This window comes from Lynx canadensis, chromosome E1 (genome assembly GCF_007474595.2).
Source record: "Lynx canadensis isolate LIC74 chromosome E1, mLynCan4.pri.v2, whole genome shotgun sequence".
NCBI classification, from domain to species: Eukaryota; Metazoa; Chordata; class Mammalia; order Carnivora; family Felidae; genus Lynx; species Lynx canadensis.
The window spans coordinates 56163415-56387504 of NC_044316.2; the positions used below are offsets into that span (position 1 = coordinate 56163415).

A 224090-nucleotide genomic window follows, 5' to 3' on the forward strand; every position below is an offset into this window, starting at 1 on the left:
TGCTCCCCTGCGAGCACCGAGGCGGGAGGGACGCCCGGTCAGTGCGGCTCCGGGGTGGCCTGCACGCTGAGCCCTGGGCCCCTCCGGGACTGCCGGCCTTCCCGGGGCGCAGCCACCGGCTTCCTTTGAAAAGATACGCTCGTCATTGGCACCTAGAGCCTTGTTTCCAGAAAGCACGGGAGGGTTGCTTACACCCGCGCTGCTTCCGATCAGCGCTTCCTCCTTCCTGATTCTAAGGACCCAAAGGTGGTCCCTTCCTTCTCTTTCTCTCTCTCTCTGTGTCTCAGATGGCGATTTTGCTGCCAGCTGTCAGGAAAACACTTCCCTCCACAGCCCACCTCAGCCCAGGGATGTTTGTAGAACTGTTTGAGTTGCAGCCACCCCCTCCCCCAGTCTGAAGATGTGTTCCTTTTAAGTTGACTCGGAAGTGTCCCTGTCCTGTCCCCAGGGAGTTGAGTGCCTCCGAGAGTCCGGAGCACGTTTGTAGGGCTGGCTCACGGCCACGGCACCTGCTTCTCCCGGGAGGGGCCGCGGGCACACGGGCCTGGACCGAGCCCCGACTGTCAGTGCCCCGCACTTCTCCCCCGCACTAAGGGTTCTTTTGGTTTCCCTTCTTTTACTAATGTCTTAACTCCTTTTTCTTCCTAAGTTCCTTATTTGCATATCAAATTCTGTAAATGTTTTGTAAACATATTACCTCACTCTTGGTAATACGATACTGATAGTCTTTAAAAGATTTTTTTACTGTTCTCGATAATAAACGTGAACCGTTTCAAGAAAAGGATGTCTCTTTCTTACTGTGAAATGCAGAGCGGCCGTCTCCCTCGAAGAGGCTGACGTTCTTAGGAGACTTCAGGGGGCCAAGGCCGACCTGGAGCCAGCGTGCTGGTATTCTAGAAGCTCCCGAGCAGTGCCCCGCTGGTGCAGGAGCCAGATCGCGGCTGTGAGCGGCTGGCGCACAGAGGCGACCCGGGGCTGGCGGCTGCCTCGCTCCCGTCAGAGGACCTGCCGTAGGTTTCTTGGACTCCGTGAAGGCAAACCCGGCCCGGGGCAGGGTGTCCGATGCGCCCTTTCTTCAGTAGTAAAACGGATCCTTTAATCCCGAGGCTTCGGAAGGAAGAAGATGGGCGGGTGTGGACCTTCAGAAACCTGGGCCCCCTTTCCCCCGCGGCTGGTTGCCGGCCGGTGCAGGGTGGCAGGGCCCAGGAGGGCCGAGCGGGTGCCGGACTGCCACCTCGGTCGGGAGCCGTCACTTGGTTTTCTAGTCAGGGTGGGTGGGAGCTGGCCGAGGGGACCGGCCGGGGATGTGGCGTGGGCAGCAGGCGTGTGAGCGTCTGCGTGTCGCGAGCTCAGTCTGGGCGCTGAGTCTGTCGGCAGAGGAGACGGTGACGGTCTCCGTCCCCTTCTTCTTGGCAACGCGAGGGCCTCGACGCCTTAGCCTGTGGCTGCAGGAAGCACAGGGTTTACACCGCTCTCTCGTGCTCTGAGGTCTCCCTGTCTTCAGGTCAGGCCTGCTTTTACCAAGCCTTTGGTTTAGCATCGGACTCTGACGGCGGAGGCGTGAGAAGCCAGCGAGCATCTGTCCCCTGCGGCCACAACGGTCACCGTGTCACGTCGGGCCACCAAACGCGCGATACGTGTTTCTCCTCACGCACGTCGCTCCCCTTGATCGTCGAGCACAGCCGTGGGGCGCCCCTCGGCGCTCCGGGCAGGACAGAGGTGTTCTCAGCAAAATGTCATGACGAGCTGATGAATCCGCAAGTCGGGGCTTTGGGAAGCAGGGCTTCTGGGAAGAGGGTAGGGGCGTCCCTGTAGGAAAACGGCACCGAGACTGCAAAGCCCCAAACCCGAGTACATCTGAGTCGTGTGCTTAAAAACGGTTAAGGTGGCGAAGTCTGTTGTTTATCTTCTGCCACGGTAAACGCCCCTGTGGACGTGGTTCACAGCAAAACTAGGGGGTCGGGGATCTGCACAACCCAGCTACAGCCCTGAGCCCCCGTGTTCAGTGGTGGAGTGTCTGATGCACGGGAGCAGGGCCCAGGCCACCCGGCAGGTGCCCAGGAGGGACGCTGGGCTGGACCCGGGCTGTGCCCCTTCCGACGGTGGGTGCCAGAGCCGCTGGTGAGGAGTCCGAGGGGTGGGGCAGCCACGCCCTTGCCACGCCCAGCGCCAACCTGACAGGGCTCCCTGCCAGGAAGGGCCCCACACTGAGGGAAGCCTGCCAGGAGCGGAATGAAAAGTAATCAGGAGAGGGACAGGAAGGAAAGAGAAGGGCTGGGCCGCCGCAGGGCAGGAGCCAGGAAACCCCTGGAAGCAAATAGACGTTTTTTAAGTTTCCCAAAAACAGCAGAAGGGGGGACTCTGTAGAATTAGAAGTGCTCTCTTAAAGTCCGCTTTGTTCTGGAAGTTCATGACATCATCTGACATAAAAATAAGTATCAGAAAAGTATCAGGGCGCCCGGGTGGCTCAGTCGGTCACGCATCCGACTTTGGCCCGGGTCTCGATCTCATGGTTCGTGAGTTCGAGTCCCGCATCTGGTGAGCCCTGCTTCTCTCTCTCTCCCTCTCTGCCCTCGCTCACTTGCGCCCTCTCAAAAAAAAGAAAAGAAAGCATCAAAGTCAAGTCCATACAAATCTGAGAATGAGAATAGTCTGCTCCAGAGAAGGAGCGCCCGCCAGAAGGACGTGCCTGCACGATGGACAGATGTGAACTGGGCTTTCTGATGGAAGGTAATACACGGCATGTTAATAGTTTCGTGTGTACGACATACAGACTCAAAGCTCTGTGCGAGCACGCTCGCCACCTGTCAGGGTACAACAGCGTCACAGCGTCCTTACGGCAGTCCCCGTGCAGGACTGACTGCGTCACTGGAGGTCTGTGCCTCCTCACCCCCGCCCCCTCTGACAACCCGCCGGTTGGTTCTCTGTGTGGAGTCTGGTTTCTGTTTTCTGGGTTTTCTGTGTTTTGTGTTTTTTCCTGAACTAGAAGTCACTAAGAAAACAGACGTGAAAGGAAAGCGTGCGTCAGAAAAGTCTGGAAATGAGGCGACGCTTCAAGCATCAGAGATGAACGAAATCGCCTCGGAAACGAAAACTGGCTCGGAAGGACACAAACCGAAAAACACAACAGGTCAGGCTTCAAGAGAAGCGAAAAGAGCCGAAGAGGAAGATTGTACGAATCAGAAAGGAAGGACAAAAGTGAAGACGTTTATTTATTTCTTTTAAAATGTTTATTTTTGATCGAGCGAGCGCAAGCTGGGGGAGGGGCAGGGATGGGGAAGGAGGATCCAAAGCAGCACAGAGCCCGACGCGGGGCTCAGACCCAGGAACCGCGAGATCATGACCTGAGCCGGAGTTGGACGCTCAACCAAGTGAGCCACCCAGGCGCCCCAAGGAGAAGACATTCAGAAGGGGACGCGTCTCGAAGATGAACGAAGCGGCCGCAGTGTAAGGGTGACACAGAAAGGCGGGGGGAGGTCAGGCTTTTCAAAGGCTGAGCTTTAGGTGGGAAGAAACGGAATAGTTAGGATTTTCAGGGAAAGAAAGAGGAAGCCGAGGAATTTACATCCAGCAAAACCGCACACAGGTGTCCCTGCAGCAAGTCGGAATCAGGTGGCCACATACTCTTCCTGCGGAGTCTCGATGGGGCCTCAGATCGCCGGGGTGGTGGGAGAGACCGAGCATGGGGGGCTATAGGGCTCTTAACCTGCCAGCCCGAGGCCAGTGAGGTCGCAGATGGGGAGAGTGTGGTACTTGTTGGCTACGAGCTCTGTGTTGGAGAACTTTTTTATTTTGTTCTATTTTTATTTTTATTTTTTTTTAATTGTTTTTAATGTTTATTGCTGAGACAGAGACAGAGCATGAGTAGGGGAGGGGCAGGGAGAGAGGGAGACACAGAATCGGAAGCGGGCTCCAGGCTCTGAGCTGTTGACACAGAGCCCGACGCGAGGCTCGAACTCACGGACCGCGAGATCGTGACCCGAGCCGAAGTCGGACGCTCAACCGGCTGAGCCGCCCAGGTGCCCCTTGGAGAATTTTTAAAAATGGGGCAGGACTGATGCCCTGGTGGCTCGGTCAGTTGAGCGTCCGGCTCATGATCTCAGCTCAGGTCGTGATCTGAGGCGAGCGTGGAGCCTACTTAAAAAAAAAAATGGAGCAAACAGGCACCCCCTACGCAAAACACTCTGCTTCTAGAAGTCCCATCAGCGGCAGCATTGGCGTGGATACTCTGAGAGTCGTGGTCTGTAGGACGCACGCGTCTGTCTGTCTGTCTGCCTGGAAACAGTGACCAACAGCCCTGGGAACCCCCAGCCCCCAGGCCGTGGCCTTGAACCGCCGATCCTCACTGGAAGCCCCGTGAGGTGGGCGCAGGGGGCGCCCGGCTGTTCTAGTTCATGGAGTCATCGCTTCGACTGGTGTGCTTTTCTGTACCTGTGTTTTCTTGTATGATACAAAGGTTTGTGGGCGGTGATGTTTTCAGTTAGGGCTTTAAAAAGTTTTTTTTAATGTTTATTCATTTTTGAGACAGAGTGCGAGTGGGGGAGGGGCAGAGAGAGAGGGAGACACGGGATCCGAAGCGGGCTTCAGGCTCTGAGCTGTCCACACAGGGCCCAACGCAGGGCTGAAACCCATGAACTGTGAGATCATGACCTGAGCCAAAGTCTGGTGCTTAACCGGCTGAGCCACCCAGGTGCCCCTAAAAGATTTTTTTAATGTTTGTTTTTCAGAGAGAGAGACAGAGAGACAGAGTGGAAGAAGGGGAGGGGCAGAGAGAGAGGGAGACCCAGAATCTGAAGCAGGTTCCAGGCTCTGAGCTGTGAGCACAGAGCCCGACTTGGGGCTCAAACTCACGGACCTTGAGATCAAGACCTGACCTGAGCTGAGGTCACTTAACCGACTGAGCCACCCAGGTGCCCTACTGTTACTGAATTTCTTTACATTTTTAAAAATATTTGTTTATTTTTGAAGGAAAGGGAGAGCACGAGCAGGGGAGGGGCAGAGAGAGAGGGAGACACAGAATCCCAAGCAGGCTCTAGGCTCTGAGCTGTCAGCACAGAGCCTGACACAGGGCTCGAACTCACGGACTGTGAGATCACGACCCAAGCTGAAGTCCGGACGCTTAACCGACTGAGCCACCCAGGCGCCCCAAATGTTTATTTTTGAGAGAGGGAGAAAGACAGCACATGGGCAAATGGAAGAGGGGCAAAGAGAGAAGGAGACGCAGGATCTGAGGCAGCTCCAGGCTTTGAGCTGTCAGCACAGAGCCCAATGCGGGGCTCGAACTCACGGACCTTGAGATCGTGACCTGAGCCGAAGTCGGACACTTAACCGACTGAGCCCCCCAGGCGCCCCATTCATTTAGGGCTTTAGACAGGTGGTTTGCCTTGAAGGAAGGTAATGCTGGCTCTTTCACTGGGACTCAGGCTTCCTTTCTTTTGTCCGAATCACTGCTGTGACCCGCGGCTCGTGGTCGAGCCTGTGTGGGTGGCCACGCACACGCAAAGGAGCGGCAGAGCTGAGCAGACCAGCTGGCGGTGAGTGACCGTGCAGCGCCCTGCTGTTTTCCAGGACACGGTCTGAGGCCGGCCCCACAAGAGCCCTGCCGTTGCAGGTGCTGCCCACAACCCATCCCTTCTTCGGATAGAAGCAACTGGACGGTGTCCCGCTCTGACCTCGCCTTTGGCTTTAACAAAGAACTCGGCCACCAGGACCGGTGTTGGCACCCACGGAGCAACTCCTGAGCCCTTGGACCTTCGAATCACTGAGCTTCATGCACCAGCCCGACCTCTCTGCCGTGAGGTCGTGAAGGAGAGAGACAAATCCGCCGCCTGCTGTCCCTGGGCTGTTTCTGGGGACCGGCGAGGGGCGAAGGCCCGGCTGCGGAAAGGATGCCCCCAGCTCCCATCTGCAGAGCCGTCTGGATCCCTGTGGAGTTGAACCCAGCCTGCAGGCGCGTCCTGACCGTCCTGGTGCCACAGCCGGAGTGCAATCCAAGCCCGGGAGCCTTTCCAGCCCGCGGAAGGTGAAGGGAGCCGCGGCTCTGGCCAGGGAATGTCCTCCCCCGATGCCACCTTGTGGCCACATCGGAGACACACATCCCCCCGCCCCCAGCCGGCCGGTGATGGTCTTTTCTTCCTTCAGCTCTGCCCTGCCGGTCGGAGCCATGGGTGGAGTTCTCTAGCGGGAAGGCAGGGCTGGCCCAGGGGGAGCAGGATCGTGATGGGGGCAGGTGCCCCTCCCAGTGCTGGGGTGCAGGGGGCAGACCTTCGCTTACTGCCGTTATTCACGGCCTCCAACGTGCAGCGGGGCCCAGGTGCACGAGTGTTGTCCGGAGGCGCGGACGGATAAGTTAATTTATTCTGCATTGACTCTACCAAGTCCTGTCTAAGGCTCCCCGGGAGAAGCCACGCTGACCCCTTTTCCTAGAGGCGGTGTTGTTTGTAAAAGGAGCTGAGGGCAGTGAGCCTGGACCGGCAGTGCAATCAGGCCCACTTGGCCCCACACGCCTCCAGTCTCCTTCCCCACGCCCCACGCTTGCCCAGCCGCCAGGCCTTTGCTCCTGCTGTTCCCTCTGCCCGGGACCTTCGCTCCCACTGGGAAGGAGAGAACCCCGCACGGGCTCCGTGCTACACCAAGACGTTTGTGGATCTCACGTGTTGCCCCATTCGAGAAGCTTCTCTGCGGGCTCGGAGGTGGCTCGGGGGTGGGACCAGGACCCAGCACAGTACCGTCCCACGGGGAGTGTTAGTGGGTTATACAGGGGGGCCGCTCCGGGAGAAGGCGGGTCCTCCCAGGGCAGTAGGCGGGACCCCTGTGATTTGGAATGCAGCCAGAGTGCTCCTCGTCCAGGGTCCTCAGGCTTTGGATTTCACGCACCAGCGCGTTTCCAAAGAAATCGTGAGCAGTGACCTAGGGGAGCATGTGTGCGCTCCCACACGTGTACACACGCGCGCACACGTGCACACACACACACGCTACACGCACAGTCCCAGCGTGGGATGTTAACTCCCATCATCCACCAAAGGGCAAAGCGCGGGCACGTAGCGTCAGGAGGAGGGACTTCATCTCAGGACAGAGGACGTCGTCCCTGCTGAGCGTGGCCCCGCAAGAAGCCGGTGTCCTACTTCCTGTCCTGCACCAGCCCTGCCTCGTGCCCGGCCCTGGGGGCCTCGGCCCAGGCTGGACACCTGTCAAGGCACTGCCGCTGGTGTGCCCGTGTCCGGTGCCGGCCCCCGGGCTCCCACGACCGTTGGGCCGCGGGGGAGAGAGCCCCACACCTGCTTCTCAGCCTCCGGGCCGGCTGACACCTGCCGGGGCCGCAGACAGAGGAGTGGGCGGCTTCCGGCTTGGGACGTTTCCAAGACAACCTCGGGGCCACGGTGGGAGGTGCGCCTGCGTTCAGAACCGCTGCTCTCTGCTGTCCCCACGGACCCGCCACAGACAGACAGGCGGGAAGCCCTCGTGCTTGGAAACCAGAGAGAGGGCAGGTCTGGGTTCTGCGTGGGAAACCGAAGCAGGACGGGTTCTGTTGCGATTCTGTGACAGGCGCCTATTAATATTTTCTCCCTACCGGGTGAGTGGATTCTGTGACCGCAGGACCGAGCTAATTAGGGATGGGGTCCCGTGACTGAGCAGACGAGCCACCTGTGGACGTGCTCAGACCATAGTGCCATTGAGCACCTCCTGCCGCCAAGGCCCAGAGGCAAATTAAACAGGGACCCAAGTCTGTACAGAAGCCAGCATTTCTAGTCACACTGTAAGAATGCAAATTTGGTTTTTTTTTGTTTTTTTTTTTTTTTGCTGATGACATCACCCTGGGTTATTTTTTTCCAATAGCAAATCCAAATGAATCACTTGAATCAGGTGTCATAGTAAAGAAGGAGAAGCCTTGTGCCTATTTTTTTTTTTTTTTTGAATTGAAATAATTACAGATGCCGTCACACGCAGTTAGGAGAAATAACACCGAAAGCAAAAATCTTCTGTAGCCTTTACCCACTTTCCCCCAGCGGTGACATCTGCAAAACTGTGAGTCACTGTCAGTCACACCCAGGTCATCCAGCTGACGCAAGCCCACCCGTCCTCTCCCACCCCCCGTGTCCTTGGCGCTCCTTTGTGCGGGTGGGTATTTGTCTCCATACCGTTTTACCCCATGTAGGTTCATGTGCCCCCCACCACCGTAGTCCAAGCACAGAACACCTCCTTCCCCGGAGATCCCTGCGTCGCCTTTTTCTTTTCTTATCAATTTGTATTTTAAACGTGTTTATCTAAATTCAAGTCAGTTAGCATCCAGTGTACTAGTGGTTTCGGGAGTAGAACCCAGGGATCCGTCCCTCGTCGCCCTCTCCTGGCTGCCCTCGCCTCCTGCCGTCCCCACGGTCCCCAGCCCTCAGCAACCCCCACCGTCCGCCGCTTCGGAAACGTGGCCATCTCGAAAATGCCACGCGAGGAGGCCCACGCAGCCTGTAACCTTTCGGAGTTGGCCTTTTCCGCTCGTCACACCTCCGTGGAGACTCCCCGGGGGTGCGATGCGTGTCGGTGGCCCGTGCCTCGTGGCGGAGGAGCGAGTACCACGTGCCCACCCGTGTCTGCAGCCCTTCGCCCACGGACGGGCCCGGGCTTGCCCCCCCGTTTTTGTGTGCTGCGAAGACAGCTGGTTTGTGTACCTACAGGCTCTGCGTGAACAGAAGCTTCCCTGTCTCTGGGATAACAGCCCAGGAGTGCGCTTACCGGGTCGGGTAATTGCTTGCCTGGTTCCTTTTTTTTTTTAATTCTCGAGATGTGGTGGCGTCTTTTTATTATTTAAATTGCAGCTAACATGTAGTGCAATGATGGTTTCCGGAGTAGAATTCCGTGATTCGTCCCTTACGTACAAACCCAGAGCTCGTCCCAAGTGCCCTCCTTGACTCCCGTTACCCGTCCAGCCCGTCTCCCACCCACGGCCTTCCAGCAACGTTCAGTTTGTTCCCTGTCGTTAACAGTCTCTTGTGGTTTGTTTCCCTCTCTTCCCCGCCCCACCCCCCGCCATATGTTCATCTGTTTTTCTTAAATTCCACATACGAGGGAAATCACACGGGATCTGTCTTTCTCTGGTTGACTTATTTTGCTTCGCACAATACAATCTGGTTCCATCCACCCTGCAAATGGCAGGGTTTCATTCTTTTTGATGGCTGAGTAATTCTCCATCGTGTGTGTGTGTGTGCGCGCGCGTGCATGCACACCACGTCATCTGTGTTCCATGTCTGCTCTCACGAGAAGCTGCCACACTGCCTTCCAGAGAGGCCGTGTCACGTTCCATCCCCACCGCTGGTGAGAGGGCCAGTCTCCCCACGTCCTCCCCAGCACTGGGTGTTGCCGCTGTTTTCCATTTTGGCCGTTCCCATAGATCTGCCTCTTCCTGTGGCTTATCTGCCATCGGGGTGGCCTTTGTGGGGAAATGTCCCTTCCTGTTTTCTGCCCGTTTTGTTTTTTGTTTTGTTTTTTTGTTTTTTAATGTTTATTTTTGAGAGAGACGGAGTGTGAGTGGGGAAGGGGCAGAGAGGGAGACAGAGACTCTGAAGCAGGCTCCAGGCTCTGAGCCGTCGGCACAGAGCCTGATCTGGGGCTCGAACCCGGGAACTGTGAGATCATGACCTGAGCTTAACCGGCCGAGCCCCCCAGGCGCCCCTCCTGGGTCCGTTTCTTGATCCGGCTGCCAGGAAGCAGACCGAAGAGTGCTCCTTACGTCTTCAGGACAGCGTCCTTCGGTCCTCCTGGGGTCCAGCTATTTTCCCAGCTACCCATCGGTCCGTTCATTCACGCCCGCCTTTGTTCACGTCCACTGCGTGCTGGGCGGCTCTAGGAGGGTGGGTAGAGCCGCTGGTTAGAAACGAGAGCCTCACAGTCTAGCCCGGGCCTGACCATGACCCACCAAGTGCACCACACTGCCGGCTCCGGCCCTCCCTGAGATCTGCCCCCAGACTGGGCCCCCTCAGACCCCGCAGCTGGTCGAGTGCCCTCCGTGCCCTGAGCCGCAGGCAAGGCCCAGCTTCCAGAAGCCCCACCGCCTCGGGGTGAGCCACTGCGGCCCACAGACGCGAGTCCCACGGTGTTCCTGTCCACTCGTGCACCCGAGTAGCCCGTTTTCTCTATTAAATCTTTTTGTTTGGGACACCTGATCTCAGTTTTCCCGACTGGACCGCGCCCGGCATGCCGTCCCGGACGGTGACGCGCGGCGAGCGACGGTGATGGGACGGGCATGGGAGGTTGTCGTCTTCAACAGGGTGACCGGGAAATGAAGGCGTCACTCGAAGGAGACGAGGGAGCCAGCCTAGCAGATTTCCAGGAGAACAGTGTTCTAGAAAGAGGGAGGAATTCATGTAGAGGCCACGGGACAGGCCACAGGACCGCATTCGAGCCCCGGCATCGACGTGGGTGTAGCCGGATGAGTGAGCGAAAGAGGAGGAGTGGGGGGGACCGTGGCAGGGGAAGCTCAGTTCACCAGGCCCCGTGCCCGGCCGAACCTCCCTGCCCCCTGCAGCCAGCAACCCGCGTGCCCAGCTCCTGCCAGCGGGCGATGTCGCTTCTGGGGGTCGGTGCCACCAGGTGGCCGCGTGGCTGCTACCCGGGGGAGCTGCCTGACCCCAGGACTTTGCACGAGTGGAAGTAAATCTGTGCTGCATTACGTCAGGGTTTGCTCGTCACCCCTGCAGAAAGGAGCCCGTGCTGACAAGTACAGGGGTGAGGCCAGAGGTGGGGGGCGGGGCGGCCAGGTCCTGCCAGGCCACCAGCTGGCGGGTTCAACTCTTCCGGCGACAGGGAGCAGCTGGCTTCTGTTTGTCACGTGGCTCGGACTTCTGTTCGTTTGTTCCTCAGTAGAAAATTTTAATCTTTGCGACATCAAATTTATTTTCCTTTCCTTAACAGCTTCTGGGCTTTACATCTTAACTCAGAAAGGACTTCCCCGTGTGAAATTCTTCTCCATTTTCTTCGGGCACTTTTGTGGTCTTATTTTTTCACGTTTAAACCTCTGATGCATCTGACATTGGGCCAAGAGTGATGTCATGACTTGATTAATCCTGAGTGCTTTTCTAGATTCCGTGGCCGCTGGACCAAGCTCGCTGCCAGCCCTTAAAAACCCTCCTGGGGCCACCTGGCTGGCTCAGTTGGAAGCACACAACTCTTGATCTGGAGGTTGTGAGTTCGAGCCCCGTGTTGGGTGTAGAGGTTACTTAAAAGTAAAATTCTTAAAAAAAAAAAAAAAAAAAAAAAGCCCTCTTGGGGCGTCTGGGGGGCTCGGTTGGTTAAGGGTCCGGCTTCGGCTCAGGTCATGATCTCACAGCTCGTGAGTTTGAGCCCTGCATCGAGCTCTGTGCTGACATTTCAGAGCCTGGAGCCTGCTTTGGATTCTGTCTCCCTCTCTCTCTGTCTATCCCCTGCTCCTGCCCACCCTCTCTCTCTCTCTCTCTCTGCTGTCTTTCTCTGTCTCTCTCAAAAATAAACATTAAAAAAAAAAGTTCTCTGGAGAAATCCTTAGGGGCTGCGGCTGGTTGGGGCAGGAAGGAGCAGGTGGGCATCAGCTGGTGCCCGGGGAGGGCAGGGCCGGCTGGCAGCTGCCCGTGGACAACTCGAGCCTCAGAAGCGTTGAAGTCGTGCAGGAGACATGCCAGTTAGCCCGGGGTCCACCCCGGACACCTTCCGTGACAGCCCGCCCCGGCCGAGAGAGCATGTGAAGAGGGCCCACGTGCCCGCCGACCTCTGCTGCCCCTGCCTGTGCGGGTCGCGTGCAGCCCCCAGGCCCTGCCATCGGCATTCCTGGGTCAGCATTCCGTCAGCAGAAACATGCAGCCTAATAACCAACAGGCGGCCCTCCGAGAACGAGTGATTTATTTTATTGCCTCATTCTTAAACACTTCAACGTGCCTCCCAAGAAGCTGTTTGGTTTGGAAGGTCGTAAGAGAAGACCCAAACGTCAAGCGGCAGATGCTTGGCTGCCCTTGCCCGGGACGCCAGCCTGCCCCGCCGGGGATGGGTTTCGGGGCGTCTGGACCCGGTGGACGTTCCTGCACGGGCTCTGACCCCCAGCGCAGGACGGGGAGACGCACGCAGGTTGTCATTAAAATGAAGAAAGGTGGGCGCCTGGGTGGCTCAGTCGGTTGAACATCAGGCCTCAGCTCAGGTCATGATCTCACCGTTCGTGGGTTCGAGCCCCGCGTCGGGCTCTGTCCTGACGGCTCGGAGCCTGGAGCTGCTTCGGATTCTGTGTCTCCCTCTCTCCCTCTGCCCCTCCCCTGCTCGTGTTCTGTCTTTCTCTCTCAACAATAAACATTAAAAAACGAAATAAAATAAAGAATATTGGTTTCTCTCCCTCTGGAATTACACGGTGGGCCTCCATCAGTTTAAAGGGGCAGCATGGTATTGGGCAGCGAGTCTTTTCCACTTCCCCAGTTGACATCCTGCCCAGTAAGTCATGTCCTGTCTCGTCCCGATGGCCCGATACTGACTCAGAATGGGCAGGGGTTTGTCTACTCCAGGGTCTCTCAGCCTCAGCATGGTTGACCTTCCGGGCGGGGTAACTCCTTGCTGTGAGCTGTATGTGATGAGCACGATTTTAACGAAAGGTGCAGCTGGAATTCACCTAGGGTCCTCTTCTCCCCTGGAGATCACGGGGGTCCTGGGTGCTCGGGCAGCGCAGAAAACTCACGTCCTTGGCCGTGCAGAGAGCCAGGCCCCAACACGGACCCTGTCCCACCCGATCCTGCACGGAAAACACAGCCTTCCAGTTCGGGAGCCTGGACACTTGGCCGAAATAGCGAAGGGCTCCCCTCCACACGATGCCGGCGTTCGTCCTGGCTGTTGTGTTTCACGTCACAGCGGTGTCATCATCATCATTGTCACCATCAACAATAAATCCTGCAAACCCCAAGTGCCTGACGTGTTTGTTCTTGTGAAACAGGGGGCCTGCGGCCTGTCCAGTAAATGCCTTCCCGGTAGATCAGAGCGTAGGTTAAAACGTGGGTAAAGCTGTTGAAAGGAACCCCTGTAGGAATCCCCACGTGATGCCGGATTTCCCTGATGATTACGTTCTGATTTTTGATGAACTAAATGAAACGGAGCACAGCGTGCAATTTTCTGAAAGCACTAACACATTTATTTGGAGGTGGGGATAACTGACCTGTGTGTGTGTGTGTGTGTGTGTGTGTGTGGTTTGGAAGCGGTCAGACATACAGACTGAGCTTGTCTGGATTAGAACATCCTGTGCATAGATTCATTCATGCGTTTGATTTTACTGTCCTAGAGTTAGCGGCTCTGGTACACAATATGCAAATCAGAGGGAAATGGCATGCAAATGAGCAAACCTCGGTTCTCTTTTCAGGTTCTATTTTCAGCCCCGGTTTCCTGCCTCCCTTGGGACGCCAGCTGACAGAGCCACGTGCGGGTCTCTTATCTTTGTCCCAGCCCCTCCCAGGGCCCCGGGGTCTGGGCTGCGTCCTGCCTGGCCGTCTGTGGACCAAGACGCGGGCAGCCCCCCTGGATTTTCTTGCCAGGAGCCTGTGCGTGCACGGGGGCTCCAGGCCTCAGCGCCGCCACTGACTGAATGTCAGACCTCTGAATCCCAGGGGGGTTATTCTCCGGGTGAAACGAGCGTCCAGGCATCGAGCCGGGCACACGCATGGGAAGTGTGCTGGAACCGTCGCTGCTGGGAGGAGGCAGATGATGGCAACGAGAGGCTGGCTCGAGGCCCTTGCGATCACACGCTCAGAGGTGACCACAACTGACCTGACACTTCCAGGGCTCGGCTGCAGCTGGGACCCGCCGGCTGGGTGCGGTCACAGGCTCTCTGCCGCACCTCGCTGTCCTCAGGGTTCCTTCACAGCTGGTGGAGGCCAGTTTGGTCTCAGAGGGGAGATAAGAGAGACACAGGAGCAAAACTCAGCCTGGCTGTGCACCCGGCGAGAGCCGTTCTCTGGCAGCTCTGGTCCGGGACGGGATACAGGATGGGAAAGCGGCCCAAAGCCCCCTGCGGGCCGCCGCACAGCCGCTCGCGGCCCAGCAGGGGGGGGGGGGGCTCCTCCCGAGGGGCTCAGGCTCCCTTGAGGGCCACCTGGTATTTGAGAAACAAACTGAAACAGTAGCAACGTGAAGGTCCGCACTCTCCCGTGTCTGTGGCTGAATTACATGAGATCATCACAGATCAATGAACTTGGCCCCGTAGACGGGCCTTCCCTCCTGGAGACGCTCCCCCTTGACTTGGGACTTCACGTTACGCCCTGGGCATGTCCAGAGGGCCAGCTCCAGGCTTGCTCGTTACCCAGCACGTCTGGGCCTTCAGGAGAACCCTGCGGAGGTGCACGGGGCCTGCGTTGAGCCCGTGCTAACAGAAGCACCCGTGAAACCTTGGTCCCTAAGTCTGGCTTCGGGGGGCGGGGTCTGTCGTGGGGACAGCTCGCTGTGCCTCCCTCTGACAGGGACTGCCGTGCACGCTGTGGTGCGGCGGCCCGGGAGGGCTCACGGAGCGGCCAGGCCACTCCATTCGCCGCCGTCACCAGGGAGCTTCTAAATCCAGTGACTTTTCTCAGATGCAGCAACTAACGTATCATCACTTCCTGGAGAGGGTCCCACACCTGTGGGAACTAGCTGGGAGGCTCTTCAACCAAAATGGTTTGGTGGCCAGGGCGGGGGGGGGGGGGGGGGTGTGTGGCGCTGTGCCCCAGAAGATTCCGCCAGCCTCAAATGACGGCTTCCTTCCAGAAACAGAGGAAATCGTCCCCATGAGACTGGAGGTGAGTCAGGGCACAGGCCTGTGATTCAACGCCTTGAACTTGGCCAGAAGCCTCAGCAGGTGAACAGCAGCCTGGCCTTGCAGCCAATGGATGAAGACAGTGGAGGTCTTGGGGTGGGGGGGCTGTTACCCAAGGACAGCAGCCTCCCCACAGTTCCAGAATCCTCTGGGCCAGTCCAAGGCCTGGGCCCTGTCTGTGCCATCCTGGGTCACCCGCTGTCCCAAGCAGCTTCTGTGTGGGAATCCGGGAGTCTGAGAAAGTGCCCCACCCCCGGGGGGCCTCAAGGGCTCCGCTCTCGGACAAGCACGCACGTGGAATCTCCCGACACAGCCACGTCGCTGCCCTTAGCCTGGTGAGAGCCATAAATTACTCCTTATTGTTTCCTCTGTACATCTATTTTGGATCCCACGTTCTCCAGGCGATCCGTACTTTTATTAAGTCTAAAGAGCTATCATGTAAAATTTCCAACACGGAAAAGTACAGAGCATAACATTACGAACGCCCGTATATCCGTCGCCTGTATTTAACAGTTGCTAACATCTTGCCATACCTGCTTCATTCTCGAGAGCTCTAAATCGCTTCAAAGTAAATTACCGTCTTGGCGACATTTCTGCCTCAAGTATTTGGGCACAGCCTGATTTCAAAACCGAAGGACATTTTTCTACTTCGTACGAGACCGTTATCACAACTAACAAAACCGACCGCAATTCCCTGATGTCAGGGAATGCCCGCTCCATACTCAGGCCTGCCCAGTGACCCCCAAGTGTCTTTTTCAGCTGGCCGTTCTAACCCGGACCTGATGAAGGACGGCGCCTTCATCAGGTGTCTTATGTGACTTGTCACATAGACGAAGACCACGCCCCTTTGGTTTGTATGGCGTCGACCGCGGAAGAGCCTGGGCAAGTGACTCGTGGAGCGTCCCCCTTCGGGATTTGTCTGATGGCTTCCACTTCCCTGCCGTGTCTTGCTTTGTCGCTGCACGTTGCCACGCATCGGACATTAAATCTGAACGAGGTGTGGCTAGACGGCTTTTGGCGGGAACGTCTTACGGCTCACGGTGACGGGCGTCTCCCCTCTTGGGGATTCCAGGGTTGGTCCCTGGACTCTCCGTGGAAGGAGGTCTCCCCGTGTCTCTGCAGCCTTGGTTCCAGACCTCAGGCCAAGCTGTTCATGAGGGTCTGTCAACCCGGTTCCTTAAGAACCAGGCCTGTGGGCCCCCAGTGGATGTGAAGCCTGGGGGGGTTGACTCGATCAGAGCAGTGAGAGTGGACGGCGGTGGGGCGGGGCGGGGCAGGGAGCCCAGCTGGAGTTGGGGACAGCGCGTCAAGACCCAGGGCGGAGTGCTGGGGGCACAGGAGCCTGGGGGCAAGGGGAGAGGCAGCGCTCAGAAGGGAATGTGGAGGGTCCGAGGCTGGAGGGGTCCATGCGGGGGAGGGACGGGCAGCTAAGTTCTGCAAAGTTCAGGGCCGATGAGGAGGTGGGGGCCGAGACAGTGCATCCCGGGCAAGAGAGCAAGGTTTTCCAGTCAGCCCATCCCAGGTCGTCACTTTCTAGCTGCGAGGCCTCGGGGGCGTGAATTTCTGGGAAGCTCATGCCTCTTATCTACAAAACAGAACAATGCTCCCTGCCTAGCACTGAGGTAGAAGATTGCCTTTGCCAAAGCCGGTCTCCTGTGCAAACCTGGTTTGTGAGCAGCTAACACGCACCCGCTCTGCCCATCAGCTCAGCCTCCTTGAAGACCCTCTCCCCTGCCTCCCTTCCCTCCCAGAGCAAGTCAGGCTGGCCCCTGCCCCAGGACCTTTGCCCCTGCCGTCTCTCCGTCTGTGGCGTTCTCTCCCAGGTCTTGACACGGCAGTGCCTTCTCTGACTACCTCATTTAATGGCACCGCCCATCCAGGCGCTCTGACGGTCTGCTCTTAAGTGAGCCAGGTGTCTGTCCCCGCGTGCTGTGTTCAGTGCTGTGGCTCCCGAGTCCAGAAGAACGCCAGGCAGTGGGAGCGGCTGAATGGGGAAATGGATGAAGGTAGGCGGTCGAGGTCCTTAGGTACGTGAGAAGGCTGCGGGGGGTGGGGCTTGGTCTGCAGGCCCTCCAGGGGTCTGGGGGCTGCAGACCGTGTGGTCTAGGGTGCTGGCGGGGGCTGGGTGAGGTTAGGGTCCCAGGCCGCCGCCAGGCCGTGAGCCCCGAGTGAGTGTCCCAGCAGCCGTGAGTCCCAGCTTTCTCCCTGCAGGGCAGGGAGCCTTGCTCGGAAGGTGAAGCCCCGGGAGGGGCCGCTGGAGGGGGGGTCCTTGGGACAGAGGTCCACGCAGAGGGCAAGGAACGGCGGCCTCTCTGTCCTCACGCTGCCCGCCGCGGCTCCAGGATCATCACAGACGCAGCTCTTGTCACGTGGAGGTGACTGGTCAGCTCCCGCGGTGAGCAGATCGCTTCGGTCGCCGGGCAGGCCACGAGGAGAGGCGAAGGCCTCGGCGACTAAGATGGGCGGGCTGCCCGGGGCCAGGGCTGGGCGTCGGTCCTTCATGTGAACCTGGCCCCCGGGGAGCCCCAGCCCAGCCCCTCTGCCACCAGCTCCCAGTGAGGTGAACCGAAGTGCGAAGTCTCTACCAGCTGGGGGACAGTCGGGGGGGACAGATCGGCAGGGCTGGAAGGATGTGGGGGGGGGGGGGCCAGTCAGGAGGGGCGGGGAGGGGGCTCAGGATGTGGCCTTAGAGCCCATAGGTCTGGTCGCTGCAGGCCACAGGAGCGAAAAGCCCAGAAGCAGTGCATTTGGGGCGTGCGTCCGGAACGGACACGTTTCCTCGAGGCCTGTGAACGCGGGAGCTCCCGGCTGAGGCCTGCTCGCCCCGTCCGCTTGAGGGCTGTTTTCAGGACGGCACGAGACGCTGTACGTGGGAGGAACAGACGTGGAGCCACCGGGAGCCCCGGCCTCTCTGCGCCCGTTTGGGCTGCTGGCGCGGGCGGAGGCCTGGTCTGAGGAGTCGCCCGGCGGGCCCCCAGGTCTTGGCCCTCGTTCTGCCCGGCACACGCTTGGCACCTGCTGTCTCTGAGGGTGGCCGGGAGGGGCGAACGAGGGGCTTCCCCCCTGCCGTCACCAGCCTTCGGTCCGGGGCGTGTGTGTGCTCCCGTGTACGGATGTGTGTATGTGTGTGCGTATGTACACGAGCGTGCATACGCATGCGCATCCACGTGTATACAGTGGTGTCTCTCTGTGCGCGTGTGTGTACTGTGCGTGTGCGTGTACGTGGCCCCAGCCCCTGCCCTGGGCCTCCAGTAATTTCCGCGGCACCTTCCAGGAGCTGCCAGGCCACGTTCCCACGGGCCACAGCGCCACCTGCTGGAACGCACGTGGCGGGCCATCCCAGACCCGGCCTGAGGGCGGGGAACCCCTGGCCTTTCCGGCTGGGGATGTCCTGGGAATCCCCGAAGGTGTCCTGGGAATCCCCCCCAGGAAGGGCTGGAGGCCAGGAGACCGGGCGACGTGGGTAGCAGTCCCAACACCCAGCGCTGGGCCTTGCGATGTTCAGGGGACACTCCCTCTGGGACTGGTCTTTACCGAGCCTCCTCCCATCAGGTGGAGGGACCCTGCCCTGCAGAAGGGGCTGTTCCTTCTCCAGGTTGAAGGCGGGAAACTGAGGCCCGGAGACGTTGCGGCCAGTGGGCAGAGGGCTGGGATTCTGGCCCAGGCCAGTGGGCTCTACTCACCTAAGGCTCTCTCTCTGCTTTGCCTAAGCTGAGGAACTTCCTCCAGGAAGCCTTCCCTGAGCTCTCCGCATTAGTGTGGGTGCTCTTGCCCTGTGCTCAGCTAGCAGCCTGTATTCCCCGTTTCAGTTCTCTCCAGGTCCTTACGTGGCTCACGGCTTACCTTCCCCCCGAGTCCGGGAGCTCCCGAAGGGGCCACTCTTGTGTCTGTCTTGTTCGCCTGCCCCCCGTAAGGACCCGAACCTTTAACTGCACGATTTCTAGTTAACTATGGGGGTCGGACGGCTGTGAAGAAGGAACCAGGTCGGAGGGAATACCGAAAGCCCATCTCTTCACCGCGTTGGCCTGGACTCCTCAAGAAGTGCTCCTCCCAGGAAGACGTGCTCTGCAGCCCTTCGAGGTGCTGACCACTGATGCCCCCAGGCGCCGGGTACCCCAGGGACGGGCCGCACGCCCTGGCTCCCCACGCTGCTCCCGGGCCTGATCCTGCCCTCCCGCCCCCGGAGGCCGGCGCTCCCCACGGACTCCGCCTCCAGCGCCCTCGCAAGGGCTTTGGGACTGGCCCACTGTGTTCCCTTGGCCCCGATCCTCCCATCCTCATAAACAGCTTCGAGATCACAGATGCTTTCGCCGACGGCCTCGGCCGAATCAGCCTCCTCGACCCCGTGTGGCGGCAGAATCCTGAGGGGTCCCGGCTCCCAGTCCCTGGTGCGCCGTCTGTCTCCTGCTTCCACTTGTGCAGCCAAATGCCAGTGTAGACACTGCGCTGATGAGTTTGCAAGCGTCCTTCGTGTCTCCGGGCAGCTCACCTTAAAACCGGGAGGTTACCAGGGTGGGCCCCACCTAAGCACAGAACCCTTTCCATCCGGGAGCCCGCAGCAAAGGAAGCAATCAACCGAGCGACAGGGCAGCCTGCGGCAGGGGAGGAAGTATTGGCAAACACAGTCGCCTTAGGATCAAGCCCCAATTCCTTCCCCTCATGCCCTTGACCCCGCTGACGGTGCCCTCCTGGGCCGTGTTCTCCTTCCCCTCGGCACACTGGGGCATCCCTCCCGGAGCACCTCCCGGTGTCACCCCCCAGGTGAGGGTCTTACCTCCGCTGCCAGGACTCAGCTCAGCATCGCCTCCTCTGAGAAGCCTCCCTTGGTTTCCCCCAGCCTGGATTTGAGGCTGCCTGTGCTCTCCTGGCACCCTGCACCGCGCCCGACGGAAGCCCCTGACCACACTGCACTTTGGTCTTTAGGTCCCTGTTTCCGTGTCCGTCCGGGCTCGAGCCCCTTGGGCCGGGACACCGTCACCGCTTGTCACCCCTGTCACTTCTGCACCTCTGCCCACACCCACCTGCGACTCGACTCGAGGCTTCCTTCTCCACGCACGCACACCGTGCCCCTCATCTCCCTCCCGGCGCTGCTCTAACGGCATCCCGCGTGCTCTGGCACGTCGGATACTTATTTCCACCCGGCTCTGGGTTTAAATTTCCTTCCAGGCTTCCTCTTTGACCCGTGGATTATTTAGAAGTGTGTTGTTTAAATTTCTAAGGGTCTCGGGGTTTCCCCGTGGTCTCTCTGTGGCTGAGTTTTCGTTGGATGCTATTACAGTCGGAGAACACGTCCTGCGTGATTTCAGTGGTAGAAAACGTGTTGAGGTTTATCCGGTGGCCCAGGACGGGTCGATCCGGGGGCACGTTCCCTGGGCACTCGATAAAAATGTGTATTCTACTGGTGGGCGGAGTCTTCCTGGTGGGCGGAGTCTTCCGTATCTGTCTGCGGGGTCCGGTGGTGGATCGGGCCGTCAGATCTTCTGTTTCCCCCCTGATTTTCGGTCTGGTAATTTCCTCCGTTGCTGGGGGTGGGGTGTGTCCCCAGATACGCGTGTGGGTCCATTTCTCTATTTAGCTCCGTTCGTTTCTTGTTTTTTGTTTTTTTTCTCCATGTATTTTGAGGCTCTGTTGCTTGGTGAGGACACACAGATTTATTTAGGATTCTCATGTCTCTGGTGAATTAATCTCTTTACCATTATGTAATGTCTTCCTTTGTCTCTCGTAATTTGCTCTGAAGCTGACTTGTTTCGTATCATAGGCACGCACGCTTTAAAAGATCGCTTCGTGGCGTGTCTTTTTTTCCCATCCTTCTTACTTCCATTCTGCCGATGTCATTGGGTTTGAAGTGAGTTGGGGTCCCCTTTTTTTCCACTCTGACGATTTCCGCCTCGCGTGACTGTATTGACACCATTTATGTACATTTATGTACATTTAAGGCTTCAGGCTGCCATTTTGTCGTTTTTGTTTGTTTTCCTTTTATCTATTTCTCATTTCTCTGCTTCTCTTTTCTTGCCTACAAGAATATTTTGGGACCCCGTCTTGATTTTTTACGGTGTTCTTGGGAGTTTTGTGTAGTTTTCTATACATACTTGGCTGTTGCTACACACGTGCGCACAACTTACCGCAATACGCCGGTGCCATTTCGAGCGGAGTGTGCAAAATGTTCAAAACTTACTCCGTGTAGGTCCTTTTACCTTCCCTCTTTTCTTATGTTTATTATTTTTGAGAGAGAGAGGGTGGGGGGCAGAGAGAGAATCCCAGGCAGGCTCTGCACCGAGTCAGTGCAGAGCCTGACGCGGGGCTCGATCCCACGAAGCGTTGAGATCGTGACCTGAGCCGAGATCAAGAGTCAGACATAGGGGCTCCTGGGTGGCTCAGTCAGTTGAGCGTCCGACTTCGGCTCAGGTCATGATCTCACAGTTTGTGAGTTCGAGCCCCGTGTCGGACTCTGTGCTGACGGCTCCGAGCCTGGAGCCTGCTTCCGATTCTGTGTGTGTGTGTGTGTGTGTGTGTGTGTGTGTGTCTCTCTCTCTCTTTCTCTCTCTGTGCTCTCCCGTTCGTGCTCTGTCCTTTCTCTGCCTCTCAAAAATAAAGAAATGTAATAAAAAAATTATTTTTTAAATACACCTTTTGGTGGTGCCTGGGTGGCTCAGTTGGTTGAGCGTCCGACTTTGGCTCAGGTCATGACCTTGTGGTTCACGGGTTCGAGCCCCGCATCGGGCTCTGTGCTGATGGCTCAGAGCCTGGAGCCTGCTTCGGATCCTGTGTCTCCCTCTCTCTCTGCACCTCTCGCATTCGTGCTCTGTCTCTGTCTCTCAAAAATGAATAAATGGTAAAAAAAATTAAAGAAAAGTCTGACGCTTTACCGACTGAGCCCCCGGGCGCCCCCGCCCTCCCCTCTTCTGAAAATCTGGAGCGTCCGTCCGACAGCCAGGGCTATAGCTGTTGTTCCGCTCACCACGTGGGATTCAGAAAACGCGCGAGGCGGAAAGTCTGCTGCGCTTTCCATTATTCCTTATTCCTTCCCGATGCTCGAAGATTCCATCCTTTTCCTCTCTCCCTTCCGTTTGCAGAACTTCCTCCAGCTGCCCTTTAAGGAGGTCCCTGCCTGCCAGCGTTCTTCTCATCTTGCTCCATCAGAGGATGTCTTTATTCTTTTCCCTCCGTTCCTAACAGGGTATTTCTGCCAGACTCCAGGCTCGGTTTCCTTCGGCATCTTTGCGAAACATGCTTCCGGTGCCAATCTGGTTCAGAGTCTCCGCAGGGCTGCCAAGGGGCACGAGGCCCAGCCGCCTGGTGCCTCTGGGTGGGAGGGGGCCTCCGGCTTGCTCGCACAGAGAGCGCTCTCGGGGCCCGTGCGTCTTGTGTGGGTGTTCCCTTGGCCATCGTTGTCTCCGGGTGAGTAAGGGGACCACTTACCCGGCCACTTACTGCCGGAGGCCTGGGGAGCGTAGGGGGTCCTACGGAGCCTCGCGGCAAATTGTTCCTGACTCAGTCTTGGGGTCCCAGCCAGTTCACCTGCTCCCTCCCTTCTGCTGGCCTCTCTCCACCGTTCCCAGGGCGTGTGGCTGTCCTCAGTGGAGAGGGGCAGGAAGACACGAGTCCCACGCCATCCTTTCCAGACGGGAAGTCCCTAATTAGGTGATTGAGTGACTGAGCATCTGTTTGAAGGAGAGAGGCGAACACAGGACCCTGGGCCAGAAAAGACCTTGCTCTGTGAGACGCAGAGTAAGTGCCTGAAGCCAGATCCCTGAGATCCGGGCTGGACTCCAAGGCCAGCCAGCTTCTGTCACAGCCCCACTGCCAGCGCGGTCAGGAGCGGCGGCCCCAGGCCCTGTGTGGCGTCAGGAGGGACCGCAGAGAAACAGCCACCCGCTGCCCAGCTACGGGGTGCAGAGAGGCAGGGAGAGGGGAGAAGCCCCAGCAGGGAGACGCCTGGAAAACAGACCCCCTGCCCCCTCCGGGGCGGCGCATTGCCACCCGTAGCAGCCGTCACCCACTCGATTGTAGGGATGGATGTGACAGCCTCTCCGGGACAGAACCTCCTTTCTCTCCGCCCCAGCCAGCCCTTCCCTGCTGCTGGTGACTTTGCTTTGCAGCAGACAGGGTGGGGGCCGCGTGGTCCCGACGGCTTTGTGGGCATCCTGGGCCTTAAGCCGGGGGCCTGGGACACTGGGAGCTCTGTCTGGGTCTCTGTCCCAGAGGAGATGGCTGCTGTCTTTCCAAACCCATCAGGCTGCCGGCTCCTTCCCGTCTCGTCTAGCTGCTGATCGGTGTGTGAGCACTTCTGTGCCCCACCCCCTGCCCCCATCCCAGGGAGGCTCGCAGGGCAACTTTGGGGGATGGGGCCAGAAGAAAGGGAGACCCCAGGAGGCCAGTTCTTATCCGTTCTATTCCATCTCTTTCCATACGTCTTTTCCATACATCATCTGCACCCAGCTCTGTGCTGCAGGGAAGGGGGGACGGGGTGCGCACAGGTGAGTCCCACCCGCTCAGCCCTGGGAGGAGCTCAGCGGGCCCAGGACAGCGACTTGAGAGGAGCTTTCAGTCCTGCCCCGGGCAGCAGCCATTCGGGACACTGGGAGGTTTAGACGCCAGGGTCTTTGGACGGGCCGGTCCGTCTCTCCGTTGGCATCTGGCGGGGCCAGGAGGGCTGGTCCCCTGTCACCACGACGGCAGGGGAGGCCGCCGAGGCTCCGAGGGGCGTGGCACCCCCAGCCCCCACACCCAGGCCTGTGCCCTGCCCCTCCCACGTCTTTCCTGCCGGGGCCTGTCTGTGGCTCCCCAGGCAGAGGCCCCGGTCCCACCCCCGGCGTCCCACGATGCCACCGGCTCTGTCCTGCTCGCGGCCTTCCCCACCCGGCGCCCACCACTCCGCGGAAGCCTGTAATTTCGCAGGACTGAGTCACTGCTGGCTGGCTAGAGCCGGGTCAGCGTGCCGCCCGGCACAGGCACTGAACTCAGCTCCCGGGGCCTGTGCCCAGCGGTTAGGTGCCCAGGGACGGATTGCCAGGAAGCCTTGCCTGTGAATAAGCCTTTAAATGCCAAGAGCGAGGCGGAGAATGACCACGCCTTCCTTCCCTCGCCCCGCCCACGTCAGGGGCCACCGGGCTCCCTCCGCCTAGGCTCCAGCATGTCCCACGGGCTCCCCCTGACGCCCCGGGGCTTTGGGCGAAGCCTACACATTTGGGAGAGGGCGCCGGGCTTGGCCAGCAGTGGCAGCAGACCCAGCAGAGGCTACAGGACAGCACGATGTTTCCAGTGCGGGGCCCGGGGCGGGGGCGGGGGGGGGGGGGTGCTGCCTGGCACCAAGCCACCGAGTGGCTGTGTGACCTTGAAAGGGTGACATCGCCTCTCTGTGCTTATGTGCCTCATCTGTGAAACGGGCCTGTGACGGGGCTTCAGTGAGTCGCGGCGTGTAGGGCACACAGGGCCGGCTGGAGAGGCTGCCGGAATCTGGAGGCGAGGTTTTGGGAGCAGAGGTGGGGGGGCGGGAGGAGTGTGGACAGGAGGGCCCCGCAGCTGTGACCGTGGGGGGGGCGGGGCGGGGGGGGACACTGAAGTGTTGGTTTAGACTAGTCTGGTGGCTTGAATATGTGACAGCGAGTCTAGGCTGGCGAAGATGAGGTGCTGCTTAGCGCTGAGCATGGACGGAAGGTCTGTGAACTGCCCGAGCTGTGAAGGAGGGGGAGGGGGGCCAGAGTGGAGAGAAAAGTAAGGCGCTGAGCTTGGCCCCTGCAGGAGGCTGGTCACCCTCACCGCCACTCGAGCTCCAGCCACAGGACGGGTCTCCATCGGCTGCCTTCCCCCCATTACTCTACCCCCCTTCTCCCCCTCTATCCATTCCATCCCCTCCCCCTCCACCCCCCCACCCCCCTCCCCCCTCCCCACCCCCCTCCCCCACCCCCCCCCCCCCTGCCCCCATTCCTCCATCCCCCTCCTCCCATCCACCCCCCCACCACCCGTCGTCCCCCTCCCCCGTCCCCCTCCCCTCCATCCCCATCCTCCCTGTCCCCATCCCCCCACCTCCCTCCCCCTGTCCCCATTCCTCCATCCCCCTCCCCCGTCCATCCCCCTCCCCTCTGTCCCCTCCCCCTCCATCCCCCATCCCCCTGCCCTCCTCCCCCTACCTCCCTCCCCCCGCCCCCATTCCCCCGTCCCCCATCCCCATCCCCCATCCCCTCCCCTCCATCCCCCTCCCCCGTCCCCATCTCCCAACGTCCCCATCCCCATGTCCCCCTCCCCTCTGTCCCCCTCCCCCGTCCCCCTCCCCTCCATCCCCATCCTCCCTGTCCCCATCCCCCCACCTCCCTCTCCCCTGCCCCCATTCCCCCTTCCCCCTCCCCACCCATCCCCCTCCCCTCTGTCCCCTCCCCCTCCATCCCCCATCCCCCTTCCCCCATCCCCATTCCCCCCGTCCCCATCCCCCTGCCCTCCTCCCCCTCCCTCCCTCCCCCTGCCCCCATTCCCCATCCCTCTCCCCCATCCCCCGTCCCCCTCCCTTCCATCCCCCTTCCCCCATCCCCATCCCCCTGGTCCCCATCTCCTCTCTCCACCTCCACATCCTGTACCACGTCTGCCCAGTTTCATCATTTCCTGAAACAACCCCCTTTTGCCCTCCCCAGCTGTTTCCTGACCTTGCTGTGCTCCTCCCTGAAAGGCACCGGTCCAAACCATCTCCTAACTGGAAAAGTCAGAGCAGCCCCCATACCTGCCCCTGCCACGCCCGACATCCCGGGAAAGGATGCCCCGCTGGGGTGGGGGTGTCTCCACCCAAGGTGTGGGGGTGCGCAGTCGAGGAGCAACCTGTCGTGCGGCCAGGCGGGAAGGTGTCCCCCAGCAGGCGCACCTGTTGCTGGGAGCCCGGTGCCGGGTCCTTTCTCAGTCCCCCAAGCCCCCTTGCCGGGCAGCAATTGTCAGCCCATTGCACAGATGAAGAACGAGGCTCCTGGAGGTCCAGCAGCCCCTCCGAGTTCACGGGTCAGCAAAGAGCCGCTTTCCCAGAAGCCCCCGGGGCAGCCTGCTCACCGGCCCCCGATGGGGCGTCCTTTTCACTTGCTGCACTCGGCCTCGGCTCGGGAGCGACCGCAGCCCCCCCGAGGGACAGCCCCCCACACCGGTGGCCAAGCCATGGTGAGAAGGTGGCCATCCCAGGTTTGGGGGGGGTGTGGCTCACGGGGACGCTGCATCTGAGTGTTGTGGGAGCGGGCTGAACCTCAGCCCACAAGCGTGGGAGGCCCAGAGCAAGCCCGATGCCTCCGCGTCTTCGGAGCTGACCCCAAGCCCCCAGCTTTAACAGCAAAGTGTCTGTCATTCGGGATTCCTGCCCTTCCCCCCAGCACCCCACCCCCACCCCCCCACCCCCCCATCCCCTACCCCCCCGCTGTCGCTATCACCATGGGCTGGGCCAAGGTCCCAGGCCTTCCGGGTAGGCCCCTGGTCACCGCTCTGCCCACCATGGTGACCTCAGGGGCCTTTCTGACTCTTAGCTCTGCCTCTGGGCCTCCCGGGGACCCCCTACGGCTGTTCCCTCCTGGCGCAGACGGCCAGGCCCTGCCTGGCCTGCACCCACGTCCCCACGAGGAGTCGTCCTCGTCTCCTGTTTCTCTGTCTCTCTCAAGGCACCCCTCCCTCCGGCACCCCCTCCCCACCCCCACCCCACGCAGTGATCCAAGCTCTTCTCGAAATGCAGGGGGGACCACGGTTCTCCCTCGGCCCCACCCCAAATCCCTGACACCTTAGAACATGTGTAAAGTAAGGTCTCGGGAACCCCCCCCCGGCAGGGGTCCCCCCGCGGCCCTGCTGGTCCCCCGGGTCTGTTGGTGTTCCCACGAACAGGGAGCGTTCCGCCTTGGGGATGGTAGGGCCTGCGCGTGTCCGGGGGCAGGGGGGTGGGGAAGGTGCGGCCGGGGCCCACACTGGGGCGGGGAGGGGAGGCTCGGGGGAAACCGGGCGGCGGGGGGGGGGGGGGGGGGACAGCAAGAGGCCTCGAGAGAGACGCTCAGCTAATTTAACGTTAAATGGGTGTCTGTGAAGACCGAGAGCTGCCACCACCACCCCTTTCTCTCCAGAAGGAGCGTCCGTCCCTGGGAGCTGCTCGTCAACGAGACCACGGCCGGCCAGGGTGCCTGTGACTCTGACCGCGCTAGGGGCCTCCGAGAAGGGGAGTCCTGCGCTGTCTCTGCGGTCCTTTTAAAGGCGGGTTTCCCGTGCATCTTCCCAATTCCGTCTCCGCCCCCAGTGACTCTCACTCACCTCCCAGAAGCCCTTGGGAGGAGTCACGACAGGAAGGACATCGGGCCTCGGACCCCAGGCCGTGGAGCCCGACCAGGTCACCGAATTGCCCAGGCGGGACCCAGGGAAGAGGGTGTATTTCGGGGCCCCGGAGCGTACACTGAGAAGATGAAATATTTCAAGCGTCAGAAAAGTGGAGAGCCACACGACAGACACCTGTGCCCGCTGCCGAGCACTGGCATCCCGCCGTGTGGGGTTCAGACCCTCCCTCCTTCCAGGGAATGCTAAGCCCACAATAACGTGAAGGCCCCTCAGTACCCCCAGGGACCCCATCCTTCCTCCTTCCATTCCCTAATGTCTCTGCATTTATAATTTTATACTTTTTTTTTTTTAAACTTGTATAAATCTCTGTAAGCAATACCTGAAATTGTATGTGTTAACCTTCCTGCTCCTGTCATTGTCCATAACCGGCTTATTTGGACTTTCCTCTGCCATTTACTTTTATGTTTTCTATTTACCATGCCTCTCTGTTGGACTGATAAGGGTTTTGGCTTTCTCTCTCTCTCTCTTTTTTTTTTTTTTTTTTATAAGGTTTTATTTTTTTTATTTTTTTTTTATTAAAAAATTTTTTTTTTAACGTTTATTTATTTTTGAGACAGAGAGAGACAGAGTATGAACAGGGGAGGGGCAGAGAGAGAGGGAGACACAGAATCCGAAACAGGCTCCAGGCTCCGAGCTGTCAGCACAGAGCCCGACGCAGGGCTTGAACTCATGGACCGTGAGATCATGACCTGAGCAGAAGTCGGACGCTTAACCGACTGAGCCACCCAGGCGCCCCTATAAGGTTTTATTTTTAAGTCATCTCTACACCCAGCACGGGCTCAAACTCCTAACCCTGAGATCAAGAGTCACAGTCTCTCCGCAACTGAGCCATCCAGGGGCCCCATCAATGTTCTCTCTCTCTTTTTTTTTTCTCTGTTGGCTAAGTAGTCGCAGGAGGCACCCTTTGGGAAGGTATTTAAATATAAGTTTTGGGGGGCGCCTGGGTGGCTCAGCTGGTTAAGCGTCCAACTTCAGCTCGGGTCATGATCTCTCAGTCCGTGGGTTCAAGCCCGTGTCGGGCTCTGTGCTGACAGCTCAGAGCCTGGAGCCTGCTTCGGATTCTGTGTCTCCCTCTCTCTCTCCCCTTCTGCCACTCACGCTCCCCCCTCCTCTCTTAAAAAGTAAACCTTGGGGCTCCTGGGTGGCGCAGTCGGTTAAGCGTCCGACTTCAGCCAGGTCACGATCTCGCGGTCCGTGAGTTCGAGCCCCGCGTCGGGCTCTGGGCTGATGGCTCGGAGCCTGGAGCCTGTTTCCGATTCTGTGTCTCCCTCTCTCTCTGCCCCTCCCCCGTTCATGCTCTGTCTCTCTCTGTCCCAAAAATAAAATAAACGTTGGAAAAAAAAAATTAAAAAAAAAAAAAAAAGTAAACCTTAAAAAAATTTAAATATACATTTTTTGTAATACAGTTGAAAGTTACGCAGTATTTCTCTCGTCCTTTGCCAGCTTGAAACTCCCCTGAACATAATCCCCTTCCCCTCCCCCGCACTGTTATCACTTTTAGAATTTCAGTTCCGTTCTTCGAGACACATGAAATCGGGTATTTTCGCTATTCAGTAGTAACTAAATTCACCAACACATTTCTGGGTTGACCCTTGTTTCTTGTAGCCTTCTCTTCCCTCCTGGCCCAGCTTTCCCTCTCGCTGAAGTTCTCCCTTTGGTAAATCTTTTCAGGGACGGTTTGTGGGAAGGGAGCGCCGTCTTAGACTTCGAATGTTGGAAACGCGCTTTGTTCTGTCGAGGGATAGCTTAGCTGCTCTAGAATTCTAGGACGGCAGCTGGGTCCCTCCAGCCCTTGGGCAACTCCTCCAGACTGCAAGCAAGCCGCTGAGTCCCCATTTCTCCGTGGACAATCTTTTTGTGCCTCGATAGCTCTTCAGCCTTTTCCCCGTACCCACGGACGTGCTGCGGGCCCACTGTGAACTCTCTAACTCCAAATCGGTGTTTGTTTTTCCAGCACAGCGAATTTCTTTTCAGTTTTTGAAAGCTTTGAGCAGTTATGTTTTAGGACGTTATTTTCTGTGTCCTTCCTTCTGTGGTCTTCTTCTGAAGCACCTGTGAGTTTTATTCTGGAACTTCTATCCACTGTCTGCATTTCTTACTTGTAGCTTCTTGTTCTTATCTGCTTCATCTGTTTATTTCTGGGCCAGTTTCTCAGTGCTGTCTGCTGGCCACCTCATTCCCGTGTGTCCAACCACGTACGCTCTGTCTGTCGAGCTTGAACTCTCCATAATCATACTTATCACTTCCAGGATTGCCAGTTCATCCTTCATCACGACCGCTCAGTTTTGTTTCATCGCAGCCGGTTTTCTTTCATCATTTTTAATTTTCTCCGATGATCCTCAGCACTCTTGTGTGAAAATCATTTTCAGATTCCTCCATTATTTCCATTTCACTGGGGGTGGTTTCGTATCTCCACGGTCGATCTTCTTGATGGCCATTATCGGCATTAGCTTTGCCCATGTTTTGGGGATCGGGTGTGTGGGTGCATCTTGAGTAGATGTCCCTGTCCCTCCGATCTCTTCCCCTGTCTGTCCACCCCCGACCCAGCCTCCGCCTGGCCGCCTGGGGGCTCCACTCCAGAACAATGAAGCCATCTGGTGTTGTCTCGGCGTGCCTATCTCCTGCGAAGGCTGTTGGGGACCCAGCTGCTGAGTCCCTGGCTGTCGCGGCTCGGAAACTACGGTTATTCCCTTCCATTTCTCCAGGCACACGGCCGGGAGCCCTGCCCCGGCCCCTGTGCACAGCGTGGCTCCAGCCTCTGCTTCCCTTCCGTATCTATTACGTGGAGACGAGCGTCTTAGTTTTTTCTTACGGCTGATGTCTTTTCAGTTTCTCTTTTCATAGTTTATCTGTCTTTGCTGTATGGGATGACTTGGAAAATGAACTTAAAGTGCCATCTATCTTTTTTTTTAAGCTTTGAATATTTCCTTTTATTGCAAACCCATTAAAAATAGAAAACCAGTGTAAATTTTCGGCTTCCTGGAATGTAATGGGTTTGAAGGTTAACTTTAAAAAATGAAACCTCATCAAGCTGACCCAGATGCGAGCTCAGCTACACATTTTTTCGCCCACAGTGGCCGGCTCTGCCAGCTGCACGCAGGCAACGGATGATAAATTACTGTTCCCGGTTAAAAGTTGGGAGGTAATAACATCTCCTCGCAAGATGAATGGTGTCGGTTTCTCTCTATGGGAAACTTCTTTGTTAACTGTTCTATAAACTATTTTGCTGCATTACAGCGTTGACACGGAGAAGGGCACACGTCCTAAGTGTGCCATGTGACCAGCATCTGCACGCGGACGTACCCCGGTAGCCTCCGTCCAATCCCAAGCAAGCCCGTGGCCTTGGGGAGGTCACGATCTCCGTTCCATGGGTAAGAGAATGGATCTCCGTTCCGTGGGTAAGGGTAAGAAAATGAAAGAGCAGAGAGGTTAAGTGCTTTTTCCAAGGTCCCCAGCTCGGAAGAGACATCACCCGGAGGGGACAGCCAGGCCTCCCCGTCCGCCATTCAGGGAACAGCTCAGAGAGGCCGGCGCCCCTGCTGCTCCTGGCCGGAACGTTTACACAAGAAAGGAACATTTCAGAATCAAGACGGGTCCTTGGAACATCTCAGGCTTTTACCAAAGAAAAACAAAAAACGAAAAGCGAGGAACCCACCGCTTTGCTCTGTCCTCACGTGTGTCATTTTGCTTCTGACCGGTGACCGCGGACGACTGGTCCCAGGGCGGCCCCAGCCCCCAGCCTGGGAACTCCGCGGCGGGGGAGGGGATGGTCAAGGCTCCTTTCCAGGACCGCCAGTCTGTCCCCGGGGGCTGAGGCCACGCGGCTTTCGGATTCAGCAAGTAAAAATACAGGATGCCCCGTTAGCTACCTTCTAATTCCAGATAAACAGTAATTTTTGTAAAGTATACCTTTATGTCTTAAATACCACACGGGCGTGCTCCTACTGCAAGAATTGCTTGCTGCTTCTCTGCAGTTCAGACCTAACTGGGCATTCCGTGTTTGGTCCCACAGCTTCGCCGAGGGACACTTGCCGAACATGAGGGCTGAGCAGGGTGTGTCCAGAGGGCCAGGGGGCCCCGAGGGGCCACGCCGACCCCCGCCCTGTGACCCGAGGCCCCGGCAGCCCTGGCCCCTGGCAGGCCCTGTATGTATTTATGCTTTCAGTGAAAGCACGTTAAGATTGACCCACTCTTGACCACTGTGACGTGACGGCCCTCGCGGGAGGTGGAGACACCCGGCTTTTCTCGGCCCGGCGCGTCCCGCATGGGGCTCAGGTTGCAGCGGCCCCCGGGCCCCGCAGGCCGCTTTTCAAATGTTTCTGGAGTGCTGGGGGAGGGAGGCTTCAGGGCTCCACGCGGGAAGGCCGCTCCTGCCCTCACTCAGTCACATGTGAGAGCGCCCCGTATTATCCCCCAGCCCCACGGCAGCCCAGGGCTGGGGTTGCCCCCGTGGGGCAGTTGAGGAAACTGAGGCACGGAGGTTTGTAATCATGCGGAAGCTCACCGGGCTGATACCTGGCAGCCCTGGGATGGCCACCTAGACCTTGGGGTTCCCAGAGATCCTGACTGAAGGGGCCTGGCCCGGGGTCTGGGAGGAGGAAGCTTTGACAGCTCCCTGGGAGATGCCCGTGGACAGAGACGAATCCGGCTTCTCCCTGTGACAAAGGTCAGCGTGTGCTCTGAGGAAGGCCCACCAGGGAGGAGGGGGAGGGGGAGGAGGAGGAAACCCGGGGCTCCCGAGGCTGGAGGGCCTGCTGGGGGGGGGGCGGGAGGCCGTGAGCAGAGGCACAGGCGGATGCACCCCTGGGTGACGAGATAGAGGGCTGAGCTCCAAACCGGGCTTGCCTTGGGCCTTCCTACCCATGTTGCTGGGACTCCCAGCTTCCCCTGAGCCAAAAGCTCGGATGCAGCGTCACAGGGATGCCAGTCCTTCCCTGCCTCACGCCCTCGACTGGCAGTTTCCCGCCAAAAAGCTCATCCCGGCCCCTCCTCCTGGAGGGCAGTGGAGGGGAGAGGGGCAGGGGGCAAGGCCAGCAGGAAAGGACAAGGGAAAGGAGAGCAGGCCCAGGGTCAGAGGGGCCTTCACTGGCAGCTGACTTTTGGAGCCTGGCAGACTTCCCTGGCCCGTGGGTGCCGCTCCCCGCCCCCACTGACCCACGGCCCTCGTACAAGCATCCTTTCCCAAAGGACGTCCCCATGGAACCGCGAGGTGCTGTGACAAACGGGTTCTGGCGGCAGACGAGTACTCTAAACCTCGTTGGAGACTCGCAGCCTCTACGGGCACGTTAAAGGCTCTGAGAAGTCCTGCAGCTAAGTTAGTTTTGTTTAACGTAGACGTTGCGGATACATCCTGGAGACAGGCAGTAGCTGCAGAAGGCTCGTGAATGGTTCCCGAGGGCAGCGGGGGACGTAGGGTGTCATTAGGATCTGTGCTGTCCAGGTTAATCTTCCAGAAGAAGGGCCCTCCCCCCTTCCTCAGGCTGCTGGTGAGGGAGGGAAGCATCTTCTCTGGGGAAGCACTTTGCATGAGTCCCAGACCCATCTCTCTCCGGCAGAGACTCAGCCATCGTCTGCTGTCTAACCTGGGAGAACGGGAGATTCTGACTCTCAGGATTCGGGGGGTCAGCCCTGGCTTTCGTGGCCTTGGGAGAAGCCATGCTTCGTGGGGAGGGGAGCCCTAGAGTGCGAGCACTGGGTGACCTCGGACTCCGTGTCACCTATTCTGTAAAACGTGGTCCCACGTGACAACCGCCCATCTGACATCAGTGGTTACGGACACTTTGAAGACCAGCAGGGCCAAGCTGCCCAAAGGTGGAAAAAGCTCGTTTTCGGTCCTCCTGGCAACGGGTTTGCGAAAAGTTAAAACATCAGACAAAGAGGCTTTAAACATGTACCAACACTGACCTCAAAAAAAGTGTGCCCACCAGTAACAACATCCATTGATGCATTTCTGTCCACATGGGTAGGTATAGCGCGAGTATGTATTTTTTTTCAGGTTACGAAAGCAATACGTGCTTCTTACGGAAAACACAGAAAAATACAAAGGAGAAACCCACAAGTCGCCCGTCATCCCACAACGGGCGGGCAGCTGCTCTTAGCACTTGGTGTAGCATTTCCCATATTTTGATGTTTTCCTTTTTTCTTTTTAATTTTTTTAATGTTTATCTTTGAGAGAGAGAGAGTATGAGCAGGGGAGGGGCAGAGAAAGAGAGGGAGACACAGAATCGGAAGCAAGGCTCCAGGCTCCGAGCCGTCAGCCCAGAGCCCGGCGCGGGGCTCGAACCCGCGAGCCGTGAGATCGTGGCCTGAGCCGAAGTCGGACCGACTGAGCCAGCCAGGAGCCCCTTGCAACCTTCATTTTTAAAAAATAATTTATTGAGGTGAAAATCACATAAAGCAAAATAACCATTTAAGGCGAGCAGTTCAGTGGCATTCAGTGCATTCGCGGCGTGCAGCCAGCAGCTCTGTTGAGTTCCGAGACGTTCCCAGAGTCTGCCTTTGACCTCACCATGGCTGGGAGCTCTTCCGCCAAAGAAGGGGGCTGTGACGAATTTAACTCCAAACCCGTCATCGAATGCTTGTTTAAACCCCCTGCACGGCCGGTAGGCTGCTGACCGCGTCCCGTGCCCACCTTTTGTCCTTGTGTCTGTCCATCTGCCTCCTGTAGCTCAGTTCCCGGCTCTGCCCAGCGGGCTCAGGGAGCTCCCTCTACGCCACGATCCGCCTCTGACTCCCGGGGAATAAACACCACCGCCCAGCCGATGGCTCCCCTCGGATGCTTGGGAGCCTCCCCAGTATCGTGTTCCTGGGACCCAGCCCGTCTGTCCTCTGTCCTTGTCTCTTGTCTGAGCCATCCCCGGGTCCAGGTGACTTTATCTTCAGAGATCCTGTCAGATACTCTGGGATTTCTCTCTTCTCATCTCTCTGTCACCCCAGCATGGTCCCAGTCTGGAACACTGCCTTAGGCTCCCGCTGGACTCTGGTCCCCTCCAGTCACATGGAGGGGACCTCTGGAGCTGCAGTTTCAGAATGCCGGTCTGCTCACGCCAGCCCGGCTCCTCCCTCTCGGAACCTTCCCGTGACCTCCCATTCTCTTTAGGATAAAGATCTGAGTCCCTGACGTGCCTGCACGGCCCGCTTCCTCCACCATCTCTCCAGCTTCTCCGGGCGCAAGCCTCCTGGGTCCTCCTCCAGTTCCTTGCAGGGACCACATTGCCTCCCAGCACAGGGCCTTTGCACAGGCTGCTCTCTGCCTGTAGTCTCCTTCCTCTCTTTTCTCCTGTTTAATCCATGCTCATCCTCCTGACTTCAACCCAGTATGCCCTCCTACAAGAAGTCCTCCTGGACCCCAGACCAGATGTGAAGCTTTTAGTGTATATTCTGATTGCACCTTCTTCTTCTTCTTCTTCTTTTTTTTTTTTTTTTAATTTATTTTGAGAGCTAGAGAGCAAGTGAGGGAGGGGGAGACAGAGAGGGAGACAGAATCCCAAGCAGGCTCCGGACTGTCAGCACAGAGCCCGACGCGGGCCTCGAACTCACGAACCATGAGATCATGACCCGAGCCGAAGTCAAGAGTCAGACGCGTAACCGACTGCAGGCGCCCCCACATGGCACTTTCCTCCACGATGGTTTGACTGAGGTCTGTTTTCCCTACCAAAGTATAAGCTTTGGAGGGCAGGGGCCTTCATGAGTAATCAAGAAATATATGTTGAATCAGCCGAGGAAAAAACAATCTAATTAAAAGGACAAAGCGCATGGGCATTTTATGCTTTTGATGCGTGTTACCAAAGTGCTTTCTTTCTGGACACTCCCACACTGCCTACGCGGGCGTCAGAGTGGCCACACCCGTCCCGTAAAGTCTGCACCCGCAACAAGGCCTCAGTCCTCTGACGGGTTCAAGCTCGGGAGCAGCACAAGTTGGGGGAGAGTCGGCAGGAGACATGGCTGAGCCCCGCTGAAGAGCAGAGGTAGGCACCCGGCGTGACCGGGCCCCTCCCAGGTCAGAGGATGGGAGCGGTCCCCCTGCTCGGCCTGGAAACCCGGGCGGGACGGCTGGGGAAGGGACCAGCAGGACGCTGCCGGAAGACGGAGGAGAAAAGGCGAGCAGAGGCAGCCGGCACGGCCAGTGGCCAGAGCAGGGCGTCTCAGCCCTGCAGGTGCAGCGTAGGGACCCCTGGAAGGGCCACCTTGCTAGCACCTGGGCTGGGGAGACCCAGAGATCGGGACCGCCAGCCAGATCTCCGCTTGCGGCCGCCTCACCGCAGGCTGCTTCTAAGATGGCCCCAAAGACGTCTGCCCCCTGGCATGCGGGGCGGCCACCTCCGTGATCAGATTACGAGATCACGATTTCCATCTTTGCAGCAGACCGTCTTCCTCTGATGGACCACTTGCTACGTCGGGGGTCTCAACGTATCAAGGGATTCCGTTCTAGCTGGCTCAAAACCGAGGCCTTCGGTCCAAGAGCCTCCAAGGAGCCGAATTCTGCCAGCAACCACGTGAGCTTGGACGCGGACCCTTCCCTAGTTGAGCCTTCAGATGAGACCCAGCCCCAGCCAGCTCCCTGACTGCCATCTGTGAGATCCTGTGCGGCCCACAGCCCAGCCAGCCGTGCGCATGTTCCTGACCCACAGGACCCGTGGGGACTCCTGGGGAGGGCTCCTCCAGTCCTGTGCCCACCTGCGGCTTTTCCTGGGTCACACTTCCTTTTTCATAACTTTCTCAGTCCGCTTCCTCCCCTAAAAGGCTGAGAGCCCAAAAGCCTCTTTTTTCATTTTGCCCTGCCTTCATCCCATTGAGCCCGAGAACCTAATTCCTCTAAAAGCCTGGGGGCTGCCTATGTGTTCATGTAAAATCCGTTCCTGGCGATAAAAGCCTGACCCAGGAAACTTTTTTTTTTTTTTTTTTTTTTTTTTTTTAACGAATAGACTTTGTGTTTAAAGAGTAGTTTGGGGGTTACAGAAAAGTTGAGCAGGGGGTGCAGGGTGTTCCTATGTGCTCTGCACCCACCAGCTTCCCCTCTCCTTTTTTTTTTTTTTAAGTGTATTTGAGAGAGAGTGGGGGAGGGGTAGGGAGCGAGGGAGAGAGAGAGAATCCCGAGGAGGGTTGGCCCTGTCAGCGTGAAGCTGGATGTGGGCCTTGAACCCAGACCCGTGAGATCCTGACCCGAGTGGAAGTCAGATTCTTTTTTTTTTTTTTAATTTTTTTTTTAACGTTTATTTATTTTTGAGACAGAGAGAGACAGAGCATGAGCAGGGGAGGGTCCGAGAGAGGGAGACACAGAATCTGAGACAGGCTCCAGGCTCTGAGCTGTCAGCACAGAGCCCGACGCGGGGCTCGAACCCACGGACCGTGAGATCATGACCTGAGCTGAAGTCGGCCGCTTAAGCAACTGAGCCACCCAGGTGCCCCGTGGAAGTCAGATTCTTAACCAACTGAGCCACCCAGGCGCCCCCCACCCCCAGCCTCACCCCCACCCCTCTTCTTAACATCTTGCATTTGGTGCATTCGTTACAACCGATGGGCCAGTATTGGTACGTGGTTATTGACTGGCGGCCGTGGTTCGCACGAGGGCTCACTCCGCGGGTTTGGCCAAAGGGGTGGTGACGTGCGTCCCCCGCGATGCTATGACACACAGTAGTCTCACCGGCCTAAAAATGCCCTGTGCCCCACCTGCTCGCCCCTCCCTCCGTCCCATCTCCCCCCCCTCCAGACAGCCACCGATTCCTGTCCCCATGGTGCTGTCTCTTCCAGGATGTCGTGCGGCTGGAGTCATGCAGCACATAGCCTTTTCAGACCGACTTCTTTCCCTCGGCTCCGCAGAACTTATCTGCCCTCGGTGAGCATGTGGTGGAAGAAGCCCCCTGAGAGTCTGGAGGACGCTTTAACAGCGAGGGCCTGCAAGACAGGACCCTGCGGGTGCCTTCGTCTGTCGGAAGGGGTTTATGAAGCACCCTGGCCGCCCCCCCCCCGCCCCCGGTCTTCACCACGGATGTCACAGTCGCATTTGCGGGGACGGCTCTGGCTTTTCCCCTTCCCCCCTAATTTCACTTGAACTTGAACAGTTTGCTCTTAGTCCATCTGGCTCCTTTTCTCGTTTTATTATAGGCAGAGCCCTCCACCCTCTGCCTGGAGACCCCCCTCAGCAAGATCATCAAGTTCGTGAGGCCCCCTTGAGGTCAGTCTCCTACGTCAGCCCTGCTAAGCTGCCTGTCACCACTTGGCGAAGGCTTCCCGTCCGCTAGGGCACAATGGCGCTTTCTTGCCTCCCTCGGGGTCTCCCTGGCCTCCTGTAAGGCTCTCGGGCTTCTCTGCCCGCCACCTGCTCCCAGCCAATGCCACGTTTTAGGTTCCGGGGACAGCAGCAGAGTTAGGTGGCTGATGTGTGTTGTTTTTCTTTTTTAGGTTCGTCGGTTTATTTAGAGAGAGAGTGTGTGTGAGCGGGAGAGGGGCAGAGAGAGAGAGAGAGAGAGAGAGAGAGAGAGAGAGAGAGAGAGAGAATCTGAAGTAGGCTCCCTGCTGTCAGCACAGAACCCGACACGGGCTCAATCTCACAGAACCGTGAGATTGTGACCTGAGCCGAAATCCAAGAGTTGGACGCTTCACCGACTGAGCCACCCAGGCGCCCCTATACATTGCTTTTCTAATCGGTACATCTGCCTCGCAAGCTATGTAAGGTATTGTGATCTACACTTGTAGGAGCAGGAACCGAGACTCAGAGGAGTCATGTGGCTGGTCACAAGCCACATAGTAAGTGAGGGAGCTGAGGGTTGAAATAGAATTTTTTAAAAGTTGGCTAGCCCGGTGGCTTGGGGACATTTCGTGAAGGAGTAACACAGCAGTGTGTGAGTCAATAACCATTAAAGGTATCACTTAAAAATTTTTTGTAATGTTTTTTTTTTTTAATGTTTATTTATTTTTGAGACAGAGACACAGCATGAGCAGGGAAGGGGCAGAGAGAGAGACACACAGAATGTGAAGCAGGCTCCAGGCTCTGAGCTGTCAGCACAGAGCCCGACGCGGGGCTTGAACTCACGAACTGTGAGATCATGACAGGCTCGAACCCACAGACGGGGAGACCATGACCTGAGCTGCAGTCGGCTGCTTAACCCACTGAGCCACCCAGGTGCCCGCCCCTAAGGGTGTCATTTAAAATGATCTTGATTTGGTCGGTTAGGCGTCCGACTTCAGCTCAGGTCATGATCTCACAGGTCGTGAGTTCAAGCCCGGCGTCGGGCCCTGTGCTGACGGCTCAGAGCCTGGAGCCCGCTTCGGATTCCGTGTCTCCCTCTCTCTGCCCCTACCCCGCTCACGCCTCTGCCCCTCTCTCTCTCAAAAATAAATAAACATGAAGAAAATTTAAAAAGTAAATAAGAGAAGAAGGGAAGCCGGTGGGAAGGACTCACGCACCCAGCCACACGTGCCTCAGTTCCCATTTATAGGAGTTTCCCACTCTCCGGCAGGAAATAAAAATGCTTCTTGCCCCTCCCTCCCCCGAAAGTAAAGGACAAATGGGGAAGAGCGGCTCTTGGTGAGGCCAAGCATACTTTGTCCTGGGTTGGTTCGGGGTGGGGGCAGGGGCCCGCAGCTGCGCCCTTATGGGAATCTGCTCCTCCCCACCCCGGTCTTCCTCCTCCTCCTCCCCCCCCCCCCCCCCCCGGACCTGCGCTGGCAAACCTGGAAGGCCTGGCCCTGTGTGTCTCCACACGATTGTGATACATCGCGCCTGCGGCCTCGCCTCGCCCTTCCCTCTGCCAGGAACAGCCCGCCTCCCTCAACCTTGGCTACCTGGCAAATTCCTGCTCATTCTCTAAAACCGTGTGCTGGCACCGCCTTAATAAAGCTCTGACCTCACCCTCGAGACAAAATGTATCGCTTTCACCTCTGTACGTTAAGACATTTTTTTTTTTTCATTACGGAAAATTTCCTTAAGGATACAGAATTCTTCTGTACACCTTTTGCCAGGACGCGCGCGCCCTCATCACTGCGTGTATTAAGCGGGTTGGAAAGGCGCGCACCCCGTGTCCGCCCTCCTCACAGGACCTGGCGCAAAGCCGACCAATGTTTTCTCAGACGGAAGGGAAATGATCGGATCCAACGCACCCATTTTACAGATGGGCTCATCGGAGGAGTCACTGCAGTCTGCGCTTTTGACTACCAGAGGGTGGAGGGACAGGTTCCCCGCTCGCCCTGCCCGGGTCCACGAAGCCTGTGTAACCCCCTCCCCCCAGTCCCCCCACCCCGCGCTGGCCCGCCCGTGCCGAGGCCGCTGCCCGCGCTCCCTCCTCCCCCGGGGCCACCTGGCCCTCTCCGCCCCCTACGCAGGGAGGTGGCCGGACGCCCCCGCAGCCAGCCCTCCACGCTGGGGGACGGGGAGGGGCCCTGCGCGGACCACTTGGGCGCCCCCCGCTCACCGTCGGACACGCTGCGCCGGGGCCGCGGGGGCGGGGCCGGGGGCGGGGCCGCGCCAGGTGCAGCGCGGGGCGGGGCCGGGCGCGCACCATCCACGGGCGGGGGCGGGCCCGGGGGCGGGGCCGGGCCGCCCCTCCTCCCGCCCCACCCCGCGCACATCCCGGCCCGGGATTAGCGACCCGGGAGCCCGCGCCCCGCGGCCCCGCAGCCACACTTTCCTGGGAGCGGCGGCCGCGGCGGCACCATGAAGAAGTCGTACTCAGGTGGGCGCCGCGGCCGGAGCGCGGGGAGGTGGGGGTGGGGGGGAGGTCGGGGTCGCGGGACGCGCCCTCCTTACCTGGGCCGGGGCGGGCCGCCGGACTCAGGCGCGGGTTGTGGCGGGTGGGGAGTTCGCGCCCGGCCGGTGGACGCGGCCCCCACCCCGGGTGGGGGTCGAGGGGCCGCCAGGCGTTGAGCCCCTCGAGGGACTCGGCGCCCCCCCTTTGCTCCCAGGCCGCGGGGCCCGCGCGCATGTGCGGGACACCGGGGCGGGGGTCGGGGCGAGGGTCCCGGCGCCCGGGCCCTCTGACCCCTGCACGGCCGGCCCCGCCCCCCACCTGGCCCACGGTTCCCCGGCGCCGTCAGCCGCGGGTCGCCCGGAGGTCTGGAGGGGGCTGCCGTGGGGGCCGCTGCCCCGGGCTGGCCCTACTTCCTGCTCGCTCTCCTAGCCCCTTGCATCCTCGCCGGCTCTGCGGGCGCAGCCGCCGGCCGGTCGGGGAGTTTAGGGTCCCGGTGTGCGCGGGGTGGGGGGGGGAGGGGCTGGTGGAAGATTTCCTCCGGTTCAGCCTCCAGGGCTGGTGGTCCAGGCCGCGCAGCATCCTTCAGATGGACTGCCTGTACCCAGCGGATGCCGTGAAAGTTCGCCAAATGGGACCGCCCAGCAGCGCTGGGGGGGGGGGGGGGGGGTAACGAGGGTTCATGCGGTGGGTCTCACAGCGCCCTCCGCGTCCTGGCACCCAGCCTAACTCCACCAGTGGGCCTGCCCTCACTCGGGTGGAGGAGGCCTCGCTGGCTCTCATCACCCTGAAGTTCCATTTCACAGATGGGCAAACTGAGGCCACAAGCACTGAAGGGCAGGTCAGGGTAATCCAGATCTCCCTCCTCTCTCTTTTCTTGTTTTTTCTTTGTGGCTCCCCCCTCACCCCTAAAGGGTCCAGGCAGGATCCTCAGCCCTGAATTCAGTGGCATCTGCCCTTTGCTCACCTTGCTAGCTGCGTTCTTAATCTATTTGGACATGAAGTTTTCTGCCAGGGACCCGTGACTTGATTTTTACTGATAAGAAGCCAGAATCATGGGACTCACCGGGAACCGAAGAGGCCATTTGGGCCACCCCCCTGCCTGTGGGTCATTTCTCAGTCTCCTGCTTTCCACATTCAGGAACCCAAATGAGTAATAAAGAATAACGTGTCTCAAAGAGGGTTACTCAGAACTTCCTTTAAAATACCCTTCTGGGTCAGTGGCTTAGAATGTCAAGTTTCACCCCCTTGTGGCCAACAGCGCGGCCCTGACCCGGCTCTATCTCGGAAGCGTGGGTGCGTTGATGTGATGGTGGGGGAGGAGGGGGCTTCCAGGTGGCATAGCCTGGGCTTTGGCTCGCGGCCTCCCTCCCCAGCATGCTCCAAATACTTGAGATGGTTGTGGGCATTGCTGCTGCGTGAGGCCCTCTCCCTGGGATCACTAGCCCCGTGCGGCCCAGGGACCCCTGTTTGCTCTTGCCCTTGTCTCCTTACACCTCACGTCCTGCCGGTGGGTCTGGACAGTGGGTGTGATCGGGGTCCTCCCAGGTCACAGGTCCTTGGCTCTTGCCCTGGGGAGACTGTCCTACACGGATGCCAGAGGGCCCCCCAAGCTGGCTCGACCTCTCCTCTCCTCCACGCCTTCTCCGCCTTCCCCCAGGTAGATAAAAACAACAAAGCTGAAGCTTTGTGCAGTCAGTGGAAGGAGAGTTTACGGGGGTGAGTAGGAACCAGCTCTTGTAAAGTTAGCTTCCGTGGCTCCTGTGTGTACCTAACGGGGCGGGGTGCTGCAGGATGGGTGCGTGGAGGGCTTGGACCCCTTCCAGTTTGTTCCCCTGCTGGCAGCGGTCCAAGGTGGGCTGGGTCACTCCGTTGTAGTTGTGTGGGATCGGACAGGAGGGGACTGGCCCAGGGGCGGGGTGGCCTCTCGGCCCCATTCTGAACACGCTCCTGTTCCCCTGGTGCCCCGGTTCCACAGGGCTGCTTGGCAGAAGTCAGACCGACCCCTACGTAGCATGAACGCCACAAAATTAAGGAGCCTCAAACGGTGTTAAAAATCCCCCAGTATTGAAAATCCAAGGACAACGAAGAAGGCTTTTATTCTTTCCTGGATTGAGTGGGATCGTTGCTTCTGGACCTATTTACGGGCTCGGAAATAAATGGAATGATTATGATGGTGTTCTCTGTAGAGCTGCCTTTGAGTACTCGTGAGTGTCTGAAGAGGGGAAATTTTTTTTTAATGTTTATTTTTGAGAGCGAGAGAGAGAGAGCAGGTGTGTGCACAAGCGAGGGAAAGACAGAGAGGAAGACGGATTCCAAGCAGGCTCTGGGCTCACAGCGCAGAGCCCGACGCGGGGCTCGAACCCACGGACCGTGAGACTGTGATCTGAGTCGCTGTTGGACGCTTAGCCAACTTAGCCAGCCGGGCGCCCCTGGAAAGAGGAAAAACTTGAAGATATGTTTTGTGGGGGGATCCCAAGTGTCTCGGGTCCGTACGCATTCGTTGAACACACACTGTGTGTTGGGCGTGCACAGGCAAGGCCGCGAGGGTACAGAGGTGATGGAAGGTCGTGGTCCCCGCTTGCAGGGAGCTCGCATGCTCCCTGGAGGGGCAAGAAGCAGGTGGATGATGGCCTTCCCGCCTGTGTTCCTGCGCCACACGGGCTCCAGATGCTACCCAATACCCTGGAAGCGGGGACCACGGGCGTGATGGGAGGCTTGAGTGGGCGGCCTTGAGAAGTGAGAAGCTGTGAGTAGGTAGGAGAATAAAAAGGAGCTTTCCAGGTGGAGAACATGGCAGATGCCCAGATGGGGCTTTAGGACAGCAGCTCCCGTGCCTCTCCAGGCTTGTCCCGGGCCCACCTCCCCTGTGGGCTCCAGTGGGCCAGGACCGATGTCAGTCTACAGGCCGCGTGGCCCCGTGGTTCATTGCGGGGCTCCTGGAATTAAATCCGAGCCTGGCACCTCCCTCACTGCCGGGCAAGGTACTTGGTCTCGCTTGGTTCATTTGTTACATGGGGTCGACGCTGACTTGTGAAGACCGCACGAGCTCGTGCGTAGAAAGGCCTAGAAAGGCCTGCTCTGTACCTTGGCGGCTACGGTCAGCATCATTCTTTTATTTTCTTAAGTGACTTTTGCTAAGTTTATTTGTTTTGAGAGAAAAAAGAGAGAGAGAGAGAGCAGGGGAGGAGAAGAGAGAGGGGGAGAGAGAGAAGCGCCAGCAGGCCCCACACGGAATCCGACGCGGGGCTTGAACTCAGGAACCGTGAGAACACGACCTGAGCCGAAACCGAGGGTCGGACGCTTAACCGGCCGAGCCACCCGGGCGCCCCTGTCTTCATGGTCCTCATCAGCAGGAGGAAGGAGGAGAAGGCCGCGTGTCCCTGCCTTTGCCAGGAAGTCCAGGAGCTGTCCGGTCCTCCCCGCACCTCTGCGGCTTTAGAGGCCGGGAGTGAGGCCCAGGCTTCTCCCGCAGCCCCTCGGTGTTGCAGCCGCCTCGTGCCTGAGTCCCCGGGTTTTCTGGTGTTCTGGGTCTGGGGCTCCTCACTGCACACCAGGTCACACAGACCTTGCCCTCCAGTGTCCCCGGCTCCCCTGGGAACCCTCAGTGGCACAGGTGCTTCCCTGAGGCCCACGAGCCACAGAAACGGGGGACAGGGGGGTGGGCATTGGTCCGTGTGTGCACCGGCCACAGTGGGGAATTACTCAGAGATTCGTTGTGGCTTTGAGGAGATTCCCAGAGGGGTACCTGGCCTACCAGGGGTTAAAAAGCTCTGCCCTGTAGTGACCTCTCCAGAGGCCCGGGTAGGAGGCTGGACCCCAGGGCAATGGCCTTAGAGAGATTACGTCCGCAGCTGGGCCCCGGAGTGGGCGGCCTTCTCCACACCCAGTGCCCTAGGAGCTGACTTATGGGAAGGGCGAAGAACCTCCGAGAACACTTCCCCAGTGAGCTAACCCCGGGTTGACGGGTTGCCGGGTGAGCGTGGGCAAGGTTCTTCCTCTTCTCTGTTCTGGCCCCTTCTCCTGCCCTGTCCTTGCTGTCCCTTGTCTCCTGGGGGCCAGGCCTGTTTGCTCTGGCTCATCTGGGGACGTGGGCAGAGAGAAAGAGCTGCCTCGTGCAGTTAGCCTGTACTACTGCGGGCTGGTGCCCAGGACCACGGAACTTGGGGATCCCCGAACCCCACAAATGTGAGCGAGCTGACTGAGCCCGAGACCGGGGGCCGTCCCTCTTCCTGGCCTCCCGCAGAGACGGGGGTGACCTCCCTGCCTGGCCTTCTGGCTCGCCCCAGCTCACAGACACCTGCCCACCAGCACCTCCCAGCCAGGCCAGCGGGGTTCTGAGAGGCCAGAGTGAGAGACCTGAGTTGGAGGTCGCCCACCGTCTTTCTGGAAGCCCCGCTCTGCCCACCCACCTCCGTGTCCAAGCCAGGACAGGTGCAGAGGGGACGTGAGATTGCCTCTCAGAGCAGAGGCCTAGAGCCCCGGCCCAGGTGGCAATGGGGGGCCGGCCATGGGCGTGGAGCTCCCAGGTGGGCGTCTGCAGAGGACATCTCACCTGGAGACCCAGGGACCCCAGGAGGAAGAAGGCAGCCCCCTCCCCCGCAACTCCCTGGGCAGCCTGGCGAGACTCTCCTGCCCGCCCCAGGGCCGCCCCACGTGGATGGGACCTGGGGCGGGACCTTATTTCCGCAAGGCTGTTTGTCCACGGGCACTGTTGTGTGGGATATGCAGTTTGCCTAAGATGTACTCGATAAGGAAGGTTCAGCCCACGGCAGCGCAGGGCCCAGCCAGGGGCGAGGAGCGCCAGTTCCGGGGCGGATCCAGCTGGTGGCCTTGGGGGAGGGAGGGCTGGAGAGAGAGGCCCAAGGCCCCAGGGGTGCGAGCCTCGCTGTGGAGGGAGGTGACGGGCTGGGTTCCCGGCCCTCTGTGCTGGCACTGTTATCTAGGAATGCCCAGCTCTAGGTGTGGCCGGGGGGGGGGGGGGGTTTGGGGACATCAGTGGGGGTAAGGGGCGGTGCAGCCCCCTGGGAACCTGTAGACAAGACCACACAGAACCCACGAGACCCCGGCGCCCACCGTGCTGAGGGACTCGGTCTCCCAGAGCGACCTTGGCTGAGCTGTGGGGTGCCTGTCCCCCCCGAGGTTCCTGGCCCGTTTCAGCTCTCCCTGTGGGTTCCGTCGCTCCTTCCAGAAGGGTCTACCGGGCGCTGCTGAGTTGCTGGGAAGGGCTCCCAGCGTCCTTCCTGTACTCTGGTGTCTCCCATTGCAGCCGGGGAAGGGTGGCCTGGCCTTGGGTCCCCAAGGTTGAGTGTGGTACTCTGCTCCCAGCCCAGTTTCTCTCTGCCTTATCTCCCTGTCCCCACCCCAGGTCCACTGCAGCCCGCATGAAGGGGGTGGCGGCTCCCAGGCGTCTGCCCTCTCGGGCCTTTGGAGCTCTGTAAGAGCCGGGCTTTGTTCCCGTCCTAATCTGACCTGGTTCTCTGAAGCGTGACTGCTGGCAGCCTGCGGGCCTCCAGGGCGGGGAAAGGGGCAGCGGCGGGGACAGTAAGATGATCCGGGTCACAGGGTGGCCCCGAGCCCGGCCGCCCGCCTCCTCTGGCGGGAGCACACGTCACCGGTCGCGCTCCCAGCGATGCTGGCTCCACACCTGCAGAGGCCTGTCGTCTTGGGGGACAGGGATCCCCAAGGGCCACCCCGGCCCGCAGGTGTGGGCCCCAGTGTTGGGTGGGGCGAGGAGGGCGGGAAAGACCTCTGTCTTGCTGACTGACACCCCCCGGAGAGCCGCCTCTCGTGTCCTCCCTGGCCGGGGGTTTCAGAGTGGGGCCGAGCTAGGGCGTTGGGGGGGCTTGTCCACTGCCCCCTTTCTGGCTCCTGGAGAGGCCTTGCTCATCCTGGGCGGTTCGAGGGGTGGTGCGGGGATGCCCAGGCGGTGACTGGGCCTTGTGGGGCCCTCAAGGCCGCACCTGGGAATCAGGGCTGGCCACGGCAGCCGTGGAAGTCCCCGAGGGCTGTGCCAGGGCCCCTTGTCCCGGCCGGGCCGGGCGTGTTGGGGCAGCGGCTGAAAGGCAGGCGGCAGTGACTGCCTGCCCCGGGTGGAGACCGCTCCCGGGGAGTGTGGTTACCAGGAAGGGCTGGGCAGAGGCGAGCTGGCAGGCGGCCCCGGGCTTGGCCCGCGGCTCAATCTGACCTGCATCCTGGGGCTTTCACAGCCTTCCCGGTGGACCGTGCCTCCTGTTTCCACCGGGGATCAGATCCCAGCGGGAGAATAAAGCTCCTGTAACCCAAGCCACTTGGAAGTGGGTTAAATCCAACGCCCGTTGCCTTCCTGATCAGCCTGTTAAGGACCCGGCTAATCAACTTCAGACGGATTTGGGGGTTAGTTTGTGAAAGTCGCTAACAAAACCGTGACTTCTGTTGCACAGAGGTGCCCCAGTGTAGACAGTGTGGGGAACGCAGGTCGGGGAGAAACATCCCATCGCACACAGAGGCGGCGCTGTGAGGCCGGGGAGGGGGAGGGGGAGGTGGTGGCATGGGTGGGGGGGGCTGAGTCGCGGCACACCCTCAGCCCTGGCGATCCAATCCGTTCTGGATGGTCGCAGCTTCCTGGGAGCTGGGGCTTGACACTTGAGCGGCCAGACCTTTGCGTGTGTACCTTTTTTTGTTGTTGTTTTCTTTTTTTTTTCAAAATTTTTTTAATGTTTATTTATTTCTGAGAGAGAGACAGAGCATGAGCAGGGGAGGGGCAGAGAGAGAGGGAGACACAGAATCCCAAGCAGGCTCCAGGCCCCGAGCCGTCAGCACAGAGCCCGACGCGGGGCTCGAACTCACAGACCGCGAGATCATGACCTGAGCCGAAGTCGGGCGCTCAGCCGACTGAGCCACCCAGGCGCCCCTGTTGTTGTTTTCTTAAAGGAAAACTTTCTAAAAATAAACGCCGTGCCTCTTACTCTGTCTTTTGCCTTTTCGAACCCCCCCCCCCGGTTGTTTGTTTGGCTCCTAACCTATGGCCGTTGTGAACAGGAAGTTGGAAGGACAGATTCTTCAGTCCCATCGGTCGTAATTTTTGCTTTCGTGCACCCTTGGCCACACGCACAGGCCTACGTGTCATTTGATTTGATTATCAGAGGAGGCTCGTGTTCCCTGGAAAAACCATTTTAATTCTGCTCCTTCCGCTCGAAGTCAGAGGTCCTGCGTGGACCCCAGAACTGTAACTTCAGTGGCTCTCGGAGTGGATGTCCCGTGGTTGATGTAGCCATCCCTCCTAGCTGCTGACTTGCAGCCTCTTCTGTGATGGCTGGGAGTGGGCCCAGGACTCCGGTCGAGGGTTCTGTGCTGAGCCGGAGATCTTAACAGTAGGTGGGACACGGGCTGTTGCTTTCTGGAAATTTCTCCAGGTAATTAGCTTCCTAAAACGTCACGCACGCCGCCGCCCTTTTTCCTTCATTCCTGGGCTTGCCTCCGTGCCCAGACCAGGGTTCCTGCCGCTGCGGTTTATAAGGACGTTGGATGAACAGAAAGTGCCATCTGCTGTGTTTCTCAGCTTCGAGGATTCGCGTGTTTGGAACGTCGACCCCAAGTCCCTGCGTCCGATCCCCGATTCCCAGGGGGGTGGTATTTGGAAGTGGGGCCTTTGGGAGGTAATTCGGTTCAGGTGGTCTTGAGGGTGGGGCCCCCGTGGTGGGATTGGTGTCCCTGTAAGTAGAAGAAGAGACCAGAGTGTCCCCTTACCCGCCATGTGAGGATAGAGAATGTTTTTTATTAAAGCTCAGGAAAAGATTAGCCCGCTTGCCTACAGGGCTTGACTCCTGTCTCTGGCTGGCAAGTGATGCCAGGAATACCCCCTTCTCTTTGTCCCTCCTTTGGCCCCATGAACAGGTGCGTCTGGACCCTGGGAGGTGTCCCTTGGCTTCCTTGGGCCAGCCTGAGTGCCCTAGTCTTGGGGCCAGTCGCCCCAGGTGACCAGTCACCTCTCCTGATGACCATTCCTTCTGCTGCCTGGTTACTCCTGCAGAGACTTCTGGAACTCCAGGCCGGTCAACAGCGCCGCCTGCCCGCTGGGCCTCTGTGGGCGCTGACTCCCCTCGCCAGCCCTTCCCGGGCCTCTGCACCCCTGACCCCACCTCTCTCTGTGGTTTGTCCTCCGGTTATGCTCTGACCACCATCCAAAGCTTGGATGAAACGCCGCTGCCTTTTGGGTGACTCGGGGGCCATTAAACAGCGGGGCCCGGAGGCGGACGAAGCCTTTCGCCGTGTTCTGGGGCACCTTCCTGCTGCCCCTTTTTGCCGTGGTCGGCAGTTTCTGATCGTAACCATTCTCCACATTACCCTCGATCTTCCCGGGGGTCCGTCGGCCCTTTGTTAATCTCCTCTGTCTCCCGCGTGGGCTGTTTGCACTGGTGTCTCACCAGGAAACAAATCGCTTGAGGACTCGGAACCGAAGGGCTTCAGGGTGGGGAATTTGTCACACGGGTGGCAGACAGGGGCAGCCGGGGGCAGGTCCAGGTGGTGTGGGGCGTATACAGCTCTTGAAAAGTATGAACGTGATTTCTTGTTTAGGATGGGTGAGGAAGTGACAACACATCGCGAGGTTTATTTTATTTTTAAAGAAGACTGTAGTTTGTTTATTTTTGTTTCTCTTCTTTGAAACGTGTATATATTTTTGAGGAAGAGAGTGTGAGCAGGGGAGGGGGGCAGAGAGGGAGACGCAGAATCCGAAACAGGCTCCAGGCTCTGAGCTGTCAGCACAGAGCCCGACGCGGGGCTCGAACTCCCGAAGTGCAAGATCACGACCTGAGCCAAAACCAAGAGTCAGACGCTTAACCGACCGAGCCCCCCGGGCGCCCCCAAAAGATCTGAGTCTTTAAGTAATCTCTGTGCCCAACGTGGGGCTCAAGCTCACAACCTCAATGGAGCCAGCCGGGTGCCCCCAAACTGTAAATTTTAAACAGCTGGCATATACCATAAGCACCAGAAAATCCAGAAACCACTTGTCCTGTCTCCGAAGCAATGTTTTGGTTTTTTTTTCCTACTGTTTTGGCTACACGCTCTGATCGCTTCTTTTACCTGAGGACTTGGTCATATCATTTATTCCGAACAGAAAGAGAGAGAGAGAGGTAGAAAGAGAGAGAAGAGAAATTTCATTCATCTTCCTGGTTACTCAAAGTTTACTTTTTTTATCTTCAGTAGTTGGGATGCATTAAAAAGTGTGACTTCACAGTTTGTGATATTGCCACGATTTTTGCCCTCTAAACACAAGAATTCTGATAAATTCTATTTTGAAGATAATTTCTGTTTTTAAGACAGACACAGAAAAGTACGGGACACTGCGGGGCACCTGGGTGGCTCAGTCGGTGGAGCGTCCCACTTTGGCTCAGGTCACGATCTCGCGGTTCGTGAGTTCGAGCCCCGCGGTGGGCTCCATGCTCTCAGCACAGAGCCTGCTTCGGATGCTCTGTCCCCCCCCCCTTCTCTCTCTCTCTGCCCCTCCTCCACTTGCGTGCGCTCTCTCACTCTCTCAAAAATAAAAATAAACCTTAAAAATAAAAGTACAGGGCATTTATAACTGTACCCTTATTCCTGGCCGGGGGTACTTGTCGTTTTGATTCAATGTGGACGAGAACTGAATTCTCCGCTTACAACTCTGTCTGGTGATTGGAATGGTTTTCCGTAGACGAGCTTCTGGCTCCATACAAGCCGCATCTCGTCTCGCTTCTCCCCCTCTGCCCACATTTTTCTGGCATGCACTCGGGCCACGCCCCTGCCCTGCCCCTCTGACCGTGCGCAGCACACGGGTGGGGACGGGAACCAGAAGGCGCATCGCCGGGCTCCCTCCGCGGAATGGCCAGCGGTCACCTAAGTAGACGCAGAAAGGTGCGAGCTGTGTAAATGCAACCCAGCTGAGTCCCAACTACATAGCTTTCCATCCAACCTCTCCTGGGCCGGCACCCCCAGTCGGCAGTACCCCTCCGGTGGCTCCTTGCACAGGAGGAGTGTGTTGGGCAGGAGCTCAGAGTGGACACAGACAGGGATTTTAACCGATTGGATTTAAGGTATTTCCTGGTTCGTAGATTTTGCAAGAACGTTTGACCGTGTCGACACGTTGTCAGGGCCCTTCTCGGTGGCTTTGCCGAGATGACCTACAGATCTTCAGCAGCAGGAAGCCACCGCCACCCCCTCCCCGCCAGATCGGAGGGTCAGAGGGAGGAGGTCCTGTCACCGGTCCAGAGTCCCCCGACGCTGGGGACGAAGGCGGGCCTGCCTGACGGGGGCTGCAGCTTTCGGCAGAGGCCAGACGTGACCTCCAAGGCAGAGAGAGCGGGAAGGAGGTACCCCGTTTCTCCCTTGCTCCCACCTTCCGCTCTCCTCCCAAGCCCCTCGCTGGGTGGCAGACCGGGGGACCTGGAGACCTCGTCCCGTGGACGGCATCTCTTCTGTCACTCAGAGGAGAGCCTGGGAGGGCAAGGGATGATGCTTGAAGATTATCTGTTGTTTATCTGAACTTCAGATGTAAAATTTTTTTAACGTTTGTTTATTTTTGAGGGAGAGAGAGAAAGTGGGGGAGGGGCAGAGAGTGAGAGGGAGACACAGAATCCGAAGCAGGCTCCAGGCTCCGAGCGGTCAGCACAGAGCCCGACGCGGGGCTCGAACTCACTAACGGTGAGATCGTGACCTGAGCTGAAGTTGGCTGCTTAACCGACTGAGCCCCCCCAGGCGCCCCTGAACTTCCGATTTCACAGGGCAATGTAGTTTCTACGGGTGGGGCCCAGAGTCCAGATGCCCCGCTGGTGAACCTTTGAGGGACGGGCTCTGTGGGTCCTTGGTCAGCACCGATGGCTGTGTGACAGACGTGGCCATCTGGTGACACCTCTTCCCCGAGGTGTGAGCCAGATACCCGCGTGGAGGGGCCCCAGGAGCAGCCAGGGCACTTTGGGTCACCGTCGTGTCCCCCGCTCCCTGGACGGTGCCCGGTGCAGAGTAGGCACTCAGTGATCTTTCACGAGTCTGCATCTGCCAAGATGCTCAGACAGGCTGAACACCCACCCGAAGATGTGGTCCGAGCTGGAGGAGGACGTGCGCCCTGGTTCCTCGCCGCACACTCAGAGCCCTTGCCCGCGACGCGGCCACCGCCTGGGGCCTTCTCTTCCGGCCCTGCAGCCGGGCCCCAACCCTGAGCCTCAGCAACCGCGGCCGAGGGCACCGCACCAGAACCAGCGGCCCCTTCCGCCGGCGCTTGGTAGCCGGGCGGACCGTGGGCTGGGAGCACCGTCAACACCGGAGAGGGGATGGCAGGTGGGGGCGGGAGTCCGAGAAGGGACTGGGACCCCTGGCTTCAAGGCCCGAGGCTTTGCAGAAAACAGAACTTCCCGCAGTATTGCGTCCCTTGCCCGAGCACGTTTCCAAAGGCAAAAGGATTGCTCGCCACGTGGGAGAATACGTTGAGGTTTGCTTCGATCCGCAGCCCCAGCTGCCGGCCTTGGTGGGGAGAAGGTTCTCTTGAGGGGCGTGGGGTGGGGTGGTGGTTGGGGCACCATCAGGAGGGCATCCGCACCTCCCTAGTGTACCTGTCCAGAGCACACACACTTCCTGGCAGCAAAGGCCAAGGGCAGAGGGTAGGAGAAGAGGGAGGAGGTGTTATCTCCTTATCTCAGGTTCCTCTGAAGATAAGCCTGGAATTTGACTCTTTACTCCCACCTGCAACCTTGACTTGGGGGAAGCCCTTCACAGCTTCCGTGAGCACTTGAGCTTGGAGAAAGGGGGGTAAAGACTGTGTGTCCTGGGCCCCCCCTACCCCCCCCCCCCCCCGGGCTGAAGGAGGAGGGGACCGCTGGGTAGGGGCAGGCAGCTCTGGGCCAAGGTCGCCGGGACCTCCCCGTCCTTTCCTGAGAGTCTCTCATGAGTTTGAAGACAAAAACTGAAAACCGATTCTTTATTGAAAACGGACCTCTGCCTGCAAGGCTCCCTTTTGAGAAAATGGTGACTTTTATTTTTTTTTTTAATTTTTTTTTTCAATGTTTATTTATTTTTGGGACAGAGAGAGACAGAGCATGAACGGGGGAGGGGCAGAGAGAGAGGGAGACACAGAATCGGAAACAGGCTCCAGGCTCCGAGCCATCAGCCCAGAGCCCGACGCGGGGCTCGAACTCACGGACCGCGAGATCGTGACCTGGCTGAAGTCGGACGCTTAACCGACTGCGCCACCCAGGCGCCCCGAGAAAATGGTGACTTTTAATTGGAGGAAGGTCCTGTCCAGACCTCCTTCGCCGTTGGCACAGAGCAGAATGGGGTGCGCGTGTGTGGGGGGGGGGGGCGGTGTCCCCTCCCCCGGGGTCAGGGTGTCTGGGCGGTGCACGACCCCAGCGGGGCTTGGGGCCAGCCGCCAGATCCTGGGCGGAGGCAGCGGCTCTGAGACTACGTGTGGTGTTCCAGTCATTAAAAATAATCACGAATAATAACCTATTAACTCGAGAGTCTAGTTAGGTTCCTCAGTGCCTGTTTAACCATTTCAACCTTGTAATTTCCTGGGTTCCATCACAAAAACGTGCTTGGAAGGGAAAGATAAAATGTCTTCGCACCCTGCCCTCCCTTCCCCGGGCAAGCTCCCCAGTTCCGTGACACAGGCACCCGGGCTGTGCCGCCCCTGGGGAGTGTGGCAAAGGGGCGAGAGGGGCACCAGCCGGTTTACCTGGACCCATTTTTGCTGCCTGGAGGCGGCCCCCACCCCAAACGCTGCTCCTACGAGGAAAATGCCTCGCGGACCATCCCCCTTCTCCCAGCCTCGCGTGGGATCCTCGTCTTTCTCTCGAGGCCCGGGGAGGCCCCGCGCATCTTCTGGCCTCTTCTTTCCTGCTCTGGAACGCTGCGTTTTCATTCTGTTGGAGCCGCCGGCCGGGGCTGAGTCCCGCTTTCCACTCTCTGCTGACTTTTGTCTCGTCTGAAGCGACTTTCAATCTCGCGGACTCTATCTGCCACACTCTGCTGGCGTTGGTCACTGGTCTGGAGTTTGTGCCCACGTGGGAAACGGCCTTTGGCCCGGCCTCCGAGTCTCTGGGGCGGCCGGGTCTGGGAGGGCAAGCACCCGGAGTCTGAGCTCCCCAAAGCCTGGCTGTTTTCTCTGGATCTAGAAAACTGCCCACCTTCCCCTAACGTGCAGATCGCTGTGGAGACCAGGAGGGTGTGGGGGCTTCCCTGAACTGGGAGGGAGTAAGGTAGAGCTCCTGGAAGAACTTTTTTTTTTTTTTTGGCGGTGGTCGGGGCATAGCAGCGGCCTGGCCGGAACGTGCCGGGGGCCTCGGTTACAACTTCTCCTTCGTTCAGATGCATCGGCTCTGGGCAGCCAAGCTCTCTTAGCTCCTAATTATAGGTCCCCAGGTTCAGGTTGGCGTATGCAGCAGGTGAGCGATAATAATTTAAAAATTGGTATGACCGTGATGAACCTACTGCCAATGGTAATAATTGTCTAATCTATCGGGTGCTTCCTTTGAGCTCGGGACTGTGCCCAGTGCCACGGCGTGTGACCTCATTTCGTCTTGGTCCCCGTGCCACCGCCCCGGGGTGGGGGGGCTGGGGGGAGTGGCGAGGCTGGAACGGATGGGGGGGGGTGTTAGTTTCCCGGGGTGTGCAGCTCGCACCCGGCGAACTCTGGATGTCACATGGCCTCCTCTCCTTCTGAATATGTTTTCTTTTAAAATCGCATAAAAATAACTCCCTTCTCAACCGGAACAGCGGAGCCCTTGGATGTCCTGGAGGCCTTTCCAGCTCCCTCTTCGCCGGACTCCGACGCGGGCCCGAGGAATGAGGTCCAGGGAGCTGGATTTCAGTAGCTCTTGGCCGCGGGTGTCTCCCGGGCGGGGAGTTCGTCGGAGGGCGGGAACCCCGGGCCCGCCACCTCCCCGGCTCAGCAAGCAGCGTGCCCGGCGTCCTGTCTGCGCCAGGGGCTGCCTGGCACCAGCCGCGTGTTTGGGGAAATCGGAAAAATAAACAGCACAAATAAAACACAAACTCCACCCAAGAAATCTGAGACAGATGCTGTTGCTCTGGCCCCACCCGGGGGCTCGGGGAGGAGCCAACCCAGAATGGGGCTTGAGGACCAGACGCCCTGGTGGTGGTGGTGGGGGGGGGGGCGCTGAAGAGCCTGAACGGGTCCTTTTCCCTTCTACCTTTGCCTGGAAGCCGCCACAGGGGCACGGGTGGGCGTCCAGCTGGCCCCGGGCGAGTCGCAGCCGGAAGTGAGTCAATCCACAGGAATGTTGGGCCCATTCCTTCTCTGTTCCTCACCCCGTACTGTTTCCATAGGCACAGCTGTGGCTCATTGGTGCCACTCTTAGCCCGACGGCGGGACCTCTGAGTGGCTTACTGTGTGTGTGTGTGTGTGTGTGTGTGTGTGTCTGTGTGTGTGTGTGTTGGGGGGTGATGATCATTCTCGTGGGTTGTCACATGCAGTGTAGCTCCCACTCAGGCGTGTGGAGAGAGCTCACAACCGTCATGGTGGCCGTCGGAGGCTGGGGATGCCCACACTCCCGCCTCAGCAGCCTTGGGGGCAGGGCCCGTCTCCCTCCCGCCGCTCCCAGCCCTGGGGAGCCCACCAGAGCCACTGAGGGCCCCACCCTCTCCGGGTCTGAAGGGAGCAGTCAGTTCTGGAAGCCCAATGCGGGACGTTCCCGCCCCCAAGGGCCTGAGGCCGCCGTCCAGCCTCGTCGGGCAGGGGTGGCCTGCAATCCTCGTGTTCTGGGCGGTAGTCGAGGAGGGACGGTTTCCATCACTCGGCGGTGAGCAGACGTTTCATCGGGGTGGCGGGCACCCGGGTGCTCGCGTGTCTGCCGGGTGACGTCACAGAGCAGCGGGGAACGGGCTCACGTGATGAGGGAGGCTGAGGAACTCCAGGGCTGCGGCTGCAAGCTGGGCGCCCTGGGAGGCCGGTGCCGCAGTTCAGGCCCGAGGACCAGGGGGGCCGACGCCGTGCGTCCCAGCCGTGGGCAGGAGAGGACCGGTGTTCCCGTCAGGCCCAGAGCAACCCCCTTCCTCGGTCGTGTCCACACCCACCACGCCGAGGGGACGGCCTGCTGTGCCCAGTCTGCCGATCCAGACACTAACCTCACCCAGAAACACCCAGAGATCACGTTTGGCTGCATATCTGGGCACCGGGGTATGCAGTCATGATGACACATAGAGTCGGCCACCAGGTCGCCGACGTGGCTGGGGCGGGCCGGGGGGGGCCTTCCAGGTCTCGCTTCCCTTGTCTGAAATGGCCCTGGTGGCACCTGCGTTGTGGGGTGCGAGGGGAGTGGTCATAGAGCCTCCGCGAGTGGAAGTGGTCGTGACCTCACAGCGTCCCCCCTCCTCCCTGCCTCCTTCGAGGGTCAACTTGGTCGTCCCTGCCTCCCAGAGGCCTCTCTGGTCACTCCAGGCCCTTGAGTCTCGTGTCCATGCATCTCTTGGTGTTGTTCGGTGTGGGTTCAACGTTTGGGGCACATCCTGGGGTCCTCCCCAGCCCCAGAAAGAGGCCTGGGCTTAGCGGCAGGTAAGAAAGACCCTGAAGGATGCACTGTGCCCATTCTGCTGTCACTAAATCCACTGTCTTCAGACGTACAGAGCATGGGTGTCCCCGGGGAGCTGCACACGAAGCCAGGTCTGTGGGTCACCCTGCGTGGGGCTCTGGAACCTTCAGGAACAATGCTGGCTGCCTCCGCTTCCCGGTGGTCACAGTTTCGGGGGGGGGGGGGGTTGTGGGACGAATGAGTGAGTGAGCATTGTAAGAGCCTCTCCGGAAGACTGCGAGACGGGAGCGGGCATCTCTGGCCCCGGCATCCTGGGTGGCTGTCAGACGGCGGAGGCTGCGGGCAGGTTTCCGGGTTAACCCCGATGAGTGGGTCCTGTCCCCACTCATCTTGCCGTCTGTGGGGAGGGCCTCTGCCGGCCAACCTGGGGTGTCCCTGCGGCTCTCCGAAGGATGGCCTGGTTGCCCAGGCGGCACACTTCCAGAGCTCCGTGATCTGGCCGCGGTAGCACGCTCCCCTGCCCCTCCCGTGGATACCCTTCCTGGCAGCTTCGGCTGGGCTCGGCTTAGCACCTCCGCAAATCTCCTCGAGTCGGGACTTGTCTGCCATACGCCTCTCCAGGGAGCACGCGCTGGCCCCAGGGGTGGGTGCCGGGATGGGGCGTGTGCGGCACGAGGCGGTGTTAATCTGGGGCTCCGTTCTTGTTCCCCGCTGGGGGGTGTGGGGGAGGACCGCTCGTCCTCCACCCTCCCGGATCCAGCCCCGCCCTGCCCAGCCTCAGAGCAGTGGGGGGAGGGGGGTGGCGTCAGGGACCCTGGTGCGGGAGATCCCAATTCACAATACAGATCGACGTGTGCCATCCCAGGGGGTGACTAGTGCCTGACCGGGAGCCAGCACCCCTCACCGTCCCGCGGGCAGTCAGGATGGTTTGATGCACTGGGCCAAGCCCACATTTTTAGAGTTGGACGGACTTGGGTTCATTCTGGGCTCAACTCCTAGGAGCTGTGCGACCTCGGGCAAGTTCCTCGACCCGACTGAAACTCGGCTGCAAAAGGCAGCGGTAAGAGTTAGGTGAGAAATGGGTGTAAAGAGTCTGGCCCGGTGGCCGCCAGTGGCCAGCTGTCCTTACAGGTGGCTGCTGGGCCTGGGTGTCGCCGGGGAGGACGAGGACCTCTGGTTTCTGGTTCTGGAGCCCGTTGTAGGAGCAGAGGTGAGGGCGTGCCCGGTGTTAACCACCCGCCGGCGGCCGTGTGTGACCTGTGCCTTCTGCCCCTGTCTTTAGGAGTCACGCGGACCTCCAGCAACCGTCTCCGGAAGCTTGGCGACCCCACGGGCCCAGGTAAGCGGTGTGTTAAGTCATGGCCTTGCCCTCTCTCCGGCCTGGCCCTCTCGGGTGAGCAGGGCCCCTCCCCTGCTGTCCAGGGAGACACCGTCTTCGATGGCCCTGATGCAGGTCGCGTTCGGGCCCGGCAGAGGCGTGTCGCCAGGGGCTGGGGCAGCCGCCCGTCTGTAGGTAGCACGGAGGGAAGGCGCGGGGTGCCGAGGGCGGGCCGCCCGCGGGAGGGCGGCTTTGACTCTGAGCCCCTCTGAGCCAATCGGCCCGTGACCCCTGCGCCTGCCCCCTGTGACCCTGCAGAAGGGAAGGTGCTCCCGCGACAGAGCGAATAGGTAACCAGTGTCAAATTAGCAAGCTCATGATGGTCACGGCCAAGCTATTCTTTGGCTCTTTCTGTGCGTGTTCATGCTGGTGGCCCCCTCTCAAGGAGGATGTCGGGGCCCGGAGACGAAGGGACTCGCCTCTCCCGGAGCCCGCGTCCCACCTCGGAGACCAGCCCTGCCCAGTCGCACTTCCTGTGATGGTGGAAAGGTCCCGCGTCTGCGCTGTCCCGTGTAGGGGCCGCTAGCTACACGTGACTGTTGACCGTCTGAAGAATCCGTTAAGTCTATTTTATTCGTCCGGTCGCTTGCATAGAATTCCTTAATTACTTTATTTTATTTATTTATTTAAAAAAATTTTTTTTAACGTTTATTTTTGAGACAGAGAGAGACAGAGCATGAACAGGGGAGGGGCAGAGAGAGAGGGAGACACAGAATCCGAAACAGGCTCCAGGCTCTGAGCCGTCAGCCCAGAGCCCGACGCGGGGCTCGAACTCACGGACCGCGAGATCATGACCTGAGCCGAAGTTGGACGCTTAACCAACTGAGCCACCCGGGCACCCCCTTAATTACTTTATTTTAGACGAACTTCCAGCTGAGGTCTTCATGTAGCTAGCAGCCAGATCTTTCTGGCGACGCCAGAATTCCTTGCCCAGACGTTCCTGCGCCTGCTTCCGGGGCCAGCGCAAACATCCCCGAGGGGAGAGGTGTCACCTGCCCGTGGGTGGGACACCGCCAGGCTCGTGGGGAGGCCAGGGGCAGCTTTTTGCAGGGAATGGGGGTGGTAGCGTCGGCGGGGTGTGTCTGTACAGGCTGGGACGTCCACACGGCCGTGTCTGAGGCCCCGTGTGGTGCAGGATGGGGCCGGGTGTGGGAAGGGAAGGGTGACGCCCGGCTGGAGGTCTGCAGGGCGGCCGAATGATTCACATCCGTGGTTAAGCAGGAGCTCCGCCCACCCGGGGCCACGTCAGGCCAGTGACCACCGGACCGCCCGGCCGCCTCTGCCTTCCTGGGGAACTTTTCTCCGGGACCCCTTGCCTCTGCAGCTGGGCCGCTTCTCGGTCTCCCTCCCTTCCGCCAGCAGGGCTGGGTCTGGGGGCCTGGTCTTGTGACGGGCTGGAGACCGGCTCCTGAGCTCGGGGGTTGAGGTCCTGGGAGACTGGCGCCCCGGGCCGCGTGGACGCAGCCTCCTCTGGCCAGCGCCTCCCCGCGCTCAGACTGGCCAGTTCTGTGCCGTCAGCCCTTGGCAGCCGCTAGCACGGCTCCACTTGGAAGCCTAAGGCGTAATTTGCCAAAGCCCAGAGCTGCAAGTCGGTGATCTGGGTTTCGCATGGGACCGCCTGCTGACACACGGAATCCTCTCTGTGGGGGCTGTGCGGGCTCCGGCCCAGGACACCCTTTCCTCGTCTCCCTGGTTCCTTTCTGTCAGCCCTGCCGTCCTGCAGCTGAGACCTCGGTCCAGGCGGGGTCCTGCCCTGGACCCCCAGCCTCTCAGCCCCCTCGCCCTGCCCCTCTGACCCTTGTAGAATCCCCATTGAGAGCCGCTGCCCTCCCTCCCCTCCCCGAAGCTTGACCTCCTGTCCCCCACCCTGCCTGGTCTCCCGTGTCTGGGACCTTGGACCCCGAGTCCTCCAGAGGCCTGCTTTCGTTCAGGTTCTTCACGGGGCTGTGTGTGGGACCAGGCCGGGGACGGCCGTTTCTGGCACAAGCCACACCCAGGTCAGTGCTTGACGAGCTCACTCACTCGCTGCTCTTTTTTATAAAATGGAGTTGGTACTGGGGCGCCTGGGGGGCTCAGTGGGTTAAGCGTCCCACTTCAGTTCAGCTCACGATCTCGCGGCTCATGAGTTCGAGCCCCGCCTCGGGCTCTGTGCTGACAGCTCGGAGCCTGGAGCCTCCTTCGGGTTCTGCCTCCCTCTCTCTCTGTTCCTCCCCCGCTCACGCTCTGTCTCTCTCTCAAAAATAAAGAAACGTTAAAAAAAGTAAAAAAAAAAAGAACTTGGTTGACACGTAAATGTGAAAAGTAAAGTAACAGAACGGCTGTGCCCCCACCACCCGGCGTGAGCTATAGGGTATCACGGGTGCAGTCTGAACCCCTGGGGTGACCCTCCCCATGCCCACCCCCGCCAGGGTGACCACTTGTTTGAATTTAGAACCGTTCCCCGTCGGGCGTGTCTGTGGTCAACACCCGTGGTCTCGTGGGTCTCTCGTGGTCTCGTGTGGTCTCTCGTGGTCTCGTGCTGAAGACCAGCGGCATCACATCGGGTGTCCAAGGGGGCGGTGGCCGTTTGCTGCTTTTTGCTTTTCCACGCGACGGGATGGCTTTGAGACCTGTCCGCGCAGGGTCCACGTAGCTTTAGTTCATTTATTCTGACCGCGGGGCGAGGGCTCCTCCGTGCGGGCAGGCCAAGTTGCCTGTCTACCCGCGGGCCTGCTGCCGGGGTTCCACGGAAGGTCCTCCGTTACAGGCGCTGTTGGGAAACATCCTCACGTGTCCCCGTGCCCACGTGTGTGACCCCAGGCGGATCGTCTGGGCCGTGGGGATGCCCACACTCAGACCTCCCAAGTGGCCTTCCGGTTTCTTTTCCCACACTCTGGGCCTCTAGCAGCGTCTCTGGGCAGCCGCTTCCTGGGCCACTGTCTCGGGCCAACCTTTGCCCTGGTTCCCACAGCGCACCCGGTCAGCTCCCTCACCTTCTGCGGCCCGGCCCGCCAGCCTGCCCGACTGTCCCCGGCCGGGATCCCTCAGAGCCTTCTCTTTCTGCCCGTCGTGTGTGTTCTGGGTCCTTCTCTTCCTCCTTCAGACAACTCTGAGGTTGGTGGCCTCATCCCTTCTGTAGGAGGTTGAGTCGTGTCCCCTGAGGATTCACGTTCACCCAGAGCCTCAGAGAGTGACCTGACTTGGACATCGGTCTCTTCCGGGCGTCGTTGGTTGGGGATCTCGAGATGAGGTTCTGCTCCTGGTAGGGTGGCCCTAAACCCCACGGCTGGGGGTCCTTCCAAGAAGGGACATGGCACACAGGGGACGTTCACGGGGGGAGAAGGCCGTGTGAAGACGTAGGCAGAGATGAAGTAAGGTGACCACTCCGGGGGATGCCGGGACTGGGGCTGGAAGAGACCGGAAGGGTTTTCCCCACAGCCTCTGGAAGAAGTTCAGCCCGCCGATGCCTCAATTTTGGACTTCGGCCTCCAGAAGAAGAGAGAACGGGAGAGAACCCGCTTTGGTTATTTTAAGCCCCTTTGTTTGTGGCGATTCGTTACGGGAACCTCACGTACCTTCCCCGCTGGGCCGCTGGGGTGGATGGGGCTGTGTCTCTGCCCTCACGGGGGACGCCTCACAAGCGGGTGCCCCCTGGGATCTCGGGCGGGTTCCTCCGACGCTCCCTCCCCACCCGTCTTTCTGCCCAGGCTCACGCGCCCCTTCCTTGACCCGGGCCCAGCGAGCCCTCAGCCTCACGTGCAGGACGCCCAGCTGTATGCAGGGCCCCGTCGCCATCATTGTGGCCACGCCGGCAAGAGGGAGAGAGCGTGACTCTGTGGCAGGGAGCCGGTCGAGGAAGACACTGCCAGAGCCTGGCTGACCGTGGGCAGGACCCCGGGCTCTCAGAGGCTCCCCTCGATAGTACTCCCTTTCCCATGCAATGACACCTCTTTCCTTTGTTTCTGTCACGTCTCAGCCTGACCATCCACCCAGGTACTCAAGCAAGAAATCTGTGTCTCCTTGACCTCTGCACCACCCCCAACACCCTCTTGTCAACCCCCCTCTCCCCAAATGGCCGCCTCTTGGCCTGGACCTGGTCAGGCCTCGGTGACCAGCCTCATGGCACCCCTCTCCACACGGAGGCTGCCCTGGTCCCGTCAGCATTCGGTGGCATTCGCTGAGACCCGGCGTGTGCCCGGGCCTGGGCCAGAGGCTCCGTCCGTGTGATTATTCAGAACAGACCTGGTCATGATCTCCTGCTGTTAAGGAAACCTTGGTTCACTTCTCCCCACAGGCTAAACGGAACCCAAGTACGGTGGTCATGACCCTTCCCAGCCTGGCCCGGCCCCCTTTCCAGGCCCCTCTCTCCCGATTCCTCCCTCCACGCTCTGGGTGCCCTGGCCATCTGACGACCACGCTCTGGGACGGGCTGTGCACTTCTCGTCTCTGAAGGTGTTCTCTCTCCATGGTAACTTGACCCGGCCCATCAGTCTCCGTTAGCCTGCTGGCCTGGGGAGTTTCGGGGTCCTCCCCACCCACAGGGCTCCATGTTCTTACGGCACATCGCTAGCAGGCTGTAAATACTGTGGACTTGAACTCGATAGGAGAAGCTTGGGACGATGGGCCAAAGAAAGAGTTTAAAATAGAAGTTTCCGCCCTTCTTTGCCTTGGCTGAAAAGTAGCTTTTCTCTTTGTTTGTCTTCTGGTGAAGACATTTATGGAGAATGCGATGTCTCCGGGGAGAAGGAGGAGGAGGAGGAGGAGAGGAGGAAACCCATTCAACAGTAGGCACACGTGGCTGCCATATTGAATGCGGTAGATACAGAACATTTACATCATCGCAGAACGTTCTGTTGGGCAGCGCCGGTCGGGAGAGTCCACGTGTTGGGTCTTTAAGTTCGTTGTTCACCCGGTGAGCGTCTACTGGGTGCTTGCCGAGCAGGCAGAATGTAGGGCTCCCAGCGGTGAATGTAAGACACCAGCTCTTTGGGGGAGTTTTCAGTGTTCTGGGCAGAAGCTCCAACCCCGGGGCCCTGGGGGCAGACTCTACCGAGAACCTGGCCTCCAAACCCCTAGGCCCCCCTTGCACCACACGGCCAGCCGGGGCCTCCTGTAGGAGCGGAGCGCCGGCTCCGGCCGGGCTGCAGCCTGGGATGGCTGGCTGAGCGTGAGGCCCTTCTGGGCCGCTGCCCTCCCCCGTCTCCTCTCGTCTTGGTTCCCTTCCTCCCAAAGCAACAGGCCGGCCCAAGGGCAGAGAGTAGCCGGGTTGCGTTTGCTCAGGAGCAGCCGAAAGTTGGCCGCACGATAAAAAGCGGGGAGAAGGTTCCGGAGAGGAATGCAGCCGGCCCCAGCCCGGAATCTGTGTTGCTCGGGGAGGCTGCCCGCTCTGCTGGCGGGTAAGGTAGCAGCGGGAGGGGGTCAGGATGGAACGCCTCTACTTGTAAGTCAGGGAGGCGGACTCCAGTGGTGAGTCTGGGGATGAGCGGGAAATGAACGGAAAAGTCATTTTTTAGAGGGAGAGTTCCCTGGAGCTCGGAGCCGATTATGGAGGCTTCGCAGGCATCCGTGCTGGGGGAGGGGGGTGAGCGGGGGCGGAAGCGTGAGCCCAGAGCCTCAGAACGTGACCTTCCTTTCTGAGTGTCTCCTCTCCCCCCACCTCCTCACAGCCCTCCTCAGAAGGGGCGCGGGGAACAAGGCCCCGTCGGTCCTGTCAGCCCCTCTCGATGCTGCCCGCACCATCAGAATCATCCTCCTGGCCCGGTGGCAGGCGTTCAGGGCACCCCGGGAGCGCCTCTTACTTGGGCGTCCCCTCCCCAGCGGGTGCAGGGCGGTAACTTTAAAGACAGGCCTCACCCTGTACCAGGCCCCTCGCTGGTGATGGTGACATTGAAAAGAAGGTGGCTGGGAGCAGGCAGATGGCAGGTACACATCTATGGGTGGGGGTGGGGGGGGGTGAAGGACGGAGGCACCATCTTGAGAACCGTCTGGAAAGAGCTGTTGTGCATTGGTGCCCACCCCAGGACGTGGGCTGGCTGGAGGGGGCTGGGACTTGCGGGCTTCTCCAGGGCAGTTTCCCAAAGCTATGGCCGGGGGCGGGTGGGGGGGGGGTTGGGGGGTCGGCCTCCCCCAGGTGGCAGGTGTCCAATCCGGGCAGTGCCGGGTTAAAGGAAGCCTGCCCCCTCACTGGCATCGCTCACCGCCTTTCGTATGCTAACGCAGCGGCAGATTCTAAGCTGGGGGGGGGGGCGTCGGGTTTTATGTAACCACAGACGAGGATAATGGAGCCATGTGGGGAACCCACTTCGGGGATTCAGGTCCGGCCTGGCCTCACCCCACCTCTGCGCCTGGCCTCTGAGCTGGCTCATGACTCACACGGGCCTCCTCGGAGCCGATGGTGCTGCCAGGTTTTTGGTTTCAAATGATCCCCTGCTTGGCCAGAATGCTCGGATTTTTAGGCACGGTGGTGGGGGGGGACGGACGGACGGACGTGGAGTCAAACTATGCCGGGACAAACCCCAGGTCAGCTTGTGCTGGCAGCTGCACCAACTACGGCTGTGAAATCACAGCCCGTGCGCCCGGCGCCTGCAGGAGTCGGCCTGGATGGACGAGGCCGCCCCGTGTCCTGGCCTAGCCCGAATTTCCGCCAGCTGGCCTGTCTCGGGGAGGGGGGGGCCTTCCTGGGCCTGCGTGGCCCCAGCGGGAATTGGTGCCCGAGAGTCTCGTGTGGTATTAAAGGGGTTCTTCTTCATACCTTTTCTGCAGTTTCTAATCCAGTGCGATGACCAAAGATGACATTCATAAGCAGAAAAACCAGTAAGGAGTATTTCTTCAAAATCAGAAAAGAGACTGAAGGAAATAAACCCCCAAAGCCCCCACGATTGCCACCGTTCTAACCCAAGGATTGTTAATGGTTGGTTGAACGTAATGCTTTAGAATGAAATGTAATGGCCGGAAAACGTTATACGGGGATGTTGGCTCTTGGGTTATGGTGTCGGGTGTGTTTCCTGGGGCTGTCGTAATAAACGGCCACAGACTCGGTGGCTCCACGACCACAGAAGGGAGTTCTCTCCAGGTTGTGGACCTGGACGCCTGAGAGCGAGGTGAGGGCAGGGTTGCCAGATCCTTCTCTGGCCTCTTGCTGCTCCTGGGGGCTGCGGCCCCTCTGTTTTGTGGCCGCACCCAGCCTTGAAAGCCACGGTCTGCAAATCTCTCCCGCCTCCCTCCCCCCACCCCATATGATTAGGACCCAGCCCGATAATCCAGGCTAATCTCAAAATCCTGCAACTTAATCCCTTCTGCAAAGACGGTCCAAATAAGGTCCCCTTTACAAGGATTAGGTTGTGATGTGTTTGGGGCCACTGTTCAGCCTGTTCGGACCCCCCCTTGGTTTGAGACACTGCCCCACCTTCCGTCACCATGAGGGCCGCTTTTGGGGCTTTCCTCCAGGCTCTGCTTGGGGGGTGGGGTGAGGAGGTGCTTGCCCTTGGCGTCCCCCGCCCCCAAGAAGACGCCCTTTGCGACATAGGGGACTACGTTTGGGGTCTTGTCCCAGGCGGGAGGGGACGGGGACCTTGACCGCGCCGTCTGGCAGGCGTGCACGGACCGCCCATGGTAACACGGCTCACGTGGCCATTGGGACGGGATGGCAAGCTCAGAATAATGACGATGAAGTGAAGGGGCTGGGGGACCAGGGCAAGCCGGAAGAAAATGCGGTTTCGTCAATGGGGGGCGGACGCTCTTCACACCAGCCCACGCGGCCACAAGGCCGTCTTTTCCAAGACAAGCGCGGAAACTGCAGATTCTCCGCAAAACTGCCCGAGTGGTGCGGCAGGGGCACCCAACGCGCGTCTTCTTTCGAGAGGGTCCGGCAGACAAAACCCATGTCTGTCTGGGGCCAAGGGCCTTGGAGGAAAAGAAGCCTAAAGGGCCTCCATCTCCCCGGCCCCCCCAGGCCCTGACTCTGACCGGGTGCCGGTGGGCCCTGGGGTTGCCAGGTGAGCAGCCCCTCCCCGCCGCCCCGGGCCCCAGGAGAAGAGCAGGGGGCACTCGAGCCCCCAGCCAGGCCCCGAGAAGGGGCTGAGTGTGGGAGTCGCGCCGAGGAGCTCACTCCTGGGGACAGCTGGGGACGCACTGACTCATGAGTGTGTGGGACCTTCCAGGAAGTCTCCTTGCGCCACCCCCCTCCTCGCCGGGGCGGGAGGGAGGGCCGGCTGGCTCTGTCAGGACCCGGACATCCCGCTGGGCTCCTCGGGCAGGTGCTCCGGGGCCCTGCCTCCTCCCCGGGGGTGGGGTTCGAGTCTGGGGTCGGGGAGTGGGGCCGCGGGGCCGCGGGCAGAGGCAGGCACGCGGGAGCGAGGCTTTTCGACCAAAGGAAACGGAGCATCTAGCATCGCGGGACGGGAAAATGAAAGACTTTGGAAGTCGCCAGGGAATCTGACTGTGAGCTGGTTTCCAAGAGGCTAAGTTAAGCTTCTCCAAGCAGGCCTGGCGGAGGGGCTGGAGTGGGGTGGAGAGAAGGCCGCCGGAAGCCGCTCGCACGCCGCACATCTGGAGCCACCGGGCGCACAAAGCCCAGACGGCAGTCCAGTCCGGCCGGGACCCTGGGGCTGCGGGAGGCCCGCGGCCCACGTCCGGCCCCCGCCCCGCCTCTTCGCCTCTATTTCTCTGCCTCGGTCCCTTCTCCCTCCCGATTCAAAGAGACAATGCTAGTTCAGTTTGGAGCACAAACATATGATCAGCACATGGAAACGTGGTAATTTGGATGCATTCGTGATTGCAACAGATTGAAGAAATTAGACCAGACAAAGAGTGTTTTGGAGGAGGAGGAGGAGGAGGAGGAGGAGGAGGGAGGAGAAGGAGGAGGCAGAAGGAGGGAGGGCGTTCGGGGTGAGAAGGGGAGGAAGCCTCTGGAAAGGGGGACGCCAGGACTCCCGCCTGCTGCTAATATATCCGTAGTGATGGAGAGAGACCGATCACAGGTAGGGCCGCTCGCCGCCCCTCCCCTAAGTCAGAGCTGGGTCGCTGCTTCGGGAAGTCAGCACCCAGGGGTCACTGGGATTCATTTCTGTGGACGTATTTCTTTCCTTTTGGCTGTTCTGAGGTCGTGGGACCGGTGTTCCCGGAGCCGAGCTCCACGAAGTCTGGCTTTTATTCAAGCCCGCTCTGCTTCCCTGATCCTTCTCCCCCTCGGTTCCAGCGTGCCACTTCTGCGTCCCGAGACGCCGGGCGCAGGGATGGGGACGTTGGCGCCCGAGCTTCCCGGCAAAGGGTGGGGGGACCCGCGGCCGGCGCTCGGCTCTGGGTCGCTAGTTGGTTGGTTCGTCCCCCGTGTGGTTTGTGTTTTTGCTGCCAGCCAAAGTCCATCTTCAAGGCCGCCGTGGTCTCCTCCTTGAAATAGCCTTTTGGTGCCTTCCCAGGAGCTGATTGCCGGGGTGGAGGCTCCCGGGGCTCAGGGCAGACATGCAGACGTGTGTGTGTGGTGTGTGTGCGCACGCCCGCACACAGCTGACAGACCCGGTCCTGTTCGCTGGAAGCTTGGGGCATTAACCAGGTGACTGGTGTCATTGGAGCCCCTACTCACCTAGGAACCCTGCAACGGGTGGGGAGTGGCAGTCTTCCAGGGCACTGAGGGACGCGTCAGGCCAGGAGGATGAGCAGACGTGGGCTCGGCTCAGATTCCTCAGCGGAGTCGCTGATGTCACGTCAGGGCACAGAGTGAGGGCGGACGGCTGGTCCTGGGGCAGCGGGGCCTCGCGGGTCTGGACCACTCCCCGCTCCCCTTGTGGGTCCAGCCTTTTCAAAGACAGGCCGTTTTCACTGGCGGTCCCCACGGAGCGGGCACAGAGCCGTCGGGGTGGCGCGAGAACCGCTCCTGGAGAGAGGGGAGGGCAGCCCCACCTTGAAGTCATCCGGTTAGGTGGCCCTCTGTCCGAGGTGGAGGCTGCTCAAGTCCCCCGGCCAGCCACGGCACGCCGTGACTGTGTCGGCGTCTGACCTCGTGACTAGCCCATCGTGGTGCTTGCCGCTTTCAGTGTGCCCCTCGAGTGTCCTGGGTACACTGTGCAGGTCTGGGGCCTTCTAGGGCTCCAGGGGGTCCCGGTGAGGCTCAGAATGTCACCCCACAGGTGCATAGCCCGCGTGCCCTGGGTGGGTTGGGGTGCTCCCCAAGAGGCCAGAGGAAAGGGTGGCCCGTCCCGAGGCTGCTCCTCGTCTGCTGCTCTAGGGGCTGATCTGATCCTGACGGGAGGTCAGGGCTGACGGGCAGCCACTGGGGGGAGAGCTGCTGAACGGCGTGCCCACATGCGTGCATTGCGTCTGTGCGTGTTGCATATGTGTGCATGCACGGTGTGTGCGTGGCCTCGTGCGCGTGTGGCAAGGCCGGGCCACCACGGGAGGAGGGGCAGCCGTTGGAGACCTGCGGTAAGGCAAGGTGTGAGCTGAGTGACACGGGCCAGCTGGGGTAGACAGGTGTGGAGCCAGACGTCCCCGCGCTCCCCTGGCAGGGGCTGCAGGGCCCAGGGCGCCCTGAGCGGGACCCCTGCGGGCTGGCGATGGTCCTCACTTCACCAGCCTGGCTTGCGGGGCCTCGGGGTGGGGGGCAACGGGTCCGGCCTTCATTTTACAGCCGGCCAAGCCACCGCCCACACGGGTGACACCAGGGAGCGGAGAGCAGTGGGGGAGACTCTTGGGAGGTGATAGCACTCTTGGAACCTCCCGGGCTAACTAGACCCGGGAGCTTTTCATGAACCTGAACAAACTGCCTTTGTAAACGTCCAGCTCTGCACCTCGACGGCCGCGCGAGGCACCGCTGCCCTCATCGGGCCGGGTCTGCACGGCGAGGGACGACGCGGGGACCTCCTCACAGGCTGCGTTGTCCCTAAAATCGCTTGCTTCTTTCAAAGCTCAGTTAGAACCGGTTACAGATGGGGACGAAAGTGGAGACCCTCCTGCCTTTTCCCGATGTGCTCCCCAGACCTGCTCAGATCTTGACCTTGGCCTCCAACGGTACCTTTAACTGGGGCCCCTTGTGCCTGCTGGGGCCTCAGTTTCCTAACCTGTCAGCTGAAAGAGTTGGGCCGGTGTGGCCGGAGGCAGCGCCCCACTGCCGATGGGGCCTCCGAGTCTGTTCTGGGGGGGCCCTGAACCCTCCTTCCTTCTCGCCGACACGTCCCCGCGTCTCGCCGTTAGGCGGTTGTGACAGCTGTCTCAGTCCACACCGGGCAGAGGCGCCTGCCCGGGCCCAGCGCCCCACCCGGGCCTTCCAGACAGGGCTCCTCCACTCATGCCCGGGGCTGGTGGTTAAGGTGGGCCTTCGGCCACTGCCCGGTTCTGTCCAGGAGGGGTCGCTGGGGAAGGGGAGGGGACTTGGGGCAGGCGCGGACAGCAGCGGGACCCTCACGTCTGCTCGCTCCCTCTCCCGGCCGCGCTGAGCCCTGCCCGGTGTGTGAGTCCGGGGCCCGGGTCCTCCTCAGTGTGTGGGGGGGCACCCCCGGCCCCCTCAGGGGCTGCCCGCTCCCCCACCCCCACCCCCACCCGAGAAGATGCCGGAGGGCTTGTCAGCAGGGCAGGGATGAGTCACGGAGCAGTGACTGGCCGCTGAGACACAGAAGGCCGCGCTTCCAGCCAAGGGTCGGGTTTTTTCCCTTGTTCTGGATCGGCTTTGTGGCTTTTACAAATTAAGCAGTTTTATCTCGTTCCAAGCGCTTGTATTTCAGCAGGGAGAGAATCTCCAAGAAGGGAACTTTCCACTGGGGAGCTGTTACTGAGCTCAGCTGGGCCCCGGGGAGGGTGGGAACGGGCCCTCGCGGGTGACTTGCAGGCGGGGAACGTGGAAGTCCCTCTGCTCTGTCGTGGACGTCGGTGTGGGGGTCCGGGAGGGCCAGCTGCCCCGTCACGTCTGCCCTGCCTGGGCATCTGCCCGACGCATGGAGGTACACGGCGCTTGCCTGGGAGAGGGGACTGGTGGTCTGCTCTTCTCAGGGGTGTCCGCTGTCATGGGGGGTGGGGGCAGGGAGCTGGACACCCCAACCCATAGGGACAGTGCCTGCGTTCTCACCCGTCCCTGCTTGTGTCTGAGTCCCCGGGCACCTCTCCCCCTGTCCTGGACGGACACTGGGGTTCACAAGCTGCCTGGACCTGTCTGGCCCTCTCCGGGCTTGGTTTTCCTCATCTCCCAGAGGAGAGGCATGGCGGGCGCCCTCCTGGCCCTCCTCCTCTTCTGGCTCTGAGTGGCGAGGGACTTGGTCCTCCGGGTAGTTTCTCAGGGCTGCTGAAACCAAGTGCCGCAGACTGGGTGGCTTAAAACAACAGCCGGCCACCGTCTCAAAGTTCTGGAGGCAGGAAGTACAAGCTCAAGGTGTGGGCAGGGCTGGCTCCTTCCGGATGCCCTGAGGGAGGAGCTGGTCTCCCCGCCACCGGGAGGCAGGGTGCCATCCTCGGTGATCTTCCGCTTCTAGAAGGATCACCGAGTCTCTCTGGCCTGTTGTCACGGCCTTCCGTGTCCCAATCTCTCCTCTTCTCTTAGGAGGACACCCATCACTGGACTGGGGGCCCCCAGGGGCCCTGTGCTAGACTCTGAGCTGGTTTGAGCTGGTTTATTATTTATGTTTTTAAGTTTATTTATTTTGAGAGAGCGAGAGTGAGCGAGTGTGCACAAGCGGGGAAGGGCAGAGAGAGAGAGAGAGAGAGAGAGAGAATCCCAAGCAGTTTCGGCGATGTCAATGCGGAGCCTGATGCAGGGCTCGATCCCACAAAACCATGAGATCATGACCCGAGCCCAGACCCGCTTTCAGACGTTTGGGGTACATACCCAGAAACACGGTTGCTCGATCATATGGGAAGTCTGTGTTTAATTTTTGTGGGGACCTCCACACTGCTTTCCCAGCGGCTGCACTATTTCACTTACCCACCAGCAGGGCACAAGGGTGCTGCTTCCCTACAGCCTCACCGACACATGTTATTTAATTCATTTCTTTATGTGGACAGCAGCCGTCCTGAGGGGTGCAAAGTGGTGTCTCTCTGTGGCTCTGATGTACATTTCCCTAATGCTCGGTGACGCCAAGCACCTTCTCCTGGGCTTGTTGGTGTCTGTGTCTTTGGAGAAACGTTTCTTTCAAGTCCTTTGCCAAGTCTTTTATTGTTTTATTGTTTTGTTGTTGTTGTTTGTTGTTGTTGTTGGTTGTAGGAGTTCTTTATATATACTGGATATTAGTCCCTTGTCTGATATGTGATTTGCAAATACTTGGTCTCATTCTGCGAGTTGCCTTCTCATGCTGTTGTTGGTGTTCCTCGGTGCACAGAAGTTCTTCATTTTGACAAAATCCGATTTTTACCGTTCTTTTCTTTTGTTGCCTGTGTTTTTGCTGTCATACTCGTTGTCACAAACTTTTCCCCCGGTGTATTTTCCTAAGAGTTGCACAGTTTTGGCTCTGGCGTTTAGGACTTTGATCCATTAAAAAAAAATGTTTATTTACTTTGAGAGAGAAAGAGGAGAGAGAGAGAGAGCGAACGAGCATGGAAGGGGCAGAAGGAGAGGGAGAGAGAGAATCCCCAGCAGGCTCTGCACTGTCAGCACAGAGCCTGATGTGGGGCTCAATCTCATGAACCGTGAGATCATGACCTGAGCCCAATCAAGCAATCAGATGCCTAAACCAACTGAGCCACCCAGGGCCCCGGACTTTGATCCATTTTGAGTTAATTTCTGCACATGGTGTGAGGTAAGCCTCCTGATTCACTTTTTCTTTCCTCACCCCAGGCTGGCTCCTCTGGGAGGCAGGAAATGGGGGAAATCCTGGGCTGGGCCAGGCCTTAAATTGCACCCCCACCCCTGCCCCAGGCCAGCCAGGAGCCCCAACTCTGGCCCAGAACACAGCTGGACACGTGCCACGCCCAGGGCAGCCCAGGCCGGGCCCTTCTGGGCTGACGACGGAGGCCAGCTTGGGACGTCCTGGGTTCCGCCGTGTCGACGTACCCCCTGTTCTGTCGGATCCCCCTGCCCGGCCTGCATGTGACCCTGGCTGCCTGTGTGGTCAGTGTGGGGCTCACTCTCCGTTAGCCTGTCCCCGTGCTCCTTCTCAGGAGAGAAGCCACCCTCTTTCCAGCCACCCTCTTCTGCTTGCCTTCTGCCGTCCGAGCTTCTCTCGCCTGCTCTGAGTTGGTCGTCTGATCCGGACAAGAAACTTCTGCGCTGAGGTTGCCACTCGAACCCCTTTGCCCAAAGGCCCTCCAGCCCCAGGCACGCCTTCCCCAGCCACACGAGGATTCCGCTGACAGGGGCAGTTGTGGATTCTTTCAGGCTGCAGGCAGGGTGGACCTGACGGAGAAACTGGGGAGATTTCCTTCTGACAAGTGGCCTGAACTTGGAGAACGGTCTTGGCCACAGCCTGAACTCTGGACAGACAGCAATGTGGATTTCAGCTCCTGGTGGAGAAGGCTTCTGTCTTTAGACCTTCGGATGCTCCTCCCCCCTCCTTTTTTCTTTTTTTTAATAAATGAGGAAACTCTGACTTGAGCAAAGCTGAACAACAAAGCACACACCCCTAGGAAATTAGCGAAGAGGCCACCAGCTCTGAAACTTCGCTGTAGAAAACTACATGCTTTGGGGCTGGGCGCATCTGCGGGAGAGGACGGGTGTGACGGGGCCGCAGGGCTCGGGTGGCAGGGACCCGCACGCCCCAGCCCGGCGCGTCACTCTCCCCGCCTTCCTCCCCCCTCCCCTAACCGGTGTCAGCTATCTGTGTTGCTTCTCCTGCTTTGAGTTCACCTCCTGTCATTCCATCGCCGGGATCCTGTGCGCAGGACCGTTACGCTCAGCTCGTTCCAACGCACTTTTTGGTATTTATTCAGGTCCTGCAGTGGGCAGGCGCTTGCCTAGGTTCTTGGCCGCTGGCGAGGCCCAGGGGATACGGCCCTTTCTTCCCTGGGGGCTCCGTCCGAACTCGATGTCAAGCAGTTAGCCAATAAAGCACATCGATGCGTGAGTTGGGATGAGGGCTGAAAGAAGGCTAGGACAGGTGATGCGATCATCACCAGGTACGCATGGCCGTGTCGGGGAATCAGCGGATGTCCTCCCCGAGGAGGTGACATGGAGCTGAAATTTGTATGACGGGCGGGGGGGGGGGGACCCGACCAGGCCAGCCTCCAAAGGAAGAGCTTCCAGGCAGAGAAGCACAGCAAATGCAAAGGCCCTGAGGTCGGATCGTCATGAAGGTGCGCGTGGCCAAAGTGTCATCGGAAGAGGGAGCGGCCGGGGGTGGGGGGGGGGTGCCGGGGAGACATGCTGGGTGCCCCGTGGAGGGAGCCACAGGCCCTGAATGCCCGGCGGCTGCTAGGAGTCACCTGTGGTGGGCAGGGAAGGGAAGCGGGGAGGCCCGGAGGGGAGGAGGGCACCGAGGCTGCTCTTTGCAGCGGGAGAAGGCAGGCCTCTGATTGCTGGGCAGACCCGGGCGGTTGAAGAGGCAGAAGATGCACTTACCTGGGGCCCAGAGGGCACCCCCGAGGGGGTAGCCTCAAGAGGACATGCAGCGTCGGGGAAGCGTCTCGTTCTTCGTGTCCCACAAGGTCCCGGGTCTCCGGGCAGAGGGGGCGGGAGCTCTGGTGCGACCCCACGCGCCTGGCGGGGACTGATACCGCCTCCTGCTGGTGTGGACGGACTTGCTGCTTCTCCAGCTGCCGTGTTTCTGCTCCCGTGGCGGGGGCTGGGGAGGGAGACAAAGATTCAAGACGCCGTCTGCTAGGACAGCGGGCAGTGGGTGCCTGTGCACCCCGGCCCACACAGGGGACGTTCAGGTCAAGCCTTGCTCGCTGCTCAGTGTGTCCCTTGGCCATCCGCAGGATCGCCAGTGGGGGCAGCACAGGTGTGAGTGTGGAGCGCAGAAGGCTCACCCGGGGCCCAAGACCCCGCCTTCCCGTGGCTTCGCTTCGCTTCGGGCCCGGGCCCCGCTCTGGCCCTGTTTCCGGTGCCGTTCACGCGGGCGGCCGTCCGTGTGCATTTGCCCCCCGCTGTCCGCCCTTGCCAGGTGCCCTCTCCAGGTGGCATTTCGCTTCAAGGATGCAGGGCTCTCGGCCCTGGCGCTGCGTGACAGGTCACCGGGCATTGTTATCTGATAGTAACCACAGAACGACGGCTTTGGAAGGGCTGACTTCGTCACGCTCCCAAGCCCCAGGATCTTCAGTGTGTGCCCGTCCCGATGACGCCATGTCCAGGGCGGAGGGATGGGGCCGGGGGGGACGGTGGGCCGGGGGCTTACGAGCCACCCAGAGAGGGTGGGCTTGGGCCGTGCCTCTGTGATGTGTGTTTAAGGGTAGGGGACCTACACCGGGGAGCGCCTGCCCCAGCTTGCACCTCTCTGGCGAGGAGTGGTCGGGGGCCTGGGTTCTGGAAACATGCATCGTCCGTGCATCAGTGTCACCCCCCTTCCCCCCCCACCGACCCCCGCCACCATTGCTGCAGTGATGCGACCCCGGGGGAGCCTGGGGAAGGAGGAGGCCGTGAACCCTAGAAGGGAGAGGGATTGGGCTGCAGAAGGCCTTTCCCCCAGGAGGTGGCGCTGCAGGCCCTGGAGAGCCAGCCCCTGCCCGGCTCCCATTCTGCCCCCCGTGTTACTTCCACTTCCCGTGGCTGCCGGCTGGGGTGCGTGCGGGAAGTGACGGGTGGAGAGAACAGGAAACGCCCAAGGATGGGAAGATACCCCTCCGGCACCGCGGCAGGAGAGAGGGCTCCCTCCTCAACTGGCTTTGACCTCCTGCTTCCCTCTCCTTTTCCCCTAGTTTCGGTTGATATGTCTCTGTCTCTTTTAAGTCTTTCCATCTTCTCCCTATGAAAAACTTCCAACGCACAGGAGGGATTGAAGAATTCGAGCGCCAACACCCGTATGCCCGCCACCGAGATGCTGCACGTTTTGCCCTGTTGGCTTCGACACCTGTCTGTCCCTCCCTCTGCAGACAGTCCCTGTGGACTTGGGGATCCATTTCCGATTAAGTTGCGGATATCCATACACATCGCCCTGCAAAACACTTCGGCTTGCATTTCACCAGCGAGACGCCAATATTCGTTATGGCTCTTTTTCTTCTTGGCGGTAACATGATGTGCCGTGAAACGCCCAGATCTTGGGACGTACGCTTGCCCTGTGTATTGAGAACATCACCATCGGTGCTCCCGGCCAGTCAGTCTCTGCCTCCACCGGCCTAGGGGCAACCAAAATTCTGGGTCTTTCCTCACACTACAGATTAGTTTTGCCGGTTTGCGTGTCTTCTAGCTCTCTCCGTGTTTCTGCGAACACCGGTGGTTTGTCCATGATTACTGAGTGGTGTTCATTTATGTTCCAGTGTAAGGCGCTTACGAATAAAGCTTTGAGCATTCTTTTTTTTTTTTTTTTTTGAAGGATTAAAAAAAATTTTTTTTTAAGTAATCTCTCCGTTCCACGGGGGCTTGAACTCACGGCCCCGAGATCAAGAGTCATACGCTTCGCCAACTGAGCCAGCCGGATCCCTGCTACGAGCATTCTTGGTACGGGGTGTGTGTGTGTGTGTGTGTGTGTGTTGTGTGTGTGCGCGCGCGCGCGCACATGCTTCCATTTCTCTTATGTGACTACCAAGAAGGTAGAATTGTTGGGCCAGAGGACAGGTAGGTATGCGTTGTGTTAGTCTTGTAAGAAACTGCCAGATCTTTTCCCCAAGTGGCTGTACCGTTTTGTTTGCCCACCAGCCATGCAGGAGAGTTCTGGTCGCTCCGCGTCCTCGCCAACCTTTGGTGCTGTCACTGGTGGTTCCGTTCTCCTGGTGGCTGTCTCATGGTATCTCATAATGGCTTCAACTCGCATTTGCCCGGTGACTAATGCCGTTAAGCGCATTTTCCTGTGCTCATCTACTTTTCCTTTGGGAAGGGTCTTTTCAGATCTGCTGCCCACTTTAAAAGTGGGTTGCTTGGCTTTTATTCTTTCCGGATGCCGGTCTTGGTCAGCTGCGTGGATTGTAAATATTTCCACCCCCCCGTGCTCTGTGGCTTGCCTGTTCGTTTTCTTAATGATATCTTTTGAGGAGCAGAAGTTTAAATTTTAATTTTGATGAGATCTACCTTAATAAATTTCTTTCTGTGTGGTTACCTCTTCCTGTGTTCTTTATAAGAAAGCTTTGCCTGCTCCCACGTGGCAAAGATATTTTCAGTGTTTTCTTCGAGAAGCTTTATAGTTATAGCTTTTATGTTAGGTTTAGAAATCATCTTGAATTAGGTTTTGCTTGTGGTAAGTGATGGAGAGCACCGAGGTTCGTTACGTTGGATTTTGCTTGCTGGTTTTTTTTTCTGTAGCACTATTTGTTGAAAGGACATTCTTTTTTTTAATTTCTTTTAATGTTTATTTATTTTAAAATCTTAAAAAAATTTTTTTTCTAATGTTTATTTACTCTTGAGACAGAGACAGAGCATGAGCAGGGGGAAGGGCAGAGAGAGAGAGGGGAGACACAGAATCCGAAGCAGGCTCCAGGCTCCGAGCTGTCAGGACAGAGCCCGATGCAGGGCTTGAACTCACCGACTGTGAGATCATGACCTGAGCTGAAGTCGGACGCCTTCTGACCGAGCCACCCAGGCGCCCCGATGTTTATTATTTTTGAGAGAGAGAGAGAGAGAGAGAGAGAGAGTGTGTGTGTGTGTGAGTGGGGGAGAGGCAGGGAGAGAGGGAGACACAGAATCTCAAGCAGGTTCCAGGCTCTGAGCCATCGGCACAGAGCCCGATGCAGGGCTCAAACTCAGAGACCATGAGATCATGACCCGAGCCGAAGTCGGACGCTTAACTGACTGAGCCACTCAGGTGCCCTGGTGTTATCTCTTTCTTTCTTTCTTTTTTCTTTTTTTTAAATTTTTTTTTAACATTTATTTATTTTTGAGACAGAGAGAGACAGAGCATGAACGGGAGGGGCAGAGAGAGAGGGAGACACAGAATCTGAAACAGGCTCCAGGCTCCGAGCTGTCAGCACAGAGCCCGACGTGGGGCTCGACATCACACACCGTGAGATCATGACCTGAGCCGAAGTCGGACGCTCAACCGACCGAGCCACCCAGGCGCCCCTGGTGTTAACTCTTTCTTAAGTGTTTGGTAGAAGTCAACAAGGAGGCCATCTGTCCCTAGAGTTTTCTTCTTGGAAAGTTTTTTTTTTTTTAATTACAAATGAAGTGCTTGTGTCAAATATGTTGAACACATTTAATATTTAATCAACTATATTGCATATATTTGATATATAGAGAGTTATTCAAAGTTTTTACTTCCTCTTGTGTTAATTTTGGTAAGTTGTATTTTGAAGGAATGTGTCCATTTCACGGAAGTTGTTGAACTGATTCGTATAAAGTTGCTCATAATGTTCCTTTATTACCATTTTAATGTCTGTAGGATCTTAGGGATAACCCTTCTTTCCTAATATCTTTCCTAATTTCTGCTCTCCGTCTCTCTCATCAGTCTGCCTATGAATTTATTGATCCGTAGATCTTTTTAAAGAACGAACTTTTGCCTTATTTTTTTTTTTCTGTTTTCTATTTCCTTTATTTCTGTCCTTATCTTCATTGCTTCCTCCCTTCTACTTACTTTGGTGTATTCGTCAGGGCCCAGGCAGGAAACAGAAAACCACACCACACCAGTAATTTGAACGGCAAAATGTAATACAAAGAATCATCAACAGGCAAAAGCTGACTAACGACAAAGAGGGTAAAAAAAAGATTCTGAGGAACATAGAGCTGCCCGTAGAGAAGGAGCTGCTTTAGGGGGAAACACAGAGGGAAGCCTGTGACATTGGGTTGGCAACAGTTGCTCGGAAGGGACACCAAAAGCACAGGCCACCGAAGAAAAAAGTAGATAAATTGTGTTGCACCAAAATCGAAAACTTGAGTGTGTTAAGGGAAGCCCTCTTCCGAGTGCAAAGGCAATCCCCAGATTTTGGAGAAATAGTCGCAAACCATGTATCCATAAGGGATTACTGTTTAGAATATATAAAGAACTCCTACGATGCAACAGCAAAGAACCCAAACAACCCAATGAAAAAACTGACAGAGGACTGGACGTTTTTCCAGATAGACATTTCCCCAGAGAAGACAGGACCAGATGCCCGGGGGTGGGGGGTGGGGGCTCAGTCGGTCAGCGTCTGACTCTGGGTTTCGGCTGGGTCGTGATCTCGCGGTTGGTGAGTCCGAGCCCTGCATCAGGCTCTGTGCTGACAGCGCGGAGCCTGCTTGGGATTCTCTCTCTCCTCTCTCTCTCTGCCCCTCCCGTGCTCTCTCTCTGTCTCTGAAGATGAATAAATAAACTTCAAAAGAAGAAGAAGAAGAACGCAGAGATGCCAACAAGCCCGGGAAAAGACGCTCAGCGTCACTAATCGTTGGAACGATGCAAATCCAAACCGCAGTGAGATACCACTCATCCTCAGGAGATGGCGACCCTCCGGACGGCGAGACGAACGCACGTTGGGGACGATGTGGAGACCCCGGAAGCCCTCGGGCACCGTCAGCCGGAAGGCAGGCGGTGCAGCCGCTGTGAAAAGCAGTATGGAGGTTCCTCAAGACGTTGAACACAGACCCACTTCTGGTCGTGTGCCCCGAAGGACCGCGAGCAGGGTCTGGGGCAGATGTGCGTACACGTTCACAGAAGGCGGTGGTTGCTGGGGGCTGGGGTTAGCGTTGAGGGGTACAGGGTTTCAGTTTGAGAAGACGGAAAGTTCCAGAGATGGCTGATGTTGATGGCTGCACGGCCGGGTGGATGTACTTACGGGCCGGCCGAAACGGGTGCCTAGATTTGTGAACACGGTGACTTCTGTGAGAGCCACGGCTGTTTCACTGCACGCACGAAAGGAAGGACTGAGCCTCTGGGGCTGCGGGCAGGTACCTGGGAAGGAATGAAGAGCTGGGGCAACCGGCCCCGCCTGCCTCACTGGTCTGGGGTCCAGGCCTTGCTGGAGAGCGTGCGGCGGCCTCCTGAAACCCCGGGGCCTCCTGGCGGCAAAACAGCTCTTCCCGAGGGTGTCGACTGGCTGCAAGAAACTTCTGGAGGGGTGTGGGCAGGCTGGAGCTGGCCCCGAGAAGTTTTCCGGGGGGGCCTGGCGCACAGGAAGGGGCCTCTGGGTGCCAGAGAAGTCTGTGAAGAGGGAGCGCCGTGCCGCTCAGGCGCACGGGGGCCAGGAAGGGAAGCCTCCCCCTCCTCTCCCCTCCAGCGTCGTGTGCGTGTCCGCGTGCGTGCAGAGGAAATGATTCACACCCAAGTGCAAAGGTGGGGGTCAGAGCAGGCAGCCCAAGGGTTCGAGGAGCCCGGAGGAGGAACGGGGGCGGGGGGTGGGGACAGGAGATGCGGCGGGGTCCTGGAGAGCCGCCTTCCGCACCCCTAGGAGGCCTGGGGGGGAGGTTTTCTGCGAGCCCGGGACGAGCCTCGGGCACGTTTCTGAAGTTCAGTCTTCTTCCATGAAGCCCGGGATCCTTTGACATGAAAGGAAGGAAGAGGACTTCCCCTTGGGGGTGTGTGGGCAAGTGTGTGCGTGTGCGCGTGTGCGCGTGTGCGCGTGTGTGCGTGTGTGCGCGCGCACATGTGAACACAGCTCTCGTTTCCCGTTTTTCTATCTTCCTGACCCCCATGCTGCGCATGGAGGGGCGTGTGCACATGCATTTGCACACACACACACACACACACACACACACACACAGGCAGGGTCCAGCAGTCCTACAGATTGTAACCTAGGCCTGCAGGAAACCGGACTCTGGGAAACTTCAGGCCCCACCTTTGGCACAAAACTATGCTTTTTGTGTGTGCGTCAAGGGAACAGAAGGGGGGGGTGGGGGGCGGGACAGTTGACGTTCAGGAGGGCAAAGTTTCCCCAAGTGCCGGTGCAACTGAGGGCCCGTTTTGGCGGCTTGGGTCCCAAGCTTGGGTAGACGGGGGCACGGAGACACAGCTGTGCCCGGGGGAGGCTCGCAGGTCGGGCCGGCCCTTCTGGTGCTCTGGGCCAGATCGCGGGGTTAGCACAGGAGGAGCCTTGGCCAGCATCCCGCCCAGTGGCTCCCCAAAGTGGTGAGTGCAGGCGGCTTGATTCAGTTGTCTGGGCAACGTGTGAAAATACAGGGTCCGGGCCTCCCCTCTGAACCCCTAGGTCAGATGAGGTGCTGAGTGTGAGGAGGGAAAAAGGGGGCCCCGGGCGGTGCCCTGTGACCGTGGGGCGTGGGAAGATCTGTAGATACTCCCAGAACGAAGCTCGGGGTGACCAGCCGTGCTGCCTTGCCGATGAGACAAAATAGCGGATGCAGCCTCTGCTGCCCTCCGGGCGGGGACGTTGGCCAGCGGGCCATCCTCGCTCAGGTCCTGGACGGGTCCTGAGGCCGTCGTGACAGTGGCCACGAAGCGGGGGTTCAAACAGCGGACACGTATTCACTCGCGGTTCCAGAGGCCAGAAGTCCAAAGTCAGAGTTGGTTTCTTCTGGAGGCCGGGAGAGAGAAGCGTCCCCGTCGTCTCCCTGTTTCTGGTGGCTGCTGGTGGCCTTCCTGGGCTTGTAGACACCTTGCCGCGGTCTTGCCTCCTGCTGCGGGTGGCTGTCTCCCCGAGCGCCTCTGTCCACCAGCGCCGCTCCTTTCTCTTACAAAGACACCTGTTCTTACTGGATTAGGCCCCACCCTGATCCAGGACGCCCCCATCTTACTTCGATCACATTTGCAAAGATGCAGTTTACAGATAAGGTCGCTTTCACGGTCCTGGGCGTTACGGCTTCGACAAACCTTTTTGGGGTCTCAGTTCAAGCTACAACAGGCCCTTATCTGCAGACGGGCCTCTCCAGGGCTCAGCCGTGAAGGAGGTTGTGGGTGGACGAGTGAGAGCCCCGGGGTGGGGGTGGGGGGACCTGCGTGGCCAGGGAGGGCTTGGAGCAAAGTCAGGGCAGGGGAGGGGAGGGGGCTGCGGGGTTCTCTGGACAGGAGGCACCGAAAGAGAAGAGCTCTAGGGACACTGCCTGGCTCAGTCAGAAGCGTGCGCGACTTGATCTCAGGACGGTGGGTCCGGGCCCCACGTTGGGTATAGAGATTACTTGGAAAAAAGAAAAGAGAGCTGCAGTCACTGTGTTCGAATAGTTGGGGGGGGGGTGGTGTCACGGAGAAGGAGGAAAGGACTTAGTCTGAGTTCCTCCCCAATGCACTGCTGGTGTCAGAAGTACAGCTTCACTCATTACATAAAGAGGTGCTTTGCCCACAACCTGGATTATCTGACCGTGGAGCAGGCCAGTTTGCCAAGTAGTGAGTTCCCCATGCCTCGAAGTATTCAAGCAGGGACCGTGTAACGACTGTTCAGGAAAGCTGGAGAGAGGACCTCTGAGGTCGAGACCAGGGGTCCGTTATTTTTACGAGGACTTGAATTTCAAAATGTAATGATGTGGGGAACATGCCTAAGAGGGGGGCCCTCCGCTCAGGCCCTCCACCTTCTGCTCTGTCTTTGGGGCTGGGGACCGGGCCGGGCTTGATCCTACAGCGCTTCCCCCCACCCCGCCCCGGCATCTGTCTGTGGCTGTCTCTGGTTCCTACGGAAACAGAGCCTCCGCCCTGTGGCCCACCTGCCGGAGCCCAGACGTCATCATGAAGCAGACGGTCACACGTGTGTGTGGACACATGCCTTTGTGTTGCACGTGGGGGTCCCTGGTGCCGGCCCCCAGCATCTGCCGCTCTCCTGGGTCTCAGGCAGCATTCGAGAACACCGGCTCTGCTGCTTGCCATATGCCAAGCTCTGTTTTAAGCACGTAGTAACGCGTGTCGTGTTTGGAAAAAGTTTCTTTTTTTTGTTACTTATTTAGCAAACCTATAACGTTTGTTTTTGTGCCAGGCACCGTTGCAAGCACTTTACCAGTATTAACGCATCTCCTTTTTTAAAAAGTTTTTTAACGTTTATTTATTTTTGAGACAGAGGAAGAGAGACAGACACGGAGTCCGAAGCGGGCTCCAGGCTCTGAGCTGTCAGCACAGAGCCCGGCATCGGGGCTCGAACTCACGCGCTGTGAGATCGTGACCTGAGCCAAAGTCGGACACTTAACCTACTGAGCCCCCCCAGGCGCCCATAATTCCAATATATTAACACGTTTCATTTCATGGTGATCCTTCAAAGAAGGTAATGTTATCCCCATTTTATGGATGAAGAAACTGAGGCACAGAGGGGTACAGGGACTCGCCCAAGACCTGCCTCTCTCCCTTATGCACACTCGCACCCATTCAGACACGCTCTCACACAGTTGCTCTGGGGTGGCTATTCATTCCCCTCTGACATGACGCGGGTCTCTTGAACGGCCAGGGCCCTGGTCAGGGTCTGGGTCTCACCTTGGCCTTGTTCTGCTGTGGACATTGAGGGGCATTCCTGTGGCCTCACCCCTGTGGTCTGGCCCATCTCCCAGGAGCTGGATGTCCCCCATGGCCCTGGCCCAGCCGGGAGGGAGGGCTGAACGACTCATTCCTCCCTGGAGGTCGAGGTCAGGTTCAGACCCCCTCCGGCAAGCCCCTCCTACAACCGCTCTGCTAGCTGCTCGTGGGCCCAGGCTCCCGGCAGCTGTCAGGGAAGGAAATGACACTTGAGCCTCCGGGAAGCTTTGGGAGAAGCAGGTGTGGGACGTGCGCCTCCTGCCGCCATTTCCCTGCCCCTGAGGACGGGCATGGGTGAATGACCACTCGAACGTTGCCCCGGGGAGTACACAGGCATGATGCCAGCTTGTCACCCATCTGTCAGCGGGGAACTGGTCTAAGTCCTCCGGGCTGGCCACCCACCCGACCCGGGCCGGTGCCGGATGCCCACAGACATCGTCGGGTCATCTCGCCGGGACCTGGCGTTTCACAAGGAGGCTGAGGCTCAGAGATGTTGAGAAACTGGTCCAGACCCCACCTGCTAATAGCTTAGCCGAGCCGGGATTTCTCATGCGAGCCGTGCGACTCGAAAAGCCCAACTTCTTCCTATAACGTCAGGTCCAGGAAGGGATCAGGATGTTTTTCCTTGAGCTGATCTGTCAGGTGCTCTGTGCTGCCTGGCTCGTTGTAGCTGCTCAATAAAATGCTGAACCGACGGGCGGGTGCTCCCCCGTTGACCCGCAGGACTGAGAGCTGAGGGCTTTGACCCAAATGCCTGCCTCTAATCCTTTGCCCAGCGTCTCCCTCTGGGGTATGTGACCTTGAAAACAGGGACCCTCCCGTCGTGCCTCGGGCGGCGTCTCGGAGTGGCGTTAGGAGAGCAGCTGGGGATTACCCGCGCCCTGTGGCTGGCGGGCTGGGCACCAGATTCCTGGCACGGATGTGTGGGTGACTGTCAGCCACCTGTGTGCGAAGAGCTGCGCGTGTAGGGCTTGTGCAAACGCCCCGCCCCCGCCCCCCGGCACAAGCCCCCTGGGCGGCTGCCAAGATTCTGCTCTGGAACCTTGGCCAACGGGGCGGGGGGGGGGGGGGGGTCTTGCCTCGTGTCCTGGCCGTCGTGGCTGTCGGTTTAGGTCCCAGGGCTGTGTGCAAAGAGCCTGAACGTGGATCGTGGGTCATGCATGCATTCGCTGCTTCTCCCTGGGGCATCCTAGGCGGAGACCCCCGCCCCATGCACGGTGGCTGCGGCATCTGAAGGCCCTTCCACGGTGAAGGACTTAACGTAGGACCCACGCATGCACGGTGGGGTTTAGGGGCACTAAGCCCTCTTCCTCCCCGGCAGGGCCCTGCGCGCCTATCCTCAGAGGCAGCATCTGGATCTTGGAGTAAGGCCGGGTGGGTGGGGTCCCCCTGCCAGGGAGGGCGTTCCTACGCCGGGACGCGATGCCACGCACGTAGGGGCTCCAGCGTGGGTGGCCAGGACGGAGGTGCCCGGGAAGCCTCACCCGGCACAGCCGGGTAGCATCCTGGCCCCATTCAAGCCTGGCGAATGCCCGCCACGCGCCACACGGCGCCTCCCGAACATCACAGGGGCCGCGCACCAGGCCCGGCCTCCGGTCTGGGCTCCCTGGCCTCTGGAACCTTCTGCGAGGACTCGGAGCCAGAGCCCCTGCTGCCCTTGATCGCGTTTAGGTCCATGAGGATGGGCGTGGGGGCGGGCTGCGTTCACGTGCCAGCTTCTCCACTGACACCTGGGCCTGGGCAGGCTCCCGCCTTCCTCGCGCCTCTGCCGTCCGTGGAGAGATTGGGGGACGGAGAGGCCCCCTCGTGGCATTAAAGGGGGTGATGGCGTAGGTGGTAATTAACAGTAATCGTAAGTGTGATAAGTGTAATGGGGTGCAGGCACCGGCCCTCCCTCAGGAAGCAGCTCCTCCTCCTTCTGGTTTTCTCTGCCCTCCTTCCCCTCCCTCCCTCTCCCCCTCCCCCTCTCCTGCCCCTCCCCTCCCTCCTCCTTCTGCTCTTTCTTCTCTCCTTCTTCTCCACCTTCTTCCTCTTCCCTCTTCCCTCTCCTCCGCCTCCTCCCCTCCTCCCCCCTCCCTCCTCTCCCCCTCCCTCCCTCCCCCCCCTCCCTCTCCCCCTTCCCCTCTCCCCCTCTCCCCTCCCCCTCCCTCCCCTCCCCCCCCCCTCCCCTTTCCCCCCCTCTCCCCCCCTCCCCCCCCCCCCCCTCCCCCCTCCCCCCCCCCCCCTCCCCCTCCCCCCCCCCCCCTCCCCCCCCCCTTCCCTCCCCCCCCCCCCCCCCCCTCCCCCCCCCCCTCCCCCCCCCCCCCCCCCCCCTCCCCCCCCCCCCCTCCTCCCCCTCCCCCCCCCCCCCCTCCCCCCTCCCCCTCCCCTCCCCCCCTCCCCCTCCCCCCCCCCCCCTCCCCCCCCCCCCCCCCCCTCCCCCCCCCCCCCCCTCTCCCCCCCCCCCTCCCCCCCCCTCCCTCCCCCCCCTCCCCCTCCCCCCCCCCCCCCCCCCCCCCCCCTCCCCCTCCCCTCCCCCCCCCCCTCCTCCCCCTCCTCCCCCTCCTCCCTCCTCCTCCCCTCCCCCTCCCCTCCCCCCTCCCCCTCCCCCCCTCTCCTCTCTCCTCCCCCTCCCCCTCTCTCCCTCCCCCTCTCCCCCTCCCTCCCTCCCCTCCCCCCTCTCCCTCTCCCTCCTCCTCCCTCCTCCCCCCTTCCTCCTCTCCTCCTCCCCCTCTCCCCTCCCTCCTCCCCCTCCTCCCTCCCCCCTCCTCCTCCTCCCCTCCCCATCCTCTCCTCCTCTCCTCCCCCTCTCGCCGCCCGCCTCCCCCTCTCCCTCCTCCCCCTCCTCCCCCTTCCCTCCTCCCCCTCCTCCCCCTCTCCCTCCTCCCCCTCTCCCTCCTCCCCTCCTCCCCTCCTCCTCCCTCCCTCTTCCCCTGTTCCTCTCTCCCTCCTCCCTCTCCCCCTCCCCCTCCCCCCCCCATCCTGCCCCTCCTCTCCCTCCCTGCTCTTTCTCTCGCTTCCTTCTCCACTTTCTTCCTCTTCCCTCTTCCCTCCTCCCCCTCCTCCCCCTCCCCCACTCCCCCTCCCCCACTCCTCCTCCCCCTCCCCCCCTCCCCCCTCTCCCTCCCCCCTCCTCTCCTTCCCTCCCCCCTTCCCCTCCTCTCCCCTCCCTCCCCCTCCTCTCCCACTCCCTCCTCCCTCTCCCCACCTCCCTCCTCCCCCCTACCCCCCTCCCCTCCTCCCCCTCCCCCCTCTCCCTCCCCCCTCCTCCACTCCCTCCTCCCCCTCTTCCTCCTCTTCCTCCTCCCCCTCCCCCTCCCTTCTCCCTCCTCCTCTTCCTCCTCATCCCTCTTCCCCCTGTTCCTCCTCTCCCTCCTCCCCCTCCTCCTCCTCCCCCTCCCTCCTCCCCCTCCTCCTCCTCCCTCCTCCCCTCTCCCCTCCCTCCTCTCCCCTCTTCCTTCTCCTTTCCTCCCTCCTCCTCCCCGTCTCCTTTTCCCCCTCCTCTCTTTCCTCCCTTCTCCTTTCCCTCTCCCTCCTCCCCCTCCATGCACTACCACTAACACTACAGTTTGCTGTCCCCCACGGCCCCCTCCATTCCTGTCTTCTGTCTGATTCTCCAAGTGGGGACTCCAGCACAGAAAGGCGCTGTCCCCCCGGTGGGCTCCCTCCTCAGCCTCTTCTCTGTCCACCTTTGGCCTGCCGTGGGCTAGGGCGCAGCCTCAGGGGACACAACCCCAGCAAGGGGCTCCGGGACCAAGGGGTCAGGGCCAGGACGGAACCCTGTGAGGAGAGGGGTAGGCGCCACGGGAGGGGAAGCTAGTGAGACAGTCCCTAGTGCTTTATTTATGACTTAGGATGTTTGCGGCGTGACCGGAGCCTAGCTGAAGAAGCTGTTGGCCGGCTGTCCAGAAGTGTCCGCTGGGTGGCTGGACCAGGCTGTTGGGGGAATGCCCCGGGCAGGCAGACAAGGAAGGCATGGGGGCAGAGGCTGACGTTTGCTTGGCATCGGTCGTGTGCCAAGCGCTGAGCCCAGAAGGGCGGAAGGAGAGCCGGCATCTGGGCTGGCCCCCACCCCCCCCACCCCCAGGACCTTCCAGGTGCACGTGGGGAGAGGAGAGTCAGGACTGAGAAGCAAGAGCCTTTAAACCTCTAAGGGACACGCTCAATCAACATCCCTCTTTCGATCTTCAGAAGGAGACAGGAGAGGCATCCAGGCTCGCAGGCTGCGTCCTAGCACGTGCTCTGTTCGGCGGGTCTGCCCCCGCTCCGACAGCTGCCGTGGCTCCCTGTACCCCCCCCCCCTTCCTCCAGACGCGGATCGTGAGGGTTGTCAGACGCGCGGCGGAGCCGGGAGCAGTTTACGGTGCCCACCCACACTCCTGTCCCTCAGGTTCCGCCGCTGACGCCGAATCAGGCTTGCTCTATCACCTCTCTGTCCATCTGTCCATCCTTCCGTCCGCCTGTAGGCTCACCGTATTGTTCTCTCTGCCGCGTTTCAAAGTAAGGCGTGATCACCCCAGTTACCCGCAGGATCATCTCACTCTCGGAATTTCTCACCGACTACCCACTGCTTGTGCTCGGCCGGGGCCACCCATTCTGCAGCAGGGGCGCGGCGGGGGGAGCTGGAGCCCAGGCCCCAGTCCTGGCTCTGTCGCTAACAGCTGCGCGACACTCCGCAAACCATTCTGCTCCTCTAGGTCCGGCTGCAGACGGGGCCCCACTAGACGTTATAGGTAATGAGAGCTACCGATCACCAAGTTCCCATTTTTTTAAAAAATTGCTTTTTTGGGGCGCCTGGGTGGCGCAGTCGGTTAAGCGTCCGACTTCAGCCAGGTCACGATCTCGCGGTCCGTGAGTTCGAGCCCCGCGTCAGGCTCTGGGCTGATGGCTCAGAGCCTGGAGCCTGTTTCCGATTCTGTGTCTCCCTCTCTCTCTGCCCCTCCCCCGTTCATGCTCTGTCTCTCTCTGTCCCAAAAATAAAATAAACGTTGAAAAAAAAAAATTTAAAAAAAAAATTGCTTTTTTAACGTGTCTTTATTTTTGAGAGAGGAAAGAGAGACAGAGCGCGAGCCGGGGAGGGGCAGAGAGAGAGGGAGACGCAGAATCCGAAGCAGCTCCAGGCTCCGAGCCGTCAGCACAGAGCCCGACGCGGGGCTCGAACCCACGAGCCGTGAGGTCGTGACCTGAGCGGAAGTCGGACGCTTAACTGACCGAGCCCCCCAGGCGCCCCTACCCAGTTCCTCTTTCATGCCAGACCCTTACTGTCCCCAATCCCTTCAGTCTGGACATTGTCGTTCCTAACATACGGGGGAGTCAGTGAGGGCTCAGAGAGGTGAGAGGTAACTTGCCCTGCGGTCCTGCTACCCGGCGAATGGCCACGCGGCTCTGGACCCAGCCGTGTGACCCAGCGCCGAAGCCTCAGCCCCCGCCCGCGCTCTGAGGGCGTGCTCTGTCCCTGAAGTGGCCGATCCTGTTCCGTCCGGCACACATCTGACTGTTGGTGTTGGTGACCTCTCAAGATCTAGCTCAATACAGAACTTCGCAGAGCAGTCCCCAGGCTACTCTGGGCCTGACTTTACTCGGTGTCGCCTCTGCCCGATGTGGCTGTTTGTCCTCTGCCAAGCTCACACCTTTACGTTCCCATTCCGAATACCAAAACAAGCAAACAGAACAAACCGTGGGTGACCTAGGTGGTTCATTTTGCTCTGACTACATTTGTCGTATCAGACACTGCCAGGGGCTTGGGGCCTAAAGCCTAAGACCTCTGCCTTGCCTTCAAGGAGCTCCCAGACTGGAAGGAGGATGGGTACACGCTGCTATCAGTCAGGGAGCCGTCTGGCTGTGTAACAAAGACTGAAGCAACAAGGCTTATGCAAGAGAGAAATTCATTTCTCTCCCTCTTCCCAATCCAAGCGTGAGCAATCACGGTGGCCCAGGGCAGCGGGGACATGGCGTGTCCCTTCTTTGCTGCTCTGCTATCCTCAACGTGCGGCGTCCATCTCACGAAACAAGGCGGTTGCCCCGGCTCCTGCCATCACATCTGCACTCCAGTTAGGGGAGGGGAAGGGGCAGGAGTGTCCTGAAAGTTAGACACTTCAGCTCCCCTCCTGCGGGCCAGAACCTAGTCACAGGGCCACTGCAAGCAGCAAGGCTAACTGGGAAACGTATTCTTTCGTTGGGCAACCGTGTGCCCAGCTGAAACTTTTGTCACTATGGAAGAGAGGGAGATTAGATGTGATGAAGGGCACCTAGGGTCTGTGCCGCACACACCACTAGCCCCCTTTGCACGTACAGTCGGTGGCCGGTCGTGTGGCAGGGATCGCTCCGGGGAGAGGCGAGATTGGGGAAAAGTGACGTTTGCACGGAGCCTGCACGACGTCTTCAGGTCAGGAATGGCCGATGCTGGGCATAGGTGCCACCAGCCTCCTGTCCCGAGGCTGGGGCAGACGTCATCGCTCGATCATCCTAGCCGTCTCTCTCCCTGAGCCCCCGCGCAGCCTCGCAAACCTGCCTGCCTCACCCCGGTGGGCCGGTGACCGGGTTGGCTTGCCGGGTGAACCCCACCGGCCGCGGCTGTTTTGTGCCGCAAAAGGGCACCGTAGGCGCCTCACTGTCCCCAGAGAAGAAGAAGAACCTGGGGTTATGTGACAGTTAACGGCTAGCGGTGCGCACGACCCTCGCCAAGTCCGTGCTCAGTCACGTCGTGTCGGTAGCTCGGTAGCTCGAACCCGGCCTTGGTGGGGACCATTTACATCACGGCCATGGGCGAATGTTGTCAACCAGGCTCCCCACCCCCGGCCCCAGCCACTGGCCACCAGGGCAGGTCGTTAAACATTTAGCCGCAGGCCACTGCTTTAGCCCGGTCTGTTATCCTTTGGTGACAAGCGTCTTCCTGCAAGGTTTGCATACGGACCTCTGTTGTCATAGGGGGTCCGATCGCACAGCGCTCGCTTCCTTTTGGAGATCCCGGGGTCAGCGTTCTGAACGTCCGTTCGTCCTGCGCAGAAGGAGGTTCGGGGGGCCTGCTGGGTCGGCACCGGCTGCCGTTGTGTTCCGGGTGACCGCAGCTGTGCGGGTGGGACGGGCGCCAGGGAAGCCGTGTGGTCCTGAGATCGTGGGTTCCCCGATGGGACTGCGGCGCTGGACGATTCCTCGACCGACGATCTAGATTATTCATGACCGAGGGGGAGCCTCTGCACCCCGGGCCTCGCACACGCCGCCGGCCCAGAAGACCACATGTGCCCCATGGGCTCCGGCGGCGGGGTGGGCCAGGGGCCTGGGGGGGGGTGCTGACATCCGGTGAGTCGCTGGCCTCGGAATGCCCGCGGTTACCTCCTCGGGAACGGTGCCCGCGGGACCAAAGGCTCCGCTTGGGTTCGCGCCCGTCTGTTCTCCACTTGTGCTGTGGCTTTGGCCAGCCGGGCGGATTCCCTGCCCCGCCCTGCCCCTGGGGCTGTGCAGCTCCAGATGTGTGCTCCCCTGGGCAGGGATGGCGGGCCCGGGGCCAGGTCTGCGGCCACGTGGCTGGAACAAGCCCCAGAGATCCAGACTCCACGGTCTCTGGGACCAGTGTAGACGTGGCCCCCTCTGGAACATTCCCACCCTGTCCCGAGGTGAGACGTCTGTCTCTGCTGGAGAACAGCTGTCAGGAGGAGGTGGCCCATCAGGCCGGCAGGGTGGCGGGGCCCCCGACACGGCGATGCTCACCACTTCCTCCTTCCTCTGGCTGTGTCCTTTTCCGTGGCAGGGGAGGACTGTCGCTTCCCCAGGCTGGTTCCCTCCTCCGCGAGCCCCACCTCCTGATGTCCACCGCCTGGCTTCCTCCTCCAGCCGTCCGGGGTGCCCGTCACTGGGAAAACCCACGGGAGGGTCTGGGAAGGAGTCCCTCCACCCAGGGGTTCCAGGGAGGCTCCTCAGAAGCGGCACCTGAGCTGAGTACCTGAAGGCTCGAGAATGAGCCGGGCCGAGGAGGGTGGGAGGGCCTCTTGGGCAGAGGGAACGGGAGAGAACAGGCACAGATCTGTGACACTGGCTTGTCCGGGACCTGGCAAAGCGGGGCGGGAGCAGAGAACGTGGAGACGCACGGGGACAGGAGGCAGGAGCGGCTGGTGCAGACGGAGGGCCAGGGACAGCCTCGCGGACCCCCTCGCCGTATTCAGCAGGTGACGGGTCACATGCGCATTCTAGAAGGGGTGTCCCACTGGCAGCTTCGAGTCAGGCTGGGAGTACCGGGCACCCCGAGCAGGGAGGCCGGCCTGCAGCCTGCACGCTTCCTCCCTGGAGCCCGCGGCCAAGTGCACGAGAGCGCCTGAGCGTCAGTGTTAATGCGGGACCGTGACGCCCCGAAGCTGCCTCTGATTGGTGCCGTCCCAGAGCACCAGCGCGACAGCATCTTGTTCCTGTCCTCCCTGGCCAGGTCCACATTGGTTCGCCCCTTCAGCTCCCCATTTGCAGGGATCTCCAGGAAGACTGTCTGTCCCCAAACGGGCAGGGCCACACAGCTGCCCGGGTGCCCAAGGAACCTTCTGCTTGCTTCAGGGGCCCCAGATGTACAGTCGGGGGGGGGGGGATGTGGCTCTGTGCTGGGCGGCAGCCTTTGTCCTTTGTCCTGGTCTGTCTGCTCACAGCCCGGCCAGAGCTGGCGTCCCCCTGGTCGGGGCCCTCAGCCCAGCCTTGTCATCTTGGCAAATGACTCAGGCTGGGGGTTGGGGGCGGGGGGAGAGCACCAGGCGGGGTGTGTTAACAGCAAACCCATTACGTCCCCGTTCCTGAGGTCACTTCACACGAGGGACAAATGGTTCATTGAGGTTGCTGTGGCTGCCGGCTGGCCCCAGCAGCAAGGGCGCTGGGGAGACTTCATTATCCAGGACAGCAATACCAGATTGTCGGGAGGGGGCCCAGCCGGCCTCCCTCCGCCACGGAGCCTTCTGTCCCCAAGGCTCTGGGCCAAGACCGTGAGGGTGCGTCTCAGGTACGCTGTGGCACGGGGGCCACCCTCCCCCCCTCGGGGGTCACGCCGGGCAAGGGGCGCCGCTGGTGGTACGGAACCCTCTCTCAGTTCGTGGCGGGCAGGAGAGGGTGGAAAACCCAGCCCGCAGGGAGCCCCGTGCACCTTTTGGCTACTGACGCCGGTCCCTTCGTCCGCCAGACGTGCTCGGGTGTCTCCTTCGGGAGCTGGCTGTCTCCTCCTTTTCTTCGCCGTCCTCCCGTGGAGGTGCAGGGAAGGCGACACGTGGTCCGAGATGCTCAGTGGAAGCAAGGAGGCGGCAGCGACATGGGAGAGGCCGGGGCTGGGGACCTGCCGGTTCAAGAGTCTGTCCCGAGATACGCGTGGCTTCCCTGCTGAGCCCACAGCCGCCTGCTACGGACCGTGGAGGAGGCGCCCAGCCTTCTCCCCTCTCGCCCTGACCCTGGGCTTACCCCCTGGGGGGAGTTCTGGAGCCGCCTCCGGCTTTGCAGCCCTGGGCTTACAGGCTGGCTTCTGGGGACGTTTCCCCACGGTGACCGTTTGATGGAAAGCCAGTTCTCTTCCAGGTCCCAGAGCAAGCCCTGATCTTTCCCTTGCAAGCTTCTGCAGTCAGGTTTCTACCTTTGCCAGGGACGCATGAGAGCTGATGTCCCCCTGGGAGCCCCCTCCTGGGGGGCCGGCGTCTCAGCCCCTTTCTCGAAATTTCTACGGCCATCTCTTTTTTAAGCAGCCCCAACTGGACGAAGATAGAGGAGGCAGCCGAGAGGCACTGAGCTGCCCGTCACCGGAGGTGGGCGCATGGGCGTTTAGGGGGCGGGCACGGAAGGGGGATCCCAGCAAGAGCTGTGCACGCCGCATGTGCCCCGGAGACCCTCAGAAAGGAGGGCGCAGGGAGGAAGGCTCCCCCTTTCCTGCCCTTCCTGTGCTGACGGCCACCTCTCCGAACCTCAGCGCGCTTTCCTCCCACCTGCTGGCCGTCTCCGGGGCAGCGGACGGGGACACTGTCAGGGCATGTGGCCGTAGTCCACGGCGGTAGGCGGACGGGCGGCTCCCTGGGGACGACGTCACCTCGGTCACGGCGGCGACTTTAAAAATAAGTTGGGCCGCAGAGGGCCTGTTGTTCTTTCTTCTCAGCTCAGATCCCGCTCAGATTCTGTTGTTCCTGCTGACGTGGAGCTCGGGCAGGCCGGTGACTCAGCCCTTGTCCCCACGCCGCCTCCGGCCGCCTAGCCCGCAGAGCAGGGTGCCTGCTTGAGAAAAGCGGCGAGGAGGTCGGGACGCCGAGGGGACGGCCTGTCCTCCCGGGTGTGTGTGGCCCAGCCAGGTGTCCTGGCAGCCCCGGGTGGACAGCCGCTTGCTGCTTCGAGGCTGGGTTGGTACCAGGCCGGCCACTCCTTCGAGGCCCCTTGTGTGACTCTGGAGCCACCGGGAGGGCAAGGGGGTGCCTCCGCATCAGCCGGGGCGCGAGGGATGCCGTGTGCCCCAGCCCGTCTCCGAACCTCTGACCGCAGACGGCTGCTAGCAAGTTGGGGAGCAACGGACCGTGTAAAGAGGGAGCACTCAGGACTAAAACATCCATCGCCGTCTTCCTCCTCCCGCTTCCTATCTGGGCGCTAACTCACCAAGCCCACGGCGGGGGCCCGGACGCCTGGGTTTGCCAACCGCAAGCCCATCGGGTGGGCCGAGGAATAAGTGACGTGCCTGAGCCACAAGCTAGGGTTCGGCCGGCGAGGAGTCGCCTTGGAGGGTCATGGTTTCCCACGAGTCTCCTGTCCCTCCGTGCGAGCGGCCGCTGCCCCTTCCTTGGCTCCCGTGGTCCCAGTGGTTTTTCGTGTCACTGCAGTAAAATTTACAAGTGAAACTGAAAACGGCGGGGCCGCGGGCCGAGCCAGAGGCTGGACGCGGGAGCACCTGTCAGCGGGGCTGGGGCGGGAGGCCTGAGAGCTTGCCCGGGGCCTGCAGACCAGCCGCTCCCTCCGGTGACTCGAAAGCCTGAATTTAGAAGAGTCCTACTTTGTTTAGAAAGCTCCCTGCCTCAGAGATAAGGCCCAGGCTGCCGTGGTCAGGGTTCGCTGTAAATTTTCTGAACAAAGCAGGCCGGGGCGATAACTGGGGAGTCTGGGGAACAGATTAATCATGTGCTAAGAAAACGGCATTCCCCTTTGAAGTGAAACCTTCTGGTTGCATTTAAGCAGCCGGGCAGATGGTGTAAGGGTGTTGTGTAACCTACGCACTGATTAAATGTCAGCCGTACCCACAGACAGGCTTCATGGGAAGATTCCAAAGCGGGCAGCCTCAGAGACTCCGCGGCCCGAAGCGTGGCCGCCGTCGGGGTCGCGGGGCGGTGGGAAGGGAGATGGGGTCCCAGAGCCTCGGGCCGGGTGCAGACGGCGCCCTGCCTGTCATCCTGACCGCCGAGCTGGGGAGGTCTGCACGGTGGCCGAGTGACTTCTGAATGTGCCCCGCTGTGGGCTGACTCCCTGTGAGGAGTCACCGCGACCCTGCCGTCCCGCGAAGGAGACTGAACTTTGCCATTCCAAAGGGATTGGATGCATTCTCGGGGAGTCCCCGGTTGTATGCCTGGAGGCAGGGAAGCAGCTTTGTCAGGCGGTCCCCTGGGGGGACCCTGGGATAGTGGTTCTGATATTTAAGACAGAAATGACAGACAGGGAACCAGCAGTGGGGGAGACCTGGGCGGGGAGACCTAGGGGATGCTCTCCGGGCAGAACAGCTAAGGCAAATGTCCTGGGGCAGAAGGCAGTGTGGAGGCCAAGGAGTAGGCAGGGCGGATAGGGCGTGTGGGACCTTGGCAACCCAGGGAAGGAGTTTGCACTTGTTTCTAAGTGTGAACAAGGCCATGGGAGGTGACGTCATCTGATCTTAAAGCCTCCTTGGGATCTGGATGGAGGGAAGCAAGAACGGAAGCCAGCAGGTGGGTCAGGAGGCTCCACAGGAATGCAGGGCGGAGAGCGACAGTGGGGGGACAGCCAACTCTTACGTTCTGAGCTATTTCGTGAGCTGGTCGTGCGACGCAGCCGTTATTGGAAACTTAATCACGTATCACGTAAAAAACAGAACTTAATATCTTATGGAAGATACAAAACAAAAAATAGATGTAACTGACTGCTTAAAATTAAATTACCCGGAATTACCGTATGATCTGGCAATTTCACTTCGGGGTAAATACGCAGAAGCATTAAAGAGGAACTCAAAGAGATAGGTGCACAACCCACGTTCTGTGCGGCGTTATTCACAGCAGCCCAGAAAGGTGGGAGCCGCCCAGACGTCCACTGATGGATGACTGGATAAACACAGTGTGGTGTGAATGTACCTACAATGGAACATTGGCCTTAAAAAGGAAGGAAATCCTGACAGACGATAACGTGGATGGGCCTTGAGGACATTGCGCTCAGTGAAATAAGCCAGGCACAAAGGACAAATACACTAAGGTTTCACGTGTAGGACTTTCCCTAGAGTAGCCACATTCACGGGGACAGAAAGCAAGACGGTGACTGCCATAGGCTGGGGGCGCAGAGGGGAAAACGGGGGGTTATGGTTTAACGGAAATAAGAGTTTCGGCCTGGGACGACGACAGCAGTTGTGGGGGTGGTTGGTGTTGACGGGTCTACAACAGCGTGATGTGCTTTAGTGCTCCTAAAAGTGGTTTAAGGGACGCCCGGGTGGTTCGGTCGGTTGAGCGTCCGATTTTGGCTCAGGTCACGATCTCGCGGTTGGTGAGTTTGAGCCCCGCATCGGGCTCTGTGCTGACAGCTCGGAGCCGGCTCAGAGCCCTCTCTCTCTGTCCCTTCCCCCTCTCCCCCCCATCTCTCTCTCTCTCTCTCTCTCTCTCAAAAGTAAACATTAAAAAAAAGTGGTTAAAATGATGAATTTTATGTTATGTGTATTTTAGCACCGTAACAAAATGCCCCCGTTAGGAACAAGTTGCATGATGAAATCATCCGTTAGACTTATATAATAGGAATTACTGACAAGTAATCGCCTCAAAGACGAAGGTAACGCATATATAGCACCCACACTTCCTAAGTATTTTATTACATTTTACTCTATCCTCTGTGTTCTGGAAGTCCACAACTTGCCTTATCTGTACTAGGAAATGCTATGCGGTGTTAAATGCGGGCAGGTTGTTAAACATTAGGGTTGCTCCGCCCGTGTTGGGGGCACTTGAGGTTAGAGGCAGCCTGGCCTGCAGATATCTTGGAGGTGGAAACTCACTGATGGCCTGGATGTGGGGGTGAGGGCAACAGAGGACCCGAGGGCGATGCCCGGACACTCGGCCTGAGCCGCTAGGTGGATGGTGCAACCATTTACAAAGATGGCGGCCTGAGGGAACTTGGGAGCTGTGGAAGGTCCGGCAGCCGATGGGTCCAAGGCTCTGGAGCTCGGGGAGGCCCTACTGTGCTCCAGGCCCAGGCAGAGCTGAGACCATGGGCCTTCGCCCTGGTCTATGAGGAAACAGATGGTCCACTTAACAGGGTGTCCTGTCCAAAGGCCCGGGGCGGGCGGGCAGGCACAAAGCCACTGTCCTCCCTCTGCTCCCCGATCCCCACACGGAGCCCGGGGTCATGGATACTGACTTCGAGCCAAACGGCTGTTTCCTCCCATCGATTTCCTCTCTCTTTTTCCCAAGGCTCATCCCACCGGGGCCTGACCTGTGGGGTTTCTCTTCCCATTTCCAGAAAGGCCTGAACTGGACTTCGTTTCACACCTTTCTTGCCCATCCCTGGCCCCCAGGTGTTCTTACTAAAACTTGCTGCTTGCTGTCCCACATGTCCCCAGCCCCCCCCCCCCCAGTCCCCCGAGGACTGCCACCTGCCCGGCAGCGTTCCTGACCTACAGCAGGTTTTGCGGTCTGTAGATCTCTTGGGGAGGCGTCGATGGGGTCAATGTCCGTAGAGTGTCTGGGGGCCACCATTATAAAGGACCACACGCGAGGAGCTTAACACAGCAGAAACGTTATCTCTAACGTTCTGGAGGCCAGAAGCTGGAAGCCAAGGTGTCAGCAGAGCCTTGCTCCCTCTGAGGGAAGACGCCTTCCTTGCCTCTTCTAGCCTCCCGGGTCCCAAGTGTTCCCTGGCTTGTGGCCACATCTCTCTGGGCTCTGCCTCTGACTTGCCATGGCCTTCTCTGCATCTCCTCCTTTTTGGTCTCTCATGAGGACACTTGTCATTGGATTTAGGGGCCAGCCTAACCCAGGGTGGTCCTATCTCGAGATCCTCCCCTTAATTATATCAGCAGAGATGCGCGTGCCGGATCAGGTCCCATTCCGAGGTTCAGGTGGGCGTGTGTTTTCAGAGCACCCACTATAGGGTCTCATGGGGGACCCGTGAGGTGGGTGGACCCTCCGCTGTCCCTCTGGTCACACCTTCCCCTCGGGCCAGGCCTACAGACAGTCTTGCCTTCTCCCGTGGTCTTAGAAGAGTGCGCCGTGACGGAACGCCGAGGCCTTACAGTTCTGTTTTTCTTGCCACCTTTCATCTCACCGTCCTCTCTCTGCTGCTGCCACCTTTCTCTGCCCAGCGTCCCCGCCAGGATTGCCCGTCCTGCCCCTGGCCTGGACCGTTCTGCCCCGAGGAGGGGGCTGGGGGCCCCTCACCTCCCCATAAGCATCAGGCCTCCTCAAGTCCTGGAGCTACAGGCTGGACACAGAGATCAGAGGTGATCACAGGCAGGGCTGAGACAGGGCCAGATGGATGATCCAAGCTGAGAAAGAGAAGGCCCAGCAGCGGGCCGGATTATCTTCGAGTTTGGAGAAGGTGCTTATTATGGGAAGGGTGGCGCCCAGCTGTTTCCCATCTCCTCCGAGGACAGAAAAAAGGAGGCACTAAACGATGTACAATTAGAGCAGCTGGTTAGATACAAGGGTGAACTTCCTGGCTGGGAGTGTGGCCAAGCGCTGGGTTGGGTTGCTGGAGGGAGTGTGGGGAATCTCCTCACCTGGAGGTGTCAGGGTTTGGCAACGGTAGCCCCAGCGTTTAAGCGAAGGCGGGGGGGGGGGGGGGCGGCCCGGATGGGCTCCCGAGCTCGGCCGTGCCGCCGTGGGGCGCTTTCTGGCCGCGGAGGTCGCTTCCCTCCTGCCATTGTCCTCTGCGTTCCCACAGGGGAGCGTTTGGGTGAGGCGGACACCCTGGCCGGGCTCCTCGAGGAGATAAGCCTAAGCCTGCTCGGCTCCGCTGCGAGTGGAAATGAATAATGCCCAAGAAGCCGCCCCTGTGCCAGTCTGGTGGTACTGGATGCCAGCTCTCCGGGAGAACAATCACGTGGGTGTGTCTGTGCTCGCCAGGTGCTTTTTATAAAAACGCTGGCCAGTAACGCTGTGGACCGGCGTCTTTCCAGGGGCCCGTGTGCTTAGCCCGTGCCTCACGGGTGGGGGACCCCCACTCCCAGACGCGGGACGGACAGGTGGCCCAGAGGGTTGGAAGCGGCCAGGGCTGGCGTGGGAACCATCCGGGGGCCATTAATGCCGCTGGTGACTCCGGTTTTGAACCCCGGGCTCCCAGGCAGATGACGGGGCCTGCGCCTCCGAAATGTCTGTGGTTTTGCACTTCCACATCCACAAACTCACTTGGTTGAAAATAGTTCAAAATATCCAAAGCATGAGGGAGGGAGTGACCGCTTTTCTTTAAAAAGAAAGGACTTGATTTCATCTCTTTGATAAAGGCCCCCCTGAACCTGGCGTGTTCTCTCAAAGAGGTGGGGAAGCACTGGGGTGGCAGGCGGGCCTCAGCGGATCTTTCAGAACCAGGGGTGTAGGGGCTGGGAGAGGAGTGGCAGTCACCAACCTGAGACCCAGGATGAGCTCTCGGGCGCTCAGATGCCACACGGAGGGGACGGTGGCCAGCCTGGAGGGTGTAGTGCCACCCGGCCTGACTTGGGACAGAGGTTCTGGGTCTAAGATAACAAGGGGGAGGGTGGACAGGAGCGCCCAACCAACCAGCCAGGGCAGTGGAAGGGAGGTCCCCTCCGCTGTAGGTGCCAGACCTGGAGGGCCCGTCCTGGTCTCGGGGGCTCTGTCGTGTTGCTTCTCAAGTTCCAACCCCTCGTGTTGTCCCCAGCCTCCTGGAGGACCTGCCTGCGCATTTAATCGGCGTTCGGGAATGGATGGGGAAGTGCAGAAGTTGTGTCCTGGAGGGCAAGGCCCCGCCCGAGGTCCAGAGGAGACGGGGAGACCCCTTGCCTCCCATTCCGGAACCCCTTCCTTCAGATCCTGTGAAATATCTCCGCCTTACCAGGGGGAAGACCGGGGTCTACGCTGGGCCACCAAGCAGGCCCTTAGTGTGGAGGCGGGGGGGTGGGGTGGTGGGCACACGTCCCTGGCCGTTGTGGCCCGGGCGCTCCTTCTTCCCTGCCCCACGCCCCCGGTAGACTGGCACCTTTTCTGTCACCCCGGGGGTGGTCGGGTGGGGGTGGGGAGTAGCCGGAGGGCCGGACCTCTCGCCTGGCCACGTGACTCCCGCGCTCGCCCCTCGCCCCGCGGCTCCGGGCCAACAGGCGGGGGTCCCGCGGCCCGCCAGCTCCGGCGCTTAACCCTTGCAGGCGCTGAGCGCGGGAAGGCGGCGGCGGCGGCGGCGGCGGCGGGCGGCGGTGAACTTTGTTTGGCTGCGTAAATAAAACCTCCCGCAGGAGGAACCCTGCGCCCCAGGGAAGGGGAGGAATCTCTTCCCCCCCTCGGCGCCGCCCCCGCGCCGCCGCCCGGCCCCCACATCCGCCCACATCTGGCCGCGGCGGGGCGTCCGGGGGGGAGGGGCCGGGCCGCGTCGGTCGCCGTCCCGGGGCGCGGGGCCAGGCGGGGCGGAGCGGGGCGCCGGGTCGCGCGCCCAGGACTCGGCCTGTCCCCGCGGCGGCCGCTCGGGCCCCAGCCCTCCACCACCCCCACCCCAGCCCCAGGCCTTGACGGGCGGGCGGAGCAGCCAGTGCGAGCCGCGGAGGCCGGGCCGGGTGCGGGAACCTGATCCGCCCGGGCGGCGGGGGCGGGGCGGGGCGGGGGCGCGGGGAGCCGAGGCCCGGCGCCCGCCCGCCTCCCCCATTCATTCAGCCGAGCCCGGGGGCCGAGGGGCGCGGGCGGCCAGCTCTGCTCGGCGGGAGCGCGGGCGCAGGGCCCGGGCCTCCGGGGCGCTTCCTCGCCGCCGCCCTCCGCGCGAGCCACCATGTCCGACCCCGCGGTCAACGCGCAGCTGGACGGGATCATTTCGGACTTCGAAGGTGGGTGCCGGGCGCGCGGAGGGGCCGGCGGGACCCCAGAGGGGGCGCCCTGCCGCCGCCCCCCCCCCCCCCCGCCCTCCCCGGTCCCGCGCCCTCGTCGCCTACGTGGAGGACCCGGTTCGGGGGACCGCGCGCCTCGGCGGGCCCCGCGCTGCCTCCCCGCTTCCTTCCTTTTATTGTATCTGCCCGAGCGGCGACAGCCCCCTCGAGGGCTCGAGGGGCGCCCGCGGCACCGGCCCGGGCGCGCGGCTCCCTCTCGGGGGTCACTCGGTCCCCTCCCTCCGGCGCTCCCCCGTCGGCCTTCGGGCCCCCGCGGCCCCGCGGCGGGTCGGGGAGCCCGTCCCCCGCCCCTGCGTCCTGCCCCGGGCGCCGCCGCCCTCCCCCACACCAGCTTCGGGGGGCCCGACCGAGTCGAATTCCGGCTGGGGGAGGCCGCCGAGCGGACACGGCCCGGGCCGGCGGGGTCTAGAGGGGGGCGCCCCTGGGGCCCCCATCCAGGCCTGGGGACACCCCCCCCTTCCGCCTACTGGGGAGTTGGGGCCTGCGTGCCGGTAGGGAGCGCCTTTTGGTCCCCTCCCCCCTTCGGGGTTTACAGAGTATGCCGAGACTTAGGGGGCTTTGCCCTCCGAGGGCGCGGGGCTTCCCAGCTCCGACCGTGTGTGTGTGTGTGTGTGTGTGTGTGTGTGTGTGTGTGTGTGTTGTGTGTGTGTGTGCGCGCGCGCGCGCGCGCTCGCGCGCGCCTTCGTGCGTCCTCGTGACTGCCTGTGGCTCTGCGTCCTGCGTCCTGGGGAGTAAATAAAGCGGTCGGGAGGGAAGCTCACACAATAGTCTTCGGCGCTCCTGGGGCCGGATTTCTGAGGGGCGGGCCTACCTCTGCTGGGACCTGGAGCCCACGCCCCTCGAAGGGGCTCCCGGCGGCCTCCGGCCGAGTCCTCCGGTGGGCCCGGCCTTGGGGAGGCTAGGCTGGAAGGAGTTTTGGACGTCCGGGTGCCAGGCCGAGCCTGGAGGTCGTCCAGCCACCGGGGGGCAGGGCCAGGGCTGGCATCTGAGTGTCCGGGGCTCTGCAGTACTCATGTTCCACCCGGGGTCAGCCGCGTCTGCGGGCGCGCTCCTGGGGACCAGAGTCTGGCTGGATCCCGAGCAGAGCCCTAGCGGCTGTGATTCGGGATTGGGTCTGGGCTGGCTTGAGCAGGGGTGTCAGGAGACAAGAGGGTTTGGGGTCTAGCGGCCGGCACACCCTTGCGGAGGACGCGCCCGCTGTTGGCTGACTCTGTAGTGGGAACACTCTTGTGATTCTGGCGCTGAGCACCGGGGGAACTAGGGGAGTTCCGGTTCAGCGGAGCCATGATGGCTTATACCCTGCTGTTTGGACATTTCGGGTAGCCGTGCTCATACTGGGGTCTCCCCACGTCTGCTTGCCCAGAGCGTAGCTCTCCTGCAGCCGCTGCCTTGGGACTCCCACTGTGGCACTTAGGGCGTTTCATCTCCTAAGTGTCCTGGTGGCAGAACCCGCCCCGTCTGGAGAAGGCTGCCCCCTTCAGGCCCCGCGCTGTGTGTACATTCGCCTGGTGGCCTGTGGGAGTTGGGTTGGCTTGCGAGATCCTGAGATGAAAACGGCCTGGCCAGGCGGGCTGGGATTTCTGGGGGCACAGCAGGGTTCCACCGTAGCCCCGAGGCCGGATGGGGAGGCGGAGACTTGGGGGTGGTGTGGTCCTACAGCTGTTACAGCACTTCTGCCTCGGGGTGCCCACGTGTAACTCCATCCTGACCCCGACCTGCCCCATCTGGAGATGCGGGCCGCCTCTGTGCTGCCTCCCAGGCGGCTTCTTGACCCTCTCATTTGGTCGGAGACAATGGCCTCATTGAGACCAGCCTGCTGCGACAGTTGGCGGTGTTGTGATTCCAGGGGGAGAGTTTTCGCTCTTAGGGACTCTCCGGTTCCGTGTGGTTCCGTGCGTGCACCGGTCCCCCTGCTGTGTGCTCTGGGCAGTCGAAAGTGCCCCAAAGGCACAGGAGTCGGTGTTAGAGCCCTCCCGGCTTCCGAGTGAGTGGAAGCGTGTGCTAGGGCTGTTCTCGCCCAGCTCGGGGACCGGAATGGCCTCCCTAAGTGCCCCCGGAGCTTGGAGTGGAGTGGGCGTTGGCGACTGGGCCTGGGGTGGATGGACGTGGGCCAGGAGCCGGCGGAGGAAGACCGTGGAAGACCCAGAGCTGCAGTGAGTGATACAATCTGGCAGAGCCCCGGCTGAGAAAGGTCGCTGTGGAGGAGGCAGACCTTGGGCGAAAGTCGGAATTCATTTGCGCAAGGAAGGAGAAGAGCATTTGGGTCCCGGGCGGCAAAGCACAAGTGGGGGAGGCCGGAATGAGCCGACCCATTGGAGAACGGGGCACGAGAAGGGGCCCTTTGGAGCGGATCGGAGGGCCAGGCGTGCCCGCCGGGAGTTCGGACGGTCCTGGGGAGGGAGGCAGCCGCGTAGAGCCGGGGGAGCGCCGGTGTGTGTCCGTGGGGCTGCCCACGTGCCGTCTGGGTTTCTGCAAGGTAGGACGAGGGGGGTGGGGAGGGCACCGCCGGCCCCGCAGCAGTCACTGCGCCCTGATAGTTCTGGGGCCGTCGGAGAGGGCAGGTCGCCAGGCACGTGCTCACTGCCGAAGAACAGAAGCTCCAGGGGCCGCCGCCAGAGCCCGGCCGGTCGGGAGCCGTGGTGATGCTGGCCGTGGTTTTCGGTCCTAGCAGGCTGGAATCCTGCGGGGCGGCCAGAGGGCCCTCGTCGGTGTCTTTGGGAGTTTGGAGCTAGTGAGCCGTCTAGGCCAGGGCAGAGGGGAAGGCTCCCGTTGTGGGGTGCCGGGCGGGTGTCCGGGGCAGGCAGAGAGCTGCCCCGGGTGGGTGTGCCGGGTGTGCGGATCTGCGGATGCCCCGTGTCCAGGGCACGTCTGCCCCCTGCCCTGGGCAGCAGCACCCTTCTCTCTTTGGCTCTGTCACCTGGTGGAGGTGAGGTGGGGATTCAGCCCGTCTTCTGTCGTGGATGTGTGTGTCAGGTTCGCGTCTGCCCCGGGCACTGAGGGGGCGGCAGTGCCCTTCGTGGGCGTGCACCTCCCACCCTGGCCTTTCCTTTTTGAAGGGTGAACTCAGAGTTCTCTGGAGGACCCCATATAGGGGCAAGAAAAGGATTCTGTGTTTTGCTCTTGTGATTTTTTTTTTTTTTTAGAGAGTTTTGTTCCCTATTCACCCTCCCCCCTGTGAAAGTAGGCCTGGAGGTGACCTCAGCGCCCCAAGCGATCGGGGGGGGGGACAGGAGGGGCGGCTCCGTCCCCGATCTCGCTCCGGGTCGGTGGACGGAGCAGTTGGACAGGCCGTTCTCGAGTGAGAGCGGGGCCAAATCTGTTATCGTGAAGGCTGTTACGGCTCCGGCCTTTGTGTAACAAAGCCCTTCCGAGTGCCAGCTGCTGGCCTGTTTTCCTCAGCGCTGTTTGCTGCAACCGTATTTGCATGCGGTAGAGGAATCCTGAGAGTGCTTCATGTTTGCTGAAACTCGGTGCGGCCCAGAACCTAGGTGCTCTGGTCCCACAGCTGTGTTCTGTCGCCTACAGGTTGTGTCCACCCTTCCGGATGCCTCGCCGGATGCCTGTCGGGTGGAGGACCCTCCCAGGCGCGCCCTGGAGGCTCTGGGCCCAGGAGAGCGGGCTGGTGTGGGGGGGGGGGGCTGGGGGCAGGGAGATGGGACTGTGTGGACCAGCCTGGGAGCCCGGACACCCTCGACGGCTGGGTCCAGGTGCACCTTTCCTCCCAGAAGGACGAGGCCCGTTGCTTGGTGACGGGTGCAGACCTGTCCCTAATTAATGCCCGTGGACCTCTTGAGTGATGGCGCACCCTGCTTTCCAGCAAGACTCGAGGCCTCCGTGAACGCCACCTCCCTGCAGGTCGCACCTTTGCGGCGGGAGGCGGGCGCCGCGAGCCGCGTGGAGGTGGGGTCGCTCACGTGGGCTGGAGGAGCCGGGTCTGGGATTTGGCCGGTGTCTGTTCTGCAGCTGCGAGGGGCGGCCCTCTTGGGGGTCCCGCTGCCACCCGCGGCACTGGCCTGGTGCTGTCTGCATCCAGAGCACGGGACCGGGCACGCCCACTGTCCTCGTCGTGAGGAGGAGAGCAAACATGCACGCACGGGGTAGCAGAAGTGTCTCTGTCATTGGCTTCCCCGCGGGGCTGGGCTGAGCGTCAGACCTGGGCTGGGGGATAGAGGGGGGGTGGCGGGGAGAGGCAGGCGGGGGAAGTCGGGGTCCACAGGGGGCGGGCCTTTGAGAGAGCCCACGTGGTGTAATGCTGCCGTTGGAAGCACCGGGGAAGCGGCCGAGCCTGAGCCTCAGTTTCCCCTCCCTGCGAGCGTTGCCCTGGGGTTTCGGCGGATTTGGCCGGCAGCACTGGGCACAGGTTCTGCTCTTGGGGGTGTGGTGGGTGCCACTCTTGGAGCTGGGGGGTGGGGTGGGTATTTGCAAGAGGCAGGTGGGTGTGGGCGCCTGGGCGATGGAAGGTGCTTCAAGGCCGCCGGCGAGGGCCAGTCTGGTCCCCCCGGGGGCGAGGCCGGACAGTGAGGTCAGCCTGCAGACTCGTCACGCCTGTGGAGCCCGCCCAGGCTCCCTCTGGTTCCGGCACACGGTCAGGCTGCTGGCCAAACCAAGGGAGCCCCTCCTCTGGCCTGGCAGACCTTCCCTCCGGGGTGCCACCGCTCTCTGCCTGTCGGGGTGGAGGCTGGGGTCACGTGGGCTGTAGGGCTCCTTCCCTGGAGAGGTCACCCAGCCCCCTCTGCCGCCTGCCACCCCCGAGCACCGCAGGTGGGTGGACCCACGGGCCTGCCTTACAGCAGCGACATGGCTCGTGCTGGACCGCCTCGCTGAAGACGGGCAGGGGGGTCGGGCCGCCAGCCTTCCTCAGAGGTGAGCCAGGCGGGGAGCCTGTCTCAGGGAGGGGACGTGCTGGCGGGGGCGTCCTCTGGGTCCAGTGGCCCTGTGCAAGTCCCGACTGTGTGTGGGCGCTGAGCTAGGAGAACGGCCTCATCTGGGACCGAGGGGGGCGGCGAGGGCAAGCCGAGGGCACGAGGAGCCTGGGCACAGGACGGGGGCCTGGGGGGCTCCCCGGCCTGGAGAAGCAAGCCCACAGCTCAAGCTCCCAGGGCGGGTGGCGGGCACACGGCCGGCACGGTGCCCAGCACACGGTGCACGCTCGCTCAGGCCACGTTTGCGGAGGAGGCCATCTTGCCGGCGGGGGGCGGTGACACGGTGGCCCCCGCGTGAGGCGGCGGTGGCTCCAAGGCAAACCCCGACGTGCAGACGGCGCACCCGCCCCGCAGGAGCCGGGACCTCTCGGCCCAGCAACCGTGGCCCCAGCCTGCCCCTCGGTGCTGTAGACTAATATCCTGGCACTTGCAGGGCAGAGGGGGGCCCCCCCGTCCTCCTCCTCCTTGTGTGCCCCGAGGGCAGGGGAGGCGCATTCAGACGTCCAGCCCAGCTGCCGCCCCTCCTTAGTTTACCGGCCAAGCCACCCCGGACTTGGGTTGATGTGCTGCTGGGCAGGGGCTCCTTGGGGTACAGATAGGAGTACCCCTGCTTGGTTGGCAGCCAAGACCCGGGGGCCAGGCTCCAGGGATCCGTGTCGGTCCCCAAACCCAGGAAGGAGTCCCACCTGCCTGCCTGGCCAGACCAGGTGCTCCCGGCTGGGCTCGGAGCTCCTGTGCCTCTGCTCTCTGTTCCGTGGCCGCGACAGCGGGCTGCATTCTGCACACCCTCAAAGACGTGGTGTGTGCATGGCATGGTGGGCTGGGTTAGCAGTGAGGGGCCCTGGGCAACCGGGGGGCTCCGGTGGGAGATGCATCAGAGGTTTAGGTCCCAGGAGGTTTTGTTTTTTTTTTTTTTTTTTTTTTTTTTTTTTTTTTGATTCATCCCAGAAACTCAGCCAGAAATGAGTTCCTGCGCTTTCTCTTGACAAAGCCACTAAGGAAAAATGGTCAAACAGTGGCTTTCTTTCCAGAGACCTCTCGGTTTTTCCCAAATTTGGAGGCTCTCTGAGTTGCTTACGAGACCGAACTGTCTGGAACTCTCTGGAACATGGTCCCAGAAGCTTCGGGGTTTGTAATCTGCAGCCAAACAGACCCAGCAGTCGGTCCCTAGACACCCCCGGCGCCTGGGGCATTTCTGGGCACAGGCTGTTTAATTTGGTCGCGACAAGAGTCTGGAGGCTCCGTTCAGCCCGGACCGGGAGACATTCTAGAAACTCCCAAGTTTGTCGTCATTTTTTGAAGTGCCGCCAGCACCCAGAGATTTAGGCGGAGGGACGAGGGGACAGCGCCCGTGTCTGTGGAGTCCCCACGCCCACCCTGGGGCTCTTGCAAGAGTGGGGCTGCAGAGGAGGAGGGGAGCCCAGGCCTGCCTCTTTCTTGCATTTGGTTGCTTTCCCTCGTCCACTCTCACTCCCGGGTTCCTGAGTCTCTAACGGCCCCTCCTGGGAGGGTGACCTTCCACAGACTCTGGCCTTCTCCCTCCACTGGACCGAGTTGCAAAATCCAGAAAATCCAGGGCCCCTGGCCTTGCATGTGTGTGTCCTCCCACCCGTGGCTGAGAGCTTCCTGTGTCCCTGTCCCCAAGGCCGGGAGCCTTTGCCCTCACACACTTGGAGTAGCTTCCTGGGAAAGCCAGTGGAGATGGGGAAGGGGAAGCGGGGTGGGGGGGGACCCCCGCCCCCCACCTCCCATCGACTCCACTCCTCCTCTGGTCTCCGAGGGGCGGGCTGTCTGGCTGGGGGTTCCATGGTTGTTCTCTGGGTACAGGTGGGGGGCGGGGGTGCTCAGGTGCAGTCTTGCAGGTGGTGGGGAGGTGGGTTTATCCTGCAGCCTGGGGCTTATTTGGACGCAGTGGAGAATTCCAGGGCGGCTACCCCGCCGTGCCCAGCCTTCTCGGTTGTCCAAGGAGGGGCGGGAACCTGTGCCTTTTGCAGCCAGTGTCCGGTCTTTTTTGATGATCCTCCGTCTGGTTTCCTGACCCAAACCCACTTCCTTCCCTGGTCCTTCTAGGAGCTCTGGCTAATGGCTCGCTGTCATTGCTGCTGGACTTTAGGCCGTCCCCTGGGGCAGGGCCTGGGGGTCCTGGGCACCTCCCTGTGGGTGGCCGCAGCCGAGGGTCCCCCTGGAATTGAGGAAGGGAACCACCCAGGCCTCTCTCTGCCCGTGGGAAGTTGGGCGATGGACAGCATCATCTTTCTCTTTGGTGGGAAGAAAAGAGAAGTCTCCAACATGGGCCACCTTGCTGTCTCCCCTTCCCCCGGGCCCTGACCTGGAAGATGGAGATGTTTCTGGTTCTGACCGTCACGGCCAGCAGTCTGGCGGATTCCCATTCTGTCCCAGGCAGGATCTCATTCTGTACCCGGGCCGGCCCCCTCCCTGGGTGCAGGAAGCCGGCTCTGAGCAGGGCTGTTTGGCCCTCCTTTCCATGTGGGTGGGCGGTTTCCCTTCAAGTGGTAGGCCAGGCCCCTGCCCCGTGTCCCCTGGAGACCGATATTATCTACAGTAAAAGCATTCAAGTTCTCCTGGCTTCAAACCAGGCCTGGAGGGGCGGTCTTCTCTGCTGTCCCCTGCCTCCTGTCCCCCGTAAAAAGCCAGGGGAAGGCGTGCTCTGTAAAGTAGCTGGGTTTTGGCTTTTCCTCCGGCTCGAAATGAAGTGCTCGAATCCCTGTGTTCTCTGGAGGGCCGGGAGAGGATCAGGGGTGGGGGGGGGGGGGAGAGGCGGCCAGCTCATTGGTTTATCTGTGGGCACCAGCTGAGTGCCAGCTCTGTCCTAGGTCCTGGGGATCCAGGCACGGGCCTAAGAGGTGTAGGTTCCGGAGGGCTTCCTGGAGGAAGGAGCACGTAACCAGAGTCCCAGGTGGGAGTTTACGAGGCAGGGTCTCCAGGCAGACGGTGCTAGCCGGCTTCTCCTCTGATTTTTGCCAACTGGTAGTTTTGCGTGGGAGAACCTGGTGTGGCCGCACCTGGCAGAGGGTGTCCTGGGCCCTGAGGGGGGAGGGGGCCGTGCTGGCAGGCCCACGTGGAGGTGTGACGAGCAGGCAGGCTCTGTCTCTCCTCCTGGTCAAGAGGCTGGGTGAGCTGGGAGGGACTCGGGTGGTGAATAACCCAGGTGGAGGGAGGCACCCGATTTGTTAACTTAGCGGGAGGAGAGGTGGGGAGCAGGTTGGCGAGGCTGAGCTTGAAGTCCTGGGCCTTCACCAGAACAAGTCAGGAAGGCCTGCTTTGCTGAGCTACAAGAGAAACCCTTGGCAGGCCTGGGGCCCCTTGGGGGTGAGATGGGAAAGACACCTTGGTGGGCCCAGTGCACGGAGAGGAGGGAGGGGGAGCAGGGTCCTCTCCCTCCCTCCTGGGGCCGCTGTCCCCAGCCCAGCCCCTGGACCCTCGGGGACACCGAGTGGTGGGGCAGCTGGGGTGCTGGGGACACTGCTGAGGGAGGAAACCTTGCGCCTGCCCTGTGCGCTCAAATATTTAGATCTCTCCTGATATTTAAATGATGAAGCCAGGTTCCTGCAGACTTCAGCCCGGGAGCCAGCTGTCAGGCTCCGGCCCCCTCCCTCCCGCATTCTTTGTTTCTGACCCAAGTCCCGTCCCTTCCAGCTCCTTCCAGCTGTTCGCCCTCTGCTCACAGAGACACTTCCTCTGGCCGCACGGGTTCTTACTATTTTCCGAAACGGTCTCCTTTATCGGGCACTCACTGCGTGCCAGCCACTGGGTTGGGCACTTTACATGCGGAGTTTTCCAGGCCCCCCAGAGTCCGGCAAGGTGGACAGGCCTCCGAGGCTCACTCAGGTGCCCCCTGGCCCGAGGCCACCCTGGAAGGCAGACCGGGTCCTCCCGCCCCACCCCTGCATCTGGCCCGCACTCCCTACTCCCTCTGGCCCTCCCCGGTGCCACCCTACACGGCCTGGCCTTGCCGGGCCACTGTGATGGAAACCTGGGGCTGCTTGTCGGCGGTGGGTGGGGACAGCAAATCCGCCCCTCCTCTAGCCCCAGCCTCGCGGCCCCCCAGCCCCGAGACCTCTGTTTGCGAGACAGGAACGACTGCGCCCACCTTGCCGGGCGGCAGGGAGCTTGGGAGAGGCGGCCCGGGGCCTGGGGCTTAGCACAGGGCCCGGTGTGGTGGGCCCTCTCCCCCGTAGGGCGTAGCTCTCGGGGGCCCGGTGGGGTCTGGAGAGCGGTGTGGCCCTTAGCAGGCCAGCTGGGATCGGGCTTCACAGACGCCCAGGCTGTGATGTTTGCCTCTCCGGGCCGAGGCTTCCCATCTGTGGAGTAGGGAGCAAGTAAAGTCACGTGTCTTGGGGAGGTCATGATAACCAAATGGGCCCCAGAACGGTGCCTGGTGTGTCGTAAGCAGGTGGCCACATCACCTCCTCACTCCGTCACACTGGGGCAGGGCTCGATAGGAGAATATGACGGCGGGGACACAGATGTTCAACGTACGGCTGGGACAGACAGGAACAAGCTCTGCTCTTGCCTGCAGGAGGGTGACAGACTGTGGGGAGGAACGTGACCCACCGTCCTGGGGGGCGGGGGAAGCAGGCAGATTCGGTGGAGGCTGGCGGGGGGGGGGGGGCGCCGCACCTCTGCCCTGCCTGTGTCTCCCGCAGCAGGTGAGTTAAACCGCGTTTTGCTGTGCAGCCCGCACCCCCCTCCCCTCCCCACCCCGCTGCTTGGACCTTCTCTGTCAAGGGTAAACACAGTGTGGCCGTCCGTCCGTCCGGTAGGGTTTGAGGCCTCATGACCGACACGCCCCCTTGTCACATGTGCCTCTGCCCCCAGCAGTGCCCAGTGTGCCCTTCGGGTCATGACGCATCCGGGAGCCGAGTGGTGGCGGCTGAGGCTGGATGGACGCGACCTTGGGTGACTTTCGGGGAAGGCAGGGGTGGGTGGGGCTGCCGGGCTGTTCCCAGGATGGTTGGTACTTGGGGTTTTCCCTTTGCAGGATTCTCGGGGTGGGGTGGTGGTGGAGAGGTTAGTGAGGCTCCTCCCCCGCCCTCCCCCTCGGACGTACCTTGAGGCGCCAGACCCACCCCTCCTTCCCGAACCAGAACCTCCAAGAGGCGGAGACCCGCAGTCTGTTTTCTCACAAGCTCCAGAAATGCTTCTGACCGGCGGTCAGAGCCTCTGAGAAGGATCTGGAAGCAGGGCCTTCGAACTGCAGAGGAATTCACAGAACCAGTGTGCGAATGCGTAGAGATGTGGCCCTCGAAATGCTGCCCGGAGAGAAGCGCGGAGCGTGTCCCTGCACGAGCCCGCTCCAGAGACGCGCTCATACGTACGCACGTCAAAAAGATTGGAAGGCCCTTTGCCAAAATATTGACCGTGGTTATCTGAGTCGTGGGTGTATCGATGTCTTTTCTTCTGTCTTGGCCGCCGCTGACAGGTTTTCTACGTCGTCCGTAATAAATAGCTTTTATAGTCAGGAAAAGAGCGGTAGATATCATCCTTGCAAGTTTATCGTCCAAAAGGAGAATCTCTCACTCGCCCCGGTCTCCCAGCCCAGCTAGAGAGACGGGCCCCCACTGGCTTTTCTGGCTCCAGGTTTGGGTTGCTGGGTTGAGTGAAGGCAGCTTTGCTCAAAGGTGAGCGGGCCAGGAGCCACCTTCCCAGGCCGCCGGCTGCGTGTTCGGCCGCAGAGGAATGTGGCCAGAGCCGTGGTCCTCGACCTCAGCCCCCCCCCCCCGGGGGGGAGGTGGGCTGGCCCTCCCTGTCCATCCCCGGCCGGGCCCCTCCAGCTCCGAGTGTTGGGAACTTGCTGGACCTGGCTGGTTCAGGAGCAGCTAGCAGACCGGGAGCTGTTGGCCGACTTCAGAAATGGCCCTCGGGTCGTGGGATGTCCCAGCCAGGAGGAGGGGCTTTTCAGGGCTGCCCATCTGGTCCGACACCAGGACGCTGAGGCCAGAGGGGTCATCTCTGTGGCCCATGAGCCGCCCCAGCTCTGGGCTTGGCACTGCCCTGACCCTCCCACACTGAGCTGAAATTCTCTGTTTTTGGTTAAGGCAAGACTCATTCCTGCAGGGCAGTAGGCGGGGTGGGGTGGGCTCACGAGGTGCACCCGGGGTAGTTTCTGGGCGGGTGAGGGCCCCTGCAGCTGGTGCTTGGAGGCTTCCGGAGGTGGGAATCGGGAGAGGCAGTTGGCAGCCTGGGCCCCGCCTGTGGGGCTGCGAGGGCGGTGGGGGGTGGGCGTCGGGGTGGGGGTGGGGGTGGGGGTGGTCTGCCGGCCGGAGCTGTGGCACAGGGGGATTGAGAGATCGCTGCACGGGAGCTTCTGCTTCTCCTTCTCCCGCAGGCCCGATGCTCAACGGAGGGTTGTCTCTTTATGGGGTGTGGCCCTGGGGGTGATTTATCTGTCCACCCGCAGCCGGCCAGCCAGGTCACAGGGTCACACTGTGCCTGTCCCAGAGGCCCTCATCTCTTGGGAGGAACGTGCAGCAGAGGGAGGGTGCCCTTGCAGGGTCACGTTCCCAGCTGCTGGGACGCACTGCCCTCTCTGCCCAGAGGAGGGGTCTGTCCTGCGTTTCAGGAGGTGTTTCTCCCAAAGCCGCGCAGGGCAGGTGAACCCTTGGAGGCTCTGTGACCAAACAGAAAATGCGAAGGAGAGTAAGTTCACCACTGCCTGGGCGCCGTGGCCGGGTGGGCACTGGGGGGGGGGGGGGGGGCCACGAAGAGAACAAGTGTGTGCGATCAGCTAGGGGGGGACTTGGGGCACAGGGCAGGGGCAGGGGCTTTTGGTAGGAAGGAGACAGAAGGCTGAGTGGGCAGGGAGTCAGCGTGAGCGTGAATTTGCCGCAGCAGAGTTCCACAGGCTGGGGGGTATGTAAAGCCCAGGTCAGGGCCCGAAGTCCAAGGTCAAGGCATCGGAGCGGCTGGTTCCTTCCGGAGGCCCCAAGAGAGAATGTGTCCCCTTCTGTCTTGGCTCTTGGGGCTGCCCCTCGGTCCTTGGCGTTCTTGGCTTGTGGACACGTCACTCAGGTGCCCGGTCTTCACGTGGCCCCCTCTCTGTGTGTCCCTGTTCTTTTCTTTCCTTATCTCATACGAGGACACTCGGCATTGAATTTAGGACCCACCCTAAATCCAGGATGATCAAATCTTGAGATTTTTTTTTTTTTAAATGTTTATTTTTGAGAGACAGAGCACGAGCAGGGGAGGGGCAGAGAGAGGGGGAGACGCAGAATCCGAAGCAGGCTCCAGGCTCCGAGCCGTCAGCACAGAGCCCGACGCGGGGCTTGAACCCACGAACCGCGAGATCGTGACCTGAGCCGAAGTCGGACGCTCAACCGACTGAGCCCCCCAGGCGCCCCAAATCTTGAGATTTTTAACCACATCTGGAAAGACCGTGTTTCCATTCACAGGTTCTGGGGGCCAGGACACGGACGTGTCCTTTTGGGGCCACTCTCCAACCCGCTACCGCGGCTCGTCTTAGGGCAGCAGAGTGTTCTAGGCTGGGGGGTGAGTGGGATGGCGGGCGGGCGGGCGGGCGTCGGGAGAGCAGGCTTGGACGGGCCTGAGGGCGTGACTTGGAGGGACGCTGGCCTGCCCGGACCTCGGCCTCCACGTCCGTCCGTGTGGCAGGAATGTGGTTGCGTCCCGCCTGCAGTCCTGAGCAGCTGCCCACGGCCCTCCTGCGCGCGTTCCCAGGGGCCTCGTCAAGTTCTGGATGGATGCTTAGAGTTGGTGGAGAGCTCGCTGTCCCCGGGGAGATCCCAGTCAGGCCCCAGGCGGGAGCCCTGCAGCCCGCCTCACTCAGCCTCCACCTGGGGCTCTTTGGAACGGCCTGATGGCCTCCCTGGTGGAGGTGCTACTGCTCCCTGGGAGCCCCTTCCAGAATCTTCTCGATGTCCGGCTGTGGTCTCTTCCACACAAGACTCGCCTCCTCCTCCTAGTTTTCCGTGCCCCTCCTCCTCTGGCAGACCCCTCACGTCCCTGAGGGTGAAGACCAAGGCCGCGTCACCCTCTGGGTTGGCAGGACCTGAACCCGAAAGTCCACGTTGGTGCCCGGAGGGCTTTTTGTCACGGCGACTCTACCCACCCCCCGCCCCCATTCCTCGGGGGCCTGGGGAGCAGCTGGACTCCCGGGTGCCGCTCTGACCGGCACCTGACCCTGCTCCCCGGGGTCACTGTCCCCTGTAATTAGGGGCCGGGGCAGCACCCCTAGGCCACAACACAGACGGCTCCGTCTGTCCCTCTGGGGTCCCTTGGCAGGCGGCGTGATTAATGGAGGGCTCCACCTGGGCCGACTGGCTCCCGGTATGAGGCTTTTTTTTTTTCCCTTCATTTTTTTAAGTGGTTTTACCACCTCCCCCAGTAGCCAGTGAGGTGAGGAAGGGGAGGTGATTCCTCCCCCCGACCCCCACCCCCGGGCAGATAACAGCCAGCACCCGGGATCCCCGAGCTGTGAGCAGAGACCGGAGGAGCGGTCCCCTTAGGCGGGTGGCCACCCTGAGGTCACCCTGACCTGCCGGGCGGCTCAGCCTGTGCCCTGGAGCCCAGATGCCCTAGGTCCCGCGGTCCTGGTCCACACCACACGTGTCGTGTGGGAGAGAGCCACCCGGGGCGTGGACAGGTGGGTGCAGGGCAGCTGGTTTTCATGGGCGTCCTTGCTCCGCTGTCCGGGTCGGGGCTAGGGCAACATCCCCAGCAGTAGCACTTACGGGGCCTGTGGATTTGGGGGAGCGGGGGGAGGGTGCAGGTAGAAAGGAGGAGAGGTGGTGGGGGGAGCGGCCGTGCTCCCACCCGGAACCAGCAGCTTAGCGCTCCTTCTGGGACAGGACCCCCTTGAGACCCCCTCGGGACGACTGGGGCTGCCCCAGAAGGGGGTTGCAGGTTAAAGGGCTCTGGGCCCTGTGACCTTTGAGGCCCTTGAAGCTGTGACCCAGGGGGTTTGGGGTTTTGAAGTCAGTCCCCTCCCAGGGGCTCCCTCCTGCCTCCTGGACTGCCATTTATCTGAGAACCTTTGACCCGCAGAGGCCCCAAGAGGTCCCCGGGAGGTCTCACATCCCCTCCTCTCCGGCCCTCCCCTCCCTCCGGGCCGGGGCCGGGCCACACCTAGGTCCTCCTCCCATCTTCCAGAGAGCTGTGCAGGCAGGCGTCCCCACCCTGGTCAGGAAATTCTTGCTATCTCGTCCAGATCTCGCTCCCGGGTGTGGAGAACCCGCAGCTGGTTTGAGGGGGGTGGGGGGGGGGCAGAACCTCCCGCCTGCAGCAAATTGGTCTACGTGTGCACACGTTCCCGGAACTTTAGTCAAGAGAAAAAGGTGGCCCAGCATCTTAGGGGACTTTTAAACCTGCCTGGAGTGACCCTGGTGTCCCGAGACCCAAGGGCATCGGGGAGATGGCTGGATAGGCACAGAGGGGCCTCCCGTCGCCCCCCCCCCCCCCCCCCCGCCGGGAGCAGCTCCGGGTGGAGATTTCTTGCATCAGGAGTCGCCACGTGGCTGTCCCACGCCGCCTGCCGGGGTCTCCCCGACTGGACAGCTGTCACCCCAAGGCCCTTCTCTGGTGGGGGAGAGGTGAACACCGGTAACTAGTTCTCTGAAGGTGGGCCGACCAGAGAGCTTTCTGCCCCAAGTGGGACAGTGTTGGGAGCACCCGGGGTGCCCTGTCTGGGGACACTGGGGCCACAGGTGTGAGATGGGGCATCCTCTGGGTGAGCTGGATGCATGGGTCCTGGCCGGTGGGGGGCGGGGTGGGGGACGTGGGGGAAGCTCTGAGGCCAGGGAGGGCGAGGACAGGCAGCAGGAAGGGGCTCCCAGCGAAGGGCTGGGGCCAGCCGGTGGCCTGATGCAGGCCTTTCCCACCAGGCCGGTCCGATTCCAGGGTGCCCCTGGCCCCTTCTCAGAGCTGGTGAGTCATAGCAGGAAGCGGCTTCAGCATCCACGGAAGGAGGTCACGGCGGTTGCAAGGCCTCTCCTCTCTCATCCGTGTCCCGTCGGGGTGTTCGTTTCCCCGGGGCGGCTGTAACAAAGTGCCACACCCTGTGGATGGCTTGAAACGGTAGATGTTCAGCCTGTCCCAGTCCTGGAGGCCATGGTGCGGAGTCGAGGCGTGGGCAGGGCTTGGTCCTTTTTCTGGATGCTGTCTGCCAGAGAGTCTGTTCGGGTGTGTGTCCAGCTTCCGGTGACAGTCCTTGGCTTGTAGGCCCCTCCGGACCCTGCCCTGCCTCCACACGGTCTCCTCTGTGTGTCTTCTCCTTTCCTGTATCTCATGAGGGCCACTGCCGTCGGATTTAGGGCCCTCCTTTATCCAGGATGATCTCATCTCGAGATCCTCACCTTTATCCCGCAAAAGACCTGTTTTCCCAAACAAGGTCGCCGTCAAAGGTTTTGGGAGTTAGGACTCAGACGTATCATTTTGGGGGGCCACCATTCGGCCAGTGTCTTCTGCAGACAGCACAGCGGAGTCTGAAAGCCCCTGTAAAGGAATCCGAGGGGCGCCTGGGTGGCTCAGTCGGTTAAGCGTCTGACTTCGGCTCGGGTCACGATCTCACGGTTCGAGGGTTTAAGCCCCGCGTCGGGCTCTGGGCTGACAGCTCAGAGCCTGGAGCCTCTTCATTTCTGTGTCTCCCTTTCTCTCTGCCCTACCCTGCTTGTGCTCTCTGTCTCTCATAAATGAATAAATGTTAAAAAAAAAAAAATTAAAAAAAAAAAAAAGGAATCCGATAGGGGCCCTGGTCCCATCCTGGCTGGGGAGGACTGGCTTCACCTGTGTCCATGCCTGCTCGCTAGAGCTTTCTCCAGTGCATTTGGGGACTAAGAGGATGTCTGGGATCCGGGGGCCGCTGTAGACCCTCGCTGCCACTGGGCCTCTGCTCCTGGCCGAGGGGTCTTGTGTGCGCGTGTGCGTGTCTGTCCCAGCTGCAGGGTTGGGGGGTCACTGGTGCTCCGCATCTGACTTTTGCATTCTGTTTGTGCCTGAGCATGTCCTGGGCGGGGAAGGGCCCGGTGCCACGTAGGCTGTGTGGAGCCCCCCGCCTCCCCCCTGCAGTGAATGGCAGCAAGCTCCCCCTGCAGCCTGGGAAGGGAGGGAGGGGGCCTGTTTGTTGCTCTTGGCCCCATCTGAGAAGCCCAGCCCGCTCTTTCTTACATTGCTATTCCAGAGCGGGGGGCCAGGCCTCGTGGGTGGAGGCTGTGACAAGCAGGAAGGACCCCCCGGCATGCCTGTGTCCCCCCCCCCCCCAGGCCCAGGGAACAGAGGTGGGGTGGGAGGAGATATAGCAGCACCTAACACCCAAAGCAGGAAGACAGTCATCAAAATAGATCGGGGTGGGGGGGGCGGGGGAACCTCCCATCCTTTGCCAGGGGCTGCGCGGCCTCCCCAGAAACCCCCTGCTGAATCTGGAGTTCTCGGGGCTACGCCCCCCCCAACCCCCGCGGCTGATGGAAATGGGGCAGCTGGTTCCTCCTGTCCAGGGCGCCCAGGCCGGACCCCTGCTGACACTGCCTGGTGTTGAGGCACAAGCCCGTGGTCCCAGGGCCAGGGAGAGGGGCCGCGTGCTTGCTGTCCGCCCTCCCCAGGCCGCCTACAGCTGGCCACGCGTGCACACGAGCCCAGGGCGGCCAGGAGCCCTCAGCCGCCTCGCTGGCCCCCAGACCCGAGCCGGAGCAGGGCGAGACACGGCTCTCAGGCCGCGTCAGGCCCTGCGGCCCGGCCAGGCCTCGCCTTGGGGACGCAGAGGGAGAGGGGCCGGGCAGAGGGCTTTGACCGCGGGTGCCACACTCTCTACCCGCTCTTCCTTTGTTTGGACTTTGCTCCTTGTATCCTCCTCGTTCGACAGACGTGTTTCTCTGCGGGGAACCCAAGGCCCAAGTGGTGCCCGAGCTGTTTGCCACCCTCGACTTCCCAGCGCAGGCCCCACTCGGCCGCAGTGTCCGTTTTCAAGCTTTTCCCTTTTGGACCCTTCTGCTTCCTGAGGACCCTCCTCCCCCCACCCCTTCCCCACCTACCCCCCCCCCCCCCGCCCCGGCCATCTCCCCGCCGCCGAGCCCCTGGAGGCAGCTCCTGAGAGGGTTCTGGTAGGAGGTGATCCAGGCATTCCCCCAGCGGAGGAGGCAGGGAAGGGGGCGGCCTGGAGGGTGCGTGCGGCTCAGCCCCCCTAGGGGTGCTGGGGGGGACCCCGTACCGTGCACCCCAGGGTTGTCCCAAGGAGAAACAGCTGGGTATCTACTGTCCCTTTGCTGCCTAAAGGCTGCTGGCGTGGAGAGGAAGGCTTCCTGCCTTCCGGGCTTGGGCACCGGCTGCGCACGTGAACAACGGCGATCATCGGGGCACGGGTACCACTGTGCCATCCCGTCAGCGCCCACAGTAGGACAGACGAGGAAGCGGAGGCCCAGGGGTGACGGAGGTCGTGTCCTCCCCGTCTCAGCCCCTGCCCGGAGTCGCCCCCGCCTTTCCTAGGTAATTCAGTCCTTAGTGGGGATGAGTCCGGCTCTTGCGGCCTCGGCTGCTTTTCCTTTGGAGGATTTGCTGCTTAACGGACGGCCTCCTCTCCCGTCGGCCCTGCCCTGCTCGGTGGCGCTCCTCCTGGCCCCAGCCCCCGTCCTGCCTGCTGCAGCCCTGCTCTGCTATCTCGAGCCTTGCCCGAGCCCGTGACTCAGCCTGGGGCGGTGCCAGGGCCCGGCCCTCACTCCCGGGGGCTCACGAGCTGGCAGAGTAGGTACCTTCGGGATGGGGGTCCTGCAGTCTAGTCCTGCAGGCTCAGGGCGGGGAGCAGGGCAGTACCCTCCGCCTGGGACCATCCTTCTAGGCTCCCTGGGGCCACCCGTTCAGGGGTGAAACCTTTGCTGCTCCCTGGAAGAGACTGCGTTGGGCCAGGGCCGGCGCTCCTGGGGCCTGAGCCCAGATCGGCAGTGTCCCTCCCGAGGGAGTCGTGCGGGGAGGGGGGGGGTTTGTTTTGATCTTGGCCTGTAACATTCTTTGCATGACATTTGTCCCCCCGCTGGGGCAGGGCTTTGTGGCTGCCCCGGGACGCCCCCCCTCCCCGGACCGGCCCCTTCTGTGCACCCGGGAGTGGGGAAAGGTCTGCAGCCTGTGGTCGGAGCAGAGAGCTTTACAATGGCCCCTTGTGTGGTGCACGTTTCCTCCTCCAACAGGCCCAGACCCAGGCGGCTCCCGCTTCGACCCCCACGGGCACAGACGGACGTGCATCTGGCGAGGCGGCTTTGGCCTCCGCGGCGGCTGGGCCTGTAGGTGTTTAAAGGACTGGAGAGGGCCGGGCTCTGGGGCCGGAGGAGTGGGGCTGGGCCAGCGAGGCCCACAGCCTCTCCTGCCCCGGTTCTCAAAACGCAGCGTCGATGGCCTTAGGCCCTGAAAATAGCGAGTGGCCCACGCGCAGCACAGGCACGTTGGGAAGAGGCAGGAGAGTCTAATGGGAAAAAAGTCACCCGCCTCGATTCCTTCCAGAGTCGTGCGAGCGCGCGGGCACGTCGCACACGTGCGTGTGAGACCCCGCGAGGGTCTCTTCGCACGCATCTTTTTTTTTTTTAATGTTTATTCATTTTAGACACAGAGAGCGACAGAGCATGAATGGGGGAGGGTCAGAGAGAGGGAGACACAGAATCCGAAGCAGGCTCCAGGCTCTGAGCCATCAGCACAGAGCCCGACGCGGGGCTCGAACTCACGGACCGCGAGATCATGACCTGGGCTGAAGTCGGCCGCCCAACCGACTGAGCCACCCAGGCGCCCCTCTTCGCACGCATCTTGTGTGCTGCCGGTGTGGCTTCACGTCGTCAACGTTTCTCATCTTCAAAGCCGGGATTTTGATGACGGCGCGGGACTTCGGCATCTGGGTTTAGGAAATCTCCGTAAACCGGAATTGTTTCTGGCGTTTGCTGTTTTAATGCTGATGCAAACGTCCCCCTACGTCAGTCCTCGCGCTTCTGATGATTTCCGTGGGATAAATTCCCAGCAGCGGGAGGGCCGAGGCGCGCAAACGGGCTCCAGGCTCCTGGCGCCCGTCGGGGAGGGCGGGTTGAGGAGGGCCTTTGGGAGCGGGTGAGGTTTGAGCCTGGCCGTGGGGGCACTTGAATGCAGAGGAGAGAGAAGCGGGGCGATCTTGAGATGATGGCGGTGTCTCCCTCCCAGGCGGTGGCCCCGGGCGCGTCTGGCGCTCTGAGGGTATGTCGTGTCCAGCTGACATGGTAAGCGGTGTCTCACGTGCCCTCTGACTGCAGTGACGTCCTGCGAACAAAAGAGGCAGCAGCCCAGCACTGCCCCCCCCCCGGTCCAGTAAAGGCCACTCCTCTGCCCAGTTGTCGGATCTCACGTACGGTCCGTCACGGAGGGCCTCAAATCTGCAACTTGACCAGCTCATGAGCACTCTTGCCGCCTCCCGTGCGTGGCTGCTCGTGGACAGCTGTGGCTGCCTCTACCCTTGCAGGGAGGGGTAGGTGGGGAAGGTGAGAGGCACCTGCTGTGGGGCCGGGTGACGCCCGTTCCCCCCCCTGGAGCGGGTGGAGCGTGTTTCCAAGGACGGTGGCTGCACGTGTGTGACAGCCGGTCTTCTTGATTTTTCCCCGCCGGGTGCTGCTTGCACCGTGACATCCTCGTGGGGGAGGCAGCTTCGTACAGGGCGTCCCTTGCAAAGTCTGCCTTAAAAAATGATCTTGAGGGGCGCCTGGGTGGCGCAGTCGGTTAAGCGTCCGACTTCAGCCAGGTCACGATCTCGCGGTCCGTGAGTTCGAGCCCCGCGTCGGGCTCTGGGCTGATGGCTCGGAGCCTGGAGCCTGTTTCCGATTCTGTGTCTCCCTCTCTCTCTGCCCCTACCCTGTTCATGCTCTGTCTCTCTCTGTCCCAAAAAAAAATAAATAAATGTTGAAAAAAAAAAAAAATGATCTTGAGCAGGGTCCCTCCAGACGACTTCTCCCACATCTGGGGGTTTTGTGGGATTCCGGGGGAGGAAAAAGGAGGCGGCTTTTTCTCCTGGGTCCCCGGAGAGGGGCTGGGGTGGCGGCACCGTCGGGAGATCCCGGACAGAGTCCTGCAGCCCAGAGGTCTCTCCCCCTTCCGGGGGGCCCCGGGGTACTTCCGGGGGCTGCCGTCACAATTTACCGCGGACTGTGGGGCTCAAGCCACAGAATTTGATTCCCTCACATTTCTGGGGGCCAGAAGTCCAAAGTCAAGGTGTTGACAGGGTCTCACACGGATTACAAAAGCTTGAGAGAAGAATCCTTCCTGCTTTTCTCAGCTGCTGCTGGCGCTAAGCATCCCTGGGCCCGGGGCCGCATCGCCCCAGTTTCTGCTGGCCTCACGTGGCCTCTCCTGTGTCTCCCGTGCCCCAAGTCCCCCTCTTCTCTCCTGTATAGGAACACCTGTAGGATTTAGAGCCCGTCCTGAATTCAGGATGCTGGCATCTCGAATCCTCACCTTAATGACATCTGCAGAGACCCTCTTCCCAAGTAAGGTCACATGCGCAGGTTATGGGGGTGAGGACTGGGACGTATCGTGTGGGGGACACGGTCCACCAGAGAACCTTAGAGCGGGTGGAGCTTCTCAGGCGGAAGTGGGGGCTCCTCCGGGGCCCCGTGCCCACAGGCTGCAACCCTGTGACCTGGCCTCACCTTCGGGTTGTGTAGAAGAAGCACCTGAGGCCCGTGAAGGTCGTGGAGGTGGCTCGTGGAGTTGCAAAGCGGAGGATGTTTCCAGGGACCCCAAGCACGCCCCCTCCCCCATCCCGGAAGCCAGTCACAGTAGTCGTGACACGGCCTGCAAGATGTGAGGGGGAGAAGTGTGAGTTGCACGGGGCCAGGGCAGGTGACAGCCAGCCGGGCTTTGGGGCTGGGGAGAGGCGGCGGCAGCTTGTTTGGGGGGGGATGGCGTAAATCATCAAGGACACCCCTGACGATCTGCACGTTTTCCGACAGCTGCCGCCCTGCGGGTGGGAAACAGCTCCTTTTCTCCTGGGGCCTCGGACTAGCCGGGGGTGGGACCGGATGGGACAGTTCCGAGGGTGAGCACCTAGCTGGGTGACGTGGCGGGGCGATAAACACACAGCCGCTGTAGGGCCAGGGGGTGACATGTGCCACGCAGGAGCACAGAGCTGTCAGAGAGGAGAGGGTGGCAGGTGGGGACGGCGTGTGCGTCTGTGCAGGATGACCGTGGCCGTGAGGACCGAGTCACGTGGACCCTCAGAGGAAGGAGGGTTGCAGGGAGCGGGCCAGCTCGGCTCAGCGGTGATCTGTGTGCGGGTCGGGTTTGAATTCAGCGCTGTCCCCGGACGGCGCCTGAGTCAGAAAGGGCTTCTCTTGTGCGCGGTCGTAACTCGTGAGTCGGTGGTTGAGGGCACCTCCAAATGGGCTTCCCAGGTAGGGGATCGCCTCGTTCTGGGGCCAACGTGGGACGAGGCCCATCCCCCTGACCTCTCTTCTCCAGCTCGGCCCCAGGGAATTACCACCTGGGCACCTTAAAATACTTGTGCCCAGGTGGGCTGGGTGTGGACCCCTCCTCTAGGGAGTTCATGGACAGGAGCCACCGTTCAGGGACAGTGTGGACAGTACCCTGGAGACCGCGGGTAGACCGGGTGCTTTCAGGAGACCCCACATGAGGTCACAGTTCCAGGCATCCACCTCTGGGCTTTCTGGCCACTTTAACACCCCCTTGAACCTGGCCTTTGTCACCTTGACCTTTTTTGGAACGAGCAGTTATGCTCCGTGGTTATCTTGGGGGCAGGCCCCCAGGGGAGGGGTGCTGAGGTGCTGGCATCCCCGCTTGGCTCGTCCCCTGCCCCTCCGGCACAGGACCCCCTGCCCCCTTGGCCACGTTATCAATCAGAGGTCACAGGCTGGACCTCAGGCCAGAGGCAGCCTGCAGACGTGATCCTGTTTGACCACACGGTGTTTTTTGAAAGGGGGTTGTTTCCCTTTGTGCGAGCGTGTGCAGATCAGGAGACATCCCTTAGGAAAGTCCAGATTTCCAGATTCTCCCGAGAGAAGTCCGGAGCTCTGGCCGCGTCGGGAGCACAGGCCGGCCAGGCGGCCTGTGTGTCTCTGTCCTGTGAGGGAAGTCCTGTCCACCGGGAAGCGACAAGAGCTGTCCTGGACTTTGGAGGAGGGAACACGTGGCGGGGGGCCCCCGAGAATGGCCCCAGATCGCTGTTGTCGGGCCAGCAGGGGGCCGGGGAGGAAATGGCGGGGTCCCAGGAAGCCCGGGCTTGGGAGCTGGGGAGGTGAGGTGGCGTAGAGGGGTGGCAGAGACATTGGGGGTCGCTGAGCGCCCGCTGTGGGCCCTTCCTGCCTCTGGTCTTCGTGACGGAGCAGCTGGTTCCCTGTGAGAGCACGGCCGCAGGCAGGGGCCGCGGGGACGGTGGCAGCTCCCCAGGCACGCGGACCCCGGCCTCGGAGGAGCAGCGGGTCCTGGCGGAGACGGTGGGCGGATGGGCTTGGTGGGTGGGAGCGGGCGGCCGGCGTCCCCAGGGGCCTGGCTGGGACAAGCAGTGTGGGATAGAGGCCGACGACGCTGTCCCGAGGGGTGAGGATCGAGAGAGTCGGGCCACGCCGGGGCTCGTTGTTTACTGAAACAGGACAGCCGAGTGGTCAGAACCCTGTGCCCCGGGGTGGAACGGACGCGTTCTTCCGTCTCCGACGCTTTGGGCACCTTGCTCAGGCACCACGGCCCTAGTTTCCCCATCGGACCGGGGGATCACGGCAGCATTTAGGGCACAGGGTCACGTGAGGAATAATGACACGGTGGGCTAGGGGCTGTATTAGGCCCTCCCGGAGCCTGCGGTCCCACGCCGAGCTGCTGTGATGATGTCACTGCGGTCGTGGTTCTGACAGGTGATGGTTGAGGCTGCCGTTGATGGGGATGTACGTGCCCCCCACCCCCACCCGGTTGCTGGTGGTCGTGGCGGGTTTGCGCCCCGTGGCGTCTGTGCTGGGGGGGGAAAGGAAGACACGACGAGAAAGAACTCGATGTCCCCTTGAGCCAGGAACATCTTTCTAGAACACGTAGCTGGCACGTCCTCGCTGTGGCCATGGTGGACGGGGGCGGGGGGGGGGGGGGCTGGTGTCCTCCAAGCTCCGCCTTTTCTCTCCCCCCGGGGTGTGTGATTGTTGGCCCCTTGGAGTCCCCCGGGGAGTGGGGCTTGTCCCCTTTCTGCCCGGGAGGGGGAGGGTGCAAGAGTCTCCGGGGGCCCACAGCTACCTTAGCAGCACATTCCTGGCTGTTCCCGAGCCGTCCACGCCTCACGTCCCCCTCTCTCTGTCTTCCAGCCTTGAAAAGATCTTTTGAGGTCGAGGAGGCCGAGACACCCAACTCCACCCCGTCCCGGAGGCTCCCGACCCCCCTGCTCCGGGCCACGGTGGCCAGCTCCACCCAGAAGTTCCAGGACCTGGGTGCGAAGAATGCCGAGCCCGCAGCCCGCCATGTAGACTCCCTCAGCCAGCGATCCCCCAAAGCCGCCCTGCGGAGGGTCGAGCTCTCGGGGCCCAAGGCCGAGCCCGTGTCCCGGCGCACGGAGATCTCCATCGACATCTCGTCCAAGCAGGTGGAGAACGCCAGCGCCACCGGGCCGTCCCGCTTCGGGCTCAAGCGAGCCGAGGCGCTGGGCCACAAGACGCTGGAGCCCGCCCCTCGGAGGACGGAGATCACCATAGTCAAGCCCCAGGAGTCAGCGCACCGGAGGATGGAGACCCCCGCCTCCAAGGCCCCCGAGGTGCCCGCCGCCCCCACCTCGGACGCAGCCCCCAAGAGGGTCGAGATCCAGGTGCCCAAGCCAGCCGAGGTGCCCGCCTCCCCCGTCCCACCCCAGACCCTGGAGAATTCGGAACACGCCCCGGTGTCTCAGCTGCAGAGCAGGCTGGAGCCCAAGCCCCAGCCCCCGGCGGCCGAGGCCCCACCCAAGAGCCAGGAGGGTGAGTAGCGGAAGCGAGTCCGCGGGCTGTTGGGTGCGTGGGGACGGGAGCTGGCTTTGCCCTGGCGTCTTGGAGGCAGAAGCTGTGACATTGGGGGGGGGGGGGGTCGCAGGTGGGTGAGACCCGGTTCAGTGGAGGCCAGGAAGACACGGGCCGGGGTCCCAAGGCTGGCGGAGGGGTGCTGTCCGTTGGGGATGGCACGGGTGCCACGAGCTGGGCTCGCGTTTGGCTTGGAAAGACCCTCGGGTTTCGAGGGGCCCCTTATTGGTCAGGATGCGTCGTGGTGTGGAGTTTCTGCTGTCAGGGCCCCAGCCGGCGGGGTCTGGAAGCCTGGAAAATGAGGGGGCGACGGGCTCGTGTCGGGACGCGGGGGGCAGAGGGGCTTGGGGACCCAAGCGCGGGCGTCCGCGTGCCGGTAGGCTCCTGCTCAGATCTGCAGGCCGGAGGGAGAGGCCTCGGGTGGGGGGAGGGGTTGGTGCCCTCCTGGGTTCCGCACTGCAGGGGCTCCCTCCAGCCCTTCCTCAAGGAGGGGGGTCGTGGTCAGAAGCAAGGGGGAAACGAGACGCTCAGGCTGTGTGTGCCCGGGTTCTCAGGGCCGCTAGGGAGGGGACCGTAGGCCAGGGAGCCCCGTGATACCTGCCCAGCTCCTTTTGGGGTGCTCTTCTGGTGAGGGAGGGAGGCTGGGGGCTTGGGTACCGTCCTCGGGGGGCCCAAACCCGGAAGCTGTGCTCACGTGGGGAGCTCACCGGGGCCAGCTTGGGAACATCTGGTCCTGGGATCTTGGCCCCACGGGGTCAGGGGCCGGCTGGGCTGTAAGCCCCATGAGAGCTGGGTCCCCTTTCAAGGCAGGACACTGAACTCAGAAGCGTTCAGTGTTCTTCGGGTTCGGTAAACGAACGTTCTGGAGTTTTGATTTACCTTTTTAAATCATAATCGCTTCTAATTTGGGTGGAATGCACGTAACGTGAATCGACTGTTGCTCGAAGCGTCGTGAAGCGTGGTGGCATTGAGAACGTTCACGTCGTCGTGCGGCCCAGCTCCCTCATCCGTCTCCAGAACTTTCTCAGCTTCCCACACCGAAACCGTGTCCCCGCTAAATACTGACTCCCCGTGCCCCTCCCCCAGCCCCTGGCGCCCACCGTCTACTTTCTGTCTCTATGAATTGACTCCCCCAGCTCCCTCACACAGGTGGAATCAGACAGTGTCGGTCCTCGGTCCTTTTGTGTCTGGCTGACCTCGTTGAGCCTCGTGTCCCCACGGCCCATCTACGGTGTGGCAGGTGTGGGGATTCCCTTGGCCTTTAAGTGAGGGCTGTGAATTTGCTGCAGCACTTGACCTCAGCCCGCTCGCCTAAACCTGACGCTGCAGAGCCACGCCCACTCTCTCGGACCCTGCGGTGTCCCTGTGGTCCGAGACTTCTCTCTCGGTCTCTGGGTCCCCGTGGCGTCGGTGCGTCGGAACGAAGGCGCGCCCGGTGGCCTGGGGACTGGTTCCCCCGTGGGTGAGGTGTTCGCGCCCAGCTGAGCCAAGCAGGATGTGGTTGGGGGCATGGTCGGCACCAGGCCCGTGTGGATCTTGGTGGCAGCTCGTGCTGGACGTGGGAGGAGGTGGTCCCGCCCTGGGTCATCGGGGCCCCACGGCCCAGAACGCCGTGCTGCAGCCGGCTGGCCACCGGGGCCGGTCCGGCTGGCTCTGCTTGTGGAGCACTCGAGGGTCCTGTGGGGCCCTTTCCAGATCCCCAGCCTCTCGAGCCGAGCTTTGGAGAAAGTGGGATTTAAGCAGGCAAAGGAGGGGAGCCAAGGCAGCGGCCCGGAGGTGCTCCGGAGCCTGGAACTTGGGGAACTGCACGCTTTCTCCGCGGAAAAGAGTTTAAATGTCCAAGTCCGGGGCGCCTGGGGGGGGCTCGGTCGGTTGAGCGTCCGACTCTGGATTGCGGCTCGGGTCACGAAGTCATGGTTCGTGAGTTTAAACCCCGCGTGGGGCTCTGTGCCGACCGTGCGGAGCCTGCTTGGGATTCTCTCTCTCTGCCCCTCTCCTGTTCTCGCCCACTCGCTCTCGCTCTCTCTCTCTCTCTCTCTCTCTCTCTCAAAAATAAATAAACGTGAAAAAAAAAGAAGTCCAAGCCCGGCGTGAAAGCCATGTCGTCAGCAGCCCAGACCCTGGTCCCCTCAGAGAGCAGCGGGTGGGCCCAGCTCTGCGTGGGGAGGGTCAGAGGCCAGTGGCTGTCCCCCCGCCCCGTGCCCCACCTACCTGTGTCTCAGTGGCCGGGTGGGGAAGGGCTCTGAGACCAGTGCTCACAGGGTGAGAACCTTTAGGGCCAGACCGATGCAGTGAGACCGGGCGGCTGCACTGAGGCAGGATGCTGGGGGCTCGGATGGCTCGGTTTGGGAGGATCCTGTCCACCTAGGACAGCACGACAGAGGTCACTGCAGAGTGACCTGGTCCTCGAGCCCGGGAGTGACGCCGGGCGAGAGGTTGGGCGAGGAGGAGGAAGGCTCACCCAGTGCGGGCTGGGGAATTTGGCTCTGACCAGCGCTGCCTCGGATGTCGAGTTCTTCAGTGCCCCGGGCAAGTCCGGGTGGCAGGCAGGGCCTTCCCGGTGGAGGTGTGTTCCTGGAACCCATGGCACGGCTTCTGGGGGTCCCCTGCTCCGACAGAAACCCTCTGGGCCGTGGCTTTCGGCGCACGTCGGGGTCTCCTGGGACCAGAGCTGAGTCGCTCCCAGATTGGCCTCCCTAAAGCACAGCACTGGCGAAATCCGTGCCAGGCCCGAGCCTTCCCTGGCCCGCTCTCCACCCCACCCAGTCTCTTGTCCAGCTCAGACCTCCCGCTCCCCAACTCTTCCTGCTCTGGCCCTTCCGTGGCCTCCACAGGCCACCTCTCCCGACCTCCTGACTCCTGACCTCCTTCCTCTCCACATCACTGCTTTTTGAATTCCTATGCATCCTTCGAAGTGCAGCTCAAACGCCACCTCTGCCATGAAGCCCTCCCTCTAGCTGGAAGTGGCCTCCCTTCCTTGGACTCCCATGCCTTTCGGCATCTGTGCGTGTGTGTGTGTGATGTCTTATGTTTGGCTTGGAATGTTAATTATTTGTGTTGTACCCCCTTTTTTTCCTCTGCTGGACTTTTTAATGGAAAAGTTTCCCAGCGTACCTTTCCTTTAAAATTCAGAAAATGTCGAAGTTAGAATGTAAAGTTCACCTGTAATCCCAAAGGTACCCTTCTTCGTGTTTACTCTGTGTTTTTCAGAATTCCCTCCGTGCCCCCCGCTAGATCCTACGTAGGTTATTTGAGAGTAAGGCTGTTGTCGGATTTCTTTAACTTTTTTCTCCCCCCCTGAGTGACATAGACTTAGTAGGTGCTCAAGAAAACAATGTAGGAGGAGTGAGATGGGTTTTCGTGCCCCCCCTGCAGGTGGACACAGGGACCCTGGGGACCCCGTGGGACCTTGCAGGGACCAAGCAGATCCTTTCCTGGTCAGCCAAGAACCCCCGGGTCTCACAAGCTCCACTCTGGCACACGGGGTTCCTTGTTTCGGAGGCTGGTGGCCCCCGGCCCTCCTTGTCATGCGTCGGTCGTCTCCGCTTCTCTCTCGGTCTCTGGGGCAGTCCGGCCTCGCCTCCCCTCCCAGGTCCCTGGCTTGCCCTGCGTCTGCCTGGGTGGCGCTGGGTGGGGCTGGGCTGCAGGACCCAGAACCGTGTCTGTGCAGTGAGCTGCCCCCCCCCCCCCGCCGCCCTCCCCTCCCCCCGGGAACCACCCACCTCTGGCTCCCACGGCTGACACCAGCCAAGTTTCCCCGAGGTGGCCTTATAAGGCGGGCACTGGCTCCTCACTCGTGGGTCTGGTTCTTCGCCGTCTCCGGATGCTGATTGGAGGCCGTGGGGCTGGCCGGGCAGGGTGGGGGTGAGGCACCCTGACCGGCGCCCCCCCCCCCCGGCTCCACCCCCCCATGCCAAGCGGTTCTGAGTCTTCACTTTGCCCGCCCCCAGCCTCAGTTTCTTGATTTGTCAAAAGAGCGAGGACCCTCTATCCCGAGGCAGCAGGGTTCAGACTCTGCCGTGTGTCCTCCGTGGTGGTGCCAGGCAGGCATGGCTTGTGATGGTGGATGTGAAACTGGGGAGGAGGGCAGGCTCATCTGGGGTCTCGGTATGCTTTCCCTCTGACTGAAAACATCTAGAAACGTCCTCGGCTCGGGATGGGGGGGGAGCACCGAGGAAGGTGGACATCAAGGTCCCCGAGCCTCTCGCGGTGGGCGTGGCTTTCTGGCACCCCGGCTGCACCTGCCTATCTTTCAGGTGCACCTGGCTACCTGCTGCGTCGGGGGCTGGGACCGAACGGAGGGGACCCCAGCTCTGCAGGAGACAGTGGGGGCTAGAGGCGCGGGGTTGCTGGGACCCCCAGCAGGGACACAGGGACGGAGGAGGCAGGGCAGAGGAGGCTTCAGGAGAAGAGAGGTGTGGACTGGGTGTGAAGGGCGAGGAGGGGTCCGCTGGCGAAGGGGCAGGAATGTGCCAGGCCCGGAGCGGGGAGGTGGGAGAGAGGGTGACCGCCGTGTGATCAGGGAGGAGGGGCCCAGGTTCTGCAAAGTCTGCCTAGACTCCCTCACCATATTTACAGGACACCCCACCAACTAGGGTGTCCGCTCTGGGCCTGACGCTGGGCCGGGAACTCCCCGGTGAAGTTTCACCCTGGCACTCGGTATACAGTAGGAGCTTGATAAACGTCGAGGGACTCACTTGGGCGCAGGGGGCTCGTCTCTCGCCATGCCTTGGGCCCTTCTGCGTGGGGCTCAGTGTCTCTGTTGTGGCAAGACAAAGGCCGTGCCACTGGCAGGGGTGTGTGCACCGAGCTGTCTTGCCTGGCAGACTCCTCCGCCCCGAGCTCCTCCCCTGCCCCTGCCCTGGCCCCAGAGAGCATCCGGGCACCCGCTTACTTTTCGGGATGGAGTCTCTTTCTCCTTCCCCCTTTTGAGGACGAGCACTCTCAAAGCCCGTTCCCGTTAGGTCTGAGGCAGGACGTCCCCAGGCACGCGGGTGCAGGGTGACAGCGGCTGGGGCCAGGTGTGTGCCCTCCGAGGGGAGGCGGAGTAGAGGGCTGCGGGGACCGAACCCGGCCCCCCTCGCCGGCCCACCCAGCTGTCTGCCAAGCCCAGCCCAGGGCCGAGAAGGATCGAGGGCCCACGCAGGGTATGCAGCCCCAGCAGCTGCGGAATGCCTTAAATAGAGCCGAGCGCAGCTGCGGGGCGGGCTGGGCAGGGAGGCAGGCGCTGGGGGCGGGGCCCAGCTCTTCCCCATTTGGGGGCCGTGGCCCTGACCACCCGGCGGGGCCCCCGGGATGGAAGCCGGGCTCCAGACACATGGTGCCGGGTGAGGCCTCCCGGGTGCTCGTTCCGGGAAGCTGCCAGGAGAGGAACTGTTTGCGTCCTCAGCCTCCCGGGCCCAGGACAGCTGCCGCGAGCCGGGGTCCGCACAATGGGGCCGCTGTCTGGGGGACGTGCCCGTGCCAGACAGCCACGCTCTGTGCGGCAGGGACAGAGGACACATTGAGCGCCGGAGGGGCACCCTCAGACCCCCACCTGGTGCCCTGGAGCGTGGGCAGCCCCGGCCAGAAGCCGGGTTCTGTCGGTTGGCCTCGAGGAGGCCGCTCGGTTCCCGCCAGGCCTCGCGACGGTCCCCCACGGGGCGGCCGGTGTGCGCGGGAGGAGCGTCACGCGGCCTCTTCTCTGGGCGGGATGTGACTTCCTCTCCCTGGGTCTCCTCTGATTTTCTCTGACCCCGGGACTTTCCGTGGGCATCACTGGTGCCCCCCCACCTCCCCACCCCGGAACCCCAGGGGCAGCTGGAGCTCTGGCTTGTAGCTGGCGAGCAAGCAGCTGGTGCCCAGGAAGGAGCTTCCAGCTCGCTGAGCGGTGGACGGGGAGACAAGCGGACGCGATTTCGTTAAGGGGCGGGCACGGCGCTCCCACGCTGGGCCTCCCCTGCCCATTCCCTCCGCTGCCGTCCCCCCCTCCTTCCAAAGTGACCCCCAGGGGTTCCGACTTGGAAGCGTAGAAGGCTGAGCGCTGAGACTCCCCTGCGGGGGGCCTTGGCCACTGGTGTGGGGGGAAGATGGCCAAGCACGGGCCCAGCCCCCGGAAGGCTTTTGTGAAACAAGCACACGAACGCGGACCAAAGGCGGGCCCCGCTTCCCTTTCCTCTCCGTGTCCCCGAGAGTGGCGCACGGCCGGGGCTCGAAGACGGGAAATAGCGATCACAGGAGATCTGAGAAGGAAGTTGGTCTTTCTGGACACCCCCTCCCCACCCTCGTCCCCAGGACCACCCGTGTTCTCGGCGGGGCGCATCGAGCGTCTTTCTGGGATTCGCCCCTTTAGATGGTCACTCGGCTTGGCGCACGTGTGGAGAGAAGTCTGTGTGTGAATATCTTAGACGCTTTCTGAAAACAAGTGAAATCAGACTCCTGCAACTAGCTCTTTATCGCTCCGCTTTCCCGATGCTGTGTCTCTGTGTCCAACAAGTCCCTCCGACCCGCCGCCGGTCCCCGGCCGCTCCGCTCCTCCCGTCCCCGCCCCGCTTTTCACTGTGAGACGCGAGGCTCCCATGAACACACTCACGTTTCTGTTTGTGCCCAGCGGACTGTCCGACTTCAGGAGTGGGATTTCGGCACCACGGGATGTGCGCATGTTAAGTGTTGATCTGTGGGGCACCTGAGTGGGCGGCCCAGTCGGTTAAGATGTCGGCTCAGGTCATGATCTCACGGCTCGTGAGTTCGAGCCCCCGCGTCGGACTCTGTTTTCCGTGCAGAGCCTGCTTTGGATCTTCTGTTCCCTTCTCCCTCTTGTCCCTACCTCGCTCTCGCTCACACTCTCAGAAATAAAGAAAACGCTATAAAAAATTTGAAAAAAATCAAAAGGTTGATCCGTGGGGCGCCTGGGTGGCTCAGCCGGTGGATCGTCCGACTTCGGCTCAGGTCAGGATCTCGGGGTTCGTGTGTTCGAGCCCCGCGTCGGGGTTTCTGCTAAGCCTGCTTCAGATCATCTGTCCCCTTCTCTCTCTGCCCCTCCCCTGCTCCCTCTCTCTCTCTCTCCCAAAAATAAATATTTACTAAAAAAACAAAATTAAATAAAACGTTGATCTGTGTGGCCAAACTGGCCTCTGAGCAGTCACACTGGTTTTTAGTGCCAGTAGCAGAGAGGTTCTGTGCCCGCGCCCCGGGCCGACCGCAGTTTTATTTTGTACGTCTTTCTTCGTGGGAAGGGCAGCGTCTTCTCCCACGTTTACAGACCAAGGGCCCTGGGTGCTCCGTGAGCGGCTCATTCCTGCCCTTGGTTCCTTCTTGGCCCCACTCGGGTTGTTCATCCTTCTCTCATTGACATTTTCTTTTAAAAAAAAAAAAATTTTTTTTTCCTTAACGTTTATTTATTATTGAGAGACAGAGAGAGACAGAGCATGAGCCTGGGAGGGGCAGAGAGAGGAGGAGACCTGGAATCCGAAGCAGGCTCCAGGCTCCGAGCCGTCAGCACAGAGCCCGACGCGGGGCTCGAACTCACGGACCGCGAGATCGTGACCTGAGCCGAAGTCGGAGGCTTAACTGAGCCCTCCTGGCGCCCCTAGGTTGACATTTTCTTGAGAGACCCTCGTGCACCTTTACTATAGCTGCTCTGAGGGCTTTTTCCCGGTTGTTGACTTTCGATTCTATTTATAGCTTGTTCTTCCATCCTCCAAACAGAGGTTTTTAACCCGTAGGTTTGTCAAGTGCATTCTTCTTCTTCTTGTTATTATTTTTTTCTCCGTTGGGATCTCTGCCCTGCTTAGAGGCGTTGTGCATTCCAGAATTCTAGAAAACAGTCCGTCCAGGTTTTCTGTTCGCACTTTTATGGTTTTGTCTTTACGGACGTCATTCATCTGTTGGAATTTATTGGGGGGTAAACAGCGAGCCAGGGACATGCGGTTTTGCACGGATGTATCCACGTGAGCTTGGTCCCCAGGCCGCATGGGGTGGGGGGTGTGCGCGCTATTTTTATCAGCTTTAGTGTCCGTGTCTCTCTGGCTCAGCGACAATAATTTGGATGTGTTTCTCTCTTCCTCTGTGTCCTGGAACATTTAAGAACGTTTTGAGCAGCAGCACAGTCATCTCCGTGTTATAACTTAGAGAGGACTGACCGGTGAAACCATCCGAGCCCGATATTTTCGTGGGAGCCCTTGTACTTTAAAAACCTTAAGGAGCCTTTTTCCGTGGGCTCGTTTGAATTCTTGGCTTTTCTCTTATTTTATACCTTTTTCCCCCCCCCCACTATACTATCATCCTTTGAGGTATTTAAAACCTCTTGGACGGTTCAAAGGTAGTACTGGGATCATCACCCTGTGCACCTCGGCCCCTCCCCGGGCCGGACGCTGTTCACAGAAGGCAAGGGGCAGAGACCGCTGGATGTGGCCGCTGTCCCGGGGATCCTCCCTCTGAAATGGGAGCCGTGCGGCGTGGCAAGGTTTCCAGGAGGGACCAGTCCAGAGGACCACAGCAACCCCCCCCCCCCGCCGGGGGAAGAGAGCCCCCTACCCTGCTGGCAGAGCTCTCAGGGGTGGTGATGGGGGCCCCGGATCTCAGAGGGGGACAGAGTGGTCCAGGCAGGTGAAGGGCCTGGGTTTTAGGAATCGTGAGTTTGGTGTTGCCCAGAGAGAGCCTTTCAAACTTTCTTGGGCAGCAGCTCCTGGGAAGAAATACATTTTACACCACCGACCGGGACACGCGGATGTGTGGCCAGATGAACGTGGGGGGGGGGGGTATAAAAATGCAGCGTTTCGCGGGAGTGATTCCTACCTTTACTGTGCCTGCCGCACTCTCGGGATTTTCTGTTCTTTTCTCTTTTTGGGTGGGGAGAGCTTTTCTTATTTCTTTTAAAGCAGCTTTCTTGAGATACGGTTTACGTGCCACGCAGGGCACTCATCCAAAGGGTACCTCTCTGTGGTTTTATCCGCAAAGTTGTCCAGACATGGCCGCGGCCCATTTTAGATTATTTCCATCACCTCAGACGGAATCCCTGTCCCCTTTAGCCATCTCCCCGACCCCCTTTTCTCCAGCCGTAAGCGGCAATGGGCCTTTCTGTCTAAATCTGCCTGTTCTGAACTTTGCCTAGAAATAGGACGATATGGTAGGTGGTTTTCTATGACTGGCTTCCTCTACTCTGTCTAATGTCTTCAAGGTAGCACAGATCAGAGTTTCATCTCTTTCCTTTTTTTTTTTTTAATTTATTTTTTTATTTTTGAAGGAGAGAGAGTGTGAGTGGTGGGGAGAGGGGGCAGAGAGAGGGGGAGACACAGAGTCCGAAGCAGGCTCCAGGCTCTGAGCCATCAGTACAGAGCCCGACGCGGGGCTCGAACTCACGGACCGTGAGATCGTGACCTGAGCCGAAGTCAGATACTCAACTGACTGAGCCACCCAGGCGCCCCTAACTTCGTCCCTTTCTACGGCTGAGTACGGTTACACCGTGTGACCAGGGCACATCTGTGTACCCACTCATCGGCTGATGGCCATTTGGGCTGTTTCTGCCTTTTGCCTGTTACGAACGCACTTGTATGTTCCTTGTCATTCGGGGGGCTTTCTTAGGTATGCCCCCAGGCTTTATTCCCTGCCCCAAAATACCTTCTCCTCCGTCTCGAATCCTTCTGTGCCTATCCCCTGCTCCCCCTGGGAGACCACCCGCTGCCTGGGTGTGTTCAGCTGTTGGCTGTGAAGGTTAAGGAAGGGCACATGTTGCACTGGTGACATCACACACGTCGAAGCCCCCAACTCAGGTGGGGCTTCCCACACGACACTCAGAGGCATTTTGGTTGGCTTCCTGGGCCAGGCTGATTCCTGGAGAGGGTGGCCTGCCCAGGGGTCTACACGGGGGGGGGGCGGGGGGGTGGGGTCTGCTGCAGGCCAGAGCTCGGTGGGGCCTGTGCTGGCCCCTCTCCTGCCCGAGGGCTGCCCACTCCCTCCCGCCCTGGCTTCCTTTGCCCGCTGGCCTTGGCCCTGCTTGCTCGGCCGTCCGAGGCCCCACGGACGCAGCTGAGTCCTTCTTTCCTCAGTGCCCCAGCGGGGTCTCCAGATGCTCTGCCAGAAACGCCTCCTCCCCGGGGCATCTTGAGCGCGCACCACAGGACATTGGCCTCCCAGGCCGCCCTGGCTCAGCCGGGCTCCAGTGGGAGCACAGTCCCACCATCACCCGAGACGTGTGGGGCCTGCTGCCCCAGCTGGACCACGTGTCTGGGTGGGGCCTGTGTGGTCTGAGCCGACGCCCCCTCTGGAGGGGCCGTCACCCTGGAGACCACCGCTAGGAGGCAGGACAGCCCCTCCCTGCCTCTGAGCTTCCCAGCCCGGACGCTGCTGTGCTCACTCACCGGCTCCAGAAACATTTCCTCTGTCCGTCCCTGCTTCTTGCCCTACTTCTGGGCGGGCAGAAACAGGCGACCCCAGGGGGGGGGGGAGCTGCGAGGAGGGTGCTGATTGGACAGAGGGGCTTGGGCTGCAGTGGTTTTTCTCTCTGTTCCTCCCCTAAGGTGGGTCGCACCTGGCAGACGTAGCCTCCCGGTCCTGCAGAATTTGGGGGGTCGGCTCCCTCTTGTGCGCGGGGATGGCGAGCCGGTGGCGAGGACGGTATCACGGACCGGGAACTGAGCCTAGAAGGGACGCGACACCCACAGTCCCCGTAGTCGCCGGCCACCCCAGAGCCTGCCTGAGTCAGGGTGTGATCCCTGCCCGCGCCCCCCCGGGGCAGCGTCTGCTTCTCTACAGGGCCCAGTAGCCCCGCCCGAGGGGGAAGGCGGTGGGGGGGGGGCTCTTTTCATCCTCAGGGTGATCCCCATCCTCCCTTCGTTCTGGTCGAAGGGAAGGCCTCCCTTAGGTCCGTGGCTCCCTGCCTGCCGGCCTGCTGACTAATGCCTGTCTGCTGCCCGATAGGAAGGGCGCACGGTGAGGCAGCGGCCCCTGTCACACAGAGCTCAGGTTACCGAGGGTTTGAGGCACCTCCTGGCGCAGCCTGGATTCCAGGCCCTCGGCCCCTGCACCAGGTGGGACCAGGCTGGCTGTGGCAGGGCCGGTGCGGTGGGTTTGTGGTGTGGGGCTTGGCGGGGAGAGGGGGAGAGGGCGGGCCCTGCTCTGTCCCCTGGGCGCCCCCCCCCTTCTTCCCGTGGCAGCCCCCGGGGGAGCCTCGGCCACTTCCTTTTGCTTCTACGGAGGAGTAACAGCTGCTCCGTCCGCCGCGCGCACAGAGGCCGACCTCACACCCAACCTCCCGTGTTGCCCGTGGTTTAGCGGCAACGGACACTCTGTTCTGGGACGATGGCCCAGCTCCGAGAGTCAGAAGCCGAGTTCCCCGAGATTTAATTTAGCAGCAAGTCTCCCCCTGCCCAAATCCCTGCTTATTGTGCGTGCGTGTTCTTGGCAGGGGATTGGTGCTCTGCTCTCCGTGGGCGGTGTGGGCCCCCAGCCACCCTGGCCCTGGCGCCTGCCCTCCCCACCCCTTCCACCCCACGTTAGACAGCAGCCCCCCCACCCCCACCCCCCATGCCTGCAGGCCCGGGAGACGCTCGGCTCCGGCGGTGGCCGATTCCGTTTGGACCCAGCAGGTCTGGGAATGTCCAGCCTCGGTGTCCAGAGGAGTCTTTGGGGGCTGGTGGGGGGGCGGCATTCAGAGTCTTCCGGTCACATGGTCGCACGCACTGTCCTGGAAGGATCCTCCCTGTCTCAACTCCCTCCCGCACATCCCTGCCCCTCCCTCCCCACCCCCAGGCACTCCATCTGGCACAAGCCCCTCCTCTCTGGATGGGACGGGATGGGGCTCAGAACTGGATCCCTGTCTCAGCAGTTAGCCACATCCTTATCTCCGCTGGGCGGGGGATGGCCAATCCATTGACGGCCACCTAACCATCCCAGCGGGGTAAGGCTAGTCTCCGGCTGTAGTGACTCTCCTTATCCCATTTCCTAGATTAGAACCTCAAGTCAGAGAGACCCTAGCCCCTGGCCTAAGGGCCCCCCGCAGCTAAGTGTTGGATTCGGCTCCTGGGGGAGCCCGGCTGCTGAACTGGGGCTGCTGAACTGGCCGGGGAGGCGGGCAGCAGTGGTGGGGGCGGGGCGGGAAGCTGGGTCCCTGCCCGGAAGCTTTGGCTGGGGTGCAGAGGAACCCGGACCGGCACCCTCCGTTTGCTGCTTTCTTTTGCAAGGCGCCACGAGATGATGAAAGAAAACCCCGTTTAGAGAGCAGAGGCTCTGGGATTCCCCGCCCCCCCCCCCTTTCCTCCAGACCCTCAGCTGCCCTGGGTTTTGAAATAAGATACTCGTCAGGGGCTTGAGTGGGAACAGATTGGAAGTCCCACTTTCTCTGTCTCTTGGATCGCAGCTGCAGGGAGCCCCGTGTGGCTGCTTGCCACCACCCGGCCGGCCCGGCCCGGCCCTGGCCCACTGCCCACGGCTCCCATCCTGTCTTTCTGCCCCCCTCCAATTGTCTGGGGGAAGTTTGGGCTGGGGGGGGGGCGTGCCTTTGCGGTTGGGGAGGGGCTGAAATAAGACCCCTGCCGGCCTGGGGGGCTCAGTGGGTTGAGCATCCCACTTCGGCTCAGGTCGTGATCTCACAGTCCGTGAGTTCGAGCCCCACGTCGGGCTCTGTGCCGACGGCTCGGAGCCCGGAGCCTGCGTCGGATTCTGTGTCTCCCTCTCTCTCTGCCCCTCCCCTGCTCACACGCCGTCTCTCAAAAATAAAATAAAGATTAAAAAAAAAAAAAATAGAAGACCCCTGCCGGCCTGGGACCAGCGGGAGACGGAGGCCTGCAGGCCAGCCCCCTGCCTGCCAGGTCTGCTCCCAGGCCTTGGAGCGGCTGTCCCTGCAGGTCCCTGAGCACTCCGTCCCGTGCGGTGGTGGCTTCCAGAGGCTCACCCGGGTTCTCGAGTGTTCTGGAGCTCAGTGTAGTTCTCCACCCTCCTGCTGGGCTGGGCTGGGCGAGGAGGGAGCTTTCTTGACCCCGGCCCTGCCAGGGTGAAGGGCGGGAGTGGGTGGCGGGGACTGGCTGCTTCCACGATGATTCCAGAGGCCCTGCTGAGCCCCAGGGCGCTTCCTGAGCCGCGGGCCCTGAGCTCGGCTCTTGACGAGGGTGGCCTTCGGCAGCACGGGGTCCTGTCCCTGTTCCCTGGACGCTGTCCCTCGGGACATCAGAGAGAATGTCGGGCGGAGAAGCCAGCAGGTTTCCACTCCTCTCAGCACCCCGCCTCGGGACTGGGCAGGGCGGCCAGGACTGGAGCACGGCCCCATGGCTCTCTGGGAGGCCAGCCGGTCAGCACGGCCCTGGGATGGCGGTGGGGAGCGTCCGCCCTCGGGTCCCCTCATTTCTGGTCTCTGGGCCTTGGGAGTAGGCCCCAGAGTTCTGCCTGGGGATGCGAGGTGGGGTGAGCCGGGAGCCCTGGGAAACCGGCTGTCCTCACCCCCCAGAGCCCTTCCCTCAGAGCAGGCTCCTGGCCGCACGTGCCGAGGGGGACGCTGATCCGTTTGAGGGGTCCCCGAAGCAGAAGACGTGCCCGTTTGCTGCCTTACCTCCTGGCAGGGCCCGAGTTCCACCTTCCAGGCTCTGGACGGTTCCGAATCTGAAAGTGTGGCTTCCTGGGCCCAAACCCACCCTCGGGAAGCAGGGCCTCCGGGGAGAGCCGCCTCTGCAAAGGGGAGTTTAAGAACACCGCACCAGGGGCGCCTGGGTGGCGCAGTCGGTTAAGCGTCCGACTTCAGCCAGGTCACGATCTCGCGGTCCCTGAGTTCGAGCCCCGCGTCAGGCTCTGGGCTGGTGGCTCGGAGCCTGGAGCCTGCTTCCGGTTCTGTGTCTCCCTCTCTCTCTGCCCCTCCCCCGTTCATGCTCTGTCTCTCTCTGTCCCAAAAATAAATAAACGTTAAAAAAAAAAATTTTTAAAAATAAAAAGAACACCGCAGCAAACCGCCTCCCGGAACCCTCCGGTTCTCTCCCCTTTCCTCTGGGGTCTCGGTCGGGACGCCAGTGTCGGCCCCAGGTGACAGCTGTGGGCTCTGAGATCACACCTGCCTCTGGGCCAGGCTGTGGGTAAGTGCGAGGAGCTCTGGTCCTTCTGAGCACATTGTCCACCCGGGGCTCGGGAGCCCACCGCGGGGACCCTGAGAGGGGCAGGCTTGATGCTGGCTGTGACCACGCGACTGTGGGCAGCGTCTCTGGCCCAGGAGACTAGAGATGCGCCCCCCCCCCCCCCACCCCGGGCCGGTTCCTAATCGGAGGGTGCGGGGGCCAGGCTGGCCTGGGTCACTGCCCAGTGCCCCAGCGCCCCGAGAGCGCGGCTCTGCGGTGAGTAATCCTTCCCAAGGCCCCTCCTCCGCCACATGTTCCTGCTACAGGGGAACTCTTCCAGGGAGCCAGCTGACACAGTTGGCCTGGATCGTTTGTTTTTGAACAAGACTGAAAGGAGAGAGTGAGTAAGAAAGTGTGTGTGTGGGGGGGGGGGGGTAACCGAGTAGGGGAAGGTCAGAGAGAGAGGAGGAAAGATCTGGAAAGTCCCGATGAGTGCTTTGGAAGCAGGTGCCAGCCAGGAGATACCCTGGAGGGTGGCGCCGGCCCTGGACGGAGCAGCGGGGAGCGTTCTGCAAGGCGGCAGCTGGCTGGAACCGGGACCTGGGCGCCCGCCCCTGGCTGGAGCTCTGCTGCTCTGAGAGCCGAGTTGTTTCCATTTTAGGGACCCAGTGGGGAGGCTGTCATTCTCCTCCCAGCCTTTATTGAGATGCCATCAATCGCAGTGACCGCTCCGAGGGCTAGAGCCCCGAGTTTCACGTGCTCCGTGGGACGGATCCGCACGGCAACCTCAGCGAACACGTACTGTTACTGGTGTCGAGGAGGTAGTGGGGCACAGAGAGGTTGAAAAACGCCCCAGGTCACACGGCTGGATGTGGCAGACCCTGGCTTTGAAGTTGAACACGGAGGCTGTTAGACCCCAGAGCCCCGGCGGGTTTGTAACTCGTGCGTGGCTTCTGTGCCACTCAGGCAGCTCAGAGAGGTCCCTTCCCTGTCAGGGCAGCGCCAGGGCGGTGTCGCCGTGGCTGAACTGGGGCCCGGAGGGGCAGGGGCTGCGGCCCAGAGGCTCACTCCCCGATGGTCGGCAGCCAGCCACCCCGGGGACAAGGCCACGTCTTCCCTCCTGGGCCCCTGGAGCCCACGGGTCCAGGTCGGGGCTCTGAGCCACAGGCGGGAGAGGGCCCCACAGCGGCAGACCCTGGGAGTCCGGACTGCGAAGCCTAGAGGCTTCCGGAGGCCACTGGCCCAGCTTCCTGTGCAGCTGGGTTCCCCCGCACACTCGGTCCCGGGTCCGACCTCCCACGTCGGGGACCGGCTTCCCAGGCTGGGTCACGTGGCGCGGGTCGGCACTGCTCCGGGCAGGGCGGCGTGCAGGGAGGGGGCCGCACGCCGGGAACGGACTGAGCGCTCGCTTTGGCCGAGGGCCCCCTCCGCACAGGGGCGGGCCAGACTTCCGACTGGGGTCGTCCCTCAGCCCTCACCCGACGCCGCGCGGGCCCTTTCGGTTGCCCACCTGTCCCTCTGTCCCCCACCTGCCCGGACCCACCCGGGGGACACGTCCACGTGCCCTCTGCGGTCCGTGTGGGGAGCAAAGCTGTCTGTGGCTCGGAGCCAGAAGTTGCAGGGTTAACCCAGCCCTGCTGGACACGGCCATGTGATCCGGAGACATCCAGGCCCACCCCCCCCCCCCCCCGCCCCCGCCTCCCGGCCTGGCACGGTGGGTGTGTTTCACTTGCAGGGCTGGCCCCAGTCCCGCCGTCCTGGCTGCTGGAAGACCTGTGTTTGACGATCCGAGGTCGGGAGGGAAGACTTCCGCTCTAGACTGGTGGGGTCTGCCTTGGGTCGGGGGTCCCCACTCTCTGCCTGCCTGCCTGCCCCTGCCCCTGACCTGGGAGGAGACCCGTCGGAGCCAGTTACGGCCCAGGGGGCGGTCCGTGCCAGAGCAGGGGGAGACCAGGGGTGCGGGGTGGACAGGGGGCCGGGACGGTACTCGGGCCCTGCCCTGCTTGCTGCTGGAGCTCTGCTCATCCGGCCCGAGCGTCCCGAGCAGCCTGGGTTTGTCGGACCAGTGCCCCGTCCCCAGGCCATTTTGGTTTGATCTGTTCATTGTCACTGCTGGCATCGCGGATGTCAGATGTGCGGGCCGCTGGGCTCAGAGCTCTGCAGGCCTCTCCTGTAACCTTCGTAGCAATCGAGGAGGCACAGAGAGGCTGAGTTACTGGTCTGTAGTCACACAGCAGGTACCAGGGAGTGCCAGGACTCCAGCTGGACCCCTCACCCCAGGGCCTTTGCATGGCCAGAGTGGGACATTGGCAAGGAAATGAGGTGTAAGGTCTGGCCTTACACTTTGGAGCTTGGGCAGGGTGGCCCCGCAGGCCCAGGTAACTCAGTGACTGGTGCAGGCTGGGCGGTTGACCAGGCACGGCGGTCGTGTGCCAGAGAGGTTTAGGGCGCTGACCCAAGTCACTCAGCAAGAGCCCAGAGGGCAAACAGCCGTGCTGGAGGGGAGAATGCCGGAAGCCTCTGAGCATAGGAGGGGGAGCCGTGGGGGTCACCGAGGGAGGGAGTGCTTTCCGGCTGGTGGGGTTCCGTCGCTCGGGTTCCTACTTCGTGCTGGCTGGCGGCCGCGGGCGTCATCCCGGAGCCCCCGAGAACCGATGGAACTCAGGTCCAGAGAGGGGAGGGGTGTGTGCCCGGGGCCACACAGCGGGTGGGGTAGGCTTGGGGGCCAGGCTTCGGGCACCCACTCCGTGTCGGGGTTTGCCTCCGGAGCTGTGGCCAGTCTTGGTAATGCCGGCCGCCGGTGGAGGGAACCACCTGCCAGGGAGCTGGGTCTTGCCCCGGATGTAAATGCCCGTTCCCCATTCTGCAGAAGGAAAGTGAGGCTGGGACGTCACGGCGCCTGCCCAGGGCTGACCCAGAGGTGTGAGAGTGCTGGCCCTCCTTCCCACCGGGTCTCACAGCTCGCTCGCCCCTCAGACTGTGGCTGTGCCTTGCCGGGCCCGTGGGAGCTGGTCCCGTGCTGGTCTTGAGCGGGCCGGTCACTGGGAGGTTCCCTGCTGAGAACTGTGACCCCCTCCCCCCCCCCAACCGCATCCCGCAACGCACGGTTGTCAGATCCTTTCCCGACACGTTTCCGGGAACGGGCTCGGGGGTGGGTGCTTCTGGGGTTTGTCGGAGCGCACCTTGTCCTCTGCGTGGGGACAGACCTGGTGCTCGCTCCCTGGGTGTCCAACACGGGCAGTCTTTTTCTCACCTGGGAGAAGTGGGTGCTCAGTCCCGGGTGGCCTCTTTCTGTCGCCGAGGAAGGGGGACAGTGACGTTTTTGGAGGCAGGAGCCGACCCGCGTAAGAGACTACCCTCCTGGTCCCACGTGCCCCCAGCTCCGCTCCCTGCCTCGATGGGCCCACAGCCCCCGTGGGCACGTCACCCCCTTTTCCTCCCTGGATGGTGGCTGGTCGGTAGGGGGCAGTGGAGGCCTCGAGTCCCCGGAGAGGCCTGGACACAGCAGAGTTGTCACACATCTGTCCCCGGGAAGCCTGTCCTGTCACACCCGCAGCGGCTTCCCTCCCTGCTAACAATTGCCCTGGGGGTTGTCACGCCGGGCGGGGGCGGGGTGGGGGGTCCCCACCAGGCTGGGGATGAGGCAGAGCTGTGTTGATTTAAACTCCAGTTGAAGTCACGTGATCCCTGCAGCCCAGCGGGAAGTGACCTCACTGCAGGGCCTGTGGAGCCCCCACCACACGTCTCACCGGGGGGGGTCCCGGACCCAGCCCTGCACGTGGAGGCGAGGGGACCCGGCCCCTCGGAGCCGTCTGGGGGAGACCCAGCCCAGGGCCCGGCTGACAGCTCTTTGGAACGTTCCGTGTGCCGGGCTGGTGGAGCCAGGGTGCCGACGGAGGGGGGCTGCTGAGAAGCTAAGAGGCATCTGCCTTCCTGATTGAAAACAACCCGTATTTCTCGCTATTTAAAAATTATGCCAACTCATGGCAAAGGCAATTTTTAAATTGGAACACTCTAGAGAAAACCGTCACTAACGATTGCATCAGAAGGAAATAATAAAGCACGGCTGGCATTTTCTTCCACGCTGTTTCCCTCCCCGTACGCTTAATACAAATGACTTTTTAAAAATAGTCGAAACGGGGTCTGACGCCTCTTTCTGCCACATACGGGAGTGCCTCCTCCCCCCTCCCCCCCCGGCGGGGTTTCCTCCCTCTGCCTGCGTCTGGCGCTTCTACAGGTTTGCGCCCGCTTGCTCCAGGAGGGCACGGCCGGTCCAAAACCACCTTTGGGGCCGTTGGGACTCACGAACAGGCCGGGGAGGCTTTCAGCAGAGGCTTGGCCCCTGGCGGGGGCAGCGGGCGAGGAGTGAACCCCCTTGGATGCCGTCTCCCGTCATCCCGCGGGGTTGTCTGTGAGTGGCTCAAGCAAGAGTGTGGCCACAGAGCCGGGCCGAGTGACCTTCCTGGCGGCACGGCCTTGGCCAAGGTACTTTGTTCCCTTCTGTAAAATGGGCTCATAGAAAGACTCAGGAGAGCTCAGTGAGACACGGGTGAGTTCATCCAGCCGAGCAGAGGCCTCAGAGCGGATCACCTCACTGTCCCCGTCAGGGTCACGGGCACCTTGGGGGTGTTCTGTCCCCATCGCCCTCCTCTGTCATCAGGCTGTCATTCGTTCACCTTTTGAGGGGCCGGGCCAGGAGCCGAGGACTGGGGTTTCCGGGTGGGACACGAGGACACCAGGAACTGGCCCCGGCTGCCCCACCGCCCCGTGCTCAGCGGGTCCCTGCCAGGCCAGCAGGGGAGGGGGAGGGGCGGCTCCTACGCCCCTGTCGCTGTGTGCCCTGGGGCGAGTTGCTTAGCCCCTCTGTGCCTCGTTTCCTGATCCCTTGAAGGGAGGGGAGGAGAGCCGCAGGAAGGCTCCAGGAAGGTGCCAGTTGATTGCGGTGGGGGACGCATGTGATGCTCTGGGAACAGAGCTTGCGGTTCATAAGCTCTTACTCGGCGTTAGCGTTTCTCGTAGCTGCCGTCCCGAGAATTTTCCTGGATCTCGGGACACTGACAACCGCAGATGGAATGCTCTCTCCGGAAGCCATCGCGGAGGGACGGCCGCGGCGGCAGGAACGGTTACCGGCCGGGAGCCGCCGCCTGGAGCACGGTCGCTGTTCTCTAGGGGGAGGTGGCCAAGTCCTGCAGCCCCCTGTCCCAGCAGCTTGAGTCCTCGGCCCTGGAAAGGGGCGGTGGGGCGGGTGGGGGGCTGACGGCCCTTTGCGGGGGACCTCATTCTCCGAGGGTGTCACTGCTCGGATGTGGAGGGGCCTCGCCCCCCTGTCACCTCGCGGGTCCCCGCTGTGTCCTCAGCTGCTCCAGCAGAAGGCTTTCGGGGCCACGGAACGGAACCCCCGCCTCGCGGTGGCCCGGGAATCGGCTGTAGCCCGAAATGAGAAGTCGGGAGACCAGGCCGCTCGGGGATGCTGTGAGCGACGCCCCGTTCAGCCGTCGTCAGGTGTGGCTTTGCTCTGGGCCCGTTCCCGTGGTCACAAGGTGCTGCGCATCCGGAGGAAGGAGAGCCTGTCCTGTGAGCCTCACCTCCAGCCCCTCGGTGCCCCTTCAGGCACCCTTCCTCCCCCGAGCCTTTGCCTCCCAGCTCCCGGTCACGGCCGGGACCCGGCCTGGTGGCTCCTGCCCCGGAGCACGAGGTGTTTGTTACGCGAGGCGTTAGGGGCGGCTGGGACAGGTGGGGCCGAACAAGGGAGCGCGGAAGAAGCCCCCGGACTCTGGCTGGCGTCTGAGCAGAGACGGGCCGCCTCGGGGCCAGTCCTTGGTGACCAGGTGAGCGAGTGAGGCGGGACGGGTTCTGCCAGCCCAGCCCCCCCACCCCCAGCCCTTCCGTGCCGGAAAACCAGCAGCTGCGGCCCAGGGCACTGGCGCTCTGGCCGGAGAGGGTGGGCTGGGCCGGGGCCTGACCTCCAAGCCGGATCCAGCCGTCCCAGGGACAGGCTGTAGCTGCCCACGCTGGGGAGAATCTGCAGGGGGGTGGGGGACAGGGGAGGCCTGGCCGCCCCTCTGCGTCCCCTTCTCTGCAGGCTTGGCCGGGGGTGCGCCCTGCCCTTTCCTGGTCCCCCACCCGCCTTTCGCGTTCCTGCTGGTTTCCTTTCCTGCCCCCTCCCTCCGGCGCCGTATGGTACTAATTAAGTCCTTCCGCCCGCCGAGAGCAGAGCTTGTGTGGGGCCTCCCCCGACCCCGGGGTGGGGGTGGGGGGGTCCCCTCGTCTTCTGGCTCGCGAGAAACCAGACATTTTGCGCGTGCGTGTGGGTTTCGGGACAGTGCGGGACTGAGCCGCTGCCCGTCTGCGTGGGTCCGAGTCGCGCTTTCGACTTGGGGGGGTGGTGCCCTTGGCTGGGGGTTCGCAGGCGTGCTCCCCACGCTCCCTGGGACAGGCAGGGTTCCTCGTCTCCCATCCAGGCAGCTCCTCTCCGGCCTGCTTTCCGTGGAAGGCTCCCTAGAACAGGGCCTCGCAGTGAGGAGGCAAGACCGGCCCAGGCCCTTGGGCGGCCGTCCCCCCACCCCCTCCCCTCTGCCCACCTGGGCCACCTTCACCCCGTCCTCAGCTGGAGGGAGGGGGCAGAAAAGGCAAAGGAACAGGACGCGAGGGAGCCATGGGTGGGGCGGGGGGTGGGGCGGCGGGCGGCCCCAGCAGCACCTGGTTCCGCGAAACCCCGAGTCCCAGGTATTCCTGGGCTCCCCACGCCCCACCCCTGGCCGGCCTTGAGGGTTGGCGTTGGCTCTCGTGCAGGAAGCTGGGGCGCGTCTGGCGGAGGGAGGGAGAGGAGTGGTTTTGAAGACGACAAGGAGATCTTTCACCGTCCTCGAGTGTGGACGGAGGGTGGTGGCCTGGGGCCTCCGTGGTTCCTAACTCAGGGGGGTGGTCGGTCACTGGGGACTAAGGCCGGTTTCCAGCTTCTCCGCTGCTCTCACCCGAAGGGAGAGAGGCAGGCGGGGAGGGCGGCACCTTCTGTGGGCTGGGGCCTCGAGCTGCAGAGAACGGACGGGGCCCCGACCACGCGGACGGGGGTGTGGGGGTCCGTTCATGGTGACCAGGGCTGCCCTGGGACTCCGCGTGGCCTGGGGGCGCTTTACCTGGCATACGCACCTCCTTTAATCCCATCATCCGTGCCGTGAAGTCAGTTCTGTTAGTATTCCCATTTCACAGCCGAGGAGCTCAAGGCAGAGGGATTGAGTAACCTGCCCAAAGTCACACAGCTAAGTGGGCGTCACGGAGGGAAGGTTTGCATCCCGGAAGCGTGACTCCCGAGCCCCTGACGTACCTCCTCGGACCTCTGACTTAACTCTCTCTCCTTATGGCGGAGACCGTGAGGCCAAGAGAGGGGCGGTGAGAGTTGGCCAGGGTCACACAGCAGGTTGGTGGCCGAGCCGGAGGCCCGGCCCCCAGCCCTGGTTCTGTGGCCTCCCCTTAAGTGGCTGCCTGTTTGGAGGTGGAACGACCCATCCTTGGGGTGGGGCCGGGTACACAGGTCAGCGAAGCCCAGTCTCCCCACACATCATTCCAGAAAGATGGGGCACCTGAGGGAGACAGACACCCTTTGGGCTAACGACCACAGCTATTCGTCATGGGATCCTTTACGGTTTTGAGGGTGTCCTTGGGCCTCCCACCTCTGTCCCGCACTCGGGCACTTCAGCTCAGGTACGTTGTGTGTGTGCGGGAGACTGCCAGAGAGGCATCTGAGCACGTTTGCTCCTGAGCCCTGCCTTTGTTTCTTTTTTTTTTTTTTTACGTTTATTTATTTATTTTGAGAGAGAGAGAGAGAGCAAGAGGAGAGGGGGCAGAGAGAGAGAGAGGGCGAGAGAGAATCTCAAGCAGGCTCCGCACCGTCCGTGCAGAGCCCGATGCGGGGCCCGAACTCATGACCCATGAGATCGAGACCTGAGCTGAGATCAACAGCCGCACGCTTAACCGACTGAGCCACCCAGGTGCCCCGTGAGCCCCCTGCCTTTGTGTCCTTGGTGAGGCGAGACCCTCTCAGGGGACCGCAGTCCGCACACCGTCCCCTGGGGCAGGGCCGGAGCTCGGGGGCCGGGCTGCAGGCAAGCGCTGTGCCCCCCCCGGGGTGTGTGTGTTCTCACGCGTGGCCTTGACCGCGCACGCGTGCGCTTTTATGCACGAGGGCTCAGGGGACTGGCGTGGTGGGAGTGAAACTTCCCGCCCCTCCGGCCTCGAGGGGGAGGGCGCCGGCAGGAAGTTGGCGGGCAGCAAAGAGTTAATGCTGGATCCCGCCGCCCCTGTGGCTCCTCCAGCTTTTCCCAGGGAAAAGGACAGGAATGAGAGGCCTCTTCGGAGGAAGGGGTGGGTGGGGGGATGCAGTGAGAACAGGCTTTCTGCACAGCACCTCGAGCCACCCCGCATATTTAATCCCACCGACTTCTGCAGGCCAGCTGTTCAGAGCGAGCCCGGAAGGTTGGAGGGAGAGCTTCCAACAGCAGAAAGGGTGGAATGAATGTGGGATTCATTACTGGAATTTGGCAGGGCGAGGAGCCTCACTTTCTCCCCCGAGATGGGACGGGGGCGGGGAGGCCCTGGGCCGGAGCCACGGAGGGGTGGGGGCTGTCGGGCCAGAGCCCCTTCCCATCCCCCCACAGCAGAGCTCCTGGGGCCCCTGCTCGCCGTTCCCCGGGCCCACCCTTCCCCTGAGAACCGCAGGCGGGAATCACGTCCCCGGCTTGCCCCCCGCGCCTCCCCGGCCTCTGCCGGAGAGAACGGCCTGGCCTCTGCGGCCCCTGCCACCTCCAGCCTCCTGTTTTGCTGCCCTGGCCGCTCTCACGGAGGCCGGGCCGGGCGTGGGCAAGAGCCGCTTCCCGGCAGCCGCCCTCGGCCTGGGAGCAGCTGAAACGTACCGACGCCCCTGCGGGGTGGGCCGAGTGTCCGGGCTTTGGGAGGGCACCCGGGGAGAGGGCCAGGGTGCCACCACGTGGGACCGGGCACAAAGAAGCGTCCCCAAGCGTTTCTCAGGGCAGGGGGTCCCACTGGGTTCCGGAAGCGTTCTCTGCGGGTGCAGTTGGTGGACTCTCTCTTTAGGGAGGAGAAAGGGAGAGGCCCAGAGGGGCCAGTGTTGGATTCTGACCTCCACAACTGGGAGATGACAGATTTACGTTGTTGTAAGTCCCGATGTTTGTGGTAGTTTGTTACAGCAGCAACAGGAAGCTAATACAGTCAGGAAGTGGTGATCTTCTGGAAAAATTCCGGAGGCATCCTCCATGTCCCGAGCCTCTGTGTGCCCACTTTGGGCTCTCCCAGCCTCTCCCAGCTCCAGACCCTACAGGAAGGCTCCCCTGGGGCAGCGCAGGAAAGACACCAGTTGAGAAACCTATTTATTCCCCTTTTCACAAGTGAAGGCGAGGGTGAGGGTCGGAGCACTGGCCTCATTTTTGTGTTGTTTTTTTTTTAAGTCTATAGCCTGAAGAGGGTTCAACTTCCTGACTTGTGAGTGAGGACACTGAGGCCCAGGGAAGTTCAGTGGCGGGTTCAGGGGTCTGCAGGGAGTTCAGACCGGGTGTTCAGCCCGTCCCCCGAAGCACTGTCCTCAAGTGGTGGTAGATGGTCACGGGTGTGGGGGCCTCCTCGACAGGCTGCTGCCCTCCACCTCCTGCCGGCGTCACTAGGCTGCCCAGGGCTCCCTGAGACCTTGGCGAGTGGGTTTGCGATGCCCCCTGACCCGCGGGCCCCCCTGTGGCCAGAAGTTAGAATTTAGGCTCTTCGCTTCTGGCCATGAAACAGTCATTTCGTGAGCTGAGCAGGGACCCGGTGAGCAAGTCCCCACCCCTCACTACCGTGAGCACTGCCTTCTCAGGTCTGGAAACAGAGCTGCGAATGACACTTTAGGACAGTTGGGACCTCCAGCCTCATCACTTGCCGCCCCCCCCCCCAACTTGACTCCCAGAACTCCTTTCTGTGGCCCCCCGTAGGCCCCCCCTGCCTGGAACGCCTGCCTTCCCACCGGGGTTGGGCCTCTTTCGGGATTCATTAAGACAGCCTCGGGGCGCCTGGGTGGCGCAGTCGGTTAAGCGTCCGACTTCAGCCAGGTCACGATCTCGCCCTCCGTGAGTTCTAGCCCCGCGTCGGCTCTGGGCTGACGGCTCGGAGCCTGGAGCCTGTTCGGATTCTGTGTCTCCCTCTCTCTCTGCCCCTCCCCTGTCATGCTCTGTCTCTCTCTGTCTCAAAAATAAATAAACGTTTAAAAAAAAACATTAAATAAATAAAAAAAAAAAAGCTTTGTCTTGAAGTTACCTTAGCCTCTCAAGACGTTACAGAAGCAACCATAGAAAGTTCCCGTACCCTTTACCCAGCATCCTCCCTCAGGAGAGCTTGGTTTGTTATCAAAGCCAGGAAATGACGGTGGTCTCATTCAGCTCTTACCAGCTTTCGGGGCGTTTACTGTCTTCGGTGTGTGGGTCTGTGAGATGTTACCACCTACCTGGATTCGTGTAGGGCACCCCCCCTCCCCCCACCCCAGTCGGGAGACAGAGATGTTCCGTCCCCGCAAAGAATATTGCCTGGTTTGAACTTACCTAAATGGCGCTACGGAGCACACTGTTATGAGACACGTTTTTCTTTCATTTTGGCTCCTTTCACTGAATGTTGTGTATTCCTCCTTTTCATGTGCTTTTTACTTGTATTTTCTTGAGACCGGCAGAGAGAGCGTGCACGTGCACGAGTGAGCGAGGGACAGAGAGAGAAGTGGGGCTCAAACTCACAAAACCGCGAGATCGTGACCTGAGCCCGAGGGGGACGCTCACCCGACTGAGCCACCCAGGCGCCCCCGAAGATTTCTTGAGTTTTTAGTAAACGTGCACCATCTCGGACAGTGAACAGCTGGAGTCTCTGTCCAGCCCGAGCAAAGTGGGCTCCCGGGTGGGGGCGGGGGGGGGGGCTGGCACTTGGGGTGCTCAGGTGTGTGGGGTGAGCCCGGGAGGGTCAGTGTCCCCTCTCTGAATGATGTTCCAGCAGCTTCCCAGCCTGTGATTTCCTGAGCTCTTGGTCCTGGGAGGAGCCAGAGGAGGAAAGAGCCGGGCCGGCTCGCGGGCCTGGATCACACAGGCCGCTTCGTTTACCGGAATGGTGGTTTCACCTAAAGGCGTGAGGGGTTTCGGGGACCCCGCACCACAAGCGGGGTTCTGGGGGCTGACAAAAGCCTCGTGTCAGGTAGCCTGAGACCTCAGGCCTGAGACGATGGCCTCTGCCCCCAGGGAAAAAACAAGGCTTCCGTGGCTGGGACGTTTTCTGCCAGGTCATGAAAACAGGCCCAGGAGTCACTGGCTCCCCTTAGGTGGGAGCATCGTGTGGTTTCCAAAGCCCTTTGAGGTTGTCAGCTTGTTATCATCTTGCTCAGAACCCACAAGGGGGGAGGGCAGGAGGTCTGAGCAGGCCTCCTTGCCAGCAGCCCAGTAGCAGGTGGTTTGTCGCCCTCGGTTTGACAGGTGAGCAAACTGAGGCTCAGGGAGGTGACGACTTTGCAGGTTAGCCACCGAAAAAGCTCACGCCTCGTTAGTCCCCTAGGGCCTGCGAAGATTTCTTCAGCGTGTGTGTGTTTTTTATTTATTTTTGAGAGAGAGGGAGGGAGAGAGAAAGCGTGCGCACAAGCCGGGAGGGGCAGAGAGAGACGGGGACAGGGGATCCAAAGCAGTGCTCCGAGCTGTCGGTCAGAGCCCAACGCGGGGCTCCAACTCACGAACCGCGAGATCGTGACCTGAGCCGGGGGGACGCTCACCCGACCGAGCCACCCAGGCGCCCCCGAAGATTTCTTCGAGTTTTTAGTAAACGTGCACCCATCTCGGACAGTGGAGCAGCTGGAGCCTCTGTCCAGCCGCGGCAGCGACACGCGCTGTTTTTTGTTTTTGCACGTCCCGTAACTGGGGATGCGCGTCACGTAGAGTAGATCCTTGCGCAGTTTTTCGTGCTTGCAAATTAAGGTCCTGCGCCTCATGCCCGTGTTTCTGGTTTGTTGCATTTCTCGCTGCCAGGTGGTCATCGGGTGGGTGGGATATACACAGCTTTTTGTTCTCTCCTCGATGGACATCGGTTGTTTTCCAGTTTTCGCCGTTAGAAAATAATGCAGAAGAAAGAAAGAAAGAAAGAAAGAAGAAAGAAAAGAAAAGAAAGAAAGAAACAGTGCTGCGTACCCATTCTGTGTCTCCTGGTAACCCAGGAATGTGGATTTAGAAATATTATTGTAAAAACCTGTAGCCTACCTGCGGGGCTTGTGACCTCTGTTCCCGCCCCCAGCCTGTGTCCAGAGAGTCTGGGACTGATCTGATGCCTGGCCTGGAGAGAACGGACGGGCTGAGAAGCCGAACCCGTTGTGTCCCACTTTCATTCTCTCTGGGGCCCTTAGAAGGTACTGTAGAGGCAAAGTGGTTCCACGTCTGAAAAGGTTGGGAGTTAAAGAGTTTAAAATAAAAATAAAGGGGGGGGGGGCGCCCCGGTGACTCAGTCGGGTGAGCGTCCGACTTCGGCTTCAGGTCGTGATCTCGCCGTCCGAGAGTTCGAGCCCCGTGTCGGACTCCGTGCGAACAGCTCAGAGCCTGGAGCCTGTTTCGGATTCTGTGTCTCCCCCCCCCCTCTCTCTCTGCCCCTCCCCCGCTCACGCTCTGTCTCTCTCAAAAATGAATAAATGTTTTAAAAAGTTAAATTAAAAAACCCTCACGTTATAAATGTCAAACATTTGATGTGCTGGTGTATTGTACTTGTAAACCCTCAAAAGCGGGAGATGGTGGAGGGTAAGGCAGTTGATCGATATAGTGTGGAAAACTTTCAGGATGGGGGTATCTTGCGGGGCAAATTTTCCCGCTTTAACAGACTTGAGAAACCAGGGGGTCTGATTTCCTGGCTGTGGGTTGGAAGGTATGGATCTGCAGTGAAGAGAGGGTTTTTTTGGGGGGGGGGTTGGGTTTTTTTTTAGTAGGTGCTGGTGAGGAAAACCTTTCCTCTATCCTCTTAGGTTCAGTCCTTGGGGGCCTGCAAATTAAAATGACAGGCGCCCGCACCCCCCCCAGCCCCCCAAATTAAACCGATAAAAGCCCTACGTATGAGGCAGAGAAAAGATAGCCTACTCATGTACATATGGGAGTTTGCAGAAAAATATCGACTCAGATGGGCAGTTAGAATTGGGAAGCTTTCTATACTATCCTAGTAGGGGAAAGGGAGGGTGGCGAGGAACATTTCCTGGAAAAACAAATGACTTTTTGGAAAGATAAATGGCCCCTTAGGAAAGATGGGAAGCCGATAGCTTTGTGAGTGTCTGTTTAGGTGTGGTGCAAGACTTCTCATCTCTTGTGATAAAGTCCGGCTTCCCCGGTGCTTCGCGGAGGGGAATGATGGCAACCGTGTTCTTTTGCGAGTTCTGCTTTTAGATCAAGAGATTTTCAGGAGCTCAGATGTCCTTTTTCTTGCTCTTCCCGGCCGGGGCCGTGGGCTGTGTGGAGATACTTTAGCAAAGGCCCGAGCCTGGCCTGCTGAATCTCCAGGCCCCCCCCCCCGCCCCCCATCAGCAAGAACTGCGCGGACCTTCGGGGTTAAAACCAAGTTTCTCTGGGCCGAAGGGGTTGATTTTGTCCTAAGGCAGGATAAGACCTCTCCAGGATGGACGCTTCCCCCGGACGGTTGAAGGAGCTGTTGACCCTGAGAGCTGCACCTCATCCGAGCGTGCCTCTTGGGTACATTCCGCTCCAAATGCTGTCAGGATCTCGCCAGATCCCAGCTGTGTGTGTGTATGCATCTATCAGGCCTCAACGGTACTTCTCAACCGGACCGCACGTTAGAGTCCCCTGAGAAATTTTCCAAAAATACCAAGCCCTAGATCAGTTAAATCAGAATTGCTGGGGTGGGGCCCGGGCGTCTCTGTTTCTTACCCGCTCCCCTTAAGAAGGATGGAGTGCTGCTAGGATTGAGATCCTGTTTCCAGAAACCAAACCAATAATCCTGCCCTTTCTCAGCCCGCGTCCCGGAGCCTCGGTCCCCCTCTAAATACGAAACCCTGTATGGTTTGACTCAAAATCCTATCATCTTAGCTGCTGGGCTTTTTGGTTTGGGCCCTTGTTTCAGCGAAGGGGAGGGGAGGACCCACAGTATCACACCTAAAGGCGACCTGGAGCGCCCCCACCTGGCGGTCCTCCCTCCTGACACCCCGGAGCGTTCCATAGACACCTTGGGGGTTTTTACTGGTCTTTGTAGGGTCTGAGTGTTCCGATGCTGGGCGTCTAGGATTCTGGCTTTGTATCCGCTGGGAGTTCGGAGCCCCAGGGGCGCGCAGTTACCGAGGGAGGGTGGGGTGGGTGGGGCTGGGAGTGTGCTGGAGCTTCTTTGATCCCACTGAGTGGCCCTCGAGCCGGGATAATGCACCGGGATAATGGGATGACAAGCGGTGGCTGCAGACGAGGAGCACAATTTCCTAAAGTTTAAGATATCGTAACATCGTTTCTAAGACACGCTGTTGACACAGTGGCTTTGCTAGAGGAGAAAGAAATGTGTATTAAAGCCTCCTTGAGGGACAGTGGAGGAGGGAGGCACGCTTGTTAGAAAGGAGGAAGCGGGGCCTTCCTGCCCTGCGCTCCCCAAACACGTTCCAGGAGCGGGTGAGTAAGTCAGCCTGGCAAGTGCTCCAGATCCGGGGGACCGAAGGGTGATCCCGGCTGAGGGGGGCCATCTGGAGGACTCCCTGGAGGCGGTGGCCTTTAGCGGGGAGCGGGGCAGGGGGTGGGGGTGGATTTAGGTGGGGTTTGGGAGACGGCAGGGCCTGGACAGGGGGTGTAGGCTCATTAGAAAACAGCATGTGTAAGAGGTGGCCGAGCTGGGAAGACGGTCCCTGGGGTGGCTCTGGGGACGGAGGAGAGGCTGTTCTCCTCTCTCTCTCCAGGGGGGCTGGGATGAGGGCGGAGGAGACCCCCCCTGTGCTGTTGTGCTGTGCAAACCCCTGCCTTGGGGGATGAGGGGAGGGGCCCGCCAGGTGGGCGGAGCCAGGTGGCGGCCCTGAGAATTTTGTCAAGTGGTCGGTTACCAGTGAGAAGGGCAGAAGCCAGACGGAGGTTAAGATGCCAGCAGGTGGTGGAAAGATAGAAGCCACAATGCAGACCGACTGTTAGGCGGTGGGGAGAGAGCCCACGGGCCCAAGGAGGGGGCTTGTGTTTGAGACGGGGGGCAGCCTGCCCGTGTTCCTCCTGGGCCAGGTTGCAAAGGGACCAGAAGAAAGACGTCAGCTAGATGTGACTCAACCGCCAGCCTGCAACGCTAGCCTGCGGCGAGAGAGACTTTGCAGGCCTCTCTCCCTGCAGGCAGGCCTGAGCCCTCACCCTGGGGCCTCTGGGAGCCCCCACCTCCCCAGGGACAGCAGGACCTTGTGTGGGCTCCCCTCCCCGGCGGGGGGGGGGGTGTGTGGCTGCACCTGCTGGCTTCCCACATCAGCGGCAGCCCCCTGCCCTCCCGTGTGGGAGTCCAGTGACCGTCCGGCAGAGGAGAGGGAAGGATCCTTTCTTCTTGGCCTTTGATGGGAAGCATCGGCTGCCTCCCGCGGGGTTTGCCCAGGGTGGGTTGGGAAAGAGGTTGTAGGAGGGCTGAGGCTTGGCAGGAGCGAGTTGGGGGCCCCGGGCCCTGGGGCGTGTGCGTGTGCGTGTGTGTGTGTGTGTGAGAGAGAGAGGGAGAGGGAGAGGGAGGGTGTGGTGTAACCACTTCCCTTCCCTTCTGCTGCTGCTGTGAGCCACAAGAGGGTCTCAGGCATCACAGGGGCATCACGTGGGCATCCCGGCACTGCAGGGTGGGTGATGCCCTCGGACCGTGCTCTACTCCCAGTGGGCCCATTTGGAAGTGGGAGCCTGACCCAGCTGTCCCCCTGTGGCTTTCAGAATAGGACCCCTGTGGCAGGCTCCCCCAGGGAGGCCGTGGGTGAGCAGCACCCACTGGCGGAAATGGTCTAGGGCATCCTTGTCACCAGGGGACCCCCCTCCCACTCTACCGCAAGGCCTCCTGGTGCCCAGTAGGGGGGCTTCCTTGGCTTTGTGGGCAAGGGTCGGTCGAGCTCAGGGTTGGACAGTTCGATTTAGATCCCCCTCGTTGGGGCTGGGAGGGATCCTCTTTGCTGCTCCTGGACCCGAAAGTTTCCTTCTGGCCCGGAGCGTCCCCGTTTCTTCGTTCCTGCGAGGAAGCTCCCCCCTTACAGTGGTCCGGTCGGGACTGCAGGCCGTGTGAGTGTCCTGGGGCCGCTGCGACAGAGGCCTCACACAACAGAAACCTGTGCCCCTGCAGCTGTGGAGGCCACAGGCCTGGGGACAGGTGTGGGCGGGGCTGGCTCCTCCGGGAGGCCCCTGGGGAGTAGGGCGCCCTCGCTCAAGAGGAAAAAGGATGCATTAAACTTGCTTTTTTTTTTTCTGTAAATACTTTTTTATGGCATCAAAACACACAGGATGTGAACTTTACCGTTCGAAAGACTTAGCACTTTCACAGTGTTGTGCAACAGCACCACGATCTAGCTCCAGAACATTCTCATCAGCTCCAAAGGAAACCCCGTGTCCGTTAAGCAGTCAGTTCCCACTGCTCCCCCCGCCCCCAGTTTGGCAACCTCAATCTGCTTTCTGTCTTTATAGATTTCTTTTCTAACCAGTGAAGCTGTTTGTGACTTTGAAGTCAGTAAACAAAGGCAGGATGAGTCGTGGTGGAAGGACATACACGAGGGGATGTTGGAGTGTGGAATCCCTGGGCTCACAAAGGGCAGGGTTTGTGGTAGTTCAGCTGGACCGCACGCTCCTCTCCCTTTCTCCTTTCTTGGGGTCCCCGCCTGGGCTCCCACCGCCCCCGCCATTCTCCACTCTCTCCTTTGCACGTGGCCCCAGTACTTCCGCAGAAGGGGGACACTGTGATGTCGAGATCGGTGGCCTCAGCGATATCTTTCAGTAAAGCTACGGTGGGTCCCACCAAGCTGTGCCCTGCAGCACCCCCAAAGTAGCCACACCCCCGCTGTTGAAAAGGGGGTGTGGGGCTACAATCAGACGGTCTACGTAAACAGCTGTCCAAGGGTCTGGTGTAACCAGGGTGAAATCGAGAATGTCCGGGACGGTAGCCATTTGAAACGTGGCTATAGTCCAAGCCGGGGGCGGGTGGGGACGGGGTCCCGTAAGTGCACGGTGCACATTGGACTTCATAGTACTTCAGTACGGAAAGCAGAAAGAATGTAAAATACCTAAAAAGTGTTTATGTTGATGACATGTGGAGTTGATACTATTCTGGCTCCATTAAGTGAAATGTATGACACGTCACCCGTTTCTTACGGTTTTCAATGTGGCTACTGGAAACTTGAGGAATTACAGCACGTGGGGTGCTTATCGGGGACCTGCCTTCTGTTTTCTGCTGGGGGATCAGGTGGGGAGCCACTGCGGGCTTCAGGCTGTTCCTCTAGTCCAGGGACCCCCTCCTCCTGTGCTCTGGAGGACCCCCATCGGGTGTGAGCGATGAGTGAGGGAACACGTGGAAAGCACCGGGTTGTCTCCTGGGCCAGAGGTGAGCAGGGAGGGGAGGAGGTAGGGCAAGGGGCGGCCTCGGAGAGCGTGAGGTTTTGCCCACGTGTGGCCGGGAAGGGTGGTGGGCCCTGGGGGCAAAGCTAGGTCAGGGGCGGAGAAGGAGCTTCTAAGGGGAGTACTGAGAAGGCGGCCCTCTGCCCACAGGACAGGTGCAGAGTGGAGGGCATATCCAGGCTCCTTGTTACCTTGACACCTGGGACAGGAGTCCCCCCTGGCATCCTTGTCCATGGTTCTTGGAACTGTCCTTCGGGGCCCCAGTGACAGGGGCCCAGCAGGGTGGGCAGGGGGTGGCAGGAGCCGCCCCCCCCACTCGACCTCCCCATCCTAGGAAACCACCTTCTTGGAGGAAAGAGAGGCGTCAATTTGAGTGGCCACTCTTCCTGATCCTGGTCGTCCCTGTCCCACTTTAGTTCTCGTGACTTACAGTTGATGGGCCCATTTTACAGATGGGGAGGGGCCCGAGCCCGCAGGGTTGGGTCATGAGCCAAAGCTACTCTCCCGGGAAGGGGGCCTGATTCTGGCGTCCGCCTCCGAGGCCCGCGTCTCAGATCCACCACCGTCCCCCCTCCCGCCGTGATGGGAACAAGATCTCCGGACACGCATCCCTCCCCTGGACGCTCCCCGTCTTTGGCCAGGTGCCCAGAGACCACGGTGGCGGCTTTGCACTCTGTGTGGGGGTGGGGAGGGGAGGACAGAGGCCCCCTGAAGCCTTCACGGTTCGGAGTCCGTGGCCATCAGGGGTGGGCAGTGGCTTGGGCTGGTGCTGCTGGGGAGAGCTGGCTTCTGAGGAACCCCAGGGGGACCAGCTGGATGTGGCCGGTTTGCCAGTGTGGCCAGTGGGTGGGTGCCTGGGGGCCTCGTCCACCAGCCAACGTGGGGGGGCATGGGAATGGGAAGGAGAGCCGGCCTGGGGAGCGGGGTCTGGGCCAGCTGGCCCTCACACCACCTTCTCAAGGTGTCCCTAAGGGCTCCTCTTGCACTTGAACGACTCACTCCCCGCCCCTGCAAATCCCCCCAAAACCCGCGGGAGCTCTCTGCTAGTGGGGAGGAGGCCTGGGGCTCCCTCGGCCACTCCAGCGCCTGGGAGTGACTCACTCAGGGGTCAGAGGTCGTGGCACGGGATGGGTCTGGCAGATCCCAGCGTCCAGGCCCAGCCCCAAACAGGGTGGTTTCCCAAGCTCCTCCCTCTGGGGACCACCTAGCCCATCCCCCCTGAGGGTCCCAGCACCACACCAGGTTCTGCGGGGGAGGGTGGACTCATTGCCAGGGCCCTGAGGGCTGTAGAAGCCGGCGGCTCCGGGAAGAAAGAAGTGCTCAGGGTGAGCTGGCCCCGCCAGTACCTCCCCGCCCCGCCCGGCCCCAGTTCCCCTTCTCCGAGGCTTCTCCCTTGGGGCCGTCTCCACCAGGGCGCGCTTAGGCAGTTGAGGCTTGGCCCTTGACCGCTTTCCTGGGGAGGTCTGCCGACCTGAGGGAGCCCGTCCGATAGCCTGGGTGTGTTATCTGAGCCGGGGCCGGGGGTCAGGACCGTTTGGGGCTCACCTGGCAAAGGGAGGGGGGGTGCTGGGCGGGGCAGCAGGACCGAGGGCGCCCCCGGGCAGTGTCAGATTCCCGGCACCACCTGCACTCCCGTCCCGCCCGCCTCCCCAGGGCAGGACAGTCTGGGAGGAGGGGACTCTGCGGGCGCCCTGACTTGTGGCGGGGCAGTGTGGGACTGGACGTCCAGGTGAGCCATCTTCCCTCTCTCCCTCCCGGAGCTCTTTCCTGGGGGACCCTGTCGCTTTCCTGGAGGCCGGCTCGGGAGCTCGGCTTGGCGTTTCTTACGCACAGAATGCACCCCGGTTGGTTTCGGGCCTGCAGCCGGGCGCCCCTTCTCTCCTCCGCCCCCCCCCGCCCCCCCCGACTCTGCCCCTCGCCCTGCCCCCGAGCCTCCCGGCTCAGGCGGTCCCTCCTACCTCTGCCCGCGCTCTGGGAGGCTCCTTGTTCCGCGGCCACAAAGCCCCTTTGATCCTCTGCTCGGCTCCGAGCCATGTGACCGGTGGGCGGGCCGCGCTCTCCGGCAGCCAGCGCAGCCCGACTCAGCTGCAGGGGTGAGTCCTCCGCTCCCTTTGTTCCTTGCGGCCTCGCACCGGCGGTGGCCGGGGGCCCTCAGGTGGTGCGGCCGCCCGGCGGTCCTCCGACGGCCCGGTGGCGGGGCCGCGCGCGGCGCTCCCCGGGGGTCCCCGTCCCCCACCCGGGCCCGGCCCCCCGCTCCCCACCACCAGCCGGCGGGACGGCTCTGGGTCCCCGGGAGAGGGGCGGCGGGAGCTCGGTCTCCACGCGGGGCCCAGATTTTCGGCCGCGGAAGCGGAGAAAAGGGCTTTGTGCGGCCACAGCTATCTCTTTGTAAATATTGGGCCAGCTAAGCCGAGTGGCCAGGTCCTCCCGCGGCGGGGAGTTTCTCGCAGGCCGGTTTTCCCACTCGCGGGGTGGCTTCCCTGGCTTCCAGGAGGCCCGGGAGGCACTCGGATGGGCCACCCGCTGCCTCTTAAAATCGTTCCGCACAGATTGTCAGCCGTTGGGCGGGCGGCTGGGAGCTAGCTTCGGCGACCTGGACATGCGGGTTGCCCCCATCTGGGATTGGGCGGCGGGGGACCCTGCGCGCTGTCTCCGGGTCCTGGGGACGGCGGGGGGGGGGGTGGGCGTCTGGAAGGCGGCTGGTGCCCGGAGCATCCTGGGGGGCCGATGCCACTCCCTGTCAAGGAACGGGGCCTGTGGGGGTGGATGGTGAGGGCGAGCCTCCTTGGGGACGGTGCTTCCAAAGAAACTTGCCGGCCTAGACGATGGGAAATCCCCAGACTCAAATCCCACAGCCAGCCGGGCGAGTCCCCCCCCCCCCCGCCCCCTCGTGCACCAGCGCTGGGATGGCCGGGTTGCTTCAGAGCCTGCGCCCTCTGCTCCCAAAGCTTCATCCCCATGCCCCCTGGGGATCGACTCAGCAGTCCCGGTGCCCCTCTGCTTCCTCTCTGCCAGGGAATCTGCCTCTTTTGTCAGAGGTTGGGGGAGCATCTCTGCCCACCAAAGAGAATTTTGGAATTCCTTTCCTGGAGGAAAATGTGCCGCCCGGGCATGGCTTCTGGCGGTAGGGATAGCACCCTAGCAGGAATTGGTTTGGAATCGCACGGAAAATCCGTTGGCAAGGACGGAGAAAAAGCCCCCCACTCCCTTCTAATCCCTTGTGTCCCCTTCTAATCCCTTCTAATCACGTGTGGGTTTCCCACCTCGTTCATGGGCGCTTGGCCTCCGTGGGTGTTTACATAAATGTCATTCTCTTCTGGCTGGCTCCCCCGTGGCAACCCAGGGGGGCTCCTTTTCAGGAAATAGGAAGCAGAATGAGTTTGTTTGACCATTTGGGGCTGGAGGACCAGTGTCCGTGTGGGACCTCTTTGGAAGGGTGGGATGCTTGCTTCTGTCCCTTTGGGTCTCCTTCGGGGCTCAGGTGAGACTACGGAGGGAGGCCTCTTCTGTGGCTGACCCCTTTTAACAACTGCGTTTGTCGGTGGCCCCTCCTGGGCATCCCCACTGCCCCCCCCCCCGATTATTTCCGTGTTGGGGCACCTGCATCACTAATGTGTCTGCTGGTTTCTGTCTGTATTTCCGACAGAATGCTCCGTTTGACTGGCACCGTGTCAGGGACGGTGGCCAGTTCAGCTGGCGTGTGGGGAGGGCCTACTCTGTGTGGGGCACAGGGCGCTCTGAGACGCGGGGAGGGGGCAGCCACAAGGCCCCGCCCACCCAAGCCAAGACAGCTCAGGTTGGGCCCGTGGGTCATTCCCTGAGTGCCCCAGGCCTCGAGAACAGAAGCCCCAGAAGCCCCGCACCCTTAAGGCAACCAGAGTCTCTGGGCTGACCTACCTCCCACCACCCCCTCCCCTCTTCCCCAGCCACGTACCCCCCCCCCCCCACTTCCTGTTGTGTCATAGCCTGAGCTGTTCTTGTCAGATAGGATGAGACGCATTCCCTAGGGCCTTCAGAGAAGGGGGAAGACCCTATCCTTAAGAAAGCACCCCCGCCAGCCTCTAGCCTAGCTTCCTGTGTTGTCAGAGGCTTAGGAGCTTCCGTTATCCGATGCCCCCTGCACATTTAGGCTCGGGCCAGTTTTCCCAGGCCACCCAAGGGGTTCTGGGCTCCCTCCTGCTCTCCTTGGCCAGGTGCACAGGAGGGATGACTTTATTTCAGGGCTGGTGATCTCGGAGATCCCGCTGCCCCACTCCCCGCAGGCCGAGCTCTCGGGGAAGATGCTTCCAGCAGAAATCGCAGCCCTTGGCCAAGACTCCATCCCAGACTTCTGCCTTCCAGCGGCAGGCTTTTGATTTGTTTATTGAGAGCCAATCCTGGTTCCTTGGACAGGTCAGGGACCTGCTCTCAGGCGCTCAGTGGAGCCTTGCGAGGCCTTCCCAGGAACGCTCCCAGGGTGGCAGGCAGTGAAGTCATCCCGTGCGGGCCAGCCCGTTCTCCGAGGAGTAGGCTGGGAAGCCAGGGGAGGCCCACAGCTAATGATAGGCCTTCCAGCCTGCCCGCCTTGGCTTGTCCCTGGGCTGGGGTGGGTGAGTGGGGTCCAAATGCCCCTTCCTCTCTCTCTTTGTTATCGCCACCGGGAAGGGCCGGGCCGCCGGGGCCCAGGAGTTCCGAGTTCTGATTCTAAGTTCGGGCCCTTGCCCTCTGGACCAGCCCGTTCCCCACCTTGAGAGCAGAATTGGTGCTCAGCCCTCGGAAGCTGGTTTCCTGGAAGAGGGTCTGGGCCTTGGTTTGAGGGGCTGCAGCTTCTCACAAAGGGTCTGAAAGGCGAAGGTGAACCACGTCAGCTCACTCCCCTCTTCCTGGCTGTTCCAACCGAAATGTGATTTTTTAAACGTTTTAGTTTAGCTGGATCGTGGCAGAGGCACCCCCAAATTCTTGTGCCTTCTCCTGAAGCTGGGGGTGGGGGGGCCACCCTTGGGGAGATGTCGGCTCCCGAGCAGCCAAGGTGGCCCTCGGAACCCAGCTCCAGGCTGGGGTTGAGTCACTGACACTGACCCTGCCCATCCCTCCCGCCCCCCGCACCCACACTTGGCCTTGGGGAAGAAGGGCTCACCAGGCATTGATTTCCTCCATTTTGCACCTGGCTTGCAATCCCCACTTCCGGGACCTGTGTCCCCAGAGGCCTGCAAGCCCCTGCCCTGCCCTGCAAATGCCAGGCACCGAGTGCCCAGTCATCTGAACGGTCATTGGAGTGTCCTTGCTGATGTCCCCAGTGGAGTGTGTCCTACCTCCCGGATACTTATCTTCCTCCCTTATCTCCCAGGCCAGTTCTAGGTGCCTGTCACCAGGCCTTTGACGTTGGGACCACAGATAAGATTTTCCTAGCTTGGAGCGGGACGGTGATTTCAAATTCACTCTCCTGTGTGGAGAACCCCCCCCCCCCCCCACACACACACACGGACCGGACGGGGACATTGTGTCCTGTCTTTCCCTAGACTGTGGACTTGTGTAGAGATTGCATTTTATTGATCTCTGTCTCCGAGCCCTGGACTCCCAGGAGCTTGCTCAGTTAACGTTTGAATGCATGCACGGTCAGCACGGTTTGCCCAAAGCTTTTCATCTTTTGTCCAAATCCTCTGGTTTCTGTACGACCAGCTCCGGAGAGCCTTACGAGAACAGCCCGTGGCCCTACTGTCTTTATACGTGCTCTCCTTGGAGTGTTTCTTTCTTGGGATCTGAATACATCCTCCCGGTGCAGGGGACTGGACCAGATGGGCCGGTTCCGGGGAAGTAGGGGATGAGGACAGGATCCACGTTGCCACCCGTTGGCGGGTATCAGCTGTGGGCTCCAAAGACCATGACGGGGGGGGGGGGCAGGGGCCCCCCTGGGTCGGAGGGAGAGTCGCTGCTGTTTTTGCAGACCACATGCTCTGCTAATGCAGGGCTGGGCCCTCCACAGGGCCCGTCCTGCTGACCACAGTTGACTCCGGGCCCGGTGTGCGGAGCCCTCAGTCTTCCTCTTGGAGAATTTATTGAGGTGATGAGGCTGCTTCAATGCCCTACATGACAGGTGGAAAACTGAGAAAGTTTCTCTTTGGGGAACACGTAAGTTTGCCTATTAGGAATAAGTTTATTTATCACAGAATAAATGAGTCTTTTAAATTACTTCTTTTTCACAGAGAGACAGAGACAGAGCGTGAGCAGGGGGAGGGGCAGAGAGAGAGAGGGAGACACAGAATCGGAAGCAGGATCCAGCTCCGCGCCCATCAGCACAGAGCCTGACCCGGGGCTCGAACTCACGAACCGCGAGATCCTGACCTGAGCCAAAGTCGGACGCTCAACCGACGGAGGCCCCCGGGCGCCCCCAGAATAAATGAGTTTTAAGCTGATTCCTTGAGCCACCTCTGCTCCAGGCCACCTCAGCCCAAGGCCGGTTTGACCTACGTCGATCCGAGTGCCCTCCTCACCGCCCCCCCAGAGCCCACTGCCAGCCGAGGGGCCGCTTATGCTTCCTCTCTGCTGCTGACTAGTGCCCAAACAAGCCTTGTTGGCACCTTCCTGTCGGTCTTCCCCGCACGTCCGGAATGTTCCAGTTCAGGGCAGAAGCCCGTTGTGCCCTCCTCTGGTGCTTTCCTCCCATCTTGGAGGCAGATGCCAGGACGAAGGCCTGGGAAGCAGGTCGGCCCCACGGGTTCAGTGACTTATCTGCTGATGCCAGATTGGCAGCACTGGAGCTGGGACCCCCCCCCCCCCGCCTTCCCATGTGTCCCCTACTCAGGTGTAGAGTGAGCTCCCCCAGTCCCCTCTTAGGGCCCAGTGGGCGGAGGCCCTTAGAGGCAGGATGTGGGGGCCGTTCCGAACCAAGGGAACTCAGCGCCAGGTGAGGCCCAGCAAGGGGGCGGTGACTCGGGTGGAAGCGGGAGGTTGGGGAACAGTGAGGAGCCTGGCGGAAGTTCCTGTGGAAGGTGAGGGAGAGGCGGGCAAGGGTGGGGCGGCCAGGAGACCCCTGTCTTTCTTGGTGGAGACCTGGGCCCGGGGACCAGCCCCACCTCTGTGAACTTGGCATCAGCCGGCCACCTATGACCGGGTCAGCGTTTCTGAGGCTCCTGACCAGCCCCACATCTGCTTTGTCGACCTGCTCGCTCGCTGGGAGAGCGGCCCGCTCCCCAGATTCCGTGAGAGGATGACATTGCAGGGAGAGCTTCACACGTGGGGCCAGGGAGCCGCCTGGTGCCTGGCGTGCACCTGTCGATGGCCCCGCGGCCTTACACACGTGCTGCGTCGCCTCTGAGCCGCCGTCGGTTTCCGGCAGGCGTACCGCTTCACGGGGTCAGCACGGAGGTCACAGAACCTGGACGGGGAGGTGCCAAGTGCGTGCAGCTCGCCTGCCGTTCTCCTGAGTCCTGACCTCGGGGCAGCCCTGGGCTGAGCAGGGTAGGGGGACCCACGAGGCAGGCCTTCCAGAAGCTTCCATCCCAGTTAGGTGGCAAGTACACACCAGCTTGGGTGGCTCCGTCAGTGAGGCGTCCGACTCTTGATTTTGGCTTGGCTCATGAGATCGAGCCCGAGGCGGGCTCTGTGCGGACGGCGTGGAGCCCGCTTGGGATTCTCTTCTCTCCCCCCCTCCCTGCTTGCGTTCTCTCTCTCAAGAATAAATAAACATTTAAAAGATGCACCAAGATGAGAGGTTCTAGGAAGGTGTCCTAGGACCTGCTGGGGGTGGGGGGGGGGGTCCCAGGAAGCAGCTACTTTGCAATTGGGACTCAGCAAAGGTTCCAGGGCCCGGAGCGTTGAGATGCTCCTCTGGGCTCTTTGGAATTTCACTGGAGACACAGAGGAGAGCAGCTCAGGGGCGGCTGGGGGGCGGGACCACAGGGGAAATTTCAGGGAACATGTGGGGGTGGGGCGGGGGCTGGTGGGGGGGGTGGGGCAGAGGAGGGGCTGGGGGGTGTGGTGCCCACCTGTCCACATGGAGGTGGCACCCCTCAGCAGGTGCCCGCTTCCTGCTTCCTGCACAGAGTTCCTCAGCCGACCTTCGCCATCCTTCCAAAGGTCTTGGCTGCCTCCCCGGCCTCCCCGGGGCTCGCAGTGGAACCGGAGCACCTGGTCAGTCACACCTTGCCCGTGTGCCAACAGCCACTTCTGTCTTCATTATTTCCTTATACGTTTGCCCAGCAACGCGTTTTGGACACCACTCAGCAGGAAGGTGCAGAAATGCTTCTGGGCCTGAAACCCAGGCCTGGGCTCACATCTCCTGGGGCCCATCGTGGGCCCGCGGGGAGGATGAGCCAGTGGCCTCTCCCTGCACCTGTCGGCTGCTAGATCCCAGATCGTGGGGGAGACGTGTGAGTCAGGGACGGGAGGCTGGTTCTCCGAGGGCCCCGGTGTTTGTGGGGCGGTTGGGTGAGGACGGTCCCACCGCGTGTGCCGCGCTGAGCCGGCCCCTCGCCCTGGGGTTCCCGGGGACGGGGGGAGTAAAGCCCTAACTAACGAACGCCACGGGGCCCTCGGAAACTCAGGCGCTAAAGTCATCGTTAAACCTTGAGCGCCGCCAGAGACCTCCCGCCCGCCCTCTCTGGGGCCTTTGCCGCCCCGTGAAAGCGGGGCTTCCGTGAATTCTCTGTGACTTGTTTCCACGGAGGCTCGTTCAGCAGCATCCTTCAGGTTTGGGGCGGGGCAGGGCGAAGCTCGGGCCTCTGACAGATTTGGGGTGGGTCGTGCCAGGGATGGCCCAGGATATCCGGCGGCCGCCCCCGGCAGCTGCCGGCTATCATCTTCCGCTGGGTCGGCTGGGCCTGCGCAGAAGACTGAACACCTGCCCGGTGTTGCGTGTGCGCGTGTGTGTGTGGGGGGGGGGCCTGGGGCCCGGCTGCTGCTTCACAGTTGGTTCCGGACGTGTAAGGGGTCGCAGGTGTCCCTGCAGGGAGGGGAGTGCTGAGGGGTTTTCCCTGTCCAATGCCACAGGGACCCTCTGTGGTTGGGATTGGCTTGCGTTTGAATCCCAGTCCCCTCCCTCAGGTTGAGGTTTGGTTCCTTCTGTATTAAAGGGGGTCCTAATGAGCACCGGTGGGGTCAGGAGAGAGAGGGCAGGGGGGGGGGAGTCGCAGGGCCAGGGAGCCTGCCAGGCCCCCACTCGCCGGGCTGCAGAGTTGGGGGCCACCTGGAGGCGGGGTGTTGGATCGGTGCTGGGAGCTGGCCGTGGACGAGGACACAGCCCTCACCCTGGTCGTTGGGAGCAGGTTACCGGTTATACTGCTTGTTGTTAGGAGCTTTATTGAGATACGCTTCGCACGCCGTAAATTCAGTCGTCTAAAGTGTACAATTCAGAGGTCTTTAGCGCGTCCCAACGTTACCCAGCCATCACGACTAATCCAGAACATTCTCATCTCAGAAGAGACCCTGTTCCCACACGAACAGCTCCCTGCCCCAGCCCTGGCAACACGAAGCTGCCTCGTGCCTCTGTGGATTTGCCTGCTTTCGGCGTTTTATAAATGTGGAATCCGAGGACAGGGGCTTTTATGCCATGGTTCTTCAAGGTCCACGTGGTAGCAGGGGTCAGCGCTGGTTCCTTTTCTGGCTGAATAGCGTTCCACGCGGTGGTCCGTCCTGGCTGCCTATCCCTTCATCAGTAGCGGGCATCGGGGCTGTCGCTGTTTCTCAAGTGCTGTGAATCGTGCAACACTCAACGTTGGTGCCCTGTCTTGGTGCGGACTTGTGCTTTCATTTCTCCCCGGAATTGCCGGTCGTGCGACAGTTGGTTCGCCAGCACGGGCAGGGGCGCGCCGTGTCCCCGGCGGGGGCGGCGGGGAGGGGCAGTCGCTGCGGGCTTCTTTCTCTCCTGCACTTTCCCCCATGACCTGTCTTGAGTCTGTGTCTGGGCGATTCGCCAGGGGTCCTTTTGTTTCCTTTGCATCCAGCGGTGAATGGGCTTGTGGATGTGGTTGGGGGGTGGGGGGGGGGCACAGAGAAGCCATTCGGGTCTGCAGCTGAGCTGGAGCGATTCTGGTTCTGTGGGCCCAGAACTAAGAAGGGGTTTCGTGTCTTTCTCGTCATCTTCTTTCTTCTCCTCCTATCTTCTTCTTTCTCTCTCCTCTCTCTTTCTCTCTGGAAGGTTTGCTGTCTATTCTCTTATCTTCTTTCTTCTCTTTCTCTTCTCTTCTCTTATTTACTATGTTCTCTTAATCTTCTCTATATCCCTCCCCACCTCCCTCCGCTCCCCTCCCCTTTTTTTCTCTCCTCTCTTCTCTCTCTCTCTCTCTCTCTCTCTCTCAGCTGCAGCAGTGAACTCCCGCAGTGTGAGAGAGGAAGTGGGTGGAGGGAGTGGGTTTTGTGTGACCCCCTCCTCCTCCCTCCCCTTCCCCCCTAGAGGAAGCTGAGGGAAAGGAGGATGGGGTGTGGGAGCGGCCTTTTTTTTTTTCCTGGAGAGAACGCGCTCCCCCTTCCCCCACCGGCCTTGGCCCGGGGAGACCTTTCCTTCAGGGAGGGTGGAGGCGCGGGGGACTGCCTCTGGGGTCCAGGAGGGGGCGAGGGCCGCGGCATCATCGCAGGGAGCCACCGAAAGTGAAGTGAAACAAACCCGTGTCCATTGTCATCTGAAACCACCGCGTGAGCAGAAGGAAAGCGAGGCCCTTTGCCCGCCTGCGCCAAGGCGCTCCCCCCGCAGCCCGAATTGAGCGCCCCGGGAAGGGCCACTTGGCAGGGCCGGGGAGCGAGCGGTCAGGCCCGGGCCAGGCTCCCTCCTCCGGCCCGCAGCTGGAGGGCCCTCTGTGCCGCACCAGTTCACAGGCAGAAATTACCATATGAATGTGGCTCCTTCCGGAGCCTCGGGGCGGAGGGACTGGGAGGGGACCTGGGAGGCGACGGGCTCCCACCCCTGTGGCCTCCACAGCTGCTGCGATCTCAGGGAGGACGCCTCAGACGGTTCCCATCTGCCGGCAGGTACCCGGGGGGTTGGAGGGTGCGGGGCCGCCTGGGGTCTGCCTGCGGGCAGGGTCCCGTGAGGGTGGGACCCCCCCGGGCTGGTGTGCTCCCTAGTGTAACTTTCTTCCGTCGTCACCCGTGTGAGAGCCCTGTCGATCTTGTTACTTCGTTATCCCGGAAGCCCAGGATCCCGGTGATAAAGCGAGTTTGAGCGCTTTGCAGACTGAGAAGTGCCCAAGCCCAGCCCAGCCCCGGGGGTCAGCGCTGCTCACTGGGCCCAGCCGGCCCCTTGCGTCTGCGGTCCAGGCTGAGCCCCTGGGCCTGGGACTGGGTATGTTTCCAAGGCTGGTTGTGTCGGAGTTAATAAATTCTCTTTGCCAGTTCTAACCACTCTTCAGTCGGGCTGGAGGCAGGCACGTGTAGCTGCTGGACCGCAGATTAGGGGACAGCAGGAAGAGTCACCCTTGGGCTATGAAACTAACTGACTGACCTAGTTCCCAGGAGGGCATGTCTTCCGGGGTTGCCCGGTGACCGACAGCCTGGTCCCTCCACGCTGGGGACTCGCTTGCCGCTGTTGCACTGGCCAGGCCATCTGCAGCGGTGGGGAGCGGCTTGGGGCAGTGACGGGGTGGTGCAAGCCCTGCCCACCGGCATGCCTGCCCCAGGCCCAGTCTCTGCCCACCTCCTCCTCTGGGCGCCCTTCCCCCCATTTCCTGAGCAAAATTTCCTGAATGGGCAGGAGCTGTCCTCGGAAGTCCGTCCATCCGTCCATCCTTCCTCTTCGGTGCTTTGTGGCTCCAGAGGACGACGGAGACTGGAAATGGTTAACATCCCATTCCCATCCTGCCACACGCCGAAGGCCGTGGGGAAGCCCGTGGGAGAGGATGCGGGCCAGCAGTTTGGGGCCGGGCCGAGAGGCGCCACCCGGCTTGGCCGGGGAGCAGGGGCCGGCCCCTTACAGTGTTCTGGGAAGAGAGAGAGGAAGGAAGGGTAGCGAGTTTCCTATTCGTTCGTTCATTCACTCACTCATTCATTCATTCATTCAACAACTGGGGAAATGAGGGGTTCCTCCAGGAGCAGAGCAGGAGAGAACCTCTGTGAGGAGCCTTGTTTGCAGAACTGGTAGGAGAGCTGGGGAGAGAGTCCGTTCACCCAAGCTGGAGAGCTGGGTATGGGCTTCTGTTTTCGGTACAGCTACTTAGAGCACTGACTGGGCACTGTTCGTGTGCTTCGTAAACAATCTTGTTGATTCTCCCAGGGCTCTTGGGAGGCAAGCAGTAGTGTTGTCCCAATCTACACAGAAGAAAATGGAGGTGCGGAGAGGTTAAGTTCCTTGCTCTGGGTCACACAGCGAGTGTGATGGTGGGGGGGTGAGGGTGGAGGGCAGGCATGGTGATGGCTTGGGTGGTGGGGGCCGCGGGGAGGCAAGCAAGGCCGCCACCTGCAGGGATGTTGGGCTGGAACTGGTAGGACTTTGGGACAGGTGGTTGGGTTTGGGTGATGGAAGGGGAAGGACCAAGGCTGGGCCCCCGGATTTGTAGCTGTGATAACTGGACGCCTGGAGGTGCCATTTACTCACGTGGAGGGATTGGGGGGCGGCCCGGAGGGTCAGAGTTCAGTTTGGGGCACGTTCGGTCTGAGACCTCCAGACTTCATGGGCGGGGGCCACAGATGCTGGTGCCGGTGGGGCCTCGGGGCATCTCCGCTGGGCTGGGACGGACTCAGAGGGACGGTCATTGGCATCAGTGTGTGAACGGACAGAGGTTGGCCTGTGACGCTCAGGGGCTGGGCAGAGTCGCCTGGAGAGAGTGTCCAGCCGGGGGCCAGGACTTCCAGGTGGGAGAGCCAGCAGCCTCGGACAGAGGAAAGGCCGCGGAGGCCTGCGCGGCTAGGAGGAGAGAGCGTTGCGGGAAGGAAAAGACTGACTGGGGTGCCCAGGGCTCAGTCCCTGCAATGTGGAGTGAGGGGTGACCCTCAGTACTTTGTTCCGCAGAGGTCTGGCAGCCGTGTGCATCAGAACCGCCAGTCCAGAAGTACGCCCCAGCTTCACCCCCAGTGCAGACCAGGAAATGGGCTGTGCCCGCTTCTCTCCGGTGTATGACCCAGCCCGGGCTCACGGGTGTCTGCACCCTGCCCACGGCCAGCGTCCCCCCCACCCTGACCCAGGCAGTGTTTCAGGGGTGATGGAACGTCCGCCCGAGGGGTAACTGGGCAGCTGTCCTGCACACGGCTTTTTCCTGGGGGGAGGGGTAGAGGGGTGGCTGTGTTTCTGAGATTCCTCCGATGGGCGGGCTGTCCGTCCCACGTTCCCCTACTGGCTTTGGATGTGTCCTCAGAGTTCACGGGGCCTTTCTTGGGCTTATCCTCGGAACGAGTGGCTCCCGTAGGAGCGCGGGGAGCAGTGGAGTCTGGGACATGTGGCGGCCGGGGGGGGACGCGGTCGAGTAGGAGTCCTTGCTAATCCCCAGGCCCCGAGCACACTGCTTCCAGAACCTCTGCTCTCCTGAGCAGGAAGGACCCAGAGGTGGGAGAGAAGATGACTCCAGCTCTCTCGCCACTCCTCAGCCCACAGCCAGAGCGACAAAGGGATGGGGGACCTGATTCAAGAGGGTCCAGGGCTGCTGACTCCTGCTCAGGGGTCATCTGGTCAGGCATGTGGCCCTCCCTGCATGGCCCCCGCGGGCCACACTCTGCCTCCTGCAGCACCCTGGGCACGAGGGAGGTCTTCTGCTTAGCCCCTGGCCGGGGGTGGGGTGGGGGGGTGGGGGCGTGTCCTGTGGCCCCCGGGGAGCCCTGTTTCCTCAGATGACTTCATCAGCTGGGGGAGGCAGGACCTCCAGCGCCCCCAGCCTCTGTCCCTCGGTGAGGATCTGCTGACAGTCCCGCTGATAGAGGGACAGGGGGAGGGGAGGCCCCCCCCCCCTTAGCGGGACATCCTGATAAGAGGAAATTCTACCTGTGACAAATGGCCAGTTTCCACCCATCCATGGGGGGAGAATCTTCTTTCTGCTTTTGACTTGGCAATATTTGCCAAGAACTAACAGAATCTCTGTGGTCAGCCGGCCCCTTCAGACCCGGTGGGCGGGCTGGCCCGGGGTTGGATTCTGAGTTTGCTTTGGGGCGGGGACCCGTTGTGCTGGAAGGTTCTCTGGGGTGGGAGGAGGCTCTGTTGGGGGGGGGGCACAGTCCCTGATCCTGCGAGGCCAGTGGGTAGTGGAAAATGAAATAAAAAATGAATCCTTGATGCAGGAGTCGGAGGGCTCAGCCCTGGCCCTGGCCCTTCTGCAGGCTGCTTTTTAGGAAGTGAACCATTGCTTGCAGCTCGGAGCCTGCCCTGAGCAAAGCCCGGGGTCTCCGAAGGGCCACCCAGCCCAGCTGAGAGCTCCCTGGAGGAGGAGAAGGAGGTGGCCGGGCTGCAAATAGAGAACAGAAGAAGGCCTCTTCCAGAAGCGGGTGGGGCGGCATGGGAGAGAGGTGGCCGCTGTCCAAATCTGACTTCGCCGACTTGGGCCAATTGAAACCGTGTTGGCAGAAAGGGAGAGCTTCTTGAGATTCCTTCCTGCACAATAGAGGAGAAGCTTGCTTGAACGCGTTTGGCGGGAGAAAAGCCAAGCCGAGGAGCCTTGGCGGGCAGTGAGAGGGGGGAACCCCCTCCCGCCTCCGGGGCGCCTCGGGCCCCTGAATGAATGAATGAATGAATGAGTCGGGTTGGGATGGCACTGTCCCTGCCGTGTCCCCTCCCGGGTCCGCAAAGGGCATGGGGTCCTGGGAGATGTTTATTCATGCACACTTCCCCTGAGTCTCCTCACACAGAAGCTTTAGAACTGGAGTTTCGGTCTCCTCGGAAAGGGAAGGAGGGCCGAGGGGGGAAAAATGCAGCCCTTTGCATTTGCAAATCCCTCCTTTCTCCGGAGAGGCTCCAGCCTTGGGCTCCGTTTCTAAAGCAGAGTTTCAGGCCAGAGGGCAAAGTCTCAGATTTCTGGCAGCCCCGTTCCTGACCAGACTGTGACGAGCCGCTTCCTGCCCCGGACAAAGTGTGAAGTGTAATTTGATGTGGAATTACTTCTCGAATCAGATGAGGCATGTGCGCTTTTCTGATTCCCTCCTCGATCCCACCCGCACAAATTTGCAAAATTCGGCCATTTGTATTCAGTGTTTCCATCTTTAGAAGGGAACAGGAAGTTCCCCTGCGACATTTATGGGGAGTTTGTAACAGCCCCGGCGGGCGTAGGTGCATGGGGGACCCGAGGAAGAAGGAGCCGAGTGAATGGGAAAGGGTCCTGTTTCAGAGCCCCGCAGGAGTGACGCCCCGTCCCGAATGACACTGCTTGTTCTCGCTGGTCCTTGCTGCAGCTCGGGGAGGGAGACCCTGGCCATCAAATATGTGTTGAGTGAATCTACATTGTGGTCCTGGTCCTAGGGCCCCGGGATCTTTTTCCACGATTATTTTGACAGCCATTTCTTTGACGTCTCGGTCCAGGGCCTTTCTGCAGCCCCCGAATGTGGGTGTGCCTGGCCCCACGGACTTGCCATTCTCTTTCCTTCACCTGTATTCCCCAGGTTGGCTAAGAATAGCACCTCCCTCCCGTGGCACTGATACCAGAAGTGGGGAGTCATCTTGGAGGCCCCTGTGAATTTGTCAGTTCCACCTGGACCTGGGGCAGCCTCTAGGAGCTGGGGTTTTAGGATGAAAATGGGCATTTTGCTGCCTGCTCGGATGGGTCCATCTGGGAGCTCTGGCGGGGGGCCTCTGCGGTACCAGGGTTCTCCTACATCAGCGCCCTGCCCTGGAGTCCCCTGGCATCTGGGACCCCCACACTGCTCCCTGCAGCTGTTTTAGAAGAGCTTGGCCAACCAGGCTTGGCCTTTGAATGACTTTGCTCCCGGTTTATGAAGATTAAAATCCTAATGCCCTTGGGGCGCCTGGGGGGCTCAGTCGGTTAAGCGTCCAACTTGGGCTCAAGTCACATCTCACGGTTCATGGGCTCAAGCCCGCGTCGGGCTTTGTGCGGACAGCTCGGAGCCTGGAGCCTGCTTCCAGTTCTGTGTCTCCCTCTCTCTCTGCTTCTCTCCCACTCAGGCTCTGTCTCTGTGTCTCTCTCTCTCAAAAATAAATAAACGTTAAAAATTAAAAATAAAAAAATCCTAATGCCCCGTGAGAGGCCTGTGCCTCTCTAAACAGGATGGGCGGCTCCTGGGAGGAGGGGGAGCAAGAGCTTCAGTCCCTGCCCCAGCGGCACCTGCTCGGGCTCTGCTGTCGGGAACGCACCCTCCTTCTGCTTTTCCGTGGCTGGAGGACCTGGCCTGTGGGGTCACCCTGCCTGCGTTCAAATCCTGGCTCTGCCGTCCGTCCATCACGCTGGGTCATAATAAGTCACAAAAGCGGGCCTCAGCTTCCTCATCGGAGACTCGGGGGTATGCCCGTCGCTAGCTTACCCGGTCCTTGTGCCGTGCACGTCACGTGAGTTAGTGCAGGTGGGCATTCACGGTAGCACCCAGTGCATGGTGAGCCCCCGGGAGACCTCGGTGTTGTGATCAGTGCCTCCCTTTGTTCCTTCGTTCATTCAGCATCGCGTTGTGGACCGCCTCGTGCCAGGCACCGCTCTAAACGTGGCAATACACGAGTGGGCGTGGCGGATGAGGGCACTGGTTTCCTGACTGCCACGTCGGGGGACGTGTGGGAGAGGAAACCACACACAGCGTACTCAGTCACTGTGGAGACACCTCCAGGGCTGGGTGTGGGCTCAGCAGGAGAGAGCGGGGACAGGCCAGGAGCTGCCGGACTGGGCAGCCACCCAGGGAGGGAGACGGGAGGGAAGGAGCAGCTCTGGTCACTGGGCACTACGTGCATTGGGTCCTCGCCACCTTCAAGAAGCCTTTTGCGGGGGGCAGGGGGCAGGGGGCAGGGGCTGTCTGCGTCCTGGCCACGGGCTTGGGGCTCTTGGGGTCTGCAGATGTCCCCTCAGCCTTCACTGCAGCCTGTGCCACTGTCCCCGAGGGTGGACTCGACGTGCTTGGGGGGGGGGGGCAACCGTTCCAGAACCCCCACTGTGTGCGCTGTTCTGCGTGAACTTGATGACTGACTGCTGGGTCACCTGGGCTAGGGTGGGGTGGGAGACAGAAGGCTTACATGTCTGGACGTGTGGTTTCCTCCAGGAGACAAGTCTAGGGGCTTTGGGGCAGGAGGAGTCCCTGGTGCCCTGGGAACCCCGACATCTAGCCCCGAGTGGGTCTACCTGGATCTCCTCGGTGACTCTGGTTCCCTTTGTCGGCCGTAGGGTAGCCTCCAGGCATCCGTGGACCGGTTGGCCTTGCTTTCTGCCCAGGCGCTGTGGGTGGTGGACTGAGCAAGGCACGTTCAGACACCGGGATCAGGACCCGGCTCCAGAGCCAGGCACGGAGAGGATCGGGTGAGATAGGGGGAGTGGCATTGGCTTTGCCCCGAGAGCGTTGTCCTGAGAGCCTGGTGCCCCGTGGATGCCCCTCTCCTGCTGGGAGCAGAGTCAGGCAGTGGCCCAGGGTCCGTGGCCCCAGTAGAGCCACATCTGCATTTGACAGCTGATGCTCGGGGAGGATGGGACTCGTGGGGACCGGCAGCGGGCCGCCAAGGGGGGACCCCGGGGTGTTGGTTTCCCCATCAGGCCTGGGGTGCCGTGAGGGGCTCCAGAGGTGTCCCAGCCCGAAGAGCTGCGCCCACAGCCCTGGTGGTCCCGGGGAGCTGCAGGCGACCATCCGATCCCGTCATCCTTGGCCGGCCCTGAGCGGGGGTAGAATTTGTCACTCGGCGCCCAAGTCACAGCCCGGCTGCGGGCACACACAAGAGCGAGGTCGCCGGTTGGGGCTGGGCGGAGCCCTGTGCTTCCTTCCTGCTTCAGGGCCCTGCCACCCAACTCCTGAGAAGAGGCCACCCAGCAGGTACCGGTGCCGAAGGAGGGGGCAGGCGTGCGGGGCTTCCCCAGCAAGGGAGCGGTCAGTGGGCCAGGGCTCAAAACGGGGACCAGTGGAGAGATTGAAATTGGAAGATTCCTCCCAACTGGCCTGCCTCCCCGCCCCGCGCCCCCCCCCCCCAAGAAATCGCCCTTCCTGGGAGATGCAGGGCTGCTGACCCCGGGGTGCCACCTGGCCATACCCGGCCTCCAGACCTCGCGCCTGAGCGTGGCATCTGGGCCTCAGCTGCCCGCTGTGCTGTGGGGCCGGCCGGCGGCCACTCGTGGGCCCAGTAGGGTTCTTTGAAATCCAGCTCCCCAGGCAGCCTTTTTGCTTTCCTTTCTGAATATGACAGTTTTATTGAGATCACAGTTCCCCCATCGCCCAAGCCACCCGTTGAGAGTGTCCAATTCAGTGGCTCGTATTCAAAGCTGTCGTCTCCGTCCGCATCCAGAACATTTTCATCACCCCGAAAAGAAGGCCCCTTCACATGAAGCAAGCACTCTCCCTCCCCCAGCCCCTGGCCGTGCGTGCCTGCTTTCTGTCTTCACGGATTTGCCTGAGTCTGGGCATTTCACATAAATGGAATCATACGTGTGTGATGTCTTCGAGGTTCGTCCGTGTCATGGCAGGTGGCAGGACGACGTCACGGCCTTTCGCAGTTAATGTGCCACTGGTATACCTGCCACATGTTGTTTATCCGTCCACGTCCCGGTGGATGTTTTGCGTATTTCTAGGGAGCCACTCTCGGGGCCAGGAGTTCGGGATGCCACCCCAAGCAAGCCGCGGCGTCAGGGCCCAGGGGCTCTCAGAGCGGAGAGCAGTGGCAGGGGCCGTGTGCTCAGGAACCACATGTGGCCCGTGTTCCCAGGTGGGCAATGCCAGCAGGGTAGGGGACCGGCCACGGGCCACGTGGAGCTGGGGCCACGACCCGAGGCCCCTGGCGCCTACCGTGCGGTCTGGGGAATCACCGCGCCTCGCTCTGACGACAGGACGACCGTGGCACTTCTAGCCCGAACCGCAGCCTTGCTGGCGGTCGACTGGCTTCTCTTCCTCAGGAGGCCGGATGCCCAAAAGAATTCAAAGCGGGACTCAGATCCTCGTGCAGCCGTGATCGTAGCAGCGTTATTCACGACAGCCAAAACGGGGGGACAGCGCGAGTGTCCGTTGACGGATGAATGGATAAACAGAATGTTATCAGGCAGAAAAAGGAAGGAAGGTCTGGCACCTGCTACGGCGGGAACGGGCTGTGAGGCCGTTAGGCTCGGTGCACAAAGCCAGACAAGGAGGACCGTGCCGAATGAGGCCCCTGGAGGAGTCAGATTCACAAAGCCAGAAGGTCCACTGGAGGTCGCTGGGGGGAGCGGGGCGGGACCTAGTGTTTGATGGGCACAGAGTTTCTATCCAGGACGACGAAAAGGTTCTGCCATCTGATGGTGGTGATGGTTGCATGTCATTGGTCAATGCTGCCGAACCAAACAGCGAACGTGGTTTAAATGGTCAAAACTTTACGTCCTGTGTCCGTTACAACAAAGGAAATAATTAGGCTGGAGGAAAGTTTAAGCCAGAGTGTAGGGTCACCTCAGCCTGTGTGGTCCCTGGCCTTCCTTCCATCGGGGAGATCCAGTGGCATGGAGGGCAGTGACTTCGCCCTGGGCCTGGGAGCCTGGGGGCAGAGCTGTTGGCCTGAAGCTAGCCTGGAACGGGGGTGAGGCTGCCCCAGGGAACATTCCATCCTCAGAGGAGGGGAAAGACCCGGGAGGGCGGCATAGGGAGGGCGCAGCAGCTTGTCCTCTCTCTGTATCGCCTCCTGGCCGAGAGGCAGCCAGGAACAATGAGAAAAGGCAGGTGGTGCTGTGGGCCTTGAGTAAGTTACTTAACCTCTCTGAACCTGACTTTTCACTTTTAAAATACGCGGCTCCCTTTCGCTCACGAGGTGCAGTGGGTGTCATCTGGGACACAATGTGAAACTTAATTGTTCTGTGGGGAACTCCCCTTTCCTATTAATAGCATCTCATGAAGTTTGGGTATGAAAACAGACGTTGAGGTGACAGGGCCATTTGAAAGAGAATGAGGCCCAGGCCCCAGGCAGAGGTCACTGGGGGGTGTGAATTAGACACAGGCCTGACCAGGGTCATGGAGGGGCTGTGGGCCAGCCTCGGCCGCAGAGCCCTCCCCCACCCCACCCTGCACCAGGGGGACACTCCAAGACCCCATTCATTCCATGGGGTGTCGAGTGTCCCATCCCTGGACACTTCTAGAGGTACGGCGTGGGGCATCCCCCCAGGTCTGCTGCCATCTCCCTGGGGCTCCCGGTCTGTGTGGGGGACACGGACAGTGATCACATGTGACAGAAGCGAAACGTTTCAGGAAAAAAAAAAAATCACTCTGGGGACCTCAGTTTCCCCACTTGTAAAAGGAGTCGGTTGGGCAGAATTTTGTGCCGTCCACGTGCAGCTTTTTACATTTTAATTAATTAGTTATTTTTCTTTTTAACATTTGTTTATTTTTGAGACGGGAGAGGACAGAGCATGAACGGGGGAGGGTCAGAGAGAGAGGGAGACACAGAATCCGAAGCAGGCTCCAGGCTCTTGAGCAGTCAGCACAGAGCCCGACGCGGGGCTCGAACTCACGGACCGCGAGATCATGACCTGAGCCGAAGTGGGACGCTCAACCGACTGAGCCACCCAGGCGCCCCATAAATTAATTTAAATGAAACAAAACAACAATTCAGTTCCTCAGTTGGCCTGGCTACATTTCAAGTGCTCAGAAGTCACAGGCGGAAAACAGTGGGCGGGTCTTCGGGTCTTCAAAAATTAAAAATACGGCTGCCGTGTGATGTGGCCATATCACTTCACGGGGTGAACCCCAGGGGAACTGGAAGCAGGGTCCTCGATGTTTGCACGCCGGTGCTCGTGGCAGTGTCATCCACAAGGGCTGAAACCGTAGGGCAGCTCAGGTGTCCACCGAGGGATGAACGGATGCACAAAATGTGCCTTAGCTACACGGGGGCCTCTTCGCCTTGAAAAGGAAGGAGATCCTGGGCGCCTGGTGGGTCAGTCTTAAGCGTCTGGTTTCGGCTCAGCGCATGATCTCGAGGTTCATTGGTTCAAGCCCCGCGTCGGGCTCCGAGCTGACAGCGCGGGGCCTGCTTGGGATTCTCTCTCTCTCTCTCTCTCAAGATAAACTTAAAAAAAAAAAAAGTCCGATACCTGCTACATACAGCACGCGTGAACCTTGAGGACCTTATGCTAAGGAATAAACCCACCCCAAAAGGACAAATACCACGAGAGCCTCTTTTATACGGGGCCCCCTAGTGTAGCCACGTTCAGGGACAGTAGAATGGAGGTTGCCATGGCCCCGGAGGGGTGGGGAGTTCGTGTGTACCGGGGAGAGGGTTTCGCTTGGCGACATGGGGAAGGGTTCTGGAGACTGGTTGCACACAACGTGACTGGGCTTAAGGGCGCCGAGTACGTCTAAAGGAAAGGATTGATGGTGCGCTTTACGTTATGCGTATTTTACCCCGATTTAAAAAACGGCCCCGTGTGGCCACCCGGTTCGACCGCACAGGCATAGAATCTCCCATCACAGGAGTCGTTACGGACGTGTTGGAGGAGGGGGTTCCTGCAGCCAGGCCCCGGTGGCTCTCCATGGAAAGCAAGTGTTCGGAGAAAGCGTCTCTGGGCAAGTTAGCCTCATGGGGCCTGCTCTTTCCACGCGGGTCCTGGCCCGGACTCCAAAGCCTGCCTCCCGGCCGGGGCACAACCCAGCCCTTGGTATCCCCACCTGCACCCGAGCCGGTGGCCGTCGGGGCGGGCCTCCCAGGGAGGAGGGGCTGCGGGAAGGGACCCTCACCTGTGTGGAGGCCAGGCCCTTCCCTCGGTGGGTCGGTGGGTCGGTGGGAAGGACGGGGCTTGGCGTGTCTTTATTATCTCTTCCCAGACAGGGCCCTGGTGGGCGGGATGTTTGCTCTGTGCTTCGTGGGTGTCGGTGCCTGCAGAGGACCCAGCCAGAGCAGAGGCCAGGCAGAGGAGAGAGCCGAGTGGGGTTCCGGGGCGCCCCCCCACCACTGCGGCTTGGAAGGGGGCCGTGGGTGGGGGCGGGGGTCCGGCCCAGGCCCGGACGGAAGGGCTCCCGGCCCCGCAGGCAGATGGAAGCAATTTTCGGTCACGCGGGGCGGGGCTGAACCGCCCTGCAAGACGGGGCCTCGAGTCTGTCTCCAGGAAGCAGCCCCACAGCCACATTTCAAGGCCAGATGCAGCTCTTGTCTTTGTTTATTTAAAGATGCTGGAGCGCAGGGACAGTTTCTCAAGAGGGAGCAGAGGCAGATGCCTTCCGGGCGCCGCTCGGGGGGAGGCCCCGCGGCTGTCATCGCTGCTTCCCGGGTCCCTGGCCTTTCCCTGGCCTGGGGGGCGGGGTGGGCAGCGTGGCCTGGGCGGTCCCTGGCCGTCATCGGTGTCTTTTGTTATTTTCTGGCTCCCCGTCCCGCGCGGCAGGAATCACCGCGCTTCGCGTGGCTGAGGACACGGGGAAGTTGAGCGACCCTGCGGATGACCCACCCGCGCTCCCGTTTCTGGAATGTGTGAGCTGACCATCCTCGTTATGGAAGGGAAGGGGGCCGGGCACCCCCACCCCGTGTCAGCTCCCTCTGACACGCCTGTAAAGCAGAGGTGTGGCCGCCGAGGTGCGAGCCGGCTGGGACCACTGGGGTTTGGAGGCGGGGGGTGGGGGGGAGAGCCGGTCACTTCCCCAGGAAGTGGAAACCGTTCATCCGAAGCCCCGCGGTGACCTGTGGCTGCTGCCATCCAGGGCAGGGCCAAGAGGGCACGACCGTGCCTCCTCCCCCCGCCTCCCCGACCCAGCACACACCAGTGTCCCGGGGCCGACGGATGCCCATGGGATAGGTCAGGACAGCCAGTGTGCTTCCTTCCCGTGAGCTCGGGGTGCGCCGGGAGACCCGTGAGCGGCCCTGGAAAGGCCTCCACGGCAATTAGGGGGGGGCGGGAAGAGCCTGGCCCCACCGGGGCTGAGGGGCTTGGCCCAGCAGAGGTGTGGTGGGGCGTGTGTGGCACGTCTGGGGCTGCACCGGGACGCGGCCCATGTGCTCCCGCCCCACCCTGGTGGGGACCGGTTCCACTGGGTGAATGCCCCTCAGGTCCCCACTGGGTGCCTTCTGCTCGTCCCTTCTCTAGGCCCTCTGACCTGAGTGTGTGGACCCCTGAGGGCGGCCAGGGGAGAAGGGGGACAGGGAGGAAGGTTCTGACCTACAAACCGCGGAAGCTGGAATGATTTCTAGAAGCTCTGTCCTATCTGCCCGTTCATAGACCTCGTCCTGGTCTGAGGGTGGGGGCACACAGAGGCTGGGCAGGGAGAAGACCTCCCCCTCCGGGCCCAGTCCAGGGTGGGGGGGGGTGGGTAGGGAGCTGCCACAGAGCCCGTCTGCCTGTCATCGCCTGGGAACAGATGGGCCCCGGGGGGAAGCCTACTCTGCGTCCAGGGCTGCTGGCGGTACCTGGATTGAACACCCGTCACCCGGGGAGTGACGGGAGTGACAGAACAACAATGCTCGCAGGTTGCCGCAAACACTTGACTGTTTGACCCCAAGGGTCCTGAGGCCTTCCTGGCTTGCAGCAGGTGTTGGGGCCGATTTGAGTCACGGAAGGAGGTGGAGAGGGCCCACCTGGGTGCCCTGGGGCAGGGTGGAGGCTGGGAAGAGGAGGGCTGGGGGTCAACTCCATCCTGGAGCTGAGCGAAGGGCTCTGCGGCCCGTGCCTTGTGTGTGTGTGTGTGTGTGGGGGGGGGGATCTTTAGCGCTGGGGTGTTCCAAAGGGGTCTTTGGGCAGCTGAGCCTCAGTTTCCCCATCTGAGAAACTGGCGTGGTGGTCGGAACCACCCGAGGATGCGGGCGCTTTGCAGATGGTTGTGTCCGGCCCCCTGACGCCCCCACTCTTCTCTCCGCAGCCCCCGAGGCAGCTCCTGGCTGCATTGGCGACATGGCCGACACCCCCAGAGATGCCGGGCTGAAGCAGGTGCCCGCGCCCCGGAACGAGAAGGCCCCCGCGGACTTCGGCTATGTGGGCATCGACTCCATCCTGGAGCAGATGCGCAGGAAGGCCATGAAGCAAGGCTTCGAGTTCAACATCATGGTGGTCGGTGAGCATGCGCCCCACACTGGGACCCAGCCCCGTGGGCCGGCCCCTCGGGCTCCGGGGCTCAGTCTGCCCTTGTGCAAAATGGGTGTGGACACGCCAGGCCTGCAGGGCGCGTGTGGCGTTGTGTGTGTGCCCGTGTGCCTGCCAGGTGGGTCCCAGCTTCACCCACGCCTCGGGGTGGGGGGGGGGGGGGCTCCTCGTAGTAAGAACCCGAGACCACCCGGCTGGTCTCCGACCAGTGGCCTGCACCTTCTGCCGAAGCGTCTCCAGGCCCAGCCCCTGGGTAGGGCTGCTCCCCCCACCCCATGCTCTGCAGGCCTGGCTGGTGGCTTCCCGGTGGCCCCACGAGAACCGGACGGCCACTAGGGGTCCCATTCAGTCCTCGCAGAAACCCTGTGAAGAGGGTGCCCCACTTTATAGGCAGCGATGAGGCCCAGAGAGGGCCTGACGAGGACTCAGCTCACAGAGCAGAGAGAGCGGGGGCTCAGTTCCTCCTCCCCTTCCCACGGCAGGGCCCCCACCACTGAGACGCAGCTGGGGTGGGAGGGCACCTGTTGGGGGTTCCGTGGACCCAGGGTAGAATCCCACTTTTCCCCGGACTAAGCTGTGTGGTGCTTGTCCTGTCTTCCCCGGGGCTTCTCCCTGCCTCGATTTTCTCATCCGTAAAACGGAGTGATCCTGACCCCAAAGGGCTGGGAGGGGCGAATCAGTTGTTATTGTGTGTGGCCCCTACGTGGTCATGGGCGCTCGGGAAGCAATAGTGCTGAGGGTGATAATAATAACAGTTCCGACCTTTTTTTTTTTATTATTAAAAAAAATTATTTTAACGTTTATTCATTTTTGAGACACAAAGACAGCGGAAGCAGGGGTGGCGGGGGGGGGGGGTGCAGAGAGAGAGGGAGACGCAGAATCCGAAGCAGCTCCAGGCTCTGAGCCGTCAGCACGTTTGATGTCGCTCTGCCCCTGAGCGTGGCGGGGACACAAACAGGTGGTCCGTGGGGGGGAGATGGACGGGGGAGGCCGATCCCTGGCCCGCTGAACAGCGTCTCCCGGGATTCCCGGCGTCGGCCTCCAGCATCCTGGGAGCCCGCGCTTTTCCTTGCCAGATGATCAAAGTCGGAAAATGGGTGTAATTTAATTTTTTTAAATATGTTGGTTGGCACGGCCTGAGGCAGCTCAGGGAAGGGGTAAAGCGGCGGGGCTCCAAGCGTGGGTCTTGTGTGCGCACGCACCTATGAGGCACGCCTGGCACCCAGTAGACACCCTGTAAGCACCTGCGGCTGGTCCCTGTGGGCGCCCCCAGGTCACGGGCGGGGCCCTGGAGCTAGGCTGCTGGATTCCGGTACCCACGCTGGGCTCTGTCCCTGTTTTCCCCTCCATCAGATGGGAGGGTGACGGCACCTGGGTGCGGGATGCGGAGGGTTACACAGCCGCAGTCAGGACAGCGCCCGGTGCGCATCGAGGGCTCTGTGAGCGGGACCTGCGGGTCCTCAGCAGCAGCAGCAGCAAGGCCAGCCCTAGGTTCTGACAGTTGTGAGCAGCAGGGACCTTCCAGCCACAGCTGAGTCCAGCACATCCCCCCTGCTGTGGGAGGGGACTCGGGTCAGGTGAGGTCTGGACACGCGGCAAGGCCAGGAGCGCTCCTGGGGCTCGGGGGCCGCCTGATGCCCCGGGGGCTCGCTGGCCAGTCAGCCTCTCAGCTGCAGGGTCTGTTGGTGTGGGCACCAGCCTGTGGCCGTCCCTGCTCTTGGCCCTGCACTTGGCCTCCCCTGTGCTGTTCTGCATCTCAGCTCCTGCTGGGTACTCTGGGTCCCTGCCCTGCTACAAGCCACCCACCACGAGAGCCGGGCCACCACCTGGGCATCCCGGCCCTTCTTCCTGACCGGGGGCCCCCGCTGAGGGGTGGTGGGGGGGGGGGGGCACTGCCCAGGTATCGCTGAATCGCAGGGCCCGCTGATTGGCTCCCGTCCCCTCCCCAGGGCAGAGCGGCTTGGGAAAGTCCACCTTAATCAACACCCTCTTCAAATCCAAGATCAGCCGGAAGTCTGTGCAGCCGACCGCGGAGGAACGCATCCCCAAGACCATCGAGATCAAGTCCATCACGCACGGTGAGTGCCGGGGTGGGGGGGCCGGGGGTGTCGACGCCAGGTCCCCTGAGCTGGGCATGTTGAAAGTCTGGCTCAGGGGTGCCCTCCGGGACCCCTGCAGCCCTTGGTCAGGTGGAGCCCCCTGGAGACACCTGAGTTTTCCACCGGACACCGTGGGCAGGGGGCTCCCCAGGATAACTGTCGCTGGCCCCTGCTGGGCTTTGCTCCTGGAGGCTGTCATCTCCCCGGCATCACCTGGGGAGTCATCGCTGGTCACCACCCATGGGCACCCCGTATAGGCCCCGGGGTAGGACCGGTCGGGTCCCTAGCAGGCGGGACCCACGGGGTGTCTGTAGGGGTCCGGGGTCTCCCCCTGAGCTCGGTGGGCGCTGTGATTCTGTGCAGATATCGAGGAGAAGGGCGTCCGCATGAAGCTCACGGTCATCGACACGCCGGGGTTCGGGGACCACATCAACAATGAGAACTGGTGAGGATCTGCGGGGGCTTCTCCTCCTGGGAGAAGAGCGCTCATGGGTGCCCCTGGCCTGCGGTGCTGCTAAACCCTCAGAGGCCCCCAAACCCCGAGAATCCTGCCTTCCCTCCACCACCCCCTGGGGTCGAAGGGCCGCGTGGGAGGCTGGTCTCGGGTAAGGCTTTGGTCTCTGCTGAGAAAGCCCAGCAGCCCCGGCCCTTGTGGTAGAAGATGGGGTGCCGGGCTGGGATTCGGGGAGCTGGGGGCCTGCCGGGGGCGGGGGGGGACGGGGCGGGCGCCGGTCCCGGTGCGGGCTGACGGGGGCCTCCCGTGCAGCTGGCAGCCCATCATGAAGTTCATCAACGACCAGTACGAGAGATACTTGCAGGAGGAGGTCAGCATCGACCGCAAGAAGCGCATCCCGGACACGCGCGTCCACTGCTGCCTGTACTTCATCCCGGCCACCGGCCACTCGTACGTCCCACGCGGGGCCTGGGGGGTTGGGGCGGTTCTGTCCCGTCCCGGTTCAGAACCCCGTGCCCCGTCTGTGGCTGCTGCTGTCGCCCCAGGGGAAGAGAGGGCACGGCTCTGCTCCGGGGTGGGAGGGGACGTGCCCGCCATCCGGGACCCCGCGAAGCCACCCCCACACCCGCCGAGAGCAGGTGCCCGGTCGGGGGCTGGGGGGTGGAGGGTGAGGCTGAGCTTCCGTCAGACTGTGGCAGGCCGGAGCCAGTGGGCGAGGTTCTGGGGGTGCCCTGGATAGCAGCCAGCCAGCCTGTCCCGGAGGCCCCGGAGCTGCTGGGTCCTTTCTCCGCTTCTCCCCGCTTCTCCCTCCCGAGTGAAGCCCCCGCCGCCACCTGAGCAATGACAGCCCCTCTCTGAGAGGACTCCTCGCCCAGGACCATGCTCAGAGCTGGTCTTGTCCTCAGCCCGCTCCTGTCTGGCTCTTCCTTCTTGCCGTGCCTCACTTGTTCCTTGGCCGGCACTCAGCCCACGGCCTTGGCCTTGTTGACATGCACCCACCCGGGAGCAGGCCGCCGTCCCTCTCTCGTCCCGTGCCCGTCCTTTCGGCCCCTGCCGGCCCAACACTCATCCAGGCCATTCTGTTCCAGCCTCAGGCCCCTGGACATCGAGTTCATGAAGCGCCTCAGCAAAGTAGTGAACATCGTCCCCGTCATCGCCAAGGCCGACACGCTGACCCTGGAGGAGAGGGTCTACTTCAAACAGCGGGTAGGTCTCTCCACCTTCCTCCTCGCGGGGGCCGTCAGACTCAGCATGCCGGGCTTCTCTTGGAGGAGAAAAATGCGAAACGGGTGGTCTCCGTGCAGGGGGGCGGCAGGTGGCCGCACCTCCCTTCCCTGCCGTGTGGCCCCACTCCGGGCTGCTGTCGAGCAGGAGGATGCGCCTTGGGCTGCTGCTTCCACACGGCCACACGTCAGAACCACCTGGAGAACCGAGGCGCGGGGCCCCGCAGAGCCTCCGCCCCAGTGGGCGTGAGCGAGGAGGCCCTTCCGTCTAATCCCCCAGGCTCCACAGGCCCCGATGCTGGGGATTTTCCCAGCATGCTTAGGGAAGGACCGTCTCCTGTGGCTGTGTCTGCAGGAGGGAGAAGGAAGGAGAAAGCCCCTTGAAGCTGCTCACAGGTGTGGGTCTGTGCTTAGGACAGAAATGACGGCCGTGCGCGGGAATGTCGTGCATGGCGGGTAGCGGGTGCTGTAAAGGGCGGTGACAGTCGGGCCCGTGCGGCATCCGGGGCCTGCGGTGACAGGGTTTCCAGGTAGAGCTCGAGGGAGGAGGCCGCAACCCCGAGCTGCTGTCTTCGGGGTGGGATGAGCTGGAGAGAGTAGACAGCCCGGGGCTCAGGAACAGCGACCCGAGTCCCTCGGGCGGCTGCACGTCTCTCCTGGCGGGCCTGCAGCTGCCCCCCTCCACTCAAGAGGCACCAGAACTGGAGATACCAGGGTCGCCTGCCCCCGTAGAGCCTGCCCTTGACCCCAGGCCCGGGCCACTCGCTTACTGGAGGCCACAGCGTGGGCAGATACTGGCGGGCCAGTCCGGCTCGCTGTGCGGACGGCGCCCACATCTCTCCCCTCCGGGCCCCCAGATCACCGCGGACCTGCTGTCCAACGGCATCGACGTGTACCCCCAGAAGGAGTTCGACGAGGATTCGGAGGACCGGCTGGTGAACGAGAAGTTCCGGGTGAGCGGACTGGCCGGACGCCGTTCCCAGAGGCCCCTTGGTTCCTGTCAGAGGACACGGCGGGGTCTCCTAGCCCTGTCCGGGGGGACTGGGGTCATGGGTGTGATGGCCTTGAGCCGTGAGAACGCGGCCTCTGGGCCGGAAGGGGTCAGAGCCCACGTGTCCGCATGTGGCCGCCTCAGGCCAAGGGTCTCGGTGGTGGGGGGCCCCGGGCTCAGGGCCCCCGGGCGCGGACCGGCCTGTGCGCACACACGTGACCCGCGCTGCCCGTCCCACCCGCAGGAGATGATCCCGTTCGCTGTGGTGGGCAGCGACCACGAGTACCAAGTGAACGGAAGGAGGATCCTCGGAAGGAAAACCAAGTGGGGCACCATCGAAGGTACTGGGTGCTCCGGGGACCGCGTCCACCGCTTTGCCCCACTCAGCCACAGGGAGGGGGGCAAGTGGCTTGTCCAGGGCGCCCCGGCCGTTCGCTGATGGAACCGTCCCTCCATCCCGACCGCCCACGGGGCAGGGGAACATCCAGAGAGGAGGCGCCCCGTGATCCCGCCGAGTTCTGGGTTTCCGGGGCTGCCGATTCGGAGGCGCGCTGTGTGACCCTGGACAAACTACCACACTTCTCTGGGCCTAGCGCGGGGGTGGGCTTCCGGCACCATCCGGCTCCGAGAGCCAGACGGCCCGCCCCCCTGCAGAATTTCCTGAGACCCCCACGTCTTCGCGTCCCAGGGCTGCTGTCACAAATTAGCACCGACTGGGTGGCTTGAAGCGGAGACCTACCCTCCTAGTTCTGGAGGCCAGAGGTCAAGATGTCAGCAGGGCTGGTTCCTTGTGGAGGCCCTGAGGGAGGATGTGTTCCGGGCCTCCCTCCTGTGGCTGCCAGCCACCCTCTGCGTCCCCTGGCGCGTCCCCGGTCTCCGCTCCGCCTTCAGCCTTCTGACTGTGTCTGTCTTTCCGTCTCCTCGGAAGGACACTGGTCATTGCCTTAGTGTCCACCCGAAATCCAAGATGGCCGCCGCTTTGGTTCTTTACCTCAATTACGTCCTCAGACGTTCTCTCCACATAAGCTGTCGCTCACAAGTATCTATGGGGTTCTGGCGGACACGGGTCAGCCGCTCGGGCGGTAACACCCTAGGTGGGCTGTACCCGGGCATTTCTCCACCGTCCACTCTGCTCCTTCCTCTCGCTTTAGAACAGACGGGGGAGAAAGGACAGGTTGAGATGGGCCACTGTGTTCTTCGAGCCCGTGGCTGAGGGTGCGGTATCCAGAGGGCCTGTTCAGCAGCCATTCCCGCCCCTGGCGCTCTGTGAAATGGGGCAAGTCCCTTAGCCCCCCCCCGCCCCCCCGCCCCGTGGCCTCAGTCTTCACCATCCTTGAAATGGGTACTATGGGCCGAGACTTTAGCAAAACGGGAGAATGTCCCAAAGACCTTGGAGCTTTGGGGGCAGCAAACGCTCTAAGCGTGGGGAGTCCCCAGACCTTCCTGGGGTGCCCGGTGCTGGCGGGTTCGGTGCAGGGCAGTGTGTTCTAAACCAGCCGCTGCCTGGGTGTTCTCCAGCGTCTGCTGGGTCTGCCTTTCCGCAGCTCTCCCCTCGTCTAAGGGCCTCGATCCCGGACGTGCCTCTGTGGGGGCCGCTCACCTCTGTGTCCCACGCGGCAGTCTCTCCACCAGGCTTTACCTGGGCTCGTCCTGAAACGTTGCCCCTTAGGGCCCTTTTTTCACGGGCGCGTGTTTTGGAGGGTGGAGGGGTGTCCGACAAGAAAGGCCAGCGGGGACCTCCGAGAGGGTTGAGGGGCAGTCCAGTGACGGGCACGCCTCTGCTGCCCCCTGGTGGCCAGCTCAGGCGCGCAGGAATCGTGGGGCTGGTTCCTGCTTCCGGCACCTGTGTTGGGGCCTCGAGCCCGCATATCCCGTGACCTGTGTGCCGTGGCACCTGCTCACCTTGACATTGTTCTGGGAAACCGTCCCCCAGCACCTCGTAAGGACGGTGGGGAGGTGGTGGGTCTCCCATCCGAGGAACCCGGAGGAGGCTTCTGCCCCATCTCGGAACCGTCGCACGTCCTAGAACACAGGTGGCTTCTTAATCCCCGGGACCCTGTGCACTGATGACTGGCCAGGGGACCGGCCGCCCTGTGCTCGCCCGCGGCAAGCGTGGTTGTTAAGCGCTTTTGCCCCGTTCTCGCCCACCCTGCCCCATCCCTGGTCTTGCTTCTTTGATCTTCTCTCCGACTTGCTGTGCGCCCTCCCGAGATATTATACCCATCCTCGGAGACCGCCTGCGGCATCTTCGGGAGGAAGGTGGGGGGTCACGAAGCACACAGTTAGCTCATCCAGGCCTCTCGTGTCCCTGAGAGGTGGCTGACATTTCCTCCCCGCTTTCCAGACAAGGGAACGGGGCGTCAGGGAGGCCAGGGAACTTCCCCAAGCCAGGAAGCGGTCGCTACGGCCTCACACTCCCAGCTCCGGGGCTCCGCTCTCGCCACCATCTCTCATTGCTGCTCCACACTAGGTGGCAGAAGGTTCTAGCAAGGGCCCAGCCCCGCGGGGGTGGGGACGTGGGGGGAGGCGGCTAGAACCCAGGCAAGAGGCAGTGGGAGTAAAATCCAGAAAGCTTGGCAAGGCGGAGGCGCTTGGGGGTTCTGCGCCCCGACCCTGCCTGCCGGCTTTGGGGGAGCGGGGGGGGACACACTCGTGCCCACAGAGGAGGAGCCAGAGTGGTATCTCGTGGGGCGTGTGAAGACCGGATTAAATGTGCGGGGCCAGGCGCCTTTTCCGCCCTCCGCCCTCAGGGCAGACGGCGACCGCTGGGCCTGTGGCTCCCTGGGGCCTCTGGGTGTCACCGGGCAACGCGGGCGGGCGTTGCTGGTTCCTGAGCTTGATGTAAATGGTGACGCACAGTACGCGTCCCCGTGCGTCCTGTGTGTGCGCGTGGGGAAGACACCCAGCGGGCCGCTTTGGCCGCTGCTTTAAAATCCCAGCTCGACTTCCTGCCTGCCTCTGTTACCCGCCCCTCCTGTCCTCCGGGATCCCCTGGGACGGGCTGCTCTTCCCAGGAGACCTCCCTGGTCCCCAGCGGGAGCGGCGGCCTGCCTTACGGGAGCCCTCTCCCCACTGCTGCCCGGCTGGTTCCTGGGCCGTGTCCCTGCTAGACAGAACCCTTTGGAGGACAGGAGCCCGGTCAGGCCCGCCACGGTGGGATCTGTGGAACCGGGTGCCTGCCAGCCGCCCGGTGCCCGCGGATGAAGCAGGGACTCCTCTGGGCACCAGGATCTACTGGGCGGGGGGGCAGGGGAGACGCGGGGCCGGGGCAGGGGCGTCCAGTGCCGCTAAAGCCCATTTTGTCTCCTCAGTTGAGAACACCACCCACTGTGAGTTCGCCTACCTGCGGGACCTCCTCATCAGGTGAGAGAGGGCTGTGGGGTGCTGGCCTTGGCCCCCTGAAGACCCCAGAAGGCCCTAAATCAGGAGCGTGGACTGTGGGGGAGCAGGCGGGGGTCCTGGACAGCAGTTAGCACATCCCCCCACCCCCCCCCAGGAGGACCTCGGAAGCCCGTGGTCTAAAACGCCTCCGGGGAAATGAAGCAGGAAGTGAAAACCCTTCTTAATCTGTATGATAAGATCCCCTGGACGGGAGGGGCCAGGTTCGGACTGTGGCTGCCGGAGCCTGGAGCCCGTGAGATTCAGGGCCCCAGGGAGGGGTCCTTGTATGCTGGGCATGGGGGTGGTGTCTCCTGCGACCATCCCAGTGTCCCCGGACCCCACCGCTTGGACCCAGCAGAGGCTTCTCCTTGCCCGGAAGCAGCCATCCTCAGGCCATCGAGAGGGTGCCGGGGGGGCTGGGCCTGGGCGAGTGATTGGAGAGGGCGGGGCTCCTGCTGTGGCCCCTGCGGCCCCCAGGTTAGGGGTGGGACGTGGCTTCCAGGAGTGACCCCACCGTGTTGGAGGGCCTGGCTGCGAAAGACCCCTACCGTAAGCCCTTCTGACCCCCCTCTCCAGTCTCTCCTGTTGGGCTGCGGGGGGAGGAGAGCCTGAGCACAGGACCGCAGGGTCGACCAGCACCCCAGCTCAGGCCGCTCCCCTGGACCGGTGGTCCTTCACTAGCCACTGGCCTGGTGCTTCTAGGTGGCAGCAAGGACAGGCCAGCCCTGTCCCCACGGAGTGTGCACCCAGCCCGGACTGGCCACAGGCTTGACACAGAAGGGGCCGGCGTGTGCATTAGTGTGTGCTGAGAGGGTCTGGGTTGCCACGGAGACTGCCCCCTCCACCCCTACCCCGCCCCACTGATGGGCTTTGGGAGCCCTCCTGGGGGCCCCCTGAGAGCCAAGCGGGGGGGAGGGTGGGGTGGAAGGGGGCAGGCGGTGGGAGTCCTGGGTCAGCGCCCGCCCCCCCCCCCCACCCCGCCCGTGGCCTGCCCTGTGACCTCCCTGTGCCCCCCGCCCCCAGGACACACATGCAGAACATCAAGGACATCACCAGCAGCATCCACTTCGAAGCGTACCGGGTGAAGCGTCTACACGAGGGCAGCGCGTCCAACGGCGTCGAGGAGAAGGGGCCAGAAGCCCAGGAGATGTAGACCCCCACCCCCACCCCCCAGGACCCCGCCCCCCAGTCCCTTCCACCGCCACCCCCAGGCCCGCCCACACGCCCCGTTTTATTTTATATAATTTCCTCCGTTTGTCGTCGTTCTCCGCCCCTTTCCACGCTGCCCAGTAACAAGATGGCGTGTGCCCTCCTGAGCGTGTTCCTTGTTAGCCGCTGACTGTGGGGCCCGGACCGGGCGGGCCTCGGAGAGGAGGCCGCCTCTCTGGCCGTCCCGTGGCCAAGAGGAGCAGGAGAGGACCCGCTGATGAGGGCCAGCCCCCAACCCCGGGCCCGGCTCCTGGTGGCCCCTCGGCCACAGCCTCCGAGCGTGGTGGCCGTGAGCGGCCGCCGGCCTGGTGACCTGGACCCCCTTCCTGCCCCCTCCTCCCTCCGAGGCCCGGGCCATAACTCAGAGCCCCCGCCCTTGCCCCACCCGGAGGGCAGAATAGTCAATTCTGTGAGACGCAAGTTGCCAGTTGCTTAGACACGGGGAGGCCCGTTGGCTGCTGCCCGCCCGCCCACCTGCCCGCTCGTCCTGGAGCAGAAAGTGCCTTTATCTCAGCCGTCCACGAGCCAGCGCTCCCCCCACCCACCCCCCCCACCGTCCCCTCCACCGCAACTCGGGGCAGCGCGGGGAGACAGGGAGACGGGTCTTTATCTCTCCCTCGTCCCCCCATCCCCCCCGGGATTGAGTCATTCAAAGGAAGGAAAGGATGCACCCCACTCCAGCCCACCCCCACCACGTCTGAGAAGGTCCGAGCAAGTGAATCTGGTGGAGATGCTGGGGGAGAGAGAGGTGGCAGGTGCGGGCAGCAGGGGGCCGGGCCCGTGCCGAGAGGCCCCAGTGGTCCCCGGGGCCTCGCCCTGCACCGCCATCTGACTGGGAGAGTGTGTGTGTTTGTCTGTCTGTCTGCCTGTTTAGACATCTCTCTGGCCCAGGATGCTCTGGTTCGGTTCTGCGTGGGTGGTCACCCCAGATACACATCCAGCCCCCCCGACCCAGGCCTTGCTGACACCATGACCCCGAGAGGTGGGAGGCCAGGCTTTTTGCTGCCCTAGATGTCCCCGGGCTCCTGCCACCGCGGAGCCCGCGGTAGAGACCCCCACCCCACCCCCCAAAGAGGGAGAGGCCAGGAGTCAGCTGTGCACAGCCCGAGGTCGGGCTGCAGAACGGGTTTTCCCCGACGGTGGCCGCCCCCACCCCCTCACGCTCTGTCTCCACGGGGCCACCGGCAGGCACCGTCCGCGCCACGCACAGCAGATCACACGCGCTGCCTCCCGGAGAGCGCGGGGTCTGGCTCAGGTCGATGAGACGAGACGAGATGCAGGCGAGGTACACGTCTGTCTTACCCCCCCGCTGGCTTCTTGCCGCCGCCGAGAAGAGCCTCGGGAGGAAGGGGATGTGGACAGGCCTGTGCGTGTGCGTGTGCACGTACGATGTCCTTGCATTGCACGTTCACCCCCCCACCCGAGACAGGAAGGACCCCTTGGCGAAACTGTTGACTTGCCGACTTGCCGCGTTTTTGCCAAAACCAAGACCCAAGACTTCGAAGGAAACCCCCGCCTTCAGCGTCGGGGCCCCGGGGGCGCGGGGCGGCCTCCGCGGTGGGCACGGCCTTGGGGTGGCTTCTCGCTTTCCTTCTCTGTAGCCAGATTTTGAAAACTTGTGAGTTTCACTGGGCTCTGTTCCACAGTGGCCCTCTGCTATGTGCCTCCTGAGAAATTCGTCTTTTTGTATAAATAACAAAAGTGTTGGAAATGTATTTCCTGAAATAAATGTTCCAAATGCAAACCTGGAAAGGGCTTCTTGGGTTTTGGTTTTTGGTTGTCTCTCTCTCTCTCTCCCTGACCCCAGGGGCACCGCTCCCCTTTGCGAGGAAGCTGGCTGGCATCAGCGTGGCCTCCAGGCCCGTTCAGTCTCTGGCCGGGGAACCGGCGTCAGGGGACTTAGAAGCTCTTGCTTATGTGGAAGGTGAAGGGCAAAGTTTTCCTAATTCATTCCTTTCTCGGGAGGCTTTGAAAGGTCTGCACAGGAAGGCGCCATAAGCCGCTTCTCTCCCTGTGTCGTTGGGAAGGAAGTTTTTCTTCTTAAAGTTCATTTTACCAGATCGAACCCTATGAACTGGTCCGTATTTGACAGTAACTGCATGCTGGTGAACTTCCTTCCGGAGAGCATGGGCCCCAGTAGACGGGCTTACGAGGCTGCCTTCGGGGGATCCCTGCACACCCCACACGGGCCTGGGGAAGGAGGCCTGGAGCCCTTTGCTGTACGTCACAAACCACCACACATGGTGGGGGGGGGGGCCTAAAACCACAGAAATCTGTCCTCTCACATCCTGGAAGCCAGAAGTCCAAGATCGAGGGGTTGGCAGGCCATGCTGTCCCCTTTTCTCCTGCCTCTTCTAAGGCGTTCCCATTGGATTTCGGGTGCAGCCGAATCCACGATGACTCAGCTCGTCCTTCCCTTAATTACACCTGCAAAGATGCCATTTCCCAACAAGGCCACACTCCGAGGTTCTGAGAGGACGTGAATTTGGGAGGGGGGTGGGTGCTGTTGAGCCCGCGGCACCCCCTTCCCCCTCTGTCCCCAGGCCTCAGGGACAAGGTGGTAAGCACAAGTCCCCGCATTGGGACTCCGATGGTTTGAGGACAAGGTTTGCTCTGCCCCCCCCGCGAGCTGCGAGGTCTCGGCATGACCTCCCCAACCAGCCCTTCTGTCGGGCAGGTGGGCTCATTTTGCAGAACGGATTTCATCTCCGAATGACTCACTGGGCGGTGGCCACGTGGGGCCCCTGCTTCCAGGATCCCGAGGTCTGTTACCGACTGCAGATGTCTGCCGTGGGCTCCAGAGGAGGAGGAGAGTCAGTCCAGATGTGGGGGCCGCTGGGCCCGGCCCTTCGGGCTCTGATCTGTTTGCTCTTGGCGGTTCCTTGACCCTGAAGCCCCGCTCCCTCCTCCAGATGAAAAGCGTCCCCACTTTCACCCCTGCTGGTACATCCCTGTGCACCAGCTGCTGTCTCTGGACCTGACCCTCTCCAGGGCCCAGCACCCTCTCCCAGCCTTGGTCTCAGTTCAGGAATCGGGCTCCTCGCCCCGGGGGCCTACTTACCACGTCCGGCTGGTACCAGAACACCCCCGTCCACACTCCCATCCAAGGGCAGTCCGTGAATGCCTGCAGTGATGGGGCTCTCCATCCCTCCCCCAACCAAGCAAATCCCCTGCTGTAGATCCAGGTGGCTTACTCTCCCAGTTTTCCAGGGACGCGGGACTTTCAGTGCTAAAACCAGGAAGGAAGGTCCTGGGCGAGCTGGACAAGTTGCTCACCCTGTGTAGACTCCACACCACCTTCTCCCACCGCTCAGGCCCCTGGTCTCAGACTCCTTGGCCCAAGGGGTTCCTGAGGAGCTGCGAGGCGCAGGCTGTTGCCGACACATCCTGGGGGGAGCAGGAGGTCCCAAGGACCAGCCATAGCCTCATGCTGGCTCTGAGCCCCTGTGTGGGGGTGGGACGTCCCGAGGGTGCTGTGGCACCCAGGTGTCCTGAGCTCACGTCTTCCCTGCTGTGGCCTGCTGGGCCCGAACAAGCCAGAAGATGATTAAATCAATAGGCAATTTTGTGGCTTTTCCAAAGCTGGGGAAGTTGCCTTGTGTGTGAACTTGCATCCGCGGGGGTGGGGGGGTGGGGGGGGACCCAGAGCAGGTGGGCTCCACCTGGGGAAGAAGCCAGGTGGAAATCAGCTAAGGGGTCTCCTTTTGATCTGTATTTATGGATGTGCTCCCTGCCATTTTTAAACATTCCTTTCCGACTACAAAGGTATCCTATGCGCGGAAAGACAACGTGGAAAATGCCAGAAGCGAAAATACGCCACAAACGAAAAGCCCCACCGTCCCCCTCCCTGGTGCCAACTCTGGTGGGGGGTGGGGCGGAGTTTCATAGCATTAATGTTCCTGTGCTTTGTCTCGTATCCTGCCTGACTTGGATTTGGGGGCCCCTGGGGCTTGGGGTGCTGGGGAGAGGAAGTTGGGGGGCGAGAGGGAGGACGGAGCCATGCAGACATCTGGGCTAGACCCCAGTGTGTGCAGCTGAGGGCTTTGGAGGTTTTCCCTCTCAGGTACCACCCTGCAGGGGTCCCCAGCCACCCCCTTTCCGACCCAGCAGGGAGCCCGAGTGAGGCTGTCTCGTCCCTCACTCGGGCAGGAGCCCTCTGTCCCCCGCCCTGCCCTTCCCCCTCACCCCTGCTCTCCCCTTCCTCTCCCCCTGAGGAAGGCTAGGTTGGGCCCAGCTCGGGCCCAGCTCGGGCGTCCCGGATGGCGGAGACTGGGACTCGCTGTGCAGACCAGATGCGTTTCCTGCCTTGGCGTCGAGAACGCTTTCCAGATGTGTGCACCGCCCCCAGGCCCAGCCAGGAGGGGCCCGGGGGATCGGAACCCGCCCGTGTCAGGGGTACCGGCCTGACACCGGCACACGGGTCGGTCGCTGATGAAAACGTCGCTGCCAGGAGCCCAGACCCGAGAGCGCGTCCTCGGAGAGTTCCGGGAAGGCTGCCGACCCTCTGCCGACCCGGGCTGGCCGCAGACCCCAGCCCGGCCCCTACTCCGAGGGCACCGGCCTTCCCAGAAAATAAGATGTTCTGGGTTTTCTCTGATAATATCAGTGACACCTGCTAAGAGGTCGGTGGGGCTCGCTCTCCCCCAAGCCCAGCCCCTCCGTGCAGCCCCGCAAAGGTGGCCTCGCCACCCTCCTTCCTCCGGTCTGTGTGAGCCCCACTCTCCCGCGGGGCTGCAGGGCGGCTCCGGGGACACCCGAGGTACGATGGAGTGCACCCCCGGCCAGCCCTCCGCGGTCCCGTGCAGAGTGCCGGCCCGGTCCCCCGGGGCAGGGGGCCGGTGGTGGCGGAGGGCCTGCAGCTGAGTGCCCAGAGCCCAGGGAGAAAGCACCTTCCTTCCAGCAGAGAGGACGGCTGTAAATAATGAGAATAAAGAGGGAGTATGAGTGATTAAAGCTGCCCGGAGTGAGTGGGTCTTGAACCGCTTGCCTGATTTAAAAACTAATCACTTGGAGAGTGTCAGGGCCAGGAACTCCTGCGCTGGTCCCACAACACCCTCCTCCCCCTCCTCCCCCCCTCCTCCCCCTCCTCCCTTCTCCCCTCCTCCCTCCCCCTCCTATCCTCCTCCCCCTCCTCTCGTTCCTCTCCTCCTCCCCTTCCTCCCTTCTCCCCCTTCTCCCTCCTCCCTCCCCCTCCTCTCATTTCTACCCTCTTCCTCTCCCTTCCTCCCCCTCCCCTCCTCCCTCCTCCCTCCTCTCCTTCTCCTCCTCTTCCCTCTCCCTCCTCTCATCCCTACCCTCCTCCTCTCCCTCTTCTCCCTTCCCCTCCTCCCCTTCTCCCTCCTCCCTCCTCTCATTTCTATCCTCTTCCTCTCCCTTCCTCCCTTCTCCCCTCCTCCCTTCTCCCCTCCTCCCACCTCTCCCCTTCTCCTCTCCCCCTCCTCGGGTGCCGGGGACACCAGCATCAGGCTGACCAGCAAGTCCTGGCACGTGGAGAACCTCCCCACCCCGGCCCCTTCATCTCCCGGATTAATGACTTTATTGGAGCCCATCCCACGAAGAAATAGAAGTCCCCGGAAGGAAACAGCCACATGGAGGGACCCCGTGAGGGAGGGGCCAGGGACCCAGCCAGGCGGGGCTGAGTCCAGGGGCCGGAGCAGGAGCACGGAGGGAAATCCTAGGGGCAGCTAGCCGGGCCAGGGTGGGCACCCCTCAGGACTAGGGTGGCGCCCCAGCCTCTGCATCCCGCCGGGAGCCCCACGAGGGGAGGGGGCTAGGGGGTTCCGGCTCCAGGACGGCTCACCCTCAGAATGTCCTTGGGCACCAGGGCCTGGGGCAGGGGGCGGGGGTCAGTGTTTATGGGGACAGAGCTTGTCTGGGAAGAGAAAAAGTTCTGAAGATGGCCAGTGGTGATGGCTGCACAACGGGAGGAACGTGTTTAATGCCTCCGACTGTACATTTTAAAAAGGCTAAATGAGGGGCGCCCGGGGGGCTCCGTCGGTTGAGCGTCCGACTTCGGCTCGGGTCACGATCTCAGGTTCGTGAGTTCGAGCCCCGCGTCGGGCTCTGTGCTGGCGGCTCGGAGCCTGGAGCCCGCTTCGGATTCTGTGTCTCCCTCTCTCTCTGCCCCTCCCCTGCTCACGCTCTGTCTCTCTCACTCAAAGATAAATAAACACTAAAAAAAATTGTAAAGGCTGAAACGGCAACTTTTATGTTAGGTATATTTTAGCACAATTTTTTAAGTAAATATTTTTTGAAAAAAAGGAGGTCTGTGTCTCAGCCCCTCTGGGTCTGGGACAGGCCCGTCTCACGGGGGGGGGGGGGGGGGATGTGGTTCCAGGCATGTTCGAGTACAACGAGAAAAGTGTGCATCCCTGGGTCTCCTGAGGAAGCAGGGGGCCTCTGCCAAGGGAAGGAAAGGCGTGCCCTCCAGACAGCTGCTCTGGGAAAGCAGAGACGGGGGCTGGGGGCGGGGGGGGGGGGTAGGACCAGCAGCGTCTCCCAGTGGGCGAGCTGTGGGGGTGCGGACGTGGCCTCGGGCGGGGTTGCCGAGTCCCAGGATTGGCAAACAGATTAACCTTGGCGGGCAGCTCATCACAGGGGCTCAGGAGCATCTTTGGGTGTTCACCTTTGGCGCCCCAGGCGCGGCCTCCCCCCACGCCCTGCCGGATGCCACCCTATAGGAGGAAACGGGGTCCCCGTTCTGGCTCTTGGGTGGCTCTGGTTCCCGCCCGCGGGTGTGTGGAAGGATCCTCCGGGAAGCTCCCTCCCCACGCAGCTCCCCTTCCCCCGCCTTCCCTCACCCGGTGGGTTCCTCCTCGAGGCGTCTTGCTCTCTGGGTGCCGCTTTGGGGTCCCCTGTCCTCGGCCACCCCCCTCTCTGGGAGGAGCCGGGCTGCAGCACAGCAAGACGACCTCTCACTGTGCCGGGCTGCCTGTGGCCTCCGAGCAGGGGGCGTGTGTTTGTGTGCACACGTGTGGGCGCTCGGGTTAACACGCACACCCCCAGGGCCCGCGCTACAGGGCAACGCGCGGGAATGCGCGGCCAGCAGGCGTTACAAAACGCGCGTGGCAAACCCCAGCCTCGCAAAACCAAGACCCAGGGCACATCCGCTGTGCACAGAAAGCGGGCAAAGAACCCAGGATTCCTGCCGTCGCGGCCCCCGTACGACTCGGTCCTTAAGCAAGCGTGAGCTTGGTAGGGAGTTTCGGCCCGCGGTCTCTGGAGTGTCTCATCTACGTTTCCTTTTCCTAAAGGCTCATTTCTCTGAGTGCTGCCTACGCCCCTCTTTTTTGCAGGCCCTCGGACTGTGTTCCTTCGCAAAGGTCACCCAAGGGCAGAGTCCTCGGCAGCTGGCTTTGAACGTCGGTTCTTCTCTTTGCCAGCTGGGTGACTTTGGGTGGGTGACCTCACCGAGGTCTTTGCCTCAGTTCCCCCGTGTGTCCAATGATGGTAAAGCGATACCTGGTAACTCCTAGCACTGTTGGGATGAAATGAGGCGGTTCTTGTGAAGCACATAGAATGGTGGCTGGTCAATAAAGACAGCTCCACGGGTGTCAGCCAACATTGTCACCAGCTGCTCCGGACCGCATACCCGTGTCCCCCAAATGTGTCAGTGGCCGGTGTGGCGGGAGGCAGGTGCACGGAGGGGATTTGCTATTGAACGGGAGGCCACCAGGGTGCAGAGGTGGGTGGGAATTCTCAAAGAGGAGAGGACGTCTCTGGGAAGCTTCGATGTTCCCGCTGCAAATGGAGAAAATGACGATGGATGTTAGCCTGATGGGAGGGTCTTCTCTGCCGAATCCAGGGCCCTCAAGGACCCTGAGAAATATGTCAGGACTTCCAAAGCAATTGGCCACGGGCCACGGCTGCTTCCCCCTCGTAGACAAATGTGAACAGCCGAGTTCTACCTCCAAACCCCAGGGTTTTGGACGGTCCCCCAGGGGAATGCACCACCGGGAGACAGACACAGCCCTGGCCCCGGCTTGGACCTCTGCGTCCCAGCCTCGCACCCTCAGGATGGGCTACACCACCCGCTCTCAGCTCCCTGCCAGAATTCCCACAGAGCTTTTTGACTTTTGTCAACTCAAGGCAGCCCCTAGAAAGCTGCGGAAGCTGAGGGGGTGTGTGTCTAATAAAGCTAGAAGTCTATAATTGAGCAATTATTGTAACCCACACTTGTAATTTTGGGGGCTTCTCATAATTCTTCTTTGTTCTCTCTCTCTCTCTCTCAAAAAATACACAGCTTATACAGCTTTCTCTCTGCTGCTCCAAAGGCTGGTGTCCCCCCACACGCGCCCCGCTCCCACCACACCCCCGTCGGCTGCAGAGCCCACAAAGTGTGCAGGCTACGTGTGCGTTACTTTTCAGGGATTACAAAGGTTAATTTAACGTTCGGCAGCTCCCAAAGGAAATCGATCTTGCTCTCTGCCGTTGGGCATGCCTTCAAAGCCCTGAATGCATCTAGTTTGATCACCGGTGTGGACCGAACCGGCCGCAAGGTGTAATCTGCCCCCGTCCCAGGCTCTGTTATTAACCGGTCCCCTTACGGCCCGCTGAGCGCACGGGCGCCACGTTGGCGCCTCGGTCTCCGTTCGTGCGATCACCTGTTGGTTCATTTAAGGAATGTTTGTTTTGAGAACCTCCGCGTGCCAGCAGTATGCTTTCTGTGCGGAATCTAAGTCACAAAAGGCAGGACCTCTTCTCAGGAGCGTGTAGCTTGGCGGGGAAGACAGATGACCGTCTCATAAGTATAGTTCAGGACAGAGATAGCACAGGGGATGCGGGAACCCCGGGTGGGGAGGGCGGAAGGACGCCAGAGAGACATAGCCTGGGAAGGGACAGCGCTTGGTTGACTGAGTGGTGGCGTCAGGGCATGAAGGAGAATCAGTGCATGGTGGTCAAAGACAAGCAAATAATTCTGTGGAGCTGGAGAGGAAATGTGGAAATGGGCAGGAGAAGGGCCGGAATACGGGCTGGGGTCACGTCGAGAAGAGCCTTGAGGGCGACCGTGAGGAATCTGAGCTGTGTTTTGCAAACCACCGGAGCTACTGAAGACTTTCCTGAAGGGACCCGATGTGGTTAGATGTGCATCTAGAACACTGTTGTGCCACGAACCTTCTGCAGCCATGTGGGTGTTCTCTGGTGGGGGGTGGGGGGAGGCTGTCCAGAGGGGGTAGCCACGAGACCCATGTGGCTATTAAAAACTTTAGATGTGGCTGGTGTATCTGAAGAATTGAATTTTTAACTTTATTTAAAAACTCTTTAGTATTTATTTATTTTTGAGACAGAGAGAGACAGAGCAGGAGCAGGGGAGAGACAGGGAGAGACAGAGACACAGAACGGGAAGCGGGCTCCAGGCTCCGAGCCGTCAGCACAGAGCCCGACGCGGGGCTCGAACTCACGAACTTCGAGATCATAACCTGAGCTGAAGTCGGACCCTTAACCGGCTGAGCCACCAAGGTGCCCCAGAATTTTAAATTTTATTTAAAGTAAACTTTCCTGCCACATTGGACAGTGCACTTTCAGACGGTGTATTCTATCAGCTGCACAAAGACCGTGTGGATGTGGGATGAGGGCAGGTGACCAGCCAGTTAGGATGATATGTGACCATCCAGGTGAGAAGCATTAAGAATCTGGCATGAGGCAGAGACTGAAAAGGAGATGCCAGATTTGAGAGACACGTAGAAGAATCAGGCATTGGCTATTGCTTGGATGGAGGAGGGACCTTAAATGACTTACAGATTTTCTACTATGTGCCTGGGTGGATGGTGTATCTTTGTCTTGTATCACAGAGAAAACAAGACACATATTAAATAGACACAGACAGTAAAATGTATTTTGTGTGTATATATATATACATAATATGTGTCACATATTATTAATACTCTTATGATTTATTATATGTCAAACATATTTTATATATTATATAAAATATGCACAGGCATATTTTACATGTACGTAAAACATATATTATATAAATATATACAATATTCAGACCTAGAGTAAGAGAGAGAAAACAAAAAAGAACATTGAAAATGGTAAGCTAATGATATTTAATAATACAGTTAGGACTGCCCATTTCATTTATACCAATTAACGTAAATGGCATAAATCACCCGTTAAAAGGCAATGACTCTAGAACTGGATCAGAGAACAAACTCAGCTGTATAGTATTTGTAAGGAACACATATTCAACAAAGCAGCTCAGTCAAGTTAAACACAGAAGAAGGAAAAAACATACTAGATTGACCAAAGACAAAAGTATCAGGGTTGTAATATTAATACCGGAAAACGTCCAGCTCAAGGGCAGAAATGCTAAGCAGATCGACGGGGCCACCCTGCTGGAAGGGACTGCCGTGCAAACAGCGTGGCGTGGGATCTAGAGGGCCGAGCAGAGGAGCCAGGAGAGCAAGCAGGTTAGCGAACTATGGCTCCCCTCTCTCAACACATAAGAGGAAAAGTAGACTAGAAACCAGTAAGGCTGCAGAGATGCTAAATATCAGCTCTAGACAGAGCTGATGGGTGGATGTTAAAGATCCCTGGGGGGCGTCCAACTTCGGCTCACGTCATGATCTTGTGGTCCGTGAGTTCGAGCCCTGCGTCGGGCTCTGCGCTGACAGCTTGAAGCCTGGAGCCCGCTTCAGATTCTGTGTCTCCCTCTCTCTGTCCTGCCCAGCTCACACTCTCTCTCTCTCTCTCTCAAAACAAACAAACAAACAAACAAACAAACAAGATACCCGGGAGGTAGTGTATTTTCTTTTCAAGCAACCATGGACATTTACAAAAGCTGATTCTAGCTATGCTACAAAGAAAACCTCAATAGGGGTACTCGGTTAAGTGTCCGACTTTGGCCCAGCCCATGATCTCACTGTTCACGAGTTCAGGCCCCACATCGGGCTCTGTGCTGACAGCTCGGAGCCTGGAGCCTGCTTCAGACTCTGTGTCTCCTTCTCTCTCTCTGCCCCTCCCCTGCTCCTGCTATGTCTCTTTCTCTCTCAAGAATAAATAAAAATAAAAAAAAGAAACAAAAAAAGAAAACCTCAATAAAATCCCCAAAGAAGAAACATTGCTGACTACATCTGACTTCGGTGTAATAAGATGGAAAATTAATAACACAAATTAACATTAAAAGGATTAACAATTAAAACCTTTGCATGTATAATAAACCTTTTATTCTTATTATGGAGGCCACATAGGTACAGTAGGTATTTAGTGGCCCAAAATTCATACAGACAGTATTTCCTAAATTTTACTATGAGCTTGGCCACGTGCTGTATCCTGGATTTAGTTTTATCTATCCCATGTGAACAGAGCAGACTTTCCTGTTTGTTGGGGAATAGTTTAGTGTCTGGCTCAGACATAACCCTTAAATATGTATTGCTCGCTTCAGTTAGCAAATGCAGCGCCTAATGCCTTGACGCGGTCAGAGGACGGTAAAAACAACCACGTCTCAGTTGTGTCCGTTGGGTGGAAAACCTGAACGTAGCAAGAATGGAAACAGTTAAAGAATTTTATGCATTCAAAATATTTAGGCTATGTCAGCGGTAATATGAAGTCAAGCCACATATCTTTTTAAAAAATAAATATCCTTAATGAGGGAATAAATCCATACAACCGCTACCAGATATTAGAGCCAGATGTTACGGTCTTGACTTTTAGGCAGCCATAAGGCCCCGTCTTGGGGTCTGGCAATAATTTTCATTTTTTATCCGGGTTTCGACATTCCTTATCAGATGTGACCTGTACGTGGGTAGGAAAGAAAGCAGTTGGAAAAGAGCCACGTTGTGACCCAATGTAAAATCAATTTTGTGACCTTTCCATTGATGTTTGCAAAGTGGGAATGTTATGAAGAACCTCTTTTTCTCCCCAACTCTCTGTCGATCTGTTAGTCATCTACGGCTGCATAACAGATTATTCCCAACAGAAGCTTAAAACAACAGGCTGTTATTCACTCCAGTCTCTGCGGCTCAGGAATTCAGGAACAGCGAAGGGAGAGAGAAGGTCCCGCTCAGGGTCTCTCGTGAAGTGATAGGATGTTGGCCAAGGCGGCTGTCATGGGAAAGCTGGACTGGGGCACATGACTTCTCAGATGGCTTCGTTCCTGTGACTGTTGGCAGAAGCCATGTGGGTTCCTTGCCGTGGGAGCCTCCCTTCACATTACAACTGGCTCTTCAACGAGTGACCCAAAGAAAAGAGAAAGAACATGACCTGAACAGCAGCTGGGATGTCTTTCATAACCTAACCTTGGAAGTGACGCATCGGCATCGTGTACACGGAGTAGCCTCAGCACCAAGCGGGAACGGGGATCTCAGGGGTCCTCTTGGGGGCTGACCGTCACAGTCCACCTCTTGATTTATTCATAGACATAGATGGAAACTTATTTAACCTTATGAGTTGTATTCTTAAAATACTCTTTTTTTTGGTCCGTGTTATCCTAAGAGAGATGGCTATTGTCAACCACTGTAATTCTCTTTTTATTTATTTTTTATGTTTATTTTTGAGAGAGAGAGAGACAGACAGACAGGGTGCGAGTGGGGAGGGGGAGAGAGAGAGGGAGACACAGAATCGGAAGCAGGCTCCAGGCTCCGAGCTGTCAGCACGGAGCCCGACGTGGGGCTCGAACTCACAAACCACGAGATCATGACCTGAGCCCAAGTCGGACGCTTAACCGACTGAGCCACCCAGGCGCCCCATCAGCCTCTGTAATTCCGAGTCTCTTTGTATTTGGCCACGTTTTGTTGATATGTTTTGATTGAACATTCATCTGCAACATGACAAATGACATTATGGTTTCGTTGTGGATTCTACTTTTGATCAATATAAAATAACTCTGTGCATTTCGCTATCTTCTGTTCCTGGTGCTGTGACGATGAATAAGAACATTCTCAGCCTCTGCCTTCTGTTTGTTTGCCTTTCCTTGATCATTTTGGCCTGCCGTTTTAAATTTTAATCTCCCCTTAATATTTAATTTCTCTTTTGTTTTGGATGTGCCTCTGGTAAATAGCATATACTTGTAAGTTTGTTTGTTTGTTTGTTTGTTTTTAATAAGGGAGCTTTAATCATTTACTTTTATTGTTATAACAAACACATTTGGTTTTAATGCTTTTGTCTGCTTTGCTTCTCTGTTCTTTTGTGTGTGTCTTCTAAGTCTTCTGGATTTTTCTCTACAGGTTGTGTTTGTACCTTCCTCGTATATTCTCTTAAGTATTTGTAGGTATTTGTTATCAATGCTGTATTTGATTGTAAACTTAAGAACATTAAAATCTATGTATTTTCAAAATTATTATTTTTTAAAGTGCTTATTTATTTATGAGAGAGAGAGAGAGAGGGCGAGCAGGGAAGGGGCAGAGAGAGAGAGAGGGAGACACAGAATCCAAAGCAGACTCTGGGGTCTGAGCTGTTAGCACAGAGCCCGACACAGGCCTTGAACCCACGAACCCCGAGATCATGACCTGAGCCAAAATCGGACGCTTAACCAACTGAGCCACCCAGGTGCCCCTTGAAATTATTTTTTCATCACACTAAAGCGTGTGTGTGTAGTTTTAAATGTTAAATAATATTAAAAGGAAAGTAGCAACAAGGCACCCGATCCGTGCCCTTTGTCTCTGCAACGAACTGAATGTTTGCATCCCCCCCAAATTCGTACGTGGAAATACTACCCTCCAAGGTGGTGGTGCCTTTGGGCGGTGACTGTGTCATGAGGACGAAGCCATGGGAATGGGATCAGTACCCTTTCGTTAGAAGCTCTTCCTGCCGTCGGGGGACACGGTAAGAGCGTGATCTATGGACCAGGCAGCGGGCTGTCACCGGACTCTGAACCTGCTGGCACCTTGATCTTGGACTTCCAGCTTCCGGAACTGGGACACATTCACTTCTGTCGCTTACGAGCGCCTCTTCCTTGGCATTTTGTTACAGCAGCCGGAGGGCACTAAGACACGGCCCCATCTCCCCTCTCTGGTCCCTTTCTCAAACACACCTCACCTGGTTTTGGTTTCGGTGCACAGCTGCCACAATGCACTTCTGTGACGTTTCTCGGCATTCCCCTCACCTTCCTGTGGCAGAGGATGAAGATTTATTGTGGCGCTCTCTCTCCCCCCCCACCCCTTCACCTGCTCTCCCTCCTTCTCAGATGGCCCCCATTGGGTGAAAACCATGCCTTCGCCTTTGCCTTACTGGGATGATGCTGTAAGGGCTTAGAAGAAGCCACCTGATTGCCACCACCGAGGCACATTCTCTTATTACGGTTACCTTTCCTGCCCTGTACCCTTGTTCTTCTTAGAGTTAATATATATATTTGAGTAGCTGTTATTATTTGGCTACACGGTCTACTAGGTCACGGTCACGGGGTCTTCCCAAATTCTCCGACAGCACAGCAACACCACACTCGATTCTGTCCTTCCCCACGATTAGGACATCCGGTGCTTCGAGGAGTCGCTCCCACCCCACCTGATGGATTCCCAACCCCCTCCTCCCCGCCACGTCCTCTCTGAGCTCTCTGTTCCCTGAGGTTGCCACACCCCTCTCACCCATCAGGGTGCAAATTCTCTTTCCTTACCGCCCTCCGTACTGTGACGCCTGCTTCCCAGGTCAGGTGTCTCCCAGGGGCTGCCCGAAAACACCTGACAGGTACATGTCCCGAGGCTTCACCTGACAGTGTCATTGGTCCGCCTTCACACTTGGCCTGGGTGCCGGGCCTCCTTGAAAAGTCACTGCTCTGGAAACACTGAAGGCATGGCTCTTTTGTCTTCCAGTCCCCCACTGCTGTGGCATTTCTGTCCTGTGCAAGGGGTCTCTTTTCCTCTCGGAAGCTGTTCACGCCACTTTCTAGCTCTGCCATCCAAATATCGCAAGGCTGGGGGCGCCTGGGTGGCTCCGTCGGTTGAGCGTCCGACTTCGGCTCAGGTCATGATCTCGCGGTCCGTGGGTTCGAGCCCCGCGTCGGGCTCTGGGCTGACAGCCTAGAGCCTGGAGCCTGCTTTGGATTCTGTCTCCCTCTCTCTCTCTCTGCCCCTCCACCACTCACACTCTGTCTCCCTCGCTCTCAAAAAATATTTTTTTTTAATGTTTATTTATTTTGAGAGAGAGCGAGAGAGCACGAGCGTGGGAGGGGCAGAGAGAGAGAGAAAGAGAGAGAACCCCAGGCAGGCTCCGCACCGTCCGCGCGGAGCCCGCCGTGGGGCTCGATCCCGTGAACCGTGAGATCGTGACCTGAGCCGAAATCGAGAGTCGGATGCTTAACCGACTGAACCGCCCCAGCACCCCTTGACACGGCCATTTGAAATTCACCGCACTGGCTCCTCGGTAGGTCCTCTCCTTGTGAGTTGACCTCAGGTACGTTGGCCACCACAAGCCTCGGGCTCTTTTTGGCGGACAGCGGCGGCCACGAAAGAAGCCTGAAGAAGGAGGGGAGGGCTGGTCGCTCACGATGCTGATGAGTCCAGGCGGAGAACAAGGTATTCCGCCCACGCAAATACTTGTTAAACAAACGTGCTCCAGGAACGGGCACCGGGCGGTTTAGACACCGTGTCCGGTAAGCGTGATGAACTCCCGGTGTCTGTCCTCCGGGCCCTCCGTCTACACCTGCATGGATGGCTCACAGGCTGCCTGCCTCAGCTCGGGGCGCAGCCTGGAGCTTACAAAACTGTGGGTTCCTCCTTCTCCCCAATCGCGTCGCCCCACAGCTGTCCTTGTGGACCTCGCTTTGGGAGGATGGGGGCACCCAGGCGAGCAGACGGCCAGCCGAGCTGTTCTCACCTGAACAAGAGCCCTGCAGCGTCCTGTCCGCCTTCGGTCGACTCCTGCTGCCCCCAGAAGGTGGACCGTTGACAACTGTGGCCCGCTGAACGCTGATTTTTTGGGGAGAGGATTCACCGACCACCTCGTAGCATCGTCGTCCGGAAGCACCTCCGACAGACTGAGGTTTAACAACCGTACAGCCACTCCGGGGGGCTCCGAGCCCACACGGGTTTGATATGGGGAGAGGGGATGTAGGATTTGTGCATCCGGCTCCCATGATGCCAAGCGGTGGGAATGGACCCCGGGCGCCACAGGAAACGGGCGGCACACACGGGCAGAAAAATTCTCCCCTGGTCTTTGGACAGAGCCACAAGGTCTCCTCCAGCTCCCAGCCCGTCTTGAATTTCTCTGGGTCCCCGGCCCAGATGAAGCAAGGGCAATGGCTCCAGAACACCCGTGAAACGTCTGACATCTCACGGACGGTGCTGGAAAACTTGTAAGCCTTGGCCGGATGTGGCGGAGTCTCGTCTGAGCCTGTTCAGGCGGCCTTAACAAAAGCCACCGTAGACCGCGTGGCTCTTAAACAGCAGACATTCGTTCCTCGTGGTTCTGGAGGCTGGGAAGTCCCAGATGAAGACGTGGGCAGACCCTAGGCCCCTGGTGGGAGGTCTACAGACGGGCTTTGCCGGTGGAAGGGACGAGCAAGCTCCCTGGGGCCTCCTTGACACAGGTGCGAATCTCATTCACGAGGGCTCATTCTCAGGGCTACTCCCCTCACCTCCAGCACTACCACCCTGGGCACTAGGACTTAACAAATGGATCTTAGAGGGACGCAAACATTCAGTCTAATAAACAAACGGGAGACCTCGTCGCTCACCATCATGTTAGGCTCTAGAATTCTGCCAACGTTCATATCAAGGAGAAACAGGACGTGAGCGCATCCCTACAGAGGAGGGAGCGTCCCCGGGAAGCAGTGTTTCCTGTTTCTGTCTCTTACCGCCCTGCCCAGCCTGGTGACCCCAGCCTGGAGACCCAGATCCTGCCCGAGGCCTGCTCAGCTCCCGGGGACAAGTCCCCCCCCCCCCAGAAGGTGGACGTGCTTGTCCCACGTCAAGCTGGCCGCACCAAGGGGCCCTAACTGTATCCGAAAGCCATCTGGGAAGTGGCCGCTGACTGCAGGCCCCCCGCTGTTATTTTCAAGTTTAGTCTTACATTCGTCCTCAGAAGGATGGTTTTGTTTTGCCAGGTTTCTGTGGCAGTGGCCGCCACCCCTGGGATCAAGTGGGGGGGGGGGAGGCGTGGAAGGGTTTTGGGGGACAGTCTGCCTCTAGCCGATGATGACTCCGTGTTCTGGACAGAAGAAACCCAGGAGGCACGCCAGCCCTGTCAGACCCTCGGCCCCTCGCAGGGCTCAGGGCTGACAAGCCGCTGTTTAGGAACGTGCCAAAACGGATTTCAAAGGTTTCAAATCCGTACCTGCCGAGAGAGGAGATGGCGGCCGGCACCAGGGCCCTCCTCCCCCTCCTCCCTGCCCGCAGGTGCAGTAGGGGTCCCCAACTTCCCTCGTCTGCGCCCGGTGTCCGGGGCTTGAATCTTACAGAGCCACGCCCCCGAGCGAGCCACGCCTTGAATCTTACAGAGCCACGCCCCCGGTCGAGCCGCGCCCCCTCCTCCCCACCACAGCCCCTCCTCCCCACCGTCTGCACGCACAGCCTCTTCCCTCCGCTCCCCCTCTCCAGGGTCCCACGTGGATCTTCATGTAATTAATTAATATTGCATTCATCAGAGCTTAATTCATGTTCTTGTAATATCCAGGATTAAAAAAAAATCCTACCAAGACAGCAGTGATAGGCTCTCAGCTTTCCGAGGAGAGAGTATAATGAGCCCTCCTGCCGACTCCCCCCTCCGTCGCAGGGTGCGGGAATGCTCACCCCGGCGAGCCCCCCACCCCTACCCGGGAGCACCGCGGCCTCCCTTCTGGGGCAGGGGCCAGGCTGGGAATGCATCCTGCGGTCAGAGCAAGCCGGGGTCCCGGGGACGGGATGCCGGGGTGCAGGGGGGCGGGGCGGGGAGGCGGAGGCGGAGGCGCGGTGTTTCCGGGCAGGTCTGATCTCGGGGCTGGGCTTCCCTGCAGAAATGCCCAGAGCGGGCTCCGTGATGTTCCTTCCCTCCCCGCGCCATGGGCTCCACAACCACCACCTGCCCCGCCAATCGCCCCGCACGACAGCAGGGAAAGGAGAGGTGGTGCCTTTGGGGTGTTAGATTTTGCTCAGTGATCACAAGGAGGACCAGCGAGGCGGGGGTGGGGCTGTTGAGGGCCGTTTTGCAGGGCCAATCCCTTCTGGGTGCCCAGGGGACAGCATCTGGGCATCGGGTGTCAGCGCTGTCTCCAGGCTTTGCTCAGAGCCCGCGCAGTGCGCGTGGGGCGTGTGTGTGTGTGTGTGTGTGTGGTCTTGGGGGGATCCCAAGGGGAGGGTCAGAGGCTCTGCTTCAACCAAGCCTCTCCTGTCATGTCCCTCCTGGTCTGGGCGTGGTCCCTGGGGACCTTACCTCCACTTTAGAACAAAGCAGGGTTATTTGGAGAAAGGAAGGAAAAAACTGGGGGCAGAGGCACCCGGAGTGGCAGTGCCGGGCAGCGTGCCCCACGGTCACCAGGGAGGCAGGTGGGTGATGGAAGGTGCGGGGAGAGGAGAGGGCCGTGAGTGGGGAGGCAAGCCAGGGCCCGGCCTTTGTACACCCCTGTGCTGTTCTCTGGGGCCCAATATGGCCGAGAGGACGCCTTCCTTCTCTCTCCTCCCAAAAGCCCTTCCTCCTCCTCCCCTGCTTTTTAACTGCTTCCTTCCTGCAAGGCTCTTGGCGTTAGCTTCCTCGCCTCTGTGCTGCCGGCCCGGGTAGGGGTTCAGTCCAGCCATCTCTCTGGATGCTTCCAGGCGGTCAGCAGGGTGGGAAGAATCTAAGAGCATTCGGGATGCTCCTGGCTGGCGCCCCTCCTTCCTCTGCCTGCGAGCCAGCAGCCACGCTGAATGACTGGGAGCCGTCACACCATGTACGGCTTCCCTTCTTCCGCCCCCTCCCCTCACTACCCGCTCCTTCCACAACCTCCCAGGGTGGGGTGGGGACATGGAGGGACGGAGGGGACAGGGGGCAGGGTGACCGTTGTTGAGAAGGAAGGCCTGCCTGCCGTTCTTGGCAGCTGTCAGGGGGCAGCGCAGGCAGGGCCCCCTGGGCCAGGGCCAGGGATGGTGCGTCGCTGTGCGTGGCCCGCTGAGGAAGCTTCCGGAACACCAGCTCGTACAATAGCAGAGAGCATTCCAGAATGGGTAGAGGGGCGTCTCTGTCTTGGCGCAGAGCTTGAAATGCCGGAGTGGCTGTGGTGATGACGACATAGGACACAGACATGGTCATAGCACACAAAATAGGGCTGCGTTGGAGACAGAGGCGAGCCCATCCCCTGGGAAATGCGTTCTTCCTTTCCTCTCTGCTCCCTGGAAGCGACGGGCTAGTCAGGAAGGTGAGGGTCCTCACCCCTCCCAGCCGGGCCGGGCCATTGCCACTCTGGGGACCCTCACTCTTAGCCCCACTCTGTTCTTGGGGGGGGGTGAGGGCCCCAGGGGCCATGCCGCTGGTGGTGACTGTCCCACCGGCCCTTGGAGAGCCGGGAGGGCCATGCTGTTGGGGGCTGCCTGCCTGGCATCATTAGGGGGCCTCCTGTCTCTCCGTCCACCACTGGCACTGCATGGCCAGAGGCGAGGGTAACAGAGAGGAAGATGTTCTCGGGAGAGCTGGTGATTCGACCTGACACACGTCAGACAGACCCTGGCCTCCTGCCTGCATCCCCCCAGGGGAAGAGCGGCCGTGGCCGCTGCTCCCAGAGCCCCGAGAACAGCCCCTAAAAGCTGAGCATGGCTACTAATAAGCCCGCAGAAGGGTTGCCCAGGGGGGGGGGGGGGGGAGCAGGCAGGGGCGGTGGGCACCCTCCGCCTGCTGGCGGGGCCCCGCGGTGAGGCTGCCCTCACCCCCTACGCTCCCGGCCACCTCGTGGGGCGTCTAAGGTTGACCCTGGAAACCACCTGCTGCCCTCTCTTATCAGGACCGTCCTTCAAGTGTGGAACTTTCCGGAATGTTTTCTCTGCATTGAGGCATGTATTTATTATTATTTCAAGACCACCCTCTGGTGTATTTATCCTTAAATAAAGCCGGTGGCCGGAACCTGGCGCACTTACGGGAGAGTCCTCGGACAGGTGACCAACAGGTCCTCAGGAAGCCCCTCGTCCCCGGGGAAGCGTCAGCGTGCTCCGACGGAGTCTGGTGTGGACCACGTACCCCGCCCCCATTCAGATAGCACCTCAGGATGTGGAGAGAGGGTCTTTGAGGAGGTGATTAAGGTTACACGAGGTCACTAGGGTCGCCCTAATCCCGGATGACTGCAGTTCTTACAGAAAGCAGAGATGTGGACACACACACAGGGAGAAGACCCAGTGAGGACACGGGGAGAAGGTGGCCATCGGTGAGGCCGGGACAGAGGCCTCGGAAGGAACCACTGCTGCCCACGCCTGCGGCTCAGGTTCTAGCCTCCGGAATGGGGGGAAAAAGAACTCTCTGGCGGTAAAGCCGCCCAGCCCGCCTGAGCGGACCAGCACCGGGTCTTTGGAAAATGCGAATGCAAGATGGACCTCTGCAAGATACCTCCCAGGTCCCTAAAAACACCTGCTCTGATAGGAGGAGAAAGTTCCGGAATATGTGTGCTACCACCCGCGCCGAGATGTTTGCATGCTCCAAGCCCCCCGCCCGCCGCACTCCCCCTCAAAGATGTGCTCTTTTAAAAATGTATTTACACAACAGATCGACACTTAAAGACGTGTTTAAAGAGCAATTATGACTATGTTCACCTGTCAGAACGGCATGGTTTCGCTCATGTGTTTTCCAGTTGGTTGGATAAATAATCAGCTTGGGTGTTGTTTTTTTTTAAGCCTACCATCTATGTAATTATGTATTTACCTCTATGATAATATCACATTGCGTTCAGATCTAGCTACGAATGGGGGTGAAGTATTCCGGTAAAAGAGAGGGGAACGAGCCTGGTGCCTGCCCACCCCTCCCCCATGGTACAATCTGCCCCGCCCCTTCCCGGGGGCGTGGCCACTGACGCCCCGCCTCCTGCGACCCACGTGCTGAGAGGGCCTCCCAGTTTGGGGACCAGCGCGTGTGGTCCTGCCACCCATGTGGTCACTGGAGAGGGTGCGGGAGGTGCTAGCTCCCGGGGACCTGGGTGGCAGAGGGCGCGGAGTCCTGCACAATCACGCGGCCTCTGTCGGTCTCACAGCCCCCCCTCCTTTGCTCCCGGAACCTTCGGTGATGATGCCCGGGACCCGGGGTGCCTTTGCCCTCTTTTAAATTTGGAAAGAATCTGGGTCCTATGTCCTTACTGCTAGTGACAGAGCCCTTACCTCATACCTTAGACGCCAGAGTAAATGAAGAGGCCCCATCATGCCCATTTTACAGACGGGGAGAGAGAGGCAGGGAAGCTCCGTAACGTGGCCCAGTTCAGGGACGTGCGATATTTAGGCCTCTCGTAACCGGTGCTCTTCCCCAAAATGCCACGGTGGAAATTTGGGGACACGAAGCCATTTAGCAATGGGGTCACGCATCCAGGGGGGCCGCGCCTCTATCGGTGTCAGGAAATTCTGCTTTGAGAACACGATCGGTCCAAATCCTTCCCGCGTAGGTCAGGGATGGCGGCTTTCACCCGGAAAGCCTATCTACAGGGCACGTTGGAACAGCGAATCCCTTAAAGTGTGCTCTGGGCGGCTGAGTTGTAGTCCGCGCCGTGGAGACCCCGGGGGACAGGAGGAGACCCTCCGGCCGGGGGTGGGTCCAGAGCCGTCAGTCCAGGGCGTTCGGAGGTGCGGGGGGTACACCCCTGCCCACGCGGTGCGCAGACGCGCAGGATTCCGCAGAGGCAGAGGAGGGTTTCAGCGGCCGGCTCTGTGGCGCCACGGACGGCGTGTTGGCCCTCTAGCCGATCCGGTGTGGCGCTTCAAAGGTTGTGGGTTCTGGTGTCCCCAGCGTCGCCGCGCCCCGCGGCACGTGAGCGCGTGCGTGCAGAGGGGGGCGCGGGTGACGCGCCCATAGCTCTCGTCACCTCGGCTTTCTCGGGAACCAGAGAAGCTGAACTCAAAGAAAATGGGGAAAAAATATTTTTTTTCCCTATTAGCAAAATCAGGTAGGGAAAAAAAAAAACAACTCCACAAAGTTTCACTTCGTTACTAGGACCTTTTCAGGTGCAGGAGAAAAGCACTCAAGTTGGAGACTAAATCCAAGGGGGGTGGGGGCTTGGGGGAATCTACCCGAAGGTTTCCAGACACAGTTTGGAAGATATACTTACACAAGCACATGGAAGGGTCTGCCCAAGACAGGGTGAGAGGCGGGCCAGGCAGCGGGATGTGCCAGGAGTGGCCTGCCCAGCGTCCCCAGCTGAAATCAAGAGGCCTCCCTGGCCACGCCTACCCCCCCACCCCCAATCTGCAGGCCCCGCCTTGTTTCCACAGTTTTTATCCCACCTGCCTGAACAATGTATAATTATTTCATTTGTTGGTTTACTGTCTCTCCTCCCCACTCCGTGAGGGCCAGTGTTTTGGGTCTTGTGTCCCCAGGGCCTGGCCCATAGTATTAGGTCCTAAAACATGGGGGTTGGAGGCAAGAGAGTGGCCCAGAGACACTGAGCCAGCACTGTCTATCTATCTATCCATTTATTTTTAGTAAGCTCTGCCTCCGTCGTGGGGCTTGAACTCATGACCCTGAGATCAAGAGTTGTGTGCTCTACTGACTGAGGCAGCCAGGAGCCCCCGGCCTCTCTTGAGACGTTATGGGACATAATAGGGGCCCAGAGCGTGAGAGTCCAGATCCCAGGGGTGAGTCGGCCAGAACTTGACTTTCCCCCCATGTCTCTGCCTCCTGGATTCCGGGTGCTTCTTCCGTTCATGTTCTCCTTTGAAGACAAGAGGCCAGGACAACAGCCCCAAGATGCCGGGAGGTGATCTGAGGCCCGTGGAGGGCGTCAAGGACAATGCTACATGCCCAGAATCCGAGGTGTGGACCGAATCTGCAAATACTCCGCCTGCCGTCTTTAAGGGGATTTGACTCCCGCTTGAATGCCGGTGGTCTCCTCTCTGGCCGCAGCTTCTGGGTCGCCTGCACGTGGGTGCCCCTCGCTGCATCCTGTGGGAGTGCGGACGAGAGCCAGCCGCCCCTACGGGAGAAGTCCGGCCACGCTGTCCCTAAGAACGTGCGCTTTCGGAAGGAGGCCACCTGGAGGTTTCGGAAGCACAGGTGTCCTGGCCGCCCCGCTACGCCTCTCGGCACCCCCCTACCCGGGCCCAGTGTCGCTCAGGCTGCAAGCTGCCTCACTTCGGGGAGGAAGTGGACCATTAAAGTTGCCCTGGGGTGTGCGTGGTACAAATGGCTGCCCTGGGATCTTTTCAGAGAGAAGGGTTTCTTACAGAGCAGACCATCGGGACCAGCAGAGACGCTTTGACATACAGATTCCCAGGCCCCACGCCAGCGTGTCGAGCAGGAGCGCCACCGTGGGGCCCCGGACGCTGCTTCTCAACGCTGCTCTGGCCACCGATGTGCCGCTGAGGTTGACAGGGAGGAGGTGCGGGGAGAGCGAGTCGGGGCTGGGGGGCACCAATACCATGCCTGCCTGGGCCCCAGCCAAGGAACACCTTTCCGGCTCGGCTGTCTCGGAGGGGGAGAAGGGAGATCTGGCCGGAGAACCCCACAGTTTCCGTACCTACCTCATCTGGCAAAGGCTAGTCCGAAAAGGCAGGGAGTCTTGTCAGTACAGAGTAAACCAGAGTTTATTCCTTGAATGCAAATGTCCTGGGGCCGACATCGCAAGGCCGAAAGTCAGAGCCTGGGGAAATACGGGCTCCGGCATGCCCCCCCCCCCCCCGTCCGCCCTTCTGCCGCCTCTCCTGGGATCTGCACTGGGCAGCCAGGAAAAGGGGCACCTAAGGGCTGAGGCCTGCAGGTGCCCTTGGTCCCATCCGTGGGAAGCAAGGAGATGTCCTTGCCTGGGGGTGCCACTCACCGTCCCCCCCACACCAAACAGGAGGCAATGGATTTGGTGGGAGCTGTGTGTCATCTGGGGAACGGTGGTCTGTGGATGGGGGTGACGTCAAGCCCCTGCCCTTGGTCTCCAGCAGAGTCGGGAGGAGGAAGTGAGTCTGGTCAGGGAGTCCTTTCTGCTACGTCCAGTGTCTTTCCATTAACCACTTGAGGAGAGAATTTAATTTGTAATAAATCTGCATTACAGTAGAAGTTCAGTGCCCCCAATGGCTATAAAAATTAATTCCTTATCCTAAACATTATTATATAGCTTTTGCAATGAATTGGCTTGTGGTTGGGTTCCTGGTTTGGGCCATTATGAGTAATTAGCGTGATCAAACAGCATCACATAATATTTCCCCTCTCCCTTCAGCCCTCCGCGGGCCTCACCCCCCCCCCCCCCCGTCTCATCGGCAACTGGATTCCATTAAGTAATCAGTCCCGTAAATGGGATACGCTGGGTCACAACTGCCTGCTGACTTTGATGGCCAAAAAAGATGTTTTCTTTCTATTCCTGAACGGTCGCTTCTCCCCTCTGTTTTTTCTTTTTCTTTCAAAGAACTGTGTGTTCTTGGGAGAGATCATGGTAATTTTCCTCCTGAAGGAGGCTGGTGAACAGACAAGGACTCTGACATCTGTTTAGGAAGGAGGGTTCCTTAATCCGGGATCCAAGGGAAGGCTTCTGAAGGTCTTGGAACTTCTTACGATTGTCTGGAAAACGTGTCCACATGCATGGATAAGGCATTTAGTTTCTCCCTAAGGAAGTGAATCGGGAGGTTTCTGCAGATGTATGAATAGGATAGTAGCTAATGTTGGTTGAAAAGCGATACAGACCAGACGGCCTGAGTTCCCCAATCTGGCGTTCACAAACCGGTTGGGGTCCAGGAGTTTGGACGAAGCAAGCTTACACGTTTAGTTTCAGCAAGTTTCTACTGAAATTTAGCATTTCCTTCCATTATAAATGCACTCAACACACTACCGCGATTTTCCCAGCTATTTCTTCACTACATTAAAGTTGTTGCAGACAGCTCAAAATATTCTCTGTGCTCATCATCACTTAGAAATCACGTTGGTTATTCAATCAGCAACTGTGCCTTATTTGTTGCATTGATAAAGAGGCACATATATTTGAGTATCTCTATCGTTGAAACGTATTTTAAGAACTGGTACCCAGAGACGCCTGGGTGGCCCAGTTGGTGAAGCCTCTGACTTTGCCTCAGGTCATGGCTCTTATGGTTCACGAGTTTGAGCCCCGCGTGGGGCTGTGTGCTGACAGCTCAGAGCCTGCAGCCCGGCTTTGGATTCTGTGTCTCCCCCTCTCTCTGCCCCACCCCCGCGATGTCATTGGTTACCATTGTAATTCTATGTATATTATTTTATGCCTTTATAAACATTATTCTGAGAAGGGGTCCACGGCGGAGCCATGAATAGATACCACTGGTGTGCATTAGAGCAAGTGTGTGTGTGTGTGTGTGTGTGTGTGTGTGTGCGTGTGCGTGTCTGAGGTTATGTTGTGTCTGAGTTTGGACACCCTCTCGCATCCTAGTCCCATAGAGTAGCTGCCTGGTCTGTGCCCTGATGGCTCCCTTTAAAATGGGAATAACAGCCACCAAACAAGGATGCTCAATGGTTAAGAAAGAACTTATGTAGGCAAAGCCTTTAAGGCAGCACCAGACATGACACCACACTCCTTACGTGGGCTTTCTGATTTAATCCCTCTCCAACGCTACAAGGTTAGTCCTAGAATTATTCCCATTTTACAGATGGGGGCACTGAGGTTTATTTTAAGGAAGTGGTAAAACTAAAACAGACACAAGCCCAGGCCATTGGACACCTGAGCCCTTATGCAACACGTTCTGTTATATTTACCCGTAGTATTTACCGTTGCTGGTGCTTTTTTTTTCTTCTTGGAGGTCTGAATTCTGTGCGGCACTATCTCCTGTCCTCCTGAGGAACAGCTTTAGGCATTTCTTGTCACGTGGGTCTCCTAGAGATGAATTCTCTCAGAGTTCATTATCTGCAAATGTGTGTAACTCATTCTCATTTTCGGAAGAAGTATTCTCTTGATCTAGACTCGTGAGCCAACATTCTGCCTCCCGCCATGCCTCACCCCCCCCACCCCTGGTACTTTGAAATATTTTCTCCCGGGGCGCCTGGGTGGCTCAGTCGGTTAAGCATCTGATTGCGGCTCAGGTCATGATCTTGCTTTTTTCTTTTTTCAGAAGTTTGACTATAGTGTAACTAGGTATGGGTCGCTTTGCATTTATACTGCTTGAGGTTTTCTAAGGTTCTTGGATCTGTAAGTGAACGTTTTTCATCACATTTGGGAAATTTTAGCTATTATCTCTTCAAATAGTTCTTCTGCCCCATTCTCTTTATCCTCTGTATTAAAAACTCTACTTACGTGTATGTTACACCACGTAATTTTGTCCTATAGATCGCCAAGTCTCTCTTGGTTGTTATGAAATCTTTTCCTCTCTATTCTTCATATGGAAGAATTTCTGTCGACCTGATTTCAAGCTTACTAATCTTTGCTTCCATAACATCCAATCTCCTACTCAGTGAATTTTAGATTGTTTACTTTTAAGTTCTGGAATCAATTTGGTTATTTTTTAATAGTCTCTATTTCTTTGCTGAGATTCCCCCCTATTTTGTTCATGACCAACCTTCATTTACATTTGTGAGCACATTCTAAATAGTTACTTTAAAAAGGTCTTTTCTGCTCATTCAAACAAATGGATCACCTCAGATCTTTTTCTATTTCTTTTCTTTTTTCTTAATATGGGTCCATAGCTTTCTATTCCTTCACATGTCTGATAATTTTTGATCGTATGCTGGACATTTCAGAAGATGTGTTGTATGGAGTCTGGATGGTCTTACCCTCCTTTAAAAAATGTTGAGTTTTGTTTGGCATGTAGCTAGATTGTTGGTGAATGCTTTTCATCCTGCAAAGTTTGTTTTTATTCTTTGGGCAGACCTATTTTGGTTTTCAACTTGGATCTAGGATGTGGCCCTTACTCTAAGACATGGTCTTTCTGGGATCTAAGGCCTGGGCTTTCTGGGATCTCCATATAATGGTGATTTCAGTTAAAATATAGGCTGTAGGTTGATGTAAACTTCTCTTTGGGCCTTTGAAGGTGCATCCCAAAGAGAAAGTCAGTTATTCTACATAAGAGGGTGAAGAGAAAAGTACAATAAGAAGGAGGTTTGCCTGACTGTTGGTAGAGATCTGCTGAGTATATTAAGATGTTGAGGGCAGAGAAAATGTACACCAGTTACAGGTTATAGATATAAATCCCAAAATGGAAAGTCATAGGACAATATTCATGAATTGCAGGAATGGATCTGTGACAGGGCTGCTTCTCATTAGGGCACCCTATAGAGAAAGTTCAAGGGTTTACTTACGATTTGGTCCAGGGTCCTTGGAGTAACGCTGGGGAGGTGAGCTGGTTATTGAATGTTTTTTTTTTTTAAATTTTTTAATGTTTATTTATTTTTGAGAGAGAGAGAAAGAGAAAGACAGAGAGCAAACAAGGGAGGGGCAGAGACAGAAGGAGACGCAGAATCCAAAGCAGGCCCCAGGCTCTGAGCTGTCAGCCCAGAGCCTGACGAGGGGCTCGAACTCACGAACCGCAGGATCATGACCTGAGCCAAAATCGGACGCCCAACCGACTGAGCCACCCAGGTGCCCCTAGTTACTGAATGTTTTTGAAGAAACACTGCCGGATTATTTTCAAGCACCTGTAGTGACTACTTAATGTACTCAAGTGTCTCAAAGTTACTTGGTAAGGATGAGAGCAAACAGATAAGTTTACTTCGTGATATTGGAATGTTACCTCTTTGTATGCAAATAGATGTTGTAATAAATGTACTTGAAGACAGTTTCAGTTAAAAGTAGACTTTCCCCTGTCATCTTGGGCACATTATTAAGTTGCTCATGTAATTCCTTGATTCAGGCACAGAAAAAATACACTTCACCTTAGCCCATATGGGAATTTGGAATGAGAAGTATCCGAATTGATACATTTTGAAGGTAAAAGGGGTAATATCCTCTGCCATCAGAGCGGCAAGGGTATTTGTGCTGGTTCCCTAGTATTATGTGATAACCCCAAACTTAGTGGTTTTAAACAATAATGACATTAATTTTGCTCATGGGCGCAGTGGGGGGACAGCTTTTCTCCGCTCTACTCAGCATCAGATGGGATGGCTCAAAGGCTGGGGTCGGAATCATCTAAAGGGATGTTCACTTACAAGTCTGGTGGCTGGGGCACGTGGGTGGCTCAGTTGGTTAAGCATCTGAGTTAGCCTTGGGTCATGGTCTCACGGTTCTGGAGATCGAGCCCGGTATCGGGCTCTGCACTGACAGCGGGGAGCCTACTTGGGATTGTCGCTCTCTCTCTCTCTGCCCCTCCCCCACTGTATTTGTGCTCCCTTTCTCTCTCAAAATAAATAAACTTAAAAAAGTGAAATCGGCTGTTTTTAAGAAAACAAGTCTGGTGGTTGATGCTGGCTGTCATCTGGGTCCTCGACTGTTGTTTCTCCACGTGGCTCGGTTCCGAGGGTGTGTGTCTTGGGAGAGGGGCCAGGCAGAAGCTGTAACACTGACTGATTTTTCCCTCTGACCCACTGCTGTCCCTTCTTCATATCCTAAATGTCCTACACGGCTTCCTACGTTCTATGCAGCCACTCCCGCTCCTCCAGATGGGCTCAGGTGGGGACAGCCAGAGTCTTTGGTCCCTCATCCTGTCTGTGTGACAACCTGTAATGCTTGGGGGCAGCTGAGTCCTCCACGATCCCTGTTCTGATGGGCTCTGATAAGGATAAACTGAATGGCTTCGGTTCTGTAGAGGTGCTTTTGTCTTTCAGAGAGACCGTCAGAGCTGGACCCCCATGTCAGCAGGGCCCCCAAGGTTCCTAACATCCAGACCCTTCCCTGATGCCTTGTCTCGGTCCACTGCTCTGTATTCTCTGCTGCCTCGGTGTCTCGGTAGTTCCTGACCAAGCCAAGGGGTCTGAAGCTTTGTTGCTTCCTCTAAGGACTTGACTGTCAAGGGGAATTAGCTTGAGAGGAAATGGGGATAGAGACTTGATGTGAATTTAAGGTAAAAATCTCCAGGATCTGAAGAGAGTGGGTGTGACAGCCAGTGCAGGCCTCAGGGACCCTGATGGAGATGTTCACACAGGTGCTGAACTGTGTGCTGACCCCTGACCAGGGAAGCACCTGCTGGGACCAATTAAAACCTCTCTTTCTGGGCTGGGTTCATTTGCATCAACTCTGGGCCCCCAGGACAAATTTTCCAGAAGGCCTCCTATTCTTTGCCCAATGAAAAAGGCTCGTCTCTTGTCAGATGTCTGTGCTCACACTGGCTTCCTGGGCAAGCTCGGGCTGGTGTCTCAGACCAGGTTCCCTGATCTGTCCACACCCCTGTGTTCTCTGCCTTCTCCGCCACACACCTCTGCTGGTAATTGTTTGTGTTTCCTCCCAGACTCCAGCACCAAGGACAGGGCTTTTGCATTGTTTGATCATCCTGGAGAGCCCAGGCTTAGCCCACAGTAGGTGTCACCTGCTCAGTGAAAGAATGCATTTCCTTCCATGACACCCGTCTGCCCCCTTGGGAGACAGACGCTGCACAAGGCCATTCATGGGCCATTTCGCAGAAGGCTAGCCAGTTGGCATTTTCTTTACCATGGTTAAGTCTCTCTGCTAGTTTCTGGGCCCGCCCCTTAAGGAGCTTACAGCTGAGCTGGGAAGATAAGCTGTAAGTACATGAAAAGATTATTTTTATTTTTGGAAAGTTGAACGTTTTAAACCAACATCCCATGAGGCTGTGGGGTTAGGCTGGAGGTAGAACTGGCTTATCCAATTTGGAATCGCTGAGAGAGTTCCAGGAAGGGCTTAATTCTTCATCCTCCCCCCGCCCCCCCACCATTTTTTTTTTTTTTTTAATTTTTGAAATTCTGCAGAGATTGAGATACTGAGGTTAGGACAGGGAGAAAAAGCAAACGTCGAAATGTCAGGCGATGTGTTGGGGCAAAGGGGGAGCTTTCAAGATAACGCCAGAGGGACTGGCTCTGGGGGGCCCCCGCGGGCCATCTTGGGTGGGGTCTGGCCAATGCAGTTGATCAGAACACCATGCACGACAAGCTGTGTGCATATTCTGTGACATAAGTAGCACACAGCAAACACGTTCCCAGGTGCTGCCTTTGTCCCAGGGAGGTTGGCAGAAGGTGCCAGAACTTCTCACAAGGAGCCGACGGCCCCCAAAGCTGGCGGAGCATGAAGACAGCACCTGCATGGCGAGGGGAAAGCCAAGACAAACTGCCAGCGTTCTCATCTCCTTCCAGGGAATCCTGAGCCTCTAAAGCAACTGGGGGTAATTGCGCCCAGAGGCCATGGGGTGGCAGTGTGGAATTAAACCCCTGAGCGTGTTCCCCTAACAGCTCTTGCGCCTGGAGTCAGACGCTGCTGGAAGCTGGGCCTGCAGCCCCACGCAGGCTGGGAGTTGGGGCAGGAGACGGTTCTCCCTTGGTTTAATCGCCCCGTGCGCGGAGCTGAGACCGCGTCTGCCTGCCGTCTCTCAGGTTGGGCGGTTCCCCTCGTCCGGAGGCTTTGGGGGGCCCTTCCTCACGGGGCTGGGAACACGCTGATAAAAAGTTAATTTCTATTTGCTGTCGCTCAGTAATTGGATGAACACGAAAGCAATTAAATATTAAAACATACAAACAAATAACTAAGTCACCGTAATTAGCCAAAGTTTGATCACTGTCATATTTATTTAAGAAGAGGTGATATGTCTCAGCAGGTGACATTTTAAATATCCCGGGCCTCTCTGGCGTTGTCTTCGGAGAATGCTGAATAATGTACGGAGAATTTAATTAAACCCTGTTGTAAATCAGCTATGATGACAGGGAACTGACAACCACATGTTGAAATGAGAATTAGTCCACAGCAAGGGATATTAATTAACTCCTTTTCTGAAGGCCTTTGGCACAGAGTGGCATTTTAAAAAAAATAAGAGGAGGAAGCAAGCAGCGCTTTGGCATGGGGAGGGGACTGTGCCTGTAATTATTATTTATAATCATTATTATTTATGGCTGGAATTTCTGCAATCGCCTAATGCAGCTAATGATCGGGACAGCGAACAACGAGATTAAACAATTCTTCCCCTGGGAGCCAGGTAGAAATCAGCGGCACCATAGGACGCCAGGGGATGAGGGGGTCCCTTTGGAAAACAGGAGCATTGTTTTAAGCTGCGTCCAACTCTCCTCCCGATTTGGACTCAGGAAGAAGATACAGACGTGCGGGAATTGCGAACGCACAGACCTCGCAGATGAGAGCGGCCTCGGAAATCGCGAGGCCTAACCCCACTCACCTCCCGGAGGAGGAGGAGACGGAGGCCCAGGGAGATTGGAGATCCTGCCCAAGGTCGTGGGCTAATCCGGGCAGAGCGAGGGTGCAGCGTGACCCTGTGCCTGGGTCAACAGAGCAGAGTCCCCCAGAGTCTGGAAATGCTGAGGACGTGGATGGGCCGAGGATGGAAAGGGGCTGCTGTGGGCCTCGGGGTGATGGCAAGGCCGCGTTTGTCTGACGACGCTAAGGCTGTAGGTGAAAGACCGAGCAGACCGGGGTGGCGTGGGGACCCTCGCTGGGACCCCCCGCTCGGCCCTCCGCTCGGCCTTCCCCTGGCCCAGAAACGAGGCTGCGTGTGAAGACGAACACGTGGCCAACAGGTGTCCCTCCGCGGGGAGGGGACATCATCGCTCTGGGAAGAACCTGACCTTCCTGTGAGGACGGACCACCTGGTGCATCCCGCCGCCTGGAACCTGTCACTGGGTTACAGGAGCCGCGAGACACGCACCACTGGCGATCCGGAACCGGGCCGGGAACGCGCACCGCCTTCCGCCTGGAGGAACAGTCAGGTGACTGCAGCGAGAGGCGCTCGCGCGCTCGCGCGGGTGCCCAGGTTGTGCACTGTGCCGGCACCCTATTGGTTCCCTGGGTTGGTGATGGACAACTGTAGCAGCCAATCGAGAGCTTGAAAGGGCGGGACGTGAGTTGTATTAGAGAAGGTCCCCGGTGGGCCTGACCCTCCCCCTCCCCACGTGGGCGGACGTTGGGCCTCCTGTCCCACGAGGATGAGACTCCGAAGAGGTCGTCAGGACACAGTCGTTACAACCCTCCCCAAGGTCGGAGGTGGCTGATTCAGATGCAAGCCTCAGCTTCAGGGTCTCAGGTGTGCGTGTGCGTGTGGCCCCGATGCTGCGGACCCCCAGGGGTCCCCAAGGAAGCGTGGCTGGCGGCAGGCGTGGAAGTTAGGCCAACAGCTCTCTTGGCCGAGTCGAAGATGCATCCACAGCCAGAGCGTCCCGTGGGTTTGGTTTGGATGATGTTATCTGCAAGGTCAGGGACTTAACAGAAGCTTAGCTTAATCCCCGGGGCCCTGCAGTTCCTGTGTCAAAGTCACTGACCCAGAGGTACAGGGCCTTGGCTTGCGGGGAGCCCATCTGATCTGGGTCAGCCAGAGCCGTACGACACAGGCATTTTTGCCGCCTCCTGACAAGGTCTGGCTGGCAGTTAGAAGGAAACGTTCTTGTTACTACGTCCCCGCTGAGCGGCAGTCCCTGGCCTCTCCGGAAGCCGTGCTGCACAGCTCACCTGTTTGTGGCCTTGGGTGAGGTCTCACGGGACCCGGCAAGGCTGGGAGGAGAGCAGCCTCGTGTTTCCGCTGGAGAACGAACTGGCGGCATCGCAACCGCCAGGCCCAGCCCCAAAAGGCTGAAGGCCACGGCCAGGTACGGGGTGGGGGCAGCGAGTTCAGGTGGGAGCCCAATCCGGATCTTTCTGGCCCTGCCTGACCTTGCGGGATTCACCCGCAGCAGCTTCGACACCTCCCTCCTGCCTGCCGGCCACCGACGCCTGGAAGCTGGTCCCCAGGCCCCACCCCTTCCCCAGGCGGGCCGGCTCAAGCAGGCCCCGCCCACCGGCTCCGGCCCCGGAGGAGGTCCCCTCCAAACAGGTCACAGCCCATCTGCGTTCCCCGGTCTCTCTGTGGGCACCCTCCTTCCCGAGCTGCCTGCCACCTTGAGTGTACCCTTGCTTTCCCAGCTCCCCCTCCTCTGCCGTCCTGCCCCCTCCCTGCCCTTTCCTCGGCATGGCCTGGGGTTCTGGAGTCCCTAAAGAAATGGAGACAGCTGACCATGCTGAGGCTGGATCCGGTGACTGTGCCCAGTGGCTCCCAGGACTGATCTGTGCTCTCCTCTGGGAGAGGACTGGGTGTGTGGGTGGTTCTGTAGGGATCAGGTCCCTTTGCAAGGCTCCGTAGTGGATTCTGACAGGCAGCCAGGGCTGAGAACCCCAGGGAAGGTTCTGGAAAGGGTTCAGAAATGAGATTTCGCCGGAAGCTGCCCTGCCGGGAGCACTGTTTTGGGAACACAGATTTCAGACTCAAACCCATCGGGGCTTGGCTGTCCCCTAACTGGTCATGTCCCTTTGGACTAGTGACTCCACTGGCCAGTGTCTCAGAGCTTACCAGTAAAAAGGAAATAGCTCCTTAAGGAACAGAGACTGCCCAAAACAACTCAAAAAACCCAAGAAGGGCTTTGATTGTAAGAAGGGGAGGTGTCCCTGGAGTCACGAGTGCCCCCCTAGTTCAGCAGGCCCCTGACCAGTCCTGTGGTCTCTCTGTAGGTAGGCGTGTGGACCAGCCATTCGGAGCAAGACTCGATCTCTGTGCGTGTCAGTTGCAGATTCCCAGGGTAGTGCCCCCATCTGTCCATTTGGCATTCTGTCTGCTTGCTCCCAGAGCATCTCCTCTGTCCCCAACATTGCTGTGGGCTAGGATATTGGAAACATCCTCGGAGCCGGAATAATCCATCCTCCCCAGGTGACACTGCATTAAAGGCAAGACGCTTGTGTTTGGAGAATAGAGACCACGTCGTGTCCCCAAGCATGGACAGGAGAGATCTGGGCCTCCCCTCTGCCCAGTCTCCCAGCACCTGCCCCCGGGGTCGGGCACCAGGGACGTGCGGGGAGTCTATCAATCTAAGTGGAAGGCAAAAGGTCTCTTTCCAGGGCTCTGGGCTTTGCAGACCTTTACTTAAACAAACAGGACAATTTATTTGTCTTCGGTCAAACTACGCAGAGGTCAAGGGGCTGGTGACCCCTTTTAGTTTGCAGTGATGGGGTCACTAGGTTATTTGCTCATGGGCCAGGACGATCCCCAGTCGGGGGAGAAGTGGCTCATGGTAGTTAGACCTCAGCCCCTTGCCTGCCTTGCGTCTGTCATCCTGACCGCATAGACAGCCCGTGATGGGCTCACACAGTTCCTCTACACGCCTCTCAGCGCACGGTCTTTCTTTTCCAAGTCCTCACCTCGCCTCTGTTTGGTGCCTTCCCCCCACCCCCCACCTTCTCTCCTAAGCTGTTACCCCTCTGGGTCCCCAGGGAGTATTCTCAGCATGCTGGACGACCCACAAGGACGTCGGCGCACGTCCTACCCAGCGACCCTCTCTCTGGACGGCACAAACCTCCAGGGAAGAGAGGCCAAGGAGGCGCCGCTCCGGTCCGTCAGGCCCCTGGTTTGCAAATGAAGAGCTGCCCTCAACATGTGTGTAAGTTAGAACAAGGAAAAGGCTCGTCCTGAGGGCCCGAAACGGCACAGCTGTAGAATAAATTGTTTTGAAAGTAACTTGAGCATCACTAACATTAATTATTTGGCTTGGCGTTTGCACCTTGACTTGAATACATTCCACATTTGTTGATAATAAATGTTGCCTTCCTGTTACATATTTATATATATATATGTATATATATACATATATGCATGTGTATATATACATATATGCATGTGCATATATATGCACACATGTATGTATATATACATATATGTGTATATATATGCACATATATATATATGTTTGTTTTTGAGAGAGAGAGAGACTGAGTGCAAATGGGGGAGGGGGGGAGGGACAGAGAGAGAGGGAGACACAGAATCGGAAGCAGGCTCCCGGCTCTGAGCTGTCAGCACAGCGCCCGACGCGGGGCTCGAACCCACGAACTGTGAGATCATGGTCTGAGCTGAAGTCAGACGCTTCACCGACTGAGCCCCCCCACGCCTCTTCCTCCACAAACTTATATTTTAATGAGGTCAATCGGATCGTATTCTTTTTTCTTTCAGTGCGGTTTCTGGGGTGTAATTTGCGCGTAGTAAAATGTACCCTTGGTAGGAACCAGCCCTGTGAGTTTTGATGTGTGCATTCAGTCGTGTACACAACACCATAGTCAAGCTGTGTAACACTTAGTTCCCTTCGCCCAGTCCACAGCTCCCCTCCCCTTGGTCTCTGGAGACTAATAATTTGTCATCTTTCCCTAACGTTTTACCTTTTCCAGAATGCCCTAGAAATAGAAACATCCAGTATGCAGCCTTTTGAGTCTGGCTTCCTTCACGTAACATCATGCATTTGCCAGCCGGCCACATTGTGTGCAAGGTGGCTTGCTCCTTTTTATTGCGGACCAGTATCCCATTGTACGGGTTTTCTGCTGCTTTGCTTAATGTTTATTTTTGAGAGAGAGACAGTGTGAGCTAGGGAGGGGCAGAGACAGAGAGAGAGAGAGAATCTGAAACAGGCTCCAGGCTCTGAGCTGTCAGCCCAGAGCCCGAAGCGAGGCTCGAACCCACAAACTGTGAGATCATGACCTGAGCTGAAGTCGGACGCTCAATCGACTGAGCCACCCAGGCTCCCCGTAACTGCTGCTTTTTTCATCCGTCACCAAGTTGAAGGTCATTTGGGGTGTTTCCGGTTTTTGAGGATGATTAATAAAGCTGCTGTAAACACACACATACAAGTTCCTGTGGGGACGCACATTTCCGGGACGGATTGCCGGGTCATAAAATAGGCGTATGCCTCCACATTGTCATCCAGCACGGCCGAACCAGAGTATTGCTTGTGAGTCTGTTTTTATTATTGGTGAAAGATACAGGTTGAAATTCATCTTTTTTGCCTAAGGGGGTCCACCATTTCTTTAAAAGACAGTCCCTTCCCCACCGAAATGCCTTCATACCTTTAGAGAAAATAAATCGACCATGCTTTGCTACTTTTGAAACATTTGGCTTAATGCCTTTTTTTTTTTTTTTTTCCTGAGTTCATTTATTTTGAGAGAGAGAGTATAGGGGAGGGGCAGAGAGAGAATGAGGAGAGAAAGAATCCCAAGCAGGTTCTTAACTATCAGTGCAGAGCCTGATACGGGGTTTGAACTCACAGACTATGAGATCATGACCTGAGCTGAAATCAAGAGTCGGACACTTAACCGGCTGAGCCACCCAGGCACCCCTGTGAAGTCTTCCTTCTGGATGGTTTATGTCAGTGTTTGTTTGTGTTGGTCCTATGTGGAAAGGAGGCCTCACAAAGGTTTGTTGATCCAACCAGAGGAAGCGAGCTGGGGGCTGCAGCTACCAAACCAAGATACTTGTTTTCCAATCCCATCCGACCCTTGTGTGATTTGTTTTTTTAACTGAAGTTTGTAGGTTTCATTTCCTTATGTTGGTTTCATTTCCTTATGCCAACTGGTTGTTCTCCCCATCTTGGAAAGTGTGGTAACATTTCATATCTTTAACAAATGAGTTCAGAACCCACAACACTCTCCCTGTGAAACATTTTTTAAAACTTCTTAGGAGATTGCTTCTGGGGCGCCCGCACATGTAGGAGATATTTTTCAACAAGTGATATATTGTTCTTGGTAATAACGATGCCAACTTTACTGAGCACTTTCCACCCGTCCGGTGGTTTTCTAGACCCCGAACACCGTACCAGAAATGTGGTGCTTGGGTAAGGTGAGGGCCAGAGCGCGAATGAATACCGGCGATAGCTGTGTTCTTTGTAAAATGTGACTTCTTCCACACCGGAAGTGTTTGAATTTTCTATTCAGCCCACAGCCTTCTGCCGCCACCGACCTGCTCAAGGACGTTGAGAATCTCTGCATTCGGACATTGGGAACGTGTATGTTCTCAAATAGTATCTCCCAGTTTCCCTGCTGTTTCTTGCTAGGGTGGGTGCACTCTGGGTGTTCCTTCCTTGGGGAGATTGTGTGTCCCTGAGGCTCCTGCTTCTTTGAACTTCACTCTTCCTCCTTGGAGGTCCCCTCCCCCCCCCCCCACCCAACCCGGAGACTTGCACCCAACACGAGTGAAGC

General features: G+C 60.1%; 1 protein-coding gene across 7 annotated transcripts; it reads left to right on the forward strand.

Annotated features, from left to right (window-relative positions):
- Positions 1-39716: 39716 nt before the first annotated feature.
- Positions 39717-188809, forward strand: SEPTIN9 (septin 9). Of its 7 annotated transcripts, XM_030295745.1 has the most exons (13): positions 100508-100610; positions 107995-108006; positions 110452-110454; positions 121409-122050; positions 177480-177671; positions 179650-179778; positions 180163-180244; positions 180566-180703; positions 181342-181459; positions 182334-182429; positions 182712-182808; positions 185779-185830; positions 186872-188809. In XM_030295745.1, exons 1-13 carry the CDS (start codon positions 100523-100525, stop codon positions 186999-187001), a joined length of 1779 nt encoding a protein of 592 aa, XP_030151605.1. In that variant the 5' UTR covers positions 100508-100522; the 3' UTR covers positions 187002-188809. The 7 variants fall into 7 exon arrangements, with proteins under 7 accessions (XP_030151606.1, XP_030151608.1, XP_030151607.1 ...); XM_030295746.1 differs by lacking the exons at positions 100508-100610; positions 107995-108006; positions 110452-110454 and adding exons at positions 39717-39783; positions 56572-56628; XM_030295748.1 differs by lacking the exons at positions 100508-100610; positions 107995-108006; positions 110452-110454 and adding an exon at positions 39750-39783.
- Positions 188810-224090: the final 35281 nt, after the last annotated feature.

Excerpts from the sequence above, each read along its gene's own strand:
- SEPTIN9 (XM_030295743.1), top strand. The coding sequence starts at position 116,122 with ATGACATTTGTCCCCCCGCTGGGGCAGGGCTTTGTGGCTGCCCCGGGA. Across the intron at positions 122,051-177,479 it reads CCCACCCAAGAGCCAGGAGG|CCCCCGAGGCAGCTCCTGGC; the intron begins GTGAGTAGCGGA and ends TTCTCTCCGCAG. Across the intron at positions 180,704-181,341 it reads ATCCCGGCCACCGGCCACTC|CCTCAGGCCCCTGGACATCG; the intron begins GTACGTCCCACG and ends ATTCTGTTCCAG.